We start from the raw sequence: 288358 nt of genomic DNA, 5'->3' as shown, positions 1-288358 counted from the left end.
CATTTAATGAGACAAGACAACTGGCGGCTTACTCCTTAAGCAGAGCCTTTGAGCTTACATTGACACACCACTACACTCTCTGCTAGAGCCCTAAATCTGGAGGTGCTGGCCATTGAGGCCACAGTTTGAACCCATTTGAGAGATTTCTCTTCTCTCTCCTGTCATATCGGGTTGCCTTTCTTGTGGGTATTGGCTTTATTTGGGGTGCTTGAGCTTACAGCTTTACCTTTTAGTCTTTAAGGTGCCTTTTTCTGTGCTTCAGAAGGACAAGGTTGTGTTGAGACAATGTATTTGCTTCCTGCCTAAAGGGGTCTTGGTGATTCATGTGAAACAGTATTGCCCTCTTTTTTTGTCTGGATCCAAAACATCCTATGGAGATTGCTCTCCACTGCTTGGATATTTAGGGCAGTGCAAGTCTACCCCAAAGCCTCGGTTCCTCAAACTGACACCCTGTTTATATTGCCTGAAGGCTCCCAAAAGGGGACAGGCTTTCTCCCGACCTATAATTGCTAGGTGGTTTAGGTAAATCGTTACTCGGACATTACTATATAAAAGGTATAGTTCTTCCCATTGATGTGAAAGCCCAGTCCACCAGAAGTGTTGGATTGTGCTCAGCGGTGTCAAGCTTTGCTTTTTTCGCATGTTCAGTCACTTGTAGGTGGAGCATTATAACCCAATAGTCCAGGAATAAACTTTCCTGTGACCTGTACTCCTCAAAAGGAATTTTTTTGACAAGTCAAACCTTTTTTTTTTTTTTTTTTTTTTTTGACGCCTTTACATTGGAGATGTCTTTACCTGTTGTAATACTTCTTGTCATTTCTTCCAAGGTTGGCATACCAGCTGCCTTTGACATGATGCTGACTGGCAGAAACATTCGTGCTGACCGTGCCAAGAAGATGGGTCTTGTAGATCAACTTGTGGATCCCCTGGGTGAGTCCTTGTAACAAAACTGTGGCCTCTTGTATTCAGTTGACGGCTATCACCCAGTTTCTGGGCCTTGGGAAGTGCAGCAAGCATTTTAACTTGTCTTTTTGTTAACTTCTGTCAGGACCTGGTTTGAAAAGCCCTGAAGAGCGAACTATGGACTATCTGGAAGAAGTTGCTGTGGGCTTTGCCAGAGGGATCGCCAACAAGCAAATCTCCCTGAAGAAGCAGAAGGGGTTGATAGCAAGTAAGAACTGGGTGTTTGCTTACCCGAAAAGCTTTCAGTTTTCACAGTTCTGTTTCTTTCTCCATGGTATCAAACTAAAGCTGTCTCAAATCTCGGCAGGATCTGGCCGATATTCGAAACTTGTATGGACAGGCTGAATGTACCGAAGTTGATCAATCGGTCAACTTGGGTGCAATGAGCCTGCTGGATTTTACATGCGATTATTGCTAGCAGCTGTTATAAGCATTGTGTTCTACTGTGATTGCAGAAAATTTGCTCCGTCTGCAGCCAACTATGAAGAGATTAAACAGGCAGAGCAGAAACCCATTGTTCTGGCCACAGAAGGTGTGCAGACCAAAGATTGCGGCTCAGAAATCTCACCAATAGTCTCCTCCAAATGGTTGTGGAGAGATTAGAATTCTTGGGTACCTATAAACTTCTAAGCCGACCACCAGTTGACTTTTATACCTCTGTATCTACTAAAGTGGCAACAAGATTTGGGCAGGGAGTTTTCTGCAGAACAGCTTGATCATATTATGTGCTTTGCTCACCACTCCTCAAGGACAAGCAAATGCCAAGAATAGGGTTATAAAATATTTACCCGATGGTACATGATTCCATACCTTTTGGGTAAGCTCTACCCTGCATCGACTAATGCTTGCTGGCGTTGCAAGGAGGTAGAAGTATCAATCTTGCATATATTCTGGTAATGTAATAAGCTGACCAACTTCTGGTCTCAAGTTTAGAGGGACTATCAAACCGTTGATGGATGTTGATTTGGGGGTGACCCAGCCAGTTATCTTTTGCACCACTCTGACCAATCTAGGAAACTTTATACAAATCCTCTGGTGATCCACTTGGTGAATGCTGCTCGGGCATGCATACCGCCTCTCTGGAAACGGGTTACTTCCCCATCACTCTCCATGTGGTTTACTAAAATTAATGAAATTTACTTTATGGAGACTACACTGAAGCGAGGCTGTGATAAAGAGGAAAAATTGAACCGTAAGTGGTTCTATTTGACTCTATTTACTCGCTCAAGCGACTATACCTCAGCCATTCAACTGGGAGACTAAGATTGCCCCCTTTTTTTCCTTCCTTTTTAAATTTTCTCTTTTTTTTTTTTTTTTTTTTTTTTAATTTCTGATCACTTCTATGTGATATGTTGTATCTCGGTTATGTTTTCATTTTTTTTTTCCTTGCTGTTAAAATTCACAGATCAGATGCATGCACTCGGTATTTTGCCACTTGTTTCTTGGTCTTGATGAGTCTCCTTTTCAATTGACAGGATGGATGTTTTTTTTTGTGCGCTATCTTATGCCGCAAGGCTCATGTGTTGGCTTATGTTTAAAGTCTGTATACGCTTTTTATGTATTATCTGTTGGAAAATCATAATAAAATCAAAATTAGAATTTTTTGGTAGACGTGTTGCATTGTATCATATTACACTGTGTCAAATGTTCTCGCTGTCGAGTATGTTTTTACATGTAATAGTCACATTTGCTATCCTCTCTTCCAGAGATCACAGACTATGTTATGTCCATTGCTTTTGTAAGGCAGCAGATCTACAAGACTGTGGAGAACAAAGTCCGTAAACAGACCAAAGGCCTGTATCCTGCTCCTCTGAAAATCATTGAGGTATGCATGTCCTGGCTAGTGGTGGTCCACTTGTTATAGGGGGTCTTATAATGTGGCCATCACCAAAGGGTAGCGCATAATATATGTAATAGTATGGAAAGCTATCAGGGGCTGCAAACGTGTAAGAGTAGTCCGAGCCCTCTGGCATGTCTGCAAGAAATTGCTTCATAAGTTGTTAGGGACTGGGGCCAGTCATATACTGAAGACACTTTTAATGAGACCACTGCTATTACATCCCTTTTACAAATTGGCGCTTCCTCATTTGTGCTGCTTACTTAAAGTGGTTGTAAACCATCCCCCACAACTTTGTCTTATGTAAATCAGCACAAAAAACCCTAATGAACACTGCTTGTAGATATCTCCTTACTTGCTTAGTATTTTTATCCTTTTTGTTCTTTAGAATGACATCACTGAGCATGCCTAGATCTCCCCTGATTTACGGCCCACTCTCTATGTGCTTATCTATCGTTTATCAGGACTTCTACGGCACACAACACTGAACTCCCAGGAGTCTGCATAATCACTAAGAGCTTCCTCCACCCCATGTGACCATGTGACATCACATGCAGTGTAAAGCTGGGCATGGGACAGCATTACTGCAGTCTTATCAGCTGAAGCTGATAGACTCACACAGGCAAACACTAGATAATCAGCACAAGTAAATACTATGAAATAAAACAAGTCAGCTATGAACAGGGAAGCAGGGTTGCCATAAAAGGTTGGATTGAGAAGGAGGCTTGGTTAACAGTACAGGAAGTGCTCAATATAAGGGCAGAAATACACTCCACTGTGGACTCAGAAAACAATACTTAAGATGGCGCTGCCTAACCCCTGGAAACAAGTTTCTTTAAACAGTAAGTAATATGCGCTTTGGGCTGGATTACAGTGGCTATAGTTTGATAATTACTTATAATGGACTAAATGAAAAGAAGCATCAGAATGGGAGAGTTTACTTCCTCTTTAAAAATCTGTTGTGGCACATTTGACTTTTCTCTCAGCAAGATTCATTGTAAAAGATGAGGAGAAAAAAAAGCATGAGAAATGTAAAGAGAGGGGATAAACGGCATAAGAGTGTGAGAAATAAACCATATGCTTGAAGTAAGCATCAAAACATAGACTGTCTGCAGGGCCCTCAACGTTCATGGAAAAAGTTCCAAAGGGATACATGTGGCCCCCAGCCAGCAGGTTGGGCACCAGATGTCTTGGAGGTTCAGTTGAGCGTGTTGCACCTTGTCCCATAATTGATCTTCACGGACCGGCTGACACTGTACAATTCCATCCAGGGTAGCCAGAAGTCTTTAAAGTTTTAACAAGTTCTCTGCGTTACATTTGTTGTGTCACATATTGAAATAAAGTGTCCTGAGCTCTTTTTGGTCTTTGTCTAGTCCACCCCTTCCTGCTGCCTTTGCCATCTTACACTCTGTAGCCAGTGGGAAGGTGAGCAAAGCGGGAATCGATGGTCTACATAGCGTCAAGGAAGAGGCCAAACCCAAATGGTCACAGTTTGCTTTTTTTAAATTGGGTACATTCTAGTCATATGTAAGAAATTTGCCTTTTAAATTGATTTCAGTTGCAGTATTTTTTATATTCGTGTACATGATCATAAGTGTGCATCATAAAAGCATAAATTCTCAGTTGACATCACTGTTTTGCCATGTTCTCTCTTAGGTGGTGAAGACTGGATTGGATCAAGGTTCTGGGGCTGGATATCTGTCAGAGTCACAGGTAAAGTGTTTGAAGTTAACCAGTTCCCGCCCACCCACAGTATATTTACTGTGGGCGGTCGACAATGGCAGGCTGTCATCCCAGCCTGTTCCGGGTTAGGGGCACACATGCGTATGCTCCCACTAATAACCCGCGCTGTCACTGGTTACAGTGAGATTTTGTCAGTACGTCCCATCCAATGATTTATGGCTGAGACCTGCTGATCGTCTGTAGCCAATCACAGCAGAGTCCTGTGTTTATGAACACACAGGGCTCAGTACACAGATCAGTGATCTGGCTGTTTCTTGTCAGAAAGAAAAAACAGCCACATCTGTTAATAAACGTAATGTAATGTGTGTATTAATGTGCTGCTTTTACTAAGCGCACAGTTAAAGTGTTCGTAAACTCTGTTACACCCCTTGGACCTACAGGTAAGCCTATAATAAGGCTTAGCTGTAGGTACTGTAAATATCTCCTTAAATTGCACAGTTTAGGAGATATTCATTATATGTGGTGCTGCTGATCGCCGTCAGCGCATGAGCACAGAAGAAATGGCCCGCTCACGCTTCACCCTGTGCTCATGCGTGGGAGTGATGTCACCATGCCTCCGGCCAATGACAGCGCTCGAGCCCGCGAACCCGCAAGTAACATCTGAAAGATGTCGGCAGTGGGAGCGAAGTGTGAGTGGCACTGCAGGCTAACCGTTCTAAGGTAACTATTTCATAATGAGCTAGTATGTGTATGTATACCAGCTCATTATGCCTTTTTGTCTTGCAGGTTTGTGTTTTTTTTTTTTCAGGGGTTTATAACCTCTTTAACCCCTTCCCAGCCAGTGTCAATATAGTGTACAGTATTTATATCCGATCACTTTATTAGTATCACTATTGATATTGGTCAGAGTACCTCCCAGCGAGGGGTCTGTTAGTGGCAGATTGGCCGCCACACTATCGCAGTCCCGCTAGAAGTTGCCGATCACCACCATTATATACATACCATCGTTTGTAGATACTATAACTTGCATTACTAGCATAAATAATACAAATTCCAGTATCTTTACCAGACGCTATAATTTTCACACAAACCAATTAATATACACTTATTGGGTTTATTTTATCAAAGAATTCTTGCAGAATACACCCCAAAGTTATGAAGAAATTTGAGTTTATTGAATTTTTTATTTTTGTGCACAATTTTCATGTTTTTTTTTGTATATAATAAATAAAACCCAGTGGTGATCAAATACAACCAAAAGAGAGTTCTAATTGTGTGAAAGAAATTGTATACATTACATTTGGGTACATCGATGCATGACTGCAATTGCCAGTTAAAGTAGCGCAGTGCTGAATGGCAAAAAAAAAAAAGCTTTGGTAATGAACCACTTCCGGCGGTTAATAGCCTACTAATGCCAATACGTCAACCTTTTTTATCAGTTTGCTACATGGATGCCCATGACAGCTGTGTGTGTATAGCACCGTTATCAAGTGTCGTAATTCAGCCATAAGCAAATGATAAACGCTCCCCAATCTGCATCTGTATGTGTTTTTTTTTTTTTTTTTTTTATGTCTAGCATACCTAAATTTTTTTTACAATGTCTTCCGGTAATCTCTTATGCAGTAACACATATTGAGTAGGGCTTTAAAGGATTGATAGTCCAACACTGAAAATGTTTCTAGTAAGCAAGATTACAGGACTGACCTCATCAGTGTGTTTCTACTCACTATCTAGTCAACAGCCTATGTGCAAGGAGGTGATACTACTGTATTCCTTACCTGTACAGCTGGTGTCAATCCCCTGGCTATGCAGTGTGGCAGGAGTGTGTTAATCTTAAAACTGTCTGGAAAAAATTAGATATTCTAGCTGGTGAACAGTTTATTTATTGTAGCTGGGTAATTGGTTGGAGTGCAGCTTTAGACATTTAGACACTGTATAAAACGGCAACCTTTTCTTGGTTGCATTGGATGTTTATAGTACCCCAAATATACAAATATTAAAATTTAATATTTTGACAGCCACTGGTTGGTTCTTCCTTGTCCAGAGTATATACATGGAAGTCTGGAGGTAGCTACTATCAGTTGGTGCAGGGGGTGAATGTACCTATATAGGTAAACACTGACTTGTTCTTTTGCTACCCCTTCACATAGAATAGAAAATTATTATTGTCATTTTGCCTTGTTCTGATATTATGCGGCTGTTTCTCACCTTCCTTCTTTTCTTTAATTTTTTTTATTTCTTGCAGAAATTTGGAGAGCTAGCAATGACTGGCGAATCAAAAGCCCTGATAGGACTCTACCATGGACAGGTTCAGTGCAAAAAGAATAAATTTGGCGCTCCTCAGAAAGAAGTCAAGTAAGTCTCTGGTCCAAAGAGCCATTTGTATTTTCCCTGGTTAAGATGTACATAAGGCCTGCCTTATAGACGATGCTCCCCCCCCCCCCCCTTCCTGCAACCACAGCTTGCAGGAAATAGAGTAATTTTATTTCAATGACTCTGTTGATGGGGGAATTCCTCTGGTGGAGCGATCGTGTTCACCCCATGTTTGGGGAGGAAGCCATCTTTTCCACAGTAATTATAACCTATTATATATTATGCTATAACCGCTGGAATTAGTCGCATAAAAATAGAATTGGGTACAGTTAGCCTGCCTATAGATAGTTCGACTCTTGTCTGGTCCCTGCTGAACCAGCTGAGATTCAAACCATTTATGGCCAACTTAAGACTTCTTCTGTAACCCTTGTACCCTACATACGGTAGTGGCGGGGTTGGAAAGGTGGGGGTGTTGCATACACTCCGCAAGCCATCTGTCTTCTTTCTAATGAAAGCGATCCAGCAGCCATACAAAGAGTCAATCGTTTGACCTTTTGTTAAAGGGACATGGTGATAGGAGAGAGCAGAGTGACAGAGAGCTTATTAATCTGCTGCTTCTCTGTTTAACTGTCCAGTCACAGGCTGGGGAGGGGACAAGACCTTTAAAGCCCCATACACACTATCAGATTATCTGCTGAGTTTTTCCTTCAGGTTTACCAAAACCATGTAGTAGAAGGGCCTGCCTGATTACACACACATTGAAACTCCTAAGGTTTGACCTCATATTATATGGTTTTGGTAAATCTGAAGGAAAAACTCAGCAGAAAATCTGATAGTGTGTATGGGGCTTTAGTGTTGCTGAACTGCAGCAAAGAGAAATCAGGTCTCCTGTCCTGACAAACAGGTCTGTGCTGTGTGTCAAACCTGAGTAAATCTCATAACTGGATGGAGCGAAACACCAGATCCTTTGGCAGGTGAAATGGCTGTATGTGTACTTGATCTGTATATTTAACTGCTTGCTTGGCGTCCAGCTTTAAAGGTAAACTTTTGTGTAACTTCTCAGTGAATATACGTTTTTAATAACTATTGTGTTTTTGTATATCCCCTTCCCGCCGAGCTTACTCAGAGATGCAGCCTCGGCTTTTGGCGGTTATACGGGGATGATGTCTGCAGCTTCAGGCATCATCCCAGTACTGTTTTTTTTTTTTTTTTTTTTTAGAGCGGTCGATCGGTTTTCCAGGGATAACAACCAATGCGACTAAAAGCTGCTCGATTTGTTATCCCAGAGGAGTGGGAGAGGACATCCACCCCTCCTGCTGCTCTGACCGGGCCTCCTGTCCAACGATCTGCCACTTCCGGTGTCTTGAGACAGACTGGCACGAAGCCGGAAATGGCTTTGTTCCAGTCTCCTGAATGTAAACATGGAAGCAACGTCACTTCCTGTTTACTCGGCTGCCAATGGCACCGGATTTAAAAAAAATATAGGTCTTTTAGACACCCCAATCCCTCCCCCAATTTAATAATATAACATTTAAATAAATAAGAAAAAAATATATTTTTTTAAAGTACCCCAGTCCCCACGAGTTTGCACAGCAAAGAAAAGGCATACGGATGCCGTACCCGCATATTTAAACATTGTTTAAATCACATGCGAGGTATCGCCGCGATCGTTGGAGCGAGAGCAATAATTCTAGCACTAGACCTCCTCTGTAACTCTCTAACCTGGTAACCATAAAAAAAAATTAGAGCGTTGCCTATGGAGATTTTTAGGTACCGTAGTTTGTCACCATTTCACAAGTGCGTGCAATTATAAAGTGTGAAATGTATGGTATCTATTTACTTGGCGTAACATCATCTTTCACATTATAAAAAAAAAAAATTGGGCTAACTTTACTGTGTTGTTTTTTTTTTTTATTTATTTATTTTTTTTTTTTTTCATGAGTGTCCCTTTTCCCAAAAAGTTGCATTTAAAACGCAGCTGCACAGTTTAACATAAAATATTGCAACAATCACCATTTTATTCTCTGCTAAAAAAAAAAAAAAGTATGTGTGTATATGTGTTTGGGGGTTCTAAGTAATTTTCTAGCAAAAAATATGGATTTTAACTTGTAAGCACCAAGTGTCAGAAATAGGCTTAAGTGTGAAAGGGATATACTCCCTCTATCCTCCTATCTGTATATCTAACAGTGTGCTTGCCATTGCTGTATATACTCAATTATCAAAATGATTATACTGTACAGCAGTACATAAAGTATTCTAACGGCCTTCCCTCCTATTCCAGAAATTTGGCCATCTTGGGTGCTGGTCTGATGGGAGCTGGTGTCGCTCAAGTCTCTGTGGATAAAGGTATCAAGACCATTCTGAAAGATACAACGGTGGAAGGTCTGGGCAGAGGACAGCAGCAGGTCTACAAAGGGTAAGGAAAGTTTCTCATTTTCTCATTTACAGTTTACAGGTAAATGCTAGACCTCTCGTTTTTGAAGGTAGTGCAAGAGATAGTATAAATGTTCTTCAAATCTCCTATCCAGCAATGATCCTCCTTCCTTTTCACCTTCTCTGTGGACTGTGCGGCCTTCAATAGTGCCGTACTGCACCCTGCATTCATGGTGTAATGTTACACTGTGGGTGCCAGGCACCATGGGGACCCTCCCACTTAAAAGGCAGGATGTGTAATGGCTATGCCGTATAAATGGAATAGAGTGACTTAGGGGGACACCAATGCTGCCTTCATTTTACACTGTATTGCTTTATTGAGCAGACTGTATGTTTTTAAAGTGTTTTTCCACATTAGCAGTTCCTTTTTTAGGCATGCTGTGTGAATGGGAACCCATACCAAACATGTAGTGGCGTTTTCTTGATTTCAAAAGTGAATGTGCTTTAACCCCTTCCTGTCGGTGCTGTAGCCTAATGACTGCTTCAGCGCGGGCTTACTTTGAGAAGGTATCTATTGACTTTCTCCCGTCATCACGCTTTTCGCGCACCCCCTGTGGAATTCGCTCTGTGATTGCAGAGTCCTTGCGACTCATCTGATCACAGGTCCAATGAAGGCAGCCCTTTTCCCACTTGATCAGCTGTGTCAAATGACAGCTCATTACAGATGTCAACACAAGCCGGTTATCGGCTTATTTCTTTCACGCTGAGCGCGCGAGGAGAATAGGAGAGCAGATAACTGGCTTTTGCTGAGGGAACGTCAACACTGATAATTAGGACACTGATTATCAGTGTAGTCCCATCAGTGCCCATCAATGCAGCCAGTTGGTATCGCCTATCACTGCTGCCCTTCAGTGCTGCCTCATCAACACACATCAGCGAAGGAGAAAAATTACCTGTTTGCAAAATTTTATAACCAATTATAAAAAGTGTTTTTGTGTGTGGTGTGTTTTTTTTTTTTATTTTATTTGTTTTCGTTTTGTTTAGCAAAAAATAACCAGTTCGTGATGTAATGCCACCAAAAGAAAGCTCTATTTGTGTGGAAAAAAAAAATAATAAACTTAATTTTGGTACAGTGCTGCATGACTGTGAAATTGTCAAAGTGTGACAGTGCAGAAAGCTGGAAATTGGCCTGGGCAGAAAGCGGGTAGTAGTGCCCAGTAGGGAAGTGGTTAATGCTGCTGCATAGAAGCAGCAAATGAGGCACCCTTTCTTATAATGCATCTTTCCAGCTTCTGGTAGTGTAGGCTACAATTGTCTTCTCTTTTATGGCTAGTTGGAGATTAACATTATTCCTGCATGTAGCATTTGATCATCGGTAATCTTCCGCCACTGTACACGTTGTCAAAGTCCAAGGTGATCTAGCCTGTCCTTATCTAAATTGGCAAGGCATGCTGGGACTTTGGCAATTTTATTATTTTTTTATAGATTCTCCTCCACTTGTGTATGGATTCATTTGTTTAGATCCTTATGTAGACCAGATATGTGCAAGTCTAGTTTCACTGGCTGAACTTGCGTAGTTTGCCACTGCTTGCAGGGCTGAAACAGCTTTATTTTATGCCTGCAGTTGCCAATCTCACACAAATGTGCAGCATGGTATTGCTCATTCTGTATACACACACGGCTGGACTTTTCAACAGCAAAGGTCCAACGGAACGAATCCGTCGGACAATTCGACTGTGTGTGCTTCATCGGACCTTTGCTGTCAAAAAAATCGGACAGACTTTTGGATTTAGAACATGTTTAAAATTTTTCAGACTGACTCGAGTTGGCTCAAAAAATCAGTTTGTCTGTATGCTAGTCCAATGGACTAAAACCGACGCTAGGGCAGCTATTGGCTACTGGCTACAAACTTCCTTATTCTAGTCCGGTCGTACATCATTACGTTCAAATCCGTCCGACTTTGGTGTGATTGTTTATGGCCAAGTCCATTCGGAAAGTCAGTTGGGAAGACCGTCGGACCTAGTCTGCCGGAAAGTCTGGTCATGTGTACACGACCAGACTTGGGGATAAGTCCGTATTTATTCCTCTCTTGCAGATTGACACGTTTTAATAGATATCAAAATAAGCACAGGACAGGTGTGCTTATTGCTTTGTGAGGTGATGCTTTCTAGTCCTAAATAGAGTGCAATGGAACTTTTAATTGTTATGGTTTATGACCGCATAAAACATTTTTAACTTTTAAAGCCCAAAATTAAACTGATCCAAAACCCTACGCTTTCCCTTCAAGAAAATGGGTACTATTTAATTACGGGGCACTGATTCACTTTAATTATTTCAGCACAATTTGCTGTGGGCCTTATTTCATTGTCATCTCTCCTGCAGCCTGAATGACAAGGTGAGGAAAAGAACTCTGACCTCCTTTGAGAGGGACAGCGTGATGAGTAACCTGACTGGACAGCTGGACTATAAGGGCTTTGAGACAGCAGACATGGTGATTGAGGCCGTCTTCGAGGACATTAAAATCAAACACAAAGTGCTGCAGGAAGTGGAGGCCGTGAGTTTTTAGATCCTGGTACACGTACATGTCAGTTATATATGTAATCTATGCTTTGGCCCCTTTATAATACTGGCTAATTGTTGTCTGCAGGTTGTCCCCCCTCACTGTATATTTGCCAGTAACACATCTGCCCTCCCAATTGGTCAGATTGCTGCAGTCAGTAAGAGACCGGACAAGGTGAGTGCACTGTTCTGTTTACCGTTTTAGGATTATTACAGTTCTGTTACTGGTTTAGCTTTAGCTAAGTCTGGAAATAGGAAAATGTTTTTGTATTAAAAGTAGTAAAACTGTGTGACTGTCGTATGGTAAAATCAACACGGTTTAAAGCAGAATTTTTTTATTTTATTGGTTTTTATTATCGCAAACAATCTGAAAATGAAAGTTTAAAATGGTTCATGCATGCATATTTGACAATTTGTGCCCAGTGGCTTTTCCACAAGGTGTGCCAGTTGCTGAGCAAACACCGTGCAGGACTTCTCTGACTACTTTGCTGGATCTCTGCTGGCTGAACGGCTTGGAGGCCATAATTTTTTTTTTTTTTTTTTTTTTTTTTTCATACATCATAGGACACAGAGTTGGGCTAATATTCATTACCTGATGGGTTATACTTCACCTCCAGGTGAATGGACACTGCTAGACCAAAGGTCTTTAGACAGGAGGGGATCCCCCATATAACCCCTCCCATACAGGAAGTACTTCGTGTTTTTTTTTATTTTTTTTTAACCAATGTCTGCAAGGTGGATGGCACGGTTGTTTGAGCTCTCTGAGCTCTAGTTTCTCTAGTTTCACAAAAGGTTCTTAAGTGAATCAAGGGATTGACCGGATCCATTTGACACAGGTTTTATATGCTTAGATAAATGGTATCTGAGCCTTGCAAAGAAGAGTCAAGATCCTGCAAGGTTTTGCCTATAATGTGGCCTCCGGCCGCTGGACCCTGCAAACTGGAATCCTGGACACTACAGCGCTAAGGCATTCCTGCAGGGTGCTGTACATGTCCAAGGGAGTGGACCCTAAACATGATAAGGGACTTGAACTTGGTGCTGTGCTACAGAAACAACCATTTGAGCCTATCAATTAAATTCCATTAGACTTGCTATCACGCAAGCTAGCCTTCCTGATGGCCAGAAGCATGTCTGAGCCCTTTCATGCACGGAACCATACTTGGTCCTTCACCACGACTCGGTTGTGTTATGACCTGTTACATCCTTTTTGCCAAAATCGGTGTCAGCCTTTCATTTAAATGGCCATATTTTACGTTTTTTTTTTTTCCTCCCAGCCTTGTTCAGCGGAAGAAACAACTGCATTCTTTGGACGTTGTCCGGGCAGTCAAGGTTTATTTTGTCTAGATCTGCGGAGATCTGAGGATCAGAGTAGTTTTTTGTTTTACCAAAGGGACCCAAGAAGGGGCAGGCAGCTTCCAAAGCTTCCTTTGCCAATTGGGACTGTCAATTAGTCATTCAGGCCTATGGTCTGAAACATAAAGCTCCTCCCTTTTTAGGATGAGAGCTCATTCTACCAGGGGTGTAGGAACCACCTGGGCTTTTCGCAATCGGGTATCTGTGTTAGCGATTTGGAAGGCTGCTACCTGGTCTTCAGTGCATACGTTCACAAAATGTTATCAAGTGGATGTTCAAGCAGCTGAGGATTCGTCTTTTGGCCACAGTGTACTGCGGGCTGCCGTATAAGGTCTGATGGCTATTTGGCAGGGTGTCTCCCTCCCATCAAGGCTATTGCTCTGGGATGTCCCAGCAGGTAATGAATATTAGCCTAACTCTGTGTCCCATGATTTACTCGAAAAGGATTTTACAGGTAAGTATGACGAAAAAATCCTATTTTCCACCTTCCTATTAGCATGTCATTTTTCTAATCCATTAGTAGAGGGGGCAGTAGTAGCTTGCTCAGGCTCTGTGGCTCACTGAGGCGGAGTCAGGTGCTGGTCCAGGTTTCTGGGTGGATCCCAACCATATGGTCGTGATCTTTCCCCAGCCGTGACTTGTGTTCTGTCAATTACTGCAGATTGTTGGATAATGCCTCCGAAATCTGTGCATGCGCAGTAATGACGTCACTCCAGCTGATATGCCAATTAGCTGGCATGACATAAACACTGCGCATGCGCAGATCTTTGAAGGCATTAGCTGAAGATCAGCGGAGCCAGAATCCTCCACCTACCAGACCTGTCACCACTACATGGTCACCTCATTTGCATGCAACAAAGCCCCTCTCTTCTTGTAGATCAGTGTTTCTCAACTCCAGTTTTCAAGGCGCCCCAACAGGTCATGTTTTCAGGCTTTATATCTTGCACAGGTGATTTGATCAGTTTCACTGCCTTGGTAATTATCCCAGCCATTTCGTCTGCGGGAAATCCTGAAAACATGACCTGTTGGGATGCCTTGAGAAACACTGCTATAGATTGCATGTACACATCATTCTCTCCAAGTGTTGTAGGAGAGTCCCAGCACCTCTGGCTTGCCTTAGAATGGCTCTTTCTGGGATTTGTCCCCCCGATGGTTACCTTCCTGTGCTCTGTTTGGGAGGGTTGGGGGTGGATATGGCCCTGCGCAGGGAGCGGCACCTTACATTGAGGGTGTTTTTGTCGTTTGCTATTTCCCTGCTCAATGCACACATTCACGAGATGCTGTCTGTAGTGTGGTGAGTGGCGTATAAAAGGTGTGAAATGGATGGACTGTGTTGCCAGGGGTGAGCTCTTGCTGGGGTTGTGCCTGGCGGCTTCGGAGGTGGTAGGACGGTGCAGCATGCCTTAGTTGCAGTGCTGTTCTGTCTATATGAGGGCATTATAGAGCCAAGTTCTTGGTCTGTGCGTGCGCAGTGTTGACATTACGCCGGCAGATCAGCTGACGTGACGTCACTACTGTGCATGCGCAGATCATCGGAGGCATTACCCGACTATCTGCAGTAATCAACAGAACACCGGCTTTGTGACTTCAGCCCACTGTCAGCTGTAAACGTGTCACAGAATTGCAGAATGGGCTGCACTCCTGTGGTCCACAAAAGTACAGCCAAACAAGCTTATTCTAGATGCTTCTCTACAACCAACAGCCGCTTGCCATCTTAAAGCCTTTTTGGAGACATCTAGGAGTTTTTGTTTCCCTTATTTGGGGTATTTATTTAGCACTGCCAATTTACACAGCACTTTACATGCACAGTATATTGTACACTGACTTCAGTCCCTGTCCTCAAGGAGCTTACAATCTAAGGTCCCTAACTCGCATTCATACATATACTAGGGCCAATTTAAACTGCAGCCAGTTCGCCTACCAGCATGTCTGTGAAGCGTGGGAGGAAACCCATGCAGGCATGGGGAGAGCATGCAAACTCCATGCAGGTAGTGCTTTGGTTGGTATTCAAACCAATAACCCTAGAGGTGCCAGAAAGTGCTAACCACTTAGCCACTGGGCTGTCTTTGTGCAGAGAAATTGGTGGTGTGTAGACTTTCTCCAGACCCAGGACTGCAGGAGCTTGAGCGCATCTGAAATTTAATGCACATTTTTCTTTTTTCTAGTTGTGTACCTTTTTGGTATAGAGGCGTAATCTGCTTCTTTCTCTCCTCTCGTACAGGTGATAGGAATGCACTATTTCTCCCCTGTGGATAAGATGCAGTTATTAGAAATCATCACTACAGATAAAACCTCCCCGGACACAGCAGCCTCCGCTGTAGCTGTTGGGCTGAAGCAGGGCAAAGTCATCATTGTGGTGAAGGTGAGTTATTTTTTGATGCGTCCTGCCACCTAGTGATAAGTAAAGGGATTGGCTGACTTGAGATATTAGAATTTGTAAACCAGTTTTATTCTTTGTTGAAAGTTTGGTGCTCAACCTCTTTCCTTGCAAACAAGTAGGTATCAAACTATATGGACTATAAAGTGTTAGGGCTGCCGTCGACTGGCTTTGAGGAGAAGATTATATAATAAAGGGTTGCAGTATCCATAAAGTTGACTGTTCTCTGCAGAATAAAATGTCAGATAATTTCAGAATATTACATATTGATTTTGTTTCCTGTGAAGGAAAATGTCGTAATTCTAATTTAAGCCTTTATAAGCCCTTACGTGTTCTATTATCTCTTCACACTCGGAGAGCAATGTCAGTGCTGATAGGTCCTTGACAAGTGAACGTTGTTGCTTTGTCCTCTACCTTCCCTCATGATGATGCACGTATGTTGCCCTCTAGCTCCTGAGAGTACACTACCATACAGTTACAAATCCCCATAGTTGTTTAAATTCCTTTTTACACATTCAGAAGTTGGAATGCTTTGTGCACTAGTATGTCCTTTGTAATGGGGAACATTATATTTCTACTTGTTTTTTTTTTTTTTTTTTTTTTTAATAGCTCTAAAGAATATATTTACCCTAAACTGGTATTTCAATGTTTACTGAATGCTAAGAAGGTTAAAACAACTTAGTAGTTTTTTTTTTTTTTCATAACTCTTAGCATAGCTGTAACTACAGGAGTCACAACTGCGACCTGTCCCCATGTTGCTCACCTGTATACCTGTATAGAAGGAGCGTCGTATAGAGGAACCGATACTCCCCATTTTCCTCCTACAGCTGCTGAAAGTCTGCTTCTCCTTCTCTCCCTCCTGTTGGCATTCAGAGGCTGCAGGAGGAAAATGGAGGGGATCGGTTCCTCTATATGCTGCCCCTCCTATCCAGCTTTCTCTTCCTTCCTCCCCCAGCCCCCTGTGTGCTCCCCTGGCCCCCCTTCATCCCCCCCGCAACTCTACCAGCTTCCTCTCCCCTGGCTACTGCAAGGGTTGTGTCAGTATGGAGAGCGGGTAAGGGTCCTGTAATGTCATTTTCCAGCCCCTTGCTTTCCTGAATGGACAGAGTCCGTGATTATACCGATCACCGACTATGTTTATTCATAACTGTAGCATGATAAACTGTGTTGACTATGCTTCAGTTTGTGAATAAATTGGAAGTTCTGTATAATTTTATTCCTGTTCGTTCATTCATTCTATGCAGCTGAAGCGTCAGAGATAGAGATTGAGGGCTGTGTCCTCAATCTCCTTTCTCTGTCTCAAAGGTGAAACATCAGAGGCCTGTTTAGACCCCTGATATCTTGACAAATTCCAACAGGACTCCTAAAAAAAGAAATTGTAAAAAAAGAAATGAATAAATAAAATGGTAAATATTTAAAAAAATAAACTACTGACCCCCAGTGGTGAAAACTACGGGGTCGCAGTTGCAATCAGCCCCCATCGTTCTGCCACCAGGCTCGGAGGGAGTGCCTTGATTCCAGTTTTCGTATTTATTTTAGGCAATTGAAGGACACGGAAGGTCTTTTCACCTTTGGGTTATACTACCAGGTACAGAGAAATGGTAGGCTAGCCCAGGGTAACCCCTCCTTCTCCCAGTATGCCCAGAACTGAAATCACTTTAGGGTGGATACTCGAATTATCTTTAAATTATATATATATATATATGTGTGTGTGTGTGTGTGTGTGTGTGTGTGTGTGTATGTATGTATGTATGTATATATATATATAATTATGCTGCTGTTCTGATTTTTGATTCTACACCTACTTACTGTTTAATCCACTTTTCAGGATGGGCCAGGATTTTATACCACAAGGTGTCTGGGCCCCATGATGGCAGAAGTTGTGCGAGTTCTGCAGGTCAGTGATGAAAAAAATCTTTGTGTATATATATATATATATATATCTGCTCTACAGATTAGGTTGATAGCGATATAGATGTCTCTCTCTTTTAATTTGTATTCCTTATTGTATTTCTTATTTCTATTCCCTATTTTTGTCAGGAAGGGGTTGCTCCCAAGAAACTAGATGCTCTCTCCACTGGATTCGGGTTCCCAGTGGGCGCCTCCACTCTGGCTGATGAAGTGGGGATTGACGTTGCAGCTCATGTCGCAGAAGATCTAGGAAAAGCTTTTGGCGAGCGTTTTGGAGGAGGAAACATTGAATTATTGAAAGCCATGGTGCAGAAGGGATTTCTGGGTGAGTTTGGAGAGACACTGAATCGGACATTGGTCTACAAATGTTATTTTGCTAACATTGTAGGCACTGAGACCTCTCCAGGTTATAGTAACAGGTGGGGAATAATAATAACATGACACGTTCTTTTCATATGTCATAATGCATAATGACGTGAATTAAGTGCTTGTGTAATGGTTTTTGTTGAGATGTGGTTCTAAAGGCTGAAGGTTTTTTACCTTCATGCATTCAATGCATGAAGGTAAAAAAAAATCTTCTGTGTGCAGCTCCCCTCACAGCCTCCCCTTAATACTTGCCTGATTGTGATCCAGCACTGTGCATGAGAGCAGCTGCTTTCCCAGCTCTCTCCCTCTTCATTGGTTTAGATACATAGTGGGGGGAGCATTTGGCTTTCACGGTTTCAAATTTTGTAGTCGCACAGAGCAGGCCTCGAGTGAGTAAGCACGAGTGCTCCCATAGCAAGTGGCTTGCTGTGTGGGGGAGACCAGAGCACTGGCGGGGGACTCGAGAAGAGGAAGATCGGGACTGCTCTGTGCAAAACCATTGCACAGATCCGGTAAGTATGACATGTATGTTTTAAAAAATAAAAGGCAAGCCTTTAGTGTCACTTTAAGTGGAACACAAGGCAAATGGGTAAATACCAGTTGAAATACAATTACAGGTGTTATCTGTAATTCTGTACAATCAATCTTGTGTTCTACACAAACCTACTGCACAGCACAGCCCAGAAGATCGCTGTACTCTGCTACTTACCTCCTGGATCATTTCCTGCTAACTGTACAGAGGTGGGGATGCTGATGTATTATGAGGGTGTAGAGTGTTGCAGGCACTTGAGGGGGGAAGCTGGCGCATCTGCTATATATCTTTTGTGTACTTGCACTTAATAGCAGGAGCCCTGAGGACCTCCATTATGCTCATGTTCATGGTGAATGGAGAAGACCTTGTTTATGGTGTGCCTTTGCATTATTTATAACCTCTAAATGAGTATTATATACCATAACCTGTATTCACTAATAAAGAAGAGTTATTTTAATTTTGGTTCTTTACCCCCTCATTTTAAACTACTACTCAATTCTCCTTCTGAAATACTGAGGTTGATTTACTAAAACTGGAGAATGTAAAATTGGTGCAGCAGTGCACGATAGCCAATCAGCTTCTGACTTCAGCTTGTTCAATTAAGCTTTGACGAGAAAAAAAAAAAGGGTTTAAGTAAATCAACAGGGACATGTTGTGGAATTCTTGTTTTTCTGTATGAACTTGGCACTTTCTCTACTTTTTGTGAACGCAGCCTCATGCAGGTTCTGAACATCCTTGTGTTTTGCCGCAGGCCGTAAATCCGGGAAAGGTTTTTACATCTACCAGCAGGGAATGAAGGACAGAGCCGTCAACTCCGGCACAGAGGAACTTCTGGAAAAATTCAAGCTGCAGGCAAGACCCGACGTGTAAGTCTTGTCCTAATGTGATAAAACTAAAGAAACTGCAGCAGCTCTGGCAGCTTATAATTTAAAAAAAAGTTCAGGGACTGTACAAGGGTATAAAAAAAAGTGCTTGGCCCTGCTTGCCAATGAGTTGTATGTCCAACGTTTTTTAGTTTTTGATTTGTATAGAGCTGGCATCAAATGCAGATAAAAGTACATGAAATGTTTACACTGAGCATTATGTACAGCTTTACAAAAAAGAAATACAGCCAGGAAACACCCCGGTCTATATGAGCATTGATAATATACAGGATTTATATAGCGCCAACAGTTAGCGCAGCATTTTACAACATGAGGGCAGACAGTACAGTTACCATACAATTCAATACAGGAGTAATCAGAGGGTCATGCTCATTAGAGCTTACAATCTAAGAGGGAGGGTCAAGTGATGCAAAAGGTAATGGCTGTGTAGGGTGAGCTGTCCCCTCCCTAGTTTACGTTTGTCAATATATGTAAAGGCCTTGTACTCGTGTGCAGTCCTACACTAATATTTGAGACCAGGTGCGTCCCCTGCATGGTCTTAGTCCTACAGTAATACTGTGAGAGAGACCAGGTGCCATCCTTGTGTGGCCCTACACAAATCTGAGAGGCAAGGTGTGACTTTTGCTCAGTCCTGCACTAATCTGTGAGAAAGCCCAGGTGCCATATTTGTGTGGTCCTACAATAAATCTTTGAGAAGGGCTAGGTGCCGCTTTTGTGTGGTCCTACATTTCTGTGAGAAGTCGGGTGCTAACTTCTTGTATTCAAACACCAATATTTGAGATGCCAGGTGTCATTTCCATGGGGTTCTATACTAATCTGTGAAAAAGAACAGATGCCACTTTCCTACTACCCAACACTAATCTTAGAAAGGCGAAGTGCTGCCCTCATGTGGTCCTACACCTATCTCTCGGAGTTCCAGCATCTGTAAGGGCCCTTTCACACATACGGACCCGACCGTTAATTTCATCAGTTTTTCATCACTTTTTTTTTTTTTTTTTTTTTCTATTTTTTCATCCACTGCCAATGCAAAAATGATGAAAAACTGATAATTTGTCAGTAGTTATTATACAGTTTTTATATAGCGCCAACAGTTTACGTTAGGGCAGACATTACAATTTGGTACAAGAGGAATCGGAGGGCCCTGCTCGCTAGAGCTTACATCTGTGTTTTTTGTTTTTGTCCGATCCATTTTTTTATTTTTTATTTTTTTTGACGGATGAAAAATGGGGCTTTCATCAGTTCAAAAAAAAGATGTTGATGGAAGCGGTTGAAAATGGATGATCCTCCGTCGTCGTCGTGTTTTTTTATTTTTTTTCTCCATAGGAATGCATTGATGTCCGTTTTTTTTTTTTTTTTTTTTTTATCTGTCAACGCATAGATGAAAAGCGGACAAACAGTCCTTATGTATAAAAGGGGCCTTAGAGTGTTTAGTGATGAAGTTTGCTCACTGTAGCTTATATCCCTCCTACAGCAATATAATAAAGGCTTTACTTCCGTACAGTTGAACTTCACAAATATTCTACATCACAAAGTCAGTGACTATGAAAGCGATGGGAGTAGAATTCTTTACCTGCCTCAACCTCCTTTTTTTCTGTCCTACCCTTTCCCTTTCTCTCCCTTCTTTCCCTTGCCTCCAGCTATCTTTCTGCTTACTCTTCCTAATCTATGCTCTCATCTCTTCTCTGCAGTAGAAGACATTGAATTTGAAAATATTGTAAACCTTTTAGATCCTAGAAAATTGCATCCATATACCCAAATTCCCCACTTCTTTTGAACACAAGCCTACCAGTTTTATTGTTTGTTTTTTTTTTGTTTTTTTTTAACCATTTCAATATTTCCATCACATTTTATCTCTCTCGCATGTATTTCCATCTGTATATATTACCTTCTGGTCGATTTGCATTTTTATTTGCACTGTACTACATTGCAATGTTTTCATACTCCCAACTAAATCAATAAAATCTATTGAAACCGAAGAATCCAGGTGGTGGTTAGGAAGAGCAGAGAGTTCTGGTGAATATCTTATTCTATGAGTTCACTTAAAGTGATTGTAAACAATCACCTTGTAAAACAACCCATTCATTTTAAGATGGAAAGGAAAGGCAAACCATTTTTGTATAGCTATAAAAATACGTTATAAATCCCTTTTTCCCTTTCTTATGAGTGATCACATTCCCTCTGTTCTCAGCTGCATTGGAGCTGGGGGGAGGAGAAGCAGCAGTACACTGAGCTTACCAGTGAATGGCTGTGCAGAGGTGGGACGCGTGTCAGGACAAGTCTCCTCATTGGAGGAGAGTACACGGAGTTTCCAGCATAGCTAGAGACCTGACCACGAGGTGCTCTCCTGTTTGTGGTCAGCTTTTAAAAGGAAAGCAAGAAGACTATCAGGAACACCAGGGATTTCACATAAAGGAAACAATACAAAGAATCAGAAACTTTCTCATGGGTAGCACAGTGGTGTAGTGGGTAGCACATTCACCAAACAGCAATAGGGTCCCTGATTCAAATCCCGACCACGACACCATCTGCCTGGAGTTTGCATGTTCTCCCTGTGCCTGCGTGGGTATCCTCTGGGTACTCCGGTTTCCTCCCACACTCTAAAGACATGCTGGTAGGTTAATTGGATCCTGTCTAAAAAAAAAAAAAAAAAAATTGGCCCTGTATGTGTTTGTAAGTGCATTGGGACCCTACGGGTTAAAGGACCGCGCTATACTGCAAATGGACATTGGTGGCAAAAAGCACCCTGAGGCGATTGAGTTTGCATAGGTAGCGCTATACAAGTCGCTCTATTCATTCATTCAAGTACATGGTACAGCATTCACATATTAGGAATATGAAATGTTGGGTTAACAAACGCTTTAAAGTGTTACTAAACCCACAACAGTAAAATCAGTGTATATATGCAGTAAAGCATGCTTGTTATCTTCTGTGGAACCTAAGGGGTTAATCCTATGCATTGTGTAAAAAAAAAAAAAAATGTAATCCTGTTTTCTCTGATCCACCCCTTCTTCCATTGACCCCAATCCATCTCCTGATAGAACAGAGCCTTGGGGGCACTCTGCACATGCTCAGTATTGCTACAGTTTGTGTGTTTTTTTGTTTTTCTTGGGAGGGTGCATGTGATCAGAGCCAATCAGTACCTGTCCAGAGGGTCAGGGGTCATGCAGCCTCATAAGACTTGTTGGAGTAGAAAGAAAACTTCTCCTACAAGCTTATTCCAGACACTAATAGAGGTCACAAGACTATATACTGCTGATGAGAAAAGGTATTTAGCAGTTTACATTTCAAAAATAATTGTTCTGTGTACTGTGGGAGTCTGGATATAGTGCATGCAGGGTCCGGGATTTAGTAACACTTTAAGAATCGGGAATGTTATTCAACTTGCAACCAGTAAATCTCAAATTTAGTTTTTGAGTGATGATGGCCTTTAAATTACACTTTTTTTACTCTCATCTATTTTCCTTGTAGCTCCTCTGATGAGGACATCCAGCTGCGTCTGATCACCCGGTTTGTGAATGAGGCCATCATGTGCTTGCAGGAAGGTATCTTGAGCAATCCAGTTGAGGGAGATATCGGCGCTGTGTTTGGCTTGGGCTTCCCACCATGCCTTGGAGGTAAGATTGTATTTGGTTTTATTAGCGTCATCTTGTGCGGCTCTGCCTGGGAGGCAAACACTGTGTCAGCAGGAAACATTCCCTCGTTAAAATTAAATTCATAAAAGGGTATTGAAGATGCCCTTTACATTTCTGTCAGGGAGCAGCACCCAATTCATGTACCTGTCTGTGACAGTTACATACATTTGTAAAAAGTGTCCACTCTGGACAGTGACGTAATTTCCCAAATATAGGCATTGCCGGTATTTGAATTATGACCTCAGCTGCTTCCCGACACTTTTGTTTACATTTTATTCTTTGGTCTAGTCTCCCAGCTGACCACTAAATGAGACTGGGGATACAGCCCTGTGCAGGAAGCTGTCACATACATTATATCTTTCCAGTACAGGCACAGCCCACTACTTTTGTTCACAAATTTAGGGCTGGTATTTTTCACCACTAGTTTCCTAAACTGACAACTAGTGGTAATTCTTTAGGAATGTGTCACTGGCATAGCAATATATTGGAAATGGTGGTTGTAATAACTACCCAAATTTGCCACGCTTGTTGGTAAGGTTACTGACAAATGCTTGCCTGAACTAGGCGCAGGTAGTTCTTAAAGGGGTATGTGTTAAGGTGAAAAAACTTCTGCCACTACCCAGCCACCCCCGTTTTAATCACCTGAGCCCTGTAATTCCCACACCAGAGATGCGCTCGCCCTCTCTGCCCATTGTCTCGGCTCTTGATTGAAAAGATTGATATCAGCGCAGTCATTCGCTTCCGCTGCTGTCCGTCAAATCCAATGACGTGGAGGCAGGGCCGTGTCCGGCATTCTGTCTCTAGGAATGCAAATGCTGTACTCTGGAGCGTGCCCGTGCGGTTTCCCCCAGGACGAGTGCTTCTCCTAGGTGGCTTCCTGATGCGGGAAGGAGCTGCTAGGGGACCCCAGAAGACAAGGATCGGGGCCACTCTGTGTAAAGCGAACTGCATAGTGGAGATAAGTATATGTTATTTAAAAAAAAAAAAAAGCAAGGGTTTAGTAACCCTTTAAGGCTGGGGTCTCAAACTGGCGGCCCTCCAGCTGTTGCCAAACTACAGGTCCCATCATGCCTCTGCCTGTGGGAGTCATGCTTGTAATGGTCAGCCTTGCAATGCCTCATGGGACTTGTAGTTTTGAAACAGCTGGAGGGCCGCAAGTTTGAGACCCCTGCTTTAAGGGAATTGCCACCAGAAAATTGGCATTGGAGTTGTTTTGAATTCCCCTGACTGAGATAGGGCCCTGGTTCACCGCGGTGAAACTTGTCATGCCATCTGACAGTTTAAAATCACATGACAAGTCGCACCTTATTTGTGCGTATGGAACCCGGCAACTTGGACTTGAATCGATTTTGAAAAAAGGTATTACTATTTTTGGTAATTTCATGTGCGACTTGCATAGACATTTATACATGAAGTTGCACAGATGTCAGCAAGCCACATATGAAATTGCGGTGAAGTTGCATGATTTCAAATCTGCATTCAGTGCGAAACGGGGCTAAGTGAGATTATCGACAAATACGTGAGTGTCTACTAGTCATATGGTTGTTTGCCTTCGTATGTTACTAGATCTGCAAGGATATCCATTGTTTGCAAATAATTACTTTCCTTTTACTTCTCATATCCAGGCATAGAGCAGTCTTCGCTGACTCAACTCTATGCAGAGTTCTTTAAAGCTAAACTCTAGGCATACAATATTTATATACATTTGCAGTTTTAAGATATACAAGACTTTGAATTTGCATATGCAGTTTTTAGATTTACAGAGCCCTGACGGGAATCACTGGTAGGCTGATGGCCTGACTTTTCTGTATTGCAGTTATGCAATACAGTTAGGTCACACCTCTGCCCACCAGTTAGTGACCAACAGGAAAGGAGCATAAAAAGGTTGATGAGAATTTTTTATTTTTTATTTTTTTTTCCCTGTGATCAGCATGTTCCTTGTTGGTATTGGAATGCCTGCCTTTACACGCGCACATGTACTTTAATGGCATCCCAGTCTTAGTCTCTAGGGTTCATTACTGAGTTGTTCCCAAAGGTGTTCTATCGGGTTGAGGTCAGGCTAGTCAAGTTCCTCCACCCCAAACTCGCTCATCCATGTCTTTATGGACCTTTCTTTGTGCTGACGCCCTAAGAGTTCCCTTTACTGGAACAACGGGGCCAAGACCAACCTCTGATAAAACAACCCCACACCATAATCCCCCTGGACCAGTGCACAAAGCAAGGTCCATAAAGACATAAATGAGCGAGTTTGGTGTGGAGGAACCTGGCTGGCCTGCACAGAGTCTTGACCTCAACCCGATAGAACACCTTTGGGATGAATTAGGGTGGAGACTGTAAGCCAGGCCTTCTCATCCAACATCAGTGCCTGACCCCACAAATGCACTTCTGGACAATGGTCAAACATTTCCATAGACAGATGTTTCCTGAGGAAGCCTTTACGGCAAAACGCGTAGACGCGATGCACAAGGGCTCAATGTACAAATTGTATCATTTTATATTGTTTGGAACACTGTTATGACATTGTATATTTTCTGATAAACTATTTTTGCTACTTCCTTATTTGCTTCCATGGTTTAAAAGTCCAACCCTTTTGATATCTATTCATTATCTTCCTTGTTTTCTGAAGTGCCTTAGATCTCACACTGCAGATATACAGTTTGGAGGCTTTAGATCAGGAGTGCCTAGGCACTCTTATTTATCAGGAGAAATTTCAATTGAAAGGTACATTTCTTGGGGTACCGTTTAGGCACAATTATAACTCTCCCTTGTAAGACAGCAAATCTTCACTTTAAAAGGTGCTATTTTTCATATCTTCCATATAGTGTATGTATGTGTGTGTGTGTGTATGTGTGTGTGTGTATGTATATATGTGTATATATGTGTATATATATATATATATATATATATATATATATATATATATATATATATATATATGGTGTATGCATGTGTATATAAATGTTTTCCTATGAACGTACCTCTGGTGTCAGCTCAGATGTAAAAGTTGTGATTTCCAAATTCCCTACCTGGCAACTGAAATATATATATATATATATATATATATATATATATATATATATATATATATATATATATATATATATATATATATATATATATATATATATATATATATATATATTTTTTTTTTTTTTTACTTTACTTCTGAAACCTTTTTGTATCTGCTTCACCCAGGTCCATTCAGATACACAGATGCCTATGGAGCAAAGGGTATTGTGGAGAAGATGAGGAAATATGAAAGCGTGTATGGAAGTCAGTTCACACCCTGCCAGCTGCTGCTTGACCATGCCAACGACCCCAGCAAGAAGTTTCACCACTAACTACCCACACACATCGTAGCTGTGTCCAGTGTTTGAGCCCTGAGACCCGTGATTGTAAGGAGGCTGCGGAGAAGAGTAAAGGCTAGAAGCCGTACGTGCCTTAGATCTACAATTACTCAGGCACTGTGTTCTGCCTTGAAGAAGCTTTTCTTGAATGGAGTTTAATTTTTGCACTTATAGCGCTGGCTAAAAGACTTAACTCGAATGTCCAATATGGATGAGGAAACCTAGGTTTCTTAACCCCAGCAATGCGTCCGTTCCACTCTGTGGGCATGATTAATAAAACGTATCTTTTCAGTTTTGTGCTGTGGCTGATTTTCTTTTTAAGGGGGTAGTCTAGATTTGTTTTAGTGGAAAAACATGGCTTTGAAGAGGTGTGTTTTCTTAGGTGTAGTTCCTGGACAGGAAATTACCTTCTCGCAGCTGCAAGAGCTTTGCAATTCTAACATTACAGCGAATATAATAAACTTCTTCTTGCTACAAGAACACTGTAAAGGAAAAATAATAAACCTAGCATATGACTTTGAGAGGGAGGTTTGGGGGGTACATTAGGTTGGACGTGCACTTTAATGCTAGTGACAGACTGCATCATATGTAGATTCATTGTTCATTGGGAGATGGTAAAGTGTAACTCTGGGCAAAATATAAAATGCCACATACGATCTAGTCTGTCACTAGTACTAAAGTGATGTTAAAGGCATTTTTGTTAAATTACAAACATGTCTTATTCGCCTGCTTTGTGTAGTGGCTTTGCACAGAGCAGCCGGATCATCTTCTCAGGTCCCTTGCTGTTTCTGTTGGCTTCTCTGCCCCCAGAGCAAGCAGCTTGCAATAGGGACACCCAAGCAGGCTCATATTTGAGCCACAGTTCTGCGTCTCCATTTACACACAGCTGTGGTTCGGCCCCGCCCCTCTCTCCTCATTGGCTCGCTGGTTGTGATTGATAACAGTAGCTAATGGCTCTCACTGCTGTCTCAGCCAATGAGGGAGAGTTCCCCAGAGAGATGAGGCTCTCGTGCATGTTGCTGGATCATGATGAGGCTCAGATGAGTATTAGCGAGTACTGCTACACAGAGGAGGTAGGTTTTTTTTTTTTTTTTTTTTTTTTTTTGTACCTTCATGCTTAAGAGCCGGTTCACACTGAGGCAGCACGACTTGCAGCGCGACTGCCTCAGGCGACCTGCACACAGCAGCAGTGACTTGCAAAACTACTTCTATATAGAAGTCAATACAAGTGGCCGTAAGTCGCCCCCAAAGTAGTACGGGAACCTTTTTCTAAGTAGGAGCGACTTGAGTCGCTCCTTCTAGAACATTTTCATTGTACAGAGCAAGACTTGTGGTATCTCCTGAATAACAAATAAATATAGCTGTGTTTTATGCTAGTGGCAGACTCCATTTTATATATTCTGTATATATTATTCTGTCCATAGTTGACACTTTAAGTTGAATGATAGTTAAATAGTTTGAGTGACGTACTGGAGTGTTGTATTCAGTACGTAAATAAAGTGGGTTGCATTTGAAGGGTCTGCAATATTGAGGAGAGAATCATCTTCCATAACTGGGCATGTTGATCAACAAATTGTTTTCATCCAAAAGGAGCATTTGGTCCTGTTAAAATGCAAATGTCATCCATTCTTTTTCTTTGTTACCGTAGTAGGTGAGGTTTAAAAAAGACTTAAGTTCAATCTGTGTGTGATTATATGTCAGCACTGCCTTGTATATCCCTGTATGTCGCAGTCGTTCAGGTGCTTATCTAATAGTTCTTTGAAAGTATCGATGCTCCTGGCTGAGGCCACCGCCTGTTGAAGGGAATTCCACATCCTGGCCGCTCTTACAGTAAAGAACCCTTTTATGGTTAAACTTATTTTCTAATATTTTTATTAAGTGGCCATGTGCCTTATTAAACTCTGCGAAAAAGTTTTATCCCTATTGTGGGATCACCAGTACGGTATTTGTAAATTTTAAATCATATCCCCTCTCAAGCGTCTCTTCTCCAGAGAGAATAAGTTCAGTGCTCACAACCTTTCATCATAACTAATATCCCCCAGCCCCTTTATTAGCTTTGTTGCCCTTTGTACTCCATTCATTTCCAGTACATCCTTTCTGAGGACTGGTGCCCTGAACTGGACAGCATATTCTAGGTGCTGCCAGACCAGAGTCTTGTAGAGTGGGAGAATTATTGTTTATCTCTAGAGTTAATCCCTTTTTTTAATGCATGCCAATACTCTGTTAGCATTGCTGAGCCTAACAAAGCAAAGCTACTGCTCCTGTCTGTCACTCCCCAGGTCCTTTTCCATCCTAGATTCCCCCAGAGGTTCTCCCCCCTAGTGCAGGGATATGCAATTAGCGGACCTCCAGCTGCTGCAAAACTACAAGTCCCATCATGCCTCTGCCTCTGGGTGTCATGCTTGTGGTTGTCAGTCTTACTATGCCTCATGGGAATTGTAGTTCTGCAACAGCTGGAGGTCCGCTAATTGCATATCCCTGCCCTAGTGTATAGATTGCATTACATTTTAGGCACCCAGTTGCATTATTTTACATATTTCTGCATTTAACCTCATTTGCCATGTAGTTGACCACCCCATTCATTTGTTCAGATCTTCTTGCAAGGTTTCCACATCCTGCAGAGAAGTCATTGCCCTGCTTAGCGTCATCTGCAAATATGAAGATTTTACTGTTCTACCCCATCCTTCAGGTCGTTTATGAATAAATTTAATAGGATTGGTCCCAGCACAGAACCTTTTAGGATCCCACTACCCACCTCTGAGTATTCCCTATTTATCACCAACCTCTGAACTGGCCCTTGTAGCCAGTTTTCAATCCATGTACTCACCCTACAGTCCATGCCAACTGACCTTATTTTGTACAGTAAACGTTTATGGGGAGCGGTGTCAAATGCTATTCAAAATCCACATACACCACATCTACAGGCATTCCTTTATCTAGATGGCAACTCACCTCTTCATAGAAGGCTAATAGATTGGTTTGGCAAAAACAATTATTCATGAATCCATGCTGATTACTGCTAATGATACTGTTCTCATTACTAAAATCTTGTATATAGTCCCTTCTCCCCTCCAAGAGCTTGCATACTATTGATGTTAGGCTAACTGGTCTTTAATTCCCAGGGATGTATTTTGGGCCCTTTTTTAAATATTGCCGCTACATTGGCTTTCTCCAATCAGCTGGTACCATTCCAGTATGGAGACTGTTAGTAAAAATGAACAATGGTCTGGCAATTACTTGACTGAGTTCCCTATGTATTCTGTCCTGTTAGCCATGAGAGTGCTTCCTGTGATGTGTCATGAGGATAAGCACTGCAGTTTTGGTTACTAAAGCCCCAGACTCCCTCGTGTAGGCTGAGGAGAAGAATAAATTATTTTTGTTTACAAACTATTTTATTGGGTAATAGTAGGTTATCCTCGCGCTACAATGGTAAAGCAAAGAGAACTGGTATGGTTGCAGCAAACCACCGACAGAGGTGCAGACCCTCCCCTCAGGTAATACTTAGTGAAAAAAGAATGGTGTTGCGCTCCACACGAAATTAATTAAATCTAGTAGCAATAATCGCATACAAAATCTAAAAGATGCACCTATGCGATTAAAATTAATTTAAATTATATCTATAACCTATGTGCATAAAGTCCTTCAAAGTGATTAGTGGGGTATTCAGAATATACACATATTCCTAGTGTTATTCATACTACAATCAAATAAAGAAATCTAAATAATTTATGCAATCGTAATAAAGTGCAAGTGAAGTAATAAAAGCAAAAACGCAGATCCTGATAATGTCAATCCAGAAAGTTGTGAAATCAAAAAAATGTGTCTCAATCCATAAAAGTGCATCCAAGTGCCAGCGTGTATACAGAAAATTGTGTAAGGGTAAAATCCAGCAAATAAATAAACGGAGAAGTGTGTATAAAAATATATCAAAAATTATATAAATAAACCTAAATATAACATGAATTGCTGTTTTTTTATTTAGGTTTATTTATATAATTTTTGATATATTTTTATACACACTTCTCCGTTTATTTATTTGCTGTATTTTACCCTTACACAATTTTCTGTATACACGCTGGCACTTGGATGCACTTTTATGGATTGACACATTTTTTTGATTTCACAACTTTCTGGATTGATATTATCAGGATCTGCGTTTTTGCTTTTATTACTTCACTTGCACTTTATTACGATTGCATAAATTATTTAGATTTCTTTATTTGATTGTAGTATGAATAACACTAGGAATATGTGTATATTCTGAATACCCCACTAATCACTTTGAAGGACTTTATGCACATAGGTTGTAGATATAATTTTAAATAAATTTTAATTGCATAGGTGCGTCTTTTAGATTTTGTATGCGATTATTTATTTATTGCTACTAGATTTAATTAATTTCGTGTGGAGCGCAACACCATTCTTTTTTCACGAAGTATTTTATTGGGTACAAAAACCTTCGCCATCTCCCTATCCTTTGTAACCAGATGTCCTTCCTCACTATATGATTTATGGGGGCCAATATGGTCTGTCCTTCCTTTTTTTTACTCTTTACTTAAAGACTTTCTTGGGATTTTTATTTATTTATTTATTTTTTTGCTCTCCTCTGTCCTTTTTTTTTTTTTTTTTTTTTTTTTTTGTGTTCCACTTTAACTGCCCTAATTTCACCCTTGCATATCTTATTGCATTTTTTATAACGTCTATATGCTGATCCTGCAAACTTGTATTTTTTTGAAGGCCTTCTCCTTTGCTTTTATATGCATTTTTACATTGGCGTTGAGCCATCTAGGACTTTTGTTCGATCTTTTAAATGTATTACCCAATGGGATGCACTGGCTAATTCCCTTCTTATGCTCTTAAAGCAAACCCATCTCTCCTTCTTTGTACCTAAGATTTTATCCCAACTTATGCCTTCTGGCAAGGTACATACTGTAGGTTAGGAAAGTTGTCTTTTTTGATATTCAGTATTTTTGTATTCCCCTTATGTTTTCCTATTTGTGTGATTTATACTGAAGCTTAATTGACCTGCGATCGTTGTTTCCTAGATTGCCCCCCCCCCCCCCATTTCCACATTCGTGATCAGGTCTGTATTGTTGGTAATCAGTAGATCTAGTAATGCTTTATTTCTAGTTGGTGCGTCTACCATCTGACCCACGAAATTGTCCTGCAAGACATTTAGGAGCTGGTGAGCCTTCGACAAATGCGTGGTTCCTTCCCCCCAGTCTGGATAAATAAAATCCCTCATGATGACCCTTCCCATCCTTGCTGCTAATCCAAATTGTGATAGGAGGTCCACTTCCGCCTCCTCCCTCAGGTTAGGGGGGGTCTATAGCATACTATAGCTCTACCCATAAGGATTCCACCTCCTCCCTGACTTGAGTCAGGCTAACAGTTTGTAACTAGTGATGCACTGAAATTTCAGTCGAGGAAAATAGAATTTTCAGGGTTGTGGCAAAAGCAAAAAAGTGCTGATTTATGGCTACGAAATATGCCTGCAATGTTGCCGTGCTTATGGTGTGTTTTTCATAGGTCATGTGACTCAAAAAATGCATTAAATACACACCGGTGCATTTTTGATGTGTTCTTGCTGCTTCAAAAGGTGCTGATAATGGCTAACAATTCATATTCTTTTAAATTCCTGCTATTAATTAAAAAGTCAAATTAATAGTTATTTATAAAAATATATATATTTTTTTCAAAACTGTTAGTTTCGGCCTAGTACATTCTGCATTAATTTTCGGTGCACCTCTTATTTGTAATGAAAGATGTATTTTTTATTTTTTTTAAATAATGGAGTCCATGATTAATCGTGTACCGTTGTTTAATGCTAGAGCAAGCTCCAATGGATTATCTGAAGATGCCGTCGGTTAGGCTTTAGTACTCTGTCAAAGACCCAAAACAAGCATGCAAAAAACAGTCAGCCAGTGATATGCCTATGTAGTCTGGCTCAGTGACCTAAAGTACTGAAGCCTATGAGTCAGAGTGACCGCAAGCACCTAGCATTCTTTTATTTATTTTTTTAAACGTTCTTTCACTACATATTTCTTTTTAACCGCTTGCCAACCAGCTGCCGCAGTTGTCTTGCGGCAACGTGGCTCGCCTGCGCAAATCGCCGCCATGTTACGTCGCTTCTATTTGTGGCATCTAGGGGCGCGTGCGCCCGCTGCTCCCCCTCGGAGATGGGCTCCCGCGCTCACTCGTGACATGGCGAGAACCGGGATCTCTGTGTAAACGCAGAGCTCCCGGTTCTCTGGGGGGGGAGAAGAGACTGATCGTGTGTTCATACAAAGTATGAACACCGCTATATCTCTTCCCCTAGCTACTCCCATCCCCCTTCAGTTAGAACACACAATAGGGAACACAGTTAACCCCTTCATCGCCCCCTAGTGTTAACCCCTTCATCGCCCCCTAGTGTTAACCCCTTCACTGCCAGTGACTATTTTACAGTAATCCATGCATTTTTATAGCACGGATTGCTATATAAATGCCAATGGTCCCAAAAATGTGTCAAAATGGTCTGTGTCCTCCATAATTTCGCAAAATAAAAATCGCAGAGCGCCGCCATTACTATTAAAAAAAAAATAAAAAAATAATAATACTATGAATCTAGCCCCTATTTTGTAGACGCTATAACTTTTGTGCAAACCAATCAATTTATGCTTATTGCGTTTTTTTTTAATTACCAAAAATATGTAGAAGAATGCATATTGGCCTAAATTGAGAAAAAAAAATAGCTTTTTTAAAAATAAAATAAAAATGGGGATATTTATTATAGCAAAAAGCACAAAATATTGTGTTTGGTTTTTTAAAACAAAAAAAAAGCGTCAATTTTGATATAGAGCAAAAATAAAAACCGCAGAGGTGTTCAAATACCACCAAAAGAAAGCTCTATTTGTGGTGGGGGGGGGGACATCAATTTTGTTTGGGTACAGCGTTACACGGCCGCACAATTGTCAGTTAAAGCGACACAGTGCCGAATTGCAAAAAAATACTCTGGTCATTCGGTAGCTAAATCTTCCTGGGGCTGAAGTGGTTAAACTACATTATAAAATGTACTACAATGGTAACGTATATGTTGAGCCAAAAACTTTTTCTCGTCCATAGATGAACATAGGAAGTGTTAAGGTTTCGTTTTTTTTTTTTTTTTTTTTATCAGCACAAGGGATCATACTTACATTTAATAATGAGTGTCCCTTGTGCTGTTTGCTGTCTTAGCCAAAATCTTCTGCCCCCTTACAGCCCACCTCCCTTCCCCCACAGTGGTAATCAGCCAGTGTTGCAGGGTTAACATAGCTGCTGATCTTGTCACAGGCACTTGTCAAGAGTGCCAACGATACCCCTTCCTCCAGTCGGAGGAGCTGTACTATAGCTCCCATAAGTGAAAATCTCTATGAATGGAGGAGGTGGATCTCTTAGTCATCCATCCATCCTCTGTTTATGGAGTGCTTTCACTGCTGGAAGCTATAGTACAGTTTCCACAAATGGGGCAGTGAAAATAAATGGGAATGGTTGTTGCTCATAACGAGTGTCTATGACAGGTCCAACAACTGCATTAACTCCTGAAGCACTGAAAGTTTTGAGGCGTAATTTCTTTGCTGATTGAAGACCGAACATGCTTCTTCTTTTTTTTTTTCTAGCAGCTTTTTCTCTTTGGTCAAAATTAGATGAAGCTGGAGGACTCTTCACTTTCTCCCAGTTACCTGCCACAATTGTCTGTCTTGTCTTTTGGTTTCTCTGCAACCAGACCCCATCATGGTGCTCCTGGAAGTGACCCTTGAGCACTGTGCCCTGATTGGAGCTGTGCACATACATAAAATTGCAAGGTATTCTGCATGTACACTTTGCAGCCTTTTTTTCCACCAGCCATCTTTCTGCTACTGCTAGGAGAGACCAGTAGAATGTATATCCCATATCTGCCTGACAGCAGTGATGCTTGATCACTTCCACCCACTTAACCCTCGCGTCTTAAGCTCTCTCTGACAGCTACCCAGGTTTCGTTAGTACTTTAGGCCTAGCTTTCTACTGTAAGCCTGTGGATTATGCTCCACAATTGGGGCTGGGACATGTCTAATTTTATACATGACTGTAGCATGTACCCCCCCAGCACACTGTCCATGAATGGATTGGGGTTTGCCTGCAGCATGTCCTTTGATAGTGTTCATTCCCAAGCCCAATAGGTGCATTCAACCCAATCTGGTCCTCAAAGCCTTACATTTGTGTCCAAGAATTCTGGATGGAATTGATGAGAACTGATATCTTCTGCATCTTGTAGATTCTGTGGCTTTAGTGGATTTGAAGGATGCTATGTACTCATGTTTATACAGGCATACCCCACTTTTAAGTACACATTGGGGTTTATTTACTAAAGCTGGAAAGTGCAAAATCAGGCTCACTTCTGCATAGAAACCAATGAGCTTCTAACCCCATCTTGTTCAATTAAGCTTTGGTAATAAAACCTGGAAGCTCGTTTGTTTCTATGCAGAAGTGAGCCTGATTTTGCACTTTCCAGCTTTAGTAAATAAGCCCCATTGTGTACTTAAAAGTGGGGTATGCCTGTAGTGCATAAGAGCTTCCTGAGCTTTGTGGTAGAGCCCCTGCACTAGCAAATCTGTGGCCTTATCATGTCTTCTGCACCTTGGGTGTTCGCAAAGATGCTGGCTTGTATGTTCGTCCTCTATTGCTCCATAAACTTACACCTCTCAATGGAGCAGTTGGCAAGAAATCTGGGATTGGAGTTGATTTACTAAAGGCAAATCCACTGTGCACTTGGAAGTGCAGTCATTATAGATTTGAGGGCAAGCTCTCCTGATTTCTAACATCCAATCATGTGCAAGCAAAAATGCTGTTTGTGTTTTTTTTTTTTTTTTTAAACTTGCATGTTCCTCTCAGATATATAGTGACTGCACTTCCAAGTGCACTTGTAGTGCACAGTGGATTTGCCATTGGTAAATAACTCCAATACTGTCTTACTATCCAGATGTTGCAGATGTTCAAATGAATCCTAAACCTTTATGCCGCGTACACACGACCGGACTTTTCAACATCAAAAGTCCGACAGAATGTGGGCTGCAGCGGACTTTTTATTTGCAAAAGTCTGACAGACTTTAGAAATGGAACATGTTTCAAATTTTTCCGCCAGAACTCCGCCGGACCCAGTTCCTACCGAGAAATCCGCTCGTGTGTATGCTAGTCCGACGGACAAAAACCGACGCGAGGGCAGCTATTGGCTACTGGCTATAAACTTCCTTATTCTAGTCCGGTCGTACATCATCACGTTCGAATCCGTCTGACTTTGGTGTGATTGTGTGTGGGAAAGTCCGTCAGAACTCCGTCGAAAGTCTGTCGGACCTAGTCCCTCAAAGTCCGGTCGTGTGTACGCGGCATTAGAGGTCGTCGCTGACTTCAAACCTTTTGCCTTGGAATATCAAGGACTGGTCCTGAACACTTCAATGTTAGTATTTTCTTCCTCAGGAGCAATTTCAGACCAGCCAAGTCTTCAGTTTTTGTGCAGTCCAGGAGCTGTTAAACTCTCCGCTCTTGTATGAGAGTCTTGGGTGCGATAGCAGATCTGTTCATCCAGTTCGTCTTACAGTTGGGTTGAACTACCCTTTGTCCCTTTGTACCACCAAGTACAGATCTCTGCTCTTTCCCAGAGACCATTTGGTTTCCAATCAGGAACTTTGTGTAAGGTCTCTCTTATGTGGCTTCCTATGTAGGATTTGACCTGGGGGGGAGGGGGGCTTCTGAAGCACTGAAAATACCAATTTGGACCTATCGGAGACATCCCTCTCTTTGCTCTGACTTGCAAAGTACTCTTTTTGGTTCAACGTAGGGAGAGGCCTTGACCATTCTTTCTTCCCAAGGTGGTCTTGGCATTTCACATTTATTAGAACATTTTCCTTGCCTCTGTGTTCCGGAAGGAGATTTCTTGCCCCTTTCTAGATGTGGTTCGGGCTGTTTAAGCATACCTACCTGCCACTTCTTTCTGTGCGATGGATTCTTTTTGTCCATTTCCAGGTGCCTCAGACAGACCGTTGCAGAAACACTACAAGGATAAAAGCACAAATGCAGAAATTATACTGTAGGTGATTCATCGTGGTCTCCCTGATGCATCTACGCATGTATACGTTTTTTTGTTCCATTTGTGTATCCACTTGGCTGTTACATCAACACTTCCATTGGAAGGAGGGGCCTACAATAACGTGATTTGTTCCACCTCATTACAGCCTCCTTAAAAACCATCTACCTTCAGTTCAAATTTAGCTCTGAGGAAGAGGGGTCACCTTCAAGCTCACGGGCCAGCAGAACATGCTGGTCAAAGTTATTGATGGACTATTTATCACTCGTTTGTGAGTACAATATTTTATTCTATAAATGTCATCCTTTGTTGCAAAGGTAATGCACAAGGTTGGTGTGCCCTCTGTCCTTTCTTTCTAGACCGTTGCGGAAGCCCTTTAGCCCTAAGCATTGGGTTCCTCTCCTTTCCAGTCAAGGCTCACTCTACCAGGGCTGCCACTTGGTTTTCAATTTACACATTTTCTAGGTGTTACCAGGTGGACGGTTTGCTAATGCCAACTTTGATTGTAAGGTTCCTCTGGTACCTCTTTCAGCTGCAGGCAGTCCCCAGTTCCTATTGTTGGCAGTTTGTTTGCCATGGTGCTCACCCCCTAAGTTAAACTGCTTTTTGATGTTACAGTGGTTTAAGCCTTGTGTCCTTCAAAGGACAGGAAAGAAATAGGGTTCTTGTATTCACCATAGCATCCTTTTCTTGGAGTCCATTGAGTGGCACAGCTCCTGTCTCTGTGCTTGCAATTATGCTCATAAAGTGTTACTAAACCCACAGCGGTAAAATCGGTCTGCATATGCAGTAGTGCATGCTTGTTAATACTCACTGTGTAACCTAAGGGGCTAATCCTCTACATTGTATTAAAAGGCTGTTTGATCCTGTCTTCTCTGATCCTCCCCTTTTTTCATAGTCCCCAATCGATCTCCTTTTAGAACAAAGCTTTGGGGACACTCTGCATATGCTCAGCTTTGTGTGTAGTGCTAGAGTCTTTTTTTTTTTTCTTTGAGAGGGTACATGTGATCGGCATAGGCCTAATCAGCACTGTCCAGACAGAGGGTTAGGGGCCCTTCAGCCTCATAGGACAGTCGGAGAAGAATGAAAACTCCTCCTACAATCTAACCAGCCACTGATAGAAGTCATAAGACTGCTATTCACTGTTGCTGAGAAAAGGTATTTATCATTTTTTATTTACTAAAAATAATTGTATTTCCGTATTCTGTGTACACTGGGAGCCCATATTTAGTGAATGCAGGGTACTGGGTTTAGTAACACTTTGAGGCTGGGTTCACACTAGTGTGAATTGGGTGCAGGTTTCTCCACATCCAGTTTGCATGACAAGAGACTGACCGGCTCTCAATGGTGCTGGTTCACACATCTCTGGGGCAGTTGCGGACCGGATTGCACTAGAATATCATGCTGGATATCTATTCTGATATGGACTGGGTAATGTGTTCGGAAAACAACAGGATTCCAAATCATTTGGGGGAAATTAAAATTATCAACCTACAGAGGGCTGAATTCAAAGGCACCCCCTGAAAATACTCATCTTTTCTGTCTGTTTTTCACTGGTTTTGCATGTGGCTAGGGTCAGTGTCACTACTGGTAGCATAAGGCAAAACCTAAACCCTATAGGGGTTGCACAGGCAGTCAAAGTCCTCCAGGATGGTACATCAATACGTGCCATTGCCGGAAGGTTTGCTGTGTCTCCCAGCACAGTCTCACGAGCATGGAGGAGATTCCAGGTGACAGACAGTTACTCTAGGAGAACTGGACAGGACTGTAGAAGGTCCTTCACCCATCAGCAGGACCTGTATCTGCTCCTTTGTGCAATTGGAGGAACAGGATGAGCACTGCCAGAGCTGTAGAAAATGATCTCCAGCAGGCCACTGGTGTGAATGTCTCCGACAAAACAATCAGAAACAGACTTCATGAGGGTGGGCTGAGGGCCTGACGTCCTCTAGTGGGCCGAGGGCCTGACGTCCTCTAGTGGGCCCTGTGCTCACTGCCTGGCACTGTGTAGCTCGATTGACATTTGCCATTGAACACCAGAATTGGCAGGTCTGCCACTGGCACCCTGTGCTTTTCACAGATGAGAGCACCTTCACCCTGAGCACATGTGAAAGGGTCTGGAGAAGCCATGTTATGCTGCCTGTAACATCGTTCAGCATGACCGGTCTGGTGGCACCCTGACTGCCATTGGTATAAGGATGAAATCTTTGGACCAATTGTCAGACCCTACGCTGGTGCAGTGGGTCCTGGGTTCCTCCTGGTGCAGGACAATGCTCGGCCTCATGTGAGCATATGCAGCCAGTTCCTGGAGGATGAAGGAATTGATACCATTGAATGGCCCCCATGCTCGCCTGACCTAAATCCAATGGAACACCTCTGGGACATTATGTTTGGTCCATCTGAAGCCATCAGGTTGCACCTCAGTTTGTTCAGGAGCTCAGTGATGCCCTGGTCCAGATCTAGGAGGAAATACCCCAGGACACCATCCTTCATCTCATTAGGAGCATGCCGACGTGGGGGCCTACTACTGAGTACCATTTTGCCTAGAGTCCTTTAACCACTTCAGGACCGCCGTATTGCCATTGTACGTCAGCACAATGGCACAGGCAGGCACAATCGCGTACATCTACGTGATTGCCTTCCAGCGGGTGGGGGGTCCGATCGGACCCCCTCCCGCTGTTTACGGCGGTCCGATTCGGTCCAGGAGCGCTCCGTGATGAGGGGATGGCCGTTGGTTTTCGGCCACCCCCTCTGGATCGCTCCTGGCCAATGAGAAGCTTCCTCCCCTGTGTATTGTTTACACAGGAAGGAGGAAGTGATGTCATTCTCCTCGGGGCGGTCTTTTTGACCGGACTACGAGGAGAAGACTAATAGTAAGTGTGCACCAACACTACGCTGACATGTAGGTACACACAGGCACACAAACCTCCCCCCGATCCCCCCCCCCCGATCGCCCCCCTCCCCCCCCAGTCACAGTGTCACTGATTGCATTGATCATTTCTTTACTGATCAATGCATTCAGTGTCAGTTGTGACAGTAAAAACTGTCAGGACAGTTAGTGTTAGGTCCAGGGTAGCCCCCTATCACCCCCCAATAAAGATTTAACCCCCTGATTGCCCCTAGAGTTAACCCTTTCACCCCCTTTTGCCAGTGTCACTAAGCGATCATTTTTCTGATCGCTGCATGTGTCGCTAGGTAGCTAGTTATTTTTTTAGGTTCACCGCCAGGTTTTTATATCGCTAGGTACCCCGATATACTACCCAATAATGGTTTTAACCCCCTGATTGCCGCTAGTTAACCCTTTCACCCCCTTTTGCCAGTGTCACTAAGCGATCGTTTTTCTGATCGCTGCATTAGTGTCGCTACAGTCGCTAGGTAGCTAGTTATTTTTTTAGGTTCACCGCCAGGTTTTTATAGCGCTAGGTACCCCGATATACTACCCAATAATGGTTTTAACCCCCTGATTGCCGCTAGTTAACCCTTTCACCCCCTTTTGCCAGTGTCACTAAGCGATCATTTTTCTGATCGCTGCATGTGTCGCTAGGTAGCTAGTTATTTTTTTAGGTTCACCGCCAGGTTTTTATATCGCTAGGTACCCCGATATACTACCCAATAATGGTTTTAACCCCCTGATTGCCGCTAGTTAACCCTTTCACCCCCTTTTGCCAGTGTCACTAAGCGATCGTTTTTCTGATCGCTGCATTAGTGTCGCTACAGTCGCTAGGTAGCTAGTTATTTTTTTAGGTTCACCGCCAGGTTTTTATAGCGCTAGGTACCCCGATATACTACCCAATAATGGTTTTAACCCCCTGATTGCTGCTAGTTAACCCTTTCACCCCCTTTCACCAGCGATCACAGTATAAGTGTCACTGGTGACGCTGGTTAGCCAGTTAGTTATTTAGGTTCCCCGTCAGGTTTTTATATAGCGCCAGGGACCCCCATATACTACCTAATAAAAATTTGAACCCCCTGATTGCCCCTAGTTAACCCTTTCACCACTGATCACCGTATAAGTGTTACGGGTGACTCTGGTTAGTTTGTTTTTTATAGCATTTTATATTCAAATCCGGAAGGCAGTGCTTGGTTTTCGGGGTCCCGTACGTGGCTAGGCTCCCAAAAAGTCCCCCACATGTGGTATCCCCGTACTCGGGAGAAGCAGCAGAATTTATTTTGGGGTGTAATTTGACTTCTGCCCATAGCATGTGTGAGCAATATATCATTTAGTGACAACTTTGTGCAAAAAAAAAAAAGTTTGTAATATTCCCGCAACTTTTGGCAAAATATAAAATATTCCATGGACTCAACATGCCTCTCAGTAAATAGCTTGGGGTGTCTACTTTCCAAAATGGGGTCATTTGGGGGGGTTTTGTGCTATTTTGGCATTTTATGGCCTTCGAAACTGTGATAGGTAGTGAGGAGTTAAATCAAAAATTTGCACCCTTAGAAATCCTGAAGGTGGTGATTGGTTTTCGGGGTGCCGTGCGCGACTAGACTCCCAAAAAGTCCCACACATGTGGTATCCCCGTACTCGGGAGAAGCAGCAGAATGTATTTTGGGGTGTCATTTCACATATGCCCATAGCATGTGTGAGCAATATATCATTTAGTGACAACTTGGTGCAAAAAAAAAAAAAGTTTGTAATATTCCCGCAACTTGTGGCAAAATATAAAATATTCCATGGACTCAACATGCCTCTCAGTAAATAGCTTGGGGTGTCTACTTTCCAAAATGGGGTCATTTTGGGGGGTTTTGTGCTATTTTGGCATTTTATGGCCTTCGAAACTGTGATAGGTAGTGAGGAGTTAAATCAAAAATTTGCACCCTTAGAAATCCTGAAGGTGGTGATTGGTTTTCGGGGTGCCGTGCGCGACTAGACTCCCAAAAAGTCCCACACATGTGGTATCCCCATACTCGGGAGAAGTAGCGGAATATATTTTGGGGTGCAATTCCACATATAACCATGGCATGTGTGAGCAATATATCATTTAGTGACAACTTTTTGTAAAAAAAAAATTTTATGTCATTATTCAATCCCTTAGGACAAAAAAAATAAATATTCAATGGGCTCAACATACCCATCAGCAATTTCCTTGGGGTGTCTACTTTCCAAAATGGGGTCATTTGGGGGGGATTTGTACTGCCCTGCCATTTTAGCACCTCAAGAAATGAGATCGGCAGTCATAAATTAAAAGCTGTGTAAATTCCAGAAAATGTACTCTAGTTTGTAGACGCTATAACTTTTGCGCAAACCAAAAAATATACGCTTATTGACATTTTTTTTACTAAAGACATGTGGCTGAATAAATTTTGCCCCCAATGTATGACTAAAATTTAGTTTATTCGATTTTTCTTATAACAAAAAGAAGAAAATATCTTTTTTTTTCAAAATTTTCGCTCTTTTTCCATTTATAGCGCAAAAAATAAAAATCGCAGAGGCAATCAAATACCATCAAAAGAAAGCTCTATTTGTGGGAAGAAAAGGACGCAAATTTCGTTTGGGTGCAATATTGCATGACCGCGCAATTACCAGTTAAAGCAGTGCAGTGCGAAATTGTAAAAAGACCTCTGGTCCTTAAGGTGTTTATTGGTCCGGAGCTGAAGTGGTTAAAAAGGAAAAAGCTTGTCTTTTAAATGTATTTCAGATCAGTTTAATGAAAAAATTATCAATGTTGTTAAAGTGGTTATGTAACTTTAAATCTACATCCCCTTTTTTTTTCCTGACAGCTCAGGCAAGCTTTGTAAATTCTGGACTTTGAATGGCTGTAGAGACAAGAAGACTGCAGATACACAGAGATTAAACAAATCCACCTACGTACGTTTTAACTGTTTATCACCTGAGGCCAGTCACTGCTGGCTATACAGTGGGGCCAATAATTATTTTATCCCCTGCCGATTTTGTTCACTTACAAAGAAATTAAGGGTCTATAACTTTTATCATAGGTGTATTTTAAATGATAGAAACAGAACGTTAACCCCAAAAATCCAGAAAAAAACGCATGATACAAATGCTATAACTTGAGTTGTAGTTCGGTGAGTAAAATAATTATTTGATCCCCAAGTAAAACAAGACTTAGTACTTGGTGGAGAAACCCTTGATGGCAAACACAGAGGTAGGACGTTTCATGTAGTTGGTTACCAGGTTTCCACACATCTCGGGAGGGATTTTGGTTACTCTTCTTTAGATCTCTAAATTCTTTCTTGGCTGTCCCTTGCAGGGGCGTACCTAGAGCATTTGGCACCCGGGGCGGATCCTATATCTGGCACCCCCCCCCCCCCACCATAAAATGTAAAAACACCCACCGTGTCCCCTGCATACCTCTGCATCCTTCAATATCTTTTTGTCACTACTGTGTACCCCCCCTCTCCACAACTGCACCTCTGGACCCCTTTAAATTACACAGCACCCTGCACCTCTGGACCCCTTTACATTACACAGGACCTTGCACCTAAGGACCCCTTTACATTACACAGCAGCCTACACCTCTGGACCCCTTTACATTACACAGCAGCCTACACCTCTGGACCCCTTTACATTACACAGCAACCTGCACCTCTGGACCCCTTTACATTACACAGGACCTTGCACCAAAGGACCCCTTTACATTACACAGCAGCCTACACCTCTGGACCCCTTTACATTACACAGCAGCCTACACCTCTGGACCCCTTTACATTACACAGCAGCCTGCACCTCTGGACCCCTTTACATTACACAGCAGCCTACACCTCTGGACCCCTTTACATTACACAGCAGCCTGCACCTCTGGACCCCTTTACATTACACAGCAGCCTGCACCTCTGGACCCCTTTACATTACACAGGACCTTGCACCTAAGGACCCCTTTACATTACACAGCAGCCTGCACCTCTGGACCCCTTTACATTACACAGCAGCCTGCACCTCTGGACCCCTTTACATTACACAGGACCTTGCACCTAAGGACCCCTTTACATTACACAGCAGCCTGCACCTCTGGACCCCTTTACATTACACAGCAGCCTGCACCTCTGGACCCCTTTACATTACACAGCGCCCTGCACCTCTGGACCCCTTTACATTACACAGCACCCTGTACCTCTGGACCCCTTTACATTACACAGGACCTTGCACCTAAGGACCTCTTTACATTACACAGCAGCCTGCACCTCCTGACCCCTTTACATTACACAGCCCTTGTACCTATGGATCTCTTTACATTACACAGCACCCTGAACCTCTGGACCCCTTTAGATTACACAGCCCTTGTACCTCTGGACCCCTTTACATTACACAGCACCCTGCACCTCTGCACCCCTTTACATTACACAGCCCCTCACAGCTCTGGACCCTCTGCATGTTACACAGATCCCCTACAGTGCAGACCCCCCTCCCTACCATACAGACCCCCATCTACAGTGTAGACCCCCCTACAGTACAGAATCCTCCCCTACAGTGCAGACCCTTCTACAGTACAGACCCCTCCACCCTATAGCGCAGCCCCCCCCCCCCTACAGTGCAGACCCTCCTACAGTACAGACCCCTCCCCCTACAGCACAGACCCCCCTACAGTGCCAAATCTTCCCCTACAGTACAGACCCCCCCTACAGTGCAGGACCCCTTCTAGAGTGCAGGACTAGTGATGGACGAACTTCCGACGGGACGTTTCGCGAACGCGAAACGCGAACGGGCACAAACGTTCGCGAAAACGACCGTTCGCCGCGGGCTCCATTGACTTCAATGGGAGGCGAATTTCGCAAACCTTTAGGTCGGATTTGCGGCCACGGGGTAATTATTAGGGGGTAGCACGTAGTCCCACCACCTGGACAATAGCATAATACATGTATGAGGTGAATTTGGGATCGATAACTACAAGCATTTTTTTTTTATTTGGGAAATTGTTCTGACAATTCAGGACTATGGAGCTAATGAAGGCAATGGAGGAGAGGGAAGGTCAGGGACCAGGGTAGGCAAACAAGAGGGTGCAGGAGATACAGAGCACTGACAGCAGCACCGTAATACAGAGCACTGACATCAGCACCGTGACATACATCGCTGACAGCAGCTCCGTGACATACAGCGCTGACAGCAGCTCCGTGACATACAGCGCTGACAGCAGCTCCGTGACATACAGCGCTGACAGCAGCTCCGTGACATACAGCGCTGACAGCAGCTCCGTGACATACAGCGCTGACAGCAGCACCGTGACATACAGCGCTGACAGCAGCTCCGTGACATACAGCGCTGACAGCAGCTCCGTGACATACAGCGCTGACAGCAGCTCCGTGACATACAGCACTGACAGCAGCTCCGTGACATACAGCGCTGACAGCAGCTCCGTGACATACAGCGCTGACAGCAGCACCGTGACATACAGCGCTGACAGCAGCTCCGTGACATACAGCGCTGACAGCAGCTCCGTGACATACAGCGCTGACAGCAGCTCCGTGACATACAGCCCTGACAGCAGCTCCGTGACATACAGCGCTGACAGCAGCTCCGTGACATACAGCGCTGACAGCAGCACCGTGACATACAGCGCTGACAGCAGCTCCGTGACATACAGCGCTGACAGCAGCTCCGTGACATACAGCGCTGACAGCAGCTCCGTGACATACAGCGCTGACAGCAGCTCCGTGACATACAGCGCTGACAGCAGCTCCGTGACATACAGCGCTGACAGCAGCTCCGTGACATACAGCGCTGACAGCAGCTCCGTGACATACAGCGCTGACAGCAGCACCGTAAGCAGCCCCAGGAGGAAGTCAGCACAGCACAGGGATGGTGTGATCCCCTCATAATAAGAACCCCCAGGAGGAAGTCAGCACAGCACAGGGATGGTGGGAGCCCCTCATAATAAGAACCCCCAGGAGGAAGTCAGCACAGCACAGGGATGGTGGGAGCCCCTCATAATAAGAACACCCAGGAGGAAGTCAGCACAGCACAGGGATGGTGGGAACCCCTCATAATAAGCAGCCCCAGTAGAAATATGACACCGCTCAACCTCTTCAAAGAGGAGGGTAGGGGCATATAGTACGGTGTGCTTTTTTGGGTCAGGGAAGTGAGCCAAATGAATTAAGAAGGTCTGTGTGCTTGATTCCAAAAATTGTTTATAGACATATACATGGTCTACTGATCACATGTGTTGAATTCCTCCGAGATCCATGCCTCATTCATTTTTAGAAATGTGAGGTAGTTAACACTGTCGTGAGCTAGGCGAGTACGCTTATCGGTCACAATCCCCCCTGCTGCGCTGAACGTCCTTTCGGACAGGACACTGGATGAGGGGCAAGCCAACAGTTCGATTGCAAATTGGGCAAGCTCTGGCCAGAGGTCAAGCCTGCCCACCCAGTAGTCTAGGGGTTCATCACTCCTCAGAGCGTCCACATCGGCCGTTAACCCAATGTAGTCGGACACCTGACGGTCTAGGCGTTCCCTGATGCTGGATCCGGATGACACCTGTCGATGGGTCGGCTGAAAGAATGACCTCATATCCGAAGTCACCAACACATCTTCAAACCGGCCTCTTCTTGCAGGCGCTGTTGGATTGGTACCCGCAAATCCTTCTCTGGGAGTGGGAATTGCTCCTCTGCCAGCGCACGCAAAAGCAGAATGCAGCATTTCTCGAAGCAAGGCCTGGAAGTGCTGCATTCTGACAGCCCTCTGCGACGGCGGTAACATTTCCGCCATTTTGTGTTTGTACCGGGGATCTAAGTACGTTGCCACCCAGTACTGGTCCTTGACCCTCATGCTTTTTATACGGGGGTCCCTATTAAAACACTGGAGCATGAAGGCCCCCATTTGCACTCAAGCGGAAGGTATGTGGTGGTGGTGGTGTTGTTGGTGGTAGTGTCTTTGGGGGTGCACATAGCAGAGAGTGAAGAAGAGGGTGCAGATCGAGAGGATGAGGAGGGTGCAGAAGAATAAGGCTGAGTGAGCCACTCAACCAAGTCTGGTGCGTCCTTTAAAGTAATTGAACGCACCTTCTGCAACTTCCCACTTTGGCTCAAGGCTGTTGCTCCTGCCCTACCCCTACCACCCCTGCGGAAGGGCCTGCCTCTTCCTCTGCCTGTCATTTTTTAAATCACCCTGTGACAAAACTCTTAGTCCCTATACCGCTGAAGGACTGCTGCAGTATAGGGCAGCGGTCAGCAGTAGTGCACGTCAACCCTATGTATTGTGGACCGATAGCGGTCCTTACAGAACAGCAGACTGTACTGCACTCAGGCCTATGTACCGTAGCACCCTATACCAAGTTACCAGTCCTTATAAAAACTTTTGTGGACCAAGCAGGTTGTGTGTTAGTGATTAGCAGACTGTACGTCAGTCCCTATACCAATGAAGGACTGCTGCAGTATAGGGCAGCGGTCAGCAGTAGTGCACGGCAACCCTATGTATTGTGGACCGATAGCGGTCCTTACAGAACAGCAGACTGTACTGCACTCAGGCCTATGTACCGTAGCACCCTATACCAAGTTACCAGTCCTTATAAGAACTTTTGTGGACCAAGCAGGTTGTGTGTTAGTGTTTAGCAGACTGTGCGTCAGTCCCTATACCGCTGAAGGACTGCTGCAGTATAGGGCAGCGGTCAGCAGTAGTGCACGGCAACCCTATGTATTGTGGACCGATAGCGGTCCTTACAGAACAGCAGACTGTAACGCACTCAGGCCTATGTACCGTAGCACCCTATACCAAGTTACCAGTCCTTATAAGAACTTTTGTGGACCAAGCAGGTTGTGTGTTAGTGATTAGCAGACTGTACGTCAGTCCCTATACCAATGAAGGACTGCTGCAGTATAGGGCAGCGGTCAGCAGTAGTGCACGGCAACCCTATGTATTGTGGACCGATAGCGGTCCTTACAGAACAGCAGACTGTAACGCACTCAGGCCTATGTACCGTAGCACCCTATACCAAGTTACCAGTCCTTATAAGAACTTTTGTGGACCAAGCAGGTTGTGTGTTAGTGATTAGCAGACTGTACGTCAGTCCCTATACCAATGAAGGACTGCTGCAGTATAGGGCAGCGGTCAGCAGTAGTGCACGGCAACCCTATGTATTGTGGACCGATAGCGGTCCTTACAGAACAGCAGACTGTACTGCACTCAGGCCTATGTACCGTAGCACCCTATACCAAGTTACCAGTCCTTATAAAAACTTTTGTGGACCAAGCAGGTTGTGTGTTAGTGATTAGCAGACTGTACGTCAGTCCCTATACCAATGAAGGACTGCTGCAGTATAGGGCAGCGGTCAGCAGTAGTGCACGGCAACCCTATGTATTGTGGACCGATAGCGGTCCTTACAGAACAGCAGACTGTACTGCACTCAGGCCTATGTACCGTAGCACCCTATACCAAGTTACCAGTCCTTATAAGAACTTTTGTGGACCAAGCAGGTTGTGTGTTAGTGTTTAGCAGACTGTGCGTCAGTCCCTATACCGCTGAAGGACTGCTGCAGTATAGGGCAGCGGTCAGCAGTAGTGCACGGCAACCCTATGTATTGTGGACCGATAGCGGTCCTTACAGAACAGCAGACTGTAACGCACTCAGGCCTATGTACCGTAGCACCCTATACCAAGTTACCAGTCCTTATAAGAACTTTTGTGGACCAAGCAGGTTGTGTGTTAGTGATTAGCAGACTGTACGTCAGTCCCTATACCAATGAAGGACTGCTGCAGTATAGGGCAGCGGTCAGCAGTAGTGCACGGCAACCCTATGTATTGTGGACCGATAGCGGTCCTTACAGAACAGCAGACTGTAACGCACTCAGGCCTATGTACCGTAGCACCCTATACCAAGTTACCAGTCCTTATAAGAACTTTTGTGGACCAAGCAGGTTGTGTGTTAGTGATTAGCAGACTGTACGTCAGTCCCTATACCAATGAAGGACTGCTGCAGTATAGGGCAGCGGTCAGCAGTAGTGCACGGCAACCCTATGTATTGTGGACCGATAGCGGTCCTTACAGAACAGCAGACTGTAACGCACTCAGGCCTATGTACCGTAGCACCCTATACCAAGTTACCAGTCCTTATAAGAACTTTTGTGGACCAAGCAGGTTGTGTGTTAGTGATTAGCAGACTGTACGTCAGTCCCTATACCAATGAAGGACTGCTGCAGTATAGGGCAGCGGTCAGCAGTAGTGCACGGCAACCCTATGTATTGTGGACCGATAGCGGTCCTTACAGAACAGCAGACTGTAACGCACTCAGGCCTATGTACCGTAGCACCCTATACCAAGTTACCAGTCCTTATAAGAACTTTTGTGGACCAAGCAGGTTGTGTGTTAGTGATTAGCAGACTGTACGTCAGTCCCTATACCAATGAAGGACTGCTGCAGTATAGGGCAGCGGTCAGCAGTAGTGCACGGCAACCCTATGTATTGTGGACCGATAGCGGTCCTTACAGAACAGCAGACTGTACTGCACTCAGGCCTATGTACCGTAGCACCCTATACCAAGTTACCAGTCCTTATAAGAACTTTTGTGGACCAAGCAGGTTGTGTGTTAGTGTTTAGCAGACTGTGCGTCAGTCCCTATACCGCTGAAGGACTGCTGCAGTATAGGGCAGCGGTCAGCAGTAGTGCACGGCAACCCTATGTATTGTGGACCGATAGCGGTCCTTACAGAACAGCAGACTGTACTGCACTCAGGCCTATGTACCGTAGCACCCTATACCAAGTTACCAGTCCTTATAAGAACTTTTGTGGACCAAGCAGGTTGTGTGTTAGTGTTTAGCAGACTGTGCGTCAGTCCCTATACCGCTGAAGGACTGCTGCAGTATAGGGCAGCGGTCAGCAGTAGTGCACGGCAACCCTATGTATTGTGGACCGATAGCGGTCCTTACAGAACAGCAGACTGTAACGCACTCAGGCCTATGTACCGTAGCACCCTATACCAAGTTACCAGTCCTTATAAGAACTTTTGTGGACCAAGCAGGTTGTGTGTTAGTGATTAGCAGACTGTACGTCAGTCCCTATACCAATGAAGGACTGCTGCAGTATAGGGCAGCGGTCAGCAGTAGTGCACGGCAACCCTATGTATTGTGGACCGATAGCGGTCCTTACAGAACAGCAGACTGTAACGCACTCAGGCCTATGTACCGTAGCACCCTATACCAAGTTACCAGTCCTTATAAGAACTTTTGTGGACCAAGCAGGTTGTGTGTTAGTGATTAGCAGACTGTACGTCAGTCCCTATACCAATGAAGGACTGCTGCAGTATAGGGCAGCGGTCAGCAGTAGTGCACGGCAACCCTATGTATTGTGGACCGATAGCGGTCCTTACAGAACAGCAGACTGTAACGCACTCAGGCCTATGTACCGTAGCACCCTATACCAAGTTACCAGTCCTTATAAGAACTTTTGTGGACCAAGCAGGTTGTGTATTAGTGTTTAGCAGACTGTGCGTCAGTCCCTATACCGCTGAAGGACTGCTGCAGTATAGGGCAGCGGTCAGCAGTAGTGCACGGCAACCCTATCTATTGTGGACCGATAGCGGTCCTTACAGAACAGCAGACTGTACCGCACCCAAGCCTATGTACCGTAGCACCCTAGACAGACCAAGTTACCAGTCCTGATAAAGAGCTTTGTGGAACAAGTGAGTTGTGAATGATTAGCAGACTGCAGCAGAAGGGCAGCAGTCAAGTATAATATTCTTTCTATATTTGGAAGAAAGAATATTATACGTGTACAAGCCTATTACCGTACCACTGATACCAGTCCTGAAAAGAACCTTTGTGGAACTAATAGTAACAGCAAGTCTTTAAAATTATCCTCACTGCCTGACACACTGCTTCCTGCCTGTCCCTATACAAATTGGCAAAAAAGAGTAGGCTGGAACGATTAGCTGGAACAGCTCTTTTGTGGACCTGATAGTAACAGCTAATGATGATGATGATGATGATGATGAAGAAAGACTAATCTGGCTGAGCTGTCCCTAAAATAGCAGCATACAGCGCTCTGTCCCTTTATCTAAACTGACAAAAGAAACTCAGGCTGCTGACCTAACACCTATACCAGTCCTGAAAAGAACTTTTGTGTACCAAATAGCTAGCGTTTTCTCTGTCCCTACTCCACACAGGATCCTTTCCCTACAGTGACAGAAGAAAGAATGTAAAATGGCCACCGGATCGGGTGTATTTATAGGTTAGGGGGAATGTCCAAGTGTCCATGAGCTGTCATGTCTCAATTGGTTGTCCTGTAACACATGATAAACGTGTCACGAAAGGTTAAAGTTCTTGTATACATTAAACACGTAAGTCCGCCGGGGCGAACGACGGAAAAAGGCGTTCGAACCCGCGGACGGCGAAAGTCGGAAATTCGCCGCGAAACGACCGCCGGGCGAACCGTTCGGCCATCACTATGCAGGACCCCTTCTACAGTGCAGGACCCCCCCCTACAGTGCAGACCCCCTACAGTGCAGGACCCCCCCTACAGTGCAGGACCCCCCCTACAGTGCAGACCCCCTACAGTGCAGACCCCCTACAGTGCAGGACCCCCTACAGTGCAGAACCCCCCTACAGTGCAGGACCCCTTCTACAGTGCAGGACCCCCCCTACAGTGCAGGACCCCCCCTACAGTGCAGGACCCCTTCTACAGTGCAGGACCCCCCCTACAGTGCAGGACCCCCCCACAGTGCAGGACCCCCCCACAGTGCAGGACCCCTTACAGTGCAGACCCCCCTACAGTGCACAGCCTCCCCTAAGGACCCATAGTGTACCTCGAGCCCAAGGCAGCGGCATTGCAGGGGGGAGGTGTGGGCAGCACCCGAGTGAAGTGTCACCTGTCGGCTCAGTGATCCGGGACCCGGTGTTCTGGCGTATAGAGTCCGGGCATCACATAGTGTCCACTCCGTACTGCGCATGCGCAGTACGGAGCAGACGAAGCTTCGGAAAATCTCCGAAGCTGAACGGCGCCTGCGCCGTGAGTGGAGGTGGTAGCCCCACCATCCAAGCGGACATAGGGTTGTGAATTTTAGAGGGCCCCTCGCCACGCTTCGGGCTCGGCCTCGCTGCGCTCGGCTCTTTTTTATTCTAACTCTATGTCCACTTGGATAGTGGGGATAGAACCTGGACTCACGGTGCAAGCGCCGTTCATCCTCGGCAATTTTCGGAGTCTGTGTTCCTGTGTACTGCGCATGCGCAGTACGCAGGGGACACTATCTGATGGAGGACGCTATTTGACAAGACACCGGCGCAATAATCCCCTTCTCTCCCTTCTCCCCCCCAGTGTGTGGCACCCGGGGCGGCACGCCCCCCCACTTAGTACGCCCCTGGTCCCTTGGCAACTCAAAGTTTCAGCTCCCTTCATAAATTTTTGCTCAAAGCATATGAAGGTGCTACTTCCTGTATAGCAGTTTTGAACAAATGCTTTTCTGGTAGACTTGCAGTGGCATAAGAGGATCAGCAAAGAGACTTTGTGAAAATGTGGGCTCACACTCCTACCAACAGCTAAGACTAATGCCCCATACACACAATCCGAAAATCGGAGGACAGTTGGTTCGTTTTTTGGGGGGGGGGGGGGGGGGGTTTGCATGCTAGTCGTATATAGAATCTGAAGAGTTTAGTAGAGTTCCAAAAATTCTCGTACGACAGAATAAAAAATTGGAAGTGATGTCACGTGTTGTGTATTTGTATTGTATTTTTGGGTGACAACTGTACTGGTTAAACGAAAATCATACGATCTGGTATCATACGAAAAAAAAAAATTGTGCATGTCCAATAAAATAATATCGAATGAACTGTCATGATCGGCTTTCCAAAACTCTGTACTAACGATCCGATTATCGTACGATCTTGTCCAAAAGCGGTATTTTTCATCAGTTATGCTTTTAGATATATTTAAATCCAAGAAAGGAAAAAAAAAAAAAACATACAGCCATGGCCAAAAATATTGGCACCCCTGCATTTTTGGTGGATAATGCACCACTTACAAATGTTTAGGCATTTTTGTGTTTATTTATTTTGTTTGTATTGATATGACACAAAAACGTGGTGAAATGCCAAAAATGGTCTGGACAAAATGAATGGCACCTTCTCATAAATGTAAGAAATAATTGTATTCTAAGTTTGTAAAGCTCTTGCCATTTGTAATTAAACTCACCTGTATCAATTAACAAAAAAATTTATCAAAGAGTTTGCCAAAACATACCTGAGGAAGCCAAAATCCTTTTAGGAGAAAATGGTATGCACAGACAAAACAAAATGACAGCTGTTTGGTAATGCTCATCATTCTACTGTTTTTAGAAAAAGAAAAGAATACAGTCAAACATGGTGGAGGGTTGACTGATGTTTTCGGTTTGCTTTGCTGCTTAAAGCACTGGATGTGCATGGCATTATGAAATCTGAAGACTATGAAAGAATTCTGGGGTGCAATATAGGGCCCAGTATCAGAAAGTTGAGTGTCCATCAGAGGTCATGGGTCTTACAGGAGGACAATGACCCAAAGCACATGTCAAAAAGCACCCAGAAATGGTTTAAGACAAAGCGCTGGAGAGAATTGAACTGGCCAGCAATGAGTCCAGATCTAAATCCCATAGAGCACCTGTGGAGAGATTTCAGAACAGCAGTTGGGAAAAGGAACCCTTCCAATATGAGAGACCTGGAGCAGTAGGCGAAACAAGAGTAGTCCAAAATTCCAGTAGAGAGGTGTAAGAAACTCATTGATGGTTACAGGAAGCAATTGATTTCAGTTATTTTTTCAAAGGGGTGTGCTACCAAATATTAAATTGAGGGTGCCAATAATATCGTCCAGTCCTTTTTTGGAGTTTTGAGTAGAATGTGGCTTTTTGTTTCTCCACTTTTTTGTGACCGACTAATACAAACAAAAGAAATAAACATGAGAATGCCTAAACATTTACAATTGCAACAATTTTCTGGGCGAAGTGGTGTGCACTATCTCACGGAAATGCAGGGGTGCCAATATTTCTATCTATCTATCTATCTATCTATCTATCTATCTATCTATCTATCTATATCTCTCTATATATATATATATATATATACACACACGCGCGCGCGCTCTTCAAGAAGTTTCCACACTTTTTTTTTGAAGACCCCTAGTATACATATATTGCAGTTCACCAGGCCTTAGATGTAGTGGATGTGTTTGTTTTCCTTTCTCAGGCTAAGTAAAATTTTTGCAAGTACAGAAAAATACTTGTTCCTACCAGAAATCCAATGTCTAATCCTGGGCCCACCTCTCCTGTTTAGTGCTAGTTAGTTTAGTCCTAGCTAGACCCTCCCCACTTCTTCCATGTTCCTTCAGTCAGTGTTAGGTATGCATATGTTCAAATAACTGGAAAATGTTCTTTGTACTACAATTACCTCCAGTAAAATTGCGTTTGTATTCAACTTCTGAGTCTTACTGAAGAGTTAAGCTGCCTGTGAATGGTGGTGCCAAGTCAGCAGGAGACTGGGTCTAAGGAGGTGTGTCAATCCATGAAATGGCATTTGAAAGAGAATAGTAGGCATTTCCAGTCCAAATTGGGAGGGCACCCTCATATCACTGCTCTTCCATTAATACATTGCAGTGAGTGACTGTGGTCAACCAGGAACAAAAAAAAAAAATTCACTAGCAGGATAAATTAGTTAAAAATAGTGGAAACAAAAAAAAAAAAAAAAAGAAGTATTGCACCCACCACATCTAAAGTCTGGCAAACTACTATATTACGTTATTATGCTTGACATTGGGTTAAAACCCCTTTCACACCAGGGCGTTTTGCAGGGGCTATAGTGTTAGAAATAGCGCCTGCAATGCGCCCTAAAGAAGCTGCAACATTGTGTGTAGTGTGAAAGCCCGAGGGCTTTCACACTACAGCGGTGTGCTGGCAGGACGTCAGAAAAAAGTCCTGCCAGCAGCTTCTTTGGAGCGGTGTGTTTACCGCTCCTCCACCGCTGCTCCCCATTGAAATCAATGGGGCAGTGCTGTAATAACGCCGGCAAAACGCTGCTATTGCAGGGTATTGCCGGCGGTTTTAACCCTTTCGTGGCCGCTAGCGGGGGGCTAAATGCGCCCGAAATGCGCCGCAAATCCGGCGGTAAAACGCAGCTAAAAATAGCGGCGTTTTACTGCCGATGCAATGGGCGGTGTGGTGTGAGGTGTGTGGTCTTAGAGATGCTTTATTATAATTTGGTTTTATATTAAATATGTTCAGTTGATTCATTTGAAGAGAGAATTTAAAGTCTAACTCTAGCTATTATTTTTATTTTTTTGGCTATGAATGAGGAACAGTAAAAATTGGTTGGGTTCTTCTGTGACCCCATTTGGGGGATTTTCCTTCTGTCCTTGGGACAACTGTACAAGACATGTCCAAACTTCTAACCTTTCCTCACTGTATCAAAAACATGTCAGTTATCAATACCATGTCAATATGTTTGATATTTTTGCATACTGTATCCACGATCCAACACATGGCCAAGGCAAAATAACCAGAGAACATGTCCTAATTGCTTATTACTTGTATTTGCAATAGTCTCTGAAAGACTGACCTAAAAGAAGAACCAAATCATCTCGTGCAACATCATCTTTAAAATATAGTACATTTCCAGTAGTTGTGCCATTTTCAATATTTAATACACAGCTCCAATATTAAACCTTTAGCAGTTGTTGCCTTCAACTTTGTGTTACATTTTTGTGCAAATTGTGCTATGTATACCGTTTTGTGAGGACCTATTAGTTATAAACAAATATTGTCCGCAAATTATGGAAAAAGTTGAAAGTCAGGAAGTCTATTGATAAAAATAACCCAGTCTGTGCCCTGTAACATTATCTACATCTCACTGTCTTCTTTATGTAGGCTAAAAAGAGCCCATTGTCCATTGCCATCTATATCTTAGGCCTCCATCCTTTGATGAACTGCATAATCTTTTTAACTTGAAGTTTAGTCAACTTGAAATCATCCGAAAGGATCTCCTCTGTCAACTGGACGAAGATGCTGCCATCAATACGCTCCCTCACAAAGAACGTCACTACGTCTTCAGACAGTCCGATGAACCTGAGGCACCTTGAGACTTCCTCCACTGACAGGGCTGATAGATCAGGTGGTGGGTTCCAAGCTGTAGGGTCTCCAGGGGCTCTGGGGGCACCAGGAGTGTGAGAGGAGGATGCATCCATGGTACTTCTGGATGAGATTGGTGGCACCTCAATGACACCTTGAGTAAGATAAACTCTAGTGATCCCTCCCTCTGCTCCTCTTACAATGGTAGGTGACAGGGGGGTCGTGCTCCTAATTACAATATTTTCAGTCTCAAACCCTTTTGCTGGTCGGGGTGGTGGAGCAGGAGAAGTCCCTGATCCTCCACCTTTAAATACAGGTTCGGGAATAAATCTCAGCTCCGACCCAATGGAAGAGCAATCTGGGGATGTGCTTTGACTATTACTGACATCGAAGGGATCCAGGACATCTGAGACGGAAGATGTAGAGGATTTAGCATTTTCTAGAGGATCTAACCACTCTCCGGAGGAAGGAGGAGTAGAGGCAAAGGCTGGATTGGCAAAAGGGTTCAAGGCTCCGAAAGGGGCAAATCGTTTTTGGGTTTGTGGGGGCTTCAACCTGGGACAGCTGTAGTAAGTCTTAATAGTGGTGTCTGTGCTCAATAGAGGGGTAGAGCGACCACTGGCCACACTTGGACCGGTGTCTGCATATGCCCAAGAATCTGACCAAGATGTCTGCGTGGGCTGGGCAGTGGAGGCCATGCTGTTGGACATTTGCCGGTTTGATGCATCTCCTGCCTTGCAGTCTCCCCAGGTACAAGGGTAGCAGTATAAAGAATAGGAATCTGGGGAGGGTGAACAACTGCCACTACGATTTCCTGATCTGTGAAGATAAAAGGATATATTATCAGTTTTACAATAAAGTGAAAATAAACATACAAATTAAAGAAAAGAAAAGTTTGTGGACCCCTGACCATCACACCTAAATGTGTTGGACATCCCATTCCAAAACCACAGGTCTATAGATGGGGCCCACAAACAGATCCAATCTCCAGCATTTGTATATGAAATACTGCTTAAATCCTGCTTATGCCATGTAACAAAAGAGCCAGCAAGAAAATGCTGTGCAAGGCAAGACACTGTCATGTAAGACACTTTCACCACACTCCAAAGAACTGTTAGAGACTACTGTCATATCACAAGTTACAGGGGACTGTGAGAGAACTATTTAATATGTGAGCAAAGCAAGCTTCCTTGTGCGGTTTACATGTTAGAAGGAACCTGGAAATAATAATATCAAAATGTTTTTATAGAATGTGGAATCTCAGAGAATGGCAACTGTATCCTTTTTCGCTGGTGATTGTCCAAACTAGAGCAAGTATGTGCTTATCAGGTGCCAGAATATAGAAGGAGGGAAGGTAGTGTTCAGTGGGCAACTTATACATTGGGGTTTTTGTCATCTGTTTATATAGTTGGTGAATTGGTGAGAAGATGCACAGGATACCTAGGGAGGCCAATCCTGGGCTGGAGCATGCCAATAAGTAAAGATTGAGTGACAATGGTGAAACCGGTCAGGGACCAGCACTTCTGGAGCTGATTGACTCTCCTAGCTGCCAGATGAAAAACTCCTCCAGTGAGATTGGGGGGAGGAGTGAAGGGAAAGGATAGACAGATTCTAGTGGTAGGGGACTCAATTCTTAGAAGGACAGAGAGGGCAATCTGTGACAAAGAACTGAAGCACTGAACTGTATGCTGCCTACTGTGCGCTCGGGTTGGGCACATCATGGATCTGGACAGAGTACTGGGAGGGGCTGGGGAAGACCCAGCTGTCATGGTGCACATTGGTACCAATGACAAAGTCAGAGGCAGATGGGGTGTCCTAAAGAACGATTTTAGGGACTTAGGAGCTAAATTGAGGAAAAGGACCTCCAAGGTAGTATTCTCAGGAAATACTAATAGTACCCCGAACCAGAAAGGCAGAGGGAGATTAGGGAAGTAAACAAGTGGCTGAGGAGCTGGTGTAGTAAGGAGGGGTTTGGCTTCCTGGAGAACAGGGTCAATTTCTCAGTCAGTCACCAGTTCTATAGAAGGGATGGACTGCACCTAAATGAGGAGGGAGCAGATGTGATGGGAGTGAAGATGGCCGAAAAGGGTTTTTAAACTAGGAGACGGGGGGGGGGGGCAGAGGTAGAGATAGTCAGCAATGAACATATTCCAGAGGGTAGTATTGTGGGCATGAGTTGTAGGTTGACTAAAGCACATAAACCCGAGGTAAGTATAGTAACTATTTTCAATCTCGGAACACCCAATAAGAGGAACGTATGCGACCAGTCTAGACTACATGGCATGCTCACCAATGCCAGGAGCCTGGCAGACAAGATGGGTGAACTAGAGATACTGTTGAATGAGGAGGGTTTCGATTTTGTGGGAATTTCAGAGGCCTGGTTGAACAGCTCTCATGATTGGCTGGCAACCATTCAAGGATATTCCCTCTATCGCAGGGATAGAGAGGGTACAAAAGGGGGTGGGGTATGCCTATAAATATCAAGAATAATGTACAAGTGAATGTGAGAGATTAAATCAATAAGGGAGCTAGGGAGGAGGTGGAATCCTTATGGGTAGAGCTCCAAAGGGAGGAAGCTAAGGGAAAAATAATACTGGGAGTATGCTATGGGCCCCCTAACCTGAGGGAGGAGTGGGAGAAGGACCTCTTATCACAATTTGAATTAGCAGCAAGGATGGGAAGTGTTATCATAATGGGGATTTTTAATTATCCGGACAGACTGTGCAGAGGGAACCACACATTTGTCTAAGCCCTTGTACACACGGTCGGAGATTCCAACAACCAAATCCGTCGGATTTTGTCCGAAACTGTTGCATACACATGGCCGGACAAAGTTTTTGGAAAATCCGACGGGATGACGTTATTTCGTTACGACGGGACTACGTTCACGCTAGTAGCCAATAGCTTTGATGTAGGAATTTGATCTGAGCATGCGTGGCACTTTGTCCGATCGGAATTCTCTACACATGATCGGAGTATGTCCGTTCAGAGCATTTTGTCGGAAAATTTTACCAACAAGTTGGAAAAAAAGGTCCGACGGAAACAGTCCGATGTAGGCCACACACAGTCGGAATATCCGACAAAACGGTCCGATCGGACACATTCCGTCGGAATCTCCGACCGTGTGTACAAGGGCTAAGGCTTACCAGTTCCTAAATGTCTTGCAGGACAATTTTATGGGTCAGATGGTAGATATACCAACTAGAAACAAGGCGTTAGTAGATCTACTGATTATCAACAATACAGACCTGATCACGGATGTGGAAATACAGGGCAATTTAGGAAACAGCAATCACAGGTCAATTGGCTTCATTATAAATCACACAAATAGGAAACATAAGGGGAACACAAAGACACTGAATTTCAAAAGAGGCAACTTCCCTAACTACGAACCTTGCTAGAAGATATAATTTGGGATAAAATCTTAGAAACAAAGAACAGGGAGGAGAGATGGGTTTGCTTGAAAAGCATATTAAATAAGGGCATTAGCCAGTGCATACCATTGAGAAATAAATTTAAAGAGCGAACAAAAATTCTGGATGCTTACCTCCAATGTAAAAATGCATATAAAAGCAAAGGAGAAGGCCTTCAAAAATACAAGGCTGAGGGATCACCATCAGCATTCAGGCTTCCCAAAGAATGCAACAAGATATGTAAGGGTGCAATTAGGGCTAAGATAGAACACAAAAGACATAAGTGGAGGAGAGCATAAAAAATCCCCAAAAAATTATTTAAGTATATAAACAGTAAAAAGGGAGGACAGACCATATTGGTCCCACAAAGAAAGACGAAGGACATCTGGTTATAAAGGGATGGCGAGATGGTGAAGGTATTGAATTTATTCTTCTCCTCAGTCTTCACAAAGGAATCAGGGGGCTTCAGTAACCAAAACTGCAATGTTTGCCCTCATGACACATCACAGGAAGCACCCTCATAGCTAACAGAGGACAGAATTAGAAATAGACTTGGGAAACTTAACGTTAATAAATCACCGGTACCAGATAGCTTGCACCCAAGGGTACTTAGGGAACTCAGTCAAGTAATTGCCAGACCATTGTACCATGAAGAATCATTCTTGCCAAACCAACTATTAACCTTCTATGAGTAGGTGAGCTGCCATCTAGATAAAGGAAGGCCCGTAGCAATGGTTTATCTGGATTTTGCAAAAGCATTTGACACAGTTCTCCATAAACATTTACTGTACAATGTAAGGTCCGTTGTTATGGACCATAGGGTGAGTACATGGATTAAAAACTGGCTACAAGGGCGAGTTCAGAGGGTGGTCATAAATGGTCATAAATGGGGAATACTCGGAATGGTCAGAGGTGGGACCCTGGGGGTTCTGTTGTGGGACCAATCCTGTTTAATTTGTTCATAAACGACCTGGAGGATTCATTCTCTGTATTTGCAGGTGACACTAAGCTAAGTAGGGCAATAACTTATCCGCAGGATGTGGAAACCTTGCAAGAAGATCTGAACAAATTAATGAGGTGGGCAACTACATGGCAAATGAGGTTTAATGTAGAAACATTTTAAATAATGCATTTGGGTGGCAAAAATAGGAATGCAATCTACTCACTTGGGGTGAACCTCTGGGGGAATCTAGGATGGAAAAGGACATGGGGGTCCTAGTAGATGATAGGCTCAGCAATGGCATGCAATGCTGCTGCTATCAAAGTAAACAGAATATTGGCATACATTAAAAAGGGGATTAACTCCAGGGATAAAGCAATAATTATCCTACTCTCCAAGACTTTGGTCTGGCCTCACCTGGAGTATACTGTCCAGTTCTGGGCACCAGTCCTCAGGAAGGATGTACTGGAAATGGAACGAGTACAAAGAAGGGCAAAAAAGCTAATAAAGGGTCTGGAGGATATTAGTTATGAGGAAAGGTTGCGAGCACTGAACTTATTCTCTCTGGAGAAGAGACGCCTGAGAGGGGATATGATTTCAATTTACAAATACCAGACTGGTGACCCCACAATAGGGATAAAATATTTTTTTTGCAGAGGGGAGTTTAACCAGTTCCCGACCAGCGCACGCCAATGCACGTCGGCAGAATGGCGTACAGGTACGTCCAATCTTTAATGCCATCACGAGCCCTGTTGCGGGTCCCACGTACTCGATCGGCGCGGGCATACCCGCGATTGTCTCACGGGACGGCTGAACGGAGAGATCCCGTTGTAAACAGCATCTACAGTGGTGTGAAAAAGTGTTTGCCCCCTTCCTCATTTCCTGTTCCTTTGCATGTTTGTCACACTTAAGTGTTTCGGAACATCAAACCAATTTAAACAATAGTCAAGGACAACACAAGTAAACACAAAATGCAATTTGTAAATGAAGGTGTTTATTATTAAAGGTGAAAAAAAATCCAAACCATCATGGCCATGTGTGAAAAAGTGATTGCCCCCCTTGTTAAAACATACTATAACTGTGGTTGTCCACACCTGAGTTCAATTTCTCTAGCCACACCCAGGCCTGATTATTGCCACACCTGTTCACAATCAAGGCATCACTTAAATAGGAGCTGCTTGACACAGTAAGGTCCACCAGAAGATCCTTAAGGCTGGGTTCACACTGCTGCGGGGGGAGATCCGGATGTGATTCGCACCGCAAATCACATCCGATCTCCGTAGCGATGCGAGTTCAGCCATACAGATAGTATGGCTGAATTCGCATCGCTCCCGCAGCAAACTCGCACGGGACCCTTTTTTTGGTCCGCAACAGAATCGGATCGCATGGGGGTTCACACCATGCGATCCGATTCCTGTGCGAGTCGGCAGATCGCACTGCGATATGCGGACGGATCTGGGGGTGTCATTAACATATCATTGACACTCCCAGCCGTCCGCATAGGGCAGTTTGAACTGCCGGCGGGAGTAATGCGATGCGGGAAAAACGCTGCGGATTCGCGGCGTTCCCGCATCGCAGCGGTGTGAACCCGGCCTAAAAGCTACACATCATGCCGAGACCCAAAGAAATTCAGGAACAATTGAGAAAGAAAGTAATTGAGATCTATCAGTCTGGAAAGGGTTATAAAGCCATTTCCAAAGCTTTGGGAATCCAGCGAACCACAGTGAGAGCCATTATCCACAAATGGTGAAGACATGGAACAGTGGTGAACCTTCCCAGGAGTGGCCGGCCGCCCAAAATTACCCCAAGAGCGCAGCGACGACTCATCCAAGAGGTCACAAAAGACCCCACAACAACGTCCAAGGAACTGCAGGCCTCACTTGCCTCAGTTAAGGTCAGCGTTCATGCCTCCACCATCAGGAAAAGACTGGGCAAAAATGGCCTGCATGGCAGAGTTCCAAGGAGAAAACCACTGCTGAGCAAAAAGAACATCAAAGCTCGTCTCAATTTCTCCACAACACATCTTGATGATCCCCAAGACTTTTGGGACAACATTCTGTGGACCGATGAGACAAAAGTGGAACTCTTTGGAAGGTGTGTGTCCAAGTATATCTGGCGTAGAAGGAACACTGCATTTCATAAAAAGAACATTATACCAACAGTAAAATATGGTGGTGGTAGTGTGATGGTCTGGGGCTGTTTTGCTGCTTCAGGACCTGGAAGACTTGCCGTGATAAAAGGAACTATGAATTCTGCTGTCTACCAAGAGATCCTGAAGGAGAATGTCCGACCATCTGTTCGTGTACTCAAGCTGAAACGAACTTGGGTTCTGCAGCAGGACAATGATCCTAAACACACCAGCAAGTCCACCACCGAATGGCTGAAGAAAAACAAAATGAAGACTTTGGAGTGGCCTAGCCAAAGTCCTGACCTGAATCCTATTGAGATGTTGTGGTATGACCTTAAAAAGGCCGTTCATGCTCGAAAACCCTCTAATGTAACAATTCTGCAAAGATGAGTGGGCCAAAATTCCTCCAGGACGCTGTAAAAGCCTCATTGCACGTTATCGCAAACGCTTGGTTGCAGTTGTTGCTGCTAAGTGTGGCCCAACCAGTTATTAGGTTTAGGGGGCAATCACTTTTTCACACAGGGCCATGATGGTTTGGATTTTTTTTCACCTTTAATAATAAACACCTTCATTTACAAATTGCATTTTGTGTTTACTTGTGTTGTCCTTGACTATTGTTTAAATTGGTTTGATGTTCCGAAACACTTAAGTGTGACAAACATGCAAAGGAACAGGAAATGAGGAAGGGGGCAAACACTTTTTCACACCACTGTAACTAGTGATGCTGATCTCTGCTCCATGTGATTAGAGCAGAGATCAGTGTTCACTAAAAGAAAGCTCAGCCCCCAACAGTTAGTAACACACCCCTAGGAACACTTAACCCCTACACTGCCACCCACTGGTTAACCCCTTCACTGCCAGTGTCATTTACACAGGAATCACTGCATTTATATAGCAGTGATTGCTGTATAAATGACAATGGTCCCAAAAACATGTAAAAAATGTCCAATGTGTCCACCATAATGTCGCAGTCACAATAAAAATCGCTGATCACCGCCATTACTAGTAAAAAAAAAAAAAGATTAATAAAAATGCCATAAAACTATCCCCTATTTTGTAAACGCTATAACTTTTGCGCAAACCAATCAATAATCGCTTATTGCGATTTTTTTACCAAAAATATGTAGAAGAATAGGTATCAGCTTAAACTGAGGGAAAAAAGTGTTTTTTTATATGTTTTTGGGGGATATTTATTATAACAAAAAGTAAAAAATTATGATTTTTTTTCAAAATTGTTGCTCTATTTTGGTTTATAGCGCAAAAAATAAAAACCACAGGGGTGATCAAATACCACCAAAAGAAAGCTCTATTTGTGGGGAAAAAAAGGACGTGAATTTTGTTTGGGAGCCACGTCGCATGACCGCGCAATTGCCGAATCGCAAAAAGTGGTCTGGTCTTTGGCCAGCAAAATGGTCCGGGGCTGAAGTGGTTAATAAGACACATGGCCACTCATTAAAGTTAGAAGAAAAAAAGGTTTAACCTTAAACTGCGTAGAGGGTTCTTTATTGTAGGACAGTGTCATTTCAGTTTGTTGCAGGCTGGCTGGTAAGTGAGCGAGGAAATTGCGTTCATTTTTGAAATGCGTTGCCCTTCCATGTGCTCCATGTTGCAAAAGCCAGTTATAGTTTGGGGTGGTTCCCATCTGTTTGTATAACTGCTCAGTGTGCCAGTGTCACTATCAGATGATTGTTGCTTTAGGTCCTCGTAATTCACTTCCTTGTACCAGGACAGGAAAATATGCCTCCAACCAATATTTTCGGAGAAGCACTATATTGTGAAAAGTATTAGGACATCTGCCATTACACGCACATGAACTTTAATGGCATCCCAGTCTTAGTCTGTAGGGTTTACTTTGGGAATCTTTGACCATACTTCCAGAAGCGCATTTGTGAGGTCAGACACTGATTTTGGACAGGAAGGCCTGGCTCGCAGTCTCCGCTCTAAGTCATCCCAAAGGTTTGCTCATCCATGTCCTTATGGACCTGCTTTGTGCACTGTTGCTCAGTCATGTTGGAAAAGGAAGGGGCCATCCCTAAACTTTTACCACAAAGTTGGGAGCACAAACTTGTCCAAAATGTCTTGGTATGCTGACACCTTAAGAGTTCCCTTCACTGGAACTAAGGGGCCAAACAAAACCCCTGAAAAACAACCCCACACCATTATCCCCCCTCCACCAAATGATTTGGACCAGTGCACAAAGCAAGGTCCATAAACACATGAATAAATTGGGGTTGAGGAACTTGACTGGCCTGGACAGAGTCCTGACCTCAACATGACAGAACACCTTTGAAATTAAGTTGAAGCTGTTATAGCTGCAGAGGGTGGGCCATTAAAGTTTATGCACGTGTAAAGGCAGGTGTCCCAATACTTTTGACAATATAGCGTATCTATGTATTGGATGTTTTATGATCCATACAGGAAGAGATTTATTTTACATCTCCTCTTTTTAGTCATGAGCACATTTCAGCTTTTTTATGTCCCCAAAAATGTCAAAATCGAAAGTTGTCTTTAAAAGACAACCATTTTGTTGGAAATGTGTTGAAGTCAATGGGGAAAGTGAAATTAGGTGTTTTTTGTGTTTTCTTTTCTTTTTTTTTTTAAGGGTGCAATAGGCTTTAAATGATTCTTGAGGGTTACACAAGATCCATTCAACTATACTGGACCTAAACTGGCCTTCTCAATAGCTGCATGATTATTTTTATTTATAATTGAAAAAATAGTGAAAAAAGTACAGTAAAAACAACAAGACTACAATAAATAAACTGAATGACAGGTTCCACTCAAAACAGGCCTTGCCATGGTCAACCAAAGAAGTTGAGTGCACGTCCCCAGCATCATATCCAGAGGTTGTCTTTGGGAAATAGACATATGAGTGCACATGAGCATTAATGGAGAGATGGAAGGGGTGGGGGGGGTCAGCCTGTCAGTGCTCAGACCATACGCAGCACGCTGCCTCAAATTGGTCTGCATTGCTGTCGTCCCAGAAGGAAGCCACTTCTAAAGACGACACACAAGAAAGCCCACAAATAGTTTGCTGAAGACAAGCAGACTAAGGACACGGATTACTGGAGCCATGTCTTGTGGTCTGATGATACCAAGATAAACTTGAGGAGTACAAAGACAAGTGTGTCTTGCCTACAGTGAAGCGTGGTGGTGGGAGTGTCATGGTCTGGGGCTGCATGAGTGCTGCCGGCACTGGAGAGCAGGACCGTCTTTAATATTGATTGGGCCCTGGGCAAACATTTTTGGGGGGGCCCCCTACATTCTGAGATGTACAAAAGAATAGCAGGTTGGCTCAAAATCAGTTTACTGCAGCAGATCATGCAGCAAGTGAAATTGGTTGCCAGAGATTACAGCTCATCCTTACCACTCACTGATTGGTTGCCAGAGATTACAACAGTTGCTTGGTTGCTACAGGTTACTGCACACCATTACTGCTCACTGATTGGGTTGCTAGACGTTACTGCACACATTACTGCTCACTGATTGGGTTGCTAGACGTTACTGCACACCATCGCCACTCACTGATTGGGTTGCTAGACGTTACTGCACACCATCGCCACTCACTGATTGGATTGCTAGAGGTTATTGCACACCATTACCCCTCACTGATTGGGTTGCTAAAGGTTACGGTACACCATTACCGCTCACTGATTGGATTGCTAGAGGTTACTGCACAGTGCACACCCTTACCGCTCACTGATTGGGTTGCTAGAGGTTACTGCACACCATAATCGCTCACTGATTGGGCTGTTAGAGGTTACTGCACAGTGCACACCCTTACCACTCACTGATTGGGTTGCTGAAGATTACTGCACACCATCACCGTTCACTGATTGGGTTGCTAGAGGTTACTGCACACCATTACCGCTTACTAATTGGGTTGCTAGAAGTTACTGCACATCATCACTACTCACCCATTGGTTGCTAGAAGTTACTGCACACTGTCTCCTGTAACTCATTCACAGTGTCCCCCTTTGTAAGCTGCTCCTGTCCAGCCGCTGCTTTATCAATCCATCCCCCTCTGCTGCTGACAGAAGGGTGAAGGAGAACAATCACAGCCCGTTCTGTGTCTTTCATCTTAGCCCTGCTGAGCAGAGAAATGGCGGGGGCAGGGAAAACTGATCATGACCAGAGAAGGGGCGGGACGAGCGATGGGAACACTGACTGTGACCACAGAAGGGGGGCGAGAGGGGGGAACACAGACTGTGACCGGAGAAGGGGCCGGGCGAGTGGGGGAGAACACTGAGCCATTCTGCCTCATTTCCTGTAACAGCCGCTAGTGACTGACATAGGGATGAGCAGGCTCCGGCATATACAGCCCACTACATATATACACCCGCTACATGGGATAAATATTTGCAGGCAGTGTGGGCTCAAGGAGCAGTTGCTTTTGGGGCCCCCCAACAATGATTAGGCCCTGTGCAACTGCCCCCTTTGCCCCACATTAAATACGGCCATGCTGGGGAACTACAGTTCATTGAGAGAACCATGAATGCCAACATGTACTGTGACATACTGAAGCAGAGCATGATCCCCTCCCTTTGGAGACTGAGCCACAGGGCAGTATTCCAACACACTTCTAAGAAGACCACTGCCTTGCTAAGGAAGCTGAGGGTAAAGGTTATGGACCGGCCAAGCATGTCTCCAGACCTAAACCCTATTGAGCATCTGTGGGGCATCTTAAAGCGGAGGTCCACCCTAAAATGGACCTTCCGCTCATCGGATTCCTCCCCCCCTCCGGCGCCACAATTGGCACCTTTCAGGGGGGAGGGGGGTGCAGTTACCTGGATAATCCAGGTAACTGCACCCACTTCCGGGCTAGCTCTCTGCGGAAAGGGGCGTACGTTACGCCCCTTTCCGCAAGCGCCCGTCCCCTTCAGCAAGTGCCCCGCTGCCTGCTGGGAAACACACAGCTCCCAGAGGCAGCGGGGACCGTCCTCATTGCGCAGCGCGGCTCGCGCATGCGCAGTAGGGAACCGGGAAATGAAGCCGAAAGGCTCCATTTCCTGATTCCCATACCCAAGATGGCGGCGGCAGGACCCGACAGACGACCTAGCGATCGGCTTCGGGTGCCGACATTGCGGGCGCGCTGGACAGGTAAGTGTCACTATTTTAAAAGCCAGCAGCTGCAGTATTTGTAGCTGCTGGCTTTAAAAAAAAAAAAAAACGCGGAGTCCCGGTGGACTCCCGCTTTAAAACACAAGGTGGAGTAGCGCAAGGTCTCTAACATCCACCAGCTCTGTGATGTCGTCATGGAGGAGTGGAAGAGGACTCCAGTGGAAACCTGTGAAGCTCTGGTGAGCGTCATGCCCAATAGGGTTAAGGCAGTGCTGGAAAATAATGGTGGCCACACAAAATATTGACACTTTGGGCCCAATTTGGACATTTTCACTTAGGGGTGTACTCACTTTTGTTGCCAGCGGTTTAGACATTAATGGCTGTGTATTGAGTTATTTTGAGGGGACAGCAAATTTACACTGCTATACAGCTGTACACTCACTACAAGGGTTGCACTGATACCACTTTTTTAAGACCGAGTACAAGTACCAATACTTTTTTCAAGTACTCCCCGATACTGATAATTTGTTTTAATCTCATGTGGCACTAATATTCTCAGTTTATTGTATCGTATGATATTGTATCATATCTCAGCGTCATGAGTCATGCCCAGACAAAATCAAAATAATGATGCAATATTTTTTTTTCATAAATAAGCCTGGAGAATTGCATTTACCTTTAGAATAAACATTACGGTTTTATCCTAATCTCAGTCATGGCTGGTCCTCCTAAAGCTATAACAGCACAGTTTTATTTGGCAGGCCAGTAGTTACTTACATGTCATGCAGCCCAGATGAGTAGTAGGAAAGGCTGGGACTGGGTGACTGTGTATGGGATAGTTGGACTTTTGGAAGCCGTGGTGGAACAGGAGGGCTGGATGATGAGGAGAAGAGCCGGCCATCCCGTGGGGGCACTGGTAGGGCATTTAGAAGACGACATTCATGCTTTACCTACAGGACAAAAATAAAAGCACAGAATACAAAACAAGAATAAATATAGCGCAGGATATAAAGAAATCCCAGTGTCCCATTGGGAGGATTTTTGTTCGCTTGCTGCCATGTAGACACATCAGGAGTATAGTAAAGCCTAGTACACACAAACAGAAAATCTTACGAAAGATACCGCTTTCAAAGCGATCATGCCATAATCTGCTCGTCAGTACACAGCTTTTGAGAGCCGATCATGACAGTTCAGTTGAAATTATCCAAAGGGACAAGCATAAAAAATATTCTCATACGATACCAGATCATACGATTTTTGTTTAATCAGCACAGTTTTCATTCGAAAATACTATACAATTTATTACAGTCACTGCTCAAAACTCTCCCTAGTTATCTTATGCCGCGGACACACGATCGGACTATCCGGCGGACAAACCACCGTTCATTTTGAACGCGGCTCCAGGTAGATGGGACTAGCAAAGGAGATTGACACGTCACTAGCCCCGTCACCTGGTATGGACTTAAAGGAGAAGCCCTACGCCGAAAAAACGGCGTGGGGGTCCCCCCCAAAGTCCTTATCGGATTATTATCCAAGCACGTAGCCTGGCCGGTCAGGAAAGGGGGTGGGGACGAGCGAGCGCCCCCCCCCCCCCTGAGCCGTACCAGGTTGTGTGCCCTCAACATGGGGGGGTGCTTTGGGCAAGGGGGCGCTGCGGCCCCCCACCCCAAAGCACCTTGTCCCCATGTTGACGAGGACAAGGGCCTCATCCTGACAACCCTGGCCATTGGTTGTCGGGGTCTGCGGACGGGGGGCTTAACAGAATCCGGGAGCCCCGTTTAATAAGGGGGCCCCCAGATACCGGCCCCCCCATCCTATGTGAATGAGTATTGGGGGTATCATGTACCCCTACCCTTTCACCTGGTGAAAAAAAGTGTAAAGAAAAAAACATAACACATGATTTTAAAATAATTTATTGCACAGCTCCGGTGGTCTTCCGTCTTGGGGAGTCTTCTCGCCGGACTCCTCCGCTATCTTCTGCTAGCTCTTTTACTAGCGGAGGAGCCCGGCTTTCTTCTTCAGCGCCACCGCCGTCCGGGGGTCTTCTTCTGACTTCGGGGATCTTGTCCCCCTCTTCGGTTCTTCTTGCCGGGCCTCCGCTTTCTCCCTCCAGCTTTTACTAGCGGTGGCCCGGTCTTCTGTCGCCGCTGACGCCTTCTCTTCTTCTTCCCTGAGATGTTGACTTAACACTCTCTCTGGCTGTAATGACAAGGACGCGTTGTGTGGCGACTTATATAGGGACAATGGGTGGGGTCACTGGGTGATGTCACATGGTGACCACGCCCCTTATGATGTCACAGTCCCGGAGGATGCTGGGACTGTGACATAATTACGGGGCGGGGTCACCATGTGACATCGCCCAGTGACCCTGCCCATTGTCCCTATATAAGTCGCAGCGCAACGCGTCCCTGTCATTGCGGCCAGAGAAAGCGTCAAGTCAACATCTCAAGGAAGAAGAAGAGAAGGTGGTGGTGACAGCGGTGACAGAAGACCGGGCCAACGCTAGTAAAAGAAGAAGAAAGCGGAGGCCCGGCAAGAAGAATCGAAGAGGAGGACAAGACCCCCGAAGTCGGAAGAGGACTCCCGGACGGCAGTGGCGACGTAGAAGAAAGACGGGCTCCTCCGCTAGCAAAAGAGCTAGCAGAAGATAGCGGAGGAGTCCGGCGAGAAGACCCCCCAAGACTGAAGACCACCGGAGCTGTGCAATAAATTATTTTAAAAATATGTGTTGTGTTTTTTTCTTTACACTTTTTTCACCAGGTGAATGGGTAGGGGTACATAGTACCCCAATACTCATTCACATAGGGTGGGGGGGGCGGTATCTGGGGGCCCCCTTATTAAAGGGGGCTCCCGGATTCTGTTAAGCCCCCCGTCCGCAGACCCCAACAACATAGGGTGGGGGGCCGGTATCTGGGGGCCCCCTTATTACAACCACCAGCCAGGGTTCTCGGGAAGAGGCCCTTGTCCTCATCAACATGGGGACAAGGTGCTTTGGGGTGGGGGGCCACACAGGTCCCCTTCCCCAAAGCACCCCCCATGTTGGATAAGGGATGCTCGGATAAGGGTCTGATATGGACTTTGGGGGGGCCCCCACGCCGTTTTTCGGCTTAGGGCTTCCCCTTTAAATCCATACCAGCTGACGGGGCCAGCGACGTGTCAATCTCGCCAATGGAGGCGGTGACATTCACTTCCTGTACTAGTCCCGTCTACCTGGAGCAGCATTCAAAATGAACGGACATTTCTCTGCGTGTGTGGGAAAGTCCGGCAGACTAGCACACAGACGGCCAGATTGTCCGCTGGACTGCCGAGTCCGGCGGACAATTTTGAGTCAAAACTTCTTTCTAAGTCCGCCGGAGCCTACGCACAGGCGGATTGTCCGGTGGACTCTGGTCCACCGGATAGTATGATCGTGTGTACGTGGCATTAGAGATACTAAACAACTTCTCAATGTTGACAATTATATGACATGGGAACCATGGAATGTATGGATTGTGTGTGATGTATCCAGCTTGTATTCACCCATTCCACATGGTCTGGGAATGCAAGCAGTGAGTTTTTTCTTAGATCTATACAGCAAATATTCTCCAGTACACACAGAATTCATTTTGGAGTGCCTGGACTATTTGCTGATCCATCATTTATTTTCCTTTGATGGTGGCTTTTATCTCCAGAGATGCGGAGCCGTGATGGGGGCACGAATTTCACCGTCTCTTGCCAACCTGTATAATGGGTTGGTGGGAGAGGGTTCCGCATCTTTGGAGATGGTAATCCGTTTCGTCCATCCATTAAGATGTACCGTCAGTACATTGTCGATCTGGTGTTCATCTGCTCATGAGGCATGAAAGATTTTAACAGATTTTTGATGTATCTGAATGATAATAATTTGAATTTGTGCTTCACGGGGCATATAGTTTCATAGTTTCATAGTTAGTAAGGTTGAATAAAGACACCAGTCCATCCAGTTCAACCTGAGTGAGTGTCTACCCCTATTCCCGTACATTGCACACTCACATTGGTCCCTACCATCAAGGAGCCCACAATCCAAGGTCCCCACTCATATACTAAGGCCAATCTTGGACAGAAGCCAATTAACTTACCTGCATGTCTTTGGAGTGTGGGAGGAAACTGGAGTACCCAGAAGAAACCCACGCAGGCACAGGGAGAACATGCAAACTCCAGGCAGGTAGTGTCGTGGTTGGGATTTGAACCAGCAATCCTTTTTACTGCTAGGTGAGAGTGCTAACCACTACACCACTGTGCCGCCCGGCAAAAGTGTTTATTCCATTTCTGGATGTGTTGCTTTCTCATAAAGAAAACTCCTTTCTAGCAACACATTGCTTCATGAGAGTTCTGGACACCCCAAACAAGTCACCCGGGGCATACCTTTGGGGCAATTCATCAGATTGAGGAGAATATGCAGTGAGAATCCTAATTATGAGGAGGAGAAAAAACTAATGGATAAGAGATCTTTCTCACAAGGATATGGTTTAGGCACTATTCAGAGAGTAGTTGGTATCGTTGATACCATGGATAGGGAATCAGTTTTACTAGATAAAAAACGTAGAGGACACAAGTTTGGTACACAGTTTTTTTCAACCCGTTACAGTTTGGAATTTGATAAAATTAAGAGAATTATTGAGAGACACATCCCCATGTATAAGGATAATGTATATGCCAAAATACTATCAAGGGGAATAAAAACGGTGTCTCGACGGGCTCCATCTTTGAACAATAAATTATCACCAAGTGAAATTTGTTCCCACACCTCAAGGAGGACATGGCTTGACTATGTTGGAAACTACAGACGTAGAGCCAACATATGACTGTGTTGTCCACGCGTCATAAAGGGTGATAATTTTTCTTCCACCGTTAGTGAACTAGCACATATATTAATTGTAACACCAGATATGTGGCTTATTTAAAAACATGCAGAACGTGTAATATTCAATATGTAGGTCGTACCACAAGAAGGTTAAGAGACCGGTTGAATTATCATATTTGTGACACTGAGAAAGAGCGGGGCACTAATGTAGCTAGACATTTCAATGATGCCCATAATGGAGATACCTCATTGATACAGATACAGGGTATAGAGAAAATCATAACACCTAGAAAAGGGGGTATTAGGTTTGGAATTCTATGTAAACGTGAGTTTTTTTTTGGATATTTAGTTTACAAGAGGCTTAAACTTTGAGTGGGATCTCACCCATTTTTATGACTAACTAGAAAGGTATTCACATGGTATACTATATCTGTCTGTGTGCATAGGGGCATTTCTATTATGTTTGCAGTGTCCACCCCCTACCCCTTTTCTTTAGAGAAACAGACATAGTGGGGGGTATGGTTACCTACTCTATTTACATGCATTATGTGGTCATGTGCATTATATGTTTTCATGCCCATATAACGGTATGGGTGGGGACATATGTAGAGATATTCATGTGCACTGTTTGTTCATGCCTGTATAGCGATGTGGGTGGGGACATTTGTAGAGACATTTGTGTGCACTACAGATGTTCATGCCTATATTATGATATGGGTGGGGACATATGTAGAGACATTCATATGAATTACACAGCAATTATGATGAGAGTCATGTGTTGTAAGCCTCAGTATAATCTGTCTACTTCTCTTCCTTATGGATATGTACGGTATATGCATCTTTGTGTCCTTATTGTGTTACCTAGCTCTTTTTTGTCATCTTAAATACATCAGCATGGAAAAGAAGAAAAGTAACAGCACTCTCTGCAGGGACAACTCAATCCATACACCAGGTCCACTCACAGGTGCCAAGGCTCAATGTGTCTCAACACACTCCAATGCAATAGTAGTAAGAAGAGCCGGCAACACTGTAATCCTTGAAGTGTCGTTTATTGGTACATCAGAGTGACAGTAAAACAATAAACTGACGCGTTTCAGCAAAAGCCTTAGGCGTAGCTAGCCGTAGCCGGCTCTTCTTACTACTATCCTAAATACATAATTTTGTTTAATTATTTGATATATTGTGGAACTATTGGCATTGACACATTGGACATGGATTTACATTTTACACATCCTTTTTTTTCTATGGTTCTGAAATGGATTTATATATTATCTGTCTATATGATTAGTGGTAAAAACCATTATAAAGAGATATCTATTTTTAGACTCCCGTTCATATTTATCTAGTTGGTGTCTATATGATCAATATTTTCTGCATTTATCTGTTGCTGTACTATTTCTTGTTTTTAAAAGTTTCTTTAAAGTTTGTTTAGGATTCTGGAATGATAATTGGTAATTGGTACTATGCTATATGCTCTGTTTTTTAGATATATTTTTTCTACTTTTGTATATACACTTTTGTATCACCTGAATTCATTTATTAAAGATTTGCTAGACTCTGAACATCTATGTTGAGATGGAAAACAGGAAGTGCAATTAGGAAATTGGACACATTTGTGTTCCTTGAAATTTATCTCCATATATACTGGGGGATTAATGGCATTTCCACGTGGTTTTGATAAAGCACGATCTCCGAGTGAAATGCGTTGTCATCTCCTGTGCCCATGTCCGTATGATTTTATTACTCTAATAAAAGCTAACATTGCATAGTGTGGGAGTGCAGCTGATCGTCTTTATTTGTTCTAATTCATTACATCACTTCTGAATTTTCATTCTGTCGTACGAGAATTTTCGAAACTTTATTAACCTCTTCATTTTCAATATGGAGACTAGCATGCAAAAAAACAAAGAAAAGAAAGGACGATTATTCGTCTGATAATCTCACTGTGTGTACCAGGCTTAAGGGGATATACCATCTGAGACAGTTGTTACCAGAACAAGTGTCCCCATTGGAGGATTTACCACTTCTTTTATAGTGACAACTCTACTGACTGCCCTGGGTCTCCTTTGCAGTAATTGTTGATTTTTCTGGTGGAAGCTACTAATCAAAAGCATATTAATCACTCCATGTTTTTAACTAAACCTAATTACTTTCCTTTTTTACTACATCATAGGGTTTGTCCATATTTTTTTTTTTTTCCAAAATAATATCTGGTTGGTAGCCTTGAAATGATTCTCTGAAGGCATGTCCTTTAGCACAGGTGCATTACTACAAAAAGAAGTTGGTTAGTAAATGTATGTGAAATATATATCAAACATCTATCAAAATTCCATGCCTGGGGTATAAGACTTGGAAGAAAAAGGATTCTGTACTTACTGCTTCGGATTTTGGGGGCACCGGTGGAGGTGCTTCTGTCTTTACTTCATTAATAGCTAAGGCTGGTGGAGGAGGTGAACACGACTTGTTCTCAAGAGGAGATGGGGAGGTCACAAAGGAGATAAGGTCCTGTTGGGTCTTGTTGCCACTCTCTAGCCCAACAGGCTTGCTGCTGGGCTCAGAGTAATTTTCCACATTCTGGTTTGTCCAAAGTTCTTCATAGGGTATCTCTAACTGATCCTGAGTCCTAAAATCATGTTCCACCCAATCTGGTGTCATATACTCCCGATCTAAGTCTGAGTTGTCAGATGAGGATCCCAGTCCCTGGTGTAGGCCCTCTCGACAATCCTGGGGACTGGTATCATTGGAGATAGTCCCGCTGTAAACACACAAGGATAAGCGTTGTAGGCCCTGAGTCAGCTCTTCACGGGTGTAGTTTATTGAGCTGGCTGAGAAACCCTGCAAGCAAACCCGTATCTTACGCGGGCTGGCGCATTCCTCAGCAAAATCAGTCTTTGTCTCTCGAACAGCCTTGGAATACTCATCCGGGTTGAACTTCTGTTCCTGGCAGTAAAGAGCACAGTCTTTTACCAACTTGTCAAAATGGGGATCTCCACAAAGTAGACCCTCGGGGAGAGAAAAACGGGGCATATCTGTGAGCAGCAAGAAATGGAAGGGGTTGACCTCTTCCTTACGTAGAAGACAACAAAGAACAACAGTTTTGGAGATAATACTGACCAGCTTGTACCGATGACCTTCACGGATAATGTGATGGTCATAGGGGTTGCGAGGAGGGCGAGTAGGCACTATGACGTTAACAGGCAGCCGAACCTTCTCAATAATACTACGGATGGTGTGCTCGCCCTCCTGCATCTGTAGCTCCAACGGGCTCCTGGTGCTGAAACTTCCCTTGCACTGGAATGGAAGGCTTAGGCTCTCATTTGTTCGATGGTTCATGCATATCAAACAGGGCATTTTACCTTTCACCTGTTTGCCCAGTGTGCCAGTCTTGCCCAGTTTCTTCAAGATGGTGTTGAAACGGGACTTTTCCTTTACTGTCTTAGCACACAGGATCTCTGCTTGACCCATGAGAGTCAGCTCATCTCCTGTGTGAAGTGTGAAGTTATATACCTCACTGTCCTCGCTGAACTCCCCCGATACCACCTAGAAAGACAATAAAACACAGATAAAAAACACGTGCAAAAATGGGTGTCTATTGAAAACTTTAACCTCTAGGAGGTTAGGTGAAAGCAAAATTCCTTGTACATGTTAAAAAAATGCAACCAGTTATGCACCAGTTTAGACATTTTTAATAGGTCTATATACTGTATAAATGTTTTCACATAAGATTCACACAGCTTTTTCCCAGTATTCACACCTTTTTTTTCTAATTTAATCCAATTGGGAAAATTTGTTTATCATTGGTGAACTTTATTTGAATCTTGTGTGAATTATGAATAGACCCTAAGGGGTTGATTTACTAAAACTGGAGAGTGCAAAATCTGGTGCAGCTCTGCTAAGAAACCAATCGGCTTCCAGCAGTGGTTCTAAATGCTGAAGGTTTTTTAACTTTCTATGCATGAAGGTAAAAAACCTTCTGTGTGCAGTGCCCCCCCCCATCCGTACCTGAGCTTCCTCTGATCCAGTAATGTTCATAAGAGCCTGGGATGTATGTGGACTCTTCCTCCTCATTGGCTAAGACAGTGAGCCAATAAAGAGAGAGAGCGGACAGGGGCGGGGGTGAGCCGTGGCTCTATGTGTCTTATTGGCGCATAGAGCAAGCAGGGCAAGCAGCTGCTTGAGGAGGATGTGCTATAAGTGCTGGTGGAGACCCAAAAAGAAGAAGATCTGGGCTGCTCTGTGCAAAACCACTGCACAGAGCAGGCAAGTATAACATGTTTGTTATTTAACCGCTTCAGCCCCGGAAGATTTGGCTGTTGAATGACCAGGCCATTTTTTTTTGATTCGGCATTGCATCGCTTTAACTGACAAGTGCGCAGTCGTGCGGAAGCTGCACCCAAACAAAATTGATGTCCTTGTTTTTCCCACAAATAGAGTTTTCTTTTGGTGGTAGTTGATCATCTCTGCGGTCTTTATTTTTTGCACTTTAAACAAAAAAAGAGCTACAATTTAAAAAAAAAACAATATTTTGTACTTTTTGCTATAATAAATCTCCCCATTTTTTTTTTTTAAAAAGCAAAAGGTATAGCATCTACAAAATAGGGGATAGATTTATAGCATTTTTATTATTAGAATTTTTTTTACTAGTAATGGTGGCAACCTGCGATATTTATGGGAACTGCGACATTATGGTGGACACAGCGGACACTTTTGACACATTTTTTGGACCATTGGCATTTATACAGTGATCAGTGCTATAAAAATGCACTGATTACTGTAAAATTTTCACTGGCAGGGAAGTGGTTAAACACTAGGCGGCGATCAAGGGGTTAAGTGTGTTCCCTCTCTGTGTTCTAACTGAATGGGGGATGGGACTGTCTAGGGGAGATGACAGATACTTTGTATGAACACACGATCAGTCTCTTCTCCTCTCAGAGAACTGGGATCTGTGTGTTTCTTGGTGTGCCACGCGCATTCACGTCACATCATGAGCGATCGCATTGGCTCTGGTGGCCACAGGGCGAAGCGCCGTTACATAACGTAGTTTCGCCCAGCCGTGCCATTCTGCCGCTGGTTGGCAAGTGGTTAAAAAACAATGTTTTAGTATCACTTTAACTGAACAGACTGAGATTAAAAGCTGATTGGCTACCATGCACAACTGCACCAGATTTTGCACTCTCCAGGTAAAGTAAATTAACCCCTAAGTGTACAGCTAGAATCATTACCATACTTTAACCACTTGCTGTCCAGCGTATGTATATATACAGCCTGGACAGCAAGTGTTTAATAGTGGTGTGCAGGCATTTATTGATTTAGCACCCTGGAGTTTAGGCAGAGTTTCTCCTCACAGTTTGGCCTCGTTGCACATTGTTTCTTCTATTACTAGGTGGCCGGAACTTGGTGGTACTAGATATGAGAAGGACAACACAAGGTCAGGTTATGGGTTTGTGGGGTGTCTCAGCCAATGAGCAGGGGTTTTCTTGGATCCCTTGGCCTGCTCGGAGAGCCTATATATTTGGATGAGGTCAGGTGATTTGTGTTCTGTGCCACCTGGACGGCTGTCTGGGTGGACGTGTGTCATGTTGCCCCAGGCTGCTAGGCCAGAGATTGGGCCTATCCCGGGGGCATCTGGCTGCTAGGCTGTCTGGAGCCTATCCAGAAGCAGGAGAGCAGCGCTGGGTTTGGGATTAAGGCTTGCAGTCCAACCAGAGGTGACGGTTCTGCCGCCCGGAGAACCTGTCATGGTTGGAGGTAGAAGGAAAGCTGTTGCCAGTAAGGGACCATCCGCCTAATTACCAGAGACCACAGTGAGTAACTGAAGCAAATACCAGAGCAGTATTCTCATCAACCGGGGACAGTGAAGAATTTGGAAACTTCAGTGGGTATCAAGCCAGGGACCCAGCCAGCGGAGGTGACGCTTGCAGAGCAGCCTTGTGTGTCAAGCCAGGGACCGAGCAGGCCAGTGGGGCGAAGCTTGAGAGGTATCTAGTGTGCCAAGCTAGAGACCTAGCAGAGTGGCAGGGTGAGGCTTGAGGAAGATACCACCATGAAGATTGGAGGAGCTCAAGGGATTCAGTGCCAGTGAACCAGTGGGTCTAGTGAGAGACCAGGAGCTCAGTGGGATGAAGAACTACAAGGAGTGATTGTATCGGAAGTGAAAGGAACTGTTACACTTTGTGTTAGGAACTGCTAAAGACTGTTGCCATAGGAGACAGCATTCCTGCACATGCAGATGTGGCATCTTACTGGATGCCTTTCCCTGAATGGCTGTCTTCCTATTGAAGTCTGGAGTCTGCCAATTGAACTTGCAACTACTAAATGGTGTCCTGGCCCTAACCCCCCCCCCAAAGTTTGTTAAGAGAAATAAAAATCTCTTTTAAATTCAAGAAGTGTCTGGCGCCCAATAACTTTAACCACCTTGCACCCACTATGCCTCACAACCCATCATATACAGAAGGATGTCAGCCATCTCTGGCCCTGGGGTTTCTCATTAGACCAAAGGAGGCCTGGGATGTTGCTACTTTGCTAATTACAGCAAGTAGTTAAGCCAAGATCTTGGCTGCAGCTGCAGTTGCAACCATGAAACTGGTGCCATTTTTAAGTGGCAGCAATTGGCTTTCATGTAAACTTGATCTGGGCAGCTGTGATCACTTTTACATCACTGTGGAGCCTCTCCCTCCTGCCACCCTTCCTTGGCTCTGCCATTCCACCAGGGGAGCCAAGGACCGTTGTAAGTGGTTAGGTCATCTTCCCAAGGAGGAGATGAAGGAACATTCATTCCCTGATCTCCTCTGTGATAAATAAAGTTGGAAGTGATCAGGATTTTGTCACTTCTGGTTTCAAAGCTGTCTTTCTCTGGCAATTACAGCCATGGAAGCAGCTGATCTAACAGATCTGTGTGTGATCAGCTGCCTTGGAAGGCAGGGGAGACACCAGGGGTCTAATAGACCTCTGATGTCTCCACAAGCTATCACAATGGTCTTTTTAACACCTTTGTGATAGCAATAAAATAAAATAAATAAAGATAATAAAAATAAAAGCACTGACACCCCACCCCCCCCCCCCCCCCCGTCCCCCTCTGTGCTTACATGCAAATGCACACACACGTAGGTCTGGCAAGCATATGTAGATGGTGATTGCACCACACATGTAATGTATCGCCACAAATACTGGAGTGAGAGCAATAATTCTACTGCCATAGCTCATGTTTAACTCTAAATGGATGAACTCTGGGGGAGCACAGCCCCCCAAATATTCCCCTAGATCCGGACATTGTAACAGAACTGGGAATAGCCATAAAAAACTGGCACAGATGCCATTCCATCACCACTCTGTCCAAAAATTAAAAAAATGTTGGGGCTGACACTTGGAGATGCCTATGCTATGACAATTAGACCACAATTCACATTGCTCATGCTCTTCTTGGACTCACACACCTCAACACACACACATATCCTTGCAGGCTTCTCAACGTCTGACCTTGACACTGAAGGTGATGGCTTCCATGACGAACACTCGGTCCGGAAAAACGCTTGCCACCTCTTCTACACTGTTGAAATACTGCACAGGCTCCCGCACATCCCGGTCCTGATCCAACAGCTTGAACTTCCCTGAAGAATCAGAGAGGAGAAAATCTGGTCAAGGATTAAAGGAAAAAAAAGAAAATGTCTTCAAATGTTATAACATAAGCTGCCTGTCTAGAAGGTCATCTGAGCCTCGCTACTGTCATTGTTCTGCTAAGACAGAGGTGGTCAACTTCACTGTCCTTAAAAGACTGCTGAGTCTTGGCCTGTAGAATTTACCTTTCTCTGTTGAGTCATTCATTTTGTTGAGAGTTTTTGTCTCCCAAATGTACAGGTCCTCATTAGAAGATTTTCCCTCTATTCCTCTTCCATAGACAAGACACATTTTTGGATTTCCCCTTACTTTCTCTATGACAATGACGACCAGGACAAATAGAGATGGCAAATTTCCCCAGTTGGGGCAGCAGTAATAAGACAAAAGGGGTTCTAAGCCCTCCAAGCACGTTTTTTTTGCTTTTGATACATTTTAAGCAGCATAGGCTACGTCACCAGTCTATAAAGAAAGGTTCTTTCCATGAAGCTCTTCTGGCCAGAGAGCCATTTTCACACAATTTTTAGTAATTGGATGACTAGAGAAAGATAAAGGCAGCCCGATGGGTCCTGTGACCCCTCATCAATTGCCTTTTTGGGTTATTTTAGTATGTCAAGAGAGCATGCAGAGAGCATTGGTAGAAACCAATCGGAAGTATTGAAGGGTAAAGTGACAGGCTCTCTAAGATCTCCCCTTCTCCAGCAGTTCATATCCATCTTCCTTTACTCTACTGCTCCTACATTTGACTGCCGAGAGAGAAGAGTGAAAGCCCTGTGTAAGGGCCAAGTTGGACCTAGAGCTTTCTCATGTCTATGGACTCTCACCCCACGCCTATGTGACAGTGCTGGGCCAATTAACCACTGCATTCATGCACTGATCCCCTGTATTCAGACATACAACACACTGAATGGAGCAGTGGGGAAGTGAAGGAAATATGAGTATGTGCTGCTAGGGAAAGAGGGTGGATAGTGACCCCACTGTTTTGTCCTGCATTGGAAAAGCACCTGTGGACTGGCTTTTGCTGTAGGGTGCTTTAACGGCTTCATGAAAGTTGCTTGTCAGATCCTTTGAAAAATTCTTTCTGCACCTTACTATTGCATAAACAGTAAGCCCTTGTACACACGGTCAGACATTCCGACATCCAAATTCGTCGGAACTGGTGTTGCCTACACACGGTTGGACAAAGTTGTCGGAAAATCCGATCGTTCAGAACATGATGACGTTATTTCGTTACGACGAGACTACGTTCAGGCTAGTAGCCAATAGCTTTGGTCTAGGAATTTGATCTGAGCATGTGTGGCACTTTGTCCGATTGGAATTCTCTACAAACGATCGGACAAAGTCCGATTGGATCATGTTGTGGGAACATTTATAGCCCAGCTCTAAAACTTTGTCGGTCGGATATTCAGACGGAAACAGTCCGATGGAGCCCACACACGGTCGGATTATCTGACAACACAAGGGCTTAGAAGAGCCAGCAACACTGAAATCCTTGAAGTGTCGTTTAATGGTACATCATGTGAGAAACAAGACTAGGATTGACTTTCTTGATATCACACTAATGCCACACACACACGAGCGGAATATCCGACAGAAAATTTGGACGGGAGCTTTTCATTGTATATTCCGATCATGTGTATGCCTCATCTGACTTTTTACGTAGAAAATTCTGACGGACCTAGAAATAAAACATGTTCTAAATATTTCCGACGGGAACCAATTCCTATCAGGAAAACCGCTCATCTGTATGCTGTTCCGGTGGACCAAAAACGACGCTCTGAAGCAAGTACGAGACGGAAGCTATTGGCTACTGGCTATTGAACTTCCTTTTTCTAGTCCCGTTGAATGTGTTGTACGTCACCGTGTTCTTGACGGTCGGACTTTGGTGTGATCGTGTGTACGCAAGACAGTTTCAGCGGAACTTCGTTGGAAAAACCTTCAGAGTTTATTTCCGACGGGAAACCTGGTTGTGTGTACGTGGCATTAGGGGTGATTGTCGAACTGGCCTTATAGATACTAGGACTTTACACAAATCTACTGCAGGAAATTCTTTACTTCTGGCTTCCAGTTCCAAATCTATTGGGTTCTCAAAAATTATTAAAAAGAACAGGGATAAACATTCCTTTTGTCACCACCTTCCCTAAAGAATTTAATAAGATTAAGCATATTGTTAACAAACATCTCCCTATCCTATATGGTGACAAGGACCTAATAGATGTGCTTTCTAATTGGTGTGATCTGTGCTGCCAGTGTGCCCCGAGTCTAGGAAATTCTTTGTCGCCAATTTTTGTATCAACCCACTACCATTCCTAAAACTTGGCTTAGTATTAATGGCTCTTATAGCTGTGGTCTGAATACTTGTAGGTATTGCAACAAACACAACAAGTCTATCACCTCATACCACAATAGAAAAGTATTTCCTATTAAGGACTTTATAAATTGTAATACAAAACATGTGGTTTATGTGATAGAATGTGATGTTTGTAAATTACAATATGTAGGATGTACCATCAGGTCCCTTTGCATAAGAATTAGCGAGCATTACAATGGAGTAGCCTATAGTAATGAGAGAAGGATGTCCAATCTATCAAAACATTTACAATTTTCATATGAGCTGACTCCCTGGTCCTGGTCCTCCTGACCAGCCCCCAGAGGCCCTCATGGCCTGGGGTGCGGATCCATCCATTTCCGAGTCTTGGGCTGGCTAGCCCGAGGCACAGTAACTGGAAGGAGGGTTCTGAGGTGGTCCGGTGCCGTCTCAGGTTTGGAGAGGCCCAGCAATTGAGAATGCAACCAGGGAAGGACTCTTCAGAAGAGGGCCATGCACAAGGCTGGCTGCTCGGTAAGAGCCTGGAAGCTAAGCTGAAAGGACACCAAGTGAATCCGCATTCTTTGTATCGCCGGACCAGCTGCAAGATACTGGTACTGTAAGAGAGTTCCTAATTTCATCCTTCAGTTACAACTAAGTTCTGTGAGAGACTTTCTGATCTGTTCTAAAGTTCTACAGCCAAGTCTGTGGCAGAGACTTTGCTAAACTTAAATCACCTGTCGGCTGCTAAATTCACTAAAGGGGATTTATCCGATAGATGTAATATCCAGTTGCGAATGGCTATTCCCTAGATCACCTAGAGAGAGACATTTCAAGTGTCAGCAGTTCCAAGAGTACCTAAGCTTTCCTACCCATACCCTCTATTCCCAAATTCAACGTGTTTTTGCAAATAAAACTTCCTAAAGGAATTCAAGTGTCGATCTCTACAGTTTATTGGGCCATCAACCTCGGGAAACCCATAGACGAGCACAAGGTGGAGAAGGTAATGGTAGGCCCAAACAAAACCAGCCGCTCCTTTGGGGGTCAGTGCTACAAAGGTAACATGGATTCCCTCTCTTTTTCTGCAGTTCAAAAAATCAGAATGTCATTACGTGGAGGAGACATGTACAGAAGGCTCTTGGACCAGGAAGTCAAGTAGATTTTTCTTTTGGGGACACGCATCCCCACAGGCATGAACCATAGATGGGATGTGGATCTTTTCCTCAAATAATACCATCTTATTTCATCTTCATTTTTATTTTTTATTTGTTTTTGCACTTGTCCCCTGTTCCTGGTAAGTTTCTTTTGTGCCTGTCTTTCATCCCTCCTTTTTGTCACAACTGGTCAATTATGTTGATTTTGACATCATTTTTCGAATGCCTCGTACACACATTTTTTTTGACAGAATTCCGCTCAGGCTTGGCTTGCATACACATGGTCACACAAAAGTTCACGGAACGTTCGACCTTCAAGAACGCGGTGACGTACAACACTACGACGAGCCGAGAAAATGAAGTTCAATGCTTCCGAGCATGCGTTGAATTATTTCCGAGCATGCGTAGGAATTTTGCATGTCGGAATTTGTACAGATGATTGGAATTTCTGATCAGAAAATGTGTAGGTATATATATATATATATATATATATATATATATATATATATATATATATATATATATATATAGATAGATAGATAGATATAGATATATATTGCCATATCTATTATAAACTAGCTACGGCTAAGGTTTCTGCCGAAACGCGTCAACGCTATTGTTTTATTGTCACTTTAATGTACCAATAAACGACACTTCAAGGATTTCAGTTTTGCCGGCTCTTCTTACTGTTTATGACGTTGGAGTGTGATGGGATACATTGAGCTCAGGCGCATGTGAGTGGATCTGGTTATGGATTGGGTTGTCCTTGTAGAGAGCCCTGTTATCTTCCTATCTTCCACCTTACTATTGCCACATAATAAAAAAAACAGCAGGTAGGTAGAGCAGCGTTTATAAACAGTGCTGCAGGAAAGGCCCAGGATGCCTATTGAATGCCTTTGAGCTGTCATTTGAAAGTGCAGATCACAAGCAGACTACATAGAGCCAATCTGAAGGGCTCTGTGCCTTGTGTTCCCTGTAATGACCAATCATTGCAGTCATAAATGTAAACACTGTCCTTGTCTAAGCTTGAGATCCCTCCTCTTCCTCCAATGTAGGGAAAGGAGGAATAAATAATTGAAGTGATGGTAAGAAGGGAGGTTGGCAACAGCAGATTCAAGGTGGGGGGGGGGGGGGGTTGATAATCTGATTGTGTACCTTTTTTACCCTTTCACTGCCCCCTTCTCTCCTGTCCAAGCTGTCCGTAGTGCCTGTACATCACGCCCTTCCCCTAACTTATCTGGCACATTAACCCCTTCATCTCCATCCATACACTGTTATAACCTGTACACGAATCCCATTACCTCCTCCTCCCTCTGTGTATCACCTGTACATTAATGAATATTAAACTCAGTTTTTCAACCCTCTAAATAACACCATTATTCTTCATTTAAAAAAAAAACGTGGGCAAAATTTATGATGACCTTTTGAGTGTCTACGTTACAAAAAAATAAAACATTTTGGGGGCATTTGTACTGTGCTAGCATATTTATTTGATATGTTTTATAACAAAAAGAAAGGGGAATTGTTTTTTCAAAATGTTTGTTTTCTACTATATAGTAAAAATGATGACCTGGTTGTAATAATACCACCACTACCACCAATACCACTGGCTCAAAGAATGATCTAAAAATCACTTGGGTACAGTGATGCATGATGGAGTAATTGTCAGTCAAACTATCACATCACAGAAAACTGGAAAATTGCCTGGTAAAGAAGGGGTATTTCAGGCTGGTAGTTAAGAGGTTAATCTAGTGTTTAGAAACAAAAATGAAGCAATTCCCTTGTGTTTAGGACCAGAATACTTAACTTTGGTCCTCAAATCGCTGTTCCTTTCACAGGTGAGCTAATCAATGTTTTCCTAATGACTTATTAATGCAGTCGTGCCTCTACCTGGTTGTTGAGAACACATGCTCTGTTGGCAGCCCATAAGGAACAGAGCTGAGCACCGTTGCGCCTATGTTACAAACACCATTTATCAAGCTTGTTACATTTTTAATGAGAAGCAAATTAAGAAACAGCCCATTCAGCATTCATATATGTTCTACCCATGGAGTGGTCTTTTAGTCTATTCTCTTGGGTTCCATTTATAAATATCTTCTGTCTCCACTAGAGGGCACAAGAGTCCAGATCCAGAGACAACCTTCGCTGTCCTTCAGCACCAGCAGCTGAGCACTGCCACGTCCAAGGCCAAATTCTGAGAAAATCTGCCTGGGGGTCTCCACTGAATGTCTACCCAACTCCAGGAAAAAAACATCTATCCGTCTTTTTACACGCTACTCTGCTGGAGGAGTGCAAACCTCAGTGTTCAGCAGGAGGACAATGAGCCCCATTGTGTCATCCACTAATTACTGCTTTGTCCCCAAGTATTCCTAGCTGGAGCAGAGTAAAGTTTGTAGTATGACTGTCACATCACCAGGCCTGACAGATCATCCGTCACTATCTGCTAGACTCCATTATATCACTGTATATGTATATAGGATTGCATCTATTTATCAACCATTAGTTGATGAGAAAAAGAAAGAGAGAGAGAGAGAAAAAGAAATAAAGAAAGAGAGAGAGAGAGAGAGAAAAAAAGAAATAAAGAACGAAAGAGAGAGAGAGAAAGGAGAGTAAGAGAGAGAGAGATAAAGAGAGAGAGAGAGAGAGAGAGAGAGAGAGAGAGAGAGAGAGAGAGAGAGAGAGAGAGAGAGAGAGAGAGAGAGAAAGATGTAGCACAAAGATACGTTAGTTGGCTGTTTGTGGTGGTATCACATCCATTCTGACAATATATTGAAAAAGACTGTAGAAAGTTGGACTTTACTGGTACCAGGGAAGAAAGACTACAAGAAAAAAAAAGAGGGAGAGAGAGAAAACTGGAGAAAGAAAAAGAGAGAGGGAGAGAGAGAGAAATAAAGAAAGACAGAGAATGAAAAATAAAGAAAGAAAGAGAGAGAGAAAGAAAAAGAGAGAGAGAGACAGAGAGAGAAAGAAAAAAAGAGAGAGAGAAAAAGAAAGAGAGAGAGAAAGAAAGACAGAGAAAGAAAAAGAAAGAAAGACAGAGAAAGAAAGAAAGAAAGAGGGAGAGAGAAAGAAAGAAAGAAAGAAAGAAAGAAAGAAAGAAAGAAAGAAAGAGAGAGAGAGAGAAAAAGAAATAGAAAGAGAGAGAAAGAAAAAGAAAGAGATAAAGAAAGAAAGAGATAAATAAAGAAAGCGTGAGAAAGAAAAAGAAAGATAAAGAAAGAGAGAGAGAGAGAAAGAAAAAGAGAGAGAGAGAGAAAGAAAAAGAGAGAGAGAGAGAGAGAGAAAGCGGGAGAAAGAAAAAGAGAGAGAGAGAGAGAGAAAAAGAAAGACAGAGAAACAAAATGAAAGAAAGATAGAGATGAAGGAGAGAACAAGAGAGAGAAAGAGAGGGAGAGAGAGAGAGAAAGAAGTAGCACAAAGAGAAGTTAGTTGGCTGTTTGTGGTGGTAGCACATCCATTCTGACAATATATTGAAAAAGACTATAGAAAGTTGGACTTTACTGGTACCAGGGAAGAAAGACTACATGAGAGAGAGGAGGAGAGAGAGAGAAAAAGAAAGAGAGAGAAAGAAAGACAGAGAGAGAGAGAGAGAGAGAGAGAGAGAGAGAGAGAGAGAGAGAGAGAGAGAGAGAGAAAGAAAGAGAGAAAGAAAGAAAGAAAGAAAGAAAGAAAGAAAGAAAGAAAGAAAGAAAGAAAGAAAGAAAGAAAGAACAAGAAAAAGAGAGAGAAAGAGAGAGAGACAGATAAAGAAGAAAGAGAGAGAGAGAGAGAGAAAGCTGGAGGAAGAAAAAGAGAGAGAGAGAAAAAGAAAGAAAGACAGAGAAAGAAAGAAAGAAAGAAAGAGGAAGAAAAAGAAAGAGAAAGAAAGAGAGAGAGAAAGAAAGAAAAAAGAGTGAGAGAGAAAAAAGAGAGAGCGAGAAGAAAGAGAGAGAGGAGAAGAAAGAGAGAGAGGAGAAGAAAGAAAGACACAGAGAGAAAAATAGAGAGAGAGAAAGAATCTATCTATCTATCTCTCTATCCATCTCTAATCTTACAAATAACGCATATAAAAAATTATTAATATCCCAATACATTTACTGTTAGTAGTATATTTTATACAATTTATCACATGCCATAATCCTAAAGTAATGTACAGTACATGTATACAATTATTATTCTCTAGGAAAAAGTAAATGAGAAAAAGTTTACAGTGAGATATTTTAGAGAATGACGGCTGCAAGTGATATATAAAAGTAGTGCTCTGCACACCAGAAATGCATTGAGTGATTCTATGAGCCCGGAGCAGGTCATACTTTAGTGTACTCCTCTACGGCCTATGCACCAGGCATTACCACAGCTTGGCTGTATATTGTGACTTCTTCCAATACAGTGTAGAATGTTCTTTTATCTGTGGCTTATGATGAGAGTATACGCCTCTGGCTGAATGGCTCATTGTTCAAACATAGCCTTTATACCCCGGAGACAATGAGCATGTCCTGGGATTGTCCTGGGAACAAAAGAGCGGGGCTGGGGAGTTTTATGAAGACTTGGAGAAGTGTCTGGGAACTTTTCCTGGCAACGCTTCAACTGTCTGTCAGGGATGGCTTGTAACAGACTGATCGGACCTAAAAGATTTGATTAAAATCTACAACTCTCCTAGGGAGCAGCTCAGCTCAGTTCATTTAATAAAAGACTGCAAGCAGACAGGTAAGTGTTCATTTTTGCAGAACAGACATAGCAATAAAGAGCTGCCTGCTTGTAGTTTTTACTACTTAAGTTTTAGTTCCATTTTAAGAAATTTTTTTATATAATGTGCTATACAAGCCAATTATTTAGCTTACAGAGGATGCACATATTGGGACGCCTGCCTTTATACATGAACTTTAATGGCATCCCAGTCTTAGTCCATAAGGTTCAATATTGAGCTAGCTCACCCTTTGTAGCTATAACAACTTCAACTCTTCTGGGAAGGCTGTCCACAAGGTTTAGTAATGTGTCTATGGGAATGTTTGACCGTTCTTCCAGAAGCGCATTTGTGAGGTCACCCACTGATGTTGGACGTGAAGGTCTGGCTCACAGTCTCCACTCTAATTCATCCCAAAGGTGTTCTATCGGGTTGAGGTCAGGAATCTGTGCAGGCCAGTCAAGTTCCTCCACCCCAAACTCGCTCATCCATGTCCTTTTGGACCTTGCTTTGTGCACTGGTGCGCAGTCATGCTGGAACAGGAAGGGGTCATCCCCAAACTGTTCCCACAAAGTTGGGAGCATGAAATATTCCAAAATGTTTTGGTATGCTGACGTCATAAGAGTTCCCTTCCCTGGAACAAAGGGGCAAAGCCCCACCCCTGAAAAACAACCCCACACCATAATCCACCCTCCACCAAATGATTTGGACCAGTGTACAAAGCAAGGTCCATAAAGACATTGAGTCCTGAACTCAACCCGATAGAACATCTTTGAAATTAATTAGAGCGGAGATTGTGAGCCAGGCCTTCTCGTCCAACGGCTTTGGACCCAGAATTATGCAGGCACCACCAAATGTTAGGTCAATCAGCCACAGTTCAAGGGACCCCTGGTGACCTCTGGAGGAAAAAGGATGGACTAGGGAAATTATCGAACATCTGTCATCTTGATTGTTCCTTGTGTTACATTGACATTTAGTTCCCTCTGCTTCTTATTGCTCTTTACTGTACCGTGTCCTTCTAGGTCTGCCCACTTTCTCCAGAATGTCAGTGGCTGCCATGAATGATGTAGGCTCTGGAACCTGGAGGTAGCCTGTGACCTTTGAGCCGGAGCTCCTCAACTTTTTAGATAGGCATTAGAACAGGAGCTTCAAACCTTATCCGCAAAGAAGCACAAAATCAAATGTCTCACTATCACCTGTGAGAACATATTAATTTTCATGTGTAAGCTAAATTTTTAATGTTCTTTTCATGACATATGAACCTAGACTGCTGTATGTACCAGAGTAAAAGTGACATACTGTATTTATATTTGGATGTCTTTAGCTCCTGCAAAGTTGGAGGTAGAGAAGAGAAGAGCTGCTTCAAAGAAGGTTTAGTGCGTAAGAATGTTTTTCTGGAGAAATTTTAAAGCTGGGGCCTTCTGCAGTCTACAGGAGCTGAATGTATCTAGAGCTGCCTGGAGCCGAAGACATATGTAGCAAGATAAAGCCAGGGCTGAGTGTTTCTGGAACTGGAGCCAAGAGCTTCTGGAGCCTGCTAAAACTCTGGAGCTGCCCACAGCTGGGGGTTTTTAGAGCCCACTGGAGCTACAGTTATGAGTTTCTGGAGCAGCTCTGAAGCTGAGGGCTTCTGGAGCCTGTTGGAGCTGGAGCTGTTTCTGGTGCTGGAGCCAAGAACATCTGAGGCCTGCTGGAGCCAAGGGTTTCTGGAGTTTGATGGAGCTGTATATTTCTAGAGCTGCTTGCAGCCGAGGGCTTCTGGAACCTGATGGAGCTGAGGCTGCGTGTTTCTGGAGGTGAGGTTTACTGAAGATGTCTGAAGCTTGAGCCAAAAGCTTCTGGATCTTGCTGGAGTTTAGGATTTGTAAAGTTGCCTGGAGCTAAGGGCTTATGGAGCTTTATGGAGCTGGAGATGACTGCTTCTGGAGCTGAGGTTTACTGAAGCTGTCTGGAGCCAAGAGCCTCTGTTGCCTGCTGGAGATTAGGGTTAGAGCTGCCTGGAGCAGGAGCTGGGGGATTATAGTGCCCGCAGGGGCTAAAGATGTTGTTTTTAGAGCTCCCTGCTTCCGGGAGCTTATGAAGCTATAAAGCTGGAGCTAAGGTTTAGTGCATGTCTGTAGGTAGAGTCAAGAGCTTCTGAAGCTTGCTGTTTGTCAATGTTTCTGGAGTCTACTGCATCTTTAGAATGATAGAGTTAGAGCTGAGTGTTGCTGAGCTGAGGTTTTCCAAAGCAGTCTCAATCTGGAGCCAAGAACTTCTGGAGACTGCTGGAGTTTAGGATTTCTGGAGCTGAAGGTTTATAGAGCCTCATGAAGCTGTAGTTATGAGTTTCTGGAGCAGCTCTGAAGCCAATTGTTGCTGGAGGCTGATGGAGCTGGATGTTTCTACAGCTGTCTGGAACTGAGGTCTTCTGGAGCCAGAAGGAGCAGGGTGTCTCCGTGGCTGATGTTTTCTAAAGCTGTCTGAAGCTGGAGCCAAGAGCCATCCAGCTCCATCAGATTCCAGAAACCCTAAGCTCCAGCAGGCCCCAGATACTCTTGGCTCCAGCTCCAGAAACAACTCCAGCTCCATCAGGCTCCAGAAGCCCTTGACTCCAGGCAGTTCTAGAAACATCTAGCTGCATCTGACTCCAGAAAACCTCAGCTTTAGAGATGCTCAAGAAACTCATAACTCTTGCTCCAACAGGCTTTATAACCCCTCAGATCCAGAAACACTGGGTTCCAACAGCCTCCAGAAGCTCTTGGCTCCAGCCCTGGCTCCATACGTACGCAGCTCTACAAACATACATCTCCAGTAGACTGCAGAAAGCCTCAGAGCCTGCTGGAGCTGTACGTTTTTGGAACAGCTTGGAGCTGAGAGTTTATAGAGCCTGTTGGAGCTATAGTTAGGAGTTTCTGGAGCTGCCCGACCCCAAGGATGAGAGTTTCTGAAACAGCTTGGAAGCTTAGGGCTTATGGAGCATGCTGGAGCTATAGGTTTCTTTAAATCCTGGAGTCTGTGTAGCTTGTGGTTGTGTTCGCAACTGAATGGAGTTGAAGGAAGTTTTTTTTAATGACAAAGGGTGAAACTGAAATGGAATGTTGGAAAACAATTTATTCTTGCTATATATTATGACATTTAAGGAGTTTCCATGCATACTTGAAAAGTTACTGAAAGGTTTGCTTTAAAGCTGAACTCCGGGATAAGTACATATTGTCTAAATACAAGAGTCGTGTGTATTGTTCCTTGAATCTTGGTGTGGTTTGTGTGTTTCTTCCAGATCTGTGCAGTAATCCAGTGTGAGACTTTGGGTGTTGATTTAGTAAAACTGGAGCAGCTCTGCATAGAAACCAATCAGCTTCCGTTTTTTTTTTTCCTCAAACCTTAATTGAACAAGCTGAAGTTAGAACCTGATTGGCTACCATGCACAGCTGCACCAGATTCTGAGTGCTCCGCTTTTAGTAAATCAACCCCTTTGCCTCTGTAATAAAGACCGGTCACTGCTTTTCTTTCTCTTTTTGCAGGGTGCCCGGTCTTGTCCCCGCCCCTCCTGTCGTTTTCCAGTGGGTGGAGCTGCTGGGCCCCTCCCACATCCCTGCTAAATACATCACAGCGATGATATCACTGCCACTATCACAAGGTAATATCTGGATTTGTGAAGACATCTGGTACACACACAATGGATTTATATCCTTTATTTAATATATTTATATAATCGGGAATATATTGAAATGAAAGTTTTTGTGCCCGGAGTTCAGCTTTAGGCATCCACGATTTGATCTCACCCACAAGTCTGTACATCTTAGTGCTTTTTACACTTTGCTGTGTGTGCAGGCCTGGGACTGGAGAGGGGTGGGGGTTGGGCCTTATTACCGGCAATCTACTGATACATTTCGTGGTAATAAGTGTCCTCTCGGGACAGGAAAATGACCACTTATTTTTATTGAGGGCTGTTAGCCCCTCTACTGCAGATAGACAGCGTTCACCAGCAGCAGAAGGGAGCGATTGGCATCTGTGCTGCATTAATTGTGTTATACTTGCGGCCAGACAGCCCAGCATTTGGAAATAAATGTCGTTATTTTATGAGGAGGGCTGAGGGCACTCGTTAAAAAAATGATCAGAACCAGTAAGTGACCCAGATCTGACTGCAGTGAAACCATTAGCAATAAACACGCCGTCTAGGTCAGCGGTGTTGAGAAACATAAATTTCCTGGAAGGGCATCATTTAAGACGTCACTTTATTAAGTGTTTATGATTGTCTCCTTTTGTAGTTGACGTCTGTGCAAATGTCCATACTGCAAACAAGGAACCACTGGATGTAGAGATCTGGAAAAGTGCTTATTTCTTAGATGTACGATGTGACTAGCATATTGTCAATAAGTTTTAAAGTGGACCCTTCTCAATATTTAACTTTTAGGCCTCATGCACCCTGGACTTTTTAACGCGGCTCTTAGCGGCGTCCTTTTTTCTGCCTCTAAACATCCCTGCATGTTAGCTTATGTGTCCATGCATGCATAGGCATTTAGATTTGTTTAGAGGCAGAAAAATAAATCATTGGCAATGCAACCAGGAGCAGAAAAAAATGCTTGACGCGCAAACTAGCGCTAGGCGTGTGTAGCTCTTGAGCCAGTAGGGGCAGTTGCTTCATTTTGGGGGGGGGGGTGGCAAACAATCCACCCCCCAGCCCCAGTTGGTCAAATCACAGCCACTCACAACCCCCTCCCCCCACACCTCGGTTGGTTGGCCAAATCACCAACCCCTCCCCCCCGCTCACTCGATCGTCAGCCCACCAGCCCCGCACTTACCCCATCTAGGTCGCAGGCAGTGCTTCCTCCTCGGCGGCTTCACCCTGTGCCTCCTCCTTCTCGGCTTCTCGACGGGTTCCCCTGCGTCTCCTACTCCACTGCGGCCAATGCGATTGCTTCTCCTCTCGGCCGATTGGGTCTCAGGACCTGCTTCCTGATTGGCCGGGAGGAGAATCAGGACGACAATAGCGAATATTAATTTGCTATTGTCACACAACTGGGTGGGCTCAGGGCGCAGTGCTCTGTGCCCTGAGCCCACTCTTTTTTGAAGCTAGCTAGAGCATTAGGCTCTAAACATGTGCTTCAAAAAAAAAAAAAAAACCCTGTATGGACGGGCCGTCACTGGCTTGAGCATTCATTTATTTCAATGGGCAGAATACTTTATTATTCTGGGTAATTAAATTAATTACCGATTACCGTATTTATCGGTGTATAACATGCACCAGAGTATAACACAAGAGGGAAGTTTCAGAAAAAAACCTTCAATTTTAAAATAAGGGTCAGTGCCCATCTGCAGCCCTACCAGTGCCCACCAATGCAGCCTGATTCATGCCCATCTGCAGCCTCTAATATGCCCATTTTTGCAGCCTGTTTAGTGCCCATCTGCAGCCTCTAACATGCCCATCATTGCAGCCTGTTTAGTACACATCTGCAGCCTCTAATGTACCCATTGTTGCAGCCTGTTTAGTACAAATCTGCAGCCTCTAATGTGCCCATTGTTGCAGCCTGTTTAGTACAAATCTGCAGCCTCTAATGTGCCCATTGTTGCAGCCTGTTTAGTACACATCTGCAGCCTCTAATGTGCCCAGTGTTGCAGCCTGTTTAGTGCCCATCTGCAGCCTCTAACATGCCCATTATTGCAGTCTGTTAGTGCCCATCTGCAGACTCTAACATGCCCATCATTGCAGCCTGTTTAGTGTCCATCTGCAGACTCGCCTTTGTCAATGATTGCAGCATCGCCAGTGCCGGATTACACAGATCCACGATCTCCTGTGTACCCGGCGCTCAGTCACTCACAGTCCTGCTCAGCTCATGATGGACAGAACAGTGGTCCAGTGCCAGGCCAGGGGGCCTGGACTGTGTGTGACTGAGCACCTGATACACAGGAGATCGTGGCTCTGTGTAATGCGCCGGCGCTTGTGCCCTCCTTCCACTCCGAGACAGCAGGAATCGGCGTATAACACGCGCACACAATTTCCCCCTTATTTTCAGGGGAAAAGGTGCGTGTTATATGCCGATAAATACAGTAACTCTCAAGCGATTGACGTGCCTAACTGCATTACACACGTTTACAAGCGTCAAGCATTTTTTTTTTGCCAAAACACTACTGCCAGGAGGAAAGGCGTCTATGAGAGATGGCCAAAGTGCCTTATGTGTATGACGCCTTAAAGTAGAACTATAAGCAATTTTTGTTTTAATTTTGGATAGAACAAATAAGGATTATAACCCCATCAGATTTTTTTTTCGTCACCTGTGTCCCATTTCTTAGATTTCCCTTCACTTCCTGCCCCATATCCAAATAGAACGGGAGAGGAAATCCCTGCAGTTTAAGGGAATTCCTTGGGGACCTCCAGCTCGCCAGAACTAGTGTCCCCATTGGAAGATTTACCCTCTATTACATTTCTGAGGACAACCCAAATTTGGGATTTTCTTTTACTTTCAATGATAATGGTAAAACTCCTTAACTGGGAACACAGACAGTTCTAATCCTTCTCCACTCTATCCAAAACTAAAGAAAACGTTTTGCCTTTAGTTGTACTTTAAGGCTGGGTTCACACTAGTGCGAATTGGATGTGTGGTGCTTCGTTCAAAACCCAGCCAGGACATATACAATGGATAAAATAGTTAGTGCTATATAAATACCTATAGTAAACTACCAGTGCCTCTCAGCGAGCTGCTGAGCCTTAGCCGGCCACTCCCGCCCCTTCCACAGCTCAGCGCTCCAGTGGGCGTGGGGGGGGGGATGCAGAGCAGACAGTGGTAACTGATAGTCACCAGCTCTCTGCTCATGAAGAAGAACCAAGCAATCAGCTGTATTTGATCGCTCGGTTCTCAGTCTTAGACGCAGAGGGGGACAGAAGCAGCAGTGGACCAATGCTGCATCCACCTAGGTAAATATGAATCTTGAAAAAAAAAACATTCTTCTATTTTAACCACTTCCTGCCCGGCCTATAGCAGAATGAGGGCCAGGGCAGTGGTTCTGTTATCCTGACTGGACGTCAAATGATGTTTTTGCCTGTGGGGGCCTGTGGGGGCCTGTGGGGGCGCGCAGTGCGGCGATCAGCGATGCAGCTTGTCAGCCTGACACACGGCAGCACTGATCTCGGTAAAGAGCCTCTGATGTCTAATCACAGCTGATCCCGGTGTAAACAGTAAAAAACGTGTATTGGCTTTTCCTCACTTGCGTCTGACAGACGTGACTAGAGGAGAACTGATCGGCTGCTCTCCTGTTTACACAGTGCAGCTTCCCCAAGGATGCCCAATTCAGACCACCAGGTATGTCACCCATGGCCACCAGGGATGCCAATCTGTGCCCAAAACCAATGGCAATCAGTGCCCACAAAAGATGCCAGTCAGTGCCCATCACTAATACCTGCCAGTGCCTCCTTATCAGTGATGCCCATCAGTGCCATCTATCAGCGTCCAACAGTGCCACCTATCAGTGCCCATCCATACCCACCTATCAGTGCCACCCATAAGTACACATTAGTGCAGCCTATCAGTGCTGCCTATCAGTGCCCATCATCAGTGCCCATCAATGCCCCCTCATCAGGCCCATCAGTGCCGCCTTATCAGTGCCTGTCAGTGCAGCCTCATCAGTGGCCATCAGTGAAGGAGAAAAAATACCTTTTTTTTTTTTTTTGGTGTGCAAAAAATAAAAACCCCAGCAGTGATCAAATACCCCCAAAAGAAAGCTCTATTTGTGGGAACAAAATGATAAAAAATTGTTTGGGTTCAGTGTTGGATGACCGCGCAATTGTCATTCAAAGTGCGACAACGATGAAAACTGAAAATTGGCTTGGGCAGGAAGCAGGGAAAGTGCCTGGAATGGAAGTGGTTAAATAGTTCATTCTGGCCAAGCTGGCTCAAAGAAACTATTTCCAACAAAAATTTATACGACACAAAAATGTGTTTAATTTTGTATTCATTAAGTAAATCATTTAGTTTCATCATATTCGTTACGTTATGCCACGTACACACGTAGCCGACTATCCAACGGACTTAGTCTGGCGGACTTCCCGCCCGACTGTCCGTCCGACTTTCCAAACGGGCTACTTGCCCACACACGGCACTTTTTCAGCGGACTAATACGGCGTACTAAGTCCGCCGTACTATCCGCCGTACTTTTGAAATGAACGGACTCGCCCACACACGCGGAGGAAAGTCCGCTCATTTTGAGCGCATCTCCAGGTAGGCGGGGCCCGCAAAGGAGACGTCGCTGGCCCTGCCACCTGGTATGGACTTAAAGGGGAACCCCAACGCCGAAAAAAATCGGTGTGGGGTCCCCCCAAGGTCCACATCAGACCCTTGTCCGAGCACACTATCCAGCCGGCCAGGAAAGGGGGGGGACGAGTGAGCGCTCCCCCCTCCTGAGCCGTACCAGGCCACGTGCCCTCAACATGGGGGGTGCCTTTGGGAAGGGGGGGGCCGCGTGGCCCCCCCACCCCAAAGCACCTTGTCTCCATGTTGATGAGGAGAAGGGCCTCTTCCCGACAAGCCTGGCCGTTGGTTGTCGGGGTCTGCGGGCGGGGGGCTTATCGGAATCCGGGAGCCCCCTTTAATAAGGGGGCCCCCGGATACCGTCCCCCCACCCTATGTGAATGAGTAAGGGGTACAATGTACCCCTACCCATTCACCTGTGAAAAAAGTACAAAAAAAAAACACAACACAGGGTAAAAATAGTTTATTACACAGCTCCGGGGGTCTTCCGTCTTCGGGGGTCTTCTCGCCGGACTCCTCCGCTATCTTCTTCTAGCTCTTTTACTAGCGGAGGAGCCCGGTTTTCTTCCTCGCCGCCGGCCTCTTCTTCCGACTTCAAGGGTCTTGTCCCCCTCTTCGGTTCTTCTGCCGGGCCACCGCCTGTAAAAGAGCTATAAGAAGGCGCGGTGGCCCGGCAGAAGAACCGGTCTTCTGTCGCCGCTGTCGTCGTCGCCGTCTTCTGTTCTTCTCTTCTTCTCTTCAGATGTTGACTCGTCGCTCCCTCCGCTCACAATGACGGGGACCGGGCGCGCGGCGACTTATATAGGGACATCACCGGATGATGTCCCCGCCTATTATGATGTCACAGTCCCAGCATCCTCTGGGACTGTGACACCATAAGGGGCAGGGACATCATCCGGTGATGTCCCTATATAAGTCGCCGCGCGTCGCGTCTGAGCCATTGTGAGCGGAGGATGCGATGAGTCAACATCTGAAGAGAAGAACAGAAGAAAAGAAGAACAGAAGGCGGCGACGACGACGACAGCGGCGACAGAAGACCAGGCCACCGCCTGTAAAAGAGCTATAAGAAGGCGCGGTGGCCCGGCAGAAGAACCGAAGAGGGGGACAAGACCCCCGAAGTCGGAAGAAGAGGGCGGCGGCGAGGAAGAAAGCCGGGCTCCTCCGCTAGCAAAAGAGCTAGAAGAAGATAACATCTGAAGAGAAGAAGAGAAGAACAGAAGACGGCGACGACGACAGCGGCGACAGAAGACCGGTTCTTCTGCCGGGCCACCGCGCCTTCTTATAGCTCTTTTACAGGCGGTGGCCCGGCAGAAGAACCGAAGAGGGGGACAAGACCCTTGAAGTCGGAAGAAGAGGCCGGCGGCGAGGAAGAAAACCGGGCTCCTCCGCTAGTAAAAGAGCTAGAAGAAGATAGCGGAGGAGTCCGGCGAGAAGACCCCCGAAGACGGAAGACCCCCGGAGCTGTGCAATAAACTATTTTAACCCTGTGTTGTTTTGTTTTGTACTTTTTTTCACAGGTGAATGGGTAGGGGTACATTGTACCCCATGCTCATTCACATAGGGTGGGGGGCCGGTATCCGGGGGCCCCCTTATTAAAGGGGGCTCCCGGATTACAATAAGCCCCCCGCCCGCAGACCCCGACAACCAACGGCCAGGGTTGTCGGGAAGAGGCCCTTGTCCTCATCAACATGGGGACAAGGTGCTTTGGGGTGGGGGGGCCGCGCGGCCCCCCTTCCCCAAGGCACCCCCCATGTTAAGGGCACGCGGCATGGTACGGCTCAGGAGGGGGGGGCCACTCGCTCGTCCCCCCCTTTCCTGGCCGGCCGGGTAGCGTGCTCAGACAAGGGTCTGATGTGGACCTGGGGGGACCCCCACGTCTCCTTCGTGGGCCCCGCCTACCTGGATACCCGCTCAAAATGAGCGGACTTTTCTCCGGGCGGGAAAAGTCCGTTCATTTCAAAAGTACGGCGGACTGGCACACACACGGCCGGATTGTCCACCGAAATGCAAGTCCGGTGGGAAGATTGGAGTGCAAAACTACTTTCTAAGTCCGCCGTACTTTCGGGTCAAAAAAGTCTGCTGGAGGCTACACACGGGGGGATTGTCCGGCGGACTTGAGTTTTCCAGACTTTTCCACCCGATTGTTTGATCGTGTGTACGCGGCATTAGAATTCATTAAGTATATTCAGAATTCGCTTTGTATATTCGCATTCGTTTCATGTAGTCGTTCAAAATTGATTTGTATTTTCTGCAATTATTTTGGAAGATTGGCAATATATATTGGCTATATATTCATTTTATGTGTTCATTTGTTATTTCAGGAGATTACGTATACACTCTGAGTCATCCCTGCTAGTCCAACCCACAAAGAGAAATGGAACGAGCTGATTGGACAATATTGACTGCAGTCATGTGCATCCGAAAGTAATGAAATTAATTTTGGATTCAGTCGTTATGTTATGATTCTGATGGATTCAGTAAATACAGTAATGATGGATTCATTGATGGATCCATTTACTGATGGATTCAGTAAAATACAGTAAATATCAATCATCTTATTTCACTTTTATACTTTACTATATTTATTGCAATATCTTTCCATTTCATATGTAGTGCATATTTTGAAATAATGAGAAATGTTAATGCAAAAAAAAAAAATTGCCCGATTATCCAAGAGTCAAAGACTAATGCGCCGCTCTCATCTGAATTAATATGAATTCATTTGTTTTACTATTAGGTTGAATTAATTTCATCATTCCCATTTACACTAGTCTATTGGGCTGCCCACATACAAATTAAGCAGATGGTCTCTCAATTTCAACTCCGATACAAAAAAGAATCATATTTGAATATTCACGCTATGCTAGAATAAAAACAAATGGATCCGAATCAAGTCAGATAATTCGTTATGTCATTATGTTATTTTGGGTGCTTCAAACATTAATATAAGACCCAATCTATCGCATTATGGTATCCAAATGAAACCAATGGATATGAATGAATTTGTCCTTTTCATGATAATTTATTTCAGATTTGTTCAAATCCGTTACTATTGTGGTTCGGAAATTCGGATACATCCGAATTTCTAAATAATTAACATTTTGTCTGAATTTCGATTCATAACGAAACAGATTGCACATGTCTAATTTTCATTACTAAGAAATGTGGCCGCTGTCAGCGCTGTATAAACTGTAAGTAGCATCAGCATACCGTATGTGGCGCTGTGATGTGACTTCCCAATTCTGTTCCCGTTATAAAATCGAGTCAGGCACTGCTCAGCTATTCATTGGAAGCCTTGTATTTTTATGAATGAATAGAAGGCTTCCTCTGATTGGCTGAGGTGGAGATTACAGCATCATCCACCCACCTCTCTACCTCAGCCAGTCAGAGGAAGCCTTGTACCCATTCATAAAAATACAAGGCTTCCTGTGAATGGCTGAGCAGCACTTATAGACTTCGATGTGTGTGAAACACACATAGTGCATGTTCTTCACGCAATTTCTTGCCTTTTTCCTTCTCCTAGTAACTAGAATTCCATTGGCCAAAACAAAAAAACTTTCAAGCCTCAATAATGTGTGTACAATGCATAAAAAATGCTTGAAGAAGCATAAGTGTGAACCTAGCCTAAAGCAGCACTAGTGTCATATATATATTTTTCATGTTACCGTAGATGCATGCCTGATAAGTAATATGTCAATGTAATAGTTCCAGGTAATTATTACTGCTCAAATATGTCTTCATCTGTTTACTCTCTAGAAGGATAGAGCCATCTTTGTGTGGGCATCATCCACTACCCCCATCACCTTGCCCCTACCCCTTTCATTCATATGTTTATTCTTCAGTGGACAATAACACCTCTTAACAGTTGAGGGACAGAGGGTTAGTTTGAGTGGTAGGGGTTAAAGTTCAACTCTGGGAAACTTGAAAATCATCCCTTGCCATGGGCCTTGCCAACCACACTGCAAGTGTTGATTTCTCATTTAGGTGTCGTTAAAGTAGATCTTACCTAATCCTCTGTGTTGCTAGACAGGTTCCCGCAGGGTAATCTCCCCTATACTCCAGCGGTCTAAGGTTCTGATGTCATAAAGACCAATGCAGGGTCATGATGGAGGCACGGTCCACCTCCAAAGCATTGGGGAGTGCCAACTGCCAGAGGAGTAAATTATCAGGTAAGTAAAAGTGCAATTCATTTTCAAGTTTCCTCAGAGATGGGATTTTATATTGACTTGAGAATATAATGTACAGCCTGGGCCTGGGATCCACTGGGCCCCATGGTGAGGAAAGGATCTCTCAAAAGACTAACAGAGGTGCCTACAGGTACCAAACACTCCTTGATAGTGAGCACCATTGTTAGGATGATTCTAAGATAAGTCAGGATCATTGTACAGGAAACCTTTTGGCAGCCCCCACATTTTTTCAGTAACAATTTTGAATAAATAAAGAAGGCATGATTGCAATACTTGAGTAAGTGTGGCTTGGACCTCACAGGCTGATTATGAACTTTTTGAGACTGATTTGTAGCTCCTGGGTACTAAATCCCTAAATCCAGCCTGCTAGGTTCATGGAGAAGTCATCAGAGACGGAGCCCTGATGAATAAACCACTACAACCATTTTCCCCCCTAGATTTTCACAAGGTCCTGAAGAATTATAATCCCCCAGTTCTTGTTTCCACCGCCATTTAACTGCCAGAGAGTTTGGCTGCCATTGTGCTGAGTGTCAGTCGTGGTGAAATATAAGACTGGGAAACACATTACAGCTATTCTAAAACTCACAATAGCCATGTTGTCTGAAAGCCTTGGGTTATTTTCTGGAACTTCTAAAAAAGTTCAATATATTGTAGTTTTCAATACACACCGGAGACTGGACACTATATTTTGCATAGGGAGGACCAGCGAATGGTGATATGCAGCAAAAAGGCCACCAGCTGACATCAGCTATAGCTCAGCAGTTGCTATGGTTCAGGCTACGGAAGATAAATTTAAGCCAAACATGACTGTTTCACAATTAATTGATGACACGGCCATTCACTGATTTTCATGTCAGCATTTATTTTAAATAGTTGACTTGGCAAATATAGCTGTTCTCATAAAATATGTTTATTTATTGCAGGTACTTATATAGCACCGTCAACTTTTTAAATTGGTGACTATAGACTTCCTGAAAATCTCCAGTGCACCCTCTGGGTACCAGTATGTGCTGGTCTTTATTGACCACTTTACCAAATTTGTGGTGGTAGTACCCATCAAGAACCAGAGCTGCCACTACTGCAAAATTCTTCTGGGAATACATTGTTCAACCATATGGCTGCCCAAAACAAATTCTCTTGGATCAAGGCCCAAAATTTGAATTTGTGATAATGATTGAACTCTGTCACTTGTGTGGCATCCGGAAGTCCCTTACCACTCCCTGTCATCCCCAAGGCAAGGCATCGCCTGCGAGCAGTTTAACTGCACCCTTCTGAGAATGTTGCGCACTTTAGTGACTGGGATTGGTGGTAATGGGGTTTAAAAACACCCACATCCACAAGTTTACCAGGCACACACCCTTTTTTTCCTAATGTTTGGGCAATATGGCTGAATGCCAGTGGACCTCCTGATGAGAACACTGCACCATCTATAAGAAGAAGCAGATAGCACAGGAGGTTATGCCAGTAACACACTTCCTGTCCTTGGGTGGCAACGCTTACTCAGGGAACTGTATGCATGGAGGAACAGCATTGTCATCCTAGGAAAGGTCAATAGAATACCACACTCGCTCCTCTTCTTCACAACATGGTTGGGGGCCAGGGATGGAGGCATGGAGGCAGGTAACCCTTTAAGGGTTACTGCTCCTCCTGGTGGAGTACTATGGGTAGCTCTATTTAAGGGGTGAAGCCAGGGCTCTAAGACATTCTACTCTGGTAAAGATGGAAAGGCCAGCTAGAGTGCTCATGCTCTTCCCTTCTGGGAAGGGGGTTTCCTGGGGTTCCCATGCTTGGAGCTATTTGGTAGAGAAGATTTTTCTTTTCCCGTGACTTTTCCTTCTTGGGAGTGGAGTGCACCATTTTAGGGAATTCGATCTAGAGTATAGGAGAAAGACTAAGCATTATTCAGGATGAGCCACAAGACACCACATGCCTCCTAATTGCTGCAATGCCATTTAATGTAAGCCAATATTTGGGCTACGGCTTTTCCAATATCTGGAATGTTATGTTTCATTGCTACAAGAAGTTTATTTTACTACTCTGAAGCCTCCATGTGAATTGAAGTGTCTAATACAATCAATGTGGGGAATGGAGTGAGAGGTGTGCTTACTGGTGTAAACCTGGCCATTTGGATCCTGAATGTACACACTTAGATCTAAGCTGTGAGTTCTTCTGGGAAGAGGGGGTTAACAGTGTAAGGGCCAGGAGGATGGGAAGTTTAGGCTCCTGTCCACCATCCATGTTCGAGTCAGTATCTGGTTGGGCTGAGGAACTTGGGGAGTCATGGAATATGAATTCTTAGGGGTGACCCAGCTGCTTGCAATGCAAAGCAGCCTGAGTATCGCCCACAGGGGGTCGGGGGTGATAGAACTTCATACAACACCCCTTCTCCTTTTCCCCAATGGAAGAAGTTGTTTTGTAGTCTGTGGAGATAGCTGGGAACAATGCTAACTGATACGAGTGCAAAACAGTCAGATGGCATAGGATGTTGTCAGCTCACTAGATTTCCATCAGCATTAACAGGAATGTTATGCTCTTATAGAATAGATAAAGCAAAACACTTTATCGGTATCTCTAACTGACCAAAAGGGACCAAATAAGAGAAGTTAATTGTAGGGATTTACACACCCTTTAAGAATGTTGGGTCGTTAGTGGATAGGATGGAGCCTGCACCAGACAAGCTAATAATTCTGTTGCTATGACATCAGTCTTCCATTTGTCATGCTCCTCTGCATTTAATACTTCAATTTACTTTCAGCACAAAGTTTATTTAAAAAAAAAAAAAAAAGTATTTGGAAGGCTTAAAGGGTTTGTGATTAGGAGATACCATGACTACACTCCATACACACAGTAATTCTCCATCAACTCCCTCGTCATATTCTTATTGAACACACTCATATTCTTTGCAAATGTTTGTGCAGCTCCACAGTGACTTATGTTGACTTAGCCTTGTGTAAGATGAAATGTTTTATGGCTTAAACAAAGGGCAACTGAGGATCTCCATTTTGGAAAATGAGATTGGCTTGGTGGCTAGGCCTCTTCTTGTGCTGTGTGGCCATGGTAATGGTAATAGCCTTGAAGGATGGTTGGACCACTGAGATCCAATCACATGAAGCAGCAATATAAAAAATAAAGGATATTCTACTAGCTGTAGACCTAGCCTGGTGATTTAAATCCAACCTTTAATGTTCCATACTAAAAAAAAAACATGTAAGCCTCCCAGTTCAATTTTAAAACAATTTTTGCCTTTGGATTTTGGAATATAATTAGAATTTTGGTGAAAATACCTACTGATTCTGCCAGTGAGTTGATCTTTCTGATTTACTGTGATGTAGTAAGCTTTATTTTTCCTGAAGATCAACAATGTGGTGACAACGCTGCAGATGAGCCGGCCGATCGTTGTCACTGCATTGTGGATCTTCAGAAAAATGAAAGCTTACTATATCACAGAGGTCGTGCATAGCCAAGGGGAAAATAAAGGATCATCTGATCTGAATTGCTGTAGAATAAAGGTATTTAAAAAAAAAAAATCTGTGCTCTTTATACTGATTTTTTGTGTCAAGGCTTATCATTTAAAGTGAAGAGAATTATAGGTTTCACAATCACTTTAAGCACCCACTACTTACCTTCTCTGCCATTTGTCTCCATCCAGGAAGTATTTCTTACTTCCCCATATGTGCTTGTGTGGGTTCCCTCGGGGGACCCTGGTTTCCTTCCATACTTCAAAAATATAATGGTGGGTTAACTGGATCCCATCTAAATTGAACTTAGTGTAGCAATATGGTGTTTAGGCAGGGCTGCTAACAAATTTAGTTTGCCAGGTAGTAATTGTCCTGGTTGATTGATAGAAGATCCACTGATTCCTCCCTAAATTCTGCAATTGCTGTACCTTTTCTCTTCTGTCACTAGATGGTACTGTGGCTGGTGACATTAGATTGACAGGGAGGGGCTTAGCAAGGTCAGATCATGAATAGATGGGGTGTCTCAGCCAATTGGCAGGGGGTTTCTTTAGTCCCTTCGCCTGCTGGGAGACCCTATTTATTTGGTGGAGTCAGGTGATTGGGGTTCTGTGCCACCTGGATGGCTGTCTGGGTGGACGTGTGTTATGTCACCCTGGGTTGCTAGGCTAGAAGATTGAGGCCTATCCTGGTGACACCTGGCTGCTAGGCTATCCAGGAGCAGGAGAAGCAGCGTAGGGTTGGGACTGCAGGATTAGGGTCCAACAGAAGGTTCAGAAGGAATGGGAACCAGTTGTGGTCGGAGGTAGAGGGGAAGCTGTCGCCACTAAGGGACCATCCAGCTTGTTACTAGAGACTACTGTGAGTAAGCTGAGCAGTCTTCTCAGCAGCCGGGGACAGTGAAGAAGTGGGAATGCATCAGCAAGTGCCAAGCCAGGGACAGCTGTGGAAGAACTCAGGGGATCCAGTGATGACTGGGATCTAGAAGTCTAGTGAGAGACCGGGAACTCAGTGAGTGAAGACCTACAGTGGGATACTGTGAGATAAGAAAACTACTGTTCTGTGTTACCAAGAGTTATGTACAACTACCTTTAGTGACTGTTGCAAGATTAGTTGCCATAGCTGACAGCAGTCCTACCTATACAGAAGTGTTATCCAGCTGGAGGCCTTCCACTGTATAGCTGTCTTCCTATAGAAGTCTCGGAGTCTGCCAATTATCATTGCATCTACTCAATGGTATCCTGGTCCTAACCCTCTCTCCCACAGGTCTGTTAAGAGACAATAAATCTCTTGTTCGCATTCAAAAGTGACTGGCGCCCATCATTTCTTCTTGCATCACACCCACCATGCCTGTTAATCCACTCTACAAGGATGTCAGCTCTCCCTAACCTTTGAGGTCCCCATTAGGTCTCTGAGGCCCTGGAACCTTGCTACAGTAGTATTTCTACTATTCATGCATGTTAGATAGGGACCTTAGATTGCATAGTTGCCAACTGTCCCGAATTTCCCGGGACATTCCCGGGATTAGGACCCTTGTCCCGGGAAATGTCCCGGGAAATTCGGTTTGTTCCAGTTAATTTCGCCACCGGCCGCTAGAGGTCTCCGCCAGCCACCATTTTAAAGAAGACCAGAAGCTGGTCTACAATTGAGATGCTGCGGCGCCACACCACCCCTGCTGCCAGTGTCTATGGAAGGTGGGCGGCACCGCAGTTCAAACTCTTTCCGCGTGGCAACGGCAGCGTCTGGAGGATCTGTCGGGGGCCAGTCAGAGTCTGGAGGATGTGGATGAAAGAGGGTTGAGTCACATGTTCCCCAGTACTCAGACGTTCTTAGATTCTTGCAGCTAAACAGAGTAATGGGTGAGCAAAGGAGAGGGGAGTATGTGTAGCTGGAGAAGGCAGCATGGGCAACACAAAGGTCCCATGTTTATGACTAATGTGGTAACAAGGACAGTTGACAACTACATCTATGGTAGCCATTTTACTTAGAAACCGTTGGGTTCTTTAATATTTTGTTTCACTCAAGTAGAAACATTTTGTATTACAGCTTCCTCAGGGTACACATCATACTTTGCTGAGCATTCTGATTGCCATCCTAGAAGTGGATCAAACACTCGGCATGTAGGTTGCGTCCCTTGAGTGACTCGAAATTCAAAGCATTCATGTTTGATTGTAGTGTACTGATTTCAAAGAGATGCTCCAAGTGACAGTTAGTGATCTCACCATTCTACCCAAGACACAAGTCTAATCCCAGGTACCATTATTTTAATTATGCATTTACCGTATGTGTTATTATTTACCTTTTTCTATCACATTAATAACGATCTAATAGTTTTGTGTGTTAGTATAGCTTGTTCTGTACTTCTACCCCCCTGACTGACACCAATTGCAAGTATGAATGTCCCCTGTGCTGGTGTCTAGCCTCCATCCCTGTGTCCACTGCCCATTCACAAAACACATGGCTGCAGCTTCATCACAGGCTGTTTTGTGAATGACCAACCAAATGAAGGGCACAGACATGACACCAGTGGTGGTGTCAATCCCAGCTGCATTGCTGGTGTCAACCAGGAGACAGAAGTACAATGCAAGCTGTACTGTACTAACACATAAAACTATCAGAAAAGCAAGGTAAATAGACAATAACACATGCATTCAGATTTTTAAAAAAATGCTGCCCAGAGTTCAGCTTCAAATTGTAGCTTGGGCAGCCATTCTCAGCTAGGGTTCCTCCATAATTTGCAAAGGGTTCCTTACGCTGTGGCTAATTGAAACTTTCCCCTGTTATTACTTGGATAATCCTGGGTCCAACACTACTTGGCAGAGCCAGTGGCATGACATCATTATACTAATGTCTGTAAGGGTGTCTGAACACCAGTGTAAGGAGCATTCTTCCCACTGGCCACCAATGCACAGGACATTCCGCTCCCTGACCACACTTATTTAATTTTAGTGAGGGTTCCCTAAGACCTGAAATTATTTCAAAGGTTACTCTGGGATATCAAGGTTGAGAAATAAATATAGGCCAGCCCTTAATGCAGGGGTGTCCAACCACTGGCCCAGTTTGGAAACCACCCTCCTATGCGGCCCAGGACCTCCTGCTCTGGGATGGCGGGTCGACCATCCCATATCCCGGGTTCCCAACCCGCCACCCCAGAGCATCAGTGTTCTGAATAGAGCTGGCGCTAGAGGAAGAACGGCTGTGGAGGGAACAGAGCTGCAAAAGGTGATGCTTCCTGTATAGTGCCGGCTCCTGCCATAGGTGGAGTTATACCAATTGCACTCCACCTGGGACAGCAACAGTCGGCAATACCTGTAGCAAGGGAGATTCCTGAATTGAAAATTACTATTATAGGTGAGTTTATTACTAAAACAGTGTATATATGGGAATATCTGTTCTGCAGTGGTTACTGAGCGGCTTTCAAAATGATCCGCAGGTGCAGGGCAGTACACCTGTGGGTTACTCGCACTGAGTCATAAACTTCTATTATTACCTGCGGGTTTGGTGGGCTTTCTGAAAGCTCACCAAAACTATTGAATGCAAGGGTTTTGGGGCTCTTTCATTAAGTGCACGACACCTGCAGGGTATAATTCTATGGCAAAGTGCAGCTGACCTGCAGGAAAGCCACAGATTCACTGCGCAGCACCCATAGCAAACCGCAGTGCATCAGTGTAAAAGCAGCTTTAGGCCCCTTTCACATGATCGATTCGATCAAGTCTGCCTGTCAGTTTTTCAGGCGGACCCAATCGGACCATCCATTCACCTCTATGGACTTGTTTCCATTTACACTCACCTACCTCCAATCTGATCCACAAAAAAAAAAACAGAACGGGATCCTCTCCCTTCTGTTTGGGCGGATCGGAGTAGAGGGCCCATAGAGTAGGGCAGGCTGTGTCTGCATATGCAGAGTGGACATGGACTTGTCTTCCACCCCCGCTGCACTCATTGTAGCCCGAGACTAGTTACCAAGCCGCATAAGTAGCCCTCACTATTCAAAATGTTGGGTACTCACATACAATGGAAGACATGATGACCCAGAGAAGCCACAACCAATCTAGCAGCAAAGAGAAGCAGCTTCATGGGACAGCTTGTACAAAAGGGAGGAAGCTGGTGGGAGGTAGGGATAAGGTAAGTGTAGCATCGTGGTTGTAAGGAAGGTTGCTAACAAATTTAGTTTGCTAGGTGATAACTAGCCTGACTAATTGTTACGGGGGATTCCCTGGCTTTTGGATTTGATGCACCTATCTCTTTTGCCACTAGGTGGCATTGTTGCCGGTGGCATTAGAATGATCAGGGCATAGTGAATCCAGACTAGGGGTGGATGGGTTGTCTCAGCCAATTGGCAGGGGTTTCTTTAGTCCATTGGCCTGCTGGGAGAGCCTATTTATTTGGGAGGAGTCAGGTGATCGCAGTTCTGTGCCACCTGGACGGCTGTCTGGGTGGACGTGTGTCACAAAGCCCTGGGATGTTAGGCCAGAAGCCTGAAACCTATCCTGGGAGCACCTGGCTGCTAGGCTGTCTGCGGCCTATCCAGGTTTGAGAGAAGCAGCGCGGGGTTGGGGCTTTTGGTCAGAATCCCAACCAAGTTGCAGAGGTTCTACCGGACAGGGAAACCACATTGTTGCCAGCAGTGAGGGAGAAGCAGTTAGCACATGAGACGACCACTCCTGTTACCAGAGGCAAGTGAGGATCAAGGTCAGAGATAAAGGAGACACAGTCACCATTAAGGGACAACCATTCCTGTTATCAGAGGCCAGTTATGGAAGTCTGAAGAAGTACCAGAGCAGCCTTATTCACTAGCTGGGGATGGTGAACAAGTGGGAAAGCTTCAGCAGAGGGCCAAGTCAGGGTCCCAACTGGTTTAGCTGTGGAAGAACTCAAGGGATCCAGTAATGTATGGGTTTGAGTGAGTGAAGATCTATAGTAGGATACTGTGAGATGTGAGAGAAGGTCTATAATGGGTTACTGTGTTACGTGTATGGATCTCTATCTCTCTGGATCCCTTCAAAGTTCAGTTGCCATAGGAGACAGCAGTTCTACAAATACAGTTGTTGCATCCAGCTTAAAAGCCCTCTACATGTATAGCTGGCTGCCTATTATTTTAGTCTCAAAGTCTGCCAATTAATAGCTGATTTACTAAATGAAAATAAACTGGGCACTTTGCAAATGCAGTAGTGCCAGAGCTTAGAAAATGAGGCCAAGCTTCACTTTGCAAGGAATGCCCAATCACATGCAAGGACATTTTTTTAGAAAAAAATGCATTTTTGCTTGCCCATGATTGGATGATGAAATTCGGCAGAACTTCACTTCTTTTGCTAAGCTTTGGAGCAAATGCTCTTGTAGAGTGCAACTGCTAAGTCCATTGGCCTTTAGTAAATCAATCCTGTTGTGCATCATAAACTTTAATTGCCATTTTTATCAAAATACTTTTTTTTCCCTTCCTTCTCCACTTGCGTACCACCGACTGCGGTAAAAAGAATATTGCTGATGTTTTCTCACCCAATGGCTGTACATGCAGACTCAAGGGTTAACGAAAAGTCGAATGTTTTTGTTGGTACACAGGAGGCCTAAGTTCTGTTAGCCCTGAGTCTGTCAAGATAACGGTACTAGGCCGCCAGCCTCTATTGATCAGGCCTTGTTTAAACATTGATTTATCCCTGCTGCAGCTTCCAGAGGGCACATTGCTCCCATTTACAGAAAATGATGGGGGAGGGAAGAGCTGGGTCCAGTTACACAACATCCCCCTATTCCTGACATGCGATCACAGCCCTGGGAATACAGAGGGCTGTATATGCTTAGCATGCTTTTATATTATCATATGTATCATGTCTACTACTAAGAGTCTCATATACCATTAGGCATGATTAATTATCTTATTTCCAAAAAATAAGTTGAATATTGGTAAAATGGGTCTGGTTTTATTTTCCAATTGCATTTATTTCCCATTGGGCTTGGACTGGCCACCTTACAATAGATGGATTTTCCATAAGAGCTGCAAGCCTGGGAACATTTGTGGATTGGGGGGGCAAATACAACCAACTGGCTGGGCTCAGACTGGCCACCTTGCAATAGATGGATTTTCCCAAGGGTTGCACGCCTGGGAACATTTGTGGATTGAGGGGCAAACCCAACCATGTGGCCCTTTTTTTGGTAAGGACACATTTTTGTAGGCTGAAGAAAGTGTACCATGCAAAGTTGACCATGGTTCTCCAGTGAGTTGTAAGCATAGTAAAGGTTGGGGTGCCTAAAAGACATGGTTTAGTATAACACGTGTTGCCAGATCTTTCAAGGTCAACTTACTTTGGATTTCTTGCATCCATTCACTCACTCTCAGAGCTGCAAATGAAGTCTTAGCTCATAGACAACAGCTTAGGGTTTCTTATGCTTCATCTTTCAAAAGGTAAAGACAAGGCCTTCTAACCTACAGTAATGTTTCTCAAGGTGTATAGTATTATCCAGGTGCTGGGGGACTTCCCTGTGCCAGATGCTGTCAACAGGAAGCAGGTAGCTCTATAATGCCCAGCATGTGTCACCGAAAGGAAAAATGTATCTCCACTCAGGGCCACCAGCCCAACATATCTTTTCAGTGCAATACTACCCTCCGGATGGGCCACTGTATTTAATTGGTTCTTTCCCAACAGTGAATAGGCCATCCACCCACCCAAACATGATTTCACTTACTCTGGCTCCAATGAACAATCTAGGGGATTTTGTATTTATTGCTTGAAGAAACTTGTAACAGGAGAGGACAATGGGGTCTGAGATACTCTAAAAGGTTAAACACGATCAACAGAGGACACTTCGCTCATATTAACAGCAGCACAGCCTACCACTTACATCTGGGGACCATGAGGTACGTAGATTTTGACATACTGTAGGTAACAACAGCCTGGAAAAGTCAATATCCTCACAACTGGGAACCACAAGGTAGTTGGTAGCATAGGTGTAGGTAGACTGGAACAGTCTGTAGATTCACGACTTGGCACCATGAATAACATTTGCAGCACAGATAAAAGGGGGTCTACTCACAAATCTTGGGACAAGATAAGTCAATAGGCTCTGTCCCTTAAAGAGCAATCCAGAATATAGTCTAGAAGCACTCCAGGGGCAGCATGAGCGCCCCCTACCTTGAAGTGCACAATCACTTATATATAGATTCTGCACAGAACGGCCTCCCTGTAGCAGTAAATCTGCTATAGGGCAGTCGGCAAGTGAATACGATGCAGTGCTGAGAACGTAGTTCTAATAAGGGACACAATTAAAGATATATGAAGCCTCACTCTCTCACTCTAAAGCAACAACAACAAAAAAGAGTTGAGTTTAATTTTATTTAGCAGAGGGCTGAACTAGATGGCTGGACCCATGCATTTTTGGGGGGCCAATGCCAGAAAGGTATTGCAGTGACAGCTGCTTTCCTAGCTTAACCCCAGGTTGACTATATTTGAATAAACAGCTCTAATGGTTTAGATCAGGGGTCTCCAAACTTTCTAAACAAAGGGCCAGTTTTCTGTCCTCCAAGCTTTACGGGGGTCAGACTGTGGCCGTTGGGAGTAGAAATGATCCTGGCATCAGTGGGAGTAAACAATGCATCTTTAGTATTAGTGGGAGGACTAGTGCCCTGTCGCTGGTGTCAGTGGGAGGAAAAGTGCCCCATCATTGGTGTCAGTGGGAGAATTGATGTGCCAACATTAGTGTCCACACATTATTTAATCAGGTTTATCTGATTTTAAGACAAATTCATTTGAAGGGGCATTCATCGATGTGTTTTTACAGGTCATCGAAATTATTATAATTCTAATTATTATTTTATAAAAAAAAAACTTTTTTTCCTCCCCTTTCCTCTCTTGTTCCTTTGGGGATAGTTCTTTCTTCTTTTTTCTGTCATCCACCATTGTACCCGTATGTATGATGATTGATCAGTACACATGGTGGTTCTTTGTAAGTCGATCATATCATGCACTTTAGATAGTAATTTATGTATATTCTTCTAATTTTCAATATTTCTTTCTACTGTAGTGAACAATTCTATCCCCATGGGTGAATTAAGGTCCTGATGAAGTGACTTTTTTTTTGTCAAAACGTGTCAACCTATGTTACATCTACAGGAAGAATCTCCATGCTCTCAAACAAGAAACAAGTGGTAGATTGTATCTGTTTATAGAATATTATTTTCCTAATCAATAGATGTTGCTTTTTAACCCCTTCCCGCCGAGCATATGCAGATGTGCGTACTCGGCTTTCGGGGGGGGCAGCCCGGTACCGTTGTTTAGAGCAGGCGATCGGCTTTCCGGGTATAACAACTGATTGGCTGTTATACCGGAGGAGCGGGAGGGGACATCGCCCCCTCCCGCCGACTCCCACCACTCTTCCCAGGCCTTCCGTCCCACCGGAAGGCCCGATCGAGCATCCGCCGCTTCCGGCGGCTAGTGACAGACTAAAATGAAGTCAGAAACAGCTTTGTTTCAGTCTCCAGGATGTAAACACAGAAGTGATGCCACAACGTCACTTCCTGTTTACTCGGCTGCCAATGGTGCCTGATTTTAAAAAATATACAGTATTCAGATACACCGTTTTCGGTGATCTGAATACTTTAAAGTGCAGAGGAGGAGTTTGGGGTCTTTTAGACCCCCGATTCCTCCTTAAAGAGTTCCTGTCACCACCTATTACTGTCACAAGGGATGTTTACATTCCTTGTGACAGCAATAAAAGTGATCAAATTATTATTATTTTTTTAAAACCCAATTTAATAATATAAAAATAAATAAAATAAATAAGAAAAAAAATAATTTTTCAAAGCGCCCCCGTCACCGCAAGCTCGCGCAACAAAGTAAACGCATACGGAAATCACACACGGTTCAAATCACACATGTGAGGTATTGCCGCGATCATCAGAGCAAGAGCAAAAATTCTAACATTAGACCTCCTATGTAAATCTAACATGCTAACCATAAAAAAAATTTAAAGCGTTGCCTATGGAGATTTTTAGGTACCAAAGTTTGTCGCCATTCCACGAGTGCGTGCAATTATAAAGCCTGACATGTTAGGTATCTATTTACTCGGCGTAACATCATCTTTCACATTATACAAAAAAATTGGGATAACTATACTTTTTTTTTTTAATTCATGAAAATGTCCCTTTTCCCAAAAAGTTGAGTTTAAAACACTACTGCGCAAATACCGTGTGATATAAAATATTGCAACAATCGCCATTGTATTCTCTAGAATTCTCTGCTAAATATATATATATATATATATATATATATAAAATGTTTGGGGGGTCTAAGTAATTTTCTAGCAAAAAATAGGGATTTTAACTTGTAAACACCAAATGTCAAACATAGGCTTAGTCATGAAAGGGTTAAAAAAAAATTGAATTAAGATACGTCGTTAAATTAGGTTTGTGTTCATTGGGATATTTAAAGTCCTACTTGTAGAAGTTTTCATTTTGAATTATTCAATTAAGAATGTAGCCCTCCAATGGCAATAGAAAAGTCTGAGCACCACTCTTAGCCCTTGTACACATGGTCGGACATTCCGACCACAAAATCCGTCAGATTTTTTCCGACGGATTTTGTCCGAAACTGGTGTTGCATACACACGGTCGGACAAAGTTGTCGGAAAATCCGATCGTTTGGAACGTGATGACGTTCGTTCGTTATGACGGGACTACATTCAGGCTAGTAGCCAATAGCTTTGGTCTCGTAATTTGATCTGAGCATGCGTGGCACTTTTTCCGATTGGAATTCTCTACAAATGATCGGACAAAGTCGGATCATGTTGTCGGAAAACTTTATATCCAGCTCTCAAACTTTGTTGGTCGGACATTTTGACAGAAAAATTCCGATGGAGCCCACACACGGTCGGATTATCCGACAACATGGTCCGATCGGACATTTTCCGTCTGAATTTCCGACCGCGTGTACAAGGGCTTAGATATTCAGTTTCTACCATTGTTGGTGACAGTTTGAGGAATAGTGCCTCATTGTTGGAGTCAATGGGAGGAATATGGGAGGAATAGTGCCCCATTGTTAATGTCAGTAGCAGGAATATTGCCCCATTGTTGGTGTTAGTTTGAGGAATAGCGTCTTGTATCAGTGGAAGGAAAAGTGCCCCAAGGGCCAGATAAAGGCAAGCAAAGGGCTGCAGTTTGGAGACCCCTGGTTTAGATTGTAGAGTTTTATCTTAATGTTTGTGAAACTCCTCTAAAGCTTGTTGTACCTATAGATGGTCTACAAATCACAGCTTCCCTCTTCCCTATATATTGCTCTCCATATGTTCCCCACCAGAACAGTGTGTGTGCTCAGCTGGGTATGCACATCCCCATATCTACAGAGTGCACATTATCATTTATTTATTACCCTTCATTCAGTATTGATGAGCTGGATGAGTTAAAGAGCCCCAGCTCCGCTCTGTCAACAGATGGCTTCAAGGCAGCAAATGACCCCATGCTGCGCCGTCCTGGGGTCAGACTCATGTGAAGGTTCAGTGGGGGTTGGAGATAGCTGGTGGTGGTGGGGTGACCTTACATTACCATCACAACATCTACAAATTAATCAGATAAGATGGGAGCATGCCCAAATGACTTTTCTAGTCATAGTGTCAAATCACTTGTCCGTTATAAGCAATTGTGGGGTCAGGCGGGCAATCACGAAATACTCTAGAGACAATTAGGCCTTGGAAGATCTAAAAGGGGTACTCCTCCTTCAGCTGTATTGGATTGTTTATATCACAATGCCTATTTTATAAAATACGGTTGCATTTTAATGCAAGAATTTTGATTCATGGTTCGCCATAATAAAGATAGGGTCTGTTATCATCTCAGCTCTGCAGTAAATTTAGAAAACTACATGTCTGTGCTTTTCTATGTTTTAGTGCATTGGGAGGCCCATAGAATGGCAGTGCATCAAAATGCACAGATTATGTTTTAAAGTGTTATCAACAGGTAATAAATGCATTTGTTTGATTATTTGCCAACAGACAGGCTCTTTATTGCAAAACCTGGAAGCTGATTGGTTTCTATGCAGAGCAGCACCTAATTTTGCACTCTCCAGTTTTAATAAATCAACCCCATTTTCTTTTTACATTTCCAAAGACTAAGAAAAATAATCCTTGACTGACTGTGGTTCTTGTCAAGTCAACAAGTTGCCATATTGTCCATACAGACTGGGTCTCAGGAGATATCCTATTTCTTATAGCGATATTTGAAACAGAACCGTAAGCTTTGGGTTTTGACAGGAACATTCGACCTGCAGGTGACCCGCATATGACCTGCTTCAAACAGGTTTTGCATTCTCACAGACTTGGACAGGAACACTAAACCTGCTTAAAGCCCATGGACACAGGCCCTAGTGCTACAGAAGACTTTTAGAGATGGCAGACATACTGGAAAGATGGCTATTAATTGTGGCATAATACAGGAACTTGCCAGAGACTAGGACATATTACAGATGTGGTTGGAAGCACTGGGCCGGAGACTGGGGACATATTACATGAGGTTGCTGGAGATCAGCTCTACTATTAGAGCCCACTCACAAATCAATGCACACTGCCAACTGCCCAGGTTTGCAGGTCGTGAACCAAGACCATAAATTATGTTAATGCTAACAACAATGGGTTTGTTATTGATATAGCACTGCAGAATTGATGGGTGGTCATTGGAATGGCATTGAAATAAAGTATAGGTACCAGGGAGGTATTTGGGTGCAGGGTATTTGGCTGGGGCAAAGCTTTTCCTTTGTATGGTAGGGTCACCTACTGTAGATGACAAATAATTGGGGTTGGGGACCCTGTAGAAAAGTGTAAGTGCCTAGGTAGCCTCTAGAGTAGAGTGTGTGTGTGTGTGTGTGTGTGGGGGGGGGGGGGGGGGGGTAACATAGACAGTAAGGTAGTGCCAGCCCCTCCCCTGCCAGTGTGGGACATCATTGGTAAAGTCTTCTGTGTCGAGAGTCTGGTGGGAGTCCACCCGGGAAGTTGGTCATGGGAAGCAGAGCAAGGACGATGACATGCAAAAATTTATTCTGTGAGGATCTAGCTTCTGAAAGCTTCCCCAAAGGGAAGAAGCAGAAAAAGCAAGAAGGAATGGTGCAGGACCTATGAGACTACTCACATCTCTTTGGCATAGGTGTAGGACTCATAACCCCTAAAAATATGGACCTCAAGATAGAAACGTCTTCTGAAAACAAAACTTTATCTGGGTGAGGCTGCTATTGGGGTCCGTTGCCATAAAGCCTGGGGAAGGTATGGAACTGGCTACTGGGTGGTGCCAGTAAGGCCTGGCTGGGGGCCTCCCTGGGATGCTTCTGTATTGGCACTCAAAGGAGGACTCCGTGGCCATAGGTTTTCCAGTGAGTCTAAAGGGACTGGCCCATACTGAGCAGGAATGGGTTAACAAGTGTAAGTGCTTGCCTATCCCATGTTTCACAGCACGTGGCAAGGCAGCAACACAAGACTACACAACATTAAGGGCAGAAAGAAGGTCCTGGTTGATGATGATATCAACATTGCTCTTTGCACCAATACACAGTAAGTGCAGGGTGCTGTGCTCAACAGGCAGGACCATGACACCCTGCATGCACGTCTTTCATTAGTCTTCAAATTTGAGTGATGTTGGGCTACAGGATCAGCATGTAATAAAGCACCTAGGTCACGTCACCCGACCACACGCTTTTTCACACCTGCCTCTAGGGCCCGGCCTTCTGGCTAGGACCAGAGGAATTTTTGATTCCTGGCCGGAGGGCCTGCCCATTGTATTACACAATGGTCACATTTTCACTCTCCTCTTCACTATCCCTTTCCTCACTATTTATTTATTTTATTTGTGTTTGTGTGTCACGTTGTCACTTTCACGTTTTGATGAGTAGGGTGCCGGTCCTCGGACCAATCCTGAAAGTCTTGTGGGAGGGTGAACATAGGCCTTCTGGCTTGGTCCACCCTCTATTGGGGGGCCTACCTTCGGGGGAAGCCCCATAGTACCTAGTACCTAGGAGGTTCTGTTTCGGCAGACCTCCCGGGGAAAGGAGGTCGTCCGGCTTCAGCTGGATGACCACTTGATGAGTCTGGTACCTCAGTCCCTGTCAGGAGCCTAACGCCCCGGGGGATCAGGGTATGGTCCTTCCTAGGGAGGACATCAGACACCCGTCTGCACTTTTTAGTGTGTCACTCTTTATGTGTGTGCGCTTTTTTTATGCACCGGGTGGAAGTTTTTTGGGTGTGTTTGCACGCCATGGGCTTTTAAAAAAAAAAAAAAATCAGCATGTAATAAAGCAATCTGCATGTTCAGAAAGAGGCCAATACTGGCAGATCTCCTATTTTGCTAAAACTAGATTTCCCTCAGGTCCATATCACACTGGGTAAACTCTAGCAACAGCGATCTTGTCAATGGCCAGAACATGCCAGTGTAAAGACCACTTTGGAGGACACATGCGGACAATGAAACACTTACCTGCTTGTATGTGTTCCTCTGTCACCAGCAACATAGTTTTTTTGGAGTCTTTGGCAGGGACGCAGATATGAGTTCTTCCTGCATATTCTAGCGATCTTGTAACTGCAAGTTCTTGTTACAGGATTGCTAGTGTGACATGGCCCTAAGACCGCTGCCACTGATGCACAACCAAATCATCCCTCTAGAAATGCAAATGAAAGTCCAAGTGTAGTGCCCTGCCCTTGTTAGGCTAATCTTAGTTTTTGAGCTGTATTAAGTGGACCAGTGATCTATTTTCTGGTTAGGTCTTCCTATGCTTGGTGGTTGATTACTCCAGAGTAGGAGGGTCAACCACTCAAGTTATGAATATTTATCTATTCTTAGCTAATCCCTGAGAGGGGCACCCAGAATGTGGCTGAGGGAGTAGATAAATGTTTGGGAGGTTTGCTCAGAGGGGTTTTGTCTTGGGGCTGCTGCCCCTGAGATGTAACCTGTATACCAGAGATCTGATGTTTGGCCTTAGCCTGTACATAGCTGAGGGCCTGAATGGACCTGGATTGAATGATATTTGCTGGAGGGCATGACTTATGGAGGCTGACCTAAGAAGGGATCCTGTCATCAAAATAGGATAATACATGGACGCTGGTAGGTGATAGCTGTCCTTGGACATTGTGAGTAGGACTTCTGGTGTGCATGTGTTTAGGGAAGTGCCGTAAGAACTAGAACTGCTCATATATAGAGAGGCCCGGAATTAAGCTAGAAGCTGGGTGGAGGGCCGGACATGACAGATGCTGGGGGAAGAGCGTAGGGGTTAATGAAAGGAATAGAAGTTGAAGGGGGTGGAGTGGAGAGAGGAAAGGAAGAAGGGGTGGAATAATATAAAAAGGAAGGGGAGGAGCGTAGAGAGCAAAGTGGGTTCAGTGTAGAAAGAGAGTTGGGAGTGTGAGGACCAGCTACGTTCAATTCAGCTCCGGGAGTGCGGTAGGCTTGGCGTGGGCGGCGGGGTATTTCGGCGGTGGACTGTTCCTGCTATACGGGGGGGGATTTAGAGCTGTGGGCGGGTGTGTGGATACGCACGGCGGGTGGTGAACTATGTCAGAGCTGGACACTTTGTTTGAGCGGCTGCGGGCCGCGGCGGCGTCACGTGGGACGGACTGGCTGCAGAGCCAGGTGGCGGCCATTACAAATGCGGCGGAGGGGGGGCCGGTAGCCGGGGGAGTGTACCCCATGCGCTCGGCGGTCCCGGCCGCCGGAACGTTTTTCCCCAGGCCCCTCCACCAGAGCCCAGCGCCACCCTAGGAGCCCGGTGACGGACCCGACGCCCCCCCCGGCAAAACGTTCGGGCGCAGTAGCGCCAGGGGGGTCCGGGCGGAATCCTCAGCATTGGCGGGGCAGGAGGTGCAGACGGAGCCAGCTCCCCACCGGCGAGGGCAGTTCAGGAGGGGAACGACGGTCACCCGTGGACGCGCGGCGTCTTCGCCGCAGGGGGGACCCGGCATAGGAGGAGCAGTGTCACGCCTGTGCGCCAGCAACCAGATGCTGCGGGCAGGTCCGGACGGTCGGATGGGAGAAGCTTGGCGGCAGACGAGAGAGGGAGAGCTGGGGGACCGGTGCGGAGACAGAATAGCGAACGCCGCGAAGTGCGAGGTATATGTCTGCTATGAAGGGCCTTTGGGCGCGCATCTGAAGCAGGAAGTGCGGGATAAGATCACCAAGGGTGAGTATGTGGAGATCTTTTCATTGCTGCCCCTGGAGAAATTTAATCTGGATAGGGTCAAGCCGGATGACTCCAAGAAGGACGACGAGGAGAAGAGGCGGTATAGGCTCATACCGCGGACTTTCGCGAACTGGCTACAGGCGTTCGCCATCATGGCCAGCGTGATCGGAGAGAAATCTCCGGAACACTGCTCGGCCCTTTTTTGCTATATGGACGCCATTGGGGAGGCGCATAGGGTCTATGGGGGCTCGGCGTGGCTACGGAATGACGAGCAATTCAGGCAGAGGAGGGCTGTTCGGCCGGATATCAGGTGGGATCACAAGGATATCAGCCTTTGGATGCGCTTGATGTCGTCGGCGAGGGCTCCGTCGCAGTTTTTTCAGGGGGGGCCAGGGAACCCCCGCCTCGGGACTTCCTGTCGGAAAGAAATTGGGGGTGTGCTGGCAATTTAACGAAGGGTCCTGCAAATTTGGAGGGTCCTGTCGTTTCCGGCATGAGTGCTCCGGATGTGGGGGGAGCCACGCACTGTCCCGTTGCTTTAAGAGGGGTAAGCGCGACGGAGACGGTGCGTTCAAGAGGGACAACGCCGGTGAGGGTGGAAAGGATGCGACCTTTCCTAAATAGGTACCCAAATAGGGAGGCGGCGAGAGTGCTGGGAGAGGGTTTTTCGGTGGGTTTCAAAATTCCGCGTTCCATGGCTCGGAACTTGCGATCCGCGCTGCTGCATCCTGGGGTGGTTTCTGAGAAATTGGCCAAGGAAGTGGCGCTAGGGAGGATGAGTGGCCCTTTCTCGGATCGGCCGTTGCCGGATTTGGTGGTGTCCCCGTTAGGGGTGGTGCCTAAGAAGGAACCTAACAAGTTTCGGCTTATTCACCACCTTTCTTTTCCGAAAGGGGGTTCCGTGAATGACGCGATTGACCCGGAAGCCTGCACGGTGTCTTATACTTCTTTTGACGTTGCGGTAGTTTGGGTGCGTCATTTCGGGCGGGGCGCGCTCATGGCAAAATCGGACATTGAGTCAGCATTTCGGCTGCTGCCGGTACACCCGGAAAGTTTTCGCCTTTTGGGGTGCTGTTGGCAGGACCGTTTTTATGTGGATCGATGTTTGCCCATGGGCTGCTCCGTCTCCTGCGCCCTGTTTGAGCTCTTTATCTCTTTCTTGGAGTGGGTAGTGCGTGATTTGTCCAGCTGGGGTTTGGTTATCCATTATCTGGATGACTTCCTCGTGGTGGGCCCCCGGCTTCCAATGTGTGTGCGATCCTTTTGGCCATGTTGCAGCACATTGCAGAGAAGTTCGGGGTCCCTCGGAAGGGCCAGTAGAGGTGCTGAGTTTTTTGGGCATTGAGCTGGACACGGTCGCCATGGAATGCCGGTTACAGAGGGACAAGGTGGACAGACTCCGGACAGAGATTAAAGAGATGGTGGGGCTGCGGAAGGTGCAGCTCAGGAAGCTGCAGTCGGTCTTGGGTAAGCTCAACTTTGCTTGCCGCATTATCCCGATGGGGCGAGTGTTTTGCCGACGGCTGTCGGTGGCCACGGCGGGAGTATCAGTTCCGACTCATTTTGTTAGATTGACGAGGGAGCATAGGGAGGATCTGCGGGTTTGGCATACGCTTTTAGAGGACTACAACGGACATTCTGTATGGATGGATGGGCCGGTGAGTAACTTCGACCTAGAGCTGGTGACGGATGCGGCGGGTTCGACAGGATACGGGGCGTATTTTCAGGGTCAGTGGAGTGCGGAGGCCTGGCCGCGGAATTGGGTAGAGGAAGGGTTGACAAAGAACCTGGTGCTGCTGGAGCTGTTTCCGGTGGTGTTGGCTTTGGAATTGTGGGGCGCGGCCTGTCGGGACCTTAAGATTAGGTTGAATTGCGATAATATGGGAGTCGTGCAGGTGATTAACCGGATTTCGGGTTCTTCCCCGCCGGTGATCAGGCTGCTGCGCCATCTGGTGCTGCGGTGTTTGCAGATGAACATATTTTTGTATGCCGTCCATATTCCAGGGGTGGAGAATAACCTGGCCGATGCCTTGTCTCGATTTCAGTGGCAGAGGTTTCAGGACTTGGCACCGGGAGCGGCGAGAGAAGGGATCCCCTGCCCGGGGTGCCTTTGGAAGATTGCTTTGGAGTCGCCGCGGGATGGATCAAGAGGTCGGTGGGCGAATCGACTTGGTCGGCGTACAGTAGAGTTTGGAGGGAGTGGCTGGAATTTTCATGGCTGGCGGACGCCGAGCTGGGGAGCAGTGGGGCAGACAGCAGTTTATTGGTTTTGTATTTTGTGGCTAGACAGATGGAAGGGCTAGGGTCGGTTTCTGTGATCGAACGGAAGCTGGCGGCACTGGCGTTCTGGTTTAAATTGTGGGGCGAAGTGGATGGGACAAAAGGTTTCTGGGTACGGCAGGCATTGAAGGGGTACTGGAAGGGTAATCAGAGGAAGGACGGAAGGAGGCCGGTGACTTTTGCTATTTTGCAGGCGATTTGCCGGAAGTTGGGGGGTTTATGTGAGTCAGGTTATGAGGCTCAGCTGTTTCGAACAGCATTCTCCTTGGCTTTTTTCGGGGCTTTTAGGGTGGGGGAGCTGGTCAGTCCGGCGAAGACTGTTGGGGGGGTTTGTTGGGTAAGGATGTGGCATTGTGGGAGGATTGCGTGTGTTTGAAACTTCGCAGGTCAAAAACGGACCAGCGGGGGAAGGGTGTGGACATTTGGTTGTATGCATTGCCGGGTTCGGAGATCTGTCCGGTGAAGGCGGTGACGGAGTTCATGAGGATTCGACCACAGGGGGAGGGTCCACTGCTGGTACATAGGGATGGCAGTTTCCTGTCTAAATTCCAATTTGTAGCAGTGTTTAGGAAATGCTTGAGGTCGGGGGGTTTGACGGGGCGCAGTTTGCTTCGCACTCCTTCCGCATCGGGGCGGCCACTGAGGCTGCCAGATGTGGGTTGGACGAGGCTGCGGTAAAAAGGATAGGGCGATGGGAGTCCAGGCATTTCAGGTCCTATGTTCGGCCGCATTTGGTGTAGACTGTTTTTTGTTTCATGTGGGTGATTGGGGTTTGTGTGATGTGGGTTGTTGATTTTTGGCTGTGTCATTTCAGATGGAGGTCTACCACGCCTCGTCTGGATTCTCGGACACTCATATGTTTTTTGGGGTGCCAGGAGAGCGGATGTCAGACCGGAAGGAAGGCAGCTGGGGATTTAACGTAGTGAGGCTTGCATCAGGTGGTTGGGGATCCCGGGAATGAAATGGGGTAGGGTAGTACCTGAAGTACACCGGTACGCCAGCCTGGATAGGCCCCCTGATGTGCTGGTGCTCCATGTTGGGGGGAATGACCTGGGGATTATGTCTACTTGGGATATAATTGCCGACGTGAAGTGCGATTTTTTGATGCTTCGGAGGGATTTCCCGGGTATGGTCATAGTCTGGTCTGACATTGTGGCACGTACGGCATGGCGAATGGCATGGTCTGTAGTCCGACTCAATAAAGCCCGAATTAAGGTTAACAAGGTTTTGGGGAGGTTTGTTAAAAGGAATGGGGGTTTAGTGGTGCGCCACATGGAGTTGGAGGTTAACGTGGGTATGTACCTGCGGGGGGATGGGGTACATTTGTCGGCAGTGGGCATTGACCTTTGGGCGTTGGGATTGCAAGATGGGATTGAACGGGCCCTGAGGGTGTGGAGGGGCCCTTAAGGATAAGGGGGTCATCCTTGCGGGCTGTGGCGGTGTCTTTTGGTCTTTGATGGGGCAAAAGGAAACAGATGATGGAAATGTGGGGGGGGGAGCTCATAGGGATATGGGCCCCCCCTTTTGGTGTATCCCAGCAGAAGGGTAGGCTGGAATACGGGATTTGGTGGCATTGCGGGAAGGTGGTTGTCTCCAGGCTTATAAACGGCCGGAGGCCTGGTATGGTAAATGTGGTCCCGCAGTGTAATGGTGGAGAAGGTTATGTTTAAAAGGTGGAACGTGGTACCGTCAAAGACCAACTGACTGGGAGTTCTTTCAAATTGCCGTTACAAAACAGTTGTTATATATATATTTAATAAAGTTATTTAAGTTATTGGTTTGAAGAGTTGTTAATAAAAGGCTGCTATGGCCATTTATACTCCAAACTCCTCTGTGGCCTGATTATTGGGATAGAGGGGAAGTTCTAGAGAGTAAAGGTAACAAGAATTATATAAAGGCGAAGGAAAGGGTAAATACAAGGGTAAAAAGTATGGAGAGGTATGTCCCTAATGCATTGGTCAAGAGAGGCCCGGAATTAAGCTAGAAGCTGGGTGGAGGGCCGGACATGACAGATGCTGGGGGAAGAGCGTAGGGGTTAATCAAAGGAATAGAAGTTGAAGGGGGTGGAGTGGAGAGAAGAAAGGAAGAAGGGGTGGAGTAATATAAAAAGGAAGGGGAGGAGCGTAGAGAGCAACGTGGGTTCAGTGTAGAAAGAGAGTTGCCCACCCACCCGCCCTGTATTTTGTTTAAAAAAAAAAAAAAAAATGCTGGTTTTGTGTTTGTTGTCGTTCTTGTTGGCTGAATTATATAAAGGCGAAGGAAAGGGTAAATACAAGGGTAAAAAGTATGGAGAGGTATGTCCCTAATGCATTGGTCAAGTCCTAGATTAGCTTTTCATTCCCTTTTACCCTCAGCAACTGCTGTTCCAAGAGGATTTGGTCTAAAGTTGTCTTCCTGTTCATTTCTTCTAATGTTTTGTAGTATCCTGCACTCTTATCCCTTTCCTTTTCAACTTCCGAGAATAAATCTGCAAAAAGACATTCCCTGGACCGAGCCTACATTTGTCTGTGTACTAGGAACTATGTCTGGGTCTGGCAACCTCTGTACTCTAGCAAGGGAGACCTGGTCGTTCTCAGAAGCCCCTTTGGGGAGAGCATTATACAAGTTACAATTCAATTCAATTATATTGATTTACTTTCTTCTGCCCAAAGAGATAACTCAATTAAGATGACTGCCTAACAATGTCCTACCATACTGTCACCAGCTGGCATAGTCTACACCCAAATGGTCTCAGTTTGGTTTAATGGATGACCTTTGATTTCCACACTCAAATTAAATCCTATCTAGAAAATTCATTGAGTAAAACTATTGATTTATAGCAATTATCTGAGTATATTCAAGTCATAGGATCGGGAACTGGGAGTGCGGTGAGGAAGTCACCTAGGAGTGCAATAGCCCAACTCTAGCCAACATTGTTTATTCTATTTGGGATTAGAGCGAGGTAGGGCTACAGCCTCTTCCAGGTTTTTAGTTCTGTTTTTATATCTGTCTCTGTGTTTACTGGGGAGGTTTCCCCTCTAGCGACAGGACGTGATGTAAAGTCCAATCAGGGGACAGGCTGGAAAAGGTCTAGAATCAAGAACAAGCCATAACATTTCGCAAGAGTTTTAGTTATAGTTGCTGCCCCCCTATTTATTTATTTAACCACCTCAATACCAGACACTTTTACCCCCTTCCTGCCAAGGCTGATTTTCATCTTTCAGCACTATCGCACTTTAAAAGACAATTGCGCGGTTATACAACACTGTACCCACATGACATTTTATCTTTTTTTTTTTGAGACAGATAGAGCTTTCTTTTGGTAAACAAACTAAAAAAGACCTGATGAGGTGGTACTGATTGCCACTAAAGAGACGGCACTGATGAGTTTGAACTGATAAGGCGGCACTGATGGGCACTGATTAGCACTGATGAGGTTTCACTGAGAGGCACTGATGAGGCTGCAATGATTGGCACTGATGATTATCAGTGTAAATGTCCCCTGTCACAGGAAAGCCAGTTATCGGCTTTCCTCTCCTCAGACAGTGACAGCACTGAGGAAAGGAAATGGCGATAACCGGTGTTCTGCCAAAACAGCTAACTTGCCAATATCTCCAACCACGTCACTTCTGTATATATATATATACATATATATATATATATATATATATATATATATATATACATATATATATATATATATATATATATATATATATATATATATATATATATATATATATATATATATATATACAGTGAGTACACCCCTCACACTTTTGTAAATATTTAATTACATTATTTCATGTGACAACACTGAAGAAATTACACTTTGCTACAATGTAAAGTAGTGAGTGTACAGCTTGTATAACAGTGTAAATTTGTTGTCTCCACAAAATAACTCAACACACAGCCATTAATGCCGTTGACAACAAAAGTGAGTACACCCCTAAGTGAAAATGTCCAAATTGGGCCAAAAGTGTCAATATTTTGTGTGGCCACCATTATTTCCCAGCACTGCCTTAACCCACTTGGGCATGGAGTTCACCAGAGCTTCACAGGTTTCCCTGGAGTCCCCTTTCACTCCTCCATGAGGACATCACGGAGCTGGTGGATGTTAGAGACCTTGCTCTCCTCCACCTTCTATTTGAGGAGGCCTCACAGATGATCAATAGGGTTTAGGTTTGGAGACAGGTCAGTCCATCACCTTTACCATCAGCTTCTTTAGCAAGGCAGTGGTCGTGTTGGAGGTGTGAAGACTATGAAGACTATTATTTCCACGCAGCGGTTGTCTTGTGTCTACTGTGTTTTTATGAATAAGAAAGCTCATTCGGTGGGAGCGGTCTGCCGTTTGATCTTTTTGTAATATATATAGGACTTGCTGCTCTGCACAGCCACGCCCACCGACGAAGACGTGATGAAAAAACGCGTATGGGCGTGACTGTGCAGCTGTCTAGTGTCTGTGTACGAACGCTGGTCTTCCCGGAACTTGCTGTTTCTGCCGGTGTTTAAAATATCTTTAATCGGGGAATGGTGAGATACGACTGTGCGGTACTAATGACACATATGAATGTGATTTCATGCGAATACCCAAGCATTAACATTGTAAGCAGGATTTTAATGTGTGTGGAGTGTGATTTATCAATTAAATGGATTACACTATGGAACTCTATTTTTTGCTTTTTTATATGACAATACCAACAAAATGCATTTGATGAGGGGGATTTTCTTGGTGTCCTTACCGGAGTATCCATATTAACTGAATAAGGAGTGATTTGAGAAGTGCTTACAACTAAACCTACAACTAAGTGCATGACTGAAGGGGGCGACACAGAGCACGAGGTTCCTCTTACAAGATTGTTGTTTGGGGAACCTGTTTAAAAGGATCTTTTCTCTGGTTTCTGGGAGTTTTGTGGAGCACTACTGTACACTTCAAGAATCACCTATCTTTGGGACTTTATGAACTTTTTCTTATTTCTTTTAATGTCTATAAAGTCTCTATTTATGTAATATATTTAGTAGCGCTGTTAATATAGTAGTTTTGTTTGCGACTTCGGTCTGAATATTTTTACTATATACATGCTAGATGTTTGTTGCTGCTGTCGCTGGTGGTATCAGCGACTGATGGCCTGGTCCAGCTCATTGGTGAGTATGGGGTCCCCAGCCTGACCCCGATGATCACTCACCTTCCTGTCTATTTGATGCAACATACATTCATTCATTTGATTTACTACTTGTATTACAGATTTAGAAAATAATTTACCACTGAAGAGTGAGTGTGGTTTTTGTGAAACGTTGTCGGGTACTACTTATGCTTGCAAATTTCTCTGATAATTGTATATTGGTATATATTGTTTTACCATGTATGTGGATTGTACCATGTTCACATTGTATATTTTATCGGCCTGTATCTATTGTTGTATTTCAGATATGCAACAATTGTAATAAATCTACATTATTTTACTTTTATTACATGTTCTTTAACTAACCATATTCTCCTTACTCAAAGTCCCAGGATGAACCCCTTGTATATATGTATTGAATTAGGGATGGAGGTGATGTTGGGGTAACACCAGACCTTGGATCATTTGTTTCTCAGGTGCCATTTTGAACTTCCAGTGACCAGTATGAGAGAGTGAGAGCGATGACACCAAATTTAACACACCTGCTCCCCATTCACACCTGAGACCTTGTAACACCAACAAGTCACACGACACCAGGGAGGGAAAATGGCAAATTGGGCCCGATTTGGACATTTTCACTTAGGGGTGTACTCACTTTTTTTGCCAGCGGTTTAGACATTAATGGCTTTATGTTGAGTTATTTTGAGGGGACAGCAAATTGACACTGTTATACAAGCTGTACACTCACTACTTTACATTGTAGCAAAGTGTAATTTCTTCAGTGTTGTCACATGAAAAGATATAATAAAATATTTACAAAAATGTGAGGGGTGTACTCACTTTTGTGAGATACTATATATATCTATATATTGTGGCAGCAAGCAGGTAAAGTCACCTGGTTGTATCCAGGATGGTAAATATGTGTGTCCTAGATTCAGGCTTTATGCAGACTTTTACAATTAGAGGGGAAGAGTTAATGAGCCCAGCTGAAGTAAGTGGGCTCATTAAGGCCTCTACAAAAAACCCCAGCATGCATAGGGAGATGCTCCATCCTGGAACCAGTTTTGTGTGTATAGACTGGGGAGTCTGAGATCTGTTCTGTGCGGTGAGTTAACGCCTGTGTGGCAAACCCCTACAATAGAGACAGGGACTGGGGCAGCACAAGGCTGCACCCAGTTGTTAGACAGGGAGTCTACATGTGTAGTTAGAGGTCAAGCTGACCAGGATTTATTTTCTTGTTTTATTTTGTTTGGCTGTTATATGTATCACTGCATGTAGCCTAAATAAACCGGATCTTTTGTTTTTTGCACCTACACCGCTGTCTGCTGTGCCTGACTTTGTGTTGTGAACCCATCCAGGGGGTCACACACACCCGCTACCGAGCTAACCCCCTCACAGTTGGTGGAGAATTTTGGCAGTTTTTTTTTCAATTTTTTTTTAAGGCCAGCATGGAGGAGATACTGAGACAGCTGACTCTAGCAAATGCAAATCAGCAGCAGGCAAATGCAAATCAGCAGCAAACAAATGCGGGTTTACAAAAGAGCCTTGCAGCTCAGCAACAAGCCCAGCAGCAGGCAAATGCAAATCAGCAGCAGATAAATGCAACTTTGCAGCGGAGTCTGGAAGCCCAGCAGCAGACAAATGCAACTTTGCAGCAGAGTTTGGAAGCTCAGCAACAAGCCCAGCAGCGATCTGAAGCCCGCTTCATAGACCTGTTGCAGAAGCAAGAGCAGAATTTTCAACAGAAAATAGAGACATTAATACAGCAACATCCGCAGACCAATAAAGCAAGTGGTTACAATAATACCGCATCCTTTGGTGTGAGCCGTTTATTGACAAAAATGACTGGAGAGGATGATCCGGAGGTGTTTTTGACCACATTTGAAAGGACTGCTGAAAGGGAAAAGTGGCCTAAGGAGCAATGGGCTGGACTGGTGGCCCCTCTGTTAACTGGGGAATCGCAGAAAGCTTATTATGACCTAGAGCCTGACCAAGCAAAAGACTATGTGGTGCTAAAAGCAGAAATATTGGCACGGCTGGGTGTCACCCTGGCAGTTCGGGCTCAACGTGTGCATAACTGGACTTTTCAGGTTGGAAAACCTCCCAGGTCTCAAATGTATGATCTCATTCACCTGAGCAGGAAGTGGCTGCAGCCAGAGACTTTGACTGCACCAAACATTGTGGAACGTGTGGTTATGGATCGTTTCCTGAGAGCTCTTCCTACTGCCATCCAAAAATGGGTAAGCCATGGAGACCCAGAAAATGCAGATAAACTTGTGGATCTGGTTGAGAGGTACTTGGCTACAGAGAACCTGACCACCTCTTCCAGGGACTCACGGACTTTCCCCCCTAAGACCAGATCATCCCCAGTGGCGGGTAAGATGACTCCAAGGGGTGATGGTGGAGAGAGTGAGAGGGTGGAAGTTCTACCTAAGGTCTGGTGGGAGCAGCCCGGGAAGCCCAGGCTGCAAGAGGCAGCGAAAAAGATTATTTGCTACCGCTGCCGGCAAGAGGGACATATTGCAGCCAATTGCCCAGTTGTAGATGAGCCTATGCAATGTGACTTTATAAGGGAGAGACGTCAGTCGCTGTTTGCGACAGTTGCATGCACTGCCATTCGGGGACCTGAGAAACATTTATGTAAAATGTGTATTAATGGTAGACATGTTGATGTGTTGCTAGTTTCAGGTAGCCTGGTAACATTGATAAAAGCTGAATTAGTTACTACAGAGGTCTCTGGGAAGAACAGGGTGGCTGTTATTTGTGTACATGGGGACACCCGAGAGTATCCTGTAACTTCAGTGTTTTTTGAGACCCCCAAAGGTAACCTCTCTCATCAGGTGGGGTTAGTGTCTCAGTTACCACATGATGCTATTGTGGGAAGGGATTTTCCAAAATTCTGGGAACTCTGGGATTGTCCTGAGGCCCCCATTGGTGCCCCTATAAACCAGGAAGATGACCAGAATTCCTCTGGGAGTGGTGAGGACTCTCCTGAATTTCCCTTGTCGGTATTGGCGGGGGAAACTCGAGAAACTGGGGAGGAGCCAACATCCTCAGATGAAAACATGCCGTCTGTGGAGTTTTCGGATCTTGAGGTTCACAGGGAAAATTTTGCCACAGAACAGTTAAAAGACCCCACCCTAATAAAGGCACGGGAAAATGTGGTGAAAATAGATGGCGAGTTAGTGAACCCAGATAAGACTTGCCCTTATCCTTACTTCACTATGGAAAGGGACCTGCTGTATCGAGTGGCTCAAAGGGCAGAAGAAACCATTGAGCAACTTGTAGTGCCCAAACCTTACAGGAAGTTGGTGTTAGAATTGGCTCATGGACACATTCTGGGAGGTCATCTGGGGACCGAAAAAACCAGAGAGAGGGTACTGCAGAGATTCTATTGGCCTGGGGTCATGAAGGAAACAGAAAATTATTGTTCCTCCTGCCCTGTGTGTCAGAAGTTGGCCCCTATGCCACATTTCCGTAACCCGCTGGTACCTCTTCCTATCATTGAGGTCCCCTTTGAAAGGATCGCAATGGATTTGGTAGGTCCGATAATGAAGTCCGCTAGGGGGCATCAGTACATTTTGGTTATATTGGACTATGCCACCCGTTATCCGGAAGCAATTCCTCTTCGAAATACCTCGGCCAAAACCATAGCCAAAGAGCTATCTCTTGTTTTTAGCCGCGTGGGTATTTGTAAGGAACTGCTTACGGACCAAGGTACACCCTTTATGTCCCGGGTTATGAAAGAATTATGCAAGTTGTACAAAGTGACGCAATTGCGTACATCTGTGTATCACCCCCAAACAGATGGGTTGGTTGAAAGATTCAACAAAACCCTAAAACAAATGTTAAAGAAGGTAGTGGATAGAGATGGAAAGAATTGGGATTGTCTAATACCCTATCTGATGTTTGCCATTAGGGAGGTACCCCAATCCTCTACGAGTTTCTCACCCTTCGAGTTGCTCTATGGGAGACACCCAAGAGGGCTGCTGGATATCGCCAAGGAAACTTGGGAAAATGAGAGTTCTCCTCACAGGAGCGTGATTGAGCATGTCGCCCTGATGCAAGATAGAATTGCACAGGTAATGCCAATTGTAAAGGAACATTTGACCCAAGCGCAGTTAGCACAGCAGAGAGTGTACAACCGTGGGGCCAAGACACGTACTTTTTCCCCGGGGGATAGGGTCTTGGTGCTAGTCCCTACGGTTGAAAGCACATTTCTGGCCAAATGGCAAGGTCCATATGAAGTAATTGAAAAAATTAGTGAGGTGAACTACAGGGTTAGACAGCCAGGAAGGCGAAAGCCGGAGCAGATCTATCACGTCAATCTGCTGAAAGCCTGGAGGGATAGGGAATCCCTAGTCGCAGAGACTTTGTCACAAGTACAGCCTGATTGCTTAGTTCCTGAGGTTGGAATAGCAGACCCCTTATCGAAACCCCAACAACAGGAGGTTAAAGAGTTTGTACTTCGTAACAAAGAGATTTTCTCTGAGCTTCCGGGACAAACATCTGGCGTAGAGCATGACATTATCACCCCGCCAGGAGAAAGGGTAAAACTAAAACCTTATAGAATACCAGAGGCCCGACGGGAGGCAATACGTGGGGAGGTTCAAAGGATGCTGGAATTGGGTGTGATAGAGGAGTCCCAGAGTGACTGGTCCAGTCCTATCGTACTAGTGCCCAAACCTGATGGGAGCTGGCGGTTTTGTAACGATTTTAGACAATTAAATAAAGTTACAAAATTTGACACCTACCCCATGCCACGTATAGATGAGTTGATTGACCGGCTGGGAACAGCCCGATATATGACAACTCTTGATCTCACCAAAGGGTATTGGCAAATTCCCCTGGCCGAGTCGGCCAAGGAGAAAACTGCGTTTGTAACCCCAGATGGGGCATTCCAATATAAGAGAATGCCGTTTGGGTTACAGAATGCACCGGCAACATTCCAGCGGAAAATGGATAAGATTCTGAGGCCCCATCAGAAATATGCTGCAGCTTACCTGGATGATGTGGTTATCCATAGCACAGACTGGGTCTCACATTTGCCAAAAGTACAAGCAGTCCTAGACTCTATCCGGGAAGCTGGGTTTACGGCCAATCCAAAGAAGTGTACCATTGGACAGGAGGAGGCCAAATATCTTGGGTACACTATTGGGAGGGGGGTGATAAAACCCCAAGTCAATAAAGTCGAGGCCATACAGAGTTGGCCACGTCCCAACAGCAAGAAACAGGTACGAGCCTTTCTGGGAATCGCTGGCTATTATCGACGATTCATTCCCCATTTTGCTTCTCAGGCTGTGCCCCTCATCAACCTGACAAAAGGGAAAGAGTCTGTCATGGTTAAATGGTCCCCAGAGGCTGAAGAAGCATTTCAGTCCTTAAAAACAGCCTTATGTAGCCAGCCAGTGTTGTACTCACCAGACTTCTCTAAGGACTTCGTGGTACAAACTGATGCATCAGACGTTGGGTTAGGAGCAGTGTTATCCCAGGTCTGGAACGGGGAAGAGCACCCAGTCATTTACCTCAGCAGGAAGTTAAAGTCCCATGAGGTAAATTACTCCACGATTGAGAAGGAATGTTTAGCAGTGAAGTGGGCTCTAGATTCCCTTCGGTACTATCTGCTAGGTAGGCACTTTGACCTGGTGACTGATCACGCTCCTTTAAAGTGGATGGCTCAGAACAAGGAGACCAATAGAAGGGTAAATAGGTGGTTCCTGGCCCTACAGGAATTTAACTTTACAGTTAAGCATCGCCCTGGTGTTAAAATGGGGAATGTGGATGCTTTGTCTCGGATACATGCGTGTCTGACTGCTGGTGTTACAACCCCAAGCTGGAAACAAGAGGGGGGGGGTATGTGGCAGCAAGCAGGTAAAGTCACCTGGTTGTATCCAGGATGGTAAATATGTGTGTCCTAGATTCAGGCTTTATGCAGACTTTTACAATTAGAGGGGAAGAGTTAATGAGCCCAGCTGAAGTAAGTGGGCTCATTAAGGCCTCTACAAAAAACCCCAGCATGCATAGGGAGATGCTCCATCCTGGAACCAGTTTTGTGTGTATAGACTGGGGAGTCTGAGATCTGTTCTGTGCGGTGAGTTAACGCCTGTGTGGCAAACCCCTACAATAGAGACAGGGACTGGGGCAGCACAAGGCTGCACCCAGTTGTTAGACAGGGAGTCTACATGTGTAGTTAGAGGTCAAGCTGACCAGGATTTATTTTCTTGTTTTATTTTGTTTGGCTGTTAAATGTATCACTGCATGTAGCCTAAATAAACCGGATCTTTTGTTTTTTGCACCTACACCGCTGTCTGCTGTGCCTGACTTTGTGTTGTGAACCCATCCAGGGGGTCACACACACCCGCTACCGAGCTAAAACTCTCACAATATATATATATAGATATATAGATCTCTCTCTATCTCTCTCTCTCTCTCTCTCTCTATATATATATATATATATATATATATATATATATATATATATATATATATATATATATATATATATATATATAAAATAATAAATGATAAATTATATCCAATAACTGATATGTGTAAAAAGTGTTTTTTTTTTTTAAACCTTTCTCCATTGTATCCATAACTAAATATTTGAAAATAGGGTTGGCTGAAGTTTTAAAAAGAAAAATATACAATTCATTTTCATTCCTCTTCTGAAGCTGCCATGGCTCCCTGTGTTGCTAACGTGTTGCTAATTGATCTTCTGTTTTCAACATGTGGTGTTTCATGGTAATAACGGCACAGAAGAAATGCAGAGAGAGGTCTATGATGCCAGCTGAAACCAGGCCAGATTTTTCCTTCCATCTGTTGGCCTGCAGTCTACTATACTGACATTAATGATTGATGTAGAGGCCATTGCTGATCTCCTTCTAAAAATGCTAGTTGTCTGGCTTTCACACTGGCCCCCTGCCTTCATTGCTTTCTGACTCTTTGACTGGAAACAAGTGCGCAGATCTGGAGCTTTGACAATACAGACAGCATCATTTGCATAGCCCAAGCTGCTCCTATGGAGTTTGGGGTTGGAAAGGAGCCCATTATGGTGCTGGTATCAGATGTACACGAGGAGACTTCAGGATTTTTGACACTAGTCACAGGACACCTTTGCAGGCTGTGCAGTAATCAAAACCTGTTTAGCTGTCTGAAGCCGGCCATAGATGGAGCGATTTGTCTTTGCTGCAACCCATGCAAAATCGTTTGATTCCCCCACAGTCAGTGTTGATGGGGGAATCCATCCCATAGAGCTATTGTGTTCTACTGAAGGGGGAAGCCACCCCGGGCAGGAGAACTATAATCACTGGCAATAATCGCATGAAAAATCCAACAGGCTGGTTGCACCCAAGTTGATCGATCAACTTGGGTACATTCAGCCTGCTCATACATGGTTCCAATCTCGACCATTGCCTGCTGAACTGGTTGAGATTCGAACCATCTATGGCCAGCTTTAGCCATGTCAATATATTGCCCTCAGAGTTTCTTGTCATCCCAGCCAGCACTGGAATTAATCCTGTATGCCCAACACAGGCTTTCTCAGGCTGGTAAAATCCCATTGTGCCTCCTCAGGTAAAAACTGCTGAAAACTTGGTCAGGGATTATTTACTTTCTTTGTTACAAAGCAAAGTTTTCAACTGTCATAATTTGGTTACCCATTCGTTACAGCTGTGATCACTATTGATCTATGATTGGCTACAGCTAATCACATGGTACAGGGTGCTGGGATTTGCCCAAGCACCATGTGATAGCTGTGGCCAATCACAGCATAGGCGACACAACTGTTACGAATTAATTCATTCATAACAGCGTTGTTGACACAGTGATCACATGACCACTGGGCCCCAAGTACCGGCCATTCGCACCAAGGTCCGGAGGGGGTCACTAAGCATTCCTAAATCCGGTACAAACACATGACTATATTTCACCTGCACACGCTACTCCATTGTAGTGGTTAATCTGAAGTTCAGTCTGCTTATATTTTGCCTACTCTGGTTCTTCCTCCCTCATGAAATTGCTAATGAAATATTTAAATAAGACATTTCCATTTTCATTATATACGTTCATTTAGACCCAGTGATAGCATCACCGGGTCCCAGTACTTCTCTGTGCAGTGCAGGTGAAGTGGTTTGGCCAAGATTTGGCCAAGTTGCGTATTTTTTTCAGAACACCTTCGGCACCGATGCATGCAGTGGGCTGGCTCTTGGGAGTAGTTATGCAAATATTAAACTGGCTTGATGGGTGGATGTCAGTTAGGGAAGTGAGCTGCTCTCATATGCAGCACCCATGACTAAACTCCAGGGGCGGAGCAAAAGGCACTGGGGGCATGGCCCGGTCGGAGTCCAGGCTGAGGTTGCCACTTCACTCATCTCTGTAGGACACCATGGATGCGGTGCGGCATTTAAGGGTCACCCTTCTTTCCTTAAACAGTATGGGGCATTGGGCCATGGAAGGTTTATCTGCAGATGGCAGCGGGCAGGAGTGACATTACGATTTCCTTTCTTTCCATTCAATCTTTTGATTTTCATTTTTGAATACATTGAGGAGGGTGGGAACCTCAGCAGATTCAGTTTCCTCTTATGAAATCTCTCCAAAGGGGGCAGAGATAACAAAACAAACACATTTTTAGTTGATAAAGCTGAGAACCTCTATTTCAGGTTCTTCTAAATTCTTTATTCTGGTGTCACAAGGACAGGTAGTGTGAAGAAATCCCCCTGGTGTTGTCTCCAACAACAATAAAGATCCAACAGGGGCTGATGCTGGGTTTTCGATATTTCCAAAAATCAGTTTTCTACTTCCCTAACCTATGACACCCAGCTTCATGAAGATCTCCAACAACCGGGAGAGTAGGAGTGGAAGGTAGTTTAGAGTTATAATATGATGATGTCTCCATTCAACTAATGACCCTTTCCCCATCTGCAGGATATGCAGCAGAAGGAAAATGTCCTGGAAGTAGATTTCCCTGGTGGATACATTTAAGTTTTTGGTTGTAACATAAAATATGGAAAATATTAAGCGGTATGAATACTTTTTCAAGGCACTGTACAACTTTAACATGAATGTATATTTGTGGAAGGATGTTAGATGTTTCCTTCCATCCTCGTACAAATTGTATATTATCCTTCTGTAGTATTTCTTTTCAATGACTCTGGATCCCCCTCCCCTATTCCGCTATACCTGCTCTTGCAATTATCTTTTGCTGTGCCCCCAGGGAGTCCGCCAGCAATAATTCAGGCTATCATCTGTCTTCCTTCCGGAGCAAATATTGAATTCTACTGAGCTCACATCCTCTGAGAAACACGCTGAATATTCACTCTTCCCAGAACACAAGGATTCCTCCAGCAGCGTGCAGCATCTCCGGCTCCGGAGTGTGCAGAATCAGGGACACCGGATCCAGGCGGGTGCCTTTTAGGGACCGGGGGTGGCCTGACGAGAAAATCCCTAAGGCAGTGTTTGCCAAAGTTTGGTCAGCAGTGTGCCACTGTCACAACCTTCACAATATCCAAGACTCACTTTTAAAATTCTATGTCACCCAAATTTTTGACACATGGGGGATTCATAAAGAGTGTCTTGGATACTCCATAGGCCTCCGTCATTTGGTAATGTGATAAATGTCACAGCAAGTGTCAGATTAATTGCACGTGTTGGAATAATAATCATACTCTGGCGGAACTGTTGCACGAATCATACATGCAAAGTAATGGACTTTCACAAGTTGAGTAAAGATTTGGAAAACCTCTGATGCCGCGTACACATGATCGGACTATCCAGCGGACTTTGCAGCGGAGGTCCGCTGGACTTTCCGAATGCGTCGACCTGCCCACACATGACCGGACTTTTCCGGCGGACTAGGTCCGGCGGACAATCCGCCGGACTATGGCGGGAGTCCCCTGAACTTTTGAAATGAATGGACTTGCCCACACACGGAGTAAAGTCCGTTCATTTTGAACGTGGCTCCAGGTAGTCGAGACTAGTGAAGGAAGTGAATTGTGAAAGTGAAACTTCCATCGGCGAGATTGACACCTCGCTAGCCCATCACCTGGTATGGATTTAAAGGGGAAGCCCTACGCCGAAAAAACGGCGTGGGGTTCCCCTTTGATGTCACTTTTGCCTTATGCCAAGGTGCTCCATCACGCTGGAAAAGTCATTGTTCAACACCAAACTGTTCTTGGATGGTTGGGAGAAGTTGCTCTCGGAGGATGTTTTTGTACCATTCTTTATTCATGTTCTTAGGCAAAATTGTGAGTGAGCCCACTCCCTTGGCTGAGAAGCAACCCCGCACATGACTGGTCTCAGGATGCTTTACTTTTGGCATAACACAGGACTCACCTATTCTTCTCCGGACAAGGTCTTTCTCAGATGCCCTAAACCAGTGATGGCGAACCTTGGCACCCCAGATGTTTTGGAACTACATTTCCCATGATGCTCATGCACTCTGCAGTGTAGTTGAGCATCATGGCAAGTGTAGTTCAGAAACATCTGGGGTGCCAAGGTTCACCATCACCGCCCTAAACAATCGGAAAGTGATAAAGAATGTGGTCCAAGGCACCAAGAGTAATTGGCCTCCATCACAAATTTTGGACAAATAAAAAGTAAGGCAACACCTCATATGCAAGCATTCACCTGTTGATTTTGGTTCCCCATTTCCTTGTGGACCAAAAAGAAGCTTTGGCTTACCATCACCCACAATAGCACATTTACCCTGGTGAATCTACAGCGCTCCCTGCTTGTCCATGTGTCTCCACCTCAGCTCCCATGCCAGACCTGTTTAACTGCTCTGATCCTCTGTTCACATCTATGCAGCTGGCATCACCACTGCATCCGCCCCTGAAGAGTTGGTATACCCCAACGAAACGCGTCAGATTTACATAGATGCATGATGTCCATACAGATGATTTTATGTCTCTTATTTTGTTTTACTCTAGACTTTTTAACATCATTCACCCTTCCACTGGCCCATGTTGTGCAGGACTTGTTTTTACTTTATGTTATACCTATTACCACGGTGTTAATATTTATATGCAGTTTTCAGCATACCCTGCGTGTATGCGATTTTGTAAATGCATTTTTGTGGTATTCAATATGTTATACATGATTTCACATGGTATAACAAAATGTTCTTTGTCAAGACTGCTTTTTGGTATACATCTCTCACTCAAATCCCCCCCTTTTTTTGTTGGAACCCATAAAAGCAGAGCACGCTCTGCACTGGTGGTGCCCCAATCCCGCAGCTGAATCAACTGTAGGAGACGGTTCTGTGCACTCGCTGGACTTTCTTGGGCGCCCTGAAGCCTTTTTCACAACTGCAGTGGAAATGTTTTTTACGGAATTAAGTTCATTTTCATGGCAAATAGGGACTTTGCAATTAATTGCAATTTATCTGATCACTCTTTATAACATTCTGGAGTATACAGTATCCAAATTCCCATCATAAAACACAGGGAGCAGACTTTCAGTGTTTCTCAGGAAAAATGTAATCATAAAATAACTTTTGTTCACTGCACTGTATTTATATAGAAGCAGTGTTGTCACCCCTGAGGAAGTGTGTTAGGACCACAGAATGCCTCCTCATGTCCTTATCTCCAAAACATAGTGGGAAGATGCTCTATAGTTCGTAATGGATAACTGGGCAGGGCCAATAGTGCTTGATATAACACTGCATAATGCACAGTATACAGGGCAGCTCAGGATTTCTGGCAGGATCATCAGGTTTATTTTGCTTCTCTCCTGTATCCTGTACACCCAGCAGTGCACAAGAAGTATTATCTCCTTGCTTAGGCTACCCCTGTGAACCCGAGAAACACAGAACAGTGAGCGAGAGTTGTCACCCTAGGACAGGAAGCATGTTACTGGCAGGATCACTGGCTGAAATGAAAGGTTTCCTTTGCATGCATGCATGGGAGGATGGGGACACTTTAATCTTTTTTTATTTTATTATTTATTTTATTTAAAAACATGCTTTATCTTTAAATGTTTTTAATCTCCTTTATTGCTATCACAAGGGATGAATAACATCCCTTTTGATAGCATGGGCCATAACAGGTCATTTTTATGGAGAGATCTGGGGGTCTGTTAGACCACAGATCTCCCCTTTGCCCTCCACAGCATCTGATCAAACCAAGATTGGTTTGATCAGATGCTTGTTCAAGCTGGTAAGGGCCTGTTTACGTGAGTCTGAAATTGGAAGTTACTACATTATCTGCCATCAGTAAAAGTAATCCAGCAGCTTTTTAGCCACTAAGATTACTTTTACATTGAAGGGAATTGCTGGCCCTAAAAAATTATATCTTGATTATTGCTGCAGATATCACCCTTCCAATCAAGCGATGTGCAGCAAGTAGTTAACTAATTGGGGGTCAGTGGTAACAATGCCTCCTACATTGGTGCTCAGTGGGAAGAATGCTCCTTACATTGGTGCTCAGTGGGAAGAATGCTCCTTACATTGGTGATCAGTGGGAAGAACGTCCCTTACATTGGTGATCGGTGGGAAGAATGCTCCTTACATTGGTGATCAGTGGGAAGAATGCTCCTTACATTGGTGATCAGTGGGAAGAATGCTCCTTACATTGGTGCTCAATGGGAAGAATGCTCCTTACATTGGTGCTCAGTGGGAAGAATGCTCCTTACATTGGTGCTCAGTGGGAAGAATGCTCCTTACATTGGTGCTCAGTGGGAAGAATGCTCCTTACATTGGTGCTCAGTGGGAAGAATGCTCCTTACATTGGTGCTCAGTGGGAAGAATGCTCCTTACATTGGTGATCAGTGAGAAGAATGTTCCTTACATTGGTGATCAGTGAGAAGAATGCTCCTTACATTGGTGGTCAGTGGGAAGAATGCTCCTTACATTGGTGACCAGTTGGAAGAATGCTCCTTACATTGGTGCTCAATGGGAAGAATGCTCCTTACATTGGTGCTCAGTGGGAAGAATGCTCCTTACATTGGTGCTCAGTGGGAAGAATGCTCCTTACATTGGTGCTCAGTGGGAAGAATGCTCCTTACATTGGTGCTCAGTGGGAAGAATGCTCCTTACATTGGTGCTCAGTGGGAAGAATGCTCCTTACATTGGTGATCAGTGGGAAGAATGCTCCTTACATTGGTGATCAGTGGGAAGAATGCTCCTTACATTGGTGATCAGTGGGAAGAATGCTCCTTACATTGGTGCTCAATGGGAAGAATGCTCCTTACATTGGTGCTCAGTGGGAAGAATGCTCCTTACATTGGTGCTCAGTGGGAAGAATGCTCCTTACATTGGTGCTCAGTGGGAAGAATGCTCCTTACATTGGTGCTCAGTGGGAAGAATGCTCCTTACATTGGTGCTCAATGGGAAGAATGCTCCTTACATTGGTGCTCAGTGGGAAGAATGCTCCTTACATTGGTGCTCAGTGGGAAGAATGCTCCTTACATTGGTGCTCAGTGGGAAGAATGCTCCTTACATTGGTGATCAGTGAGAAGAATGTTCCTTACATTGGTGATCAGTGAGAAGAATGCTCCTTACATTGGTGGTCAGTGGGAAGAATGCTCCTTATATTGGTGCTCAGTGGGAAGAATGCTCCTTACATTGGTGCTCAGTGGGAAGAATGCTCCTTACATTGGTGCTCAGTGGGAAGAATGCTCCTTACATTAGTGGTCCTTGGGTGAAATTCCCCTTACATTGCTGGTCAGTGGAAATAATGTCCCCTTTACATTGCTGGTCAGTTGGAAGAATGCCCCAAACTGCCACCCTTATAGACATCACAGCGAAAAATATAATTGGTGTCATGCTGCTAGCTCTGCTAAGTGGCATTGGACCTGAAACTACGTAGGCACCATCAGATGAAAGGCCACACAACCACAGCTCAAGGAACCCCTGGAAACCTCCAAATGAACCCTAGAGTTTTTAGTTGAGAATGACTGATCTAAACACTTAACCGTCAACCTTACATTTAAAATATCTGTGACTACATTAAACCCGCCTATCCTGACTGTAATTCCCCTTATTGTAAATGATAAAAAGAAGCCTTGTAATACCTATCCTGTAGACAATTGCTCAAGGCTTCCATGGTGGCCGGTTAGGTGACACAAAGTTTAAGTATTGACAATTGGCTAGAGAAGTTTACCTTTACCAGTAAGTCCTAATCAAGCTGTATCATTGGTCACTGGAATCAATAATCTCTTTGGCTAAGCTATTACCGGAATGGCAGACCTGCAGCTCATCCAAAGATCAGAATGTAAACACCTAATGAACCCCTTGTCCAGACAAGGTCTTTAGAATTGACAAGGACAAATGAAAGGTTGAGGTCTTATTGGCTAAAGATTATTGATTAGCTTACAATTAGAAGAGATGAGGCAAATGCCTATTATGTAAATGTAAAATGAAGACTGTTGTTCTCTCGGGAATTGTGGGAGATCGGAGCCAATTAACACAGTGTTGTGAAATCTCCACTCTTGGCTTCCCACAAATACCCGAGATGTTCAAATCAGATATGCAGAAAAGGAGGTTGACTCAACACTCTGACACCTACACAAAACTGACATATCAATTCTGGCTTGACTGACTCTTTACCCAGGTCGAATCTGACCCAACCCCCTTCCACCTTCACCCTTATGTTTGTTCCTTTGCTCCTCTGTTGTAAAGAGCTTTATTTTTTATTTACAGAGTTCAATAGCTTCACATATGAATGGGTCAGAGAGATGACTCCTCCCTTATCGGATGGTTCTTCTAAGGTGACAAAGCCAACCACAAAGCAGGTTGCCAGGCTATATCTTTAGAAAGCCCACAATGCTGTGGGAATCATTTATCATGTGTACATACTTTATAATATGTATATGTAGCGGTGTAGTTGGCACTAGTAGCAAACACCCACCAATTCACCCTGCTGCCAGACTCCCATATATCACTTGCAGAGACAATGAACAGTCTTTTGCTGTTTTTCTTTTGTGTTTATTGGGGGGTACAACTTGGTTGGGGGAAAGGGGTATATGGGATGCCCATAGGATAGTTCATTTCGCCATAATACTTTACAAATTTCACAAATTGGCACATAATTAGAGCCAGAAGAGATGATGTGCATATTTAATTGCTAGGATCTTTCTCCTGCATCACTATGTAGACTGTTGCTCCTCCGCTGCTTAACTCCCACAGACTATTGCTAAAAGCAAAGTTCCCTCACAGACTTCCTGGCACATCCAGCCCTCCACTGTGGTACACTCAATGACCTTTCTCTGCCCTGAGTCCTTGATGGAAAACTTGACTGGACCATATGTTCCGACAGCTTCACCTGCCCCTCTGCTCCAGGAGTTCCTTATCAATGACCGTGTAATGATATGCTTATGACCGTTTAATAGCAATGTTCCTTCTCAGCTCTCCCTGGGCCTCCTCCTGCAATCGATGCACCCCCCCAGATGGGGGTGCCCTCTTCTGCTGCTGTCTAATATTCAATTCTCCACTTCACCCAGCCGACAACTCTCCCAGCGGCATGTTACCTCAGCTTATCTAGGAGGCCCATCCCCTTCCAATACCAGTTGGGGATTGGTCAGGGCTCCCACATGAGCTGCCTGCTACTCCAGTGCCAGGCCCTGCCCCTCTTCCAGAACATTCTCCCTGGAAGCAGGAGAGGCGCCTCAGAACTAGAGCACAGGTGATCACACCCACTGCTACTCTAACCACTCCCAGCCCCCAGTTCAAAACAGACAGGCCTAGCTTACAGCATAGGCTTGCCTAAATTTACCTGAGCTGACAATCTATTTATTACTAGCACCTACCTATTGGTAGAGTGTAATATATATATATATATATATATATATATATATATATATATATATATATATGACAGATAACATATTACTTGAAAAAGAAAGATCCTCAGTACTGCACTTGTCTAAAGTAAAATTGCATTGGATTCAACATCTGTGTTTTATTGAAGAGTTAAGCTGCCTGTGGATGGTACCAATTTAGCAGGTGACCATACTGTCCAGATATATTGGGTTTATGGAGGTATGTCAATGCATAAAGCGGTATTTGAAACAGAACTTTGAACTCAGCAGACTCTGGTCCTTAGCGCACTAATGAACATTGTTAGTATACAGAAATCCTACAGGCGGCAGAAGGTGATGTGGTGAATGAGGCCCCAGCGCGGCCTGGCTGCTGAGAAATGTGCAGAGACACAGACCCATTTATCACAGTGAGATGGCTTTATGAATGGAGATGGTAAGTGAGGTTAACACGTTCCACTCTGCAGCTCCTCGAGAGTCGGGCCCAGCTCATCCTGGATACATTTCACATTATTAATTCATGAGGGTGAATCAATGTCACAATGAAAGACTCATTAAGTCTCCACTCAATGGCGATGATCTCAGAGCCCTTAAAATACCAGCGCAGAGCCACGACCGAGATCCAAGCTAAGTAATCCGGGGGAGAAAACGATGAGTCCACAACTATGATATCAGCATGGCCTCGTCTTACCCCGTTCTGTGGTTTTGTGGTCAGCTTGGCAACTGGAAGGGGGAGGCAGAGCACTGACTACCACCTGTCTCTCACAAATAATGGCCAAACCAAAATCCTCATAGGCTCAATACACCCAAAAACAGATATTTCACCCTTGGTGGATACCAAGTAGAAACATGCCTACCAAACCTTTTAGGACTGAAAAGGAGTATGCCTCCTGCGACAATTACCAGAGGACCCACCATTCCCTCTGGAGTCTTCATTTGTCTCAAGCTGGTTATACATCCTACTATCAGAATGTACAGCCTCTGCCAAAAAGTGAGGGCCACCCTGAGATAACTATTCAATGTGTATGGATTCAGGCAGGCTCTTGTAGTACAAAATCGTTGGAAGATCTATAGCAGCATTCCTCAAACCTTTGTTAGTAGTGGCAGCCTTTAAAAGTATGCACAATCTTGAGGCACCCCAGTCTAAAATGTAGAAAACATTGTTAATTATCAATATGTAGCGATGGTGGACTACAGTTATAATATTGTGCAATTTCCCTGTCATTCTTCATCTATAGTTATATCCCTCTAGTGTTGGGCGCCAGTGACTGTTATCATATCTGTGAGCCCGACCAAAAGGATTGTGGGACTAGTAGTCTCTCAGACTGGCGAATCCGTTGCGTGACATTATACATCCCAGGGTTCCTTGCTGCAACCCGAGGAGACTTCCGGGAGGAACTATAAAAGATTCAGGAGATCCGCCCTGAGCTCTCTTCTTCCTGGGCCTTGCCGAGTGCACATCTCTCTGTGATGGGGAGAGAGGCTGCTGAATACCATGCGGTGATCGAGTGATTCCAAGCTTGCTCTGGAGGGCCTAACTTTGACTGCTGTTCATCAGACATCTATGTGGTACCAACCCAGCAGATCGATACTACGGTCATCTGCACTCAGCACCTGTGGGTCATCGCTGGTCGCTTCATTGAGGGACGTCTCTTCCTGGGTCGCTGTCTGCAAGACGTTTGCAGGTTCGGAAGTTTGTGAGAGAGCAATTGCCCATCTTTTGCAATCCTTCCTTGGTTACTTTATTTGAACACTGTACAGACACCTTTACCTTGGGAATGAATACTTTACTGTGCTTCTGTTTCAACATTGTACATAGACACCTTTACCTAAGACCACTTCAAGGAGTACCGCTAGCCTATTTAAGCCATTTGGCTTCCTATCACATAACTGTGCCTTATTGGATATAATCTAATGAGCTCCAACTGCCGGTGAAGACTATCAGACCTGCATCTTCAACATTGCTGTTGTTACCATTTAAAGGGCCCTATTCTATCCCTATTTTGTCTGATCTCTCATTAGGATATAAAGGTTAAATAGGCCGTCTCGGGGTTCCCCTTTAGTGTGTTCATTAGATAGCTAACTCTTTACTGTCCTTACAGTTCATGCTCCAGGTGGTACTTCATTGTACATATATGTATATTATGCTTTTGTGCTGTTGAACTGTTCCTAAGCTATCTTGTCGGGGAATTCTGCTCCCGAGTCTGGGCTGTTATTCATAACTCGGTTGACCAATTGCCCTCCTTTGTATATAAATACACATTGCTTAATCTAGTAAAAGCTGAGAAAATATAGACCTATTTGACTTGTGTGACGTGTCATTTAAAGGTGCTGTAAAAGATGTCTGAACCCAGAGTGTCAGGTGGGTTGGAATGTTTACAGGGTCATGAGGATGCAGATGAAAAGGTAAATACAAGCAGTCCTCAAGGGAGCCGTGCTACAAATAGTAAACCTGAGCCTGGGATGATGCACACAATTGCCTCGATAAATTTACTTCACAAGAGGATCCCCCCCATCGCATCAATGCCCACCACATCAGAATTACTCTTTCATGTTAGAAGGCTCGATCATATCAGAGGTCCACCTACACGTCCCCTGATCACATCAAAGTTCGCCCTATTCTCCAGGGGGGCCCTCATCACATGAGATTTCCCCAGTACATGAGAGCTCCCATCACATCAATATCCACCCTTCACATCAGGATTTCTCCTTCATGTTAGAAGCTCCATCACATCAGAAGTCCACCTGCACGTCCCCCGGTTTTGCAAGTGGCTATTCATACAAGGGAACTGTTATTTACAGTATATTGTGTCCTTCACCAAAGATTGGCACTTTTTAACTTGATTTGTAATCAATAAATAGTTCAATGATCAATATGAACAAGGTACTAATTCAGTGACATGCCTTATACAAAGTCCCATTCCTTCCTCCTTTTTTCGCTCCTCGAGACAGATGCTATTGGCACCTTTGGTCCACCACTCTACTTCTGCTTTGATGTTACAACTTGTGAGTGCTCCCGGTTGGGTTGCCTTCTCGTCCGGCCTGTTTGTATTGCTGGATTTCTGTTACAATATGTTTCTGCACCAGGACTCTGTGTGTTTCCTACTGATGCATCATGCTGCACCTACCCACAGGCCTACCTAAACAATCCTTGTCAATTTGTGTTCAGTCAGGTCAAGTTCTTATACTACATGGTTGGAAGATCTAAAGAAGATTGTACAATCCGACTGTAACATGTAGGATCAGTTCTCGATTATAGGAAATGTATCTGATGGAATGGAGACGTGCATTTTGTAGAAACAGGAGTTAGACTGAGGATGGAATGACCAAAATCAAGGGATATAGGATATTTAGGGCATTTGGTTAGGTCTACATTTGCACTATTAGAATTTTCAAATTTGCTTGAAAAAATTCACATGGCTTTATTTATTAACAAACCCATGTGATTACCATGCCAGGACTGATGATGGTTAGTGTTAGGCTTAGCTTTTAAGTTAGTGTTAAGGTTTAGGGTTAGGGTTCCTCTGTTCCTCAATATCTAACACCTTGTTAGAGGTAATGGGGGGCCATTTTTTGACAGAAGAACAGATTCAGGATAGTTTAAAGGAGCTTTCCTTAAAGTGGCTCCATAATGAGCAAAGTATGGAGGTTGCCATTACTTCTTCTTTGAGAATGTTAGTTCATAGGCTATCATTCTGATGCCTTCGCTTCCTTTAAATCTCTGACCCAGAACTAATATAGAGATAAGGAATTACAATGCTTTTTATAAAACTCACTTACCCCATGCTTGTTTTGCCAGACACAGCCAGACCACTAGCATTTTTCAAAAGAGACCCAGCAATGGCAGCTCTCAATTTTTTCTGACAGTCACTTAAAAGCGCATTGCACCCTTAATTCCTTTTCCCTGTCCACCATAAATCTTTAACTGGGTCGGTGGGGGAAAGGAACAGACTTGCCAATCACTTGACCACTGTGATTGGCTACCACATTAGTCAGATGATTTGGAGCCTGCCCCAATAGCGCTTGACTATAACGAGAGGCCAGAACTTGAAGGGAGCCCTCCCTGGCAGCGTTGCACCATAACTAAAGACAGGGACTTGTTGGGAGCCCGCCCCAACAGCACTTGACCATAACTAGAGACCTGTTTGGAGCCCACCCTGGCAGCGCTGCACCATAACTAGAGACCGGGACTTGTTGGGAGTCCGCCCCAACAGCGCTTGACCATAACTAGAGACCAGGACCTGTTGGGAGCCTGTCCCAGCAGTGCTCAACCATAACTACAGACCGGGACGTGTTGGGAGCCTCCCCCAACAGCGCACAACCATAACTAGAGACCAGAACTGTTGGGAGCCCGCTCTGACAGCGCTCAAACATGACTAGAGACTGAGACCCATTGGGAGCCTGCCACGGCAGCACTCGACCATAACTAGAGACTGGAATCTGTTGGAAGCCCTCCCTTGGCCATAACTGGAGACCGGGACCTGTTGGAAACCCTCATGGGCAACGCTCGACCATAACTAAAGACCAGGACCCTTTGGGAGCCCTCCCTGGCAGTGCTTGACCACAACTGGAGAACGGGACCTGTTGGGAGCCTGCCCAACAGCGATTGACCATAACTAGAGACCAGGACCTGTTGGGAGCCTGCCCTGGTAGTGCTCGACCATAACTAGAGACCAGGACCTGTTGGAAGCCCTCCCTGGCAGCACACGACAATAACTAGAGACCGGGACCTGTTGGAAACCCTCCTAGGCAACGCTCAACCATAACTAAAGACCAGGACCCGTTGGGAGCCCTCCCTGGCAGAGCTTGACCACAACTGGAGAACGAGACCTGTTGGGAGCCCGCCCAACAGCGCTTTACCATAACTAAAGACCGGGACCTGTTGGGAACCTGCCCCGGCAGTGCCCGATCATAACTAAAGACCAGGACCTGTTGGCAGCCCTCACTGGCAGAGCTTGACCAAAACTAGAGGCCGGGAGCTGTTGGGAACCTGCCCCAACAGCACGTTATCCTAATTAGAGACTGGGACCTATTAGGAGCCCATCCTGACAGCGCTCAAACATAACTAGAGACTGCAACCTGTTGGGAGCCCTCCCTGGCAGCACTCAACCACAACTAGGGACTGGGACCTGTTGGTGACAGCCGAGTCACTGTGCTGGGAGTAGTGATGGACGAACGTTTCGCCCGGCGGTCGTTTCGCGGCGAATTTCCGACATTCGCGGTCCGCACGTTCGAACGCCTTTTTCCGTCGTTCGCCGCGGCGGACTTACGTGTTTAATGTATACAAGAACTTTAACCTTTGGTGACACGTTTATCATGTGATACAGGACAGCCAATTGAGACATGACAGCACATGGACACTTGGACATTCCCCCTAACCTATAAATACACCCGATCCGGTGGCCATTTTACATTCTTTCTTCTGTTACGATAGGGACAGGTTCCTGTGTGGAGTAGGGAGAGATAAACCACTAGCTATTTGGTACACAAAAGTTCTTTTCAGGACTGGTATAGGTGTTAGGTGTTGATAGGTTTGCTGTGCTGCTGATTCTTGCAGCAGCCTGAGTGTCTTTTGTTAGTTTAGAGAAAGGGAAAGGACGGTGTATGCTACAGGGACAGCCAGATTAGTCTTTCATCATCATCATCATCATCATCATCATTAGCTGTTACTATCAAGGTCCACAAAAGAGCTGTTCCAGTAACCACTAATCGTTCTCTTTTTTTGCCAATTTGTATAGGGACAGGAAGGAAGCAGTGTTGTCAGGCAGTGAGGGTAATTTTAAAGACTTGCTGTTATTATTAGTTCCACAAAGGTTCTTTTCAGGACTGGTATCAGTGGTACAGTAATAGGCTTGTACATGTATAATATTCTTTCTTCCAAATATAGAAAGGATATTATACTTGACTGCTGCCCTTCTGCTGCAGTCTGCTAAACATTCACAACTCACTTGTTCCACAAAAGTTCTTATAAGGACTGGTAACTTGGTATAGGGTGCTACGGTACATAGGCTTGAGTGCGGTACAGTCTGCTGTTCTGTAAGGACCGCTATCGGTCCACAATAGATAGGGTTGACGTGCACCACTGCTGACCGCTGCCCTATACTGCAGCAGTCCTTCAGCGGTATAGGGACTGACGTACAGTCTGCTCACTTCCTTGACCCAAAAAAGCACACCGTACTATATGCCCCTACCCTCCTCTTTGAAGAGGTTGAGCGGTGTCATATTTCTACTGGGGCTGCTTATGATATCCCTGTGCTGTGCTGACTTCCTCCTGGGGGTTCTTATTATGAAGGGATCACACTATCCCTGTGCTGTGCTGACTTCCTCCTGGGGGTTCTTATTATGAGGGGATCACACCATCCCTGTGCTGTGCTGACTTCCTCCTGGGGCTGCTTACGGTGCTGCTGTCAGTGCTGTATGTCACGGTGCTGCTGTCAGCGCTGTATGTCACGGTGCTGCTGTCAGCGCTGTATGTCACGGTGCTGCTGTCAGCGCTGTATGTCACGGTGCTGCTGTCAGCGCTGTATGTCACGGTGCTGCTGTCAGCGCTGTATGTCACGGTGCTGCTGTCAGCGCTGTATGTCACGGTGCTGCTGTCAGTGCTCTGTATTACGGTGCTGCTGTCAGATGCCTCTATCACGGTGCATGTGTCATTCCGGTATGTCACGCTGCTGGTGATCATCTCCTGCACCCTCTTCTTTGCCTACCCTGGTCCCTGACCTTCCCTCTCCTCCATTGCCTTCATTAGCTCCATAGTCCTGAATTGTTAGAACAATTTCCCAAATAAAATAAAAATGCTTGTAGTTATCGATCCCAAATTCACCTCATACATGTATTATGTCATTGTCCAGATGGTGGGACTACGTTTTACCCCCTAATAATTACCACGTGGCCGCAAATTCGACATGAAGGTTTGCAAAGTTCGCCTCCCATTGAAGTCAATGGGGCCCGCGGCGAACGTTCGGTTTCGCGAACGTTTGGGTCCGTTCGCATTTCGCTTTCGCGAAACGTCCCGTCGGAAGTTCGTCCATCACTAGCTGGGAGCACACAATGAGCGCACTCTCAGCACAAAAAACTCTGCCGCCATGGATGTTTATGTGCATTTTGTGGGTGTTAGGGCCACCCTCCTTGCCACTGTAGCCACGTGTTATGCGGTCGGCACAAGGTTAAACACCACCTTAATTTAGCCTCTGTCCCCTCCAATGCATTTCAACAGAAATTTCCCATAAAAAATTTCTAAAACGTCTCAATTTTTACAAACTTTCATCAAAGTGGAAACTTTCTCTCACCCCTAATTCTGTAAAAGGGCTGGGGTCCTTGGCTCATTTCCCACACTAGATGCATGGAGTTTGTATGCTCTTTAATACATATGAGGACTTTGGGCTTTTTCCTTCTACCACCTTGAAAGTTCTGGTATGGATATTGCTCCAAAATTTGCTCTAAAATTTAGAATTTTGGATTTGGATTGCAATCTCCTTAGGGCGACAGACACCAATAAAAAGGGATCGATTTTCTGAGTTCCATGTGTCGGAGCTCTATAAGTTATAAATAAACCGTCTGTATCTGTGAATGGAAGTCCATTTATCCCTTTATCACTTCCGCTTATTGAATAAAAATAACAAATGATTAATCGCCTGTCACAAGTTTCCGAGAAACCCTTCACCTTCATTGCACACAAGGCTGGAAGTATTGCATCATATGGACGGGTGATGGTGACGCTGCCATGGCAATAATCTGGTCGGATCTGCCGACTGATGGGAAGTGATAGTGTGATTGACCTATTAGTCACTCAGCATGTGGCCGGATAAAATTACCATGATCAGATGAAGACTGGGATTTCATCACTTCTTCAAATCTCAGGCAGTACACAGAAAGAGCGCTGCTTTTAAAGCGAGACCTCCACCCCACTCATTTGCATTCCTATCGTATCTTAAAGGGGAACTCATGGCTTCCATTCAGTTTTGCACAGTTGTACAGGCTCCTCTCCTGGAATGAAATGGCTTACTCTGATTTCACTGCACACTGTGAACTGCTCACAATGTGCATTAGAAGCTGCAGCAAGTCAGAGCCTACCTAATTTCCTGGCATCAACCTGATTGTCCCTGGCCCACCCCTTTCATTTATCAGATTTCAGTTCTTTCAATCATGGAGGTTCATCATCACATGTGGGTGTTGCTGCACGCAAATCCACCCATCCAGGCATTTTGATATTCACATACCTCCTCCTAAGAGCCAGCTCACTGCTTGCATTAGTGCTGAAGGGAGAAGTGAGGCAGGGTGTTGTCATGTTTGCAGGAAGTTATGTACAGTATCCTGCTGGCCCCTCCCATCGGCCACGATTTACCTGCACTGCATAGAGAAGCACAGAAGCACAGTGATGACATCACTGAATCTAAAATAAAGATACCGTATATACTCGAGTATAGGTCGATCCAAATATAAGCCGAGGCCCCTAATTTACCACAAAAAAAATGGGACTCGTGTATAAGCCGAGGGTGAGACATTCCTGTCCATCCCTGTGTCCATCCCTGTGTCCATCCCTGTGTCCATTGCAGCCTACCTGTGTCCTGTGCATGCCTCCGTGTGCAAATCTGAAGCCTCTTTGTCCTTCTGCAGCCTGTGTCCTTCTGCAGCGATCTGCATGTAAAAACATACGGCGGCCATGCCAGGATCGCCGCACCTCTCCTCCTCGTCTGTGACAGACGGCGGCCATTCCACTGTTCAAAGGCCGCACCTCCGTCTGTGATAGGCGGAACACTCAATTTCCCAGCAGTCAGTGTTCCGCCTATCACGGACATCCTCTCATCCTCGTCCGTAGTATGAGGATGAGCGGATGTCCGTGATAGGCGGACCACTGACTGCTGGGAAATTGAGTGTTCCGCCTATCACAGACAGGGGGGCGCGGCTTTTGAATAGTGGAATGGCCGCCGTCTGTCTGCGCGACACGCTGATCGGGTAGGCAGACGGCGGTGACTCGAGTATAAGCCGAGGGGGGCACTTTCAGCCTAAAAAAAGGGGCTGAAAATCTCGGCTTATACTCGAGTATATACGGTATGTATGGATTTATTTAAAACATGTTTTTAGCATGTTGATGAGTTTGAAGGAGGAAGCAGGGAAGGCTAAATAGAAGAATATTCAGCTTTGAAGTGGTATTAAACCAAAATATATATATATATATATATATATATATATATATATCAATCAAAGGTGTAACTAGAACCTTCAGGGTCCCAGTGCAAGAAATCATGAAGGGCCCCCCTGGTCCTCCTTCCCATTGATCCCAGGGCCCTCTACTCCCATTGTGGGACCCTTTGTTACGGTCCTGCAACAGGCCACCTTCTTGCCATCTTGGGGTTCCCCCACAGTGGCAGAACGCCAGGGCCCATCTGCAGTTGCAACCTTTGTGACCCTGGTAGTTCCGCCACTGGTTTCAGTCGTTTTTTATTTTTGTTCTTTTATTTTTTTACCATTTTATTTTATTTTAATTTTTTTACCATTTTATTTTTTATAATTTATGCTATATTTTTTAGGGCCACATTGAGGGGCTTTGGTGAAATATCAGGAGTCTAAACAGACCACTGATGCAGTGGCGGCCCGTCCATAGGGGGCGCCCGGGCGCCGCCCCCCCCCCCCTCCAGGCAGTCACAAAAAAAAAAAAAAAAAATTGAAAAAAAAAAAATTTTTTTTTTTGAAATGGCCCTTTAAAAAAAAAAAAATGAAAAAAAGTCCTTAAGTGCACTGTGTACGAGCGCCGGACACAGTGCAGCGCTGGACACAGTGCAATATGCGAAGTGCCACGTCAACGCAATCACAAGATTGCAGACGCGGCGCTTCATTTGCGGGGTTTTAACCCGCCTTGTGGCGCAAGTACAAATGCCGATCTGCATCCGCCCGGCGCCTGCTATGGGCTTGAGTGACAGACTAGTTAGTCACTTCCGGTCTTCGTCAGATCAGTGCGCCGAGCGGAGGAGCAGAGGAGAGAACTACGGTGCCAGTGCAGTGAGTGCACTATGAAACAAGGTAGACCGTAGCGTAGATGCATTGCTGGAATTCCACAGGAGGGGGGCAGAGCTACAGGATGGATGGAGGGGGAGGCTTCACGGGCTGTGTGTTTTGTCAGTGCTTCTGACTGTTTATCTCCACTGATGTTGCTGTGTCTCGGTTTGGCAGCCTACTGTCAGAGACAGGATAGTAGCAGTCATTAGAGTCATTAGGCTGTCATTAGAAATCCCCAGATGCCTGCATGGCTGCTGTGTTGCCACAGTGAGCGTTTGCCCAGTGTATACTGTCACTAAGAAAGAAGCCCAGAAACCAATAAGTAGTCCTATTTATTTTGTATTAATATTTTTCCTCCACTAGACCATCAGGGATTACTTCTATGGATTGAGCAGGGTTTATCCACTGGACCACCATGGATTATTAATGGAAATGTTTTGTATTGGAGCTCTATGTTGCAATGTGAGCACCATCTCATATTCTGTTGTTTCCAGTGGAGGCTCTTGTGAAACACACAGCCCATATGAAGCCTCCCCCCACCCACCCATCCCTCTGTCCCTGATTCATCCCAACCACCATCTCTCTGTCCCTGATCCCTGATCCATCCCACCCACCAGCTCTCTGTCCCTGATCCCTGATCCATCCCACCCACCCACCATCCTTCTGTCCCTGATCCATCCCACCTACCATCTCTCTGTCCCTGATCCCTGATCCATCCCACCCACCAGCTCTCTGTCCTTGATCCCTGATCCATCCCACCCACCCACCATCCTTCTGTCCCTGATCCATCCCACCTACCATCTCTCTGTCCCTGGTCCATCCCACCCACCATCTCTCTGTCCCTGGTCCATCCCACCCACCATCTCTCTGTCCCTGATCCATCCCACCGTCCTTCTGTCCCTGATCCATCCCACCTACCATCTCTCTGTCCCTGATCCATCCCACCGTCCTTCTGTCCCTGATCCATCCCACCTATCATCTCTCTGTCCCTGGTCCATCCCACCCACCATCTCTCTGTCCCTGATCCATCCCACCGTCCTTCTGTCCCTGATCCATCCCACCTACCATCTGTCTGTCCCTGGTCCATCCCACCCACCGTCCTTCTGTCCCTGATCCATCCCACCAACCATATCTCTGTCCCTGATCTATCCCACCCACCATCTCTCTGTCCCTGATCCATCCCTCTGTCCCTGATCCCATCCCACCCACCACTGATCCAACTCCCCACCCCACCTCCATCCTTCTGTCTCTGATCATCACCATCCCTCTGATCCCACCACCAAAGGCAAACATGTAAGATATTGCATTATTGCAGTCACTAAATGTGATGACTGTATTTGTTTTATTTTATAAGGCTTTCTTGTACTTCATTGTCTGCGGTGACCTCTGCCTATTGCTGTTTCCCGAGCACCTTTTTTGTGTTTCCTGTTTTTTTTTCTCTGGTGAACGAGGAGTGTGGCTGGGCTGTCAGACATATTGATGTGTCATTAGAACCTGGTGTATAATGTAGAGCCTGGTATATGATGTACAGAGCCCTGTGTATAATGTAGAGCCTGGTATATGATGTACAGAGCCCTGTGTATAATGTAGAGCCTGGTATATGATGTACAGAGCCCTGTCTATAATGTAGAGCCTGGTATATGAAGTATAGAGCCCTGTGTATAATGTAGAGCCTTGTATATGATGTACTACAGGGGACGGAGTTGGTGGATTCTATAATGGGTGGGGCTTATGAGAAGTGGGATGGGTCAAAAGGGTGGGCGTGGTCTAGCGCCCCCCCATCTTAAAACTTCACCAGCCGCCACTGCACTGATGTCTCAATTTTCAGACAGAGAAAGGGACTAAGGGCAGATTCATCCGTCCCTTTCACTGCAGCCTCAACTGCACAGAGTGAATGGACAGGAATAGCTCTGTACAGAGCTTCCCGTTCATTCATAAACATGAACGAGCATAAACAGTTTACTATGCCCAAGCTATGAATGAATTAAAAAAAAAAAAACAGAGTCTGCGATCGGTACTGATCACTGACACTATTCATTAAGACAAGAAAGATGCCGGTAAATGACACATTTACCGACTCCTTCCCCACTCTCCATCCTGACAGGGAAGCACACAGGAGCCCAAGGCAGCAGGACAGCGATAGGGAGGCGGCAGGAGTGGTATGTGAGGGAACCGATTTCCTCCATTTCCCTCCTGCAGCCGCTGAAAGTCTACGGGAGGGAGAGGAGGAGAATCTGGCATTTGGCGGCTTTATGATGGAGGGATCGGTTCCTCTACATGCCACGCCCCCTCCTCCCTCCTATCCAAGCATTGCATGGATAGGGGCAGTGAGTGGGAGGGTTCCTGCATATTTATAAGTAGTGTCTGGGTGGGACTAACCCATAAAATGGGCATGATTATCAGTCCCCTAATATTTAGATTCTGCATCCACCAGATCTAAAGCTGGCCATAGATGAGTCGACTGGTTCAGTAGGGACTGGCTGAGATTCTAGTCAATTATGGGCAGGCTGAATGTACCCAAGTTGATTGATGGAACCAACCAGCATGTTAGATTTTTGGCATGCAATTATTGCCAGTGGCTAAAGCCGCTACCAATAAGCAGAGTTTTCTCCCACCATGGACGGCCCTCCTCTGTCAGGAGAACACAATAGCCCTGCAGGGGGGACTCCCCCATCAATACTCATTGTGTTGATAGGAGAATCAAGCAATTTCCTTTCCTGCAACCTATGGTTTCAGGAAACCCGTGATTGCAGGAAAGAAAATCGCACCAACTATGGCCTGCCTAAGGACTGGTAAGCTACAATATAATACAATTTTTTTTTAGGTTTAGATAAGCTTTACAAGAAAGTACAAAGAACCTAATCCTTTATTGTATAAACTGCTAGACCCTTCAATACACTATGTAATGGAGTTAAACAAAATCAGACATTTTTTAGGTCCAATAGTAAATTTTGGTAGTGTACTAGAGTCATATAATAAATTTCTTCTGTGTTATATCATAAAAAAATATGAAAAAATATATATGCCCTTTATAAAGGGCATACTAGATAACTAGAGGGTGAAGTAAGATGGCGACTGCGACTGAGTAGGAAGTCGGCCATTTTTGGCATTACTGAGCGTGTACAAATATGCCGATTTTTATACTTGTGGTCGGAAGGAAAAAACAGGAAGTGAGGTAAAAACAGAGGGAGAAGAAATGACCAAACAGGGTGTAGTGGGAGGTGTAATGAGTAGGAGGAGGGAAGTGCAATATATAAGTGAGCCAGTCACTGCCACCAGGTTCTGAAGACGACCAGTGGGAGGGACGAAACGCATCAAGCGGGGACGATTAGTGATGTAATTTACTGTAAAGGGAACGTGCGCTGAGGCAGCGATCCAGCCCCATGATATATGCTTGTGTTGCTACAACTTTTGTGAGTGTTATTGCTTTTAAAGTTTTTTTTAAATAAAACCAAACAGTACTAAGCTTGATCTTTATGCCATGAACACACTGCATCACTGAGGACCATAGAATCGGAGGAGTGGAACATACAATCCATCTAAAATCGCACCAGGACACTAATATGCCACCCTGACTCCTATGACGCCTACACACGACTGGACTTTCCGGCAGACTAGGTCAGATGGAATTATTCAGTCGGATAGTCCGATCATGTGTGGGATAGTCTGATCGCTTTTCTTTAAAAAAATCAGACGGACCTAGAAATAGAACATGTTTCAAATCTGTCTCAATTCCTATCGGAAAAAACGTTCGTCTATATGCTAGTCAGACGGACCAAATAAGACGCAAGGGCAGCTATTGGCTACTTGCTATTGAACTTCCTTTTCTAGTCTTGTCTTACGTCATCACATTCAAAACGAACGGACATTCGAACGGACTTTAGTCCGCTCGCGCGTGGGCAAGTCCGTTCCTTCGGAAGTCCATCGTAACTCTGTCGAAAGTCCGTCGGGAAGACAGTCGGACCTTTTCTGCCAGAAAGTCCGGTGGTGTGTACGCGGCATTACTATCAGTGACCTGGGAGCACGGCACCGTGGATTCTCACTTGGTGGATTCATCTGCACTAGCACTTTCCACTTATGGACCATTTTCTTACCTGCAAGGCAAAGGCATATTGTGCTAGTATGCATCACATACTAGCACATTATTTCAAAACTTACCTGAAATTGAAGCCTTCCAGCAATACGATGTCATCGCTGGAGACAGCATCCATCTTCACCTGGTCTTCCTTCCAGGTTTGTGGACTCCGGCTCTGTGACTGGCCAGAGCCACGATGACGTCTCTCCCGTGCATGCAAGTGGGAGCCGCCGGTGACGGCACAACATGGACGGCTGTTCCTTCAAAGCACATGCGCCAGTGATGTCACTGGCTGCATGTATAGTAAAAATCTCCTAAATGATGCACGTTTAGGAGATGTTTACACTACCTATAGGTGAGCCTTATTATAGGCTTACCTATAGGTAAAACGTAAAGATGAAAGTTTACTTCCTCTTTAAGATTGTTGCACTGGCACTTTATTCACATTAGTTACTGCATGTGTAGCCATTTATGAGTTAAATTATTGAGTTTATTCATTATTTATTGGTAAGAACACAGTTTATTGAATACTAGTGTAGGAGCAGTGCTTGGTTTTCTTTTGACATAGATGTCTGAGGTCCAGCCTTTGTGGCTACCTCCATGGACACAGTGGAGAAAAAGATGCAAAGGAAGTGTGTTACTGGCAGGATCACCAGGGGAAGAAAAAAAGCCTGAAAAAAGAAAACAAATGCAGCCACCACCTCTAAGAACTAGTAAGCTGAAATGTCTTACATTCATGTTTTTAGGTTTAAACCTTTACTTTGAAGGACGCATCTAGCCCCATACAAGATGGAGTCACTGTGGAGCTGGGCAGGGTGGTATCCCCAGCAGAGCATCCTGGAATTTATTGCACAGATCCCGTCTTCAACAGGAAGTGCTCCCAGAGCGAGCGATAACGAGCAGTAATATCATTTTTATTATGTCACAGCTGGAAGGTCTAATTATTGAAGGCGTGCTCTCTGGCTGCCAGAGAAAGGTTGTAATTAATATGTCACAGAGAGCTGGAGGTTCCTGGAGCAGACAAAGCTTTTGTCACTGTGTGGTTTTCCCATCCAATGAATCAGAAGACAAAAAGAGCTGAACACACTGATCATGATCCACCGTCTCAGCTATTAATGTCAGCCTAGCTAGCGGCAAGGTCATATGAGAGTCACCGGTGAGAAGCCTAGGCTCCGGAAAAAGCAAGATAGGTTCAGGAGGACCCAAAATGATATGTATTGTGGACCAGGAAGAAGAGCTAACATCCAGAGCCCAAGGTTCCAAAATAAACACTCCTGTCCAAGAGACATTTTTTTTTTTTTTTTAATCTTTGCACGCATATGCAAAAAATAATTTTAGGCCCCTTTCAGTAATGATCCGCCCCGTGATGATCCGCTCGCTCAGCGGGGATCGCTCCGTTGTCCCCTGCTGAGCCGGCGGCGGACACTGTGCAGAGACCGCCCTGTCAGCTCTCCGCTCTCCTCTATGGGGGATCGGATGAGCACAGACCGTCTGTCCGTGTTCATCCGATCCGCTCTGCAGACGGATAGAAAAATAGGATTTTCCTCTGTCTGCAGAATCGGACCATAGCGGAGGTGGACGATATTGTTCATCCGCAGACACCCGCTATCCCATAGGGATGAATGTATGCCCGTATTTCATCCGCAAACGGATGGATGAAATACGGACATACCATCCGCATGTGTGAAAGGGACCTTAGGCCTGAAGAATTAAAACCCCCAAAACATTCTGAAAGCAGACACCCTGGAGAATAAAATAGCCATAGTTCCATAGTGCATGCAGGCTTCATTCATAAATACTGATCTGTGCAGGTGTAGGTGTTTGATAAAGGTGTTCTATGCTGTCCTTTATGAGCATAATCCTGTAACAAGAATGCTGACAGTGGCTTCTGCACGAATTAAGCCTGAAAGCAGTGCTTGCAGGCTCCATTCATAAATACTGATCTGTGGAGGTGTTTGATAAAGATGTTATATGACAGTGATGGCGAACCTTGACACCCCAGATGTTTTGGGACTACATTTCCCATGATGCTTATGCACTCTGTGGTGTACTAGAGCACCATGGGAAATGTAGTTCCAAAACATCTGGGGTGCCAAGGTTCACCATCACTGTTATATGATGTCCCTTATGGGAATAATCCTATAAGATGATGATCCTTGCACACAAGATAAAACCAACATTCTTGAAGCAAAACAATTTGATCAAATTTCTACTAGGGTATAGACAACTTTAACGAGTACATAAGCCATACCAATGAAATTCTCGAATTTGCTAAATTCAAGATGTTTTGTTTTTATCCATTCGATAAGTGCAAAAAAGTGATCTCTGTTCCAAGAATGCTGACAGTGGCTTCTGCATGAATGAAGCCTGCAAGCAGTGCTTTACAGACTTCATTCATAAATAGTGATCTGTGCTGGTGCTTGATAAAGATGTTATATGATGTCCTTTATGAGGATGATCCTGTAACATGAATAGTTTAATCAAAGAATGTATTACCAGACTTCCTGTAAACATGCAGACATGACTATAACAGCAATTTCACAATTTCTCTCGCCTCCAGTGTTAAATCACAAACTGCTCTGTCATCATAAAATAAATTACTAGTCTGCAACAAAATATAACCCTTTGGCCATATAGCTGCCAGGTCCGTACGACAATGGAGTTTCACACACAATCCGATGGCTGAAGCCAGGATTGTGTGTAAAATTGTCAAGAAGACTCCTGCCTGTCAGGTGGAAGCATTCAGGTGGCTGGGCTGCCCCCCCCCCCCCCCCCGATTGCTTCCACACACCCAGGAGGGCTGGGGCAATGGCTCCCTGCCATGAATCCGGGCTTCGCTTTCCCATCTGCAGGCCTGGGGCCTGGAATTCTGGCAGGTGGAGGGGAAGTAGGAGAGCATCCGCTCTCCTCCCCTTGTTGATCGTGACCAGGAAAGGGACATGTATGACGTCACTTCCGGGTCACCCTGTCACTTTCCCCGGCTAGCATAGCTGCAAAGGAATATATTGCAATGCTATCTGCATTGCAATACATTTAGTGGAGGCCAGAGCAGACATGCATGGTCTTTTAGACCTAAAAGACCCTGCATGTCTCCTTAAAGAGAACCTGTCACCAAAATATCATCACATGTTACATGCAGTGCATCCAGGAAAGTATTCACAGCACTTCACTCTTTCCACATTTTGTTATGTTACAGTCTTATTCTAAAATGGAATAAATTCATTATTTTCCTCAAAATCCTACCAACAATACCCCATAATGACAATGTGAAAAAAGTTTGTTTGAAACCTTTGCAAATTTATTAAAAATAAAAAACAAAAAAAATCCCATGTACATAAGTATTCACAGCCTTTGCTCAGTACTTTGTTGAAGCCCCTTTGGCACCCATTACAGCCTCAAGTCTTTTTGAGTATGATGCTACAAGCTTGGCACACCTATTTTTGGGCAGTTTCTCCCATTCTTCTTGGCAGGACCTCTTAAGCTCCATCAGGTTGGATGGGGAGTGTCGGTGCACAGCCATTTTCACATCTCTCCAGAGATGTTCTATCGGGTTCAAGTCTGGGCTCTGGCTGGGCCACTCAACGACACTTTCAGAGTTGTCCTGTAGCCACCCCTGTGTTATCTTGGCTGTCTGCTTAGGGTTTTTGTTCTGTTTGAAGATGAACTTTCGCCCCAGTCTGAAGTCCAGAGTACTCTGGAGCAGGTTTTCATCAAGGATGTCTCTGTACATTGCTGCATTCATCTTTCCCTCATCCCTGACTAGTCTCCCAGTTCCTGCCACTGAAAAACATCCCCACAACATGATGCTGCCACCACCATTCTTCATGGCCATCTTTAATATTGATTGGACCCTGGGCAAACATTTTCTTGCCCCCCCCCCCCCCATACAATTTTGCTATCAGCCTGCTCAGAGACATACAATATAGCAGCTAGACTTAATATCAGTTTACTTCATCAGATCAGGCAGCGATTGCGATTAGTTGCCAGAGGTTACAGTGTATCATTACCGCTTACTGACTTGTTGATTGGTTGCTAGAGATTACTGTGCAGTAATACTGCTCACTGATTGGTTTCTAGAGGTTACAGCACATCATCTCCTCACTGCAGGGGGCAAGATATAAATATGAATGTCGCCTTTATTTACATATCTATGCTGTTGGATGCGACTATTTACATATGAATGCTGCTTCTATTTACATATGAATACCGGTTATTTGCATGTAAACACAGGCTCTGCAGGTGAGTCATTTGTACACAACAATAGGGCGGAGCTGGGGAGCATTAGTAGCAGCACTCCACACTGAGATATCAGGACACAGCAAGGGACTAAAACTTCAAGGGACAAGGGAATTTAAACTGGGATAGTTGGCAAGTATGAGGTCTGGCCCCACAACAATGACAGGGCCCAGGGAAACTGCCCCTTTAACCCTGCCTTAAAGACGGCCCTGCCATGCTTCACTGTAGGGATGATACTGGCCAGGGGATAAGCGGTGCCTGGTTTCCTCCAGACATGACGCTTGCCATTCAGGCCAAAGAGTTCAATCTTTGTTTCATCAGACCTGAGAATTTTTTTTCTCATATTCTGAGAGTCCTTCAGTTGCCTTTTGGCAAACTCCAGACGAGCTGCCATGTGCCTTTTACTGAGGAGTGTCTTCCGTCTGGCCACTCTACCATACAAGCCTGATTGGTGGAGTGCTGCAGAGATGGTTGTTCTTCTGGAAGGTTCTCCTCTCTGCACATAGAAACACTGGAGCTCTGTCAGAGTGGCCATCTGGTTCTTGGTCACCTCCCTGACTAAGGCCCTTCTCCCTCGATTGCTCAGTTTGGCCAGGCGGTCCGCTCTAGGAAGAGTCCTGGTGGTTCCAAGCTTTTTCAATTTACGGATGATGGAGACCATTTTGCTCATTTGGGACCTTCAATGCTGCAGAAATTTTTCTGTACCCTTCCCCAGATCTGTGCCTCCATACAATCCTGCCTCAGAGGTCTACGGTCAAATCCATGGACTTCATGGCTTGTGCTCTGACATGCACTGTTAACTGTGGGACCTTAATATAGACAGGTGTGTGCCTTTTCCAAATCATGTCCAATCAACTGAATTTACCACAGGTGGACGCCAATCAAGTTGTAGAAACATCTCATGGACGATCGGTGGAAAAATAATGCACCCAAGCTTAATTTTGAGTGTCATTGCAAGTGCAAGCTTGTAGCATCATACTCAAAAAGACATTAGGCTGTAATTGGTGGCAAAGGTGCTGCAATAAAGTTTTGAGCAAAGGTTGTGAATACCTAATCTACATGGGATTTTTTAATTTTTTTTCATAAACTTGCAAGGATTTCAAACAAACTTCTTTTTCACGTTGTCATTATGGGGTATTGTTTGTAGAATTCTGAGGAAAGTAATGAATTTAGTCCATTTTGGAATAAGGCTGTAACATAACACAATGTGGAAAAAGTGAAGCGATGTGAATACTTTCCGGATGCACTGTATCGCCGTGCACGCCCAAGGCGAGGGCAATAATTCTAGCACAAGACCTCCTGTGTAACACTAAACTATAGGCGGCTTTTGAAGCATTGCCTATAGAAAATACAGTATAAGGTACTGACGTTTGTCGGCTATAGGCGGCTTTTGAAGCATTGCCTATAGAAAATACAGTATAAGGTACTGACGTTTGTCGCTATTTCACGGGCACACACAAATTTAAGGTTTTGCATGTTGGGTATCTGTTTATTCGGTGCAATCTCGTCTTTTATATTTTACCAACAATTTGGGTAAATTATTGCACTTGTTTGCCCTAATGTTCACTTTAGTGCGTTTTTTACCGAAATATTGCATTTCCTAGACCTTTGCGGTAATATCAAGAGACATCAAAAATTGGAACTACCGCTATTTTATTCTCTAGGGCAGTGATGGTGAACCTTGGCACCCCAGATGTTTTGGAACTACATTTCCCATGATGCTCAACTACACTGCAGAGTGCATGAGAATCATGGGAAATGCAGTTCCAAAACATTTGGGGTGCCAAGGTTCACCATCACTGGCCTAGGGTGTCTGATTTCCGATAATATATAATGTTTGGGGTTTTGTGTAATCTTCAGGCCTAAAATGATTTTTAATCGTGTGTAAAAAAAAATGCAAAAATGGTTCTGGCAGCAAAAAGGTTAAAGTATAACTCCAGCAATTTTTTTAAAAAATTTTCATTTTGGATCGAGTTTGGAACAAATACATCCTCCATACATTTTTTTTTTCTGTCTGTATATTGGTGGAGATTTCCAGAATTGTCATTGCAACAGGAAGTAAGGGAAATCTCCCAACTGGGGCCACAGAGAGCAGTAAAACCGCACAGAGCCTGTAAACCTCCCGCCGCAAGATCACTTTTATCAGTGGCGGGAGAGGGGGCCCCCCTCCCGCCGTGCTCCGGTGCCCTCCGGCGCTTACTGGAGCTGTTGGCAGCTGTAAAGTCGATCTGATCCTGTCACTAGCTGGGTATGGAGATGTGTGAGGGGAAGATGGCCCCTACCAATCTCCATACCATTGCAAGGCAGAAGCGACATCAAAATGTCACTTCCACCCATAGCTCTTAAAGAGCCTTTTTTTTTTTTTTAAATGACAATTTTTTTTATTATTATTGTATTTTAGTGTAAATATGAGATTTGAGGACTTTTTGAACCCAGATCTCATATCTAAGAGGACCTGTCATGCTTTTTTTCTATTACAAGGGATGTTTACATTCCTTGTAATAGGAATAAAAGTGACACTTTTTTTTTTAAAGTACAGTGTAAAAATAAAAAATAAAAGGTAAAATAAATAAGGAAAAAAAATGTTTTTTTTTATTGCCCCCCACCCCACAAGCTCGCGCAGAAGCAATCGCATAATTGAGTAGTGCCCGCATATGCAAACGGTGTTCAAATCACACATGTGAGGTATCGCCACGATTGGTAGAGCGAGAGCAATAATTCTAGCCCTAGACCTCCTCTGTAACTCAAAATATGCAACCTGTAGACTTTTTTAAACGTCGCCTATGGAGATTTTTAAGGGCAACAGTTTGTTGCCATTCCACGAGCGGACGCAGTTTTGAAGAGTAACATATTGGGTATCAATTTACTCGACGTAACATTATCTTTCATATTATAAAAAAAAAAATTAGCGAACTTTACTGTTGTCTTATATTTTAAAATTCAAAAATGTGTATTTTTTCCCAAAAAAGTATGCTTGTAAGACCGCTGCGCAAATACGGTGTGACAGAAAGTATTGTAACGACCGCCATTTTATTCTCTAGGGTGTTAGAAAAAAAATAAGTAATTTTTTAGCAAAAAAAAAACCTGTTTTTAACTTGTAAACAACAAATCTCAAAAAGAGGCTCGGTCCTTAAGTGGTTAATATCTTATATAAAATAAGCAAGCATTATATGCATCTATAGGTATGTAATTGCTTTCATCTATATAAGAAAAGGAAATTAAACCTGCAAGCTGCCGAGTCGTGTAGGTATAAGGAACGGTATGTCTGTCAAGCTATAACTACTATTCAATTCCAGAAATCAGATCTTTGCTATACCTGGATACTGGAGTGGGATGTCTATCTTGGGCCCGATGACGTAGTGTCCCTCCTCGAGGCTGTGAGCCGTCACCGTTGTCCACTGTCGGCAGGAATGAATCAGGATGACGTCCTGGTCACTGACCCCCTCCACGTATTCCCCTGCAAGAGAGCATCAATCCATCAATCAATCAATCAGTCTCCTCTATATGTAACATGGGAAAAGAATGAGGACAATGAACCAATCGTTATCAAGGATTTATGGAATGCTTGGACAATAATGGTAAATTGCTCCTTTATTATCTTTACCAATAAAGCAGAGCTCTGGGAAAAGTAAAGGTTCTCCCTTGCCTTCGCCTGCACTCAAGGGTTAAATGCGGCAAGGGCTAAATGCCATCCTATCCTGAACCTTCTATGGCACCACTTCTCATTAGTAAAGCATTATAAAAACTTTTTCTCCAAAACCACAAAATATTGTGGTAGAGAAAATAAATTGTGACTTTAAAAGAGGACATATAACACACAATTAATAAAATATGACACACTTTATTATATGATTAAAATATTATATAAACCACAAGAAAAGAAATGTCAAATTTGATGCAGCAAATGCATGGTGATAATTTCAAAGTTGTATGGTGGATAAACGCATTTTGAAATTGAAGCATAAATACTGTGAAACGCGTCGATCCACCATACCGCTCTGAGATCAGGGCTGGTGCTACCACTAGGCAAACTGGGCAGCCGCCTCTGGCGCACTGCTGTCTAGGGTGCCTGGCCACTGGTGCTCCTACTCTCTTCTCTCTGCAGCAAGCAACTAAGTCTCAGCATCAGCAGGCAGCCGCCGCTCCATTCACACATAGTGTCAGAGGCGCAGCAGCGGCAGAGGACTGTGTCTGTGTCTCAACGCTCGAATGATTGGAAGCAAGCAAACATTCAATGATGGGCACTGGTAGGCTGCATTGATGGGCACTGGTAGGTTGCATTGATGGGCACTGGTAGGGTGCATTGATGGGCGCTGGTAGGCTGCATTGATGGGCACTGGTAGGTTGCATTGGTGGGCACTGGTAGGCTGCATTGATGGGCACTGGTAGGCTGCATTGATGGGCACTGGTAGGTTGCATTGATGGGCACTGGTAGGGTGCATTGATGGGTGCTGGTAGGCTGCATTTGATGGGCGCTGGTAGGCTGCATTGATGGGCACTGGTAGATTGCATTGATGGGCACTGGTAGGCTGCATTGATGGGCACTGGTAGGTTGCATTGATGGGCACTGGTAGGCTGCATTGATGGGCACTGGTAGGTTGCATTGATGGGCACTGGTAGGGTGCATTGATGGGTGCTGGTAGGCTGCATTTGATGGGCGCTGGTAGGCTGCATTGATGGGCACTGGTAGGTTGCATTGATGGGCACTGGTAGGCTGCATTGATGGGTGCTGGTAAGGCTGCATTGATGGGTGCTGGTAAGGCTGCATTGATGGGCGCTGATGGGCTGCATTTGATGGGCACTTCATTAAAAAGGTGGGGTATACATGGGCAGGGCAGAGGGGGTGGGGTCAGGGGTGGGGCCAAGGAAGGGGGCGTCAAAATAAGGTTTCACCTAGGGTATCAAAAATCCTTGCACCAGCCCTGTCTGAGATTATAACCTAAAAGAGCATGTAACCCTTCCAGTGCAGGCACAGCTCCACTGCAAGGAGGACTTTTCCCAGGAGCAAACAAAAATTGAAGAAAATTTCGAGGATGTTGGGTTATTTTTAGTGGAAGAGATGTAATTCTTTTTTTTTGTCAAAAACTATATCCTAGCAATTTCTTTTGTTTTGTATGTGTGTACAGTGTACGGGGCATGCATTATATATACTTCCTGCCCATTACTGGGATCTGTAAAATGCCAAGAATTAAGCCTGTTGCCAGCACAATGTACGGTAAAATCTTGGATTGCGAGTAACGCGGTTTGCAATACGAGCTGCTTTAAAAAAAAAAAATCCTGACTCGGTTTGCAAGCATTGTCTCGCAAGACAAGCAGGATTCCAGCCTCTGTGGTGTGCAGTACCGCATTTGGCCAAAGGCGCGGGGGCGCTGGTGACACTCGGAGCGGTTGCGTTCCCGAGTGCCTCCGAATGTCTCCAAGCGTCTTTGAGTGGTCTCCGAGCTATCCCTTGAGGGATAGTGCTGAATATGTCAGCACTGAAGGAGGGTAAGGGAGCCAATCTGCCATAATGTGCAAGAACAACCCTTGCCCACCCCTCGCAGGTGGCTGTTTAGTTCCACTTATGCTTCCCATACTGTAAGCTTCATGTAACGTCAGAGGGTGTTGGAGCTTACACACAATTGATGATGCCTTCTTCCTTCTTACATGACACTGTTAGTACCTGGTGATTGGCTGCTAGGACCAAGCCCTGCATCATGGGAAGGGATCACATGCTCCCTCTGGCATTTGCTGCAGATCCCATGGAGGAACAAACTGATGGTATTAGGTGGGCTGCATTCTTACCTATCTATTGGAATCATAGCTCCCAACTGTCCCAGATTTAGAGGGACAGTCCCTGTTTTTTAACAAAGTCCCTCTGTCCCTCTTTCCTCCTCCTCATGTGTCCCTCATGTTGGTCTGATCTATATAGTTGTATATAAAATGCACTATTTAACTTTCAAAAAGTGTTTCCCAGAGCTAAACCTGTCATCCAAATTCTAAAGTGCTGTATTTGTAAATTTATGAAGCCAGTATAAAGCAATAGTGGTGGTTAAAAGAAGCACTTGGGGGTTTAACTAAACATTTTTTTGTAGAATTCTCCTTTAAGGGGGCGTGACATGGGTGCCTACATACTTTTGCTAATAGGTGTCCCTCGTTCTCATCCCAAAAAGTTGGAAGGTATGGGAAACTTTATTAACCGCTTCCCGACCGCCTCACGCAGATATACTGCGGCAGAAGGGCACATACAGGCAGATTAACATACCTGTAGGCTGCCCTTTAAGAGGTGGCTTACGGGCCCGCCCACCAGGAGCTCCATGACCATGATCGTGGGTCCCGCAGACTTGATGTCTGTGGGGATACCCGCGATCCTCTCACGTTGAGGAAGAATGGGGAGATGCGAATGTAAACAAGCATTTCCCCGTTCTGCCTAATGACAATGTCACTGATCATCAGCGCTCCCTGTAATCGGGAGCGATGATCATTGTAGTGTCACACGGTTAGAATCACTCCCTAGGACACACTTAACCCCTACAGCACCGCCTAGTGGTTAAAGAGGAAGTAAACCCTGATGAGTTTACTTCCTCTTTTTTTCCCTGCAAAGGTAAAGCATAATGGACTACTATGCATCGCATAGTAGCTCATTATGTGTCACTTACCTGACACAGGAGCCAGCGAAGTCGCCGCTGTCCCCTGTAGTCCGCCGCATCCATCTTGCTGGTGGCGTCTCGCAGCTCCGACGAATCACAGCGGCGAAGCCGCAATGACGTCACTCCCGCGCATGCGCACGGGAGTCGCGTCTCGCAGCTCCGCCGCTGCCATTCGGTGAAGCCGCGATGACGTCACTCTGCATGCGCACGGGAGTCGACAAATTAGGCAAATCCATTCTTGGACTTGCCGCATTTAGTGCGCCTGCGCGCCGCTGTCTACGGTGCATGCGCCGTAGACAGCGGTGCCCATTTTCGGGCAAATATCTCCTAAACCATATAGGTTTAGGAGATATTGCTTGGACCTACAGGTAAGCCTTAATCTAGGCTTACCTGTAGGTCAAAGTGGTTTGAAAGGGTTTACTTCCTCTTTAACCCCTTCACTGCCAGTCACATTTTTACAGTAATCAATGCAATTTTTTAGCATTGATCGCTGTATTAATGCCAATGGTCCCAAAAATGTATCAAAATTGTCCGATGTGTCCGCCATAATGTCGCAGTCATAATAAAAATCGGTGATCGCCACCATTACTAGTAAAAAAAATATATTAATAAAAATGCCATAAAACTATCCCCTATTTTGTCTATAACTTTTGCGCAAACCAATCAATAAACGCTTATTGAAAACAGAAAATAGATCCCGTGCCTCCTAATTTCTAAACTAAATCACCTGTGCAGAATTCAGAGAGGTTGACAGGGGGCGCTAATTGGTCTAACAAACCTAAAAAAAATAAAAAAATAAAAATGCTTATTGTGATTTTTTTTTTATACCAAAAATATGTAGAAGAATAGGTATTGGTATTGGTAACTGAGGAAAAAAAATTTATATATTTTTTGGAGATATTTATTATAGCAAAAAGTAAACAATAATGTTTTTTTTTTCTAAATTGACACTTTTTTTGTTTATAGTGCAAAAAATAAAAAAACGCAGAGGTGATCAAATACCACCAGAAGAAAGCTCTATTTGTGGGAAAAAAAAGGACGTTGATTTTGTTTGGGATGCCACGTCGCGCGACTGCGCAATTCTCAGTTAAAGCGACGCAGTGCCGAATCGCAAAAAGTGCTCTGGTCAGGAAGGGGGTAAATTCTTCCGGGGCTGAAGTGGTTAAATTTTGTTGTTTTAAACTTTTTTTTTTTTACATCATGCCTGGCATCTTCAGGAGGGGAGGAGAGGCTTTCTCTGCTAAGCACACCCTCCTGCAAGCATGCCTGAGCTAAGGGCAGATGGAAGTAAACCATGAATCATCAATCAATCAATCTATTATCTGTATGTAAAAAAAAAAAATGCCATTCTTTTTAAAGGAATAATAATCTTCTTTTCCCCTCTAATTAATTAAATCATCCATGTACTCCAATTTGGTTGTCAAAAAAGAACCTCAATAAAGTCGAAATATTCAACCAGTATTGTTTTTTGGGTATCTGTACGGAATTGAATACATTAATAATTGTGTCATTGGGTGGGGGTGGTTGTGTATAATTGTGGATGAGCCTGTGTAGGCACAAACTGCAGATTGGTTATTGCTTTATCTCACCATACATGGTTTAGTAACTTGAAGGGACAGTCCATCCAGAATGGATAGGTAGCACTTACCCCTTAAGAGCCTATTTGGGCCTATTTCTCCCAGTCACAGCATGCACAGCCATTTTCAGCATTTATCCTTTTGCCCAAGACTCAGTCTGGAGTTTTATTTTAGGGTTTCTATTGTGAATAGGAACTTGGATAGTCATGGGGAGTATGGGATACCCCAAATCTGCTAGGCTTCTGGCTGTTCTGTACAAAATACTGGCTGGATTGCGCAACCTCAGGCTGTGCTGTCAACTCCTGGCCGGTCTTGTACAACTCCTGGCCGGTCTTGTACAACTCCTGGCCGGTCTTGTACAACTCTTGGCCGGTCTTGTACAACTCTTGGCCGGTCTTGTACAACTCTTGGCCGGTCTTGTACAACTCCTGGCCGGTCTTGTACAACTCCTGGCCGGTCTTGTACAACTCTTGGCCGGTCTTGTACAACTCTTGGCCGGTCTTGTACAACTCCTGGCCCGTCTTGTACAACTCCTGGCCCGTCTTGTACAACTCCGGGCTGCGTCTCCTCTAGAAGGCTAGACCCTGGAACTCTGCTGGCTGCCAGGTCTCAGAATATTTATGGGCGCTCCATCAACCGTCTGGACACACCTCCCCGGGGATTGGCTGTAGTGCCATAAATATTCAGACTGCCTGTTCTGCTCTCCCTCCCACTATACTTCCAGGGGTAGCAGAACAGCAGCATGTAAGACACTAAAAAACCCTAAATAATCAACCCCTGCTCCAGTGTTAACAGAGGCGCTAACTAAATTTGCCTAGCAGCCTATTTCTCTCTCAGATTCTGGAAATCTTTCCCCACCATGAGTGTGTGCAGGGATCTCAAAGCAAAGCTGTATCTTGTAAACACAGAACGTTTCTGTGTGTAAAAGTGGGAGCGGGAGCAGAGGGTAAGAACCAGAGGTGGCGGAATGCAGTCCCGTCATCTTCAGGCTGCAAAACTGTGTGTGAGGGCCACATGACAAGGCCTGGTGGGCTGGATTCAGCCCACAGGCCTTGTGTTTGACATATGTGTCTTAGACTGAGCCTGTGTTGTCGTTGCGGTTGAAACTGGGTCTGTGAAGGCCTCTTGAGCCCCCTCCCTAGGAAAAGAGAGCCTTGACTGATGGGGTCAGGGCCAGGTACCGGACAAGGGAAACGATTGGTTGAAACATGGGGGGTGGGATGGGCCTGAGCTCAGGGAACGTGTGCCCCAGGGAATTCTGAGTCTTTCGGAAGAGTCGGATGGAAAAGCTGTCCACCCTCCCGCCCCCTTTTTCCTATGTTTGGTATGTCACAACTTGCTGTGGTTTCTTGACCTTCCCAGCATTAAATTTACTGTAATGGGCTATGCCCTTGATGAAAAATTGGAAGTAGGCTGTCTGTCCAGCACGTATGGTAAGGACAGGTCCCGCTTTCCCCTTTTGGAATTGAGTACTCACACTACGACTGTGACTGGCACACGTAACTATTAATATGTTACATAGTTAGTAAGGTTGAATAAAGACACCAGTCCAACCTAAGTGAGTGTCTACAATTGTTCCTATCCCCATACATTGCACACTCACATCAGTCCCTGCCCTCAAGGAGCCCACAATCCAAGGTCCTGTTCATATACTAGGGCCAATTTACCTACCTGCATGTCTTTGGAGTGTGGAAGGAAACCAGAGTACCTGGAGAAAACCCACGCAGGCACAGGGAGAACATGAAAACTCCAGGCAGGTAGTGTCGTGGTTGGGATTTGAACCAGTGACGCTTTTTACTGCTAGGTGAGAGTGCTAACCACTACACCACTGTGCCGCCCATAAACATGTTCACATGTTATGTGTTGGAATTTAATAAAGCTGTGGCCTTGCCCTTTCCAACCTAATGGTTGTAAGTGTCTTATTTAATGGGGTAAAAGGCAAAGTTGGTGGGGGATTTGATCCCATTGTGTTACGTTAATTGGGACCTAAGCCCATTGCGCCTCAGCAGTCATGGCAGGCAGCCTCTGTACTTGGAAGGGAGACCTTGGCATGTTCTCAGCGGCTCCCTTGGGGGTGAGCGCTACAGACGGATAGTGAGTGCCCTTACAGGTATGTGTTTTGGCTAACTATGGGGAAGGAATAGGAGGTGGCCCATTATGAAGACCATGGCCAGTGCCTGATGAAATACCAAACATGGTGCTTACCATGGAGATTAACTAGTAGGCACTGCCACCCACTCCATATACACTTTGGCTTTGCTAAATATTGTGATCTATCTATAAAATCTGCAAAAATTAAAAAAAAACCTTCTCCAAGTAAAACTTTCTTGTAGTGCCCAGTGAGAATCTTTTTTTTCCCAATATTAGTGGTAGTAAAGTGATTGGTCACTTTAATGGACATCTTTCTTTCCTGCCACAGGCATTAAGAAGACGAGCTGTCAGGCTCGGGAGATCATCAGTGAGATATAGAGAACATGCAGATACTTGTGATGTTCCCATCAGATCTGGCAGTACAGATAACTTCCTGAGCTCAATTATACTCAGACTGATGTCTGTAGAAAGCAGACTCTGAACAAGACCTTCTCTCTCATTAAAAGACACAATGAACTGCAGAATATAGATAGAAGCTCCTAGTCAGATATAAGATAGGCAAGATATATGATAAGTCAAAGTTTGCAAGAGCCACACCTAAAAGATCTGGAAGCATGTTATTTTCAAATTTGTCCTTTATTTTGTTAAAAAAAAAAAATTGGAACTTCGGCTTTAAAGCGGGGTTCCAACATAAAAAAAAAGTTAAAAGTCAGCAGCTACAAATACTGCAGCTGCTGACTTTTAATATTCAGACACTCACCTGTCCCAGGGTCCAGCGATGCGGGGCGATCAAAGCCCCGCTCCTCTCCCCCTCCTCTCTGCGGTGCCAGCATTGTAACTGTGGGTGGCACATACTGCGCATGCGTGAGCGGCACCACGCAATCATCTGGGACCTGTCATGTGTCACAGATGATTGACAAGAGGGAGGGGGCAGAGCTGAGCCCTTCCTGCGCCGAGGGAAAGTGACATCAAGAGCCCAGGCCCTGAAGGAGGCAGACTACGAGGGACCCCCTAGCAACAGGCATTTAGAGGTAAGTAAAAAAAAAAATGTTTCCAAATGTTTTTTTTTGGGGGGGGGGGGGAACAGGTAACCTGTTTTTACAGGCACCCAGCTCCACTTCTGCTCCTGGCGCCGCGGTGCCAGAAGGAAGATCCCCCTCTCCCTTCTCTCTCCCTGCAATCTTCTGGGACACATCACAAGTCCTAGAAGATTACCCGGCCATTCACAGCACCCAGTCCGGGTTGCAATTGCCCAGTGTGTGCCCGGCTGTGAAGTCACGGCTGATCATCCACAGTTAGAATGCCGGCGCCACGGAGAGGAGGGAGAGAGGAATGGGGCTTCATTGTTCGCCGCACAGTCACAGTCTCACTATAAGTTGACGATCACTGGCATTAGTAGGATAAAAAAAAGCAAAATAAGGGTCAGTGACAATCTGCAGCTTCACCAGTGACCATCAATGAGATCTGATCAGTGCCCATCTTCAGCCTCACCATTGCCCATCAATGTAGCCTGATCAGTGCTTATCTGCAGCACTACCATTGCCCATTAATGCGCCTGATCAGTGCCCATCTGCAGCCTCACCATTGTCTATCAATGTAGCCTGATCAGTGCCCATCTGCAGCATTACCATTGCCCATCAATGCACCTTATCAGTGCACGGAGATTAGAGACATTGAGTTACACAGAATGAGGATCATCCGTTTACTCGGCAGCCACTGTAATACGAAGTCCCACCTTCTGGACTGGCTCCTATGATAGACAGAACACTGGTCCAATGCCGGGACATGGCTTAAATTTATAAACAACTTTTCTTCTTTATTTTATTGGATATGCTTTATAGCAGCAAGTAAACAATATTGTTGGTTTGTTTGTTTTTTTCAACATTTTTGGTAATTTTTTTGTTTATATTATAAAAAAAAAAAATAGAAAACCCAGTGGGGATCAAATATCACCATAAGAAAGCACTATTTGTGTGAAAAAAATTATATAAATTTCATGTTGCATGACCATGCAATTACCAGTTAAAGTAGCACAGTGCTAAATAGCAAAAAAAAGTTAGGCCATGGAGGGGGTAAAACCTTCCAGAGCTGAAGTGGTTAAACTTTTCCAAGAAAGAACGTTATTTTTATTGCAGAAGATATATACCATCTCTTTTTTCCAGTAAAGGATTCTTACTGCTTCACAAACTTCTGTACCCTTGTAGTGGGTATAGTGTTGCATTTATGCCCCTTCTGGGTTGTGGTGCAATTTGTTGGATGGCCACTTTTTGTCCCCACTGCTCTGGGACTATCTTGGGGGGAGTCAGGGTAAATAAAGAGGGATGTACTTGGGTTGTAGAAGGAGAAGTTAGTGTCCAGTGGTGTGAAGTGAGGACAGCTGCTTACCTAGTGGGATAGTGGGGCTGCTTTGGAAATGTGTAATGGCCTACTATATGGTGCCCTCTTGGGGGCAAGCTGGCAACAGTAGGGCTGAGCCAAGAAAGCTGAGGAGCTGTAGTAAAACAGGACCGATTTACAAGATTCCCTTTTTTGGGCTGTGGTTTGAGAGCACGAAAGCCAGGACAAGATAAGGAAAAGCAAATTACTCCAAAAATTGCTAAAAACAAACAATATGCTCTGAAGTCCTCAATTAAAGTAAACTATCTAACAAATGAAAATCGGACCAAGTCTTCTTTCATTCCTTTGGATACTTGGATTAGCCGATTCCTGGGCAGTAGCAACTTTATGACTGATTCCAGTTGAGAAGTGGGTAGTGACCTAGTTTAGGAGAGTCAACCTGTCTAGCAGTGGCAAAAAAAATTGGCCTATGGTGCCATGTGCTAGTAACCTGGGACTCCCATGTCACATGGGCCTAGGTGTTCAGCAGGAATCTTCTGTAGACTAGAAATGGAACTATCAGAAGCAGACACACCTCGTGTGTATTGGTCTTTTACCAGTGTCACATACCTGACTGTGGAGCCCGAGATGATGAGGGTGGCCGCTTTCACAATTCCTGTCCAAGTTTCCCTAATAGTGGAGACAGGGACTGCTAGGGCAGTGGAAGGGTACAGGTGCCTGGAAGCTGTAGGAGTAAGCTGTAGCTCAGAGTCACAGGAGTCCTTCCAGTGGTGGTGTGAAGTGTGGTTACAAGCCTTGTTCAGTGGGAGCCAGACAGACAGGTGCAGAATCAGGATCAAGGTAGAGGACAGGCAGAAGTTGATGGCTTCAGTGCTGGCAGTGGGGTACCAAATCAAGAAGCAGAGACGTAGTCATAAATCCAAGCCAGGCCAGTAGCATAACAGAAAAGCAGATATAGCAGGCAGGGGTGATCCAAGAGAGGTGTCAGACGTAGCTGGGTCAGGGACAAGGTTAGCAGACATGGACTAGAATCAGGAACACAAGAACCAAATCTGAAGACCATACAGCACTGAAGCCAGGCAGACTCTCAGTTTAAATAGGCTGCTGGGCGCCAGAATCGGTGGATGTGTGCGCATGCCTACATGTATGCGCATGTGCCCGCACGTTTGCATTTGCGTGCACATTACAATCCTTACTTGTCTTGGTCTTCTATGCCCTTGACTGCACACAAAAAATGAGCATTTGCTGTACGGGAATGAGCACCTATGCTCTTGACTGCGCACAAAAATGAGCATTTGCCGCACAGGAATGAGCACCTACTGCACGAGATCCTTGACACCCAGTGAGGCCTAAAGTGCCCCAATGAGACCTAAACTTGCTGACGTTTAGGTCTTGGACCATCCATCACTGAAAAGGGTCAGCAGGCTGTATGACAACCTGATCCAAGAGGGTGGTACACCCTGAGTTGCACATACCCAGCTCAGTGTAAACTGTCAGAATCCCAAATGGGACAAATTAACTCCTGTAAGCATGCATTGGGAGTTACGTCATCTGAGCAAGGTCACGGAAGGCGGCCAAAGATCCTGAACCTGGAAAAATCTGGTGAGAAGATATCAGCATCAAGGAGGAGGTAGCTTGGACATCACATCACTGGAAAAGAGTTGAATATAGTTTTGCTTTAACCACCTCAATACAGTACACTTACACCCCCTTCCATACCAGACCAATTTTCAGCTTTCAGCGCTCTCACAGTTTGAATGACAATTACTCAGTCATGCAACACTGCACCCATATGAAACTTGCGTCCTTTTTTCCACACAAATAGAGCTTTCATTTAGTGGTATTTAATCACTAGTGGGTTTTTCATTTTTTGTGCTATAAATTAAAAAAAATGTAAATTTTGTGAAAAAAAATGCATTTTTCTGTCATAAAATTTTGCTAATTAGTCATTTTTCTTCATAAATTTTGGCCAAAATTTATACTGCTACATATCTTTAGTAAAAATAACCCACATTAGTTTATATCATTTGGTCTTTGTGAAAGTTATAGAGTCTACAAACTATGGTGCCAATCATTGAAAATTGATCACATCTGATCAGGCCTTCAGTACATCAGGTGTATCTCATTTCTTGAGACACTAACAAGTCAGGAAAGTACAAATACCCCCCAAATGACCCCTTTTTACAAAGTAGACATTCCAAGGTATTAAGTAAGTAGCATAATGAGTTTTTTTAAGTTGTCATTCTTTCCCACAATTCTTTGCAAAATTATGATTTATTTTTTTACAAAATTGTCATATTATCAGGTTATTTCTCACACACAGCATATGCATACAACAAATAACACCCCAAAATACATTCTGCTACTCTTCCCGAGTATACCACATGTGTGACACTTTTACACAGCCTGGCCACATACAGAACACCAACATTGAAGTAGTACCTTCAGATGTTCTACGAGCAAAAATGACACATCTCATTTCACAGCCACCTATTACACTTTTGAAGGCCCTGGAGTACCAGGACAATGGAATTGCCAATAAAATGACCCCATTTTGGAAAGCAAACACCCCAACCTATAATCTGTGAGGCATAATGAGTCTTTTGAACGGTTCTTTTTTTCCAGAAGTTTTTGGAAAATGTGGAAAAAATACACAAATTTGTTAATTTATAAGATATTTCTAACACATAGCATGTATATAGCAAAAATTACACCCCCAAAACACATTCTGCTACTCCTCCCGAGTATGGCTGTACCACATGTGTAGGACTTTTACACAGCCTGGACACATAGAGAGGCCGAACATTGAAGTAGTACCTTCAGGCGTTCTAGGAGCATAAATGACACATCTCATTTCATTCCTACCCATCACACTTTTGAAGGTCCTGGAGCACCAGGACAGTGAAATTACCCACAAAATGACTCCATTTTGGAAAGCAAACAACTCACCGTATATTCTATGAGGCATGGGCTGCAAATAGGTACTCGGGTACTCTGATGGGCTGCAGATAGGTACTCTGGTACTCAGATGGCCTGGTGACAAGTACTTGAGTACTCTGATGGCCTGGTGACAAGTACTCGGGTACTCTGATAGCCTGGTGACAGGTTCTCTGATGGCCTGGTGGCTGGTATTTGGGTACTCTGAAGGGCGGTGATAGGTACTCAGGTACTGATAGGGACTGTGACAGGTACTTGGGTACTTAGATGAACTGTGACAGGTATTCAGGTACTCAGATGGACTGGGACAGGTACTCGGGTACTCTGATGGGCTGTGACAAGTACTCGGGTACTCTGATGGGCTGTGACAGGTACTCGGGTACTCTGATGGGCTGTGACAGGTACTCGAGTACTCTGATGGGCTGTGACAGGTACTCGGGTACTTTGATGGGCTGTGACAGGTGCTCAGGTACTCAGATGGACTGTGACGGGTACTCCGATGGACTGTGACAGGTACTTGGGTACTCTGATGGGCTGTGACAGGTACTCGGGTACTCTGATGGGCTGTGACAGTTACTCAGGTACTCTGATGGACTGTGACAGGTACTCTGATGGACTGTGAGTGACAGGTACTATGATGGGTGGTGACCGGTCCTCTTTATTGGGGGGGGGGGGGCAATCAGTGTGGTTGGTGTACACTGTAAGCGGTAACGAGAAGTTACCGCAATTTCTTTCTCACGCACGATCGGTGTGTGAGGAGGAGAACCCGGTAACAAATGATCACAGCCGATCACGTGGGTAAACAGCCGGCCAATGGCTGTTTACCAGCGTCGGTGACGAGCAGTGTTCCCGGGAACACGCTGCCACCGACGTGCACGCGCATTGCCGGCCGATCACGTGGTAAACAGCCATACCCAATGGCTGTTCACCCCCCTTGGTGGCGAGCGGTGTCTCTGTGACACGCCACCACCAAAGGAACAGGGATGCACACGCACGATTGCGTGCATTCCCTGTTTAAACGGGAGGACATCATATGACGCCCCCCGCCACAAGAGATGCGTCAGCTGTCAAATGACGGCCGGCGGTCAGCAACTGGTTAATAAAACTGTAGACAGTGAGACGCGACAGTAAACTTAGATTTTGAGTTAAAATAATACACTTTAACTGAATATTCGTATATTTGAATAAACACAGTACTCTTTACATCAAGCCCTTATGGGCACTCCACCCATTTATGTAATTATATAAGATATAATATATAACCTTATTATATATGATATAAGATCTAACGTCCAGCAGACACATGTGACTGGTGACATCGTAAACCATTTTTTCCCCCCTCATAATAGTTCCATTGTTTTCATTTCTGAATGAATTTTGTCTTATGCAGAAAACCCAGTTTTTGGTAAATGATCTCCATAAAGTAATCAATAAAGGCATTTTTGCAGGCCAGGCGCTGGCAAAGTGCTGAATGCAGATAAGTGAAGAGAAATTTAGTCCTAATTTCTGGGCTGTGTAACGAGGCTTGATTTGATATCCGGCGGATTAGCACTCTCGCTTTTAGTTTTAGTCTAAATGGATTTGATTCCTATTGATTTTCTATTTTAGAAAGGCCTGAGGCCTACTCCAGAGCCTCTCCATGGCAACGCTCACAGGCTGCTTCAGTCTGCTTGGCCCCATCAGGCAATGGAGTCTCCTTCTCCTTGAAGGTTGTTAAGGGGGAGATTTTATTTACTGATCCCTAAGTGAGATGTATACAGCGGCCTGCCGAGCTTCAAGGCTAAAATATGAAGTTCAAGTAAAAGTTACACCAAGTAAAAGATAACAACATGATTGAGTTCTCCTTTTTATACACTTTTTGTTCGTGATTCCATTTGTACAATAAGACAAGAGTATGCAAGGTGTCTACACCAGGACATGGCAGTAAAGAGGATGGTTCTAGTCAGTGGGGACACTGACAGCATTAAAAACCTGACAGAGCTTGTAACCCCTTCCTCTATCCAAAACTAGAAAAATAAAAGTTTGGGGTTAGTACTACTAAAATACACTATATTGCCAAAAGTATTGGCACACCTGCCTTTACATGCACATGAACTTTAATGGCATCCCAGTCTTAGTAGTCCATAGGGTCCAATACTGTATTGGCCCACCCTTTGCAACTATAACAGCTTCAACTCTTCTGGGAAGGCTGTCAACAATGTTTAGGAGTGTGTCTATGGGAATGTTTGACTATTCTTCCAGAAGCGCATTTGTGAGGTCAGGCACTGGTGTGGACAAGAAGGCCTGGCTCACAGTCTCTGTTCTAATTCATCCCAATGGTGTTCTATCAGGTTGAGGTCAGGACTTTGTGCAGGCTAGTCAAGCTCCTCCACCCCAAACTCACTCATCCACATTATATTGCCAAAAGTATTGGGCCATCTCTCCAAATCATTTGGTGGTGTGGGTGTGGGGTTGCTTTTCAGTGGTTGTGCTTGGCCCCGTGGTCCAAAAGGTTTAGGAGTGCGTCTATGGGAATGTTTGATCATTCTTACAAAAGCGCATTTGTGAGGTCCGGCAATGATGTGTACGAGAAGGCCTGGCTTGCAGTCTCCACTCTAATTCATCCCAAAGGTGTTCTGTCAGGTTAAAGTCAGGACTCTGTGCAGGTCAGCCAAGTTTCTCCACCCTAAAACTTGCTCATCCATGTCTTTATTGACCTTGCTTTGTGCACTGGTCCAAATGATTTAGTCTGGTTTTCAGGGGTTGGGCTTTGCCCCTTAGTTCCAGTGAAGGGAACTCTTAAGGCGTCAGTATACCAAGACATTTTGGACAATTTCATGCTCCCAACTTTGTGGGAATGGTTTGGGGATGTGCACAAAGCAAGGTCCATAAACACATGGATGAGTGAGTTTGGGGTGGAGGAACTTGACTGGACTACACAGTGTCCTGACCTCAATCCGATGGAACACCTTTGGGAAGACTTGGAGCGGAGACTGCGAGCCAGGTTTTCTCATCCACATGAGCGCCTGACCTTCAAAATGCACTTCTGGAAGAATCGTTAAACATTCCCATAGACACACTCCTAAACTTTTTAGACAGCCTTCCCAGAAGAGTTGAAGCTGCTATAGCTGCAAAGGGTGGGCCAACTCAATATTGAACAGAACTGACTAAGACTGGGGTGCCATTAAAGTTCATTTATGTGTAATTCAGGTGTTCCAATACTTTTGGGAATATAGTGTCGTGCTGGTATGCCCAAAGGAAGCTACTTCATTATTTTTTGTTTTTAATCTGTTTATTGATTTACAGAACATTAAAATACAAAACAAAATACATTGGTTATGACGGGTATCAAACGTGGCTCTTACAGGAAGCATGTCATTTGGTAATCAGTTACATGGAACATAACAGGAATCTCCACTTCACTATTTAGATGTCGAATAGAGGAGGACCCTGTGTAGCACAGAGTCGGGACTGGTCTGGCTGTTTGATCCCAGGTTCCAATTCCTGATAGGTACACAATATCTCCCAATCACTCAATCCAGAGAAAAGAGTGTGCGTGCCTTTTTTGTGGTTTTTATTTTTGGGTATGAACTAGGAGGGGGGTGAGGGTGAGCCTAGGGATACTTCAATAGATTTCAAACTGGTAGTAGAGGACACTAATGCATGCCTCCCAACATTTTGAGATGGGAATATGGGACATCTACTAACAAATATATGTAGGCATAGGACACGCTCCCTGCCACACCTCCTTAAAGGAGAATTAACCAAAAAAAAAAGGTTAATCAAATCCACAAGGACTTTTTTTTAACCACTACTATTACTTGATATTGGCTTTTAAAATGTACAAATGCAGCAATTTAGAAATTGGATGAAAGTTTTAGCACTGGGAAGCACTTTTTGAAAGATAAAAAGTGTATTTTATATACAATATGGATCAGACCAAAATGAGGGACAAATGAGGGGGAAAGCGGGACAGAGGGACATTGCTCCAAAATAAGGGACAGTCACTCGAAATCAGAGACAGTTGGGAGCTATGCTAATGCTGAACTAATACTTCAGGGTGAAAGCAACCCCTAAGAAATGTAGACAAGCTGGTACTAGACAGGAACTTCTCAACAGCAATACAGTCCTGGGGTCTCTCTCTCTTCGATGACTGACCATTTTTTCCCTAGGGTATCTGATCTATATATATATATATATATATATATATATATATATATATATACATATATATATATATATATCACTAATCCCCGAAGGAGCTGCTGGTTATTTTTGGGTTTACCGTTACCTTCCATTCTCCTTGTTTCACGTCCTTGTTTCACGGGATGTCCCATGGTAGATGACCCAGTAACTTGACACTGACAATAGATCCACTTGAATGGATTTTATTTGCAAAACTCAAACCACTGAACAGTCTTTCAACTTGGGATCAGAGGGTGGGAAAGGTAGTTTAGGTACTCTCAATGTCAAAGTCTATAAACATTAAGGAACTTGCTTACTTTGACTGCATTCAGAGAATAGCCATTCGCAGTTGGATGAACACTCAAGTTGGACAGTCCCTCTCTCACAAGGCCTAGCAGCCAACAAGGTGCTTACTCAGGAACAAAGTCTTTGTCACAGACGTTGTTGCAGAACACGTAGGGAAACTAAGCTTTAGAACACTTGTAGGATACCTGGATCTTTCAGCATGTTTGGCGATATCCACAAGACGGATTCTCTCAGTTACTTCAGTCCTTCCAGGCTCTTGTTAAGAAAACCAACCCGTACGTGGTGTTCTTCTGAAGAGTCCTCCCCTGGAATTCTTGAAATACAATGGGTCTCTCCCGAACCGGAGACGGCACCCAACCACCTCAGAATTCTCCTTTAGTTTCCTTGCCTTGAGCTAGCCAGCCCGAGGCATCAAAGTTGGGTGGATCCGCACCCCAGGCCATAGCCTTCCTGGGGGCTGGTCAGGAGGACCAGGACCATGTAATCAGCACATCATATTGGACCGGAACCTTGAACCACGTGACGTCCGCATCTTAAATACCCTCTCCCAGAGGGCACAGCGAGAGGGCCACTCCCACTGACCTGGCTCCGAAAGAGAATAACTTAAGCGAGACCAGACTATAGTTCCACGCCTGCCACCAGAGACAGTGTCCCCTGTGGCCAGGCTGAACATCTCACAGTCAAGTCAGACTGATACAGAAGTCAAATTTAGGCAAATAAACCCAAACCAAACTGCAGTTTAGGTAGAGTTTAACTTTGAAAAGCACATAGCACATGCTCTTCAGGAGCCCGCCGCTATATATATAATGTTTGGGGGTTCTGAGTAATTTTCAAGCAAAAAAAATAAAATTATTTTTACATGTAGAGGTGAAGTGTCAGAATTGGTGATGGTCACTAGCAAGAATGATCCTTACATTTGTGGACATTGGGAATAACCCTCACCCCCTATCTTACAGATACCTAAATAGATCACTGGCTTTCAGTGGTTACTTATCTGAGAGGCAGGCATTGCCCATTGCTGAAGGGACCCCTTACAACCTCTAGAGGAACCCTGGTTAAGAAAAGCTGATCTAAAGACATGTACGGAGCTGAAATAAATGTAAGCAAAGGGCATACATGACGGGGTGGAATGAACTAACAGACGGCAATAGGTTAGAGAGAGGTTGGTACTGTTCAGTGAAAATAAACTGGCCCTTACCTGACTGGAGAAGTTTAGTGCAGGATAGGGTGGAGCTGGATAATTAGTGAAGGGAGGAAGTAGGAGGCATCAGTTGCAGGTGGAAAGTCGGTGGTGGAACGTCCCGCACTCCCGCCCTAGTGGAGAAGTTTGGAGGTACTTCATGCAAAAGGTGTGGCAATTTGGGTCCTTGACGAGGGTTACAAAATCAGGTATTTAATAAAGCGGTGGGACCCGTCTCAGGTATGGAGTCCTTCTGGTTTGTCTAGTTCAGTCTAGAGTACCGGGTAGTAAGGTGATAGGGATCTGTGGTCACTTAGTAAGTCCCCAAGGCGGTGTTGCGCCTGGGGACAGATTCTAACTTATGCTGCGTACACACGATCTGAATTTTGGTCGGAAAAAGCTCTGATGGTTTTCCCGATGGAATTCCGACGGGATTTCGCTCAAGCTGTCTTGCATGCACACGGTCACACCAAATTCCGACCGCCAAGAATGCGGTGACGTACAACATGTATGACGGGACTAGAAAAAGGAAGTTCAATATCCAGTAGTCAATAGCTTCCATCTCCTAGTCGAATCTGAGCATGGGGTGAGTTTTTGCATGTCGGAATTGCATACACACGATCGGAATTTCCGATAGAAAGTTTTTTCTGTCGGGAAAATTGAGAACATGCTCTCAAATTTTTACTAGCGGAATTCAGCCAGCTAAATTCCGATGGAGCCTACACATGGTCGCATTTTCCGATGAAAAGCTCTCATCGGTCTTTTGCTGGCCGAAATTCCGATCGTGTGTACACGGCATTAGAGGTACCACAGATTCCAAAAGTTTGGAAGATGGTGTCATCAAGGATCTGCAATCATTTAGTGTGAGTGTCATTACTGGGGGAGAAAAAGGGGGTGTTGGCAGGTACATAATTGAGTTGGGCAGTAAGTTATCTGAACTACCCTAGTCATGATGAATATAGCATGCATTACACCTGGGTATATTACCCAGAAGTCCTTCTTTCTACTGCAGAGACTATTTGTATGTTGATAACTAAGCAGTTGACCTGGCAAGCCAAGTCCAGCTACAGTTGTATGTTTAGCGAGGAAAGGGGACGGTAAGGGGTTAATATACATAAACCACAAATGTGCCCTCTCTGCCGTCCTCCTCTGTTTAATGTGAATATACTGTCCTTCCTTTAATGCTGCATTATTGTGAATTAATTTATATCAAAGCATCACTAGCCTGTAATAAATCAGATCATGATATGGCTCTCATACACTCAGACTGACAGGGCCAAAAATAACAGGTCAATGTGCGTCAATCAGATACAATATATCCACTATGGTAAGGAGACCACATAAATCAATATAGGGCCTCTGTAGAGGCAGATTAATGGACAACCACATGCTGTGAGTAGCAAGCTCTCGTGATTTACTCTGGACCTAGTATATGGATTTATAAGGACAGTCATACTTATTTAACATGTAGCTGCACTTTACTTAATCAGAGACAAATGACAGGTCTACTTAATAGCTCATTGGCCACCCAACCAATGACACTTGCCTTTCTTGCACTCCCCTACCTCCCTATTTGTCTAAAGGGACAGGTAAAAGGGACCCTGTGTAAACTCCATATTAGCAAGGTCAGAGCTTACACAGGCCCATGGAGCCTCCCTTATGTGACAGCTTTAAAGTTTTCTTATTGGCAAGTGCACAAAAAGTCCAATGTCCCCTCCCAATATTTTTTACAAAAACACTTTATCCCAGCTGAGGAGCCGCTGTACGTGGCAGTCTCATGACTTGGGCTGTCATATGCCTGCAGCCACCTCTATGGAGGGCCCTACCCAATGCCTCTCCAGGGGAGAGGGTGCTGTGATTGGCTACAGCTACAGACAGGGACAAGCCTGCCCATGGAGTTTTCTTATTGGCAAGTGCACAAAAAGTCCAATGTCCCCCCCCCCCCAAATATTTTTTGCAAAAACACTTTATCCCAGCTGAGGAGCCGCTGTACGTGGCAGTCTCATGACTTGGGCTGTCATATGCCTGCGGCCACCTCTATGGAGAGCCCTACCCAATGCCTCACCAGGGGAGAGGGTGCTGTGATTGGCTACAGCTGCAGACTGGGACAAGCCTGCCCATGGAGTCAGAAGGATAGTATGCTGCTGGGAGCTGTATGGAACTGTAGGGAGTGTGGTCCCCAGGAAGCAGCCTTTGTTTCGGAGGAACTTTGTTGGAGAACAGTGCCAGAGAAAGGTGGAAAGGGACTGGAAAGTCTGTGCTCTACAATAGTTGTCCACATGGAGGGCAATGTGCTGTGTGGAGCCCGTTTCTGACACTGCTGTGTACTGGCATGATACCATGTTGCAGGACTGGGGTTGCACTACTGCACATTTCCAGAGGCTGCTGTTCCTGGAGAACTCTCTGAGCATGTGCATGGATTGTGTTCCATAGCTTAGGGACCCAGTGAGCTGCAGAAGAGGACTTTTGCATGTCTGTAGCTCCACTTGCTGTAACAGTAATCAGAGCTGCTACCATCACCCTCAGAGACTGCAGGAGGCAACCTAATCAAGACACAAAGGAGAGGGAGGAGACACCTCATGAATTTTGTGATGAGAAGCCACTGGCCATGATCTTTGCTGCTGAGATAGTATCACCCAACTTTTTGGGACCACCAGGGATTTGTTTGATGATTACGTCTGTTTTCAGTGGAATTACAAAAACTCTGTTTAAGAGTGCACCAACTCAGTTTTTGGGCCCCAACATTTTCCTCCAGCCTGGTATGTGAGAGGGTAGAGTATTGCCTGAAGACAAAAGAAGAGAAAATCCCCTATGGTGGACTTTTAAAGACACACTTAATTAAAATGAAAGAGTATTGTTTTTTTAAACTATATTATAGATATGTTTTCCTCTTCAATATACATCCTGGAAGAAGGAGAAAACTGTACTCTGAAACGCGTTGGGTGCAAGGGAATCATATGTGTCTTTTCAGAATATAGTGACAATGCTATGATCTGATAACACATTCTGTATTCATATGCATATTTTAGCTACTGTGTTTAACTATTAATAAGTATTTTTCTTATTGTAATACTTTCAATAATCTTTCATTTTAATTAAGTGTGCCTTTAAAGTACACCATAGGGGATTTTCTCTTCTTTTGTCTCTAATACTGGATGTGGTACCATAAATGTATAGACTTACCGATCTCTTTCCCTTTTCAGTATTTCCTGAAGGGTCATTATCAATAGAAACCAGGGAACCCAATCATCGAGTGGCCCATCCAGGGGTAGCATTACAACAATGCATTACCTTATTTTCTGCAGTCTTTAAGTCTACTGTACTCCTAGGGTGGCTCAGTGGCTGTGCTTGATCAAGTAACAAACACTGCTCATTCTAGGGATACTGTGAGCCAAGCCGTGATGATGTACCCCCAGGAGGTGTGTCAATGACAGCCTGGGCTCACAAGAAATGGGCAGAATGACACTGACTGTCATTCAATGTGAACAGGACTGGCACTGGATGGAGGAAGAAGCTGGGAACAAAGCTGGAGTGTTGAGAGGAGAATAGGAGCTTGGCCATTCGTTTTTGTTTTTTGCAGGGAGGGGGAACCAGCTAATGCCTTAGAATAAATTCTGAAGTTCTAGCATTAACCTTCATCATTCGATATGTAGAATATATATTATTTATTTCCTTTTATATGCCTTTGATAGGCCCTCCCAGGGTCAAAGCTTGAGAAATAATATATGTGTCACATACCATATACCTGCACTTAAACTGCGTTAGCATATTAATGACTCACTTCCTTTGTGAAAGACGTCAAAAGATTAAAATAGAACAAACAAAACATTAACATAAACGTGGAAAGTGAACATTTATTTTCAGAAGAAATACAAATAATATGGGATGGTGAAACTTATTTTTCTAAGGTATAAAAATTATATTGTAGGTTTAATATTCCTTCTTTAAAAACCACACTTGAAAAAATATCTAAAAATACACCTCTATAAGAAGGACTCTTAATACGCACTTCTGGTGGGCAGTGAGTCTCAACCTCACTGACTTCAAGAGCTAGGCCGCGTACACACGCGGGGACTGTTCGCTCAACTTTGTCCGTCAAACAGTTTCAGCAAACAGTCCGCTCAAAATTAGCATGGACGGACTTGCCCACACACGACGAACGAACAGTTTGCTGAAACCGTGCGCGATGACGTGAACGGCACGTACGACGGGACGGAAAATACAACGTCCTATACACTGCATTACAACTTTCGGCGTGTAAATCCTTTCTGAGCATGCGCGGAACTTAGTTTGACGAACAAGCCTACACACGAGGGGACTGTTCGCTGAAACCAAGTTTCAGCGGACAGTTTTTCGGAAATTCCGAAAAACCTTGTTCAGCAAACTGTTCGCTGAAACTGTCCGCTGAAAGCCCACACACGGGCGGACTGTCCGCCGAAACACTGTTCAGTGGACAAAGTTGGGCAAACAGTCCCCGCGTGTGTACGCGGCCCTACAGTACGTCCTCCAGCAGAATCTTTAGCATTCTTCCCACTGATCACCAATGTAAGGGACATTCTTCCCACTGATCACCAATGTAAGGAACATTCTTCCTACTGATCACCAATGTAAGAGACATTCTTCTCACTGATCACCAATGTAAGGAGCATTCTTCCCACTGATCACCAATGTAAGGAACATTCTTCCCACTGACTACCAATGTAAGGAGCATTCTTCCCACTGATCACCAATGTAAGGAGCATTCTTCCCACTGACCACCAATGTAAAGAGCATTCTTCCCACTGATCACCAATGTAGAGGACGTTGTTCCAACTGATCACCAATGTAAGGGCCCTTCTTCCCACTGACCATCAATGTAAAGGACATTCTTCCCACTGATCACCAATGTAAGGGCCCTTCTTCCCACTAACCACCAATATAAGGGACGTTCTTCCCACTGATCACCAATGTAGAGGACGTTCTTCCCACTGATCACCAATGTAAGGGCCCTTCTTCCCACTAACCACCAATATAAGGGACGTTCTTCCCACTGATCACCAATGTAAGGGCCCTTCTTCCCACTAACCACCAATATAAGGGAGGTTCTTCCCACTGATCACCAATGTAGAGGACATTCTTCCCACTGATCACCAATGTAAGGGCCCTTCCTCCCACTAACCACCAATATAAGGGACATTCTTCCCACTGATCACCAATGTAAGGGCCCTTCTTCCCACTAACCACCAATATAAGGGACGTTCTTCCCACTGATCACCAATGTAGAGGACGTTCTTCCCACTGATCACCAATGTACGGGCCATTCTTCCCACTGACCATCGATGTAAGGGACATTCTGTCCACTGATCCCCAATGTAAGAGACATTCTTCTCTCTGACCACCAATTTAAGGGGCATTCTTCCCACTAACCACCAATATAAGTTACGTTCTTCCCACTGATCACCAATGAAAAGGACATTCTTCCCACTGACCACCAATATAGTTAGAATAAAGACACCAGTCCAATCTGATTCACATCGATCCCTACCCTCAAGGAGCCCACAATCCAAGGTCCCCACTCATATACTAGGGCCAATTTTGGAGAGAAGCCAATTAACCTACCTGCATGTCTTTGGAGTGTGGGAGGAAACCAGAGTACCCGGAGCAAACCCAAGCAGGCACAGGGAAAACATGCAAACTCCAGGCAGGTAGTGTTGTGGTTGGGATTCAAACCAGTGACCCTTTTTACTGCTAGGCAAGAGTGCTCACCACTATACCACTGTGCCACAACATAAGGGCCGTCCTTTCAGTTTGGGGTGAAGAAACTTGAGTGGCCTGCTCTGAGTCCTGACCTCAACCCGACAGATCTCCGTTGGGATGAATTAGAGCGCAGACTGCGAGCCAGGCCTTCTTGTATTCATCAGTGCCTGACCTCACAAATGCGCTTCTGAAAGAATGGCCAAACATTCCCATAGACACACTCCTAAACCTTGTGGACAGCCTTCCCAGGAGAGTTGAAGCTGTTATAGCTGCAAAGGGTGGGCCAACTCAGTATTGAACCCTACGGACTAAGATTGGGGTGCTATTAAATGCGTGTGTAACGGCAGGTGTCCCAGTACTTTTGGTATAATAGTGTATTTCTTGTCATACAGGAAGGATGGAAAAATTCCCCAATGTGGTCACAGACATAAATAAAAGGCTGACAAAAGCTGTAGCTCTTCCCCAACCTATCCAATAAAAAAATACACCGGACATTTCTCCTTCACTGAGGAGCTTACATTGGCTAACCGTAAAAAATCGGATCACGTTCAAGACCCTTTGCCTCACCCACAAATGCGTGCATAGAGAAGCTCCGCAATACCTAATGGAGAAAATAAATCATTACACACCAAACCGCAGTCTTCGATCAGCCAACAAAAACCTCCTCCTCGTGCCCAAAGCCCGGTATAAATCCAAGGGTGATCGGAGATTCGCTGTCCAAGGGCCTCGGCTATGGAATGCTCTACCAATCAACATCCGCCTGGAAGAAAATCACCTGGCTTTTAGGAAAAAACTCAAGACCTTCCTCTTTTAGCAGATGATCAAAGCTCGCCACAGCGCCTAGAGGCGATTCAGTTCGCATTGTGCGCTATACAAGTATTTCATTCATTCATTCATTCAAAATGCAAATTCTAATCAGTTGATTGGTGGAGGCTTGTGAAAAACAAGGGACATACTTGCCCTACCCTTATCCACCTATCAATTCTTAGGGAGGTCCCCTGTTGCTATATGTAGATTTTTTTTTGGTTGCAATGCTGATTTTGTGTGTTACAGAATGTTATCTTTAACACAGTTACAGTAGGCTCTATTTTCGGAGATTTCCAATGGACTGACAATGTACAATGTACAGCGGGGCTGACAGCTCTATGAATATATGGTGTAGAGTCTATATGTGGGAAGGGGGATATAATTAGTGACGACGATTTGCTTTAACTCTCGGTTGTCAGGAGCATGTCAGACCCCGGAATATCCTGATAAGATGTAATTACTGGGTTGATGCTCTAAGTAGGTCACAGCTCAAGATACAGTCTAATATTTTGATTATTACCGCTCGGTCTGGGATGGGCGGCCTTTCAATGCGCAGTTCTGTCATAGATGTCAGGTCGTACAGGAAGAAACCAATTATCCTTACCAAGCCAAGATCTAGGAACCTGAATTAAATTGAACATATTAAGTGCAATGCAACAAGTTTACTCGAATCCCCACTTCTTCCAATCATATATTTACCGTTCCATCACCCTCACTACATGCTACCTCTTGGTAGGGAGGACCATGTGATCCTCGGCAACAGTCCCTTTAGGAATCCATAGCCCCGTGTAAGCTCGGGCCATGTATAAATTACACAGTCCTTTCTTTCACTGCCTCTTTCTGGGCAATTATTTTCTCTTAGCAGCAAAGGAAGCAATTCTGTAGCTCCTGCAATCTTCCGGACCTTAAAGTGAACCTGTTGGTTTGCCCTTCAAGGGCACATGACACATTCACTTTAACACTGAATTCCAGTTATGCGTATTTTTACATTTATCCAGCTTGGACTAAAGTAATTATGTATTTACCATACCTGTAGGATCCCATTTGAAGCTGGAAATCCATGTAGTAGGCACCGCTACTCCAAGGATCTCAAGTAGTCATCTCCTGTGCCAACCAATATGGACTAATATAAGTATGGATAATCCATACCTGTGGGATCCTTGTGGAAGCTGTAAAACCCGTTGTAGGCATCTCCACTCCAGTGTTCCCCAATAGTCATCTCCTGCACAGACCAATGTGGTCAAACATAAGTATGTATAATGCATTCTATACAGTATCTCACAAAAGTCAGTACACCCCTCACAGTTTTGTAAATATTTTATTCTATCTTTTCATGTGACAACACTGAAGAAATGACACTTTGCTACAATGTAAAGTAGTGAGTGTACAGCTTTTATTAGCCCTTGTACACACAGTCGGACATCCCGACAGAAAATGTCTGATCGGACCGCGTTGTCGGATAATCCGACCATGTGTGGGCTCCAACTGACTTTTTCTGTCAGAATGTCCGACCAACAAAGTTTGAGAGGTGGATATAAAATTTTCCGACAACATGATCCGATCGGACTTTGTCTGATTGTTTGTAGAGAATTCCGATCGGACAAAGTGCCACGCATGCTCAGATCAAAGTACGAGATCAAAACTATTGGCTACTAGGCTGAATGCGGTCCCGTCGGAACTAACGAACGTCATTACGTTCCGAACTATCAGATTTTCCGACAACTTTGTCCGACCGTGTGTATACAACACCAGTTTCGGACAAAATCCGTCAGAGAAAATCAGATGGATTTTGTGGTTGGAATTTCCGACCGTGTGTACAAGGGCTAACAGTGTAAATTTGCTGTTCCCTCAAAATAACTCAAAACACAGCCATTAATGTCTAAACCGCTGGCAACAAAAGTGAGTACACCCCTAAGTGAAAATGTCCAAATTGGGCCCAATTAGCCATTTTCCCTCCCCAATGTCATGTGACTCAATAGTGCTACAAGGTCTCAGGTGTAAATAGAGAGCAAGTGTGTTACATTTGCCGTTATCGCTCTCACTCTCTCATAATGGTCACTGGAAGTTCAACATGGCACCTCATGGCAAAGAACTCTCTGAGGATCTGAAAAAAAATGAATTGTTGCTCTACATAAAGATGGCCTAGGCTATAGGAAGATTGCCAAGACCCTGAAACTAAGCTGCAGCAAGATGGCCAAGACCATACAGCGGTTTAACAGCACAGGTTCCACTCAGAACAGGCCTCGCCATGGTCGACCAAAGAAGTTGAGTGCACGTGCTCAGCGTCATATCCAGAGGTTGTCTTTCGGAAATAGATGTACAAGTGCTGCCAGCATTGCTGCAGAGGTTGAAGGGGTGGGGGTCAACCTGTCCGTGCTCAGACCATTCGCCGCACGCTGCATCAAATTGGTCTGCATGGCTGTCATCTCAGAAGAAAGCCTCTTCTAACGATGATGCACAAGAGAGCACACGAACAGTTTGCTGAAGACAAGTAGACTAAGGACATGGATTGCTGGAACCATGTGCTGTGGTCTGATGAGAGATGAGACCAAGATAAACTTATTCGGTTCAGATGGTGTCAAGCGTGTGTGGCGGCAACCAGGTGAGGAGTACAAAGACAAGTGTGTCTTGCCTACAGCCAAGCATGGTGGTGGGAGTGTCATGGTCTGGGGCTGCATGTGTGCTACGGGCACTGGGGAGCTACAGTTCATTGAGGGAACCATGAATGCCAACATGTACTGTGACATACTGAAGCAGAGCATGATCCCCTCCCTTCGGAGACTGGGCTGCAGGGCAGTATATCAACATAATAACGACCCAAAACACACCTCCAAGATGACCACTGCCTTGCTAAAATAGCTGAGGGTAAAGGTGATGCACTGGCCAAGCATGTCTGCAGACCTAAACCCTATTGAGCCTCTGTGAGGCATCCTCAAACGGAAGGTGGAGGAGCACAAGGTCTCTAACATCCACCAGCTCTGTGATGTCGCCATGGAGGACATGTGAAGCTCTGGGGGACTCCATGCCCAAGAGGGCTAAGGCAGTGCTGTAAAAAAATGCTGGCCACACAAAGTATTGACACTTTGGGCCCGATTTGGACATTTTCACTTGGCTGAGTGTTGAGTTATTTTGAGGGAACAGCAAATTTACACTGTTATACAAGCCGTACATTCACTACTTTACATTGTAGCAAAGTGTCATTTCTTCAGTGTTGTCACATCAAAAGATATAATAAAATATTTACAAAACTGTGAGGGGTGTACTCACTTTTGTGAGATACTGTATAGAATGCATTATACATACTTATGTTGGACCACATTGGTCAGAGCAGGAGATGACTATTGGGGAACACTGGAGTAGAGATGCCTAAACATCAATTTAAAAAAAAAATTGGTGGGGTGTACTCACTTTTGTGAGATATTGTATGATCCATACCAGTGGGATCCTTGTGGAAGCTGAAAAACACGCTGTAAGCATCTTTACTCCAGTGTTCCCCAATAGTCATCTCCTGGGCTGACCAATGTGGTCAAACATAAGTATGTATAATGCATTCCATACCTGTGGAAACTGAAAATCACTGTAGTAGGCACCGCTACTCCAGTTATCTGCACTAGTCGTCTCCTGTGCCGACTAATGTGGATCTCATCTCCTGTGCTGACCATTGTAAGCATTTATGTTTAATTCCTGTGGCATCCTGGTGGAAGTTGAAAATCACTGTAGTAAGTACTGCTAATCCAGTGATCTCCATTATGCCGCGTACACATGATTGGAATTTCAGCCAGCAAAAGACCTAGAAATGAGAGCTTTTCATCGGAAAATGCAACCGTGTGTATGCTCCATAGGAATTTAGCTGGCCGAATTCCCGCCAGCAAAAATTTGAGAGCATGTTCTCAATTTTCCAGATGGAAAAACTTTCTATCGGAAATTCAGATCGTGTGTATGCAATTTTGATGCGCAAAAACTCACGCATGCTCAGATTCAGCTACGAGGCGGAAGCTATTGGCTACTGGCTATTGAACTTCCTTTTTCTATTCCCGTCATACGTGTTGTACGTCACAGCATTCTTGACAGTCAGAATTTGGTGTGACCGTGTGTAGGCAAGACAGCTTGAGCGGAATTCCGGTGGGAAAACCATCAGACCATCATTCCATACCTGTGGGATCTTGGTGGAAGCTGCAAATCACTGTAGTAGACAGCACTACTCTAATGATCTCTGCACACATTATTTCTAAAATTAGATGCAGTTTTTTCTTTTTTAAATAGAATTGATCAAAGTAATTTTAGTTTTCCTGTTCTCACTATTTTAAATGGGTAATGCTGCAGTCACGATGTGTAACTATAGCAATAGCAGACCATGCAAACGCAATGCAGCCCAGAAGCACATGGGAAGCCCAGCACTGCCTGGTGACACTTTGGTTTAGGCAGCAATAGCATTTGGAATATGAACTTTAAATAATGTCAATGAAATGAATATCTATATAGTTTGGAGACTATAAGATTGCCATGAAAGCAATTAGTATCTGTGAAATTGCCTTTCAAATAGGGATTAAAAAATTGAGGGGTCCGGTAATGGTTTTGCTGTGGGGCCTGGACAGTGGACATCTCACACATAGGGTCCTGCAGGCCATTTAATTATCTCAGCAGGGTCACTGGTCAGCAGCAACTCATCTATGGATCAATAGGTTAAAAGCTGGATGGAGAGATGAAATCACATAATAGCATCTCGCCAATAACCATGATCCCGATAAATCAAACAGTGGTTCCTAAGAAGGTATTGAGAAGGTGATGTCTCAGCTGAGTGTGTGGAAATGTCTGCAGAAAGAGCACAGTACTGGGGGCTTAGGGAGATTTTTTAAAAACTGCTCATCTACTGGAATGTCATGCACAACCATCTCTAGGGTTTACAGAGAATGGTCCGAAAAAGAGAAAATATCCAGTGCGTGTCAGTCGTGTGGGGGAAAATGCCTCGTTGAAGTCAGAGACCAGAGGAGAATGGGCAGACTGGTTCCAGATGATAGAAAGGCAACAGTATATCAAATAACCACTTGTTACAACCAAGGTAGGCAGAATACCATCTCTGAACGCACAACCCATTGAACCTTTAAGCAGATGGGCTAGAGCAGTAGAAGACCACTCCGGGTGCCACTCCTGTCAGCTTAGAACAGGAAACCGAGGGTACAATTTTCACAGACTCACCAAAATTGGACAATAGAAGATTGAAAAAACGTTGCCTGGTCTGATGAGTCTTAATTTCAGCTTCAACATTCAGATGGTAGGGTCAGAATTTGGCATAAACCTCACAAAAGCATGGATCCATCCTGCCTTTTATCAACAGGTCAGGCTGGTGGTGGTGGTATAATGGTGTGGGGGATATTTTCTGGCACACTTTGGGCCCCTTAGTACCAATTGAGCATTGTTTCAACACCACGGCCTTCCTAAGTATTGTTGCTGACCATGTCCACCTCTTTATGACTACAGTGTACCCATCTTCTGATGGCTCCTTCCAGCAGGATAATGCACCGTGTCACAAAGCTCCAATCATCTCACCGCTGGTTTCTTGAACATGACATCTCAATATAATAGAGCACCTTTGGGATGTGGTGGAACCGGAGTTTCACATCATGGATGTGCAGCTGACAAATCTGCAGCAACTGTGTGATGCTATCATGGCAATATGGACAAAAAATCTCTGAGGAATGTTTCCAACACCTTGTTGAATCTATGCCACCAAGAATTAAGGCAGTTCTGAAGGCAAAAGTGGGTCCAACTCAGTACTAGCAATGTGCACCTAATAAAGTGTATCTTTACAAACTCCGAACAAGGAAGCCTTCCTCAAGTAAACACAGAGGTTGCCAATGCTGGCTTCTCATCCTGAAAATATTATTGCTTGGCTGTCATACCAATCCTCTCCCTTTAATAATGACAATTAATAATGATAATTTTCCTTCTTCCCCCGGTCTGTTTGTATGCTGCAGGCCTGTGATTCTTAAAGTTCTGAAGTCGGAAAGTCAGCATAGCGGACAGGCATCCAGAATTTTTGGAAGGTCAGCAACGTCCACAAAAGCCCCATTGGCCTGCATTGGCCAACACCGCCCATCTCAGTCCCAATAAACAGAAAAGGCAATTTTCCTTATAACCAATTGCTTCAGCGCATTGGTGTGGCCTGAAAAAAAATAAGTGCATTTTTGCAAGAGAGAGAGAGAGCAATATGGGAGCATGTGATCAGGTAATAAACCACCAATGGTGGACGGGGGAGGTTAACTTTCACTGCCACGACCAACGAGTGCTAGTATTGTGGTTACCGACACCATATGTTGGGGGTCTTTATTGCACTCACTGGCACCAATGTTTGGGTTCAATATTACACACACTAACACCAATGTTGGGGGTTATTATTGCATTCACTTACACCAGTGCTGGGGGTTATTATTGCACTTACTGACACCAATGCTCGGGATAATACTGCAGTCACTGAAACCAATGCTGGGGGTTATTATTGCACTCACTAACAAATGTTGGGGGTTATTATTGCACTCACTGACACCAATGTTGGGGGTTATTATTACACGCACTAAATCCATTGTTGGGGGTTATTATTGCACACACTGACACCAATGTTGGGGGTTATTATTCCACTCACTGGCAGCAGTGCTGGGGGTTATTATTGCACTCAATGACACCAGTAATACTGCAGTCACTGACACCAATGCTAGGGGTTATTATTGTACTCAATGACACCAATTTTGGGGGTTATTATTGCACTCACTGACACCAATTTTGGGGGTTATTATTGCAATTACTGACACCAATGCTGGGGGTTATTATTGCACTCAATTGACACCAATGCTGGGAGTTATTTTTGTGACAACTGACACCAATGTTGGGGTTTATTTTTGAATATACTGAGACCAATGCTTGGGATTAATACTGCAGTCACCAACACCAATGATAGGGGTTATTATTGCACTCACTGACACCAATGCTGGGGGTTATTATTGTGGCAACTGACACCAATGCTGGGGATTATTATTGCGGTCACTGACACCGATACTGGGGGTTATTATTGCACACATTTGCCATCAATGCTGGTGGTTATTTTTGCACTTACTGATACCAATGTGGGGGGTAATTATTGCACACATTAACACCAGTGCCTGGTGTTATTATTGCATTCACTGTCACCAGTGTTGTGGGTTATTATTGCACTCACTGACACCAGCGTTGGGGGTTATTATTGCACTCACTGACACTAGTGTTGGGGGTTATAATTGCACTCAATGACACCAATGCTGGTGGTTACACAGCAGTCACTGACACCAATGCTAGGGGTTATTATTGTGCTCACTGACACCAATGCTGGGAGTTATTAAGTTATTATTGTGGTAACTGACACCAATGCTGGGGATTATTATTGCACTCATTTGACACCAATGCTGGGGGTTATTATTGGACTTGCTGATATAAATGCTGGGGGTTATTATTGCACACATTGACACTAATTCTGGGGGTTATTATTGCACTCACTGACACCAATGCTGGGGGTTATTGTTACACTCACTGACACTTGGGCAGGGCTGAAACTTTTGGGTGTTGAGGTTCTTCATAGCCCATTAATTTTGAATATGACTGACTATTTTGATCCAACTAAATGTATGAAAAGCACTTTAGGTCCTCTATAATTTTCACATTGACCACCACTGATCTACCCTGTGAGGATTCCACGCATATCCTTATGAAAACCTTGGAAGGTTTACACTCCCTTTAAGGTTTCACTTAAACTTGAAGGTTATTTAAGGTTCTTGTTATCCAGAATCACTGAGTAGAAAACATCATCATCTTCCCCCAATCGGTAACACTGAGGACATGGAGAAGAGCGTGTTTTTCTGGTACACACATTGCCGTATTATGGCTTTATCAGAGCAAATGACAGTTTCCTGCCAACTGTGTACCAGGCTCCTCTCCTCCTACACACGTCTCCCGATGTCTCATTACATGGTACCCATCCAACCTGAAGAGCCTTCCTAGACAGCATGTGTAGGCTGCCGGGACACGCAACCTTCCTTCTACAACGTACATGAAGTATCCTGAGCAAGACGGGCACACTGAGCAAGCGCCAGCTTACATCCATAACAGTATAACTAGGAGGAATCATTTTCAAGCAGTATTAGACCCAAAAAAAAAACATTTATTATTTCAGCTTATGTGATGGCTGCTTTTGTTTTCTATTTTAGACTTTCTTTCTTGTATTTTCACCCGGTGAGCCAGTCAGTAAGTCTGCTTCAACAGAACAAGCTCTCCTGCAGATGTAGCCATTAGTGAGCTGAGACAAACCATTTACCACTGATAGGGGTGCTTGCAATGATCAGATTTTACTTAATTATGTAAAACTATTACATATCTCAAAAGGAAAAAGACGGTTTGCTGTAAGTGCTTATGAAGTATTAGCTAGAGTTTGGCTTCAGTTTGCTAGTGTATCTAAATCTGCTAGCACATCTAGCACTACCCTCCCCAGACTGACAATGCTGCTGTCCAAAGGTGTCTCTGTTGCTCCTTCATCCAGAGTGTGGGCACTCTTGTGCCCTGTACACACGGTTGGACATTCCGACCACAAAATCCGTCTGATTTTTTTCTGACGGATTTTGGCCGAAACGTGTGTTGCACACACACGGTCAGACAAAGTTGTCGGAAAATCTGATCGTTCAGAATGAGGTGACGTTCGTTGCGTACGACGAGACTACGTAGAGGCCAGTAGCCAATAGCTTTCGTCTTGTAATTTATTCTGAGCATGCGTGGCACTTTGTCTGTCAGAATTCTCTACACACAATCTGAAAAAGTCAGATCGGATTTTGTTGTTGGAAAATTTTAGATCCAGCTCTCAAACTTTTTCCGTCTGAAATTTCCAACGGAAAAAGTCTGATAGAGCACACACATGATCAGATTTTCCAACAAGATAATCTGATCGGACCTTTTCTGTCTGAATTTCCGACCATGTGTACAGGGCATAATACAGCACATGTATTGTTGGCAAGATCACCAGGTGAAAACAAAGGTAAAAAGCCTAATAAAAACAAAACAAACGGAGTCACCACATTCTAAGGATTGGCAAGCTGCAATGTATTATTTTGGGTTTGGGTTTATTACCACTTTAATGAAAGTACCCATTGATTACTTAAATTATGAATGAATTCAATTAAATATTGATATTTAAAATTGATTAAAATCATGTATCATTAAATAATATTTAAAGCATGTATTAATGAATTTATTTATAGTAATTAAATTATGTAGTAATTAAACTATTTATATTACGTAAATTATGTATTACGTATTTATATTAAAGTAATTATTTGAATTTATTAAATATTTAAAAAAAAACATTTAATTTAAATATTAAAGTATGTAATAATCAAAATGATTAGCATTAAAGTCATTATTAATACTAATTAAATATTAATCAAATAATTTATTATTAAAAATGAATTAAAGTATATATTATTTCAATTGAATTTATATTAATTAGAGCTACAAATAATATTAAATAACAATCAAATAACGTAATTTTAAATAATATTTAATGCACGTGCTAGCTAAATTATTTATATTAATTAAACAATTTATTAAAGTAATTATTAATATTATTAATATAATAGTTATTTTGAGGGCAAAGAAAATTCACACTGTTATACAAACTGTACACTCACTACTTTACATTATAGCAAAGTGTCATTCCTACAGTGTTGTCACATGAAAAGATATAAATAAAATATTTACAAAAATGTGAGGGGTACTCACTTTTGTGAGATACTGTAGGTAAATATTAAATAACTAAAGCTGGTATTGTGTAAACATACACGCATGTGGACGTCCTGTTGTATGTGAATGTTTGAAAGAGATGTATGTTTTTGTTTTGTTTTTGGATTCACGCTTACCTAGGTGGATGGCTGCATCTGTCCCTGGCGCCTCTAACACTGAGAACCGAGCGATCATACACTGACGATCGCTCGGTTCTCACAGCTCTCTGTTCTACCCCCCACCCCCACCCCCACCCCCCCCCCCCTACACCACTTGCTGAGCAGCACAGTGGTGTAGTGGTTAGCACTTTCACCTAGCAGCACTAGGGTCACTGGTTCAAATCCCAACCACATCACCATCTGCCTGGAGTTTGCATGTTCTCCCTGTGCCTGTGTGGGTATCCTCCCACACTACAAAGAAATGCTGGTAGGTTAATTAGATCCTGTTAGAAAATTGGCCATATATGTGTTTGTAAGCTAGTCAGGACCCCATGGGGCAAAGAACCACAGATGGACACTGGTGGCAAAAGCACCCTGAGGCAATTCAGTTCACATAGATAGCACTGAGATGTGGGGGTGGCTAGCTGTGGCTCTCTGAGAGCCTGAGCCAGGTGACAGTCTAGGCCAGTGATGGCGAACCTTGGCACCCCAAATGTTTTGGAACTACATTTCCCATGATGCTCATGCACTCTGCAGTGTAGTGGAGCATCATGGGAAATGTAGTTTCAAAACATCAGGAGTGCCAAGGTTCGCCATCACTGGTCTAGGCTATCTGGTGGATACAGACTCTATGGACAGGATGATGCCCAAGCCAGCCTGGACTGACTCTGTGACATCAGCAGAGAGCAGACTTCAGCCCGCTCTCTGCTGAAAACAGGTCACAGGAGTGCAAAACTAACTGCACTTCTGTGATCCATAGAATAAGTACAGCCAAATGAGCTTTGGCTGTACTTCTCCTTTAAGGAAGAACCGGAGTATACCCACCTATAGTCATTGATTTCTGTGGGTAGCTGTATGCAGCACCTATAGGTCCAGGATGGAGAAACTTTAATACATAAAGCTGAGAGACACCCACTGGTGGACACTGAAATTACAACCTTCCACTCTGGAAAGCACAGTACCACCAGCAGGTGATCCAGGTCCTGAAAAAGGGACAAAAGATGGCTCCGTCCTATTGGAGAGGAAAGCAGAAGATGGCATCGTCAGGGGGGAGTACTGTGATCTCTGTGACCCTGGAATTTTTACATTGCATGCTTGCCATGAAAAGATATATCTGATGACAGGTCCACTTTAATCCCGGACCAGCCCCCACACCTGACTTCTAACCCTAAATTTCAAAGGGAAATGTTATCTTAGTATAATGATAAAAGGGATCTTTACGGGTAAACCGATTGACAGACGAGTGAGGAGGTCAGGGCGGAAGTTATAAAGAATTTACTTGTTCTATTAGCAGTCTGTGGGACGCAGTGGTCTCCCTGTTCCCAGTAATGGACCCACAAGTACTTTCCCTGTCCATCATCCGGCAATCAGAGTTCTGCCGACTCAGCAGTGACCGTAACCAGTCAGCTTCCTCGTGACTAAGCATTGTACATTAAGATGCTTCGAGAGCGATGAGAACGTTTAATCTGCATATCCACCTGTCTACTGGATTGTCCCTGTCTGAACCCAAAATTATTTCCGGATGGGACCTTCTGTGTGACAGTATAAGGGCACTTTAAATCTGATCTCCAGGCTTCTCTTCAGTTGTACAGCCTCCTCTCCTGGACTGAAATGGCTTACTCTGATTTCACTGCACACTGTGCGCTTCTCATAGTGTGCATTAGAAGCTGAAGCAAGTCAGATAAAACCTGCCTCATTTCTCGGCCGGAGGTTGTCCAGCATCATGTAGCCCTTTTCTTTGTGGCCAGCCCCTTTCATTCATTGGATTTCAATTCTTTCAATCATGGAGGCTCTGCGTTTTCACATGTGGGCATTACCTGGGCAGTCTTCATGCAAATGAACAGACATGAATTATGAACAAAGCATATCCCTCTATAGTGTGTACTTGTCTCAGTTCAGAGCACTAAGTGTCATTTCTGCCTGCGTTACTCACTTCTGACAAGTTTTAGAGAAGAGAATAACTGCAGATAAATAGGTACAACTTATGTAGGAGTATTTGTTTCATCTCCATGTATCACCTGAGGATAGTCCCTTTACTGGGTATATGTGAGGGTTTATGGAAGGAGCCATTCTTGGCACTTTTTTTTCATTCCTGTTAAGTTCACAGGAAGTGACAAGACAGATATGTGGCAGAACAGTGGGAGGGCATTGATTCCTCCAACAGTAAGATCTCTCTGACACATTTCCAAACTCTGGGAACTCAGTACAGGGATGTTGGGAACCCCTCATAATGGGCACAGCAGGTGTACAGACCAGTGATCTCAGCACAGGGCTGGTGGGAACCTCTCATAATGGGCACAGCAGGTGCACAGACTTGGGAACTCAATTCAGGGATGGGGAACCTGTTATAACAGCAGGCACAGCAGGTGTACAGACCCGGGAACTCAGGTGAACAGACCTGGGAACTCAGCACAGGAATGGTGGAAACCCCTCATAATGGGCACAGCAGGTGTACAGACCAGTGATCTCAGCACAGGGGTGGTGGGAACCTCTCATAATGGGCACAGCGGGTGTACAGACCTGGAACTCAGCACAGGTATGGTGGGAAACCCTCATAGTGGGCACAGCATGTGTACAGACCTGGGAACTCAGCACAGGGATGGTGGGAAACCCTCATAGTGGGCACAGCAGGTGTACAGACCCAGGAACTCTGCACAAGGATGGTGGAACCCCTCATAATGGGCACAGCAGGTGCACAGACCTGGGAAATCAGCACAAGGATGGTGGGAACTCCTCATGATGGGCACAGCAGGTGCACAGACCTGGCAACTCAACAAAAGGATGGTGGGAGCCCCTCATATTGGGCACATCAGGTATACAGACCTGGGAACTCAGCACAAGGATGGTGGGAACCCCTCATAATGGGCACAGCAGGTTAACAGACCCAGGAACTCAGCATAGGGATGGTGGAGCCCCTTATAATGGGCACAGTAGGTGTACAGACCTGGGAACTCAATGCATGGATGGTGGGAACCCCTCATAATGAGCACAACATGTGTGCAGATATGTGAACTCAGCACAGGGGTGGTGGGAACCTCTCATAATGGGCACAGTGGGTGTACAGACCTAGGAACTCAGCACAAGGAAAATGGGAAACCCTCATAGTCGGCACAGCAGGTGTACAGACCTGGGAACTCAATGTAGGGATGGTGAGAACCCCTCATAATGAGCACAACAGGTGTGCAGATATGTGAACTCAGCACAGGGGTGGTGGGAACCTCTCATAATGGGCACAGCAGGAGTACAGACCTGGGAACTCAATGCAGGGATGGGGGACCCCTCATAATGGGCACAGCAGGTGTACAGACCTGGGAATTCAGCACAGGGATGGTGGAAACTCCTCATAATGGGCACAGCAGGTATACAGACATAATGGGCACAGCAGAGAACAGACCTGGGAACTCAATTCAGGGATGAGCAACCCCTCATAATGGGCACAGCAGGTGTACAGACCCATAAATTCAGCACAGGGATGGTGGAACCCCTCATAATGGAAACAGCAGGGTGGCCCTTCAGTTCTACATCATGTACTTGTACGTCATTTACAGGTCTGGGGCACGGGGATGGTGGAACCCCAGTTCTCGGGTCTGTACACCTGCTGTGCCCATTATGAGGGGTTCCCCCCATAATGGGAACAGCAGGTGAACAGACCCAGGAACTCAGCACAGGGATGGTGGAACCCCTTATAATTGGCACAGCAGGTGTACAGACCTAGGAACTCAGCACAGGGAGGGTGGAACCCCTTATAATGGGCACAGCAGGCGTACAGACCTAGGAACTCAATGCCGGAAAGGCTTCATGCATGGTGACGGCGATGTCCCGTAGGGATTATGTTGTATGCATTTTGCTTTGCACCATTTATTATTTTCTTGTTATGTATAGTCATATTCAATTATTTTGTAAATATGTTTTATTTATTCATTATGGTTTTATTGTATATAAGTTGTTGTTTGTAAGATTTTCAATAAACAAAATTAACCCCTCATAATGGGCACAGCAGGTGTACAGACCCAGGAACTCAGCATGGGGATGGTGGAACCCTTCATAATGGGCACAGCAGGTGTACAGACCCAGGAACTCAGCACAGGGATGGTGGGAACCCCTCATAATGGGCACAGTAGGTGCGCAGGCCTGGAAACTCAGCATAAAGCTCTCACCAATAGAGCCCCTGAGGGATAACAGAGACTGTTGTGGGTATTAACACTTCACCTTCCATCAAACAGTGAAATATCAGTTTTGGATGGAGTGACACTTTAACAAGAATTGTTGAATCTTTAATATTGAATGAAATATGATTTGATAAGGGATGCTGAATACAGCGTTATCACTTTTGGGCGGCCCCCAACTCTATCATTATTACTGCCCCCTCCTGAGTTAGAGGACCCATGCTGATACTGTAAATGTTTGTTTATTAAAAATCTTATAAACATAATAAAAACACATCTACATATATACAAAATAAATAAAAATATACATAAACAAAAATAGCTTACATCAGCATAGCAAACACATAAAGAAAACTAAATATACCAACCTAAACAAAGCCATAACCTCCACCTAAAACACCCTCAGGCTAAGAAACCATTACACACTTAACCCATGCATGCAGGCTTTTTCCAAAAATACAATCTTATATAAAAATCTAGGGGTCGTGAAAGGCCAGAAAGAAAGCCGCACACCCAGAGACTGACAAAAAGCAGCTACAGAGACCTGACATTCCTACATGCCTTTGTCCTGGCCCCCAGCCGCCACCTGTCCTTCTCAAGACCCTGAATCTTCCCAACCTCACCCAGAATGTCGTGCACCACCTCCTCGACAAGAAGGTCAATTTTGGAGACCTGACACCCTGCATTCCATGTGAAGAAACGGACTACTAAACTAACTAGAAAAAGTGTCTCAAAATCAAAATCCCGATGTGTCTGAAAGGCCCCGTACAACCACTCTGCATAACTCAAGGGGGAAAGGAAAGGGATACCCAAAGCCCCACCCACCCGCTTGTAGACTTCTATATTGAAGGGGCACTGATGCAAGAAGTGGTCCATTGTCTCCTCCACCCCACCACATTCCACTCTTGACAACCACAGTTCTCCGCAGAGCGATGCTTTAGGTTGCCCTTTGCGTAGAGTCTGCCATGAAATGAGCGCCAGGCCAAATCCCGAAACTCTCTAGATTGAGCAAACGCAGACCCTCCCTCATAACAGGGCCTGAGCAATTCCTCAAGGCCAGTGGCTCGCTAAAGACAGATTCAACAACCCTCCTCTCCAGGTCTTTCCTAGTAAGAGACTTAATTTCCTCTGCCATAACTCGCCACTGGCGAAGCATTTTCAGGCACGGGGCAACATAAGCCGGGAGCTCACCATGTCGGACCCTCAGGCTTTTCACTAACCCACCATTCTCCCAGCTTTGCAGAAAAAGCCTAAACCAGGACTGAAAAATTCCTCTGCCAGCTGATACTGCTGATACTGTATCTTACTCTCTCCAATAACAAACACAATGGTGGTGCCTGGCACTGCATAACTACCCTCAGATGTCTGTGGGCACCTCAAAGTGGACCCATCATCACATGTTATTTTTTATGTTAAGTCCTCATGTAAGTGTAACTCTTCCAGGTATATAGCACCTCTCATAGAGTTTACAATACCCCCCCGACAAAACTTTTTTTCTCTCCAGAAGAATAGTGCCATATTTGTTCAGGCATTATCCCAGGTCATGGTCTACTTCCATCCCAGAGATGACACAATCAAGTAGATCCTAGTGGCCCCTGCTAAAGCCTCTTGACTTGCTACAAATGATACAATGCAGTGCCTAACTGGATGGGGTCGCCATGCTTGCAACATCTTCTCACATAAGATAATACTGTGTTCTATATTGGCACCCCTGGCTCTTTTCTCAGACTCAGTTTTGTGGTCCATTTTGGCCCTGGCTCTGGTCCTGGGCCCCTCCTGGCCAGTTCTTTGTGTGCAGCTCAGTGTCCATCTTTCTATTTTTGGCTCAACATCAGTGCGCAGTGAGACATCTACTTCTGTCTTTCAACAAATATTCCCTGAGGAAGCCCCAGCGGGCGAAACATGTCGGGACACATTGCTGAAAGACCTTTGTTTATTCATCCACTAGATGTGTACTTATGTATGCGCAATGTTTGTATAGCCAACACTATTGGTTTTAAAACGTTTGTCTGCCGTTTAGTACATTTTGATATACTTTTTTTTACAATTGTCGTTGTATTACTTTTTTTTTACCTGCCACCCTGAAAGTCCCACCAAATTACCCTTTCCAGATTTACATACTACTCAGGGATGGTGGTGCCTCTTAATGACAATGTCACCTATCCATACCAACTACTATTCTGTTTGTTTTATTAGCAGTAGCTTGGCATTGCATTGATCATCTACTAGGACCCCCAGGTCCTTTTCCTTCCTAGATTCCCCCAGAGGTTCTACCCCCAGTGTATAGATTGCATTCATATTTTTGCCACCCAAATGCATTATTTAAAATTTTTCTACATTGAACCTCATTTGCCATATAGTTGCCCACCCCATTAATTTGTTCAGATCTTTTTGCAAGGTTTCCACTTCCTGCGGAGAAGTTACTGCCCTGCTTAGCTTAGTGTCATCTGCAAATACAGAGATAGAACTGTTTACCCCATCCTCCAGGTTGTTTATGAACAAATTAAATAGGATTGGTCCCAGCACAAAACCCTGGGGGACCCCACTACCACCCCTGACTATTCCGAGTATTCCCCATTTATCACCACCCTCTGAATTCACCCTTGTAGCCAGTTTTCAATCCATGTACTTACCCTATGGTCCATGCCAACGGACCTTATTTTGTACAGTAAACATTTATGGGGAACTGTGTCAAATGCTTTTGCAAAATCCAGATACACCACGTCTACGGGCCTTCCTTTATCTAGATGATAACTCACCTCCTCATAGAAGGTTAATAGATTGGTTTGGCCAGAACGATTCTTCATGAATCCATGCTGATTACTGTTAATGATACCGTTCTCATTACTAAAATCTTGTATATGGTCCCTTATCATCCAAGAGTTTACATACTATTGATGTTAGGCTAACTGGTCTGTAATTCCCAGGGATGCATTTTGGGCCCTTTTTAAATATTGGTGCTACATTGGCTTTTCTCCAATCAGCTGGTACCATTCCAATCAGTAGACTGTCAGTAAAAATTAGGAACAATGGTCTGGCAATTACTTGACTGAGTTCCCTAAGTACCCTCGGGTGCAAGCCATCTGGTCCTGGTGATTTATTAATGTAAGTTTCCCAAGTCTAATTTTAATTCTGTCCTCTGTTAACCATGGAGGTGCTTCCCGTGATGTGTCATGAGGATAAACACTGCAGTTTTAGTTACTGAAGCCCCCCAATTCCCTCGTGAAGACTGAGCAGAAGAATAATTTCAATACCTTCACCATCTCCCCATCCTTTGTAACCAGATGTCCTTCCTCATTCTTTATGGGGCCAATATGGTCTGTCCTCCCTTTTTTTTTACTGTTTACATACTTAAAGAATTTCTTGGGTTTTTTTTTTTTTTTTGCTCTCCTCCGCTATGTGTCTTTCATCAGTAGATGTTTAAAAGCCCATTAATCATTTAAAAACTCTTCATCCTCCGCATTAATTCCACTGCATTTAGCAAAAATGGCACAATTATGTCGAAATCTTTAGATTTTTTTTTACCGAAAAAATAAAATCTGTTTCCCTCTCCCCTATAAAGTGGATATTTTTTCATTGCTTTTTTCCCAGCTGCACTTCAGAGACGTCAGTGTGACAGAGAAGGGGAACGATTTCCTCTCTCTGCTCTCAATGTACTGACATCTACTAATATCTCTCCATTACCGCCCCCCCTCCTCAGACTGTTTGTCCTGCTATGACTCAAGAGACCCGCCAATCATCTCCGTGGCCCTATGTGGTCAACGGAACCTGCCATCTGGACTACCAGCTGCTCTGCGTCACAGGCACGTTCGCCCCGTTGGCAGTACGTTGCGGGGGCCCAGTTCCGGTGACTCATCGCTGCAATCAGCCTAAAAGCATCTGATTTTGTTTCAATGATCTGCTGTGAAAGTATAAAACTCATATATGTACGTTTTTAGAGCTCTGTGCTGGTCATTACATCTTCTACATAATATCTAGCTATTGCACACAATGCAACATTTAAAGCTGAACTCCGGACACAAAAACCTTCCTTTCCTTTCCACAAAGGATATAGATCAAATTTATATATGCCGTATGCCTTTGCAAACCAAGATAGTACCTTAAAATAACAGTAGCGCCATCACCTGTGCTGTACATCAGCTGTTCCCAGCCAGTGGTCTGTGGACCACTGATGGTCCATGAGAAAATTTTGGTAGCCGCCAGGGGTTCTGCCGCAAATAAACATTGTGGTGGATGTATAGTGTTGTTTTCAATGCACGCTGACTGTCAATACTGTGATACCCGATGCCTCCTCTGCAGTTCTGCCTCCTGTGAACTCAGAGGGAGGTGCCAGGAGTAGTGCAGAGAGTGGGAGGCAAAGAAGGAGTAGGACTACCTATGGCAGTGCTGATTACAAACTGTGGGAGGGAGGACATGGCTGGATAAAATTCATGTTAGTGGTCCACGGGATTCAAAATTTTGCGAGTTTAAAGGTGCATGAGGTCCAAAATGATGGAGACCACTGCTCTACAAGGAGCAGAGCTGTGGGAGGGTAACAGCAGGCTCCACCCACTGCAGACTGCCTCTAGAGAACTAAAGGAAGGGTCGGAGACAAGACCAGCCATTAGTGGAGAACGGGCGCCTCCCCACCCTATCCATGCATCCGGCCCCCTGTTATACAGGGATGCCGGATGCATGGATTCCAATGGCGGGGGTGTTTTTTTGAAGCATGTGATTAGAGCCAGAGGCTCTAATAGGCTTCAAAAAAGGGTGGGCTTCAGGTGCAAAGCACTGCACCCGAAGCCCACCCAGTTGTGTGACGATAGCGAATGAATATTCATTATCACCACACTGATCCTCCTCCCGTCCAATCAAGAAGCAGGTCTGAGATCCGCCACTTAATCGCCCCCCCCCCCCCCCCAAAAAAAAAAGCCGCCACTGCCAGCCACTCTGCACAAGGAGAGAGGGCAGAGCTGTGGGAATAGCCCGGCAGGCTATACCCAACGCAGGCTACCAGCAGAGAACTGCAGGAGGGGGCCAGAGACAAGACCAGTCAGTTAGGTTCATTAGCGATTTTAAACCATGTTTACTGCATACTACACACTGGATCATTCTGCATACATGGTTGTCTAACATAATAAGAGGGGTTCTTAACAGATGAGCATTAGGTAATCCAATATCGTCAGATGCATAGTAATATTTATATACTGCCATGTTACTTTGATCGTGATGATTCACCTGTCACTATGGCTAACTGTAAATAAATATGGGTCTTTAAAACCTTGGATTTTATCATTGGCTTCTATCCCTGAAGAAGTCATGTGACAAGTGACGCAACGCGTTGGGTAGAGCCAATGATGTCACTTCCGGTGCCTCGTATGCCCGGAAAGCGGTGAGGAGGCGATTAGCCATTATTTAACCTGTTGAATACGGTGTCAAAGATGTTTTAAAGATGTGAGTGTGTAATACAGAATTTTAAAATAAAAAGTGGACTTTTTTTTAGCAATTTTGAGCGATGACATTTTTCTTATATACCTTGAATAAACGGAAGGCGCGAGGAGTGGATCTAGTTAGTCCCAACAGGCTGCAGGCCTCAGGCTCAGGCGGAGTCAGTCATTCTCTTCTCCACTCAGACTGGGCCCAGGCCAGGGCGGATGATCGTACTGGAGCCATCATTTGGGGATTATTTCTTTCAGCTCTACCTGGATGTCACACAAATATGGCTGTATATACTGCATATACACAAATTGTGAGTACATCTGTCCTGTGTAGTGTATACAGCTATATACACCCACCTTCTTCCTTCCTGTAGATAGAGAGTCTCTACATACAGGAAGGAAGAAGGTGGGTGTATATAGCTGTATACACTACTACACAGATATACACAGATTGTGATTACATCTGTCCTGTGTAGTGTATACAGCTGGTGGGCACAGTGGAGACAGCACTGGTGGGCACAGATGAGACTGCACTGGTGGGCACAGATGAGATCACACTAGTGGGCACAGATGAGACCGCTCTGGTGGGCACAGATGAGACTGCTCTGGTGGGCACAGATGAGACCAGACTAGTGGGCACAGATGAGACAAGACTAGTGGGCACAGATGAGACAAGACTAGTGGGCACAGATGAGACCAGACTAGTGGGCACAGATAGGACCGGACTAGTGGGCACAGATAGGACCGGACTAGTGGGCACAGATAAGACAGCACTGGTGGGCACAGATGAGACCGGACTAGTGGGCACAGATGAGACCGCACTGGTGGGCACAGATGAGACAGCACTTGTGGGCACAGATGAGACTGCACTTATGGGCACTGGAGGGCACAGATAGGCTGCACTGATGGGCACAGATGAGACTGCAGTGATGGGCACAGATGAGACTGCAATTATGGCCAACGGTGGGCACTGATGAGACCGCACTTACTGGCACTGATGAGACCACACTTATGGACACTCGTGGGCACAGATTAGACCACACTAGTGGGCACAGATGAGACCGCACTGGTGGACACAGTTGAGACTGCAGTGATGGGCACAGGCAGGCGGCACTTATGGGCACAGATGAGACTGCACTGATATGCTGCATTGATGAAGGTGAACTTATGGGCACTGATAAGCAAAGACACCGTCCACTGCCCTACTGACACTGTCCACTGCTTTAATGACACAGTCCACAGCCAAATATCTGTAGGAGGGGTTTCCACCATCCCTGCTAAGTTTGCAGTCATTTTTTTGTCATGTGTATTATACAGGTCCTTCTCAAAAAATTAGCATATTGTGATAAAGTTCATTATTTTCTGTAATGTACTGATAAACATTAGACTTTCATATATTTTAGATTCATTACACACAACTGAAGTAGTTCAAGCCTTTTCTTGTTTTAATATTGATGATTTTGGCATACAGCTCCTGAAAACCCAAAAATCCTATCTCAAAAAATTTGCATATTTCATCCGACCAATAAAAGAAAAGTGTTTTTAATACAAAAAAAGTCAACCTTCAAATAATTATGTTCAGTTATGCACTCAATACTTGGTCAGGAATCCTTTTGCAGAAATGACTGCTTCAATGCGGCGTGGCATGGAGGCAACCAGCCTGTGGCACTGCTGAGGTGTTATGGAGGCCCAGGATTAGGGATGAGCCGAACACCCCCCGGTTCGGTTCGCACCAGAACTTGCGAACGACCCCCGCGTTCGGTACGAACGTTAGAACCCCATTGAAGTCTATGGGACTCGAACGTTCGAATTGGAAAGTGCTAATTTTAACGGCTAATATGCAAGATACTGTCCTAAAAAGGGTTTGGCGACCTGCCTCCTGCCTCAGGGGACATGGGTCACTGCAAAAAAAAGTTTTAAAAACTACCGTTTTGGCGGGAGCACTGATTTTAATGACGATTAAAGTGAAAAAAAAAAAGTGAAATATTCCTTTAAATATAGTGCCTGGGGGGTGTCTGTAGTATGCCTGTGAAGTGCCACGTGTTTCCCGTGTTTAGAACAGTCCCTGCACAAAATGACATTAAACGGAAATAACACCATTTAAAACTGCTTGCGGTTTTAATCTTATATCTGGTTCCTGCAATATGGTTGAAAATCATTCAGAAAAATGGCATGGGTAGACCTCCCTGCCCATTACCAGCCCCTTTGGGTTTCGTACGCATATTAAGGGGAACCCCGTACCCATATTAAAAAAAAGGAAATGCGTGTGGCCCCCAGGCCCTATATACTCAGAACAGCAGTATACAGGCGGTGCAAACAAGACAGGGACTGTGAAGGTTTGTTGTGTTAAGTTGAATCTGTTTGTAATTTTCAACTGGTACATTTTTAAAGTGTAGCTCCAGTCAAAAAAACTATTTTTAAGCTTTTTGGAAAACATAGGGAAGGGATATCACCCCTGTATAATTTGTTTTGTCGTCCATCTTTTTTCATCTCACTTGCTGTTGTCTCCTTCCATTTGCAAGTAGGAGATGTTTGTAAATTGGATGTTTGAAAGTAGGGGCCTGCCCTATATGCTCTGCAGAAATGGCGGAACAAGGTGTTGGTTTTGCAACAACATTGTAAGCCCTCAAAGTGACTCTTGGTGGGCGCTGGAGCGCCCTGCTGTGAACGATTATATCAAGAATTGTAATTACATGCCATTGTTGAACAGTGGTAGAAAAATTGACCTTTGGTGGTTGTGGTGCTGGTGCCACAACACTATAAGTCCTCACCGTTACTCTGGGTGGGCACAGGAAGGGGCCCTCCTGTGAAATATTATATCAAGAATTGTAATTACATGTCCCTGTTAAACAGGGGCAGAAAAATTGGGCCTTAGGCACTGGTGCCATCACACTGCAACCTCTGCAATACACTCTAGTTTTATTGCAGGAATTAGCCCTGCTGCAAAGCATTGCATCAAAAATTGTACTTAAACGCCCCTGTTAAACAGGGGCAAAAAAATTGGGCCTTAGGCACTGGTGCCATCACACTGCAACCTCTGCCATACACTCTAGTTTTATTGCAGGAATTAGCCCTGCTGCAAAGCATTGCATCAAAAATTGTACTTAAACGCCCCTGTTAAACAGGGGCAGAAAAATTGGGCCTTAGGCACTGGTGCCATCACACTGCAACCTCTGCCATATACTCTAGTTTTATTGCAGGAATTAGCCCTGCTGCAAAGCATTGCATCAAAAATTGTACTTAAACGCCCCTGTTAAACAGGGGCAGAAAAATTGGGCCTTAGGCACTGGTGCCATCACACTGCAACCTCTGCCATATACTCTAGTTTTATTGCAGGAATTAGCCCTGCTGCAAAGCATTGCATCAAAAATTGTACTTAAACGCCCCTGTTAAACAGGGGCAGAAAAATTGGGCCTTAGGCACTGGTGCCATCACACTGCAACCTCTGCCATACACTCTAGTTTTATTGCAGGAATTAGCCCTGCTGCAAAGCATTGCATCAAAAATTGTACTTAAACGCCCCTGTTAAACAGGGGCAGAAAAATTGGGCCTTAGGCACTGGTGCCATCACACTGCAACCTCTGCCATACACTCTAGTTTTATTGCAGGAATTAGCCCTGCTGCAAAGCATTGCATCAAAAATTGTACTTAAACACCCCTGTTAAACAGGGGCAGAAAAATTGGGCCTTAGGCACTGGTGCCATCACACTGCAACCTCTGCCATATACTCTAGTTTTATTGCAGGAATTAGCCCTGCTGCAAAGCATTGCATCAAAAATTGTACTTAAACGCCCCTGTTAAACAGGGGCAGAAAAATTGGGCCTTAGGCACTGGTGCCATCACACTGCAACCTCTGCCATATACTCTAGTTTTATTGCAGGAATTAGCCCTGCTGCAAAGCATTGCATCAAAAATTGTACTTAAACGCCCCTGTTAAACAGGGGCAGAAAAATTGGGCTGCTGGCATCACCCAGAACCAAAAATGTTCTTCCAACATATCAGCGGAGGAGGAAAAGGATAGACAATCAACATAACAGGACAGTCACTCAGCATCAGCATAGGCAGTCTTGAAGGGATGTGGTATTTCAAAAAAAATTATTCGGTTACATCAGCTTCAGGTGCTTGGTAGCTGTGGGTGATCCAAGACTGATTCATCTTGATGAAGGTCAGTCGATCAACTGATTCGGTGGACAGGCGCACCCTGTGATCGGTAACGAAGCCACCAGCAGCACTGAAGGTGCGTTCCGAAAGAACGCTGGATGCAGGACAGGCCAGTAGCTCAATTGCATACTGTGCAAGCTCTGGCCAGTGATCCATCCTCAAGACCCAGTAACCCAGAGGATTTTCAGTGGGAAAGGTGTCCAAGTCTGACCTTGCCCCTAGGTATTCCTGCACCATGTAAATTAGACGCTGGCGATGGGTGCTGGAACCAATCATACCTTGGGGCTGCGGACTAAAAAATTGTCTGAAAGCATCAGCCAGACGGCCACCTTCTCCACCGCTCCTTCTGACTGATGCCTCAGCAACACGTTGTCCAGGACCAGGAGTTTGTGACCTCCCAGTCTCTGGGAACGCGTTGCACAGAGCTTTCTGCAAGGCCTCCCGGAGATGTCTCATCCTCTGCTCCCTCTGCGATGGCAAGATAAGGTCGGCAACCTTACCCTTGTACCGTGGATCAAGGAGAGTGGCCAGCCAGTAATGGTCCCTCTCCTTGATCCGAAGAATACGAGGATCCTTCCGCAGGCTTTGCAGGATCAGGGAGGCCATGCAGCGTAGGTTAGCTGAGGCATTCGGTCCGGAGTCCTCTGGGTCACTAAGGACAACATGATCCGCAGCTACCTCCTCCCAGCCACGTACAAGTCCACGTGTTTCTTGGGACTGTAAATCATCCCTATAAGACTGCTGCTGCTGATGCTGAGTGCCAGCCTCCACCTCCATGCTGACACAATCATCCTCCTCCTCCTCACCCTCTTCCTGTGTGATGGGTGGCACAGCAGGAACACTGTCTGGATAAAGGGGGCCTTGAGAGGCAAGGAAGTCCTCCTCTTCCTGCCTCTGTTCTGCCTCAAGTGCCCTGTCCATTATTCCACGCAGCGTATGCTCCAAGAGGTGGACAAGAGGTACAGTGTCACTGATGCATGCACTGTTACTGCTCACCATCCTTGTGGCCTCCTCAAACGGTGACAGGACAGTGCATGCATCCCTGATCATGCCCCACTGGCGTGGTGAGAAAAAACCAAGCTCCCCTGACCCTGTCCTGGTGCCGTAGTCGCACAGGTACTCATTGATGGCCCTCTGCTGCGTGTGCAGCCGCTGCAGCATGGCCAATGTTGAGTTCCATCTGGTGGGCATGTCACATATAAGGCGGTTCTTGGGCAGGTTCAACTCCTTTTGGAGCTCAGCCAGCCGAGCACAGGCATTAAATGATCGGCGGAAATGCACACAGACTCTCCTGGCCTGTTTCAGGACATCCTGTAAGCCGGGGTACCTGCCCAAGAACCGCTGCACCACCAGGTTAAGGACGTGAGCTACACAGGGCACATGGGTCAGTTGTCCCTGTCGGAGGGCGGAGAGGAGGTTGGTGCCATTGTCACCAACCACCATTCCTGGCTTAAGCTGGCATGGGGTCAACCACCTCTCGGCCTGCCCCTGCAGAGCTGACAAAACATCCGCCCCAGTGTGGCTCCTGTCCCCCAAACAAACCAGCGCAAGCACGGCATGGCATCGTTTTGCCTGCGTACTTGCGTAGCCCCTGCAACGCCTACGGAGCACCGCTGGTTGTGAGGACAGAGCACTGGAAGAGGCCATGGAGGAAGAAGAAGAGGAGGGGGTGGAGGAGAGAGGTGTGTCACAACCAATAGTAGCATTTTGGAGGCGTGGTGGCGGAACAACCTCCAACACTACTGCACCTTGTCCTGCATCCTTCCCAGCAGCCAGAAGGGTGACCCAATGGGCCGTGAAAGACAGGTAACGTCCCTGTCCATGCCTGCTGGACCATGAGTCAGCGGTAATATGCACCTTACCGCTGACCGCCCTGTCCAGCGAGGCAAGGACATTGCCTTCCACATGCCGGTAGAGAGCCGGAATCGCCTTCCGTGAGAAAAAGTGGCGTTTGGGGACCTGCCACTGAGGAACCGCACATTGTACAAACTCACGGAAGGGGGCCGAGTCTACCAACTGAAAAGGCAGCAGTTGAAGTGCTAGCAATTTAGCCAAGCTAGCATTCAACCGCTGGGCATGTGGATGGCTGGGAGTAAACTTCTTCCGCCGGTCCAGCAGCTGGGGCAGGGACATTTGCCTGCTATAATCGGATGTGGATGTACCACTAGCAGAGTTCCCGGAAGCACTTGGCTGTGACACACCTAATTCTACACCTTCATTCCTCTCAGAGCAGGTTTCAGAGAGGACTGAAGGTCTAGTGGGGTTAGAGATGCCAGCTGATGAGGAGCAAGGAGAGGTCCGCTTTGTTCTTTGGTGTGGGTCTTTCAGGTACGCTTGCCAACGAGCTGCATGGCAGGTCAACATATGTCTGGTCAAGCATGTGGTGCCCAAGCGGCTGATGTTTTGGCCACGTGAGATACGCTTGAGACATATGTTGCAAATAGCAGCGGTGCGATCTGATGCACTCGTCTCAAAAAAGGCCCACACCAAAGAACTTTTAGAATAACGCGCAGAGGAAGCGCTCTGCGCAGGCGGAGCTCTGCGGTGTGATTCCGTCGGTGTGCTGCCCCTAAGCTGGCCCCCGGAGGGCATCCTGCCTCGTTGGACATGTGCCTCCTCCTCCTCCTCCTCCCTCCTTCCAGGCACCCACTTGGAGTCAGTGCCCTCATCATCCCCTCCCTCTTCATCACTGTAGCAAACCTGGCAGTATGCTGCAGCTTGTGGAACATGACTGCCAGATTGCTGTGCTTCTTGAGCATCCTCTCTCTCTGCGCTCACGCTACTGCCTTCCTCTAGCTGAGTGTCATCATCAGAGCCCACCAAACACTGGGCATCCTCCTGGAGCATGTACCCAACACTGTGCTCAAAGAGTTCAGGAGACTCCTCAGGAGGACGTGGTGGGTCTAGGGAAGGAGTCACTGATGATGACATTGAGAGGAGGGACGACGATGTGTTGGCAGCTGCTTTTCTACTACCCTGAGACTGGGTGAGAGAGGATGAGGAGGATGAAGAGGGCTTGGTCATCCACTCTACCAAGTCGTTGGCATGTTGCGGTTCAACATGTCCAGCTGCAGAAAAGAAGGACAAGCATGTCCCATGGCCACGTGCTGATGACAATGCACCGCGTCCACGACCAGTACTGTTGTCTCTAGACACAGAGCCTGCTTGCCCTCTTTTATCGGCTCGCGCCTGTCTGCCTCTCCTTGCTGGCCTTCCAGACATGGTAATGGCCTGAAGGGAGTTGGGTAAAACAGTGGTTGGGTAGTTTATATTGTGCTGGAGGCACACAACACCCACTAACTCCTGCAGATGCCTTTTTTATAGAACAGCAGAGTTAAAGGGGTATATACAGATGTATACTGTGCTGTGCTGGAGGCACACACAACTTCCAATAACTCCCGCAGATGACAATCGGGCCCAAATAGAGAACAGCTATGTAGGTGGATAATAGCGGTATGTACTGGGTACAGAGCACGCACACAGCACGCACTATCTCCTGAGTGACACTACTGACTGCAAGCTCTATTGTTAAAGATGGACCACTAGCTATATAGGTGAGGTGAATATCACGGTGTATACTGCGGTCAGGGCACGCAGACAATAACCAGAAAACAGCAGAGTTAAAGGGGTATATACAGATGTATACTGTGCTGTGCTGGAGGCACACACAACTTCCAATAACTCCCGCAGATGACAATCGGGCCCAAATAGAGAACAGCTATGTAGGTGGATAATAGCGGTATGTACTGGGTACAGAGCACGCACACAGCACGCACTATCTCCTGAGTGACACTACTGACTGCAAGCTCTATTGTTAAAGATGGACCACTAGCTATATAGGTGAGGTGAATATCACGGTGTATACTGCGGTCAGGGCACGCAGACAATAACCAGAAAACAGCAGAGTTAAAGGGGTATATACAGATGTATACTGTGCTGTGCTGGAAGCACAGCACAACTTCCAATAACTCCAGCAGATGACAATCGGGCTCAAATAGAGAACAGCTATGTAGGTGTATATAGTGGTATGTACTGGGTACAGAGCACGCAGACAGCACGCACTAACACTACTGACTGCAAGCTCTATTATTAAAGCTAGATCACTAGCTATATAGGTGAGGTGAATATAGTGGTGTATACTGCGGTCAGGGCACAGACAGTAACCACTACACAAGAGCAAAATAGTAAATCAGCCAAAAACGATTGGTGTGTAACTGTGTTGAAGGTACACAGAACACCCACTGCTTCAGATGCTAACAAACACTACACGAGGCCGCCTGAAAGGCGGCTTTATATAGTGTGGGGCGTGCACTACACAGGCTGAGCTATGATTGGCCACAGGCAGGATGCCTGTGTCCAACCATTGCTCTCCTCGCTGCTGGCGCTGCGATTGGCCAAGCATGCGGGGTCACAGTGCATGCTTGGCCAATCGTGAGACAGCAATGCATTGCGCCATCGCAGTGCATTGTGGGCCACACGAATTTTGCCGCGAACGGCCCAAACGTTTGGAATTCGGCGAACGCACGAACGACCGATGTTCGAGTCGAACATGCGTTCGACTCGAACACGAAGCTCATCCCTACCCAGGATGCTTCGATAGCGGCCTTAAGCTCATCCAGAGTGTTGGGTCTTGCGTCTCTCAACTTTCTCTTCCCAATATCCCACAGATTCTCTATGGGGTTCAGGTCAGGAGAGTTGGTAGGCCAATTGAGCACAGTAATACCATGGTCAGTAAACCATTTACCAGTGGTTTTGGCACTGTGAGCAGGTGCCAGGTCGTGCTGAAAAATGAAATCTTCATCTCCATAAAGCTTTTCAGCAGATGGAAGCATGAAGTGCTCCAAAATCTCCTGATAGCTAGCTGCATTGACCCTGCCCTTGATAAAACACAGAGGACCAACACCAGCAGCTGACATGGCACCCCAGACCATCACTGACTGTGGGTACTTGACACTGGACCTCAGGTATTTTGGCATTTCCCTCTCCCCAGTCTTCCTCCAGACTCTGGCACCTTGATTTCCGAATGACATGCAAAATTTGCTTTCATCCGAAAAAAGTACTTTGGACCACTGAGCAACAGTCCAGTGCTGCTTCTCTGTAGCCCAGGTCAGGCGCTTCTGCCGCTGTTTCTGGTTCAAAAGTGGCTTGACCTGGGGAATGCGGCACCTGTAGCCCATTTCCTGCACACGCCTGTTCACGGTGGCTCTGGATGTTTCTACTCCAGACTCAGTCCACTGCTTCCGCAGGTCCTCCAAGGTCTGGAATCGGTCCTTCTCCACAATCTTCTTCAGGGTCCGGTCACCTCTTCTCGTTGTGCAGCGTTTTCTGCCACACTTTTTCCTTCCCACAGACTTCCCACGAGGTGCCTTGATACAGCACTCTGGGAACAGCCTTTTCGTTCAGAAATTTCTTTCTGTGTCTTACCCTCTTACCCTCTTGCTTGAGGGTGTCAATGATGGCCTTCTGGACAGCAGTCAGGTCGGCAGTCTTACCCATGATTGCGGTTTTGAGTAATGAACCAGGCTGGGAGTTTTTATAAGCCTTAGGAATCTTTTGCAGGTGTTTAGAGTTAATTAGTTGATTCAGATGATTAGGTTAATAGCTTGTTTAGAGAACCTTTTCATGATATGCTAATTTTTTGAGATAGGAATTTTGGGTTTTCATGAGCTGTATGCCAAAATCATCAATATTAAAACAAGAAAAGGCTTGAACTACTTCAGTTGTGTGTAATGAATCTAAAATATATGAAAGTCTAATGTTTATCAGTACATTACAGAAAATAATGAACTTTATCACAATATGCAAATTTTTTGAGAAGGACCTGTATGTGACGTTACATATCACAGAGACCGGTATTGTGGTGTTATTGATGTTTATTGAGATTTCCATACATTAGAGGGTTCCGCCATTATTGTGTTATTGATTATCAAGGAGCACTCACAAATTGTGTGTTCATCTGTCCTGTGTAGTGTATACAGCTATATACACCCACCTTCTTCCTTCCTGTATATGGAGACCTTCCTTCATGCAGATATACATCATCTGTCCTGTTACTGTATGTATAGCTGTATACAGCACATATGGTGTATATCTGCAATCAGTGATGATGAAGGAAGGTCTCTATATAAGAAAGGAAGGTAGGTGTATATAGCTAGCTGTATACAGGACAGATAATGTATACCCTGATCGGTGAGGCTGAGCTATAGACCCTGATTTGCAATGTTGAGCTATATACCCTGATTTGCAATGCTGAGCTATATACCCTGATTTGCAATGCTGAGCTATATACCCTGATCTGTAATGCTGAGCTATATACCCTATGACCCCTTTCACACTGGGTCGTTTTGCAGGCACTATTGTGCTAAAAATAGCGCCTGCAAACTGACTTGAAACAGCCGCTGTGTGAAGGCCCCAAGCACTTTCACACTGGAGCTGTGCGCTAGCAGGACGGTAAAAAACTCCTGCATTCTGCATCTTTGGATCAGTGAAGGAGCGGTGTGTACATCGCTCCTTCACCGCTCCTGCCCATTGAAATCAATGGGGCAGTGTGGCTATACCATCGGCAAAGAGCCTCTGCAGAGGCGCTTTGCGGTGGTTTTTAACTTTCTCGTGGCTAGCGGGGATGAAACCGCCCCACTAGCGGCCAATTAGCACTGTAAATCTGACAGTAAAGCGCCACTAAAAATAACGGCGCTTTACCATCGATACACCCACTGCCCCAGTGTGAAAGGGGCCTATCTGTAATGCTTAACGATATTAACAAAAAGGGACTGTTTGACCAGTTTGGTCATCCCTTAACTGGTTCCCGACCGACGCACGCCGATGTACGTCGGCAGAATGGCACGGCTGTGCAAATGGGCGTACCTGTACGCCCCTTTAAATTTGCCGCCATGTCATTGCGTGCACGCCTGCCGGTGATCCTCTTGTGGATGGATTACCTGCTTTCACTATTGGAATACCACTAATCTCTTTATGGGGAAATTTTTTGAGTTTGCTTTTGAACATATATATTTTTTTGCTAATATGCTAGAAAACTGCAGGAAGGGGTGGAGATGAGACCACTCATCCTGCACAAGGAGAGAGCTGTGGGAGGGGCCCGACAGGCTCCACCTACTACAGGCTTCCAAACACAAAGTTTGGGAGCAGGATCTAAAATTTTGCGACAACAAAATCCGATCGTTTAAATTCCGATTGTGTGTAGACAATTCTGACGGACAAAGTGCCACGCATGATCAGAATAAATTACGAGACGAAAGCTATTGGCTACTGGCCCGTTTATAGTCCCGTCTAAGTGTTGTACGTCACCTCGTTCTGAATGATCGGATTTTCCGACAACTTATTGGGACCGTGTGTATGCAAGGCGAGTTTGGGCCAAAATCCGTGGGGAAAAAATCTGACGAATTTTGTAGTCGGAATGTCTGACCGCGTGTATGGGGCATAACCCAAACGTTCTATTGTATTGCTTTGAGTGGCACGGGGAATTACTGAAGTCAAAAGTATGAGCAGCCAGGTGATAGGCATTTTCAGAAGTGGAGGTGAACAATGGCAGCTTCCTTATTTCTCTTGGTACGGGAAGCCTTTAACCCCTTTCCACTCACCCCACCATCCCTTTAAAAAGTTCTTAGCAGGAAGAATTGGTGGATCATGTGACCATTGTGATTGTCTGTCACAGTGGTCATCTGATCATTAAACGGTCCTGCCGGCAGCCTTCAATCTTAGGTTGTGGGAGTGTTACACCCCATCAAAGGTAGCAGTGAGGGCAGCTAGAAGAATACTGCTGGCTGCACCCATATCTCCCACATGAGCTTCTTCTTCTCCTAGCAGACACCTGGGCAGGAAGTGAGAGAAAAATCTCCCTTAAGGGGACACAGACAGCAATACAAGTCAGACAGCATCTGACAGCAGCAGCCCCCCCCCCATGCCAACCCTCCCCTGCTGCCAGGCAGCTAGCATTTTTAGGAGATCATTGGGGGGGGGGGGTCCGGCACCTACTCTCTGAAAAATAAAAAGCCCTGATAGTGACAATGGTGCCTGCTCAAGGTGTGTTGGCATTTGTAGTCTCCACTAGGGGTGCATGTGATGGCGTGACAACGCAGGAGCACATTTATAAGACAGTTGTCACCCTGTAACAGGGAGTGCCTAAATAAGGACTTTCATGGCAGGATCGCCAAGGATTATTTTATAGAAAACTATAGTTCTGAACAGGCTGAATACAACCTTAAAGCCACGTACACACGGGCGGACTGTCTGGCCAACTTAGTCCGTCGAAACACATTTCAGCGGACAGTCCGCTCGTGTGTGGGCTTCAGCGGACTTTTTCAGCGTGCAGTCTGGCGGACTAAGTATTTCGGAATTTCCGTAATACTGTCCGTCATACTTTGGTTTCAGCGGACAATCCGCTCGTGAGTAGGCTAGTTCGACGGACTAAGAATGGCGCATGCTCAGAAAGGATTTACACGGTGAAAGGTTGCATTGCTGTGTATTGGACTTCCTATTTCTAGTCCCGTCGTACGTGCTGTACACGCCATCGCGCAAGCTTTTCGACGGACTGTTTGTGCATCCGTGTGTGGTCAAGTCCGTTCATTCGAAAGTAGGACGGACTGTCCGTCGGATTGTATGACGGACTAAGTAGGCCATACAGTCCGCCCGTGTGTACGCGGCTTAAGGCTGCATTTAGACTTTAGCAGCTCACGGACATTTGTAAAATTGCACCATTTCATGTGCGTTTGTGAAACACGCCTGCATCGCCATTCATTGTTAACGGCACCTAAAATGTGTAAAAAAAAATGTGCGACAAAAGCTGTGGTTAAAAAAAAATAAAAAAACAAAACACGTATTTTCCACGTGTAGGGAAGCCCATTGAACTCAATGGACTGCCCTAGGCATAGGGAGCAAAAAAAAAAAAGGCATGTTTTTTGCACACATTTAGAAAACATAAAATGAAGCAAATTAAGCGATTGTTTTTAGATCTACTTTAAATATTTGTGGCTGTTCTGTAAGTATTGCATCTTTGGCGTGCTAAAGTGGCCATGCCTGGAGGTGGAAGGGTTAATGGTGACCTGCAGACCCTCCTGCGCCCAAGACAAGTCAGCAGAAGGGGGCACTCATGAGACCTGCCAATCACAGATATTATATATTTACACGTATGGGGTCAGCTACATTAGCAGATTTTACTAACAGATGGCACAGCCGCCATATTCAGCACCCTGGACAGCACACAGTACACTGCACCGTCAGCTGCACAGACACTACTACTATTCTATGGAGAAAAAAGATATTTAATAATACTTTTTTTTTTTTTTTGGCTTTACATGCCTTATTTAGAATAGAAAATTTAATCTGAAAACGAATGGCAAAAAAATTCCACCAACAAAAACTGAGTTTTCAATTTCCCCAAATTTTGGGAAAAATTACCTTAATTTTTAATTATTTGGCACCATTGCATTAAGTCAAAATTAACCACTTGCCACCCGCCCTATAGCAGAAACACGGCGGCATAGTGGTTTCAAAATCCTCCTGACCGGACGTCATATGATGTGATCAGGATTTTAAGCCGATGCGCGCCCCCAGGGGCGCACATTGCGGCGATCGTTGTTGCGGGGTGTCAGTCTGACACCCCGCAACTACGATCTCGGTAAAGAGTCTCCGACAGAGACTCTTTACCACGTGATCAGCCGTGTCCAATCACGGCTGATCACAGTGTAAATAGAAAGAGCCGGTGATCGGCTGTCATTACGGCCAGAGACAGCGTCGAGTCAACATCTGAAGGAAGAAGAGGAAGAAGAAGAAAAGAGAAGGCGGCGGCGATGGCGAAAATGACAGAAGACCGGGCCACCGCTAGTAAAAGAGCTGGAAGAAGGCGCGGTGGCCCGGCAAGAAGAACCGAAGAGGGGGACAAGACCCCCGAAGTCGGAAGAAGAGGTGGCGGCGACAGAAGACTGGTCCACCGCTAGTAAAAGAGCTATAGGAAGAAAACGGAGGCCCGGCAAGAAGAACCAAAGAGGGGGACAAGACCCCCGAAGAGGGGGACAAGACCCCCGAAGTCGGAAGAAGACCCCCGGATGGTGACGAAGAAGAAAGCCGGGATCCTCCACTAGTAAAAGAGCTAGCAAAAGAGCAGAAGATAGAGGAGGAGTCCCCCCAAGACGGAAGAAGACCCCCAGAGCTGTGCAATAAATTATTTTAAACCTTGTGTTGTGTTTTATTTACATTTTTTTCACCAGGTGAATGGATAGGGGTACATTGTACCCCATACTCATTCACATAGGGTAGGGAGCTGGTATCTGGGGCCCCCTTATTAAAGGAGGCTCCTGGATTTCGCAAAGCCCCCCACCCGCAGACCCCGACAACCAACGGCCAGGGTTGTCGGGAAGAGGCCCTTGTCCTCATCAACATGGGGACAAGGTGCTTTGGGGTGGGGGGAGCAGGGCCCCCCCCTTCCCCAAAGCACCCCCCAATGTTGAGGGCACGCAGCCTGGTACGGCTCAGGAGGGGGGCCGCTCGCTCGTCCCCATCCCCTTTCCTGACCGGCCGGGTTGCGTGCTCGGATAAGGGTCTTATATGGACCTTGGGGGGGACCCCCACACTGTTTTTTCGGCGTAGGGCTTCCCCTTTAAGGCGGCGACATTGACTTCCTTCGCTAGTCCCGGCTACCTGGAGCCGCGTTCAAAATGAACAGACTTTTCTCCATGTGTGGGAAAGTCCGTTCATTTCAAAAGTCCGGCGGACTAGCACACAGACGGCCAGATTGTCCGCCGGACTCGTAGTCTGGCGGACAATTTTTGAGTCAAAACTATTTTCTAAGTCCGCCGGACTTTTGGGGAAAAAAAGTCCGCCGGAGCCCACACATGGGCGGATTTGGTCTAATCGTGTGTACGCGGCATAAGAGTGTGGGATAAAATATAAAAATGTTTTAAAAAAAAAAAAAGAAAAAAAATATTAAAATTTAAAAAAGTTGATGCTGTGCATTTCGTTACACTTTCAGAATTTTGTTTTTAAATTAAAAATGCAAAAAAAACAAAAAAAAAGCCAAAACGACCCTTGCAGCGAAAGGGATAAACCCAGTTTTTTTGTTTTTGATTGGCCCTTTAAAGATTGATGAAAGGTTGTTTTTCGCTGCAATGGTGTCACATGACGCATCTGGAGGAGAGGATAAGAACAATTAGGGCAGGACGTTGGCTGGCGGTATTTCTTGCTGTGAATTACAACCAGCCTGGGGGCCCCTGTCATTGTTTAGAGTCGGTGATCCCCGAAGAGCCATCATCTTTGCTAGCATGGAGCCTGGAAAAGGAGGGGGGAGGGGGGTGGAGGAGAAGGATTTGCGATTTCACAGGCAGGCGATAAACATGCACCATGTAACAAAAGTGATCCCCAGCTTTTCCCCATCTACGCAGATTAAAGTCTATTCTCCTAATATTGTCCATGGCAGCTTCGGAGGGCGGCGTGTTGTTTTAATGATGCATTGTGTGTTTGTGTGTATTTCCCATGGTGTGCACGTGAAGCGACTACTGACAACCGCTTTGAACGCCGGCCAAAATTCTTCTTCCTTAGTTGTGGATAGAGCAGAGAAGCGTTAGATCCTCTATCACAGCTTTCTGCTGTCCCCGCCGGGGAGATTTGCCCTCACTTCCTTGGGTGTCACCAGAACAGGATGAGAAGAAAAATCTGACATATATGCCAACTCTTTCCAGGCTATTCATGATGAAAGTATAACTTTTTTCGTTTTGGATAGAGTGGGGAGGGATTAGAACACCTGGCAGATTTTTATTGCTATCTGTGCCCCCCATTAGGGAGATCCCCCCTCTCTATTTGTCATGGTTATCAAAGTGAAAAAGTGAAGGAAAATCCCAAATGTTGGGTTGTCACCAGAACAGGAATAGAAGGGAAATGTTTCCAATGAGGACACTAGTTCTGGTGATAATCATTCAGAGATTCACCTCTTTTTTTGGCTATGGGACGACAGGAAGTGAAGGGAATTCCCCCCAATGGGACACATATGGCAAAAAATTAAATAAAACATGTAGCCCTACCACTATAAGTGTGATTTAACTGATTCTTTCCCAGAATGAATGCAGAGTCAGCCAGATGCACAGCAGTAGTCCGCCCGCTCAATAATCAGTCTAGGGCAGGGGTCTCCAAACTTTCTAAACAAAGGGTCAGTTTACTGTCCTTCAGGATTTAGGGGGCCGGACTGTGGCCTGTGGGATTAGAAAATGTCCTGGCATCCTAATGAGAGGAATAATTTCCCATTTTTGGTATTCAAGGGAGGAATGGTGCTCCATCATTGGTGTCTGTGGGAGGAAAAGTGCCCCATCATTGGCTTCAGTGGGAGCAATAGTGCCCCATTGTTGGTTTCTGTGGGAGCAATGGTGCCTCATCATTGGTTTTGTGGTAGCAATGGTGCCCCATGATTGGTTTCTGTGGGAGCAATGGTGCCTCATGATTGGTTTCTGTGGAAGCAATGGTTTCCCAACATTGGTTTCTGTGGGAGGAATAGTGCCCTATCATTGGCTTCTGTGGGAGCAATGGTGCCCCATCATTGGTTTCTGTGGAAGCAATGGTGCCCCATCATTGGTTTCTGCGGGAAGAATAGTGCCCTGTCATTGGTTTCTGTGAGAGTAATGGTGGCCCATCATTGGTTTTGTGGTAGCAATGGTGCCCCATTATTGGTTTCTGTGGGAGCAATGGTGCCTCATCATTGGTTTCTGTGGAAGCAATGGTTTCCCATCATTGGTTTCTGTGGGAGGAATAGTGCCCCATCATTGGCTTCTGTGGGAGCAATGGTGCCCCATCATTGGTTTCTGTGGACGCAATAGTGCCCCATCATTGGTTTCTGTGGGAAGAATAGTGCCCCATCATTGGCTTCTGTGGGAGCAATGGTGCCCCATCATTGGCTTCTGTGGAAGCAATGGTGCCCCATCATTGGTTTCTATGGGAGGAATAGTGCCCTATCATTGGTTTCTGTGAGAGTAATGGTGGCCCATCATTGGTTTTGTGGTAGCAATGGTGGTACCCCATTATTGGTTTCTGTGGGAGCAATGGTGCCCCATCATTGGTTTCTGTGGCAGGAATAGTGCCCCATCATTGGTTTCTGAGGAATAAATAGTGCCCCATCATTGGTTTCTATGGGAGTAATGGTGCACCATCATTGGTGTCAGTGATTGGAATGGTGCTCCATCATTGATTTCTGTGGGAGGAATGTGACCCATCATTGGTGTCAGTGATTGGAATGGTGCCCATCATTGGTTTCTGTGGGAGCAATGGTGTCCCATCATTGGTCGCAGTGGATGAAATGGCGCCCCAAGGGATAAAGTCAAGCAAAGGCCACATCCAGAGATCACTGGTCTAGCGGATATCATTTAGGATTTGTATGGCTGAAGAACTTGGGATGGGATGTAGGGTGATATGAGATACTCGGATTGCCTGATTCTTTGCAGAAGGACACTCCACCTTATTAAGACTCTCTGAGCAGTCTCTATGTAAAACAAATACAAACAGCAGAGACTGAGTCCCCTTCTTAGAAACCATCCATGGCAGGAATACTACTGTCCACCCAAGGAATACAGCGGGCAGTCACTAGAATCCTGCTCCCTGGTCAGTACACCCAATGCCACTTTTCTCATCTTCTGCAGCAATTTGTCCATTCATGACATTTTGTATTGTCACCGGTTGGCATTAATGTGGAACTCCAAGACAAACGATGAAATGAAAGTAGGACTAAAGACAAAACGTTTTCTTTTCATTTAGGGTGGAGGAAGGGAGGGTTATAACCCCTGTTATTTTTGTAGCACCCTCCTAGTTAGGTTGCTAGGATGTAGACAAATGTACTTATTTTCAAGGCTTAGCTGTAGGTCAGGTGAATTTCATCTAAACATGCACTGTTTAGGACAGGGATATGCAATTAATGGACCTCCAGCTGTTGCAAAACTACAAGTCCCATCATGCCTCTGCCTCTGGGTGTCATGCTTGTGGCTAACAGAGTCCTGCTATGCCTCATGGGACTTGTAGTTCTGCAACAGCTGGAGGTCCGCTAATTGCATATCCCTGGTTTAGGAGATATCCACACGGGATGCAACCAGTGACGTCATGAAGGGACTGCATGCCCATGCTGTGCCTTCAGAGCCCCATGCTGGGGTCGGGGCAGTGACGTCATCACGGCCCCGGCCATTCATACAGCTGGATCCTGCAAATCTGGAAGGAAGAACGGGTGAAGATGGGAATGCCAGGGGGCCAAGACAGCACTGCGGGGCTCCATGCGCAGGTAAGTCTGTCATAATGTGCTAGTAGGCAGTGCATATTAGTACATTAGGACTTAAACCTGCATGAGGCCCAATTTTTTTTACATTTTTGTGGCGGTTTGCTACCACTGTTAGGATTTTGTTCGGGGCAATCCATTCCACTCGGTGAGCTGGAAGGTTTGAGCTTCAAAGCATTAAAAAAAGTTTTAAATAACAGGATTTGTATAAACACCATCTTTATATACACTATATTGCCAAAAGTATTGGGACACCTGCCTTTACACGCACATGAACTTTAATAGCATCCCAGTCTTAGTCCATAGGGTTCAATATTGAGACGGCCCACCTTTTGCAGCTATAAAAGCTTCAACTCTTCTGGGAAGGCTGTGCACAAGGTTTAGGAGGGTCTCTATGGGAATGTTTGATCATTCTTACAGAAGCGCATTTGTGAGGTCAGGCACTGATGTGGACAAGAAGGCCTGGCTCACAGTCTCTGCTCTAATTCATCCCAATGGTGTTCTATCAGGTTGAGGTCAGGGCTTTGTGCAGGCTAGTCAAGCTCCTCCACCCCAAACTCACTCATCCACATTATATTTCCTAAAGTATTGGGCCATCTCTCCAAATCATTTGGTGATGTGGGGTTGCTTTTCAGTGGTTGGGCTTGGCCCCTTGGTCCCAGTGAAGGGAACTCGGCGTCAGCATACTAAGACATTTTGGACAATTTCCAACTTTGTGGGAACAGTTTGGGAATGGCCCCTTCCTGTTCCAACATGACTGCGCACCAGTACACAAAGCAAAGTCCATAAATACATGGATGAGCGAGTTTGGAGTGGAGGACTAAGCTATAACACCAAGCAGATAGCTAAATATGCTCCAATGTTATGAATAGTTAGCAGTTATAAAAAAGTGTTATTCTTCCGAAGTTCAACACACACACACACAGTATATTTTGGTACAAAACAGTAAAAGAATAGAGGGCTTACATACAGGAGGATGCTCAAAGCATGATTCCTTAAAGCCCAACTTCGGGAAACTTAACAATTATTCCTTGCAATTGGGCTGCCCTCTTATATATTCCTTTACTGAGATTTTTGTAGCACCCTGGTAGTAGGTTGGGTTACTAACAAATTTAGCTTGCTAGGTGGTAACTAGCCTGGCTGATTGATAGGGGATTCACTGGCTTTTCCCTAACTCTGGATTTGATGCATCTCTCTCTTCTGTCACTAGGTGGCATTGTTGCCTGTGGCATTAGAATGATCAGGGCATGGTGAATTCAGACTCTGAGTGGATGGGTTGTCTCAGCCAACTGGCAGGGGTTTCTTTAGTCCCTTGGCCTGCTGGAATAGCCTATTTATTCAGGAGGAGTCAGATGATTATGGTTCTGTGCCACCTGGATGGCTGTCTGGGTGGACATTGCAGGCACCACCCAAGTGACCCAGAAAAGGCTATATATAACCCTTTATGAGTCCAAGATGGCTGCCCCAGAGGGCTCTGTGTCCAATGAAACTTGGCTCTCCAAAGATGGCACCCACACCCTTGGCAGGAGCCACATTGGTCTGCTGGGCTATATATAACCCCTTATGAGTGCAACAAAGTCTCAAGCGAGCTCTGTGTCCAGTGAAACTCAGGCTCTCCCAATATGGCACCCAAACCCATGGCAGGAGACACATTGGTCTGCTGGGCTATATATAACCCCTTATGAGTCTTAGATGGCTGCCCAAGTCTCTTGAGAGCTCTGTGTCCAATGAAACTAAGGCTCTCCCAAGATGGTACCTGACTGCATGGCAGAGTGACAACCGTACTGTATTTAGGAGGAGCAATGTTGTTACCCTTGGAAAGTAATGTGTTCTGCCTGAAGCCACTTCTTCTGTGCCACCAACAACTATAGTGCTCCATCCACCAACAAACCAGACTGCTTACCAGAACCTTAGACCTCACTAAATAAGAGGACTCATAGCACTCTGTAAGAAATGCTTCAATCCCAGATGGATAGATGACATAACTGTAATGCTCCTCCATACACGTTTTGTCATATGGGACGTCTTTCAAGGGGCCTCAGACTTCTGGCAGACTCTAGGCACTTTGTTATTTTATCACTTAAGCACATAGCACAGTTTTCTTCTCTTTTTTTTGATTACTTAAATATATTAGGAGTATATAACATCTACCCATCTTCATAACATCTGGGGAGGTGTTTTGTAGTCTACCGAGATAGCAGGGAACAATGCTAACTGATACCAGTCCAGAGGCAGCTTACAAGATTTCTGGCTGGATGAACAGATATTTTTTCTACACTTGTTGAACAACAGATATAATGAAATGCTTTCAATTGTATATTTATTGGATCAGAGGCTAGCAAATTAGAGAAATGTATTGTAATGCCACGTACACACGATCGGAATTTTGGCCAGCAAAAGACCGATGAGAGCTTTTCATCAGAAAATGGGACCGTGTGTATGCTCCATCAGAATTTAACTGGCCAAATTCCCGCCAGCAAAAATTTGATAGCATGTTCTCAATTTTCCCAATGGAAAAACTTTCTATCGGAAATTCCGATCATGTGTATGGAATTCCGACACGCAAAAATTCAAGCATGCTCAGATTAAACTACGAGATGGAAGCTATTGGCTACTGGCTATGGAACTTCCTTTTTATAGTCCCGTCGTACGTGTTGTACGTCACAGCATTCTTGGTGGTCGGAATTTGGTGTGACCGTGTGTAAGCAAGACAGTTTGAGTGGAATTCCGACGGGAAAACCATCAGAGCTTTTTCCAACGAGAATTCCGATCGTGTGCACGCAGCATTAGAGTTCACATACACTTTAAGCCTGGGTTCACATACGGTATGTGAGTGCGCATTTTGAGCACACATGTCGGGGGTACAGCGGCCCATTCAATTAAGATGGGCCGCTGTGCCCACGTGAAACATAAGAAAATAAATCCTCAACCCTTCCCTAAAATGCTTGGTGCTGCGCCACTATTCGGTTTTGCACGCGGGTGCCATTAAGAATTGATGGCACCCCAGCACGTCAGCTAAAGAGCAGTGCAGGTTGGAAACTCGCACTATTAGGCATGCTACCCCGACCTGCACATGTGTGAACCTAGCCCAAGTGTGTTTTCTAATGCATTCTTCAACCCCTTCCTGCCCAGCCCTGACATCCCTTTAAAAGGGTCTTTATACTGGGGCGAGGGGGGGGGGGGGTGACGGATCACATGATCACTGTGATTGGCTGTTACAGTGGTCACATGAACAGAAGTTCTACGCCAGCCACTGAGCATTAGCAGGGATGCATTTTGAATGCGTTTTGTGTGCGCAGCCCCAAAATCGCTCATGCCCTTTTAAGCGTTGTGCCGTTCAAAAAGTGCAGCAGGCAATGCAGGGCACAGCAATACGAAGATATAAATTGCAAAGATACAAATAAAGGTGTTGAACTATTCTTAGTAAGGTTTTTGCCACAAGCAGCTCTCTGGATACTCCATAAAACTTTCATTTCTGTTGCAGTGCTCCACATGAGCTGGTACGACAGGGGTTAATCGGCCTCTATTTTCCACATGGGATCTGGTGGGGGTCGATGAGTTTGGAGGGGTGGGGGGGAGGGGAGTGAGAAAGGCTCTGCTGTGTTTGTAAAGAATTGCCAGCTCTGCCAGCAGCACTCGCCACCCTGCATGTCAATGAACCTCGGTGCTGGGGGATGGAGGGCACAGCGGGCATCAGATGACTGCAGGGAGGTCCTGGAATCGGAAGGTCCCCCCTTTCACTGTTTCATAACAGTTTATGTGCCACTAAAACAGAATCTGACTCTGAAGTTTTGTGATTGGTTGGCATTGTAGTAGGTGGAAACTAGCTAATCGACCTTTTGGCATTTTTATTTGATAGGAAATGAGCACACGGATTTCAGCAGCCTTCAGAGAATGCTACAATTTCTGATTGGCTGTAGATATGACTATGTTCCTGAAGAGAATGATCCCTGGTATGGTCTGTCCTCGAAATTAATCTCCTTATATTTTGCCCCCCCCCCCCCCTTCATCAACATGATAAAGAAATAAAATAAAAAAGTATCGGGTCGGGCCAGACGGCGCCTGCTGTGCCGACTCCGGGGTTTCCAAACTGGCCATCAAGGGGCAATGGGGCAGCTAGGGGCTGCAGGGGGAGCTGGGGCGGCTAGGTCAGGGCAGGCTGGGGGAGGAGAGCCAATTTTTTTGTTGAAAGCCTGTGGCGTGCAAAACACACTCAAAAACTTCACCCAGTGCATAGAAAATAAAGAGTGACACAAAACAGTGCAGAAGGGTACACAAGCCTAAAATCCGAGGGCCTTGCCCTGAATCCCCCGGGGCGTTAGGCTCCAGACAGGGACAAGGACACTTAAAACTAGGTCTTTCTGGCCGAAACCAGGCAGACCCCGTTCTTTGGAAGGTCTGCCGAAACAGACCCACCCAAATACTAGGTGAAGCTCCCCCGAAGGGAGACCCCAACCCTAAGAGTGAGAGCCAATATGGGGCACGGAGCCATCCTCTGCTCGGACATGACATTAGGCTCCAGACAGGGACAAGGACACTTAAAGTGAAAGTAAACCCTGTTGGGTTTACTTCCTCTTTCATTCCCTGCAAAGGTAAAGCATAATGGACTACTATGGACTACAGGTATGTGAGTGCCAGCGAAGTCACCACTGTCCCCTGTAGTACGGCGCATCCATCTTCTCGGTGGGTCTCGCCGCTCCGCCGCTGTCATTCGGCAAAGCCGTGATGACGTCACTCCCGCGCATGCACACGGGAGCCGCCAGTCGCGGCATATCGCCGTTGACCGCGGCGCTCTCAGTGCACCTGCGCATTGCTGTCTACGGCGCATGCACCGTAGACAGCCTTGCCTGTCTTTCGGAAAATATCTCCTAAACCGTGTAGGTTTAGGAGATATTTCTTGGACCTACAGGTAAGCCTTAATCTAGTCTTACCTGTAGGTCAAAGTTGGTTGTAAGGGTTTACAACCACTTTAAAACTTGGTCTTTCTGGCTGAAACCAGGCAGACCCCATTCTTTGGAAGGTCTGCCGAAACAGACCCACCCAAATACTAGGTGAGGCTCCCCCGAAGGGAGACTCCAACCCTAGGAGAGAGAGCCAATGTGGGGCACGGAGCCATCCTCTGCTCAGACATGACATACTCCACCCATGGCGTTGGGGGGCCTCCTGTGCTCTGTCCTTGTCCCTATCTTGCACTTGGTAGGACACCAGCAAGGGCTTTTTACTTCTCCTCACCGGGAAGCCTTCAGGCATGTCTGCGTCGGAAGTGGCCTAGCCTTTTTACAGGGCATCAGAGCAGCCCAGTGGGGGGGGGGGGGGGGGGCAACTGCCCCCCGGCCCAGTCCGGCCCTGAATATTTTTACCATATGTCCCCATTTCCTGGAGACAGTCCCCATTTTGAGATCTCTATCCCATGAAAACATGCATCCCGGCACTGCCCCCAGCTGCCTGGTGGTGTAGCATACAACATTGTGCTGCGAAAGGCACAACCCATCAGTGGCAGTGGTGTTGTGGAGTTAAGTTTGAAGACCCAACTCCTGTCTTGGCTGGAAGTGATGGGAAATCTCTTCAACGGGTACACAGACAAAAGGACATTTGTAGTATAGCGGAGAAGGGTTAGATGTTTCACAATGCTACTTGTACCTTCTCGTACTGTGAGAACCCCCTCCTTCCCCACCTATTCTTACCCGGCTCTCCAGAGACTGGAGATTTAGCATGGAGAAGGATTGCGGTTTAATTATACACATCTCAGCCTAAAAGGAAGCAATGCTTCAATGGAAATGTACAGTATGCATAAAATAGGAGATATATATGTGCCTGCTCAGCTTGCCTCTAACTATCAGTTATTAGTCGTTCGGTCTCCTCGCGCTCGCCGGCTGTATAAACAGGCCACATTCTGACTAATTCTCCTATTCAGCGCAAGTGACTCATTTCTAATCGGCTTCAGTTGGAGGACTCTTTGGAACGTGAGCTGCTTACGGTGCTGGGGCGCGAGGATGGGGCGCGAGGATGGGGCGCGAGGCTGGGGGTCTGCTTTGGCACCTGTTGTTTTTCATAAAATGATAGAGAATGTGCAGAGAGAATATGGAAGCATTGCTCGGGGGGGGGGGTCAACTTCCAAAAAAAACACTTCTTGTGCTAATTAAATACAAACAAATGGCAACGAAACCCCTTTTTTTAACGTGAACTGTTAGACAGGTCAATTCTGTTTTGTTGCAGGCTGGCTAGTAAGTAAGCTGGGAATTTTTGTTTGTTTTTGTACGTTGCTCCTCCATGTGCTCCTTGGTGCAAAGGCTAGTAATAGTTTGGGGTCCAATAGCAAATTGGATCGTGCTCTGCTGTTTTTTTTCCTTCCTCTGGATCAACTGTGGGTATAGAATTGGGTATATGGGATTGTATGATACTCCCACTGACAACAATGATGGGGCACTATTCCTCCACGTGACACCAGTGATGGGGCACTATTACTCCCACTGAGACCAATGATGGGGCACTATTGCTCCCACTGATACCAATGATAGGGCACTATTCTTCCCACTGAATCCAATGATGGGCCACTAGTCCCCATATTGACATCAATGATGGGGCACTATTCCTCCCACTGATACCAATGATGGGGCATTATTCCTCCCATGGATACCAATGATGTGGCACTACTCCTCCCACTGGCACCAATGATGGGGCACTATTCTTCCCACTGACTCCAATGATGGCCCACTAGTCCTCATATTGACATCAATGATGGGGCACTATTGATCCCACTGATACCAATGATGGGGCACTATTCCTCCCATGGATACCAATGATGTGGCACTACTCCCCCCACTGATACCAATGATGGGGCTCTATTCCTCCCACTGATACCAATGATGGGGCACTATTTCTCTCAATTATGGGGCACTTTTCCTCCTACCGATACCAATGATGTGTCACTATACCTCCCATTGATACCCATGATGGGGCACTATTCATCATATTGACACCAATGATGGGGCACTATTCCTCCCACTGATACCAATGATAGGGCACTATTCCTCCCACTGATACCAATGATAGGGCACTATTCCTCCCACTGATACCAATGATAGGGCACTATTCCTCCCACTGATACCAATGATGGGGCACTATTCCTCCCACTGATACCAATGATGCCACACTTTTCCTCCCACTAATACCAATGATGGGGCACTATTACTCCCACTGACACCAATGATGGGGCACTATTCCTCCAAGTGACACCAATGATGGGGCACTATTCCTCCAAGTGACACCAATGAAGGGGCACTCTTTCTCCCCCCTCTCGGGGGATCAGGAAGGAATTTTTTCCCCTGCTATAGCAAATTGGATAATGCTCTGCTGGGGTTTTTTTGCCTTCCTCTGGATCAACTGTGGGTATAGAATTGGGTATATGGTATTGTATGATATTATTATTATTATTTTTATTTTATTTTTTTGTGGTTGAACTGGATGGGCACTATTCTTCCCACTGAATCCAATGATGGGCCACTAGTCCCCATATTGACATCAATGATGGGACACTATTCCTCCCACTGATACCAATGATGGGGCACTATTACTCCCACTGATACCAATGATGGGGCACTATTACTCCCACTGACACCAATGATGGGGCACTATTCCTCCAAGTGACACCAATGATGGGGCACTATTCCTCCAAGTGACACCAATGAAGGGGCACTCTTTCTCCCCCCTCTCGGGGGATCAGGAAGGAATTTTTTCCCCTGCTATAGCAAATTGGATAATGCTCTGCTGGGGTTTTTTTGCCTTCCTCTGGATCAACTGTGGGTATAGAATTGGGTATATGGGATTGTATGATATTATTATTATTATTTTTATTTTATTTTTTTGTGGTTGAACTGGATGGGCACTATTCTTCCCACTGAATCCAATGATGGGCCACTAGTCCCCATATTGACATCAATGATGGGACACTATTCCTCCCACTGATACCAATGATGGGGCATTATTCCTCCCATGGATACCAATGATGTGGCACTACTCCTCCCACTGGCACCAATGATGGGGCACTATTCTTCCCACTGACTCCAATGATGGCCCACTAGTCCTCATATTGACATCAATGATGGGGCACTATTGATCCCACTGATACCAATGATGGGGCACTATTCCTCCCATGGATACCAATGATGTGGCACTACTCCCCCCACTGATACCAATGATGGGGCTCTATTCCTCCCACTGATACCAATGATGGGGCACTATTTCTCTCAATTATGGGGCACTTTTCCTCCTACCGATACCAATGATGTGTCACTATACCTCCCATTGATACCCATGATGGGGCACTATTCATCATATTGACACCAATGATGGGGCACTATTCCTCCCACTGATACCAATGATAGGGCACTATTCCTCCCACTGATACCAATGATAGGGCACTATTCCTCCCACTGATACCAATGATAGGGCACTATTCCTCCCACTGATACCAATGATGGGGCACTATTCCTCCCACTGATACCAATGATGCCACACTTTTCCTCCCACTAATACCAATGATGGGGCACTATTACTCCCACTGACACCAATGATGGGGCACTATTCCTCCAAGTGACACCAATGATGGGGCACTATTCCTCCAAGTGACACCAATGAAGGGGCACTCTTTCTCCCCCCTCTCGGGGGATCAGGAAGGAATTTTTTCCCCTGCTATAGCAAATTGGATAATGCTCTGCTGGGGTTTTTTTGCCTTCCTCTGGATCAACTGTGGGTATAGAATTGGGTATATGGGATTGTATGATATTATTATTATTATTTTTATTTTATTTTTTTGTGGTTGAACTGGATGGACTTGTGTCTTTTTTCAACCTGACTAACTATGTAACTATGTAATACGTTTCTGTTCACACCTGAGCAATTTGAAGCTTCATCAGAATCACTTCAATGCTCGACACTGTGATTTCTATTAGATAGATAGATAGATAGATAGATAGATAGATAGATAGATAGATAGATAGATAGATAGATAGATAGATAGATCATTTTCTGGCTGATCTTAGTTCATTTGGGGTTCCCTCCTGATTGGTGACCTCCCATAGTTATCTGTCGTCCCCATTCAGCACAACCAGCTCTGCTGGGACTATCATCATGCAGAGTGCTCAGTGCAGCTTCTGGTCACACAGCTGGATGGGTCATATTTAATCAGCTTCCTCTACATTTCCTGAAGCTGACAGAAAAGTCAATGATCCGGGCCGTCACGTCGATCGGAGGCTCTGCACCCATCACTACTAGGAAATGTAGATTATAGGAACTACATGCCATACCAGCCAGCTGAGGGTCAGAGGCTGTTAACCCTTCCAGACATCACAAAATGTGCTCCTGAGTTTTGGTGATCAGCAGAGAGAACCCCGTGTTTCTAAATTTGGTGATTGGCAGAGAGAACCCAGTGTTTCTGAGTTTGGTGATCGGCAAAGAGAACTCTGTGTTGGTGAGTTTGGTGATCAGCAGAGAGAACCCCGTGCTCCTGAGTTTTGGTGATCAGCAGAGAGAACCCCATTTTCCTGAGTTTGGTGATTGGTAGAGAGAACTCATGTTTTGGAGTTTGGTGGCTGGCAGAGAGAACCCTGTGTTCCCGAGTTTGATGATCAGCAAAGAGAACCCCGTCCTCCTGAGTTTTGGTGATCAGCAGAGAGAACCCCGTGCTCCTGAGTTTTGGTGATCAGCAGAGAGAACCCCGTGCTCCTGAGTTTTGGTGATCAGCAGAGAGAACCCCGTGCTCCTGAGTTTTGGTGATCAGCAGAGAGAACCCCGTGCTCCTGAGTTTTGGTGATCGGCAGAGAGAACCCCGTGCTCCTGAGTTTTGGTGATCAGCAGAGAGAACCCCATGCTCCTGAGTTTTGGTGATCGGCAGAGAGAACCCCGTGCTCCTGAGTTTTGGTGATCAGCAGAGAGAACCCCATTTTCCTGAGTTTGGTGATTGGTAGAGAGAACTCATGTTTTGGAGTTTGGTGGCTGGCAGAGAGAACCCTGTGTTCCCGAGTTTGATGATCAGCAAAGAGAACCCCGTGCTCCTGAGTTTTGGTGATCAGCAGAGAGAACCCCGTGCTCCTGAGTTTTGGTGATCAGCAGAGAGAACCCCGTGCTCCTGAGTTTTGGTGATTGGCAGAGAGAACCCCGTGCTCCTGAGTTTTGGTGATCGGCAGAGAGAACCCCGTGCTCCTGAGTTTTGGTGATCAGCAGAGAGAACCCCGTGCTCCTGAGTTTTGGTGATCAGCAGAGAGAACCCCGTGCTCCTGAGTTTTGGTGATCGGCAGAGAGAACCACGTGCTCCTGAGTTTTGGTGATCAGCAGAGAGAACCCCGTGCTCCTGAGTTTTGGTGATCAGCAGAGAGAACCCCGTGCTCCTGAGTTTTGGTGATCAGCAGAGAGAACCCCGTGCTCCTGAGTTTTGGTGATCGGCAGAGAGAACCCCGTGCTCCTGAGTTTTGGTGATCAGCAGAGAGAACCCCATGCTCCTGAGTTTTGGTGATCGGCAGAGAGAACCCCGTGCTCCTGAGTTTTGGTGATCGGCAGAGAGAACCCCGTGCTCCTGAGTTTTGGTGATCGGCAGAGAGAACCCCGTGCTCCTGAGTTTTGGTGATCAGCAGAGAGAACCCTATTTTCCTGAGTTTGGTGATTGGTAGAGTGAACTCATGTTTTGGAGTTTGGTGGCTGGCAGAGAGAACCCTGTGTTCCCGAGTTTGATGATCAGCAAAGAGAACCCCGTGCTCCTGAGTTTTGGTGATCGGCAGAGAGAACCCCGTGCTCCTGAGTTTTGGTGATCGGCAGAGAGAACCCCGTGCTCCTGAGTTTTGGTGATCAGCAGAGAGAACCCCGTGCTCCTTAGTTTTGGTGATCGGCAGAGAGAACCCCGTGCTCCTGAGTTTTGGTGATCGGCAGAGAGAACCCCGTGCTCCTGAGTTTTGGTGATCAGCAGAGAGAACCCCGTGCTCCTGAGTTTTGGTGATCAGCAGAGAGAACCCCGTGCTCCTGAGTTTTGGTGATCAGCAGAGAGAACCCCGTGCTCCTGAGTTTTGGTGATCAGCAGAGAGAACCCCGTGCTCCTGAGTTTTGGTGATCAGCAGAGAGAACCCCGTGCTCCTGAGTTTTGGTGATCAGCAGAGAGAACCCCGTGCTCCTGAGTTTTGGTGATCGGCAGAGAGAACCCCGTGCTCCTGAGTTTTGGTGATCGGCAGAGAGAACCCCGTGCTCCTGAGTTTTGGTGATCAGCAGAGAGAACCCCATTTTCCTGAGTTTGGTGATTGGTAGAGAGAACTCATGTTTTGGAGTTTGGTGGCTGGCAGAGAGAACCCTGTGTTCCCGAGTTTGATGATCAGCAAAGAGTACACCGTGCTCCTGAGTTTGGTGATTGGCAGAGAGAACCCCATGCTCCTGAGTTTGGTGATCATCAGAAAACAATCTATTTTCCTTAGTTTGGTGATTGGTAGAGAGAACCCTGTGTTCCTGAGTTTGGTAATCGGCAGAGAGAACTCTATGTTCCCAAGTTTGGTGATCAGCAGAGAGAACATCGTGTTCCTGAGTTTGGTGATCAGCAGAGAGAACCCCTGTGTTTTTGAGTTTGGTGATGAGCAGAGAGCATCCTGTGTTTCTATGTTTGATCAGCAGAGAGCACCCTGATTTCCTGAGTTCGGTGATCAGCAGAGAGCACCCTGATTTCCTGAGTTCGGTGATCAGCAGAGAGCACCCTGATTTCCTGAGTTCGGTGATCAGCAGAGAGCACCCTGATTTCCTGAATTTGGTGATCAGCAGAGAGCACCCTGATTTCCTGAATTTGGTGATCACTGTATTCCTGTATTCCTGAGTTTGATGATCAGCAGAGACCGCACTGTGTTCCTGAGTCTGATGATCAGTAAAGTGTGCCCTGCGTACCTGAGTTTGGTGATTGGAAGAGATTCTTACAATTCTGAGTCTAGTGCCACCCAACCCCCCCCCCCCCATATTGGCCCACAGTGCCCCCCCAAACACACGATCGGACATTCCGACAACAAAATCCATGGGATTTTTTTCCGACGGATAATTTGAGATCCAGATCTCAAATTTTGCTTGTCAGATGGAAAATATCCGATGGAGCCTACACACGGTCATAATTTCCGACAAAAAGCTTCCATCGAACATTTTCCCTCGGAAAATCCGACCGTGTGTATGCAGCATTACAGTGTCCACAAGGATTCCTAAGAGCCCTCAGTCTCCACAGTTCCTGCCAACCTCTCTGTGCCCTCAGCCCTCCCCTAGCTTGCTGGAGAGGCTCCATCCCCTCATAGTGCCCCTCAACATTATCCCACATTGCCCCTGCAAAACCCTCCAGCCCCTTCCACAGACCTCATCCTCCACCATTGTCACCAAGCTTCCTACAGAATCCTCATCCCCTACTGGGCAGAGCCCTCTAATCCTCACTGGAAACTCCAGCCCCACCCAGAGTCTTCCAGAATTTCAATACATATTTTGCAATCCCATACTTTTATTGTGTGGGTTTTTTTTTTTTAACTGTTGGGTCACGGAAGGCTTTGTAAGCATTTACCGGCCCTTGGTCTCAATAAGGTTGAAAACCTCTGCTCCAACCTATCAATTCATTGTACATTTTTGAGGATTTCAATCTTGGTGATCTATTTATTGGTCATTATAGTGATCAAAGACATTGGTCTTCATACAATCTCCAGCTTTACAAGGCAATAGAGCTGGTAGACCATTCACTATAGCAGACTATCATTGAGTGAGGCTACCAGCTGTGTCAGAACCACGGACAGCGAGGACGTCCCACTGATATTACTGACTGCTCCCAGCCTGGAGGGCGCGCACATCGTATATTACAGTGATGGCGAACCTTGGCACCCCAGATGTTTTGGAACTACATTTCCCATGATTCTCATGCACTCTGCAGTGTAGCTGAGCATCATGGGAAATGTAGTTCCAAAACATCTGGGGTGCCAAGGTTCGCCATCACTGGTATATTACATCCACCAAAGACCCACCACTTAACCATAACATGAAATCCCCATAATATGAAGGAGAAGGGATCTCACCGCTCCAGGAGCACACATGCAGGCTGTAAACTGTCTCTTCGGCTGGGAAGCCACAGGTTCTGGCTATTACCACTAGCAACAGACGAAAAACAAGCTCTGGACTGCTAACCAGGAGGAAGTCACCTACAGCGGCTATTACTGACTCCTTCCAGTCCGAAGAGCACATAAATCATACATCACAGCCATTGGGAAGCCTTTACCAGCACTATAACACTAAATACCCCATAAACAGGTATTACAGGCCAGATAAACAAGTACAAAGAGGTATATTTTCCTAGCCTTGCATCCAATTATACTTTTGATCCTGATATGTCCAGGGGGGCTTCTATCTCTTGCCATCGACGTTTTGATGGCCAAATGGCTTAAGGTACTGCTATACCTGCTACAAAGTTTCATGATCCGATTGGTAAATGTATGGGTAGCCCCTGCGTAAGAAGGCAAAATGATTGGCCAGGAGCTGAAACCATCATCTCAAACCCACAAGCACGCATTAAAATCTGATTGCACAATTTTGTAATCTGCCAACAGCTACATAATACAAAGGCTTGCCCGATCGGATACAAATTGATTGGATAGATTAGGTAGGCCGTCATAAAACATCGTTTTCGAAAATCAAAAGTTGATTATACGGTCAGATTTTTAGCATGTATGGTGACCCTTGTTGGGCAGGCCAATGTTCAGATCAAATTAGAAGAACAGCGCCCCCATAAGGAGCAATGTGCAAAGCTCACAGTGTGCATAGGGACCCTTAAAGTGGAACTTAAAGTGATTGTAAAGTCTTGTTTTAAAAAAAAAAAAAAAAACATGTCATATTTACCTGCTCTGTTGCAGTGGTTTTGCACAGAGCAGCCCTGATCCTCCTCTTCTCTTCTCTCCTCCTCTTCTCGGGTCCTTCTTTGCTGCTCCTGGCCTCTCCCTCCTGTCGAGTGCCCCCAGAGTCAGCAGCTTCCTATGGGGGCACTGGAGATGAGTCACAGCTCTGTGTGTCCATTCAGACCCGGCCTGCCCCCTCTCTCTCCTGATTGGCTGAATTTGATTGACAGCCGAGGGAGCCAATTGCACCGCTGCTCTGTCTCAAGCAATCAGGAGGAGTGTCCCGGATGGCTTCGACATTCGTGAACATCGCTGGAGAGAGATGGGGCTCAGGCAAGTTAATGGGGGGGGGGGGAGTCTTAAAAAAATCCTTTTGCCCTTACAACTCCTTTAACCCTCTCAATCAACATCGACTATTTTTAATCCTTATGCTGCTAGCATTAGTAAATAGATAGGAAAGTAGATCTATAACACATAACATATTTACTGGTTTTAAACTTTATTTTTTAACATTTCTTTAGATACTTCCTGGTTTCTTGCCTAGGCCAATGATGTCATACATTCCAGGAGCCTTCAATAGGGAGGAGGGGCTTTCTCAGCTAAGCACACCATCCCGCTTGCATGCCTGGGCTAGAGGCAGATGGATTCCAGGAAGTAAATCCTACATGAATCGCCTGCCCTTACTCAAGATGGCCACAAACAGAAATGCTAGGGGGTGTTTTTCAAAGTTATTTCTCAGCAAATGAAAGCATGGGGGCATGGATGGATGGGGGAGTTTGCTCTGAATATTAAAAATGAACTGAATAGCGTTTTTGGTTTGTGGTGCTCAGATGCAGTGTAGGTCCACTTTAAAGAGGAAGTAAACCCTGATGAGTTACTTCCTCTTTGATTCCCTGCAAAGGTAAAGCATAATGGACTACTATGCTGCGCCGTAGACAGCGGTGGCTGTGTTCAGGTAAATATCTCCTAAACCATATAGGTTTGGGAGATATTTCTTGCACCTACAGGTAAGCCTTAATCTAGGCTTACCTGTAGGTCAAAGTGGTTTGTAAGGGTTTACAACCACTTTAACCACTTGCACGCCGATATACGTCGGCACAATGGCAGCGATGGGCAAATGTATGTCCCCTTTAATTGGCAGGGCTACCGGGCACGCGCACCCACAGCGTACAAGTTGACTGTGCCCCCGGGACCATTGGACTCTATATCCACTGGTCTCCCGGCGATCGTGTCACGGAGACGCAGAACAGGGAAGTGCCTATGTAAACAAGGAATTTCCCCGTTCTGTCTTGTGTCATGATAGAGATCACCGCTCCCTGTCATCACGAGCAGTGATCGCTGTCATGTGAGTGGTAGCCCACCCCCCCCACAGTTAGAATCACTCCCTAGGACACACTCAACCCCTTGATCGCCCCCTAGTGTTAACCCCTTCCCTGCCAGTGTCATTTACACAGTAATCCGTGCATTTTTATAGCACTGATCCCTATAAATGAGAATGGCCCCAAAATAGTGTCAAAAGTGTCCGATGTGTCCACCATGATGTCGCAGTCATGATAAAAATTGCGGATCGCCGCCATTACTAATAAAAAAATGAACAATAAAAATGCGATAAATCTATCCCCTATTTTGTAGACGCTATAACTTTTGCGAAAACCAATCAATATACGCTTATTGCGATTTTTTTTTTTTTAACAAAAATATGTAGAAGAACAGAGGAAAAAAATAGTTTTTTTATACATTTTTGGGAGATATTTATTATAGCAAAAAGTAAAAAACATTGTCGCTCTTGTTTTGTTTACAGCGCAAAAAATAAAAACCGCAGAGGTGATCAAATACCACCAAAAGAAAGTCTTATTTGTGGGGAAAAAAGGACGTCAACTTTGTTTGGGAGCCACGTCGCACACGACCGCACAATTGTCAGTTAACGCGACTCTGGTCAGGAAGGGGGTAAAATCTTCCGGGGCTGAAGCGGTTAAGTTTACCATACATGTTACAATCTGATTGTACAACCTCCTTTAGATCTACCAAAGGGCCTGCCTGATTGGATAAAAATCAATTGGATAGATTAGATCGGTCCTCCTATTATATAGTTTTGGTAACTCAAAAATGAATTGCTGGGCGGGCCAACATGCAGATCAAATTAGAAGAACAGCGCCCCCTAGGGAGCAATGCAGCAATACCGACCACTTCTTTATGGGTATAAATGGTCACCGCCACAAGCACCCTGCTACTGTGACCCCTGTTAGTGGAATGTGACAGACCTATCACAACTGCGGACACATTAGGCATTTCTCCTTTAATTAAACAAAACGCACTTTGTACGGTTCAATAACTTACAGCGACCAATCAAAAAAGGTTGACAGTGAGTGACAGCGAGGTTTGGACTGTGACAGTGAGGTCGGTGAGTGACAGTGAGTGACAGTGAGGTCGGTGAGTGACAGTGAGTAACAGTGAGGTCAGTGAGTGACAGTGAAGTCGTGAGTGACAGTGAGTGACAGTGAGGTCGGTGAGTGACAGTGAGGTCGGTGAGTGACAGTGAGGTCGGTGAGTGACAGTGAGCGAGAACAAGGTCGGTGAGTGACAGTGAGGTCAGTGAGTGACAGCGAGCGAGAACAAGGTCGGTGAGTGACAGTGAGGTTGGTGAATGACAGCGAGGTTTGGTCTGTGACAGTGGGGTCGGTGACAGGGATGTTGGTGAGTGACAGTGAGGTCGGTGAGTGACAGTGAGGTCGGTGAGTGACAGTGAGTGACAGTGAGGTCGGTGAGTGACAGTGAGTGACAGTGAGGTCAGTGAGTGACAGTGAGTGACAGTGAAGTCGGTGAGTGACAGCGAGTGAGAGCAAGGTCGGTGAGTGACAGTGAGGTCGGTGAGTGACAGCGAGTGAGAACAAGGTCGGTGAGTGACAGTGAGGTTGGTGAATGACAGCGAGGTTTGGTCTGTGACAGTGAGGTCGGTGAGTGACAGTGAGTGACAGTGAAGTCGGTGAGTGACAGCGAGTGAGAGCAAGGTCGGTGAGTGACATTGAGGTCAGTGAGTGACAGTGAGTGACAGTGAGTGACAGTGAGGTCGGTGAGTGACAGCGAGTGAGAACAAGGTCGGTGAGTGACAGTGAGGTTGGTGAATGACAGCGAGGTTTGGTCTGTGACAGTGAGTGACAGTGACAGCGATGTTGGTGAGTAACAGCGAGGTCGGTGAGTGACAGTGTCAGCGATGTTGGTGAGTGACAACGAGGTTGGTAAGTGACAGCGAGGTTTGGTCTGTGACAGTGAGGTCGGTGAGTCACAGTGAAGTCGGTGAGTGACAGTGAGTGACAGCGAGGTTTGGACTGTGACAGTGAGGTTGGTGAGTGACAGTGAGGTCGGTGAGTGACAGTGAGGTCGGTGAGTGACAGTGAGTAACAGTGAGGTCAGTGAGTGACAGTGAGTGACAGTGAAGTCGGTGAGTGACAGCGAGTGAGAGCAAGGTCGGTGAGTGACAGTGAGGTCGGTGAGTGACAGTGAGCGAGAACAAGGTCGGTGAGTGACAGTGAGGTCGGTGAGTGACAGTGAGGTCGGTGAGTGACAGTGAGCGAGAACAAGGTCGGTGAGTGACAGTGAGGTCGGTGAGTGACAGTGAGCGAGAACAAGGTCGGTGAGTGACAGTGAGGTCGGTGAGTGACAGTGAGGTCGGTGAGTGACAGTGAGCGAGAACAAGGTCGGTGAGTGACAGTGAGGTCGGTGAGTGACAGTGAGCGAGAACAAGGTCGGTGAGTGACAGTGAGGTCGGTGAGTGACAGTGAGGTCGGTGAGTGACAGTGAGCGAGAACAAGGTCGGTGAGTGACAGTGAGGTCGGTGAGTGACAGTGAGGTCGGTGAGTGACAGTGAGCGAGAACAAGGTCGGTGAGTGACAGTGAGGTCGGTGAGTGACAGCGAGCGAGAACAAGGTCGGTGAGTGACAGTGAGGTTGGTGAATGACAGCGAGGTTTGGTCTGTGACAGTGAGGTCGGTGAGTGACAGTGAGGTTGGTGAGTGACAGTGAGTGACAGTGAGGTCGGTGAGTGACAGTGAGTGACAGTGAGGTCAGTGAGTGACAGTGAGTGACAGTGAGGTCGGTGAGTGACAGCGAGTGAGAACAAGGTCGGTGAGTGACAGTGAGGTTGGTGAATGACAGCGAGGTTTGGTCTGTGACAGTGAGTGACAGTGAGAGCGATGTTGGTGAGTAACAGCGTGGTCGGTGAGTGACAGTGTCAGCGATGTTGGTGAGTGACAACGAGGTTGGTAAGTGACAGCGAGTTTTGGTCTGTGACAGTGAGGTCGGTGAGTGACAGTGAGGTCAGTGAGTGACAGTGAAGTCGGTGAGTGACAGCGAGTGAGAGCAAGGTCGGTGAGTGACAGTGAGGTCAGTGAGTGATAGTGAGTGACAGTGAGGTCGGTGAGTGACAGCCAGTGAGAACAAGGTCGGTGAGTGACAGTGAGGTTGGTGAATGACAGCGAGGTTTGGTCTGTGACAGTGAGTGACAGTGACAGCGATGTTGGTGAGTAACAGCGTGGTCGGTGAGTGACAGTGTCAGCGATGTTGGTGAGTGACAATGAGGTTGGTAAGTGACAGCGAAGTTTGGTCTGTGACAGTGAGGTCAGTGAGTCACAGTGAAGTCGATGAGTGACAGTGAGTGACAGTGAAGTCGGTGAGTAACAGTGAGTGAGAGCAAGGTTGGTGAGTGACAGTGAGGTTGGTGAGTGACAGCGAGGCCGGTGAGTGACAGCGAGGTTTGGTCTGTGACAGTGAGGTCGGTGAGTCACAGTGAGGTCGGTGAGTGACAGTGAGTGACAGTGAAGTCGGTGAGTAACAGTGAGTGAGAGCAAGGTTGGTGAGTGACAGTGAGGTTGGTGAATGACAGCGAGGTCGGTGAGTGACAGCGAGGTCAGTGAGTGACAGTGGCAGCAATGTTGGTAAGTGTCAGCGATGTTGGTAAGTGACAGCGAGGTCGTGAGTGACAGTGAGTGAAAGCAAGGTTGGTCAGTGACAGCGATGTTGGTGAGTGTCAGCGATGTTGGTGAGTGACAGCGAGGTCAGTGAGTGACAGTGGCAGCGATGTTGGTGAGTGACAGCGATGTTGGTAAGTGACAGCGAGGTCGTGAGTGATAGTGCCAGCGATGTTGGTGAGTGTCAGCGATGTTGGTGAGTGACAGCGAGGTCAGTGAGTGACAGTGGCAGCGATGTTGGTGAGTGACAGCGATGTTGGTAAGTGACAGCGAGGTCGTGAGTGATAGTGCCAGCGATGTTGGTGAGTGTCAGCGATGTTGGTGAGTGACAGCGAGGTCAGTGAGTGACAGTGGCAGCGATGTTGGTGAGTGACAGCGATGTTGGTAAGTGACAGCGAGGTCGTGAGTGATAGTGCCAGCGATGTTGGTGAGTGTCAGCGATGTTGGTGAGTGACAGCGAGGTCAGTGAGTGACAGTGGCAGCGATGTTGGTGAGTGTCAGCGATGTTGGTGAGTGACAGCGAGGTCAGTGAGTGACAGTGGCAGCGATGTTGGTGAGTGACTGCGATGTTGGTGAGTGACAGCGATGTTGGTAAGTGACAGCGAGGTTGTGAGTGACAGTGAGTGATAGCAAGGTCGGTCAGTGACAGCGATGTTGGTGAGTGACAGTGATGTTGGTAAGTGACAGCGAGGTCGTGAGTGACAGTGAGTGAGAGCATGGTCGGTCAGTGACAGCGATGTTGGTAAGTGACAGCGAGGTCGTGAGTGACAGTGAGTGAGAGCATGGTCGGTCAGTGACAGCGATGTTGGTAAGTGACAGCGAGGTCGTGAGTGACAGTGAGTGAGAGCATGGTCGGTCAGTGACAGCGATGTTGGTAAGTGACAGCGAGGTCGTGAGTGACAGTGAGTGAGAGCATGGTCGGTCAGTGACAGCGATGTTGGTAAGTGACAGTGAGGTCGTGAGTGACAGTGAGTGAGAGCATGGTCGGTCAGTGACAGCGATGTTGGTCAGTGACAGCGTGTCGTGAGTGACAGTGAGTGAGAGCATGGTCGGTCAGTGACAGCGATGTTGGTAAGTGACAGCGAGGTCGTGAGTGACAGTGAGTGAGAGCATGGTCGGTCAGTGACAGCGATGTTGGTCAGTGACAGCGTGTCGTGAGTGACAGTGAGTGAGAGCATGGTCGGTCAGTGACAGCGATGTTGGTAAGTGACAGCGAGGTCGTGAGTGACAGTGAGTGAGAGCATGGTCGGTCAGTGACAGCGATGTTGGTCAGTGACAGCGTGTCGTGAGTGACAGTGAGTGAGAGCATGGTCGGTCAGTGACAGCGATGTTGGTAAGTGACAGCGAGGTCGTGAGTGACAGTGAGTGAGAGCATGGTCGGTCAGTGACAGCGATGTTGGTCAGTGACAGCGTGTCGTGAGTGACAGTGAGTGAGAGCATGGTCGGTCAGTGACAGCGATGTTGGTCAGTGACAGCGAGGTCGTGAGTGACAGTGAGTGAGAGCATGGTCGGTCAGTGACAGCGATGTTGGTCAGTGACAGCGAGGTCGTGAGTGACAGTGAGTGAGAGCATGGTCGGTCAGTGACAGCGATGTTGGTCAGTGACAGCGTGTCGTGAGTGACAGTGAGTGAGAGCATGGTCGGTCAGTGACAGCGATGTTGGTCAGTGACAGCGTGTCGTGAGTGACAGTGAGTGAGAGCATGGTCGGTCAGTGACAGCGATGTTGGTCAGTGACAGCGTGTCGTGAGTGACAGTGAGTGAGAGCATGGTCGGTCAGTGACAGCGATGTTGGTCAGTGACAGCGTGTCGTGAGTGACAGTGAGTGAGAGCATGGTCGGTCAGTGACAGCGATGTTGGTCAGTGACAGCGTGTCGTGAGTGACAGTGAGTGAGAGCATGGTCGGTCAGTGACAGCGATGTTGGTCAGTGACAGCGAGGTCGTGAGTGACAGTGAGTGAGAGCATGGTCGGTCAGTGACAGCGATGTTGGTCAGTGACAGCGTGTCGTGAGTGACAGTGAGTGAGAGCATGGTCGGTCAGTGACAGCGATGTTGGTAAGTGACAGCGAGGTCGTGAGTGACAGTGAGTGAGAGCATGGTCGGTCAGTGACAGCGATGTTGGTCAGTGACAGCGAGGTCGTGAGTGACAGTGAGTGAGAGCATGGTCGGTCAGTGACAGCGATGTTGGTAAGTGACAGCGAGGTCGTGAGTGACAGTGAGTGAGAGCATGGTCGGTCAGTGACAGCGATGTTGGTCAGTGACAGCGAGGTCGTGAGTGACAGTGAGTGAGAGCATGGTCGGTCAGTGACAGCGATGTTGGTCAGTGACAGCGTGTCGTGAGTGACAGTGAGTGAGAGCATGGTCGGTCAGTGACAGCGATGTTGGTCAGTGACAGCGTGTCGTGAGTGACAGTGAGTGAGAGCATGGTCGGTCAGTGACAGCGATGTTGGTCAGTGACAGCGTGTCGTGAGTGACAGTGAGTGAGAGCATGGTCGGTCAGTGACAGCGATGTTGGTCAGTGACAGCGTGTCGTGAGTGACAGTGAGTGAGAGCATGGTCGGTCAGTGACAGCGATGTTGGTCAGTGACAGCGTGTCGTGAGTGACAGTGAGTGAGAGCATGGTCGGTCAGTGACAGCGATGTTGGTCAGTGACAGCGTGTCGTGAGTGACAGTGAGTGAGAGCATGGTCGGTCAGTGACAGCGATGTTGGTAAGTGACAGCGTGTCGTGAGTGACAGTGAGTGAGAGCATGGTCGGTCAGTGACAGCGATGTTGGTCAGTGACAGCGAGGTCGTGAGTGACAGTGAGTGAGAGCATGGTCGGTCAGTGACAGCGATGTTGGTCAGTGACAGCGAGGTCGTGAGTGACAGTGAGTGAGAGCATGGTCGGTCAGTGACAGCGATGTTGGTAAGTGACAGCGTGTCGTGAGTGACAGTGAGTGAGAGCATGGTCGGTCAGTGACAGCGATGTTGGTCAGTGACAGCGTGTCGTGAGTGACAGTGAGTGAGAGCATGGTCGGTCAGTGACAGCGATGTTGGTGAGTGACAGTGAGGTCGGTAAGTGACAGCGATGTTGGTGAGTGACAGCGATGTTGGTGAGTGACAGCGATGTTGGTGAGTGACAGCGATGTTGGTGAGTGACAGCGATGTTGGTGAGTGACAGTGAGGTCGGTAAGTGACAGCGATGTTGGTGAGTGACAGCGATGTTGGTGAGTGACAGCGATGTTGGTGAGTGACAGCGATGTTGGTGAGTGACAGCGATGTTGGTGAGTGACAGTGAGGTCGGTAAGTGACAGCTGTCACTCTAAGACAAGAAGTGTACTAAAATGAAATCTCACACAGTGTTATCAGCATTCTATTCTGCAAACTACAGAACATCTCCCCCCTGTTCTTTTGCGGGGAGGGTAGTTTTGCAGCGCGCACCAGAGGAACATCCTATGGCGCCTACAGACCTACAGAACACCCCCAGCTTGTGCTATAAAGAGGGGGAAAAGGAAGGGGGCAGGGCGATTGTAGTCCAAATCAGAAGAACAGCTTGGGGTCGTCAGCCAACGATACAGAGCGATGAGTGACAGCTGACACCATGAGACATGAAGTGTACCAAACTGAAATGTTAAACAGTGTTATCGGTCTTCTCTTCTGTAAACTACAGAACATCCTCTCCCCCTGTACTTTTAAGAGGAGGAGGGTTTTGTAGTCCAAATCAGAAGCCCAACCTAGGGTGCACCTCCATGAATACAGGAGGGCGAGTGAGAGTTATCACCTTAGGACAAGAAGTGCATTGACATGAAATCTCAAACAGTGTTATCAGCCTGCTCTTCTGTGAACTATAGAACATCTCCCCCTCCCCCCTCCTGTACTTTTAAGTCAGAGGAACAGCCTAGGGTGCTCCTCCATAAATACAGGATGGTAAGTGAGAGTTTTCATCTTAGGACAATAAGTGCTTTGAAATGAAATTTGAGTCCGTTTTATCAGACTTCTCTTCTGTGAACTACAGAACACCATCACCATGTGCTATAAAGAGGAGGAAGGGGGTAGTTGTAGTCCAAATCAGAAAAGCAGCCTCGTTGCTCCTCTAACAAGATGATGACTGAGAGGTGTCACCCTAAGACAAGAGGTGCACTTTATTGAAATCCTAACCAGCCGCCTCTCCTGCGAACTACAGAACACCTCCCCCAGTACTTTTAAGATGGGGGGGGGGGGGTTGTAGTCTAAATCAGAAGAGCAGCCTAGTGTGCTCCTCCATAGATACTGGCTGATGAGTGAGAGTTATCACCTTACGACAAGAAGTGCATTGTGATTAAATCTCATACGGTGTTATCAACCTTCTCTAAAGGCTATAGAAGATCTCCCCCCTCCCCCCCCCCCCGCCTGTGCTTTTAAGTGGGGGGGGGGGGCTTGTAGTCTACGTCAGAAAAGTAGCCTTCAACATTACAGGATGAAGAGCGAGAGTTGTCACCATCGGACAAGAAGCACACTGAACTGAATTCTCTAACAGTGTTAAAAGCCTGCTCTTCTGTGAACTATAAAACATCCCCCCCCCCTCGGTGCTTTTAGGTTGGGGGGCTTGTAGTCCAAATCAGAAGATCAGCCCAGGGTTCTCCTTCATAGATAATGGATAATGAGTGAGAGTTATCCCCTTAGGACAAGAAGTGCTTTGGAATGAAATCTCAAACAGCGTTATCAGCCTTCTCTTCTGTGAACTATAAAACACCTCCCCCTGTCTTATTAGGCCGGTGGGCTTGCGGTCCACATCAGAAGATAACTCTAGGGTTTTCCTCCATAGATAATGGATAATGAGTGAGAGTTGTCACCTTAGGACAAGAAGTCCTTTGGAATTAAATCTCAAACAGCGTTATCAGCCTTCTCTTCTGTGAACTATAAAACACCTCCCCCTGTCTTATTAGGCCGGTGGGCTTGCGGTCCACATCAGAAGATAACTCTAGGGTTTTCCTCCATAGATAATGGATGATGAGTGAGAGTTGTCACCTTAGGACAAGAAGTGCTTTGAAATGAAATCTCAAACAGCATTATCTGCCTTTTCTTCTGAGAACTATAGAACACCTTCATCATTTGCTATAAAGAAGAGGAAGGGGGGCTGGTTGTAGTCCAAATCAAAAGATCAGCCCAGGGTTCTCCTCCACAGATACAGGACGGTGAGTGTGAGTTATCACCTTAGGACAAGTGCTTTGAAATGAAATCTCTAACCATGTTATCAGCCTTTCCTTCTGTGAACTATAAAACACCTCCCCCCTGTCTTATTAGGTCGGCGGGCTTGTGGTCCACATCAGAAGATAACTCTAGGCTTCTCCTCCATAGATAATGGATAATGAGTGAGAGTTGTCACCTTAGGACAAGAAGTGCTTTGAAATTAAATCTCTAACCATGTTATCAGCCTTTCCTTCTGTGGACTATAAAACACCTCCCCCCTGTCTTATTAGGTCGGCGGGCTTGTGGTTCACATCAGAAGATAACTCTAGGGTTTTCCTCCATAGATACAGGATAATGAGTGAGAGTTGTCACCTTAGGACAAGAAGTGCTTTGAACTGAAATCTCTAACCGTGTTACCAGCCTTCTTTTCTGTGAACTATAAAACACCTCCCCCCTGTCTTATTAGGTCGGTGGGCTTGTGGTCCACATCAGAAGATAACTCTAGGCTTCTTCTCCATAGATAAAGGATAATGAGTGAGAGTTGTCACTTAGGACAAGAAGTGCTTTGAACTGAAATCTCTAACCGTGTTATCAGCCCTTCACTTCTGTGAACTACAGAACACCTCCACCTTATGTTATAAAGAAGAGAGGGTGGCATTTGTAGTCCAAATCAGAGAAGTGGCCGATTGAGGCGACTGTGAACGGGTGGAACTCCTGCATATAACCCCCGGAAAAAGGACAGAAGGGACGAGCCCTTACCTTTGCCGATCTTCACCAGGGTGGGCAGACGGAACTTGCTAACCACGACGTCCAGGGGTAAGGACACCGAGCTCCATGCCAGCTCCGAGACGCCGGCTGTTATCTTCTCCATGGCGCTTCCGGGGATCCGGCATACCCCCCCCCCAAAAAAAAAAGAAGAAGAAAAAAAAAGAAAAAGTGCAGAAAGTCAGGGATCCAGACACGCCACCACCAGCGCCACCGGCAGCATCAGCACCAGGGATGCCAGCACCGTCACCATCCGGGCACGGCGGGGGGAACCATCTGCTCCGGACTGTGCCATGCTTCCTGCGCTCCTAGTGAGCTGCTGGATTACATTCATAGATTTCTGTACAGGACAAGTAGAGAGAGGCGCCACCCCCCAACCACCCCCTCCGCTCTCCCCCTCACTCCATCCCTCCATAGGGATTGCTCCTTTCAGAGATGGTATTCTGCGCTCCGCCCCGGGGTGAAGGAGGGGGGGGGGGGATGTGAGAGCATCCAGAGCAGACCCTGCAGGGTACAAGTCTCAGTTTGTCTTCTCATTCATAAAACACAGACCTGTAACCCATCACACGCTGGCCTGCAATAGGGTGATCAATTCACAGCGGCGCGGCATGGCACGGCGCGCATATGAGCGTCTTTGGGCACAGGGCAGCCCACTCATTTCAGCAGCAGAGTATACGTATCATTTTTTTAATGTTTTTATTTTTTTTACCTTTGCCCATTTTTAAGGCGAGCTTCGCATTACTTACGGAAAATTGTGCGCTTTCCCATAAACGCCCAAAAAAATCGCACTGTCAATTTAATTATAAATCCATTTTCATGAATTAAAAAAAAAAAAAATTTACTAAATTTTGGCAAAAAGCGCCTTGAAAACGTGCGACAAACCAAACGGTGCCGCGCGTTTTCAGAAACTTTGCTTTCACGTTTCTCGCACGTAGGCGCAGGGTTGCCAACCACCAGTAAATTTACTGACTGTTCGTAAAAAAAAAAATCTGCGTTTTTTTTTTTTACAGCTGCTGATAAATATCAGGGGCTGATCATTTCATGCCGTGTTGGCTTTTTACGTGTAAATCAACAAATGACTTCGTTATGCCGCGTGCACGCGATCGGAAATTCGGGCCAGCAAAAGACCGATGAGAGCTATAATCAGAAAAATCCACCGTGTGTACGCTCCATTGGAATTTTGCTGGCCGAATTCCCGCCAGCAAAAATTTGAGAGCAGGTTCTCAATTTTTCCGACGGAAAAACTTTCGATCGGAAATTCCGATCGCCTGTGGCAATTCCACTGCGTGAAAACTCACGCATGCTCGGGAACAATTTCGACACAGCGCGGCGCCGCACACGCATGCGCAGTGGGTGAAGCCACAGCTGGGTGCCCGCAGTAGGAATGCCGGCGCCACCAAGCAGAGGGGGGGGGGGAGCGGGGCTTCGTTCCTCCGCATCGCTGGACCCCGGGACAGGTAAGTGTCCGATTAGTAAAAGTCAGCAGCTGCAGTATTTGTAGCTGCTGACTTAAATTTTTTTTTTAAGGGGCACCCCACTTTAACTATTTTTTTTTTTAAGGGGCACCCCACTTTAACTATTTTTTTTTAAGGGGCACCCCACTTTAATTTGCAATATCTCCATCAGTATCACCAGCAAAGCAGCTTCATTATTATCCCATTATAGAAGAAGAGAATGTGCGCTGCATTTCCAGATTTCATAATTTGCCGCGTCACGAATGTTAATTCTCCATTACGATCGCTAGTTTACAAGACCGACCGCTTCCGGGTCGTCCTTGCTCCCAAGCATGCGTGTTTGTCCTTTGGACTTTTGTCCGACGGACTTGTGTACACACGCTCAAAAAATCCGACAACACACATTTGTCCGTGGAAAATCCGACAAAAATTGTCCGATGGAGCGTACAACCGGTCAGATTTTCCACCAATTTTCATACAATTCCCGACGGAAAATCAGATCGTGTGTACGAGGCTTAAGGGTAGGTTCACATTTGTGCGTTGGGGAAATGCGTGCAACATCGCGCGCATTTCTGCATTGCAAAAAAAGCCAGCACACCAGAGATCACTGAACGTCTATTGGATGGTCACAGTGGTAAAGTGCGTTTTGGGGGCCACACGGGATCTCTTCGTCGGGGACTGTGAAGGCGTCTTGCGTGGCCCTGAAGAGTCGCACTTTGTCACCGTGATGTGATCACCGAATAAACGCATGGACATTATTTCAATGATCCTTGGTGTCCTGGTGGCATACATTATGGTCCTGGTTTTTAGTCGGCGTTTGCCGCGGCACCTGTTTACGCCCCCCTATTTTGTAGACGTGCCTTTTCGAGGAACATATGCGATGGAAATATTATATATCACAAAAAAAAAAAACACGCATCCCTTTTGCAGGCACACAGCACTGCCGTAAATTCTAAATTTAATGACACGCCATTAATTCCGTTCCATTAATTCCCAATGGCAGGCATTTTAGTGCGGCACAAATTTAAAAAGGAAAAAAACGGTCATGCCCCCCTTTTTTTGTGCAAAGTTTCATGTGTAGGCCTGCCCTAAGAGTGAAGAAATATGTAAAAACACTTGCGCACTGAATATCTGTGAATGGAGCCGAGGGCATGACATCACATTTTCAATTTTAATGTGCTGCCCTATGCACGACAAATGCGACAAAGAAGCTCCCGTTCCTTTTCCTGCGGCTTTTTTTAAACCCTGAATTTTAGCAAGTTTGTTGCACGGCTTGCAGTGCATAAAAATGTGCATTTGCTGGTCATGTGCCATTAGCAAATAATGGTGCATTAGGCCGCGTACACACGCGCGGACTGTTCGCCCAACCTTGTTCGTCAAACAGTTTGACAAACAGTCCGCTCAAAATTAGCATGAACGGACTTGCCCACACACGATGAACGAACAGTCCGCTGAAACCGTGCGCGATGACGTGAACGGCACGTACGACGGGACTAGAAAACGACGTCCTATACACTGCAATGCAACCTTCGGCGTGTAAATCCTTTCTGAGCATGCGCGGAACTTAGTTTGACGAACAAGCCTACACACGAGCGGACTGTCCGCTCAAACCAAGTTTCAGCGGACAGTTTTACGGAAATTCCGAAAAACTTTGTTCGTCAGACTGTCCGCTGAAACTGTCCGCTGAAGCCCACACACGAGCGGACTGTCCGCTGAAACACTGTTCAGCGGACAAAGTTGGGCGAACAGTCCGCCCGTGTGTACGCGGCCTTAGTGATAATACTGCAAGGACGATGCATGTTCCGTAGAACTGTGGATGCAATCTAAATTATATTATGAGGGGTTTCCACCATCCCTGTGCTGAGTTCCCAGGTCTGTACACCCGCTGTGTGCCCATTATAAGGGGTTTCCAACATCCCTGTCCTGAGTTTCTGGGTCTGTGCACCCGCTGTGTGCCCATTATAAGGGGTTTCCACCATCCCTGTCCTGAGTTTCTGGGTCTGTGCACCCGCTGTGTGCCCATTATAAGGGGTTTCCACCATCCCTGTCCTGAGTTCCCAGGTCTGTACACCCGCTGTGTGCCCATTATAAGGGGTTTCCAACATCCCTGTCCTGAGTTTCTGGGTCTGTGCACCCGCTGTGTGCCCATTATAAGGGGTTTCCACCATCCCTGTCCTGAGTTTCTGGGTCTGTGCACCCGCTGTGTGCCCATTATAAGGGGTTTCCACCATCCCTGTCCTGAGTTTCTGGGTCTGTGCACCCGCTGTGTGCCCATTATAAGGGGTTTCCACCATCCCTGTTCTGAGTTTCTGGGTCTGTGCTGTATCCATTATGAGGGTTTCCACCATTCCTGTGCTGAGTTCCCTGGTCTGTACACCTGCTGTATGCCTATTATGAGGAGTTCCCACCATGCCTGCGCTGAGTTTCCAGGTCTGTATACCTGCTGTGCCCATTATGAGGGGTTCCCACCATCCCTGTTCTGAGTGTCTGGGTCTGTGAACCCGCTGTGTCCATTATGAGGAGATCCCACCATCCTGTCCTGAGTTCCTAGGTCTGTGCAACCGCTGTGCCCATTATGAGGACTTCCCAGCATCCCTGCCCTGAGTTTCTGGGTCTGTGCACCCGCTGTGCCCATTATGAGGATTTCCCAGCATTCCTGTGCTGAGTTCCTGCGTCTGTACATCTGCTTTCCTCATTATGAGGGGTTCCCACATTCCTAGGCTGAGTTCCCAGGTCTGTACACCTGCTGTGCCCATTATGAGAGGTTTCCACTATCCCTGTGCTGGATTCCCAGGTACGTACACCTGCTGTGCCCATTAAAAGGGGTTCCACCATGCCTGTGCTGAGTTCCTGGATCTGTACACCTGCTGTGCCCATTTTGAAGGGTTCCCACCATCCAGGGCCATCTTTAATATAGATTGGACCCCAGGCAAAAAATTTCTTGGGCCCCCCCATGCAGATTTGCTCTCCACGTGCTCTGAGACATACAATAAATAGCAGCTAGACTTAAAATCAGTTTACTGTATCAGATCAGGCAGCAATTGCGATTGGTTGCCAGTGGTTACAGCTATCATTACTGCTTAATGGCTGGTTGCTAGAGGTTACAGCACACATTACGGCTCACTGATTAGTTGCTAGAGGTTACAGCAAATGATTTCTGCTTGTTAATTGGTTGCTAGAGATTACTGTTAAGTAATACTTCTCCCTGATTGGTTTCTAGAGGTTAGAGCACATCATCTCCTCACAGCAGGGGAGCATGATACACATATGAATGCCACCTTTATTTACATACCAATGCTGCCAGCCGCATCTATATACTTAGTAATGCTGCCAATATTTACATATGAATGTCGGTTATTTACATGTAAACACAGGGTCTGTATGTGAGTCATCTGTACACAACAATAAGGCAGAACTGGGCAGCATTAGTACCATCAGTTCACACAGAGGTATCAGGACACAGAACAGGACTAAAACTTCAAGGGACAAGGGAATTTACACTGGGATAGTTGGCAAGTATGAGGCAGCTGCTTTGGGCCCCACAACAATGACAGGGCCCAGGGCAGCTGCCCCTTTTTCCCTGCCTTAAAGATGGCCCTGCCACCATCCCTGTCCTGAGTTTCTAGGTCTGTGTACCCACTGTGCCCATTATGAGGAGTTCTCAGCATTCCTGTGCTGAGTTTCTGGGTCTGTACATCTGCTTTCCCCATTATGGGGGGTTCCCACACCCCTGTACTGAGTTCCCAGGTCTGTATACCTGCTGTGCCCATTTAGAAGGGTTCCCACCATCCCTGTGCTGAGTTCCCAGGTCTGTACACCTGCTTTGAATTATAAGGGGCTTGAAGTGTTTGTCTAGGCATTTTATTTTTTTTCATCTTTCACGTTATAAAAAAAATTTGGGATATCTACAGTGTTTTTTTTTTTTTTATTCATTCGTGTATTTTTTTCCAAAAACAAAATGCGTTTGAAAGACCACTGCGCAAATATTGTGTGACATCAAATATTCCAATGATCTGCATTTATTTCTCTACGGTCTCTGCATAAAAATATATATATATATATATATATATATATGGGGGTGCTAAGTAGTTTTCTAGCAAAAAATACTAATTTACATTTGTAAACAAAAAGTTCCAGAAAAGGCCTGGTCTTCAAGTGGTTAAAGGAAAATCGTACAATCTGGTATCCTATGAGAAACACTTTCATGCTTGTTTCATTGGATAATTTCGCACAACCCGTCTTGATCAGGTCTCAAAAGCTGCGTACTAAAGATCAGCTTAGAGTACGATCGCATGGAAAGTGGTATTTATCGTACGATTTTCTGTTTGTGTGTACGGGCCTTTAGAAGAGACTTCCTTCAATTTGGAGAGATTTCTGCTGACTTGATGTGTCTACAGGACAGGCTATAGAGAGAAGTCTCCCCGGTTGGGCACAAGTGGGAAAAAACCCAATGAGCTCCTGACATGAACCAGCCATTTCATTGGGTCAGTGACCATTGTCCATTGACCAAGAAGTCAAGGAAGGATAGTAATGACTAGGGATGGTTAAATCAGGAGAATGGCCATTTCATCGCTATTCTATTCTCCTGAATATTAAAAAGTCGACTCACCCAATCTGCTAAGAATTAGGCATTCTAGGAATCCAGCCTGGATTCACCAATTTTATGACCTTACTCAGATTGGACAAAATTGTTCATCACTAAGTATGCCGGCACTGAGGCTTTTCCCCTCAACAATGGTAGACCCCTTATTTATCTCCTGGCAGGTTCCTTTAATGAAGGCTTTTTTTGCTGAGAGAGGCAATGGAGGGGTTAAGCCATTAATTACCTGTTCGCCTTCTCCGGAATCAGAAGAGGGAATAGAAACTCTTCTCATCGATCCTCCAGAAGGATTTCGTTAGAGGTGGAGGAGGTGGGGGGGGGGGGGGGAGAAGGATTTAAATCACATAAGTGGATCCTGTTGCTTAACATACAGCTAATTGCATTTGTATACTGAGAAGGAAGCAGGAGGGGGACTGGAGGACATAGCGGGAGCCTGCTTAAAGGGTTAGTCCACCAAGAGATGATGTCTCAGCAGATGTCGGAGAGGTAAACCAGCTGACAGATTATTCTAGCTCTCTGGGACACCTCTATGGTGAGATCTCCGGAGCTATGGAAAATACCAAATTTTACAGTTGCCAGTATGTGATGGGAAATCCAACATCTAAGCCCTTGTACACACGGTCGGAGATTCCGACAACCAAATCCGTCAGAGTAATTCCGACGGATTAATTCCGGAAGAGGTCCGGAAGTGATGTTGCATACACACGGTCAGACTAAGTTGTCGGAAAATCCGATTGTACATAACGTGATGACGTTATTTAGTTAGGACGGGACTACGTTCAGGCTAGTAGCCAATAGCTTTGGTCTAGGAATTTGATCTGAGCATGCGTGGCACTTTGTCCGTCTGAGTAGGCTACACATGATCGGAGTATGTCCGATCTGAGCATTTTGTCGGAAAATTTTACCGGCAAGTTGGAAAAGTTGGTCCGTCGGATATTCCGACGGAAACAGTCCGATGGAGACCACACACAGTCGGAATATCCGACAAAACGCTCCGATAGGACACATTCCGATGGAATCTCCGACCGTGTGTACAAGGGCTTACAGCTGTCCCAGGACACAAAGTGAAGGGAAATCCCAAATGTTACTGTTGTCACCAAGACACAAAGGAAAGAGAAATCCCAAATTTTACAGTTGTCACCAAGACAGTAAGTGATGGGAAATCCAAAATGTTACTGTTGTCACCAGGACACCAGGACACAAAGTGAAGAGAAATCCCAAATTTTACAGTTGTCACCAAAAAACAAAGTCAAGAGAAATCCAAAATTTTACAGTTGTCACCAAGACAGTAAGTGATGGGAAATCCAAAATGTTACTGTTGTCACCAGGACACCAGGACAGAAAGTGAAGGAAAATTTCAATTTTTACACTTGTCACAAAGACACAAAGTGAAGAGAAATCACACAATTTTACTGTTGTCACCAAGGCACAAAGGAAAAAGAAATCCAAAATGTTATAGTTGTGTCACGTACCTGATGGTTGAACCCACAGATGCAGGGATCGGCTTCTCGTATTCCTCTGGCTCAAGAACTTCTGGTAGAGCAGACAGATGTTCAGGAGCACAGAAGGGGCACAAGTGCCTGGCAGGTCACAAATGCAAGGGCTGGTCCGGACTCCGAGTAGCAGACGGGGAACCAAGTGCAGGCTGGAACTGGGATCAGCAGAGAGCAGGAGCAGCAGGAACACCGGAACAGAGAGGAAGGTGTCTTGTAGATCAGGACACTAGCAGATCTTCAAGCAAGCCGGGTTGGACGCTGGTAGGCAGGAACAGCACCAAGGCCAGGTCATACACAGGCGGACTGGATAGGTACCAAGGCAGCAGGCAGAAGAATCGTCAAGACAAGCCGGGGTCGGTGGCAGGCAGCAAACGGAGGATAGTCAGAGGCTAGCCAGGTAACAGGTATCAGGTAACAAGTAAGTTATAGCAGAGGGGTCTCTCAGGAACGCTGTAGACTGGACAGCAGGGAGGCAAGGTGACAGGTCCCTTTAAACAGCCCCTTTAGCGTCAAGATCCGTCATACTAACGCGCACCTGCGCACGCTCACATTATCTTTGTAGCGCACCCGCGTGCGCCCATTAGTGTTAGTGCGCACCCGTGTGCGCCCAACAGCGTTAGCGCGCACCCACGTGCGCTTGACAGCGTTGGCGCACACCCGCATGCGTCCATATGCGCCCTAACGCACCCGCGTGCGCCCAACTGCGTTAACGTGCACTAGTGTGCGCCGGTTGGCTCTTCTGCTGGGGATTCTGCAGGTAAGATTTCTGGGAACAGCTGGGTGGTCAGAACATCCTTCTTGACAAGTTGTCACCAAGACACAAAGTGAAGAGAAATTCCAAATGTTACAGTTGTCACTTTTTTTCTTTTTATGGATGTCTCCAGGACAGAAAATCATTGGAGATCCAAAATTTTACAATTGTCATCAGAACAGTAAGTGATTGGAAATCCAAAATGTTACTGTTGTCACCAGGACAGAAAGTGAGGGGAAACCCCAAATTTTACAGCTGTCACCAAGACACAAAGTGAAGAGAAATTCCAAAATTTACAATTGTCACCAGGACAGTCAGTGATGGGAAATCCAACATCTTATGGTTGTCTCCAGAACAGAAAATTATTGCAGATACAAAATTCTACAGTTGTCACCAAGACACAAAGTGATGGGAAATCCAAAATGTTACTGTTGTCACCAGGACAGAACGTGAAGGGAAATCTCAATTTTTACAGTTGTCACCAAGACACAAAGTGAAGAGAAATTCCAAGTGTTAGGCCGCGTACACACGGGCGGACTGTTCGCCCAACCTTGTCCGCTGAACAGTGTTTGGGTGGACAGTCCGCTCGTGTGTGGGCTTTCAGCGGACAGTTTCAGCGGACAGTTGGACGGACAAAGTCTTTCGGAAATTCCGAAAAACTGTCCGCTGAAACTGTGTTTGAGCGAACAGTCCGCCCGTGTGTGGGCTTGTCCGCTGTACTTTCGAAATGAGCGGACTGTTCCCGCTCGGAAAGTCCGCCCATTTCGAGCGCGTGTACAGGTAGGCGGGGCCCGCGAAGGAGACGTCGCGGGCTCCGCCGCCTGGAATGGGCTTAAAGGGGAACCCCAACGGCGAAAAAAATCGGCGTGGGGGTTCCCCCCAAGTCCACACCAGACCCTTGTCCGAGCACGCTACCCGGCCGGCCAGGAAAGGGGGGCGAGCGAGCGCGCCCCCCCTCCTGAGCCGTACCAGGCCGCGTGCCCTCAACATGGGGGGTGCCTTGGGGAAGGGGGGGCCGCGCGGCCCCCCCACCCCAAAGCACCTTGTCCCCATGTTGATGAGGACAAGGGCCTCTTCCCGACAACCCTGGCCGTTGGTTGTCGGGGTCTGCGGGCGGGGGGCTTATCGGAATCCGGGAGCCCCCTTTAAGAAGGGGGCCCCGGATACCGGCCTCCCACCCTATGTGAATGAGTATGGGGTACAATGTACCCCTACCCATTCACCTGTGAACTAAAGTACAATAAAAAACACAACACAGAGAAAAAATATTTTATTGCACAGCTCCGGGGGTCTTCGGGGGTCTTCTCGCCGGACTCCTCCGCTATGTGTGTGTAGCTCTTTTGCTAGCGGAGGAGTCCGGCTTTCTTCCTCCCCGCCGCCGGCCTCTTCTCCCGACTTTGGGGGTCTTGTCCCCCTCTTCGGTTCTTCTGCCGGGCCACCGCGCCTGGTCCGGTGGCCCGGTCTTCCGTCGCCGTCTTCCGTTCTTCTGTCGCCGCCTTCGGTTCTTCTGCCGGGCCACCGCGCCTTCTTGTAGCTCTTTTACAGGCGGTGGCCCGGTCTTCTGTCGCCGCTGTCGTCGCCGCCGCCTTCCGTTCTTGTTCTTCTTCTTGTTCTTCTTCTTCTTCTCCTGGAGATGTTGACTCGACGAGCTCTCCGGCCGGAATGCCAGGGACACGCTCCGCTGCCACTTATATAGTGACAATGGGGCGGTGTCACATGGTATATGTCACATGGGTTGGTCACATGGGTTGATGTCACATGGGGACTATGACATCGTAAGGGGGCGGGGTCACCATGTGACCAACCCATGTGACATATACCATGTGACACCGCCCCATTGTCACTATATAAGTGACCGCACAGCGCGGCTCTGGCATTCCGGCCGGAGAGCTCGTCGAGTCAACATCTCCAGGAGAAGAAGAAGAACAAGAAGAAGAACAAGAACGGAAGGCGGCGGCGACGACAGCGGCGACAGAAGACCGGGCCACCGCCTGTAAAAGAGCTACAAGAAGGCGCGGTGGCCCGGCAGAAGAACCGAAGGCGGCGACAGAAGAACGGAAGACGGCGACAGAAGACCGGGCCACCGGACCAGGCGCGGTGGCCCGGCAGAAGAACCGAAGAGGGGGACAAGACCCCCGAAGTCGGGAGAAGAGGCCGGCGGCGGGGAGGAAGAAAGCCGGACTCCTCCGCTAGCAAAAGAGCTACACACACATAGCGGAGGAGTCCGGCGAGAAGACCCCCGAAGACCCCCGGAGCTGTGCAATAAAATATTTTTTCTCTGTGTTGTGTTTTTTATTGTACTTTAGTTCACAGGTGAATGGGTAGGGGTACATTGTACCCCATACTCATTCACATAGGGTGGGAGGCCGGTATCCGGGGCCCCCTTCTTAAAGGGGGCTCCCGGATTCCGATAAGCCCCCCGCCCGCAGACCCCGACAACCAACGGCCAGGGTTGTCGGGAAGAGGCCCTTGTCCTCATCAACATGGGGACAAGGTGCTTTGGGGTGGGGGGGCCGCGCGGCCCCCCCTTCCCCAAGGCACCCCCCATGTTGAGGGCACGCGGCCTGGTACGGCTCAGGAGGGGGGGCGCGCTCGCTCGCCCCCCTTTCCTGGCCGGCCGGGTAGCGTGCTCGGACAAGGGTCTGGTGTGGACTTGGGGGGAACCCCCACGCCGATTTTTTTCGGCGTTGGGGTTCCCCTTTAAGCCCATTCCAGGCGGCGGAGCCCACGACGTCTCCTTCGCGGGCCCCGCCTACCTGTACACGCGCTCGAAATGGGCGGATTTGCCTCCGCCTTACGTGGGCGAGTCCGTTCATTTCAAAAGTTGAGCGAACTGTTTGCCCAACCTTGTTCGTCAAACAGTCCGCTCGTGTGTGGGCAAGTCCGCTCATGCAAATTTTGAGCGGACTGTTTGATGAAACTGTTTGCCGAACAAGGTTGGGCGAACAGTCCGCCCGTGTGTACGCGGCCTTACAGTTGTCACCAGGACAGTCAGTGATGGGAAATACACATTTTATGGTTGTCTCCAGAACAGAAAATTATTGGAGATCCAAAATTTTTCAGTTGTTACCAAGACACTAAGTGAAATTCACTTAGTGTCTTGACACTAAGAAATTCGAAAATGTTACTGTTGTCACCAAGACACAAAGTAAAGAGAAATCCCAAATTCTACAATTGTCACCAGGACAGTAAGTGATGGAGAATCCAACATTTTATGGTTGTCATCAGAACAGTAAGTGATTGGAAATCCAAAATGTTACTGTTGTCACCAGGACAGAAAGTGAAGTGAAATCCCCAATTTTTCAGTTGTCACCAAGACAAAAAAGGAAGGTAAATCCAAAATGTTACTTTTGTCACCACTACACAAAGTGAAGAGAAATACCAAATTCTACAGTTGTCACCAAGACACAACGTAATGAGAAATCCCAAATTTTACAGTTGTTATCAGGACAGTAAGTGATGGGAAATCCAACATCTTATGGTTGTCTCCAGGACAGAAAATCATCCAAAAGAGAAATACCAAATTTTACATTTGTTACCAAGATACAAAGTGAATAGAAATTCCAAAACTTTACAGTTGCCACCAAGACACAAAGGGAAGAGCAATCCCAAATTTGACAGTTGTCACCAAGACACAAAGTGTCAATCGGATGTCCACCACATCAGTCGGATGTCTTGTACCCAAAGGTTTAGTGTGCAGGTCCCTTTATAAGCCCTTACATATACCCAGTGATGTGACCGGCCTCAGGTGATACACAGATATGAAACAAACCCTCCTACATAAGTACCTGTTTATCTGCACTCTTCTCTTCTATAAATCCATTCAAAAGTGCAGAATTTATAAAGCTTGTCTAAGTGGTAAGAAAAAAGGGAGCGAAGAGCTGAAATTACACTCTGCAGAGCTCAGTAAAGGAGAGCTCTGAGAGCCGATTGGAAGGAAGCGACACACCCCCCTTCACACAGCACACATGAATAGAGCTGAGGCTGTCAATCAGCTGCTGTCACCATTTTTCTCTTGGTGTCAGGAAAACTTGTCAGAAGCGTTTTCTGCAGATAACAGAGGAAAGAAGCAGCAGACAGAAATGACCCTTAGCGCTATGGACGGAGACAAGCGCACATTATAGAGGGATATGTTGTTCATATTTCATGTCTGCGCTTTACAAGCACTTTAAGGCTCACAGTCTGCTGATAGTGGCTATGGCCTGTACTGAAAACAAAGCAGAAATCACTAATGGTGCAATATGTTTATTAAAAAGGCTAGACTCAAGTAATGAACTCACATGAAATTCTATAAAACTTCGGCCAAATCATAAAAAAATACTCTCAGGATCTGTTTACTTCCTACTTGCAGTTTTTGGCTCCTGTGAGCAGAAATCCAAAATCAGAACAAATAAAGGCCAGTTTTAATTGAATCCAGACTCTAGTATCATAAAAATCCAACACATAGCGGGAGTTCAAAGGATCCCTCCGATATCATCAGTCCAGAACAGACTTTGTTTACCGTGGCCAAGCCCCCTGATGAAGGGGGACCCTTTCCACGTAACGTGTTGGCTTTTTATCGTCATTCTGCCTGCATTAGACATGTATGGCGATACATTGTTCCGTAGTGTGAATTAAACTTATATTTAGAATTTAATTCAGACTTTTTATATCTTTCAGAACGGAACATCCTTATTTTAAATTACAGCAAGAAAATGTACAAGAAAAAGTAGCAAAGTGACTTATTATGTTTGTTTGCGGAATCCCACACACACATGGATGCTTATTCAGCGTGATTACAAAAATGTTGTAGTGCAAGGAGGTGTGGAATTGTGACACACAGACTGTAGGAAACAGCAGGGGCGGACTGACCATTCAGGCACTCGGGCACTGCCCGAGGGCCCCATGCCACTAAGGGGCCCCATCAGGGTTGCCAGCCTCAATAAAACCAGGGACAGTATGTAAAAATCAGTGTTTTTTTAAAAATCTATTTCCTGGGGGCCCCATAATTTCCTATTGCCCGGGGGCCCCATGAGTTGTCAGTCCGCCCCTGGGCAACAGTAATGTCCTAGTATTCTGGCTAAAGATGACCTCAGGCTTCCCCGCTCCATCAAAAGGTAACAGTTTCTAGTTTGTTTCCTCTTATAATTATTACAGGGTAACACGAGTCTATGTATATGATAGTGGACTTTGTCTCCATCTAGTGGTTAGTTTATATAATACAAGAGACCCGACTGACACACAGTTCACTATACATTTTAGCATACTCGCATTATTATCATTATGATTATTATTATTTATTAAAAAATAAATAATAATACCAAAATAATTATAATTTATTAAAAAACAAATAATAAATAATAATAATACCAAAAATAATTATAATATTATTATTTATAAAATAGAAGAAGTATTATAATTTATTTATTTATTATAAAAGAATAATAACAATAGTAATAATTATTATGTTATTATTTATAAAATAAAAAAATTAAAATTAAATTAATTATTTTTTTTTTTTTTTTTGAGGCACCGTGGTAATCCCCTCTCCTTTCCAAATTATTGCTTTTGTTGTAACCAATTTTTGGGATGAGGTTCCGTATCTATAACGGACCCCTTGCCACATAACTTCCACAAAAAACCTTTCTATTTATAAAATAGATTATTAGCATTTATTATTTATAAAAAATGATGTTAATAATAATAATAGTTATATTATTATTCATAAAGAAGAATTATTATTATATTATTTATAAAATAGAAGAGTTATTATAATTTATTTATTATAAAAGAATAATAACAATAGTAATAATTATTATGTTATTATTTATAAAATAGATTATTAGTATTTATTATTTATAAAATATTATGTTAATAATAATAATAAGAATAATAGTTATATTATTATTCATAGAGAATAATTATTTTTATATTATTATTATTTATAAAATTGAAGAATTGTTATTATTGTTTTTTTTTATGAATGTGACAGTAATTTATATATTCTAGCAAGATTATAAAGAACTTATTTTTAAAGTGGACCAGTGCTGAATAGTTGAAGGATAAGAGCGCCTATTTTCCCCTTTAAGGTGACCCAACTGATCCCCCCCCACCCTCATCCTCCTCAGAGATGCATACTTACCTCCATCTGACCCCTCCAGAGATCCTGCGCCATAAGTCGTCTGTCTCCTGGCCGCGCCTGCACAATAGAGTCCCATGGAAGTCAATTCCCAGAGGCTGCAGCAGACTGAGGTAAGTACGGATCTCTGGGGGGGGGGGATGGGATCGATTAGGTCACCTTAAAGGGGCAAACAGGATAAGTGCCCTTTTTCTGAAAGGGCACTTATTCTTTAATAGAAAGCTGAACTCTAGACAAGATATAGCACACACAGCTCTCTAATCATTAATACATTTTTCAATTAATTTTTAAAACACAAGCAATGTAAGTAGCTGAAAGTGACCTGGTATCAGCCTCTCGCAGTACCTATGTAACAGAGCTGACGTGTGAGAGGAAGAAACCATATCAGGGAAGCAGTATAAGAAGCCAGTTAGATCTGACAAGGAGCATGCCGATAGGAGGAGAGAGCAGAGTGACAGAGAGCTGAGCCTATCACTGTGCTGCTTCTCCTTTCAATGTCCAGTCACAGGCTGGAGGGCCGACCTATTATGACCCGGGTTGAATGATGCTGGCCATCAGACTGAGGACATCTAGTGGCAGAAAAAAAATACTGCGTGGGAATTCTCTGGGTTAAATGGTGAATGTTGCAACAAAAGCTGGTTTTGTTATTATATCTTTTATTGGACTATTCCTAAAATTCAAACCCAGAGAAGATACTGCTACTGGCCCCTTTCGGAGATACTCACAGGACCAAAAATCTGGGTGGGACCATGTGGTCGCTCTCTGATTATGGAAAAGGAATAGTTTGATCTATCTATCTATCTATCTATCTATCTATCTATCTATCTATCTATCTATCTATCTATCTATCTATCTATCTATCTATCTATCTATCTATCTATCTATCTATCTATCTATCTGTCTGTCTGTCTGTCTGTCTATCTGTCTGTCTATCTGTCTATCTGTCTGTCTGTCTGTCTGTCTGTCTGTCTGTCTGTCTGTCTGTCTGTCTGTCTATCTATCTATCCCCCCTTTGCTTTAAAACCACCATCAATACAATAGTTACACTTACACACAGTTTTTGAAGGAACAAAGCAAGTAGGTTGTTCCAAACATCTTGGAGAACTAACCCCAGATCTTCTGTAGATGTTGGCTTCTGTCTCTTCATGTAATCCCAGACAAATGGTGAGATCAGGGCTCTGTGGAGGCCAACCTATCACTCCCAGGACTCCTTGTTCTTCTTTACACTGAAGATAGTTCTTAATGACATTGGCTGTATGTTTGGGGTGCTTGTCCTGCTGCAATAAATTTGGAGCCAATCACGTGCCTCCCTGATGGTACGCCATGATGGATAAGTGTCTGCCTGTATTTCTTAGCATTGAGGACATCATTGGTCCTGACCAAATCTTCAACTCTATTTGCAGAAATGCAGCCCCAGACCTGCAAGGAACCCCCACCATGCTTCACAGTTGCCCGCAGACACTCATTATTGTAACGCTTTCTCCAGCCCTTCACCAACAAATTGCCTCCTGCTACAGCCAAATATTTCACATTTGGACTCATCACTCCAGAGGACCTGCTGTAATTTTTCTGCACCTCGGTCCCTATGTTTTCCTACATAGTTGAGTTGCTTAGCCCTGTTTCCACATCAAAGGTAGGGCTTTTTAACTGCACATTCTTCCATCAAGACCACTTCTGGCCAGACTTCTCTGGACAGTAGGTGGGTGAACTTGGGTCCCACTCCTTTCTACCAGTTCTGTGTTGATGGCACTGCTGGACATCTTCCAATGTGGAAGGGAAGTAAGCATGATGTGTCTTTCATCTACTGCATTAGGTTTCCTTGGAAGACCACTGAGTCTACGGTCCTCAACGTTGCCCGTTTCTTTGTGCTTCTTCAAAAGAGAGAGCTTGAACCCCCAGTCTACTTTGAGGTCTTTGCCTCAGAGACCTTGCCTTGTGTGCTCAGTCTTGCCATGGTGTGTGACATGAAACTGTCTTCCACAACCTCACCTTAGTAGCAGAGTTTGACTGTTCCTCACCCAGGTTTAGCCTCCTACACAGCTGTTTCAGTTAATGACTGTGTTTGAACCTACATATGAAATTGATCATCATGAGCCCCTGCTTGGAATAATTAGTTATTTATACATCTGACTCTAATCTAACAAAATCCCTGACTTTGTGCAAGTGTAAGAACTGATGCTGGTTTAACCACTTGCCGACTGGCTCAAGCTGATATACGTCGGCGCAGTGGCACGGGTGTGCAAAACAACGTACCCATACGTCGCTGCGTCATCGATGTCTGCCGGTGGCCCGCGATTGTGGCACGGAGAGGCAGAACGAGGAGATGCCTATGTAAACAAGGCATTTCCCTGTTCTGCCTAGCAACATGACAGGGATCTACTGCTCCCAGTGATCGAGAGCAGCGATCTCTATCATGTTCTAGTGAGCCCATCCCCCTATAGTTAGAACATGCTGAGGGAACACAATTTACCCCTTGATCGCCACCTATTGTTTAAACCCTTCCCTGCCAGTGACAATTACACAGTAATCAGTGCATTTTAATAGCACTGATCGCTGTATAAATGCCAATGGTCCCAAAATAGTGTCAAAAGTGTCCGCCACAATCTCATTGTCATGATTACTAATAATAAAAAAAAAAATATTTCTAAAAATGCCATAAAACTATTCCCTATTTTGTACACACAATAACTTTTGCCCAAACCAATCGGTATACGCTTATTGTGATTTTTTTTTACCAAAAATATGTAGAAGAATACGTATCGGCCTAAACTGAGAAAGAAATTCATTTTTTTATATATTTTGTGGGGATATTTATTATAGCAAAAAAATGTAAAAATATTGTTTTTTTTTTCAAAATTGTCGCTCTTTTTTTGTTTATAGCGCAAAAAAAATTTAAAGAATACCACCAAAAGAAAGCTCTATTTGTGGGGAAAAAGGACTTCAATTTTGTTTGGGAGCCACGTCGCACGACCGCGCAATTGTCAGTTATAGCGACGCAGTGCTGTATCCCAAAAAAGGGCCTGGTCAGGAAGGAGGTAAGTCCTTCTGGGGCTAAAGTGGTTAAAGCCAAAGGGTGCTCACGCCAAATGTTGACTTGATTCCGATTTGTTTTTTCTGTTCGCTCAATTTTGCATTTTGTAGATTGATAAAAATAAACTAATTCATAAAAAAAATCATAAAAATAAAATAAAATAAATATTTTTGAAAGCATTCCAACTGTACAGTGTTTCTGCACACCTGCCTAAAGCTTTTGCACAGTACTGTGTGTATATATATATATATTTAGACACAGTATGTCACACAGCTGTCTACACTATTACACCAAGCTACTTTCATGATTTAACCATACAGAACACTGTATGTCACATACAGTACAACATTGGGGGCTGTGGTTTGGAGTATGCGGACCTCCCAGCGTTACCGGTGGTTCTGTGTCCGGTATGACGCTCTCCAATAGCGCTGTGGTTAATCCTGTGTAGGTAGGTGACCTCCGCTGAGCGGGGCTGATCTTGCACAAGGTTAGATGGACGAGGATATAAATAAAGGAGGAAGGATGCATTTAGCTCAGGAAACCATTAACCCCGCGCTGACCACTCACTAATGTCATTTCTATAGATCAGCAGTCTATTTATGGACGTTGCCTGATACATTAAAACAGTGACGAGATGCTGAACTTGTCAATGTAGGAGGTATGGGGGCCCTCGTAATAATGCAAGTACATAATGCTACAAGAAGACTGTTGATACAGGAGATGGTCAGAGACTGCAGACGTGATACAGGAGATGGTCAGAGACTGCAGACATGGTACAAGAGATGGTTAGAGACTACAGACATGATACAGGAGATGGTCAGAGACTGCAGACATGGTACAAGAGATGGTTAGAGACTACAGACATGATACAGGAGATGGTCAGAGACTGCAGACATGGTACAAGAGATGGTTAGAGACTGCAAACATAATACAAGAGATGGTCAGAGACTGCAGACATGTTACAAGAGATGGTCAGAGAGTACAGACATGATACAAGAGATGGTCAGAGACTGCAGACATGACACAAGAGATGGTCAGAGACTGCAGACACGGTACAAGAGATGGTTAGAGACTGCAAACATAGTACAAGAGATGTCCAGAGACTGCAGACATGATACAGGAGATGGTCAGAGACAGCAGACATGATACAGGAGATAGTCAGAGACTGCAGACATGATACAGGAGATGGTCAGAGATTGCAGACATGATACAGGAGTTGGTCAGAGACTGCAGACATGATACACAAGATGGTGAGAGACTGCAGACATGTTACAGAAGATGCTCAGAGACTGCAGACATGGTACAGGAGATGGTCAGAGACTGCAGAAATGTTAAGGAAGATGGTCAGAGAATAAGGACATGTTACAGGAGATATTCAGAAATTGTAAACATATTACAGGAGAAGGTCAGAGACTGCATACATGCTACAAGAGATGGTAAGAGACAAAAGCAAATATGTTACAGGAAATAGTCAGAGACTCCTGAGATGTTACAGAAAATGGTCATAGTCTGCAAACAAATTAGAGGGGATGGTCAGACACCAGAGACTGGGACATGTTACAAGAGACTGCTATAGATCAGTGACAATAATGGCTTATTACCCAATCAACGTTCCTACTACTAAATGATGGGAACTGGAAGCCACACATCAAGCACTAAAGCTCTGCACGACAGGTACAAGGGTTTACAGGCCACATAAAGTCACTTCGGACCCTTATTGATGAACTCATTGCTCCATAAAATAAATGTTTCAGCTGCACTCCCCTCAGTAGCTGTTGGGGTGTATGGGGTGGGGGATCATGGGGTGTATTTATAGAAAAAATATAGGCAGAGCTATTCTTCCTGTGAAACTATAAAAAGTATATTTGTTCTGTGTGGCGGGGGTGGGAGGAATAAGGTTATTTTCTCTCCAGGTTGAACGTTATTTGTTCATAAGATCAAATGTTATCAGGCTATTTTCTCTCCAGGTTGAATGTTATTTGTTTATAAGATCAAATGTTATCAGGCTATTTTCTCTCCAGGTTGAACGTTATTTGTTTATAAGATCAAATGTTATCAGGCTATTTTATCTCCAGGTTAAATGTTATTTGTTTATAAGATCAAATGATATCAGGCAATTTTCTCTCCAGGTTGAATGTTATTTGTTTATAAGATCAAATGTTATCAGGCTATTTTCTCTCCAGGTTGAATGTTATTTGTTTATAAGATCAAATGTTATCAGGCTATTTTCTCTCCAGCTTGAATGTTATTTGTTTATAAGATCAAATGTTATCAGGCTATTTTCATTCCAGGTTAAATGTTATTTGTTTATAAGATCAAACGTTATTAGGCTATTTTCTCTCCAGGTTAAATGTTATTTGTTTATAAGATCAAACGTTATCAGGCTATTTTCTCTCCAGGTTGAATGTTATTTGTTTATAAGATCAAATGTTATCAGGCTATTTTCTCTTCAGGTTAAATGTTATTTGTTTTTTAGATCCAATGTTATCAGGCTCTTTGCTCTCCAGGTTGAATGTTATATGTTTATAAGATCAAATGTTATCAGGCTATTTTCTCTTCAGGTTGAGTGTTATTCGTTTATAAGATTAGAGTGAATCAGAAAAGTACTGCCTTATGGCCATTAGATGGCGCTGACAATCAAAGCTCCATCTAGTGGCCTTAACGCAGCATTTTTCTGATCCAATCTATTGTGAACAAATGAAAAAAATTCGACCTGGAGGGAAAATAACCTTGTAACATTTAATTTTGCCATCATTCACCACACAGAATGAATGTGCATTTAGCTTCCCAGTACAATTTTTTTTTTTTTTATAAACACACAAGAGGCAGGAGGTAGGCTTTGGATGATGCCATGGAGCAGCTGAAAGGCATTGACTATTCTAGCTGAGGGCTTCTTGCTGAGTGTGATAGAGATCTGGATCTAGCCAATGGAATCCATGAATTTCACTCCAAATTTCCTGTCTTCTAAATTTGGGATCAACTCTATAGATGGCTCTCAGTCATCAATGTATAGGTCTCGTGGTAAGTTCCAGTAATCCCATCACAGCGTATCTCTTATTTTGAGTTTCAAGTTAACAATGACTGAGCTCCTTTTATGATGCTGGGAAGCTGTAGGGAAGCTGTAGGGAAGCTGTAGGGACAGCATATACGGCCCTTTTCTGCTTATCTATGTCCATGTTTACTCCATTGAAAAATGTATGACCGACATCAGACAAAAGAAAAATCAATGGAAAAATGCTGATCTATCCAGGAAGCCCTGTAACCAGCGCCGGGCCCCTCTGCCTGTATACAAAAATCAATTCATCGAGAAATTTGATTCTTTTAGCAAACTTTCATCTTAAAAATCAATATTTTGCCTGCAATAATTTTTTTTAACATGAACTGACATTTATATCAGTTTTAAACAGATTTTGAACCACACAGTTAAGCTTTTTTTTTTTTTAGGCCCTTTTTATTTTCATCTGATGATCATGCCAGCTAGGCTTTTTATTTTATTTATTTTTTTTTTTTTTAGGCCCTTTTTCTTTTCATCTGATGATCATGCCAGCTAGGCTTTTTTTTTTTTTTTTTTTTTTTTTTAAGGCCCTTTTTCTTTTCATCTGATGATCATGCCAGCTAGGCTTTATTTATTTATTTATTTATTTATTAGGCCCTTTTTCTTTTCATCTGATGATCCTGCCAGCTACGCTTTTTTTTTTTTATTTGTATTTTTTTAGGCCCTTTTTCTTTTCATCTGATGATCATGCCAGCTAGGCTTTATTTTTTTTTTATTTTAGTTTTTTTACAGACCAAGCTTCTTTATCCCAAAAGGAAATAAAAGTTTTTGCGGTCACTGTTTTTTTATTTATTTTTTTAGGCCCTTTTTCTTTTCATCTGATGATGCTTCCAGTTACTCTTTTTTATTTATTTATTTTAATTAGACCCTTTTTCTTTTCATTTGATGATCCTGCCAGCTATGCTTTTTTTATTTTTTTATTTTTTTTACAGACTAAGCTTCTTTATCCCAAAAGGAAATAAAAGTTTTTGCTGTCACTGTTTTATTTTTTTATTTTATTTTTTAGGCCCTTTTTATTTTTAATCTGATGATCCTTCCAGTTACGCTTTTTTATTTATTTATTTTATTTAGGCCCTTTTTCTTTTCATTTGATGATCCTGCCAGCTACGCTTTTTTTTATTTTTTATTTTTTACAGACCAAGCTTCTTTATCCCAAAAAGAAATAAAAGTTTTTGCTGTCACTGTTTTTTTTTAGGCCCTTTTTCTTTTCATCTGATGATCCTGCCAGTTACGCTTTTTTTTTTCTTTCCTTGTTTTTTTTTTGGGGGGGGGGGGGGGGGGTTCAACTTCCTTTTACAGACCAAGCTTTATCCCAAAAGGAAATAAAACTTTTTGCTGTCACTGATTATAAAGTGTGAGCTAGAGTTTGGCTTCAATTGGTTAGTCAAGTTCCTCTAAATCTGCTACCCTGTCTCCCCCCAAAATAAGACCTAGTGTGATTGTCGGTGATGGCTGCAATATAAGCCCTACCCATCAAATAAGCCCTAGCCTGTTTCCCCCGACAATAAGCCCTACCCTGAAAATAAGACCTACAAGGACTTTAACTAGGGCTTATTTGGGGTTTAGGGCTTATATTGCAGCCATCACTGACAATCATGCTAGGTCTTATTTTCGGGAGAAACAGGGTAGTATATCTAATGCCGCGTACACATGATCTGAATTTTGGTCTGAAGGGTTTCCCGACGGAATTTCACTCAAGCTATCTTGCCTACACATGGTTACACCAAATTCCGACCGCCAAGAACGCGGTGACGTACAACACATACGACGGGACTAGAAAAAGAAGAAGTTCAATTTTTTTTTCTTTATTTCTTTTTTTACACTGTTCCTTTAAAAAAAACATTTTCTGATAAATTTTTTTGCTGTCACATCCCTTGTGACAGTAATAGGCAGTGACAGGTACTCTTTATGGAGGGATCTAGGGTCTATAAAGACCACAAATCCCTCCACTGCAGTTCAAAGTATTCAAAACAGCAAAATCGGCATCTCTAAAAACCTTGTTTTTTTCTTTTTTTTAATCAGTGCCATTGGCTGCCAAGTAAATCTTAAGTGACGTTGTGACATTGCTTCTGGGTTACTACATCGGAGACTCGATTCCGGTTTTGTTCGGGACTCCAGCCGGTGGACGTGCTGGCTGGTGGCTCAGGTCTCCCGGTGGGACAGGAGACCCGGTCAGAGTGGTAAATAGACACTGCTTTTGATAACAGCTGAGTGGCTATTTAGGGTGAGTGGAGGTTAACAGGAAGGTAGCCTACTGAGGCTCAGAAACGTATCTCTTGCTTTCCCCCATGAGCTCTGTAAGGTGTTCATAGACAAAATTGTCCAGGTTGCAAGCTTTGCCAAGCTCAGGACTCGCTGATATTCTTCCAAGTGTTAATGTAGCTCTTAGAATATTCTTGAGCATAATTGTCACTTGATGTTCAGAAGAGAAATAATTCAGTACGTTGCCACTGAAAAGAATTATCTGAAAACCACAGTGACCCATAGAACACTAAGTGCTCTGTGTCTATTGGACATAGAAAACAGTGTTCTAAAGAGGATACAAATTGAGGAGCTCATTAAAGCTCATCTTGGGGGAGAACAAAAATGTTCCCTTGCAGTGGGGCAGAGCTTAGCTTTTTCAAATCAGTGCTGCCAACTAGGTTAGGTGGCTGGTGGGGAAATATTCAAGAGGCAGAAGGAAAGGTGGAGAAAGCACAGGACAACAGAATGAATGAAGCAAGAGCAGGGAGATCCTTGTTTTGCAGGTCCTCAGGTAGAGTTTCCTCTCCAGCTAGGAGACCATCGCAGTAGTGACATCACCAAATCTGAAGTCAAGATGCTCTCTACTTTATGGTCCCCATCCATGAGCCTAAAGACTGTTCCAGTCTAGCTATGTCTGTTCTGAAAGCTACTTCATATTCCTCAGCCATGAACCTAAAGACTGTTCCAATCTAGCCATGTCTGTTCTGCAAGCTACTTCATGTTCCCTAGCCATGAACCTATAGACTGTTCCAGTCTTGCTGCACCTAATCTGCAAAATATCTCACGGTTCCCATCTGTGAGGGAAAAGAGACTGTTAGCCCTTGTACACACGGTCGGAGATTCCATCGGAATGTGTCCGATCGGAGCGGTTTGTCGGATATTCCGACTGTGTGTGGTATGCATCGGACTTTTTCCGTCGGAATATCCGTCGGACCAAATTTTCCAACTTGCTGGAAATATTTTCCAACAAACTGCTCCGATCGGACATACTCCGATCATGTGTAGAGAATTCCGATCGGACAAAGTGCCACGCATGCTCAGATCAAATTCCTACATCAAAGCTATTGGCTACTAGCCTGAACGTAGTCCCATCGTAATGAAATTACGTCATCACGTTCTGAAAGATCGGATTTTCCGACAACTTTGTCCGACCGTGTGTATGCAACAGTTTCGGACAAGATCCGTCGGACAAAATCCGACGGATTTGGTTGTCGGAATATCCGACCGTGTGTACAAGGGCTTACTGCTGCTTAGAGAGTTGCCTTCTGTAGCATTGTGTTCAAGTATTTTGGAGTATTCCACACCACCTCATATCCCCCCTCCTCTATAAGCAATAATATACAGAAAAAGTCTAACCCCTAGACCAGGGGTCTCCAAACTGGCAAGATGTGGCCCTTTGCTAGCCTTTATGCGGCCCTTGGGGCACAACTCCTTCCACTGATATGAGGCACTATTTCTCTCACTAACACCAATAATGGGGCACTATATCTTCTACCAATACCAATGATGGAATACTATTCCTCCTACTAATAGGGGGAATACTCCTCCTATTGACCACCAACCCTGAGGCCTTATTTATTCTCACTGATGCTTTGCCCGTGACATTTTCTGACCTTGCTGGCCACAATCTAGCCCTCCTAAAATCTGAAGGACAATAAGTGGCCCTTTGTTTGAAAAGTTTGGAGACCCCTGTCCTAGACCAATAAGCCAGATTAGATGGCCTGTTGCCATGTGCCCGGCTCCCCAGTTAGCCTAAGTGGCTCCTGTGGGGGTAGCGCTACATGGGCCTCCATGAGAAAATGCAGCATGCTTTTGACATCAGTTCCCATAGACTTGTATAAGGAAAGAAGTGGTTCTAAAACAAACCATAACCCATAAACACTGGCCCTTAACTTGACCATCCATGTTAAAAACTGGAGCCAGGAATACATTAACTGATGCAATAACACTGACTGTAGAGAAGGTGAGATAGACTTGGTGCTGGTGAGACCTCAAGAGGATCGTGATTATCTTCTGACAAGGCACAGGTCATATAGTTGACCTCGGCTTAGTTGGGTCAAAATTGGCCATATGGGTTACTATAATAATGGTATAACTGATTCCGCCATCAGTGATGATAGTCAGTATAGATGTACAAGGATCTAGCCACATGTAGTTGCTTAGTGCACAATGTTCTGAGCAATATATAAAAGACGAGGACGACCCTCTGACAAATATTAATCCTTCGTATGCATAATGAAAGTTTTTACCAACAAGGGGATCTTTAGTCCTGTAAATACTTTAATGGTAGATTAATATCTAGTATTCTTACCAGGTTATCAAGGTCAAACTGCGCTACAACCAGTATTTGAATTCACAAAGAGACTGCCTAACAGAGAAATGAAATTAGCAGCAGCTGCCCACCAATGCCAAGCACATTCCCATCCTTTGAATACGTTTGGCTTCGGGAAGGGATGAACTTCGATCTGTAGATGAAGTCAGTTAAAGCAATCTTAAATGAGATGTTCATCTGTTGAACCCCTCATTAACCCCTTTGTTTACTCTACTCAGCCCTAATTAACTCCTTATCCTTCTTCTTGGTGTTTTGTTTTTTTTTGTTTGTTTTTTCTATTTTATTAACAGCTACTGTATTTGATGTATTTTTTGTTTTTGCTTGCTTTGCTCATTAATATGTTTACACCTTTTATATACATTTACATTGAAAAAACTTACTTTACTTCATTTGTAAATAACTTTAGCAATGCTTTGCACCGAAATCATAATTTCCGTGTTGTTTTAAACTAAACAGGACAAATTACAATGAAATGAATTAATTACAAATAAAATGCACACTTTTTATGTGCAGTAACACTATTTATTTCTAATTGCTTCTGGACTGCCCCACGTACACGAACTGCGGCCCTTCAGCGTGAAATCACGTCCCTGTATGTGATTTCACGCTGAAGGGTCACCTGTATGTGATAAATCACCTGTATGTGATTTCGATTTCCGGCTCTGGGGCTCGCGCGCCACCGGCAACCTACTCCCACTGTGATTGGACACAGCCAGAGCCAATCAGCGGGTCCAGCAGACCTGATGTCCGCCGGGACCCACTGATTGTTAAAGAGGCAGACAGAATGGCGGTCTTGTGTAAACAAGGCAGATCGCTGTTCTGTGACAGAAGAAGACAGAGATCCTGTTTCTGCTAGGCAGGAACATGGATGTCAGTCTTCTTACAGTACAAGCACCTCCCCCCGACAGAAAGCACTCCCTAGGGACCCATTTAACCCTTTTATTGCCCCTGATATAAACCCCTTCTCTGCCAGTGTCATTAGTACAGTGACAGTGCATATTTTTTAGCGCTGATCACTGTATTATTGCCACTGGTCCCCCAAAAATGTATCAAAAGCATATTGGCCTAAATTGAAGAAGTAATTTGATATTTAAAAAAAAAAAAAAAAAAAAAAAAAAGGATTATTTGATGTATTTCATAGCAGAAAGTAAAACATATTTTTTTTAAACATTGTCGCTTTTTTTTGTTTTATAGCGCAAAAAATAAAAACTGCAGGGGTGATCAAATACCACCAAAAGAAAGCTCTATTTGTGGGGGGAAAAAAATGACATAAATATTATTTGGGCACAGCGTTTGACAGTTAAAGTAACACAGTGCCGTATCGCAAAAATTGGCATGGTCATGAAGGGGGGGGGGGGGGGTAAATCTTTTGGGGCTGAAGCGGTTAACGTAACACTGATCAGAAAAAAAAATGCCTTTTGTTTAGGGTTTTTACATTTTAATTGTCTAAGGATTGTGAAAAAAAACAGTCATTTTTGCAACTTGCAGGATAATATTCATAAAAAAGGAAAGTCCTGTTTGTCAATATAAAAACAAAAAAAAACAATATATGCATTTACGTTGTTATCTTATGTAATGACAAAATTAGCACTGAATAAACTGACTATAGAAATGAGAAAATTGCTCTGGTCCATAAGGGGTAAACAGGTGTGAAAGTTAAAGTGGATAAACACTATATAAGCCACCTAACTGATAAAAAACACACTAAAATAAAATAAAATAAAATAAATAGTAATGATGTAATCGACTTGCAATCTTTGCCCGGCATGCCGTAAGACTTGGGATGATGACACTGAAGAGGATATCGGGGAGCCCCCAGGGTGACGTGCTGTCCAGACAATGAAAGTGCTCTGGCTGATGTCACCCTAGAAGACATCCCCTCCTCTATCCTCCATTCATACATAGATGATTTATGATCCTCTGACAGCATTGTCTGCTGGGGGAGCACTTTATGAGCCGGTAAAGAGTTCCTGAACGAATCAGCGGAGACAGGAATACATTAATTGATGCAACAATGGTGAAATGGACTCGGTGCCGGTAAGGTGAGACCTTAAGAGAACCATGATTATCTTCTGACGGCACAGATCATACGGCTGACCTCAGCTTAGTTGGGCCCAATATGGCTATATGGATTTCTATATTAACGGTGTGACTGATTGCACCATCACATATGGTAATTAGTATGGACATGCAGTTTTGGGTGCTTTCGATGGTCATTATTAGGGATCATTATTAGGACTTAGCTCAACAATGTGATTTGTGACAGAATGCTGTGGACTCTGATTCCATGCTTACGGGTGAGCTATTAAAGGGTCATCGGCAATCCAAGTTAGGTCAACAGGCTCCAGACATCAAACCATTCAATCAGCGTTCTGTATTTATTGGAGGTGAACTTCAGGAATGAGACCAAATCTGCCCCAGCAGTGCCCCACCCTGCCTTGGTCCCACTGTATGTAGGAATGTAGCCACCCTCTCCTGGTCCCACAGTATGTAAGAATGTAGTCACCCTCTCCTGGTCCAACCGTATTTAGGAATGTAGCCACCCTCGCCTGATCCAACTTTATTTAGGAATGTAGCCACCCTCTCCTGGTCCCACTGTATGTAAGCATGTAGACACCCTTTCCTGATCCCACTGTATGTAGGCATGTAGATACCCTCTCCTGGTTCCACAGTATGTATGAATGAAGCCAACCTCTCCTGGTCCCACAGTATGTAGGAACGTAGCTACCCTGTCTTGGTCCTACATTACGTAGGAATGTAGCTACCTTGTCTTGGCCCCACAGTATGTAGAAATGTAGCCACCCTCTCCTGGTCCCACAGTATGTAGGAATGTAGCCACCCTTTTCTGGTCCCACAGTATGTAGGAATGTAGCCACCCTGTCCTGGCCTCACAGTATGTAGGCATGTAGACACCCTGTCCTGGTCCCACAGTATGTAGGAACGTAGCTACCCTGTCTTGGTCCCACTTTAAGTAGGAATGTAGCCACCCTCTTCTGGTCCCACAGTATGTAGGAATATAGCCACCCTGTCTTGGCCTCACTGTATGTAGGCATGTAGCCACCCCTTCCTGGTCCCAATGTATGTAGGAATGTAGCCACCCTGTCTTGGTGGAGAGCTCCCCAGTAGAATCAACTGGTCAGGGCAATGGATTTTTTATTTGTTCCCTTTCCACAGCTGGACTAGTTAGATTGCTTACATAACGTATCCTGGTGATGTCAGCCTCTGAGTTGTACTAACGGTGTGACCTATTGCGCCATCACATATGGTAATTAGTATGAACGTGCAGTTTTGGGTGTTTTCGATGGTCATTATTGGTGATCATTATTAGGGATCATTATTAGGAATTAGGTCAACAATGTGATTTCTAACAGAATGCTGTTATCCCACCCTGCCTTGGTCCCACCGTATGTAGGAATGTAGCCACCTTGTCTTGGCTCCAAAGTATGTAAGAATGTAGCCACCCTCTCCTGGTCCAACTGTATTTAGGAATGTAGCCACCCTCTCCTGGTCCGACTGTATGTAGGCATGTAGCCACCCTCTCCTGGTCCCACTGTATGTAGGCATGTAGACACCCTCTCCTGGTCCCACTGTATGTAGGCATGTAGACACCCTCTCCTGGTCCCACTGTATGTAGGCATGTAGACACCCTCTCCTGGTCCCACTGTATGTAGGCATGTAGACACCCTCTCCTCGTCCCACTGTATGTAGGCATGTAGACACCCTCTCCTGGTTTCATAGTATGTATGAATGAAAACACCCTCTCCTGGTCCCACATTATGTACTAACGTAGCTACCCTGTCTTGGTCCCACATTACGTAGGAATGTAGCCATCCTGTCTTGGCCCCACAGTATGTAGGAATGTAGCCACCCTCTTCTGGTCCCACAGTATGTAGGAATGTAGCCACCCTGTCCTGGCCTCACTGTACGTAGGCATGTAGACACCCTCTCCTGGTCCCACAGTATGTAGGAATGTAGCTACCCTGTCTTGGTCCCACTTTAAGTAGGAATGTAGCCACCCTCTTCTGGTCCCACAGTATGTAGGAATATAGCCACCCTGTCTTGGCCTCAATGTATGTAGGCATGTAGCCACCCCCTCCTGGTCCCAATGTATGTAGGAATGTAGCCACCCCGTCTTGGTGGAAATCTCCCCGGTAGAATTAACTGGTCAGGGAAATTGAATTTTTATTTGTTCCCTTTCCACAGCTGGACTGGTTAGATTGCTTACATAACGTATTCTGGTGATGTCAGCCTCTGAGCTGTACTATGACGGTTATCAAATACAATATGTTTATGGATATCTCTTACTCACTATTTTCCCTTTATTACCCATTCCTCCGTTCCAGGAATGAGAGTAAAAATATGTTCAATGCCCCCTATAAATGAGGCCATATAAATGAGGCCAAAGTATGGTATACAGTCTTGAGAATGCATCATCAGCGATGTAATTGCCAACATTTGGATTTATAGCATTTTATATATATATGGATTAAGGGGTGGAAAGCTCCCTGGTAGAATGAATTGCTCAGAAAAACAGAATGTTTATTTGTTCCCTTTCCAAGGCTGGACTGGTTAGATGGCTTACATAGCGGATCCTGGTGATGTCAGCCTCTGAGCTATACGATGACTGTTTATGGACATCGCTATTTTACCTGAATTGCCTATTTGGGATTATCAGCAAGATGGAAATGTTTTCAAGTCTTTATGCTATGCCTACATTGTTGTGCTGCAGTAATGCACACGTTACTGCGACATGCAAAAACGCACATTTTGCACATTGGGATGACATAGTGTTATTATCCTTAAGGGCGCCCCAATGCATCTTGCCATCAGACATACATTACAGCATACCATACTGCAGGTTCATCGACTGTGGTGTGCACCTTTGTTGGTGCGTTAGGCAACACATTAAAATAAACAGGCAGCCCTAATACAATGCACTCCAACGCATACATGTTGTCACAGCAAAACAGTGTAAATGCAGCATCAAGGAACATTCTATTTTCCTCCATGTCTGTGGTCTTTAGGTCTAGTGTACACCTGCAGTGGTCCACCATAGATCACTTTTAAGAGAGCAGCACTAGCACGGCTGCCAACGTTATTCCTTAATTCTGTTCTTTTTGTTTTGTTTTTAACAGCCGAACTTGGTTTTTAAATGGGAACACCGCACCTAGTGCTTGGATTGCGGTTGTGCCGTGGTACTCTTCACTTGAATGGGTCATGTTCCTCAGCGATACTGCCCACCAAACGCATAAGATGTGTATAATTGTTGATGTTCTGCAAAGCATTCCAGCTACAACATATGTACAGTCTTTTTCATATGGTTGGCAGCCTCAGAGGGAGGCAAAACTGTGGTTAGAGCACCGATTTTTTTTTTACCACCCACCCCCATCCACGGGTGTAAATGAGCCCCAAGTTCTGCAGTGCAAATGATTGCTCTCATTGCTCTCATTTTGATAAGACTGACATTATCTGCAGCATTGTATGGATACAAGGAGGGGTCCCTTAGCTTAGCAAGTAGGCAGGGCTGACACCATATTTTTCCAGTTTCAATCCAGAAAATTAGCAAGCATTGTCAGCTCAAGATCAACACGTGTTTTTTCTGTTTTAAATGTGTGTGTAGCAGCGATGTACATTTTCTTCTAATTTTAATGAGTGGACACGTGTTTTTTTTAAACTCATTTCCGCTGAAAAGTTTTATCCCTATTGTGGAGTCACCACCATGGTAGTTGTAAAATGAAATCATATCTCCTTTCAAGCGTCTCTTCTCCAGAGAGAATAAGTTCAGTAATCGTAACCTTTCTTCATTGAGGTTACTGCAAGTTATTACTGCTCACTGATTGGTTGTTGGAGGTTACTGCACATCATTACTGCAAACTGGTTGCTAGAGATTGCTACAAATTTTTACCACTCACTGATTAGTTGCTAGAGGTTACTGCACATCATTACCACTCACCCATTGTTTGCTAGAGGTTACTGCACATCATTACTGCTCGCTGATTTGTTGCTAGAGGTTACTGCACACATTACTGCAAACTGATTGGCTGCTAGAGATTACTGCATATTATTAAGACTCACTAATTGGTTGCTAGAGGTTACTGCACATCATTACTGCTGATTGGGTGCTAGAGGTTACTGTACATCATTACGCTAATTGGCTGCTACAGGTTACTGCACATCATTACTGCTAGCTGATTGATTAGTTGCTAGATAGTTTATGCTACAAAAACACAACAGTCCCCTTTCCAGAGTAGAAGTGTTCTCTTGCGGCAGAATTTAACCTGTGGCAAAAAAGATGGGGTTAATAAAGCCGACCAGGAGTACATTTAAAGCAATACTGTCAATGAGCATAGCAAGCAGAGAGGCAAAGATCAGTGATAATTTAGTGGCTAAATCAGTGAAAGTTCAATACAGCAGTGCAAATAAGCTCATTTGCATTGTTTATCATACAACATACCAGCTGTCTGCTTGTCCATGCTGACCAACCAGCAAGCAGAGGGGCAGAGAAGGGCAATAAAAAGGCAATCACACATTCTCATTCAGATGTAACTCCTGCCGCCCACCGGCTTTCTGCTCATCCATGTCATTGCCTCCTCATACAGATCCTCCCATCTCTACTCTTGCCCCTGTCACCTGCTTGTCAGTGTGTCTTTTCTATTCAGCCAGCTCTGCTGTCAGGCATTGACACTGCCAGCTTACTGATTACCTGCAGCTGTGGCAGGGATGGATTGTTAGGATGTTGGTCCCCACAACATTGACAGTGCCCAGGGCAGGTGCCCCTTTTGCCCAACCTTAAAGACAGCCATGCCCCTGTGTAATAGAGATGAAGAGATAAGGACATGTTTGTAGTCCTTATCAGGAGAGTAGCCTAGGTTGACAACCATGTCTCCCTCCACAGATATTGTGGAGAAAAAACAAAAAACCTTATCATAGTTGTAAAATTTTATAAACTTAATTTTTCTCCTTCACTGATGTCCGCTGATGAGGCTGCACTGATGGGCACTAATGAGGAGGCTCTGAGGCTGCACTGATGGGCACTGATGAGGAGGCTCTGAGGCTGCACTGATGGGCACTGATGAGGAGGCTCTGAGGCTGCACTGATGGGCACTGATGAGGAGGCTCTGATGAGGCTGCACTGATGGGCACCAATGAGGAGGCTCTGATGAGGCTGCACTGATGGGCACTGATGAGGAGGCTCTGAGGCTGCACTGATGGGCACTGATGAGGAGGCTACGATGAGGCTGCACTGATGGGCATTGATGAGGAGGCTACGATGAGGCTGCACTGATGGGCACTGATGAGGAGGCTACGATGAGGCTGCACTGATGGGCACTGATGAGGAGGCACTGATGGGCACCGATGAGGAGGCTCTGATGAGGCTGCACTGACACTGATGAGCACTGATTGGGAGCACTGGTGGGCATTGTTGGGACTGCACTGATAATCAGGACACTGATAATCAATACCCTGATTATCAGTGTGCATGTCCCATTTACAAAAGCCGTTTTTGGGCTCGGCTCTCCTCTCCTCATACTGTCAGTGTAACCAGCTTCTGTTTACATTGTGATCGGCTGTGGTTGGACACAGCTGATCACTTGGTAAAGAGCCTCTGATTGGCTGTATTTACATGAATTCACGCGAATACTGTATGTGGCCACTCGGCCCCAAGGCCCACCCGTCAATGGGCCACATATTTGCGTGCGGCAGGCCCTAAGGGGTTAAAAAAAGAGAGAGAAAACAAATGCAGCCACCACAGCTAGAACTAGTACTCTGCAATATATTACATTTGGGGTTTTGGGTTCAGTTATACTTTAAACCAGGTGTGGCAGCACGCAGGTAAAGTCACCTGGTTGTATCCAGGATGGGAAATATGTGTGCCCTAGATTCAGGCTTTATGCAGACTTGTACAACTAGAGGGGAAGAGTTAATGAGCCTAGCTGAAGTAAGTGGGCTCATTAAGACCTCTACAAAAAACCCCAGCATGCTTAGGGAGATGCTCCATCCTGGAACCAGTTTTGTGTTGTATAGACTGGGGAGTGTGACACTTGTTCTGTGCGGTGAGTTAACGCCTGTGTGGCAAACCTCTACAACAGAGACAGGGACTGGTGCTGCACAAGGCTGCACTCAGTTGTTAGATAGGGAATCTAAGTGTGTAATTATAGGTCAAGCTGACCAAGGATTTATTTTCATGTTTTATTTTTGTTTGGCTGTTATATGTTTCACTGCATGTAGCATGAATAAACCGGATCTTTTGTTTGTTTGCACCTACAACGCTGTCTGCTGTGCCTGATTTTGTGTTGTGAACCCATCCAGGGGGTCACACACACCTGCTGCCGAGCTAACCCCTCACAGTTGGTGGAGAATTTTGGCAGTTTTATTTTTTTAATTTTTTTTTAAGGCCAGCATGGAGGAGATACTGAGACAGCTGGCTCTAGCAAATGCAAATCAGCAGCAAACAAATGCGGGTTTACAAAGGAGCCTTGCAGCTCACCTGCAGAGTTTGGAAGCTCAGCAACAAGCCCAGCAGCAGACAAATGCAAATCAGCAGCAGACAAATGCAACTTTGCAGCAGAGTCTGGAAGCTCAGCAGAAAGCTCACCTGCAGAGTTTGGAAGCTGAGCAACAAGCCCAGCAGCGATCTGAAGCCCGCTTCATAGACCTGTTGCAGAAGCAAGAGCAGAGTTTTCAACAGCAAATAGAGACATTGATACAGCAACGTCCGCAGACCAATGAAGCAAGTGGTTACAATAATACCGCATCCTTTGGTGTGAGCCGTTTACTGACAAAAATGACTGGAGAGGATGATCCGGAGGTGTTTTTGACCACATTTGAAAGGACTGCTGAAAGGGAAAAGTGGCCTAAGGAGCAATGGGCTGGACTGGTGGCCCCTCTGTTAACTGGGGAATCGCAGAAAGCTTATTATGACCTAGAGCCTGACCAAGCAAAAGACTATGTGGTGCTAAAAACAGAAATATTGGCACGGCTGGGTGTCACCCTGGCCGTCCGGGCTCAGCGTGTGCATAATTGGACTTTTCAGGTTGGAAAACCCCCCAGATCTCAAATGTATGATCTCATTCACCTGAGCAGGAAGTGGCTGCAGCCAGAGATTTTGACCGCACAAAACATTGTGGAACGTGTGGTTATGGATCGTTTCCTGAGAGCTCTTCCTACTTTCATCCAAAAATGGGTAAGCCATGGAGACCCAGAAAATGCAGATAAACTTGTGGATCTGGTTGAGAGGTACTTGGCTACAGAGAACTTGACCACCTCTTCCAGGGACTCACGGACTTTCCATCCTAAGACCAGATCATCCCCAGTGGCGGGTAAGATGACTCCAAGGGGTGAGGGTGGAGAGAGTGAGAGGATGGGAGTTCTACCTAAGGTCTGGCGGGAGCAGCCCGGGAAGCCCAGGCTGCAAGAGGCAGCAAAAAAGATTATTTGCTACCGTTGCCGGCAAGAGGGACATATTGCAGCCAATTGCCCAGTTGTAGATGAGCCTTTGCAATGTGACTTTATAAGGGAGAGACGTCAGTCGCTGTTTGCGACAGTTGCATGCACGGCCATTCGGGGACCTGAGAAACATTTATGTAAAATGTGTATTAATGGTAGAAATGTTGATGTGTTGCTGGATTCAGGTAGCCTGGTAACATTGATAAAAGCTGAATTAGTTACTACAGAGGTCTCTGGGAAGAACAAGGTGGCTGTTATTTGTGTGCATGGGGACACCCGAGAGTATCCTGTAACTTCAGTGTTTTTTGAGACCCCCAAAGGTAACCTCTCTCATCAGGTGGGGTTAGTGTCTCACTTACCACATGATGCTATTGTGGGAAGGGATTTTCCAAAATTCTGGGAACTCTGGGATTGTCCTGAGCCCCCCACTGGTGCCCCTATAGACCCGGAAGATGACCAGAAGTCCTCTGTGAGTGGTGAGGACTCTCCTGAATTTCCCTTGTCGGTATTGGCGGGGGAAACTCGAGAAACTGGGGAGGAGCCAACATCCTCAGATGAAAACATGCCGTCTGTGGAGTTTTCAGATCTTGAGGTTCACAGGGAAAATTTTGCCACAGAACAGTTAAAAGATCCCACCCTAATAAAGGCACGGGAAAATGTGGTGAAAATAGATGGCGAGTTAGTGAACCCAGATAAGACTTGCACTTATCCGTACTTCACTATGGAAAGGGACCTGCTGTATCGAGTGGCTCAAAGGGCAGAAGAAACCATTGAGCAACTTGTGGTGCCCAAACCTTACAGAAAGTTGGTGTTAGAATTGGCCCATGGGCACATTCTGGGGGGTCATCTGGGGACCGAAAAAAACAGAGAGAGGGTACTGCAGAGATTCTATTGGCCTGGGGTCATGAAGGAAACAGAAAGTTATTGTTCCTCCTGCCCTGTGTGTCAGAAGTCGGCACCTATGCCACATTTCCGAAACCCGCTGGTACCTCTTCCTATCATTGAGGTCCCCTTTGAGAGGATCGCAATGGATTTGGTAGGTCCGATAATGAAGTCTGCTAGGGGGCATCAGTACATTTTGGTTATATTGGACTATGCTACCCGTTACCCGGAAGCAATTCCTCTTCGAAATACCTCGGCCAAAACCATAGCCAAAGAGCTATCTCTTGTTTTTAGCCGCGTGGGTATTTGTAAGGAACTGCTCACGGACCAAGGTACACCCTTTATGTCCAGGGTTATGAAAGAACTATGCAAGTTGTACAAAGTGACACAATTGCGTACATCTGTGTATCACCCCCAAACAGATGGGTTGGTTGAAAGATTCAACAAAACCCTAAAACAAATGTTAAAGAAGCTAGTGGATAGAGATGGAAAGAATTGGGACTGTCTAATACCCTATCTGATGTTTGCCATTAGGGAGGTACCCCAATCCTCTACGGGTTTCTCACCCTTCGAGTTGCTCTATGGGAGACACCCAAGAGGGCTGCTGGATATCGCCAAGGAAACTTGGGAAAATGAGAGTTCTCCTCACAGGAGCGTGATTGAGCATGTCGCCCTGATGCAAGATAGAATTGCACAGGTAATGCCAATCGTAAAGGAACATTTGACCCAAGCACAGTTATCACAGCAGAGAGTGTACAACGTGGGGCCAAGACCCGTACTTTTTCCCAAGGGGATAGGGTCTTGGTGCTAGTCCCTACGGTTGAAAGCACATTTCTGGCCAAATGGCAAGGTCCATACGAAGTAATTGAAAAAATTAGTGAGGTGAACTACAGGGTTAGACAGCCAGGAAGGCGAAAGCCGGAGCAGATCTATCACGTCAATCTGCTGAAAGCCTGGAGGGATAGGGAATCCCTAGTCGCAGAGACTTTGTCACAAGTACAGCCTGATTGCTTAGTTCCTGAGGTTGGAATAGCAGACACCTTATCGAAAGCCCAACAACAGGAGGTTAAAGAGTTTGTACTTCGTAACAAAGAGATTTTCTCTGAGCTGCCGGGACAAACATCTGGCGTAGAGCATGACATTATCACCCCGCCAGGAGAAAGGGTAAAACTAAAACCTTATAGAATACCAGAGGCCCGACGGGAGGCAATACGTGGGGAGGTTCAAAGGATGTTGGAATTGGGTGTGATAGAGGAGTCCCAGAGTGACTGGTCCAGTCCTATCGTACTAGTGCCCAAACCTGATGGGAGCTGGCAGTTTTGTAACGATTTTCGACAATTGAATAAAGTTACAAAATTTGACACCTACCCCATGCCGCGTATAGATGAGTTGATTGACCGGCTGGGAACAGCCCGATATATGACAACTCTTGATCTCACCAAAGGGTATTGGCAAATTTCCCCTGGCTGAGTCGGCCAAGGAGAAAACTGCGTTTGTAACCCCAGATGGGACATTCCAATATAAGAGAATGCCATTTGGGTTACAGAATGCACCGGCAACATTCCAGCGGAAAATGGATAAGATTCTGAGGCCCCATCAGAAATATGCTGCAGCTTACCTGGATGATGTGATTATCCATAGCACAGACTGGGTCTCACATTTGCCAAAAGTACAAGCAGTCCTAGACTCTATCTGGGAAGCTGGGTTTACGGCCAATTCAAAGAAGTGTACCATTGGACAGGAGGAGGCCAAATATCTTGGGTACACTATTGGGAGGGGGGTGATAAAACCCCAAGTCAATAAAGTCGAGGCCATACAGAGTTGGCCACGTCCCAACAGCAAGAAACAGGTACGAGCCTTTCTGGGAATCGCTGGCTATTATTGACGATTTATTCCCCATTTTGCTTCTCAGGCTGTGCCCCTCACCAACCTGACAAAAGGGAAAGTCGGTCATGGTTAAATGGTCCCCAGAAGCTGAAGAAGCATTTCAGTCCTTAAAAACAGCCTTATGTAGCCAGCCAGTGTTGTACTCACCAGACTTCTCTAAGGACTTCGTGGTACAAACTTATGCATCAGACGTTGGGTTAGGGGCAGTGTTATCCCAGGTCTGGAACGGGGAAGAGCACCCAGTCATTTACCTCAGCAGGAAGTTGAAGTCCCATGAGGTAAATTACGCCACGATTGAGAAGGAATGTTTAGCAGTGAAGTGGGCTCTAGATTCCCTTCGGTACTATCTGCTACGTAGGCACTTTGACCTGGTGACTGATCACGCTCCTTTAAAGTGGATGGCTCAGAACAAGGAGACCAATAGAAGGGTAAATAGGTGGTTCCTGGCCCTACAGGAATTTAACTTTACAGTTAAGCATCGCCCTGGTGTTAAAATGGGGAATGTGGATGCTTTGTCTCGGATACATGCGTGTCTGACTGCTTGTGTTACAACCCCAAGGTTGAAACAAGAGGGGGGGGGGTATGTGGCAGCACGCAGGTAAAGTCACCTGGTTGTATCCAGGATGGGAAATATGTGTGCCCTAGATTCAGGCTTTATGCAGACTTGTACAACTAGAGGGGAAGAGTTAATGAGCCCAGCTGAAGTAAGTGGGCTCATTAAGACCTCTACAAAAAAAAACAGCATGCTTAGGGAGATGCTCCATCCTGGAACCAGTTTTGTGTTGTATAGACTGGGGAGTGTGACACCTGTTCTGTGCGGTGAGTTAATGCCTGTGTGGCAAACCTCTACAACAGAGACAGGGACTGGTGCAGCACAAGGCTG

The 288358-nt window shown here is 45.2% G+C and overlaps 2 protein-coding genes across 4 annotated transcripts in view; one reads left to right on the top strand and one right to left on the bottom strand.

The window, feature by feature from the left end:
- HADHA (hydroxyacyl-CoA dehydrogenase trifunctional multienzyme complex subunit alpha) overlaps nucleotides 1-26421 on the top strand; it is a 56444-nt gene extending 30023 nt beyond the window's left edge. For both annotated transcript variants that reach the window (XM_077489143.1, XM_077489142.1), the window contains exons 7-20: nucleotides 828-930; nucleotides 1049-1171; nucleotides 2670-2788; nucleotides 4457-4513; nucleotides 6729-6838; nucleotides 9078-9212; nucleotides 11552-11723; nucleotides 11817-11903; nucleotides 15303-15443; nucleotides 17287-17355; nucleotides 17499-17694; nucleotides 19019-19133; nucleotides 22620-22765; nucleotides 25979-26421. In XM_077489143.1, coding sequence (XP_077345269.1) covers nucleotides 828-930; nucleotides 1049-1171; nucleotides 2670-2788; nucleotides 4457-4513; nucleotides 6729-6838; nucleotides 9078-9212; nucleotides 11552-11723; nucleotides 11817-11903; nucleotides 15303-15443; nucleotides 17287-17355; nucleotides 17499-17694; nucleotides 19019-19133; nucleotides 22620-22765; nucleotides 25979-26124 — 1719 coding nt within the window. In that variant the 3' untranslated portion in view covers nucleotides 26125-26421. The remainder of the gene's footprint in view (nucleotides 1-827; nucleotides 931-1048; nucleotides 1172-2669; nucleotides 2789-4456; nucleotides 4514-6728; nucleotides 6839-9077; nucleotides 9213-11551; nucleotides 11724-11816; nucleotides 11904-15302; nucleotides 15444-17286; nucleotides 17356-17498; nucleotides 17695-19018; nucleotides 19134-22619; nucleotides 22766-25978) is intronic.
- Nucleotides 26422-54621: 28200 nt separating this feature from the next.
- On the bottom strand, nucleotides 54622-250508 carry GAREM2 (GRB2 associated regulator of MAPK1 subtype 2). Of its 2 annotated transcripts, XM_077489140.1 has the most exons (6): nucleotides 250173-250508; nucleotides 163035-163175; nucleotides 79016-79146; nucleotides 73916-75079; nucleotides 67495-67667; nucleotides 54622-55994 (listed from the first exon to the last, which is right to left on the bottom strand). In XM_077489140.1, the coding sequence occupies exons 1-6, from the start codon at nucleotides 250282-250284 to the stop codon at nucleotides 55004-55006; spliced, it is 2712 nt and encodes a 903-aa protein (XP_077345266.1). In that variant the 5' UTR covers nucleotides 250285-250508; the 3' UTR covers nucleotides 54622-55003. The 2 variants fall into 2 exon arrangements, with proteins under 2 accessions (XP_077345266.1, XP_077345267.1); XM_077489141.1 differs by lacking the exons at nucleotides 163035-163175; nucleotides 250173-250508 and having other exon boundaries at nucleotides 78973-79110.
- Between the last annotated feature and the right edge of the window lie 37850 nt (nucleotides 250509-288358).

Source organism: Lithobates pipiens, unplaced genomic scaffold (genome assembly GCF_037356315.1).
Source record: "Lithobates pipiens isolate NorthernLeopardFrog02 unplaced genomic scaffold, aLitPip1_a1.2 Scaffold_18, whole genome shotgun sequence".
In the NCBI taxonomy this organism is placed as follows: Eukaryota; Metazoa; Chordata; class Amphibia; order Anura; family Ranidae; genus Lithobates; species Lithobates pipiens.
Note: the sequence above shows the minus strand (reverse complement) of the source record. Positions and strands in the feature narration are given on the sequence as shown.

What these genes read in the sequence shown, in the direction of transcription:
- GAREM2 (XM_077489140.1), bottom strand. Translation starts at nt 250,284, where the DNA reads ATGGAGAAGATAACAGCCGGCGTCTCGGAGCTGGCATGGAGCTCGGTG. An exon ending in CATCCCACTCCAGTATCCAG is followed by an intron (nt 79,147 to 163,034) that starts GTATAGCAAAGA and finishes CTGATTCTTCAG; the next exon opens with GGAAGTTCAAGCTGTTGGAT. An exon ending in TGCCCCCAAAATCCGAAGCA is followed by an intron (nt 67,668 to 73,915) that starts GTAAGTACAGAA and finishes TTTGTCCTGTAG; the next exon opens with GTAAAGCATGAATGTCGTCT.